This window comes from Myotis nattereri (genome assembly GCF_964212035.1).
Source record: "Myotis nattereri genome assembly, chromosome: 5".
Classification (NCBI taxonomy): Eukaryota; Metazoa; Chordata; class Mammalia; order Chiroptera; family Vespertilionidae; genus Myotis; species Myotis nattereri.
The window spans coordinates 77,125,847-77,344,899 of NC_138080.1; the positions used below are offsets into that span (position 1 = coordinate 77,125,847).

The 219,053-nt window shown below is 39.1% G+C and overlaps 5 protein-coding genes and 1 pseudogene across 9 annotated transcripts; 4 read left to right on the forward strand and 2 right to left on the reverse strand.

The window, feature by feature from the left end:
* Window positions 1-4,812: 4,812 nt before the first annotated feature.
* Window positions 4,813-29,601, reverse strand: SAR1B (secretion associated Ras related GTPase 1B). Of its 4 annotated transcripts, none has more exons than XM_081090969.1 (7): window positions 29,490-29,601; window positions 20,348-20,423; window positions 17,323-17,442; window positions 12,092-12,157; window positions 10,158-10,261; window positions 8,984-9,115; window positions 4,813-6,493 (listed from the first exon to the last, which is right to left on the reverse strand). In XM_081090969.1, exons 2-7 carry the CDS (start codon window positions 20,403-20,405, stop codon window positions 6,377-6,379), a joined length of 597 nt encoding a protein of 198 aa, XP_080947095.1. In that variant the 5' UTR covers window positions 20,406-20,423; window positions 29,490-29,601; the 3' UTR covers window positions 4,813-6,376. The 4 variants fall into 4 exon arrangements, with proteins under 4 accessions (XP_080947095.1, XP_080947096.1, XP_080947094.1 ...); XM_081090970.1 differs by having other exon boundaries at window positions 17,323-17,391; window positions 29,490-29,592; XM_081090968.1 differs by lacking the exon at window positions 4,813-6,493 and having other exon boundaries at window positions 8,033-9,115.
* A 10,227-nt stretch (window positions 29,602-39,828) lies between these two features.
* SEC24A (SEC24 homolog A, COPII coat complex component) lies at window positions 39,829-103,147 on the forward strand. Its single transcript, XM_081090972.1, has 23 exons — window positions 39,829-40,229; window positions 52,985-53,461; window positions 60,325-60,495; window positions 62,918-62,995; window positions 63,543-63,703; window positions 63,994-64,166; window positions 65,589-65,691; window positions 66,638-66,764; window positions 68,534-68,643; window positions 70,332-70,444; window positions 71,990-72,108; window positions 82,432-82,487; window positions 83,591-83,797; window positions 85,470-85,590; window positions 87,114-87,272; window positions 90,200-90,373; window positions 91,226-91,336; window positions 94,366-94,541; window positions 95,878-96,015; window positions 97,042-97,146; window positions 98,034-98,126; window positions 100,719-100,822; window positions 101,447-103,147. Exons 1-23 carry the CDS (start codon window positions 40,133-40,135, stop codon window positions 101,559-101,561), a joined length of 3,288 nt encoding a protein of 1,095 aa, XP_080947098.1. The 5' UTR covers window positions 39,829-40,132; the 3' UTR covers window positions 101,562-103,147.
* A 3,387-nt stretch (window positions 103,148-106,534) lies between these two features.
* Window positions 106,535-107,952, reverse strand: LOC308520282 (protein NDRG3-like; annotated as a pseudogene). Its single transcript has 2 exons — window positions 107,280-107,952; window positions 106,535-107,037 (listed from the first exon to the last, which is right to left on the reverse strand). The product of its transcript is annotated as a protein NDRG3-like (transcript).
* An 8,931-nt stretch (window positions 107,953-116,883) lies between these two features.
* Window positions 116,884-126,585, forward strand: CAMLG (calcium modulating ligand). Its single transcript, XM_081091097.1, has 4 exons — window positions 116,884-117,250; window positions 118,861-119,321; window positions 120,516-120,581; window positions 125,377-126,585. The coding sequence occupies exons 1-4, from the start codon at window positions 117,079-117,081 to the stop codon at window positions 125,566-125,568; spliced, it is 891 nt and encodes a 296-aa protein (XP_080947223.1). The 5' UTR covers window positions 116,884-117,078; the 3' UTR covers window positions 125,569-126,585.
* Window positions 126,586-131,587: 5,002 nt separating this feature from the next.
* Window positions 131,588-193,261, forward strand: DDX46 (DEAD-box helicase 46). Its single transcript, XM_081090973.1, has 23 exons — window positions 131,588-131,828; window positions 132,544-132,732; window positions 137,281-137,424; window positions 140,990-141,089; window positions 144,025-144,190; window positions 146,443-146,594; window positions 147,641-147,754; window positions 149,063-149,228; window positions 150,499-150,619; window positions 151,657-151,832; window positions 152,761-152,882; window positions 154,812-154,890; window positions 156,608-156,690; window positions 160,691-160,855; window positions 161,296-161,458; window positions 171,862-172,055; window positions 175,496-175,633; window positions 176,126-176,275; window positions 180,911-181,084; window positions 182,721-182,939; window positions 183,597-183,741; window positions 190,122-190,195; window positions 191,473-193,261. Exons 1-23 carry the CDS (start codon window positions 131,812-131,814, stop codon window positions 191,518-191,520), a joined length of 3,099 nt encoding a protein of 1,032 aa, XP_080947099.1. The 5' UTR covers window positions 131,588-131,811; the 3' UTR covers window positions 191,521-193,261.
* Window positions 193,262-199,158: 5,897 nt separating this feature from the next.
* On the forward strand, window positions 199,159-208,248 carry LOC308519049 (UPF0461 protein C5orf24). Its single transcript, XM_081090974.1, has 2 exons — window positions 199,159-199,402; window positions 206,500-208,248. Exon 2 carries the CDS (start codon window positions 206,503-206,505, stop codon window positions 207,067-207,069), a length of 567 nt encoding a protein of 188 aa, XP_080947100.1. The 5' UTR covers window positions 199,159-199,402; window positions 206,500-206,502; the 3' UTR covers window positions 207,070-208,248.
* The last annotated feature ends 10,805 nt before the right edge of the window (window positions 208,249-219,053 follow it).

A 219,053-nucleotide genomic window follows, 5' to 3' on the forward strand; every position in this document is an offset into this window, starting at 1 on the left:
AGGTTGTGGGTTCGCTCCTCAATCAAGGCACATACAAGAGCCAACCAATGAATTCATAAATAAGTAGAACAACAAATCAATGTTTCTCTCAAATTAATAAAAATAAAAGAGCTAGCACAATGCTTGTTGCCATTCTGCACATGGTTAGTGGGAAGGCTAAAGTGATGGCTGTAGAAAGGTTTTATATTTGCATTTAAGTCTCAAAAGTAGCTTTTTAATCATTACCAAAATGATTTTTTCTTCACTGATTGGCCAATGATTAGTGTTATTAGTACTCAGTATTGTTATAGCTCTGTTTTTCCTAAACGAAAAATACATACTGGCATCAGAAAACCTAAAAAGCTTGTTACAGATTCAGATTACTGCCCTCCATCCCCCTTCCCTATCTGAATCACAATATTTGGTGGAATTTTTTTTGCACGTGTGTGTGTGTGTGATGAAAGCTCCCCAGGAGGTTCTGATGCATAAAGCATAGAACCTTGGTATAGATAAAACCAACTGGTTGCCTCATTTTTCACATTTCAACAGTCAATTTTGTGTAAGTCCTACTTTAGTTTGCCCACAGCTGTTTCCAGTCTCGTAAGGCAAATTAAGTCTTGGTACTTAGCAAAGTTTCTTTGAATCCTTGTACAAAGGGAAAGTTCTATTATTGTCATAATGTCACAGTCTAACGAGTAAAATGAAAATTACAACTGAATGATAAAAATGGAACTTGATACTAGGGTTTTTCAATGACAAGATTAGCATTTTATTTTTCTACTCCTGACAATCAAATTCATAGGAGGTGAAGAGATAATAGAACATAAAAATAACATACAAACACAATTCAAGAACATTTAACCATCTATTGTAGTGTTCTTTTTAAAATACATAAAGGTAAACAGAAATATCTTTATATAAATTATGCTGAACAATCTGTATACACTGTAAAACAACTGTTAAAATTCACACTAAGATACTAGTGCAAGCAGTGTACAAAAGTGCAAACAAGGTTAGTGATGAAAACGTATCACCACCTTACCGCTTCAACATACTCTGCATTCAGCCAAATACTGAAGGCCTCACCATGGAAGGCGCTTTCATCACTAAAAAACCACCGACTACACTCACCCTACTGCTCTCGCCTCAGTATGGCAGCTGATTGCACTCAGGTTGGGAGCAGCACCTGGGAATACAGAAACCTGTGTAGAGCAGGCCATTCTGATGTGAATCCTTACACTTGACAATGAAAAAAAATTCCAAAGACAACTTGTATGTCAAAACTGTAGAACTGTCACCTTTTTACACTCCCCCCATTTTTGATATGTATTTTTGCCCTCCAAATGTTTTAAACTAAAATTAAACCTAATCCTCCTCCCCTATTTAAAATGCATGCTGAAGAATTCATCCACTCCAATGCAGCTTTTCCAAAAATTAATTCTGCGTAAAATCACACAAAACCCTTTCCCATTTCTGCCCTAAAATCTATTTTGGGTGGGGACACTTATAAAACAAAGTTGACTTTGGATAAGTTTGTTTACTTGACTTTGGAGTCTACTTAAAAGTGTGTTCAAAGACCTGAATAATCAACCAGTGGTATTACATATATTAGCTACTCAATGTTCTAAATTCTGGGAACAAAAATTAGTTGGTTCCGAATTGCATCTTCAATGGATTGTGGATTTCCCTTCATCCTCGGGAGTCTTTGTATCCAGGTGTGGAGTAGAGGTATGTGAGGGGGGATGGTTCAGGAGTAGCAACTTGGTTTTAACAAAATCCCGATCACTTTACACAGAGGCACAGTCCTCTATTACAAGAGCTTGCTCGTTTTCATTTTATTTATTTTTTTTTATTACAAAGCACTGATCTACTTTTCAACAGGACAATGATGGAAATAACCAGAAGCATCAATGTGTAGCTTTGAGAACTTAGTCCTTCACTGAAAATAAATTGTTTTCTGAATCCTCTTGTTTATAGCAAAATATTAAGGTTTATAGAAAGCCTTTAATTTCCTATTAATTTTAAATTAAGGAATTTGTACTTGCTAGTCTCTATTTTCATGCTTTCTTGGAGATTTTTCTGAGGCTTCACTAACTTTTATATATGTTTAAAATAATCCAAACATTACCCTCTAAAGAAAATGAAAACAAGATACTTTGAAAGACTTTCCTTTAAATTAGCTATTCTCGGTGTACTGTGGTACACTTAGTTGGCAATAAGTCCTTGCAAACTTCAGACACGTGACTAACAAGACTGAAATGCTACCCTGGCTGGGTAGCACAGTTGCTTAGAGCATCATCCCAATACACCAAGGTTGTGGGTTCAATCCCAGGTCAGGGCACATACAAGAATCAACCTATGAATGCATAAATGAGTTGAACAACAAATTGATGTTTCTCTCTCTCCCTTCCTCTCTAAAATAATAAAGACTGAAATGCCACATTGAATCACATACCAAATACAGTTTTAGGAAATGTGAACCTTTCCCCGGAATCTTTCAAATCATGTCAACTAAGAAGTATACTGTTTTTGATGGTGGAACTTGTGAAAATGCTGGTTGGTTTGTTTGTTTTGAGATATTTTTTAGAAGGAGAGGAAATGAAAGGGGGAGAGAGATATATCAGCTGCCTCCTGCACACCCCCCATCGGGGATCGAACCTGAACCCGGGCATGTGCCCTGATCGGGATTTGATGCATGGGGTGATGCCCAACCGAGTCACACAGGCCAGGATGAAAATGCTGGGTTTTGAATGTGGTTGATCAAATCATTTTGCAGGAGGCAAGAATAACTGTGTATTATCACAGCTATTACCCTATTTAATGATTTATAAGTAGTTTCTGTACTGGAAAACACTATAGAGAAGGGTAAGCCAGTTGAAAACAGGAAAAGAAACAATGTTCTGCTTATATGTTGTAAACCACCGTGAATCTGTCTATGTACACAGGCACACAAAACTAAAATTTAGATCTATGCAGGCAACATCTGAATTCATACATCTTTGGCACTCAAAGATACTCAGTCAACTAAGCAATGGTAAAGAATATTTTTTCATATCCAGTAGTCTCCCCTCTTATCCTTGGTTTTACTTTCTGAGGCTTCAGTTACCTGTGGTCAACCATGGTCTAAAAGTATTATATAGAAAATTCCAGGAAAAAAAATCATAAATTTCAAATTTTGTGCCATTCTGAGTAAAGTAGTGTGATGAAATCTCATGTCATCCCGCTCTGTTCCACCCAAGACATGAATCATTCTTTGTCCAGTGTATCACTCTGCATACACTACCTGCCTGTTAGTCATTAGTCTCTTAGTAGCTGGCTTGACTATGTATCACAGTGCTTATGTTCAAGGAACCCTTATTTTACTTAATAATGAGCCCAAAGCACAAGAGTAACGATGCTGGCATTTCAGATATGCCAAAGAGAAGCCATAAAGTGCTTCCTTAAAGTGAAAATGTATGTATATATAGGACAAAACATAGTATCTATGGCTCAGGACTACCTGGGATTTCAGGCATCCACTGGGGGTCTTGGAACTTCTCTCCCCATGGATAAGGTGGTACTACTGTACTTTAGGAAATGTCTATGCCCCAATTTAAAAAATGCTGTACTCTCCATTCAAAAAATTCACTGAGATAAAAATAACAGAAATAAAAATTCACTAATATAAAGATAAGCTGAAATCTATCAATTTAACCAGTCACCCAAAAGTATAACTAACAACAGTCATTGAAGTAGGTATGGGGTTAAAGAATCTCTTTAGAAATATAAAAGTGGGCTAACACTTTGTATTTTTAGAGTTTTGGAATTAAGATTTTAAAACACCTTTTGGACATCCTGATTTATATGGAACCGAATCTTAACTTGTATATAACAGTGTTAACAATTACATTTTCATACCTTACAGTGAGAGGTACAAAGTTAATCTATATTCTTAATAGGACCATTTACACTCAACATACTCCCCAGGTGCACACACTCACGCAGGCACATACAGGGTATATGTTTTCTGCAAGTGCTTCTACTGCTTCTTGCCATCTCTTGAAGGGAGCAGGGACTCAGTGTGTGTGCTCCAAGGAGCTCTCAGAGCTGGAGTATGCCCAGTGGCTGGGGAACTCTGCAGCCCACGTCCCTGGCACTGGGAAGGCAGCCGGTTGCTGCTAAGTGCAGCTTCTTTCTAGAGGTTCAGGCCACAGGAATCTTACGTCATTGGGAAAATATCCACAGTTTAGACGTGGTCCACAAAGTGACTTTGTTTCTTTGATCCCAGCGTCAGAACTAGAATAAGAATTCTGGAACGAGATATTGTGTACCAAAAAAAACATTTTTCCCCTTTAGAGAAACCAATAAGCTTTTTTCTTTATACCAACTTATGAGACAAATAATTAACTTCCCAAGTATCACACTAGATATTAGGGAATACTTGAACTGAAGAAAGATACCATCAACAAGAGGCAGTTACTTTTAATAAGGCTTCGTTCTGTTAGTCATGCCGTCAGAAGTGAGGACTTTAAACAGCTGGCAAAATAAACCAACAGGCAGAAATGTTATTTTCTACTTTTCCCATGGTACTACTGATGTTTCTAAGCAGGGAAGAAGCTTTTATTTTCATTTGGAAGGACGCTGAAAGTGAAATAGAACAGCCAAATCACTAAAACCCAATGTTATGTTAAGAAATGGCCTTGTTGGTTTAGGTCACTGGTAGTTCCTTCCAGTCATACTCCTCATCCTTACCTGCCTCATGTGTTAACATTACCGATGAAAGGCTGTGGTGACTGATTTGGACAACAGCTAGAGAAAACACTAATTTTAATATTTAAATTATTCTCTTTTTTTAATGTAAATTATTCTTGATGGAGCCAGAGCAATCTATTTTCAATGGAATTGGTTAAATATACTATAAAATCTCGGTTTATAACCAAGAGAGAAATCTTAAGCTTGAGAGTCTTTAAATATATATATTTGGCACTTATCTTTTATCTTATTTTACTAATTAGGGGAACCTCAAATGGAAAAAAAATCACTCAATGTCTTAGGAAATTAAAATGTTTTTAAAAACTAACCAAAATTTTGTTAGTGAGTTCAACAGTGAGGTTTGCGGACACTATCACATGGCAAGTATTGCATCTAAAAGTAAAAGCCTTTATGCTGTAATGTAACAGCTGGCTGAGAGCAACTAAGGAAAAGAAAAAGCACATACACTTTCTTTCCAAGAAATAAAATATGACAAAGAATGCTAAAGAGCTATGGGACAGGAGCAACATCTCCACAATTTCAATGACAACTGGAGCAGAACAGGCTTTCTTTTCCCGCAGATTCACAGGTCCCTGCAATGAACTGCACAAGACCCTATTTGTCACTTGCTCTGGGAAGTGCCATTACATATCAAGAGCCTGAGCCTGGGGAGTACCTCTAAATGTGGGGAGGCTGGGGCCTGTCACTACGTTTGGTGACCAGGCAGAGATTACCAAACCAGGCATCAGTAAGATTGGAGCACTTGAGAATTAGACAACTGGAATGGACCTATAGGGGCCTAGCAAACCAAAATCCAGCCTGTGGTGTACCAGAAGATGTGCTTTTCTTTAGAAGGCCAATCCCACAGGGACTAGGACACGGACCCTATCAGCACTGGGAATGGTAGTGTTCCTGATTAAAATGCACAGGATTCAGAGATAAAGTGGTATAAAATACAATCAAACACAACTTGTCTCCTGGTAAATGCGAAAGTCTCTAGGAACTGAAACATTATTCTAAATATTCTGAAGCAATCTCCTTTTCCAACAACCACCTCATGTGTATAATATAAATATTCCATTTCAGAGCATACTAGCTAGATAAGACACATTAAAATGAAACATTTGTCCAACAAAGATGCCAAACATAAGGGTCTATTTTATTGCATGACGTTTGCATAAGAAAAAATATTATTGAAACCTGTAAGGCATCATGCAATCATCAATAAGCTAATTATTAACTGTATACTTAAGATAGGTGGAGATATAATCTAAAATTTAAAAACTAGTTCCAAAAGTACATAAAAAAATTTAACATGATGAGCTTTTAATTATAGTTTATATTTGTAGTTTCGTATTGTTAAAAAGTGCTTCAAATGTACTGCTGAAAAGTCGCTGTTTATAAATGGCGCTGGGGGTCATGTCAGATTACAAACAGTAAAAACTAATTATCTTCATGGAATTAGAAAGCTAACATTGTGATATTCAAACTTACTTGAATCATTTTTCAATTGTCACTCAAATTAAGTCGATACAGTATTAATAATCTAAAAAATATCTGTTTTCTAACCAACAAAAGTCTATTGAATTCAAGTTATGCATGTTCAACAATCAATCTCTGAGTAGGCCTGAATGGCAAGACCTGGACCTGAGGCAGGTTGGTGGTGTTAGTCAATGTACTGAGCCATCCAGCGGAAGCCTTCTCCATAACCTTGCCTTTTGAGCACACTGCACATAAAAACTTCTAGTGGCCGGGCATTCAGTTCTTTCAGAGATACATTGCCCTAGAAGAGAAGACAAACATTATGCTGGATGGAACCTTTGCGGAATAAAAGCCCCACTCCCCCGCGGAATTACAGCTTATGTATCGTAGAACAAAAGGTGACTGGATAAAGCCACTTTAGGACCAAATGGGAAAAGGTGGGCTTGTGAGGCATACAAGAATGAAAATCATCTTTGACTGAGAAAAATTTCAAGTTACCTCAACTGACTTTACAAACATTAAGGATGAATATTCTTTATGTAGGTTTATGACTAAACAAGGCATTTCCTAAAATTAATATGTAATTGAGTTATTAAAAAGATACAGAAACAAACCAAAGTCTACCTTGTGTAACATAAGAGTTTCCTTCCATAGCCTGTAGTATTTCTAAAGTCAGATTATATGTAAACCAAGGAAATTTTGTTTGTAAACTCTGGAAATTTTTTTTTTTTTCATTTGAAGATCTAATTGACTTTATTAAGTAGTCCATGAATCTAGCAGCATCCAATCTGGCAACTAGAAGAGTGGCCCCAACTCTGGGATTTTTTAATACTAAGGCCCCTCTCCTGAACAAATCCTAGTGGAAATGAATGCAAAAATAATGCATCTTAAAGTTTATTAAGTATGTGCTCAGAAAACCCAAAACACTCCTATGCCCAAGTTTACATTTTATTTTTATCTTTGGTGAACTCAGGGCCTACACACGAAACTGGGGGCCTAAATACACTTCTGGTATGCTTAAACATTCAAGTATATTATTTGGTAGTTAATTTTGAAAATTTATTTAGCTCAGCTGGTGTGGCTCAGTGGTTGAGCATCAACCTCTAAACCAGGTCATGGTTCGATTCCCGGTCAGGGCACATGCCTGGGTTGCAGGCTCAATTCCTAGTGTGAGGCATAAAGGAGGCAGCCAATCAATGATTCTTTCTCATCACTGATGTTTCTATCTCTCTCTCCCTCTCCCCTCCTCTCTGAAATCAATAAAAATCTATTTAAATTTTTAAAAAAACTTTAAAAGCTTTGATTTAGTCTCCCATAAGCATGAGCTTTGACATTTTTGTTATCACCAAGAAAAGGTCACATTCAGTGGCATAAAGAAAACAGTGAGGGCATTTAAAAAAAAAATCCCAAAATGTATAAATGACAGGTATTTTTATTTAAGTATAGGTGGTATACAATATTATATTAGTTATATTAGTTTCAGGTGTATAATATAGTGATTCAACATTTTTATACCCTACAATGTGATCACTCCACTAATTCTATTTTTTTTTTAAATATAATGATTTCAGAGAGGAAGGGAGAGGGAGAGAGAAATAGAAACATCAATGATGAGAGAGAATCATTGATTGGCTGCCTCCTGCAAACCCGCTACTGGGGATCGAGCCTGCAACCCTGGCATGTGCTCTTGACCAGAATCGAACCTGGAACCCTTCAGTCCGCAGGCCATTGCTCTGTCCACTGAGCCAAACCAGCAAGGGCACACCACTAATTCTAGTAATCATCTGTCACCATGCAAACTTATCACAATATTATTGACTATATTCCCCTTCATCTTTTTCATTCATCCCTTCACCCTCCACCCCTCTGGCAACCATCCCTTTGGTGTTGTTTCTATAAGTCTGTTTTTGCATTATTCTGTTTGTTTTAAATTCTACATGTAAGTGAAACCATACAGTATTTGTCTTTCTCGGTCTGACTTATTTCATTTAGCATAATGTCCTCTAGGATCATCTATGTTGTCGCAAATGGCAAAATTTCTTTTTTAGTGTCTCACACACACACCTCCTTTATCTACTCACCTATGGACAAACACCTACGTTGCTTCTATATCTTGGCTATTGTAAACAATGCTGCACTGAAAATAGGGGTGCGTATATCTTTTCAAATTAATATTTTCAATTTCTTCAGATAAATACCCAGGGGTGGAATTGCTGGGTCATATTGTAGTTCTATTTTTAATATTTTGAGGAAACTCTATACTGTTTTCAACAGCAACTACACCAATTTAAAACCCAACCAACAGTGCCAAGGGTTCCCTTTTCTCCACATCCTTGCCAACACATTTGATAACTTTTTTATAACAGCCATTCTGACTTGTGTTCAATGTGTTTTGTTTTTTTATAATTCTTTTTTGTTGCAAGTATTACATATGTCCCCCTTTTTTCCCCCATTGATCCCCCCAAGCCTGCTTCAATGTGGTTTTGATTTGTATTTCCCTGATGATTAGTGATGTTGAGTAAATGCTAGTTTTTAAGGAAAAAAAAATGAAGGGCTTGAGTAGTTGGATGATAGTAATGTAAAAAGACATTTCGTTGTACACAGGAAAGTAGTATAATGTTATATGTCAATTATACCTTAATTTTTTTTTTTTTTAAAAAAGGATCCAGATTGTACCAATTAGGCTGGTAACATGATTACTGTTAGGGGTAGTGTTGAAATAAACTATTTCAGAACATAAAAATATACTATTGAATGAAGTATTCATACTTGTCAAACATTTTTTTTTTACCTTTCCTGTTGTCTGACCATATAAACCAAACATCTCTCGTAATCTCTCTTCACTGATGGCTTCAGGTCTGTCGATCTTATTCCCAAAAATCAGTATAGGCACATTAGCAATGGTTTCATCTGTCATTAGTGACTGAAAAAAATATGAAAGCAAAATGAAACACAGATGTTGATATAAAAACCATCCGAAGGACTTATTTTGACAAGATACCAAATGGGTATCAAGGACTTATTCCCTGTCATAACACGTCAGTTTTGCTAACTTTCTTTGGCAAACTTTTCCTCAATTTTAAGTGAGCTCAATGAACCCTTCACCTGAATCCTGTCTTCCTAAGGCTCCTTCTGTGACGCTCACACTGCTCACTCTCTGAATCAGTGAGGTACAGCAACCAGAGCCAACGCCTTGGAAATGGGCAGACTGATTTCATTTCCAGTTCTGCTGCTTCCAAGCTGTGAGATCTCGGACTAATAGGTCTCGCTGAAGTTCACAGAAAATGGAGTAGTAGCACCTATGTTATGGAGTGGATTTGAGAATTTAATGAGGTGATATGTATAGTGTGGCATAAGGTAGGAACTCAGTAATTCCCTAACCCTGTTGCATGACCACAGTACCTAACTGGACTTTTTCACATGAACAAGTATTTCCTTGCCTGTTCTGGGCAGAGGCGTAGGCATCCAACCTTCAAATCATGGACCTGCTCTCTCTGGGGCCTCAGATCTAGCACTGGCCTTGCTTGCTACTCCTGAGCCCCTTTAAGAAGCATCTGATCTAGGGGAGGTGAGGGGAAGTAGCTACCCATGGCCCTGCTCATTCCTGGGAGTGGTGACAAAGATGGTATGTTATACCATTTCCAGGTTCTGGCCAACTCCATCAGAAACTGGCAGCCGAGGATGATGGGGGATTCAAGACCAAGCCACTCCAGGAATGTAGCAAACATGAGATATACTACAAGGACACACTGCCCAGAGTGAGCTCAAGTCTTCAGGAAGGAAGTCTGCGTTAGTACTTTCTCAATAGCTACGCCCTCTGCATTCTAAATAATCGCCGAGCTCCACAAATTGCCTGGAGTTACATCAGAGACTACAGAAAAGCTGCATTCTAATACCTAGATCTCCAACCTATTTCCTCAGGCTTACTAGTAATTCAACTGTTTAGTTTTAATTATTTAACTTACATCAAGTTCTTCTTTTGATTCTAACAGCCTTTCATGGTCTGCACAATCCACCAGAAATACAATGCCATTGATAGCAGGAAGGTAGTTTTTCCACACTCTTCGAGCTAACAAAAACAATCAGAAGTTAGATTTTATTTGCTGGTCAAACCTAGAAGATTGTTTGATGATAGTCCAATAAGATATCAAGTGTAATTATCCCTTAGCTGCTGCTACTCCATATATACTCAAGTTAATCTTTTACCTAGTGTTGCCAAATCTTTCCAGAAGAAATTTCAGGCTTTCCTTGATTGTGGGCAAGTCAATACTTTGCCCCAATTTTCCCATGTTTTATAAGTAGTATTCATATCTGCTACCAATGATAGATAATGATGCTTGTTAAGTTCATTGGAGAACTGCTATTATTTTCATATGCAGTATTCATTTTTTTACATTTCTAGTTTACCAGTTTTTTTGTTTTATTTTTTTGCTGGGGATAAATTTGGAATCAGTGGCAGAAGAAATTAGTACTAGGTACAGACTTAAGTTAAAATAATAAAAGCATACTTACTTTTCTACTCATAACAGAAATAAACTAAAGTCTATAAAAACATATGGTAATTTTTTTCCATGACATTCTTTTCTAAATAAAAGAGTTTTTGGAATGCCCCAGAGAAAAATACCTTTTTTCTCTGACTTCAGTTTTATGACATATCTTAAAAACAATATAGAAATAAAATCTCAGATGAGCTCCATTAGGTTTTAACTCCCTCTAATCATTATATTCCAGAAATTACTTTATGTGTATTTCAAACAATTATGTCTCAAATGTGATTTCTTTCTTTTTTAATCCTCACCTGAGGATATTTTTCCATTGATTATTTTTAGAGAGAGTGGAAGAGAGAGGGAAAGACAGAGAGAAATATCGATGTCAGAGAAACACATAGATTGGTTACCTCCTGCACGCACCCTGGCCAGGGCTGGGGCCAGGGAGGAGCCTGCAACCAAGGTATATGCCCTAGACGGGAATCGAATCTGGGAGCCTTTGGTCTGCAGGCCGATGCTCTATCCACTGAGTCAAACCAGCAAGGGCTCAAATGTGCTTTCACTAGTCACAGCCACTTAAAATCTTTTCAACTGTCATATGAGCTTTTTAGAATGCTCACCAACTTTGTACTATTCTTTATTTACAAATTACTATGTGCTGGGTACTGCCAAGTCCTTCTGGGAATATAAAAAATGGACAGGATAAAAAAAAAAGTGAACAGATTTAAGTCCCAGAAAGTTTAGAAGAAGAGATAAGGCAGTCTTTTCAAACTTGCAGACATGTACACAAATGCCCTCCGTGCTGTGGAAGTACAGCTGAGAGTACTTCCAGCTGCAAGCAGCTCCTCGGGGACGGTAGCAGCACTCACCCTGGGCCCTGAATGTGGGCCACTCACGTGCAGATGGGATGGCGTGAGCAAAAGCACAGAGTGGGAGAAAACCAAGAGGGTGTGGTTTGGTTAGGGTAAAGAGAATGGGAAGGGGAACACTGGGAAATAAAGACTTGAAAAGTAAACAGGAACCAGACCATAGAAATCCCAAATGCCAGATCAACAAGTTTGGCCTTTAATGTATAAGTAATGAGTTAGCCACTGAAGGCTTTTCATACAAAGCAGTAACATATTCATAACATGATTATGACAATCAGTGAGAGATGGATTAGGGCAGAGAGAAAATGGAGGCTCAATTTTACTCATTTGCTTTACCACCAAAAGCAATTCAAACTTCAATTGATCAGGAGTATCATAAAAATCACCCTTTGCTTTTAAAGCATTTATCTAGGCGTAATAATTCCTAAGTTTTAAGTCTACTCTGGCTTTCCTTGAGTAGAATGAGCTTTCATGCACTGGAACATAATGGTCATGTTTTTCTTAAGTTAAAATAAAGCTTCCACAGGAGTAATAGAATCGTACCTTGAACATGTCCTCCCAGATCAAACGTTGTAAAGGTCATGCCAGCAATGGTTAGTTCTTCTGAAGCTAAACAATAATAAAAAGTATTTTTACAACATGAAAATCAGAAATCCATTCATGGTATATATTGCTAATTTTGATTTGCTTTAACTGAAAAAAAGTCAAACATTTAGGAACTGATAAAATAATTCTTTATTGTAATTAGATATATTACAGTGCATACTAACGGTAGTATTCAATTCTACCCACCACAAATCCATCACTTATTTATTTTTCCTTCTCTATTTCTCCTGCTAAAATGTTAACCTATCCAAGCAATTATTTTTTGTGAATTCTTCCAACCTAATAATTTCCTGCAAGTCAGCTTAAATGATACAGGTGAAACAAACAATTTTCTCTATGGCTGTCAAATTTTATATGAGACAGTCTTTAATGACAAACACAAATATAATAAAAAAAAATTTGTCCATTATTTCTTCAAATATGTTTTCTGCTCCCTACCTTCCCCTTCTGGGACTTCAATTATAGGTCTCCTAAACAGCTTAATATTGTCCCAGAAGTCACTGAGGCTCTGTTCCTTGTTTTTCAGTCATTTTTTCCTCTGTGCTTCATTTTATAGTTTATACTGCATTGAGTTAGGTTCACTGGTCTTTCTTTCTGCACTACTGGCACTGTCTAATTTGCTATTAAGCCTATCCAGTGAAAATTTCATTTCAGATACTCTATTTTTATTTCTAGAAGTTCCATTTGGTTCTTTTAAAATATATATATATATATATATATATATATATATATATATATATATATTTTTTTTTTTTTTTTTATTGATTTCAGAGAGGAAGAGAAAGGGAGATAGAAACATCAATGATGAGAGAGAATCATTGATCAGCTGCCTCCTGCACACCCCCTACTGGGGATCGAGCCTGCAACCTGGGCATGTGCCCTTTGACTGGAATCGAACCCTGGACCCTTAGTCCGCAGGCCGACACTCTATCCACTGAGCCAAACCAGCCATGACCATTTGATTCTTTTATATCTTCCATTTCTCGCATTATGTTCATGTTTTCCTTAAATCCTTGAGCATATTCATAACAGCTGTTTTAACTTTCTTATCTGCTAATTCTATCATCTTTGTCAACTCTGGGCCTGTTTCTACTGATTGATTTTTCTCCTGGTTATGGATTATATTTTCCTGCTTCTTTGCATGTCTAGTCGTTTTTTACTTTTATCCTCACCCAAGGATACCTTCACTGATTTTTTAGAAAGAGGTTAAGGGGGAGAAATATTGACATGAGAGAAACATCGATGGGCTGCAATACCCACACACACACACCCAGATGGGCATTAAACACAAAACCCAGGTATATGCCCTGATGGGGAATCCAACCCACAACCCTTTGGTGTAAGGGACAATGCTCCAACCAACTGAGCCACACCAGCCAGGGCTCTAGTAATCTTTTTATTAGATGGTGGATTTTGTTGTATTCTTTTGAAGAAAGTGGACTTTGCTCTGGCAGGCAGTTGACTGCAGATCAGTTTTTATGCTTTGTTAGGGAAGATTTAAAGTAGCCTTTACTTTGAGGCCACTTTAATCCATTATTAAGGTAGGACCCTTTTGGAGTTTCTATCAAATGCCCTGTGTATTCAACCAAATCTCCCCATTCTGGCTGATGGGAACATGAATGATTCCCGGTGCCATGTAAGCACTTGGAACTATTTGGCTAACAGATCTGCTACAGTCCCTCCTCCAGAAACTGTTCTCTGACTGGCTTGGTGGAGTTTTACGCTATGCGCGCACAGACTGGTATTCAGCCACAAAAATGCCTGGAGTTGTTTCTCTGCAAAGCTCATTCCTCTCTGGTACTCTTGCCCAGCAAATTCTAGTCACCTGTGCCTCTCCGAATTCTGGTCTCTGTCTCCTCAACCCACCGAGACTACTGGGTTATGTCTGGGTTTCATCTCCCTGCCCCATGGTCTGAAAATTATCTCCTGTGAAAAAGCTTAAATAAAGAAGGGTTTCTTTTCCTTCTCTCAGGAATCATAGTCATGTGCTAGCTATTGCCCAATATCTGAAAAACAGTTGTAGTATATATTTTTGTCCAGTTGTTTACAATGGGAATGTAATTCCAGACTCTGTTACTCCTCGTGGACAAAAGCAGAAGTCACCTACAATTACAATGAAAGGTTCAGCGCGATTGTTTACTATTCAGTATAACTGCTAAGGCTCCGGAGTAGTTTATCTTGTTAAAAATTCTGTACGTCCAGTGCCAAGCGAATAAATAATTACTGCAATGTGTGATCAAAGTGTGTTCCTTTCCATAAGGAAAAGATAATGGTTGGATGTAGTTGGAAAACTACTCTATGGTTATATTCCCTGCTTTTTTAAAGAAGTCCCAGTTTGATTTAAGACACAGAACACTGTTGATATCCCAGGAAATTTCCTCTAGCCCCCTCCCAATCAGTCCCCACCTCCACCTCCACAGAAAAAAACTGATCTGAATTCTGTCACCACAGGTCAGTTTTGCCTGTTCTAGAATTTCACATAAATAGTGTCATATGGTATGTAATTTTTTTATGACCAGCTTCTCCCATGCAGTATAATATGCATCTGTATATATCAGTTTATTCCCTTTCTTGTTCAGTAGAATGCCGGGAGCCGGTCCATGCTTGCTGTTTCAAGGGACCTGGCATATATGGCATACTGTTCTTAATATGTTTGCTCACCTTCTTGGCACTATGTGTTTTAACCAAGGTCTCTGAGAAAGGTTGTTTCCCCAGGTAGGGATTTTCCCCTGAAGTTAGGGAGGGAATAAAACCTCTTAACTAAATGCCAGGTGGGTAATTAATCACTTTAACTACGAACAATCATGCTTAAGCTACATAATCTTTACTCCCTGGAATGGAGATAAGAAACGCCCTAACCTTTGTAATAGAGATTGATAGGATTGGACTCAACTGGTATAAATACAGATGTAAGAAGACAGAACCAGGAGAGACAGAAATTGGCACAGAACCTACACAGAACGTTCTCTAGAGACAGAAGAACTTCGCTGGAGAGAACATGGCAAAAGATCCTGGACAGAAACTGGCCTCAGAACCTAGAGACAGAACCTAGCGAGAGAACATGGCAAAAGATCCTGGACTGAACCTGACTACAGAAATTGGCAAGAGAACCTGACTAGAACCTGGTGACTGAACCTGGCTGGAGAACCTGGACAGAACCTGGCTGGAGAACCTAGCGAGGGAACATGGCTACAGAACCTGGCTGGAGAACCTGGAGAACCTGGCTGGAGAACCTAGCAAGAGACCATGGACACAGAACCTGGCTGGAGATCCTAAACAGAACTTCGCTAGAGATCCAGACCAGAACTTGGCTGGAGATCCTGGCTAGGCTGCTGATCAACTGAATGCTGTCTCCGTGTCCTTCCTTCTTCGCCGACTCCGTCTACGCCTTTGGGAACCCCTGGACCCGCTGGAGTTGGACCCCGGCAGTAGAAGTCCATTGTTTACCCATTATATTTTTAAAATATTTTTTTATTGATTTCAGAGAGAAGGGAGAAGGAGAGAAAGACAGAAACACTAGTGATGAGAATCATTGATTGTCTGCCTCCTGCACACCCCACACTGGAGATCGAGCCCACAACCTGGGCATGTGCCCTGACCAGGAATCCAAACATGATCTCCTCGTTCATAAGTCGACACTCAACCACTGAGCCATGCCAGCTGGGCCCATTCTTTTTTGATGAATATCTGAGCTGTTTCCAATTTTTGGTTATTACAAATAAAGCTAGTATAAGCATTCTTGTACAATGATTTTGGTGAACATATGTTCTTATTTCTCTTAAATAAATACCTAATAGTGGGACTGCCAGATCATAGGGTAGAATATATGTTACTTTTTTCACATCTGCTTTTGATTAACTGAAAAATATAAATTGACTTGGTGACTTGAGCTGCAGAAAGGCTGAGACAGCAATTGTTTGTGCCACTACTTATCCTCCTACTACTCAGAATAATGTCTGGCATAAAGTAGGTGCTCAATAAATACTTGTTGAATAGGTAAAAGAGAGCAACATCAAAAAATTAAAACATGACTTATACACAATATAAGGCCACTTTGTAGTCTCTTCTGATTCTGTTGTTTTTGCAGACAGTTTTATAAACTCAATTGCACAGTATTGTTCTTGTATCAGAATCTTATTTGCCAAGTCCCACTCTCTTCTCATAATATAAAAGATTTGTCCATTTTATAAAATCTTCCTTTTTCAACACCACTAATAGTTTTATAGATAAAATCTTTACTTTGTTCTGTTCTCCTTCCAGGTACTTTATTTACTGAACTAAATAACTATCATATTACCTACTTTTTGGTGCAGTTCTCAATTTTATACTCATTATTTAAGGCCACACTCATTATTTCATAATCAATCTGTGGATTAACTTGTCTTTAAATTCTGTGTCTACTTAACTCAGTCTTTTCAATAGTAAAAGTGAGATTCCAATTACTTATATGTTAGGCTTCTTTGTAATAACTGTTACTTTAACTTTAGTTTTTCAAAAGGTACCTATTACATAACCATATATATATATATGATGGTATGTATTAAGTTATTATTAATGTCTTTCAGGAAGTCTTTCTTAAAGAAAGCACGGTAAATTATTTTAAAACTGTCCATAAGTGTATCAGTACATGGCTTCTTTTTTGGAATAATTCTATGATCTTTATATTAGGTATTGTTGAAGTTGTTAGGACTAGAAAAATAACTGGTTAATAAATGGAGTCACCAGTAAAGTATAAGAGTGTAATCTGGAAAGAAAAGAAAACAACTACAATCTGTCCACTGAATAATGATTAAAATAGCACAGCTTTAAAATCTGAAAGAAATTTATGTATGTAAACAATGTTATGGTGACTTATATAGCCTAAGTAATATCTGATTGGATAGACCTTAATCATGTCATAATCACTGAAACAGTAACTTTTTAATTGTTTTAGGTGGAGAAGAGTGTACTAATTGATAAGAAGATCTGAGTATTATTTCAAGACCTAAATATAGTCCTGGTAGTTGGGTCACCTATTATTTACTATTTAAGAACAGGTCAAATCACCTGATTATAATTTATCCATACAAAAAAATCACCAAACAAAGAAAACCTTTCAGTTAGCGCCTATGAATCAGTATCACTAGATAAAGTAATAACAGTAACAATGTATGGGGGAATATACTTACTGGGATGTAACGTTGGGACATGTTGTCCAAGTCTGTCATCTTTTAGCATGTGTAGCAATGTTGTTTTTCCTGCATTATCCAATCCAAGAAATACCAATTTACCAGTTTTCTTATATAATCCTACAGAGAAAGTTTTGATTAATCAAAGTAATATCTGACACAGATTATCCAAATAAAATGACCTTCAACAAAATATATTAACAGTTTATTTAGATACTTTTCTTAATTACTCTGATTTTTTAATAAAGAAACACCTATTAACCTTTTGAACTTTTAGACTTTATAAACTGGCCTGAATAAGCTTGGGACTCTAACTTATTTTTAGTTTTGAAGAGCTATTTTAAATATATTATAATTTGGGAAATCAAATCATTACTAAACTACACTTCACCCCTATCAAAGAATGTGTGTGTTATCTAAACTTATCTGTAATGCCAAAATCCGTCCCCTTGACAATTTGGGGGTAAATATATGTGTCTTCTCACTCACAAAATTATTGAAATCATGTATTTATGAAGATAGACCAAAAGAAAAAAATAAAGAAAATTTAATGGATGAAAATAAATTAAGTATTTTTGACAATAAAAATTACAGCAAGGCCCTGGCCAATTGCTCAGGTTAGAGCAGTCAGCCTGAACACTGAAGAGTTGCAGGTTTGATTCCTGATCAAGGGCACGTATCTGGGTTGCAGATTCCATCCTGGGTCCTGCTCAGGCACATGTGGGAGGCAACCAATTGATGTCTTTCTCACATCCATGTTTCCTCTCTCTCTCTTCCTCTGCCTCTCACTCTCTCTAAAAATCAATGGAAAAAATATCCTTAGGTGAGGTTTAACAAACAAACAAAAATTTACAGTAAGTTTTTCAGTAAAAGTTTTTCTCACTGTCGAATTTCCCTGAGAATAAAATTAAGCTTTACAGGATTGCATAAAACTAAGCAATAAAAACGAAATAAAACACGTAATTTTAGATGTATAACCAAGCATTGATAAAATCATAAATAAACAGAAAAAAAGACAGCATTGACCAAATTATAGACTGGCATTTACTGCAAAATTCCATATTGAGCCTTATTATTTTTCTTTAAAGATTTTTTTTAACAGCTGCTTTAGATTTACAACAAAACTGACAGAAAGGCAGAGATTTCCCATGTGTCCCCTGTTTCCACACACATATAATCTCCCCCATTATCGACATCACCCACCAAAAAGATATCCTCTTTTTCTTTGTTAAAATATATTTTTATTTATTTTTATTCAGAGAGAGAAAGGGAGAAGGAGGGAGAAATAGAAACATCAATGATGAGAATCATTGATTGGCTGCCTCTTGCATGCCCCACGCTAGGGATGGAGCCCACAACCTGGGCATCTGCTCCAACCAGGAATTGAACCGTGACCTCCTGATTCACAGGTCAACTAACAATTCGGATCCTTAGGGGAAGATTATCTTCCATATTTACTTGAGCTGGGATAAGACATTTGATCTTTATGAATTCTGACAAGTAACTTCTTTAAACATTTTTATTTCTTAAAAGGTTTCTACAGCCTGACCAGTGTGATTCAGTTGGCTGAACATTGTCCCATGCACCAAGAGGTCACCAGTTCCATAACCAATGAGGGCACATGCCCAGGTTGCTGGTTTGATCCCCAGTAGGGGGTGTGCAAGAGAGAGCCAATTGATGTTTCTCTCTCATAGATATTTCTATCTCTCTCCCTCTCTCTCTCTAAAAGCAATAAAAACATTTTTTATTGTTAATCCTCACTGGAGGATATTTTCCCATTGATTGTTAGGGAGAGCGGAAGAAAGAGAGAAAGGGAAAGACAGAGAGAAACACATTGACTGGTTGCCTCCTGCACAAGTCCTGACCAGAGCCCGGGCCAGGGAGAAGCCTACAATCAAGGTATGAGCCCTTGACTGGAATTGAACCCAGGATCCTTTGGTCTGCAGGCCAACGTTCTATCCACTGAGCCAAACCGGCCAGGGTAAAAACATATTATTTTTTTAAAAAGGTTTCTACATAGATTGTTTCTAACCAATGCAATCAATCTTACCATCCTTAAATAGCAAAAGTATATAGGATAAGATTCCAAAATGGAACACCAAGAACATTTAAACTTTAATCTGTACAGTGGGTTGGACTAAATTATTTTTAATAAACATTGATTTATTGCATTCATTGGTTGATTCTTGAACAGAGGTCGAACCTGCAACCTCGGTGTATTGGGATGACACTCTAACCAACTGAGCATTTTTTTATTAAATTTTTTATTGATTGATTTGAGAGAGAGAGAGAGAGAGAGAGAGAAAGAGAGAGAGAGAAAAGGAAACATCAATTCTTATTGTCCCATTTATGTATGCATTCATTGGTTGATTCTTGTATACGCCCTAACCAGGGATTGAACCAGCGCAACCTTGATGTATCGGCATGACACTCTAACCAACTGAACTACCCGGTCAGGTCTATTATTTATTAATTGCTGTATTATTTTCTATATGCACAATTATAAACCTACTTTTGCCCCATCCTATAATATTCCTATTAACCACTTTAAGGAGTAGAAATTATTATTTTACAGATAAGGAAACTAAGGCTAAATTGGGTAAAGTAATTTGCCTAAGATTACATAATTTATAAGAGCTACAGTCAGTCATTAAACTATTTTTTACAACTTCTTTTTTTAAATATATTTTTATTGATTTCAGAGAGGAAGGGAGAGGGAAAGAGAGATAGAAAGATCAATGATGAGAGAGAGAATCACTGATCAGCCACTTCCTGCACGCCCCCCACTGGGGATCAAGCCCGCAACCCCAGGCATGTGCCCTTGGCCGGAATCGAACCTGAGACCCTTCAGTCCACAGGCCGACCCTCTATTCACTGAGCCAAACCAGCTAGGGCTGTTTTTTACAATTTCAAAGATCACATTCTTAACTACTGGGTATATATATAAAGAGGCTCTAGACAAATAAGCACTTTTATATAAGTAGACTTAAATGGATAACAATAGAGAATAAAGAGCCAACATTACCTAAAAACTGTAGCACACTGCTGAAACCACTATAAATCCAGTCAAATATGAAGGACATATCCAAATCTTACAGGGTCTGGAAAAAAACATGTTTGAATTTAGTAGACAACATTAAATGCCAATATACATTAAACAACAACATTAACCAACTCTGAGTAAATAACCCTACAACAATCTTACCACAAAGAATTAAACACTCTTATCCAAGCTGATCTAACCTGATCTACACTGATGCATAAAAATGCTATTAAAATACTAAGTAGAGACTATTTTTTGCCCATCAAAGGAACCAACACAAAGAAGAAGAAAAAAGTTATCAACATAAAAATAGAAATATAACAGCCAGGACTAGAAAAAGTGTGGTAAAAGAGGCATTGTTAGTGGCAGTACAAATTTCTACAAATCTTTCCCAAAACCAATTTGGCAATAATAAATCTGTTGATACCACTTGACCTAAGAATTCTACTTTCAGAAATTGTCCTAGCTCTGGACAATGTGGCTCAGTTGGTTGAGCATCTTCCCATGCATGGAGAGGTTGCCAGCTGGATTACCAGTCAGGGCACATGCCCAGGGTACAAGCGTGATCTGCAGTAGGGGGTGTGCAATGGACAACCCATCAATTTTTTTTCCTCTCTCTCTCAAACATAAAATCAATAAAAACATTATTAAAAAAAGAAATAGTTCTAAATATGGAAAAGTTTATATATAAAGATGTGCATCAAAATGTTATATAAGAAAAATTTAGAAATAATCTATGTTCAAATTAAATTAATTATAGTACACATGACCTATGGAATAGTATTTACCAAAAATGATGGAGTGGGGGCTGGAAGAGCAGGAAGAAGAGAAAGAAGAGAAGAAAATTTATGATAAAATAAGTTTCAAAGTCAGATTATACCTAATGGAATAAAAAACCCTTTTCTATTTCTTTTGGTCTTTTGAAGTGGTACCAGATGGTAAATTTCTGTGTTTATCTTTTACTTACACTTTTCAAATTTTAATCATATTACTGAATGTTTAAAAAAAATTCTTATCTTCTCAAGCTAGGCCTTCTTGATCATCAATAAAACTTTCCTTACCCTCCTTACCTTACTAGCATGAGCAGAATTTTGTTCCTGCAATCAGCTGATTCCTGATTAAGACAGTGACTGGCAAATTATGAAGCTTCATGTGTCAGTATCACAAGAATGAGATCTACAACAGCAATATATTCAGGGTATCCCAAAAAACGTATACACGCTTTAACAGCTGAAAGCTCAATTTTGTAAATGAAATGTATTTTAATAAATATTGCCTTTATAATTATTCAATGTGTGTATATGCATTTTGGGGGACACCCTATATACTAATATACAACAATCTAATATCTTAGTTCTTGTTTTACTCAAGTTGAAAATTACACCTCATTCTACTATTATCATTTTAGGTCATTTAGAAATTTAAACTTGTAGTCAGAGAAAATATATACAAGTGGCTTATCTTTTTTTTAGGTATTTCATATATGTTTTTCAAAGAGAATCATAGATTTATCGGGATGATCACTTCATAAGTTATATAAATGTGTGAAACTGAAAGGGGAGAGCAAAAAGTCAGATATTGTCAGATGATATGATTGGGTTAGGGACCTGCAAGCAGAGTAAAAATCAATGGGTGCTAATCAGTGAGGCAGGAGCCAGAGTGATAAACAAGTCTCAGACAAATTTAGGTATTTGGTCATGCTTGCTACCTATGTATATGGACATAAGAAAGAACACTGACTCAACCTTTCAACTTAATAAAAACAGCAAAACAAACAAAAACAGCTACCATTTATTGAGCATATGATCTAGCAGTTAAGAGCAAGAGCTCTGGAGCCAGGACTTGACCACTTACTACCTACCTGTAAAATGGAGATAACAGTAGCTACCTGAGATGGTGGTTGTGAAAATTAAATAAATTACTACACACAAAGCAAACAAATTTCTACAATACATCTTGCATGGAGTAAGCATTCAGTATTAGCTGCTATTATTATTTCTTCTTCTATATGGCCCACAGTACTAGGTCACCACTAACCACCCTAACAACCTTTCAAAGTAGATATATTACTGTTCCCATTTTACAGAAGAAGAAACTGATGCTAAAATAACTATAACTCAACTATTAGTGATTGGTACCTCTAAGTTTCAAACCTGGGTCTTTCTGACCTCCACTTCCAGGCCCTTTCTCTAAAGAAAAAAAACAACATATTTTTCTGACTTTTTGTTGTTGTTAAATCCTCACCCGAGGATATTTTTCCATTGATTTTTAGAGTAGAAGGGAGGTGGAGAGACAGAAACATCAAGGTGGAGAGACACATTGATAGGTTGCCTCCTGCATGTGCCCTGACCAGGGCCTACGATCAGCTTGCAACCGAGGTACGTGCCCTTGACCTGAACTGAACCCACAACCTTTCAGTCCTTGAGCCAAGGCTCTATCCACTGAGCAAAACCAGCTATGGCAACATATAGTTTTAACGGTTAAAATTTGCTTAAAGTATTATATCCCATTTTTCAGTTACTTCAGCTCATGACTCTGATGTATAATCCTTCTTCCTCATATCCACATCCAATTATTCCCCAATTCTATCAATTTCTATGGAGAAGACTCAAACTTTCTTTGATTCCCACAGGAGAATCACCTAGTCAAGAACCTTATGTCACATTCCTAAACTGCTATCTTAATCTCAAAATTTGTTTCTCCCATTTGTACACACCCTCCAGAATGGTTTCATCAATATGTCATCTTGGACTTGACTTGCATAGTCAGGGTGATTATAATTCCCAGTTTCACTCGCAAAAGGTCCTGAGTTAGGTGTTAAATTATGTGGCCACCCCATACATGTGGGTGGAGAGTCACTGGAAGTTTGTAAGCTGAAAGACCATCACTTGAGATGGTCTTTAAGGGACAGATAGGGGTGGAAGAACCAGCAGACTCCAGAAGGGTAGAAGGTAGAACTAGAAGAGACAGTGAAAAAACTAGAAAGCAAAGAAGTTAGCCCCATCATAGACAGCTTCAGAAATGTCACACCTGGCTTTGGCGACAAGAAGACAATTGTTGAGAGCATGAGCAGCCTGCAGTGGCGCAGTAATACAGGACAGACTAAGGCCAGTACTTAAAGTACAGCAGACCCTATCTACACGATTCATTAACTGTGTGATCTTGAATGAGTTACAAGTTTCTTCTGCAAAATCTTTCAGGGCGCTATAAAGATCAAATGAGCCTGGCCAGCGTGGCTCAGTGGTTGAGCATCCACCAATAAACCAGGTCACAGTTTGATTCCCAGTCAGGGCACATGCCCAGGTTGTGGGCTCGATCCCCTGTGTGGAGCATGCAGGAGACAGCCGATCAATGATTCTCTCTAATTACTGATGTTTCTCTCTCTCTCTCTCCCACTCCCTTCCTCTCTGAAATCAATACAAAATATATATATATATTTTTTAAAAAAAGATCAACTGAGATACAATGCACAAAATAAGTATTTAATACCTAGTTGCTGTATTAACAAGTGAATGGACCTTAACCGGTTTGGCTAAGTGTATAGAGCACCAGCCTGCAGACTGAAGGGTCCCGGGTTCAATTTCAGTCAAGGGCACATGCCCAGGTTGCAGGCTCATCAATGATGTTTCTATCTCCCTCTCCCTCTCTCTCTCCCTTCCTCTCTGAAATCAATAAAAAAAATTTTTTTAAGTGAATGGGGCAGGAGAATAGGTGGAGGCAGTGAGGAGAAATTCCTCTTTCAAAAAGTTTGAGATGAGCCCGGTTGGTGTGACTCACTGGTTGAGTGTCAACCTATGAACCAGAGGTCACAGTTCGATTCCTGGTCAAGGTACATGCCCGAGTTGCAGGCACATTCTTCAGTAGGAGTTGGCAGGAGGCAGCTGATGAATGATTCTCTCATCATTGATGTTTCTATCTCTCCCCCACTCCCTTCCTCTCTGAAATCAATAAAAATGTTTTTTAAAAAGTGTGAGATGGAATGAGGGAAATGAGATTTTCTTTTTAAGGAAAGGTGAAGTTAGAGTATGTTGATAAACTGAAGGGAAGGAGCTAATGGAAAGGGAGAGGTTAAAGATGAGAGAGAAAGAGAAGGAAGGAGTTAACCAAAAGGGGCAAAGTTTCCAGAGGAGACTGGGCTGAGAGCACCGCGGGGCCTCTAAGATGACAAGAAAGGCGGGCCAAGTACGTATGGTGGAGGTGGCAGGAATCTGACTCCAAAAGTGAAGAAGGGGTGTAGAGAAATTCTGAGGAGCAGAGTGAGGATTAAAATAGCCACTGTGCAGGAAAAGATCAAGTTAAAAGAAGAGTCAAGTGCTTGGCCGGAGTTGAAAAACATTTAGCAGTACCAATCTGCACTGATTTCCAACCTCCCCTACTCCTCCCCGCCCTCACTCTCCAACAGTGCTTAACTTTAGAGAACATTGAGAGAAGGAGGATTATGGACTTCCAGAACAGGACCTAAGAAAAGACAAGGGAACAGGAAATTGAGAGTACTAGTAAGAGAGACTAAGGTGAGGTAAGGTGATCAGAAGTTCAGGCTGAGTGGAAAAAGGTACAAAGGCAGCGGTGCATAGGGATGGGAATCAATGGCAGGGTTCTCAAAATATAGAACTGGGAGAAAAGGAGGAAAGCCTTTCGTAGAAAAGCAGGCAGTGATGTAGTAAAAGGGTGAGGTGGGCCATAACTGTGTCAGAAAAACAGAGGCGAGTGTGGAGTTCAAGAATTCAAGAGAGACCCTGGCTAGGTGGCTCAGTTAGTTGGAGCATCCTCCCATGTACCGGAGGATCTCAAGTTCGATGCTGGGTCAGGTCTGCCACGTGCGGGAGGCAACTGATGGATGTGTCTCTCTCATCCTCACATCAATGTTTCTCTCTCCCTTCTCACTACCTCTCTTAAAAAAAAAGGGGGGGGTGGGTGTTGTAGATTAATCTGAGAGAGAGAGAGAGAGAGAGAGAGAGAGAGAGAGAGAGAATGGCACCTATTTACTGCTATAAAATTTGTCCCAAAAGAAATAATTTATCCCTGACCAGTTTGGCTCAGTGGATAGAGCGTCAGCTTGAAGACTGAGTGGTCCCAGGTTCAATTCTGGTCAAGGGCATGTACCTTGGATGCGGGCACATCCCCAGTAGGGAGTATGCAGGAGGAAGCTCATCGATGTTTCTCTCTCATCGGTGTTTCTAACTCTCTATCCCTTTCCCTTCCTCTCTGTAAAAAATCAATAAAATATATTTAAAAAAAGAAATAATTTAATAACATATGGGAAAACTCTGCTTTAGAAGATAATGAGATATTTATATTTCTAAAAACTCGTGGTTTCTAAGAACCTTAAAACAAGCTGGGAGTCATTAGTCATTTTAAAGTACAGATAAAAATGCCTAACTAAGAATAAAAGTTACTTAGCCACAAACAGATACCTGAGCCCTGAGAACAGGTTACACAACACCATGACACCCTATTAAGACATGTGAAGAGCAAAGGTCAAGAACAAGGAAACATATACACATCAGCAGATTTATTTATTGCATGAACACCAAACAGGAAAAGCCCTATACAGATTGGAAACGTGATCTAACTCATGTAACATGAAAATCAGTGCAAAGGGTTTAGTGGAATAGAACCTCTCAGATTAAAAATAACTTCTTACACACAAAAAAACAATCTTCTTAAATAGGCAAATCCTTAGAATAAGTAGATTAGTGTTTTTCAGATAGGAAGGGAAGAGAAAACTGGGAGGAGTGGTTGCTAATGGGTACTGGGTTTCTTTTTGGGGGTGACAAAATGTTCTGGAATTAGACAGTGGTGATGGTTGCATAACATTGTGAATATGCTAAAAACACTGAACTGTATTTATAAGGGTAAATTTTATGATACATGAACTATTCAATAAAGGTAATATTAAAAATTAGTCAAATTTACATGGTCTTTTAATATTTACAACAAATTTATATAAGTAATTAGGCAGAACCATTTAGGTGTAAACTTTAGGGGGGAAAAATAAACTACAACAGGATACAAATACTCCAAAAAGTACTACTCAAAGAAAATAAAAGCTATGATAGTCTAAAGAGGCAAATACGATATCAGAGTAGGATTATACAATCAATACATTAATAACTTTTGGAAATAAAGTATGGTAGAGCTATGGTAAAATGGATAGAGTACCTGTCTAGAATTTTAAAAATATGAATTTAACATGCATATTTTGAAATACTATTATTTCATTCTGGAAAAATCAATCTTTCTGAGCCCCCGTTTCCTCCTACTATAATGGGAATAACCACCTGCCTCAGTGTTGTAAGAATGGTTAAATATGATAATGTACCCCAAAACACCTTGAATACTATACAATATAAGATGGTGTTAACTCATCCAGACTAAATTACTTAAAGTTCAGTGCACAAAATTTTAAATGCCAATTTTCAAATTAACTTCAATATTAACAATTTTTAGGCCTGGTCTGGTATAGCTCAGTTGGTTAGAGCACTGTCCTGATATGCCAAGATTGCCGGGACATGTAAGAATCAACCAATGAATGCATAAATAAGTAGAAAAACAAAAATTGATGTTTCTCTTTCTCTCTCAAATCAATTAAATTTTTTAAAACATATTAACAACTTTTAATATGAGCAAGTTTTAAATGGTATTCTGATTCTATTTTAAATATTAACAGCACTGTTGCCAGAAAGGGCACTAGACTAGTTTCCTTCAACTTGAGGTAAAAGGAAATTTCACTAGAAGAGATAAATCAAAATTTTTTACCTAATTGTGTCAGGTTTATGATTAAATCATGGACAGGTTTCGGGTGGTGGAAAGTGGAGGAAGGGGAAGGGGTGACGGGAAAAAGAATAAACAAACAAATAAAAAAAGGTACAAAATCCATAAGGTGAGTATACTATCTGTAAGCCAATTTAGAATTATATAAATCTCTCTCTCTAATTGAAATACTAGAAATATAAAGAAGGCCAAAACCTCTTCTTGACCATGTTTTGCAGAATTTCAGCAAGGCCCTGTGCATTACTAAGGATCAAGAGTAACCATGTTCGGTGTTTCAAGACAATACTGCTTTATAAATATTCTCCCCTAAAACTGTTAGATTTTCTTTCTATAGCCTTTAAAGTTTTAAAGCAGTGATGCAAATAAAAATCTCAAGAAAATATTTTAGGAATGAATACATAGCAAGTACAATAATGGAACATGACCTTTTGGTTAATGTAATCAACAAAAAGTACACACTAAGTTTCCTCTAGGGAAAAGTGATACTCGGTTAAAAGACAGTTAAATCTGTGACAAATATCAATAGTAGGATTCTTTTAAGAATGAAAAAAAGGGGGGAAACCTCTATATTATGAAAAAAGTTGTGTGTGAGTACTGAACTTGCCTGTACTGAATTAAGAAAATGAAAACTGCCCTGCCTGGTTTGGCTCAGTGGATAGAACATCGGCCTGCAGACTGAAGGGCCCCAGGTTCGATTCTCATCAAGGGCACATGCCTGGGTTGTGGGCATGGTTCCCAGTAGGGGGCAGGAGGCAGCCGATCAATGATTCTCATCATGTTTCTATCTCTCTCTCTCCCTTCCTTTCTGAAATCAATAAAAAAATTTTTAAATGAAAATTGAAATAAGCAATGACAAATTCAATCCTTAAAATATTTTTAACTGAAATTGTTCTAAAACGTATACAAAAGGAAGAGAAACTTTTCAACACTGTGATTTTAAAATTATTTGCTTAATGTTTTGCAGAGAAATAATTTAAATGAGTTTCAGATAAGTGTATGTAAGGAAGAGGGTGGAAAAATAATCATTACTATAGAACTCTGATTGGTAAGCTTCAAATGATGTGGCAGTGATTTTTATTTTTTTTATTTTTATTTATTGCTTAAAGTATTACAAAGGGTATGTGTCCTTTTTTTTTTTCTCTTTTTCCCCCGCCTGATTTTTATTTTTAATAGACCAATCTTTTGTCTCAATTCTTGCTTGAAATGCAAGGAAAGGGAAGTTAAAATGTACCCCATTTAAACTGCTAATCTTCGTAATTATTGAAAACACTTCTCTAACATTTCTAAAATAAAGGCAACACCTTCCTTTTCCGCAAACTCAGAAAATACCAATGAACTATAAACCTGAAAGTTTTTAAAGTTCAAAATAGTTTGGTAATGAATGCAAATCCACTAAACAATATTACTTATACAACTGCTTTGATACATCAGCACCACTAATCACTGACAAACTGTAAAGCGTCCTTTATTCCTCCTCTGTAAAACAGAAATGATACCACTACCTTCCTTAGTGGATGGCTGTGAGCATAGCTAGCGCCTTCAAACACTAGTCAATACATGTTCCTTTCCTTTTCTTTCATTCGCTTCCCTGTGACTTACTCTTAACTGGTACTTAACACTGGACAGACGACATTCTTCAGAGTTGTACAGACCCTGATTTAACAACACGCAAATAATACTAGATTTAATTTTTCTAGGTAAAAAGATCTCTTAACCTCATTTTGCCCACGTACCAAATACCTTAAATTTCTGACGAGTTTGGTGAGGGTTTTTTGGCCTCCCATGTCAGAGTTTTCACTGCTGTCAAAACAAATTTCTATCTTGTTGTAAAATCCTGGAACAATTTATAAGTCATTACAGTTTCCCCCAGAAGTGGATTTTTTCCCACTCGAATGGGACTTGAGCTGTGGGACCTGCGCTGTGGCAAGATGTCAACTCCCAGTAGTAAAGCGCAGTGAGCCCCTAATTGCGAGGCTGAAAACAACACGCAGTGTCACAGCCTCTTGAGCTGTCAGATTCCGGCCGCCCTCGCCTAACCCGGTGAGGAAACTGAGGCCGAGGGCAAGGGAGGGCTTGCCTGCAGTTTAGAGTCATCTCGTTCTTTCCTCAAATAACCCACCGTTTGACAGCAGCGGTGTCCTGCCCAGAGGACCATCACAGCGGCCCCGCACAACAGAAAAGGAACCCACCCTGCCTCGCGCCGCCAGATTCCGGGGCGAAAAACAGGCGCCCCTTCCTAGCCCCGCCACAGGCGGGGACTCTGGAGGAGCCCAGACCCAGAAAGTGCGCCTTCCTCGGGATCCACAGCTGCCGCCCGCCGGTTCTCCCCAGAGGAGAGGCCGTCACTCACCTGCGATTGGAGAGAACGCGATTCCTTAATTGGCGTCAGCCCTACACCCTCCGAAACCCAACAGCAAAGCGCGATGGCTGCCGCTGCCCCAGCTCCCGTCAACTCCTTCCGGGCCCGCGGGTGCTGCACTCCTGATGGTCCGCAGGATTGTAGCACCGGGCAGCCCAAGTTCCGCCTCCTAGGGTTCCGCCGCCAGTCCACCAGCTGAGCACGTCTCCCCGCAGCCCCGTCTCCCCACACCGGCCCAAAGGGGCTTCCGGGGCCCATGGGACTAAACAGAGAGGGAAATACCGGTCCCTACCTTGGGGAAATTATCCGTGACATCATTTTTTAAAATGCTTTTATTGATTTCAGAGAGAGGAAGGAAGAGGCACAGACAAACATCGGTGTGAAAGAAACATCAAGGGCTGCCTCCTTCACGTCCCCTGCTGGGCATGTGCCCCGATGGGGAATGGAACTGGGGACCTCCTGGTGCATGGTCTACGCTCAACCACTGGGCAACACTGGCTTTCTCGAATTCACAAATGATTTACAAAAGGTAGCTCAGTGCCAGATAATATGTTAGCTGCTGGGTATTGAGCTTTAACAAGACTGTCTTGACTCTGCAGTTCATTGTTAATAGCGTTACTTTCTTTAAATGTGTTTAAATGAGAATATTTTGGTGCCTGGAATGGAAGTGTGATGACAGTGCTTCCAAGACTGCTCTTGTAAGAAGGTTAAAACCTGTATTTTTATAAAAATGTATTTGAGCCTTGGCCAGTGTGGTTCAGTTGGTTGGGTGTCCTCCCGTGCCCGGAAAGCTTTCAGGTCAGATTCTCAGTGAGGGCACATGTCCGGGTTGCTGGCTGATCTCCAGTGGGGTGTCTGCAGGAGGCATTCCCATGAATCTTTCTCTCTCGCACGGATGTTTCTCTCTCTCCCTCTCCCTTCCCCTCTCTCTAAAAATCAATTTAAAAATTTTTAAACATTTATTTGAGTCAAACAGAGGACAACTGGAAGCAAGATCTCAACAGATTGAGTAAAAAACACTTCCTAGAATGACAGTTTGCAGTTTCTTTTATGAATTTGAAATTAAGGTGGGAACATAAGGAAAATTAAATGAAGATGGGAGTAAACAAGGTGAGACTGGATTACAGTATGGTTAACAAGAGTATGTGCTCCGTTGGGATGCTTATGCCTCCTAGGAGTCTGAAAAAGAGAATTACTCTGGCATTCCAAAAGTGAGTTAACCTAGTGTACAAGAACAATGGACAGGGCTTGCTCAGGCAAAGATAACCCTTTTACTAAAGAAGTTATATATTTGGGGCATGACTACCCACCATGATCTTCCCAGTTAGGAATTCATGATGAGATCAGCCTGTGAGGTTGCTTTCAGTAGAACCCATTTTTTAAATATCTTTGTATTGATTTCAGAGAAGAAGGGAGAGGGAAAGAGAGAGAGAAATATCAATGATGAGAAAGAACCATTGATTGGCTACCTCCTGCATGCCCCCTACTGGGGGTTGGACCCAAAACCTAGGCATGTGCCCTTAACCAGCATAGAACCTGGGACCTTTCAGTCCACAGACCATTGCTCTATCCACTGAGCCGAACCAACTAGGGTTCTGCAGCAGTTCTTTTTTTTATATTAATTAAATCTTTATTGTTCAGATTATTACATTTGTTCCTCTTTTTCCCCCCAATAACTCCCCTCCACCCAGTTCCCACCCCACCCTCCTCCCTCACTCCCCACCCACTGTCCTCATCCATAGGTGCACGATTTTTGTCCAGTCTCTTCCCACATCCCCCTTACCCCTTTCCCCCCCAAGAATAGTCAATCCACTCCCTTTCTATGCCCCTGATTCTATTATAATCACCAGTTCATTCTGTTCATCAGATTATTCACTTGTTTTTCAGATTCACTTGTTCATAGATGTGTATTTGTTGTTCATAATTTGTATCTTTAACTTTTTCTCCTTCTTCCTCTTCTTAAAGGATACCTTTCAGCATTTCATATAATACTGGTTTGGTGGTGATGATCTCCTTTAGCTTTTTCTTATCTGTGAAGCTCTTTAGCTGACCTTCAATTCTGAATGATAGCTTTGCTGGATAAAGTAATATTGGTTGTAGGTTCTTGGTATTCATCACTTTGAATATTTCTTGCCACTCCCTTCTGGCCTGCAAAGTTTCTGTTGAGAAATCAGCTGACAGTTGTATGGGTGCTCCCTTGTAGGTAACTGAGTTTCTTTCTCTTGGTGCTCTTAAGAGTCTCTCTTTGTCTTTTGCTCTTGGCATTTTAATTATGATGTGTCTTGGTGTGGTCCTCTTTGGATTCCTTTTGTTTGGGGTTCTCTGCACTTCCTGGATTTGTAAGTCTATTTCTTTCACCAGGTAGGGGAAGTTTTCTGTCATTATTTCTTCAAATAGGTTTTCAATATCTTGCTCTTTCTCTTCTTTTGGCACCCCTATAATTCGGATGTTGGTACGCTTGAAGCTGTCCCAGAGGCTCCTTACACTATCTTCGTATTTTTGGATTCTTTTTTCATTTTGTGTTTCCAGTTGGGTGATTTTTGCTTCTTCGTATTTCAAATCGTTGACATGATTTTTGTGATCCTCTAGTCTGCTGTTGGGAGTCTGTATAATATTCTTTATTTCAGTCAGTGTATGCTTAATTTCTAGTTGGTCCTTTATCACAACCTCAAGGGTCTCATTAGATTTCTTGTAGGTCTCATTAAGTTTATCGGCAGTTTCTAGAAAATTCTTGAAAAACCTTTAAAGTGTGGTTTTGAACTCTATATCCAATCATTTGCTTTCCTCCATTTCTGTCATTTGTGTCCTTTTTCTTTGTCTCTGCATTTTTTATGCTTCCTTGTGTTGACAAAGTGGTTTTCTGTGCTAAGTGTCCTCTAGGGCCCAGTGGTTCAGCCTCCCCAGTTACCTGAGGAGGACACTCTTGGTGCACCCCCTTGTGGTCTTTGTCCACAGTCTTGTTGTAGTTAAGCCTTGATTGTTGTTGGTATCACTGGGAGGAATTGACCTCCAGGCCAATTGGCTGTGAGAATCAGCTGTGTCTGCAGTGGGAGAACTTCTGTCCTGGAGACACCCCTCTGGGGCAAGACTTGCTTCAATGGGTCTTTGGTGCTCACTGAGTCTGCCCCCTGAGTGTCTCCTTTATGGTTCCACAGAGCTGCAAACTGGATGGTCCCACTCTGACCTCTGGGTACCCTGGCTCCTGGATCTCTAGGGAGGTGCTAATCTAGCCTCTGCCTGAGGCTATCCAGCAAAGGCCTCCCTACAGGGCTTGGGTGGGGCAGGGCGGGTCCCACGGGATCAACAGGGCGGGGCTAGCAATTATGGCTGCTCTCAGAGGCCTGGCATCTCAGTGTCTTGGCAATCGCTGAAAGCCCCTCCAAGAGAAAGCTGCCCTCGAGTTCCAACTGATGCCAGACAGTCCCACTTCTCCCCTATGAGTCTGGGTCCCCAGAGACTCGCCGGGAACTGGAGCTCAGGGCCTGAGACTCCCTCCCAATTGAAAACGACTACCGTGCCCTCAGCCGCCAGCCCGCTCTGTGTGCGCCTCTGTACCTTAGTATTTTACTTCCGCACTGTGCCTCCTCTGAGTCTCGGTATGCTTTTCTCTTTCCTTCTAGTTGTAGAATTTCCACTCAGCCAGCCTTCCTGTGGTTCTGGATGATGTCCGTTCTGTCTTTTAGTTGTATTTTTGAAGTGGTTGTTCGAGGCAGCAAACTCCAGTGTTTACCTATGCCACCATCTTGGTTTCTCTCTCTGCAGCAGTTTTAATGTTTGCCCTGATGTTCCCATGTGTGCTAAGCCACTCCCCAGCTGTGTGCATTTGTTTACTTGTAATGACTGATGAATGTGATCATTTACTAGACCTATTCAGTATAAATTTAAAATTACTGTAATACATACAGAAAGCTTTTCTGTGAAATTAAACTTTTCTTTTTTATACATACTTAATTTTAATTACATAAACGTGTCTACTTAAGTAAAAATAGGTAAACTAATTTGTCAATTTTTTAATATGCGCAGCATTTGGAAGACCTACTTTATTATATAATAGACTTTCAGCTTTAAGGGACACCCCCTCGCCCAAGTTCGTCCATTATATCGAGGTTTTACTATATTTATTGAATAAATTAATTAATCAATGAAAGAACTGCTGAGGACATTCAGCAGAAAGTATAATAAAAAATAGATTTAACCCTGGCCAGATGGTTCAGTTGGTTGGAGTGTCGTCCCATACACCGAAAGGTTGCAAGTCTGATTTCCAGTTAGGGTACAAACTTAGGTTGTGGGTTCAATCCCCAGTCGGAGTGTGTATGAGAGACAACCAATTGATGCTTCTCTCTGGAATCAATGTCTCTGTCTCTCTCTCTCTTTCTCTCTCTCTCTCCCCCACTTCCATTCTCTCTAAAAAATCAATAAACACATATTTTTAAAAAATATATATCTCAATATTAAAAAATCTAAAAAGCCCTAACCGGTTTGGCTCAGTGAATAGAGCGTTGGCCTGCAGACTGAAGGGTCCCAGGTTCAGTTCTGGTCAGGGGCATGTACCTTGGTTGCGGGCACATCTCCGGTGGGTGGTGTGCAGGAGGTGGCTGATCGATGTTTCTCTCTCATCGATGTTTCAAACTCTCTATCCCTCTCCCTCTCTGTAAAAAATCAATTAAAAAAATATATATATATGGTTAAAAAAATCTAAAAATAAATAAAAGTAAATCTGATACATATACACATGGAGGGTGCAGATGCAGCAGAAGGGTCATGTTGTTCTGAAAAATAAGAGTAAAAAATTGAATGACATCAGTTTATTTTTTTATTATTTTTATAGCAAAGGTGGAAATTTTATTGAAGAACAAGTATAGACTCCTATGTGGGGAGGAGGAAAGAGTCCCACAGAATGGACTCCCACGTGGGGAGGGGGAAAGAGTCCTTGTGACATCAGTTTAGAAATGCGTATTGTAGTGTAGGGTAAGTATAGGTAGTTGAGCAAAGAAATATCAATACCCTTAACAACTAGTAATAATTCTAATAATTTTTTCTTGATATTTGTGTGACCACATTTTAAGAAGTCAGAGAAGGATTTGACAATGTGTAGACAATACTAAACTATTTTTCATATGCTGTCTTACCAGTTAACTTCCTATTGTTAAGTTAGGGTAGGCAGATGGCAAATGCTGCTTTCCTTCTCAATAGTTTAAAACTGACTACATTAAAAATGTACAAAAAAATTTAAGAGACTTAACTATAGTTTTGGGAGGAGTAATAGTAACATGGATTTTTAGGGCTGGAACAAATTTTAGGAAAAAAATTTGCTTATGTATTAGCAAATTATTTGTATATTTAACCTGATTTAACCAGTGAGGTTATTTACTTTTTGAAATGGCTAATCCTCTCCGTCAGTTTTTTTCTTTGGACACAGATATTGCTTAAACAGAACAAAGTTCAAAGACGCGTGATTTAACCAAATCAAACTCCTGTGCCAGCGTCAACAAATCAAGATCATTAAGGAATTGCATAAAAAAGAGAAAGAAACTAATGCAATTTTGAGACCAGGTGTGAGCATTTGCCCATTTGAAGAGTCACCCTGATTTTCTGTCTGACCTCAGGAGGATTCAGTTTCTCTCTCAGGTCTATTTTCTCTTTACAAGATTGAGAAACTTGAGCCTGGCCCATGTGATTCAGTGGGCGTGCATGAGGCAGCGGATCAATGTTTCTATTGCTCTCCCTCTCCCTTCCTCTCTCTCTAAAGTCAATAAAAACATTTAAAAAAAGATTGAGAAGCTTGAGCTTGTCATATTTTTAACTGTTCTTGGGATATATGATTTGGGACTTTTATAAAACAGTTGGGCCAAAAGTGTCATCTTCATCCTAGAGAAGTCTTAATACTTGTAACTTGTACAAAGAGTTGTGGAATTCCACACACAGCAAACATATTTTAGTAAGGTTCTCAGGAAAATGATTATATAGAATTAGGATAAAATTTAATACTTTTGAATTCTTACTGTTTGTTTTTCAGACCTGAGATAGCAGTTTAGGTCTTGCTCATTTTGTATATAATTTCACCTTTTATAGCAGGCATTTGGTATTAAATAAGTTGTACTTCATCCTTCAGAGATTGTGAAACCTTTGGCATGACATTTTAGTCAATAGTATAAACCTGTAGTTTAAAAAAGGGGTTTATCATTAGCTCAGAGCAGGAAAAACCTACCTAGAATGGAGGCAGCTAAATTGATATTGATTAATCACTCCAGTTTCTATCTCTCTTTGGCCTCAAAAGTAAAAAAAAAAAAGAAAAAGTCTACTTGCCAAAGAAAAAAGTCTACTCTCCCAGAAGGGAAGTTTTTTTTTAAGTTATGTCCTGGTCTTTTGGGTTCCATAGGGTGTGTGTGTGGCGGGGGAGGTTGGCGAAGACTTTGGTTTCAGGTGCAACTGGATGTCAAAGTTCGCTTCTCTACACAAGCTTCAGCTGCATGACTTGCATTTTTGGTCTGTTGTCTCTGAGGACTTGTATTATTTGCATCTTCTTCCTTCCCTTTAGTTTATTGATTTTAGAGCAGGGCGGGGGGGCAGGGAGGAGAAAGAGAGAAAAAACCACACTGACTTGTTGTTCCACTTACTTATGCATTTATTTATGATCTCGTATGTGCTCTAGGGCTTGAACCCACAAACCTGGCATATCGGATGGACACTCTAACCAACTGAGCTACACGGCCAGGGCCTCCTTCCCCTGCTTTGACAGCAATTGTGGGCAATGAGTTTGACCTAAAAAGCTTTAAGCAAATATCAATACTCTCATGACTAGATGTCAAGGGCAAATAAGATATCATAGTTGGAGCCAAATTACAAATATTGATTTAATTTAAGAGGTAGGATAGAATAGAGAAATCAGAAAGGGGGGAGGGAGTAGATTGCCAAAGCATTTCTTGCTTCCATTCTCTGTTTGACACCTCTTTTCTCTGATTTCACACCTTTCTGGGATATTTTTTTAAAATATGTTTTTATTGATTTCAGAGGGGGGGGGGAGAGAGAGAGAGAGAGAGAGAGAGAGAGAGAGAGAGAGAGATCAATGATGAGAGAGAATGATCGATTGGCTGACCCCTGTACTCTCCCGACCAGGGACCAAGCCCACAACCCAGGCATGTACCCTTGACAGGAATCGAACCCCGGACCCTTCAGTCCCCAGCCATCACTCTATCCACTGAGCCAAACCAGTCAGAGCCCTTTCTTGGATCTTCATCATATCCCGCCTTGATTTGTGTATTTGCTTCACCATCCCACGGTAAACTGCTTAATACGAAGAGCTACATATTCATTTGTAATACCCTGCCTATATTCCAGCCCTTCTCCATCAGCACAGAATTTTACTTCATGCCACACTGTTGTTCAAAGCCAGCAGTGACTCCCTATTGGTCACAAATTAAAGTCCAAATATCAAATACCTTAGATTATATCTTTTTTTTTTTTAATATATTTCACTGATCCTTCACAGAGAGGAAGGGAGAGAGACAGAGAGCCAGAAACATCGATGAGAGAGAAACATCCACCAGCCGCCTCCTGCACATCCCCCACTGGGGATGTGCCCGCAACCCAGGCACACGCCCCTTACCGGAATCGAACCCGGGACCCTCCAGTCCACAGGGCGACGCTCTATCCACTGAGGCAAACCGGCTTCGGCCCTTAGATTATATCTTGAAGCACTCCAATTTTAATTTCCATCACATCCCAACAATTCCTTTCTCACCTTCCCCTGGTTTCTGCAGGGTTTCCTCTCTGGGCCTCTGGTTATTTTACAAGCTCAAGAGACCTAAAATAACTGTATAATCACAATGCTCTTCCCCCAACCCCCACTTCCTGCACACCTCTCTCCTTATCTCATTCAAATATTACTCATTCCTCGGGTTAGGGATCCAACATGAGGATCCTACCAGTTGCTGAGCATGTCTATTCTTTTTTAAAATTTATCTTTCTATTCTTTTATTCTTTTTTGAGCATGTCTATTCTAATTATGCACTCCAGAACTATTCTAATTATGCATTCCTGTGGGATATAACCACAGGATAGATTCAGGGACTCACTGGGCCCACTGTTAGATGGGACCTGAGGGAAAACTCTATTGTTTACTATAAGCTCCTATTTTCACGGATAGAGCAGAGTGTCATTTTGGGTCTCTAGGAGTTTGTGTCAATTTAGGAACTGTGTCCAGTATCCCCTGAAAAGTCTGATCATTTCCCTTTATTCAAAGTACAGTCATGCTGGTAAATGGTCATTCGTCCTGTGGACTAAAAAGGAACCACATACTAAACCAGACAGGTTCAGGGGAGGCTTTCATGGCAAGCCTTACAAACGCAAGAGACCTAAAATAACTGTATAGGATTATTGGCAGCGAAACCGGCTCCAGATGTTAGACTAGTGGAGTCAGACTGGACCTTGGCTGGGCAACCTCACTGCTTGAGTTCTGGTTAAGAAAGAATTCAGAGGCAAGACTCAAACTATAAGAGAGTTTATTTAGGAAGGCATAGAGGTAGAAGAAGTGAGTCATAGAAGAAATAGGCTCAGAAAACAAGTAAGGCAAAAGAAAGTGTTATAATGTACCCCGTGAATCACACAAGGACGCCTCAAGAAGTCGAATTAAAGAGTCACATTTATTGCAAATTCGGGACCGAGGGGGCATTTCGCTCTCCCAGATCTCATAGTGCCCGTCCCAGCCCCAACACCAGATTTATATAGGCAAAGATCACAAAGGTATTGATTACATCCCAAGGTTTGGAATGAGAAACCCGGTTTGCAAAAAAGCAGTTTACAGAAGCAGTTTGGTTTCTGTACTCATTTTGAGTACTAAGCTGGGCTGCCTTAGCTCACGGGGAAGTCAGTAAAAAGGGGGTCTGGGAGGAGCTGCTGCTGCCCATGGCTTCCCTGGTTGCAAGTCTCATGGGGTTCCTTAGAGATTAGGGCCGTGGTGGGCAAACTGCGGCTCGCAAGCCATATGCGGTTCTTTGGCCCCTTGAGTGTGGTTCTTCCTAAGCCTTAGGAGTACCCTAATTAAGTTAATAACAATGTACCTACCTATATAGTTTAAGTTTAAAAAACTTGGCTCTCAAAAGAAATTTCAATCATCGTACTGTTGATATTTGGCTCTGTTGACTAATGAGTTTGCCGACCACTGGGTTAGGGGATAGGTGTGGGGGAGGGTAAGGGGGAACGAAGGGTGAGGGGAATGGCATAGGCACACTGGGACCTTCATTTTCGGGGGTTTTAAAGGCTGGGCGTTCAGGAGGGGATCAATATGATATTCATCAGCTTTACCAAAATGAGATTTATTCTCTTAATTTGTCTGTCTTTGGGTGGGGTTGGCAAATGGCACTTAATTGGATTTCTGTTGTCTGTCTCCCTGAGTTGGGTGATTTTACCCTCTGTTTGGGGAGGAGAATTGCAAACCATTTACTCTTAAATGTCCTCAGTTTAGGGAAGATAACATTGACTAGGTGGCTGCAAACTGCTGTTTAAGCATCCGTGTTCGTTTCCCTATTCCACTTGTCCTGCAGTTTTCCTAGCTTCTTACTACTCTATAACACTTGGAACTTAGGAGAAAGAGAGAAAAGGAAAACATGCCTGGGGGAAAGGGATAGGGAAAGGCGCCTGTGTGCTCCATAGAGAGAGCTGCCCAGAAAGCAAGTCTGAATGGTTTAGCTTACTGTAAACTCTTAGAGGAGGAAATAAAACTGCCATTGACACGTGCTTTCAATGTGCCCTTAGTGAACTTTAGCGTGACTATGCTATGAATCAGCGAGTTTCAAAATTAAAATTACTTCTAAATCCTCAGGTCAAAAAGCAAGGCCTTCGCCGCGGTGATTACACTTTCAACACACGTACATAATTAACCACCTCTTTTTTAAAATGTTCTTACAATTTACACCTGCAATACGATGAAATACTGCAATGAACATTATTCCAGCTACCAGACATATAGTCTCAATAGAGGATGATGACGTCTGTAGTCTCAGGTAACCTTCACACACAAACCGGGGACAGGAACTGTCAGTCCCATTTCCCGAAAGCGGCCAGTGAAACCCTGATTGCGCTAAGATCCCGGCCCTGCCGGCGAGGTGACGTTTACGACGGCGGGGATTTCCGTACCGGTGACACACGCCACTTCCGGCCGGTGGTGAGAGTCAGTGACGTGGCAGGCCAGCCCGAACACGGTCCTTAGGGCCGGGACACCCGGGGCTGTCAGCTGGCCTCTGGGCAGCCCCGCCGGGAGAGCACCGACTGTGGCGGCAGTCGCCAGCCCGGAGCCGGAAGTGCCACGTGTCCCCACTGCGCCTGCGCGGCCGGCGGCTGACACTTCCGGCAAGGGCCTCTCTTCTCTCCGGGCTTGGCTGCCTCCTTCCAGCACCCCGTTCCCGGCCTCACCGACGTGACTACCTACCCTCAGCTCCCAGGCCAAGTCGTGGCCGCCGGTGGGCTGGGGAGAATGTGGCGCCGGGCCTAGGGCTGGATGCGCCTCCCTCTCTCCTCCCCGCCCTCTGTCCACAGTCGTTCTTTCCCTTCGCTTCCAGGAGTCGCCTTTCATCTCTTCGCTCGGCGCTGTCGCATATCGCGACCAGCCCCTTCCAACCCGGATAACCACCGTCGTCATGTCCCAGCCAGGGATACCGGCCTCCGGCGGCTCCCTAACCGGCCCCCAGGCCCAGAATGGGGCCGCCTCGGCCTCGGGGTCTTCCTATACCAACGGTAGGTGCCACTCGGGGCGCAGGGAGGGCGCAGCCTGGGCCCGGGCTCCCGCTGAACTTTGGTTGCTGCCGCCGCCTGAGGCGAGAAGAGGGGAGGTGACATCCCGCCCTGGGTCTGAAGCCGGTGGCGGTGGGCGGCTGGGCCGCCACGGAGACAGCGGCGAATATGCACCCGTTACTCCTGGCTCGTCGTAGTGTTTTGTTTGTTTATTCATTTGTCCAGCAAACAGTTCATGAGCACGTGTAAACCTGGGTGAAAACTAGATTCTGTCCAGACCTCAAAACTCGCATATAAAGCTCATAGTTGTTTGTGTGCCACCGCACCCGTCTTATAGAGAGCAGATTCGGTCCTGCAGGGCTTGCGGTGGGATGGGGGCCATACTCAGTCGGAATTTGTGGAGATTAATGAATGATCGTACTTCCCGGAGATCCCTGTAGAGCCGGTTCATCTTTCCCAGAACCTTCCTCGAATTGTGCTTAGGCCACCTGTTCGGTTTTGAGGCTTTGGAAGAACCCGAGGGGAGGGTTTCCTGTTTGATCTCCAGAGGTCTTTACATCCCACGGAAAGTGGTCAGGCACAGCTCTGAACCTCTGATGAGAGTGTGCATGTGGCACTATAATTTGTCATTTGGTGTGAGAGTATCTTACGATTTTTTTAACCACTTATAGGATTTTAAAAATTGTACTGCGTTGTGATTTTATTATAATTGTTATAATAAAGATAGATTGCCAAGTTACCAATTTACCTACAAATCTTTGGTTCATGGAAACAAAACCAGAATAATACTAAAATACTGAGATTTCCGTTGGAATCTAAAATTTCTGTGAAGTTCGAGAATATAGGCAATGACTAAAATAGCTAATTCACATTATTTTTAGAGAAGACTACTGTCTTTTTTGTTTTTTACAAAGAAAGCTCTAAAAGACTTTTAAAAATGTCTGTGAGTGGGCAGAAGCAAGAGTAAGTGGGGGTAAGCACTGAAATGGTGTTCAATCGAATCAATTGTTCTTTCTCAAATTTATGGTAACATTGTGTAAATTACATTTATTTTAGACTATTTACTGACGTTTACGCTGTGGATGAAATCATTTAAAGAAATTCACTTTAAGCTATAAACACTTAAACAAGATGTCATATGGCTATGGCTTTATCTTATAATCTATAAATTTCAATTTTACATGCGCTTTAAATTTTTTTAATTTTTTGATTTTAGAGAGAGGAAGGGAGAGAGAAACATCGATTTATTTTCCCCCTATTCATGCATTCATTAGTTGCTTCGTGTATGTGCCCTGAGGATTGAACCCACGACCTTGGCTTATGGGGACCACTCTTTAGCCAACTGAGCTACCCAGCCAGGGCTGAATTTACCATTTAAAACTCATATAAAATTGCCCTGCCCTGGTAGCTCAGTTGGTTAGAGTGTGGTTCTGATATTCCAGGGTTTTGGGTTCAATCCTCGCTCAGGGCACATACAAGAATCAATAATGAATGCATGAATAAGTGGAACAACAAATCGATGTTCCTCTATCTCAGTGGCGGCTTGCGAGTCACATGCGTGGGCCACAAAGTTTCAATCGCACTGTACTTGCGCACCTGCACGTGGTATTTTGTGGAAGAGCCACACTCAAGGGGCCAAAGAGCCACATGTGGTTCGCAAGCTGCAGTTTGCCGACCACTGCTCTATCTCTCCCTTCTCTTTTTTTTTCCTAATATATTTTTATTGATTTCAGAGAGGAAGAGAGAGGGATAGAGAGATAGAAACATCGATGATGAGAGAGAATCATTGATCGGCTGCCTCCTGCATGCCCCCTACTGGGGATCAAGCCTGCAACCCAGGTATGTGCCCTTGGCCAGAACTGAACCTGTGACCCTTCAGTCCACAGGCAGACGCTCCATCCACTCAGCCAAACCGGCTAGGGCTCTCCCTTCTCTTTTTAAAAATCAAAAACTAAAATTTTTTTAAATAAAATAAATATCCTTCTGTATAATAAAAGCCTAATATAGTAAGTGTCAGGTCATCCTGTCCATTCAACCAATCAAAGCATAATATGTTAATGATATGCCAAAGCCACTCAACCGCTTGCTATGACCTGCACTGACCACTAGGGGGCAGACAGTTGACCGGTTGACCAGTCGCTATGATGTGCACTGACCACCAGGGGACAGACATACCAACTGATAGGTTAGCTTGCTGCTGGGGTCCGGCCGATCAAGACTGAGGGAGATGGGCCAGACATGCCCTGGAGTCCTCCCGCGTCCCTCCCCGGCCCCGATCATGCACTGGTGGGGTCCCTTGGCCTGGCCTATGCTCTCTTGCAATCAGGATTGAGGACCCCCCCACCCACCCACCCAGTGCACAAATTTTGTGCACCAGGCCTCTAGTATTAAATAAATACATAAATGGCAAATCCTGCCAATGTGCTTGTAAGCTTATATGACAGTATAGTTTTGTTAATTTTGAAATGTCAAAGGAATTTAGCCACTGTGATATGCTGTTTTGGAGATGTTGTCATTACGTTGATTTGATCCAGTCCAACAGACGTTTGTTGCATACCTTCTAAGTTCTGTCCAAGGTACAGTCCCCTCCTTGTACACAGGTTCCCTAGAGCCAAGTGGGGATTCACATATGGAATGAAATCATAGAACTGCATAAATACATACCTTTTAAAATATATAATTGACAGTCTTTTTTTTTTTAATATATTTTATTGATTTCTTACAGAGAGGAAGGGAGAGAGATAGAGAGTTAGAAACATCGATGAGAGAGAAACATCGATCAGCTGCCTCCTGCACATCTCCTACTGGGGATATGCCCGCAACCCAGGTACATGCCCTTGACCGGAATCGAACCTGGGACCCTTCAGTCCGCAGGCCGACGCTCTATCCACTGAGCCAAACTGGTTTCGGCGACAGTCTTTTTATAAGCCCCATTTCTAAAGTTCTTTTTGTAGAGGTAGTCCCAGTAAAATGGCTAATGTCCTATATTGGATTCATTTTTGTGTGCATCCCACTAATAATAAAGAGAGTATAGCCGAAACCGGTTTGGCTCAGTGGATAGAGCGTCAGCCTGCGGACTGCGGGTTCGATTCCGGTCAAGGGCATGTACCTGGGTTGCGGGCACATCCCCCAGGCAGCTGATTGATGTTTCTCTCTCATCGATGTTTCTAACTCTCTCTGTCTCTCTCCCTTCCTCTCTGTGAAAAATCAATAAAATATATTTAAAAAAATAAAATAAAATAAAAAAATAAAGAGAGTATGGGTATGGTGGAGAATTGGAGAGGAGGTTATTTCTCTAGGAAGTGAACACATAGTTCAGTGCTGGAATGTAATTTTATTTTGGTTAACTCTTACAAGGCAGTTATTGCTGCTTAAATATTCATAGAGCCCTGATCAGGTGGCTCAATTGGTTGGAACATTGTCTCCATACACCAAAAGGTTGTGGGTTTGATTCCCTGTTAGGCCACATACCTAGGTTGCAGGTTCCATCCCTGGTCGGGGCGAGTATGGAAGACAACTGATTAGTTTCTCTTTCATGTCCATGTTTCTCTCTCTCTCTCTCCCCCACCCTCCCGCCCCGCCCCCCCACTCTAAAAATCAGAACAACAAAAATGCTATTGAATGCTCTTAAGCTTTAGATTTAATGTAGCTTGCTTATATTACATATCATAGTTCAGTTGGATCTTCAGATATTTTTAAACTATAATAAAAAAACCCCAAATAAAGTAGTCCCCCTTATCCATGGGAGATACGTTCCAGTGGATGCCTGAAGCTGGATAGTACTGAAACCTGTATAGGCCATGTTTTTTCTTATATATATGTACCTATGATAAAGTTTAATTTATAAATTAGGCACAGTAAGAGGTTAACTAGTAATAAAGTAAAACAATTAAACAACATACTGTAATAAGTTACATAAATATGGTCTCAAACCCTTTCTATGATGATGCAAGATGATACAATGTTTACATAAAATAAAATGAGTTACTCAGAATAGTACACAATATAAAACTTATGAATTGTTTATTTCTGGAATTTTCCATTTAATATTTTCGGATCGCGGTTGACCGAAGGTACCTGAAACTACAGAAATCGAAACTGAATAAGGGGGACCAGTATAATCACCTTTTTCATTTTTCTATAATTTCTTTCGTATTGTATGGTATCATTATATTATAGAATTCCTCACAAATGGAGACCTTTCTGTGGTCAGTTGTTGCATTACAATTTAAAATTGTTGAGATATGTTTTTCTAAGTTTCAGTGTAGATTTGTGTATACGTATTTCCTTTGCAAAAATTGATAGTGAAACTGTAAGACTACTTAAACTGGCAGATCTTTATCTGATTAGCATGTAATAAGGCTAAAGGCAGATAATGATTCCCACTGTTAATTAACTGCTTTATTTTGACTTTGAATCCCTTTGCAAAAGCAGTTAGAAATTGCAGCTTTATTAAATTTATTTTGGTAATATTTATGTAATATTCACTTTTCCCCATATAGATTAAGGGTGAGAAGAATATTCTCACACCTCTCTCCCACCCAGCTTTCCATTTTATTGTAATTTTATTAAATAATACTGATTTGCCTCTAGACCAGGGGTGGGCAAACTTTTTGACTCGAGGGCCACAATGGGTTCTTAAACTGGACCGGAGGGCCGGAACAAAAGTATGGATGGAGTGTTTGTGTGAACTAATATAAATTCAAAGTAAACATCATTACATAAAAGGGTACGGCCTTTTTTTTTTTTTTAGTTTTATTCATTTCAAACCGGCCGGATCCGGCCCGCGGGCAGTAGTTTGCCCACGGCTGCTCTAGACTGTAAAACCTATAAGGGCAAGCATATCTGTTTTACATATATCCTCTCTCCAGCTCCCCACATGGTGTCTAGCACATTTTAAGAGTTACTAGTTTTATTGTTTGAAAGTTTTAGATTTAGGTATTTTGTAATTTAGGTCACTAAACATATACTGACTTATGCATTGTAAGATTAGAGCTCACTTCCAACCTTTTTCTGGTAAAATTTTCTGTGGATTTTTGCACAATATTATCAGCTAAAACTCAATAGAATGTGTGTGTGGAGGGTTGGTTACCAGTTTAAATTCTAGATTTGTACTCATCTCTATTTTAGGCATGACAAAAATATAGATCTCTTTTAGTTTCACTATGAAGTAAACCATGGTTATGATTGTATATTTAATATAAGAAGGCTCTAGTCATGATCAAAGCATGCTGTGAATAAAATTGGCATGTGGTCACCCTGGCCAGTGTGGCTTAGTTGGTTGAGCGTTGTCCTGTTCATCAAAAGGTTGATGGTTCCATTCTCCATCAGGGTGCATGCCTGGGTTGTAGACTTGATTCCTGGTAGGCTCCTGTAGCCAGTGGATGTTAAGCTCTCACATCAATGTTTTTCTCTCTCCCTCTCCCTTCTTGTCTTTCTCTCTCTAAAAAAAAAAAAAAAAAATAGAGAGAGAGAGAGAGAGAGAAAACAACAACAACAACAACACCCATTGGCATGTGGTTTATAAGACTGATTCTTGGCTGAGTTCCCTTTAATGTTTTCAGTGGGGCAAGTAACTTTGGACTCTCATAAGACTCTTTACATACCTCTATTAGAATATGTGACATTGAGCTTTTTTGTCTCTGCTGATACATTGGAAGCTACTGAAAGATAAATGGTAGCAATAAGATCTAACATTTATTGTTTAATTTATGCCCAGTTACTGTGCTAGGCTGCATTATATGCATCATCTTCTTTAATCCTCAAAACAGTCCTATGAGCTTAGAACTGTTAGGTTTAGTGACAAGCATACTGAGATAAGGGGTCAAGCAACTAGCTCAAGATCATGCAGCTAACCACCCAAATTTGTGGAACCTAGATTTAAAGCTAAGCAGTCTTGCCCTGACCAGGTAGCTCAGTTGGTTAGAGCATTGTCCCCATATGCCAAAGTTGTAGGTCTGGTCAGGGCACATTCAAAAATCAACCAAAGAATGCATAGATGGGTGGAACAACATCTCCTTCCCCCTCCTCCTTCTCCTCCTCCTCTCCCTCCCCTTCCACTCTCCTCCCCCTCCCCTCTTGCAGCACACTGATTGAAAATCACTAGTATAGAGTGACCTTGTGCGATTAGGAAGTTGATTGTATAGGACTTATGACATTCCTTTAGTTAGTTTTCTATAGTAACTCCCAGAAATTGAATATGCACCACACTGTAGTGTTTGACTATACAGGAAATGACTGAGTTCAGTGAACTACCTTGACTTGTGTGATTTGGGACAAATTGGCTTAGCTGCTCTAAGTTTGGAGTTTCTCAGGGTACCAGAATCTTTAGAGTTTTTTTTTGGAATATGCCGATTCTTTATTTAATCTATTAGTGTTTGATAAATTACAAATATATAAGCAAAGTATTCTTGGAAAACATAATTAATTTCCCAGAGCATATCTCTCTGATTTGATGTTTTTCAGATCAGCCAGAGATATAACTTATTTATGTTCCTCTCTCCTTTCCTACCCTATGTGTTCAAAGGATTCAAGATGACTATATAAATGGGTTATATAAACATTGAGGGGGTAAAATTTAGGGAAAGTGAAACTTTTTAAAACCTGTGTATATGGTAAGAAAGTCACATTGTTTAGCTGCTTTCTGATTATATTCAAAGAAGGTCAGTCTAATGGGACTCAGAACACGCCCTTGTTTCTAAAGTACAGATTTAGCATTCCCATTGGTGGCTTCTTATTGGCGTTGCCATTGAATAGTGGCCTTTTCTCCCTGGCCAATCTGTTAGTCTGCTTATCTTAAAACTAGAGGCCTGATGCACGAAGATTCGTGCAGGAATGGGCCTTCCTTTCTTTGGCTGCCGGCACCACCTTCGCTCTGGCTGGAGCTGCCTTTCTGCCTTGGCTCCAGCCTGGGGCCGCCTTTCCGCCTTCCCACACTGCCCAGAGGCCCCGGAGCGGCTGGGACAGTGCGGAATGCCTGTGTCGTTGCCGACAACACAAGCATCTGCCCTGCCCCCAGCCACTTGGCACCTGCATATGCAAATTAACCTGCTATCTTTGTTGGGTTAATTTGCATACTTGCTCCTGATTGGCTGGTGGGCATCGTGAAGGTACAGTCAATTTGCATCTTTCTCTTTTATTAGTGTAGTCTAGAAGCCTGTTGCACGAAGATTCGCACAATAGGCCTTCCTTCCCCTGGCTGCTGGCACCAGTTTTCCTCTGGCACCTGGGACCCAGGCCTTTGGTCCAGCCGCAGCGGAGAAGCCAAGCCTCTTCAGTCTTCAGTCTTCAGTGTGGCCAGAGCCTTCAGTCTTCGCTCCGTGCCTGCAAATGCAAATTAACCACCATCTTTGTTGGGTTAATTTGCATATTCATCCAATTTGCTGGTGGGCATAGCGGAGTGACACCAATTTGCATGTTTCTCTTTTATTAGTGTAGATGATTCCAGACCAAGGCTCACTATTTAAATACTTTAAACACTTTTCCATTGGAATCCTATGTCACATTTCACATTTTAAAAATGTGTTTCTTACTTCAGAGTCCTTAGACAGGGATCAGTAAAAAAAAAAAAAAAAAGCAGCTCTTAATTATAGATAGGAAGATTAAGAAATTAACCTGAGCCTTGGTGGTGTGGCTCAGTTGGCCTTTGAACAATGCCAGGGTTAGGAGCATTGACCCTCTGCACAGTCGAAAATCTGCATATGACTATTGAGTTCCCCAGAACTAAATGACTAATAATCTATTGACCGGAAGCCTTACCAATAACATAGTCAATTAACACATATTTTGTATGCTGTATGTATTATATACTGTATTCTTACAATAAAGTAAGCTACAGAAAAGAAAATTATAAGAGCCTGGTTGGCATGGCTATGGACCAAGAGGTCAGGGTTTGGTTCCTGGTCAGGGCACAAACCCGAGTTGCGGGCTTGATCCACAGTGGGGGTGTGCAGGAGGCAGCCAATCAATGATTCTCTCTCATCATTGATGTTTCTATCTCTCCCTCTCCTAATATTCTTTTTGTAATTTATCCCTGTTGCTTATTCATTTCATTGACAAACAGTCTATTGTGTGACTAATCTACAATTTCTTTATCTCCTGTTGATGGATATTTCATTTCTTTCCAATTTTTTATTATTATCAACAATGCTGCAGCTAACACGTTTGGATCTATTTCTTTTGTCCTTGAAGGATAACAATGTTTTTTTATTTTGGAGAGCAATGTATATAGACTAACTTCCTCCTTCCAACTCATCTATATGTTTCTGTAGGCCTCCCAATTTACCTCTCTGTATATATACACAGAATTATGTCTGTTTGTATAAGCATTGCATAATTATGAAATGATTCAAATTAATCTGATGACATTTGTACATTGGTTGCATGGACTAAGGAGGTATGAATAGAAGATAAATATTTTATTTTTATATCTTTTTTTAAAAAAATATATTTTATTGATATTTTACAGAGAGGAAGGGAGAGAGATAGCTAGAAACATCGATGGGAGAGAAACATCGATCAGCTGCCTTCTGCACATCTCCCGCTGGGGATGTGCTCGCAACCCAGGTACATGCCCTTGACCGGAATCAAACCTGGGACCTTTCAGTCCGCAGGCCGACGCTCTATCCACTGAGCCAAACCGGTTTCGGCAATATATCTTTTAAGCATAAATAGTTCAAAGACTTTTTTTTTAAGTTTATGTGAGTACCATATTTTAAAAAATATGAATCTTATTTCCTAATTTTATTTTATTTAAAAAAATATTTATTTATTGACTAGAGGCCTGGTGCATAAAATTCATGCATGGGTACGGTCCCTAGGCCTGGCCCGTGATCAAGGCCATCTTCCCCAGCTGTCTACAGCCAGCCCCACCCCCCCACCACTACCCATCCCTAGTTACCCATTCCCCATCGGGTGATTGGTGCCTGATGGCCGGGGGAAGGGACTGAGAGGGTGACTGTTCCTGCCCAGGTGCTGGCCCCGCCCCTGCTGCGGGTGGCCATCATGCAGTCGGAGCCTGCCAGCCAGGGAAAGGGACTGAGAGGTGGTCAGTGCACCTCACAGTGACTGTTCCAGTGGTTGTTCCACTGTTAGGGTCAATTTGCATATTACCCTTTTATTATGTAGGATATGCCTCTTGGCCTTCTGTATGTCTGCTTTTGAGAAGTGTTTAAGTCCTTTGCCCATTTTTTGATTGGATTGTTTATCTTCCTTTTGTTAAGTTGTATGAGTTCCCTATAAATTTTGGAGATTAAACCCTTATCATATGTCACATTGACAAATATGTTCTCCCATGCAGTGGGCTTTCTTGTTTTTATGGTTTCCCGTCTTATGTTTAAGTCTTTATCCATTTTGAGCTTATTTTTGTGTATGGTGTAAGTTGGTGGTCAAGTTTCATTTTTTTTGCATGTATCCAATTTTTCCAGCACCATTTGTTGAAGAGACTGTCTTGACTCCATTGTGTGCTCTTGCCTTCTTTGTCAAATATTAGTTGAGCATAATGGCTTGGGTTGATTTCTGGGTTCTCTGTTCTGTTTCATTGGTCTGTTTGTATGTTCCTGCGCCAGTACCAGGCTGTTTTGAGAACAGTGGCTTTGTAATACAACTTGATGTCTAGTATTGTCATCCCTCCAACTTTATTCTTTTTTCTCAGGATTGCTGTGACTATTCGGGGTCTTTTTTTGTTCCATATAAATTTTTGGAGAGTTTGTTATAGGTCTGTGAAAAATTAACAAATCTACAAATGACAAGTGCTGGCAAGGATGTGGAGGAAAGGGAGCCCTCATGCAAATTGGCACAGCCTCTGTGAGAAACAGAGGAGTTTCCTCAAAAAACTTAAAAATGGAGCTCCCATTTGACTCAGTAAGCCCACTCCTAGGAATATATCCCAATAAATCAGAAACACCAATCAGGAAGAACATATGCACCCCTATGTTCATAGCAGCACAATTTATAATAGCTAAGATTTGGAAACAGCCTAAGCGTCCATCAGCAGATGAGTGGATTAAAAAACTGTGTCACATCTATACAGAGGAATACTATGTGCTGTAAAAAAAGAAAGAACTCTTACCATTTACAACAGCATGGATGGACCTGGGGAGCATTATGCTAAGCGAAATAAGCCAGTCAGAGAAGGATAAGTATCACATGATCTCACTCATTTGTGGAATATAATGAACAACATAAACTGATGGAAAAAAAATAGATCCAGAACAGAACCGAAGAACTTGTATGCTTATAAGCATAATCAATGGACACAGACAATGGGGGTGGTGGTAAAGGCCAGGGCTGGGAAGCAGGGCACGCTGGGAGAGAACAACGGTGGGAAAGGGGACATATGTAATACTTTCAACAATAAAGAATTTTTTAAAAATTATTTATTTAGCTGAAACCGGTTTGGCTCAGTGGATAGAGCGTCGGCCTGCAGACTGAAAGGTCCCAGGTTCGATTCCGGTCAAGGGCATGTACCTGGGTTGCGGGCACCTCCCCAGTGGGAGATGTGCAGGAGGCAGCTTATCGATGTTTCTCTCTCATCGATGTTTCTAACTATCTCTCTCTCTTCCTCTCTGTAAAAAATCAATAAAATATATTTAAAAAAAATAAACATTATAAAAAAAAATATTTATTTAATTGTTTTTTAAAAAATCTTTATTGTTGAAAGTATTACATAGATCCTCCTTTTTTCCCCCATTAACTTTTTCCAGCCAGCTCCCATCCCTGTCCCCCATCCCCCAGGCCCTCACCACCCATTGTCTGTTTCCACAGGTTATGCATATATGCATAAAAGTTCATTGATTTTTCTTTTTATTATTGCCTAATTTTATGGGCAGAAATAATAGTATAGTCCTCAATAGAAATGCTGATTTTAAGGGTTATTTTTTAAATTTATTTATTTATTTATTTATTTCATTTAGAGAGGAAGGGAGAGGGATAGAGAGATAGAAACATGGAGAGAGAAATATCATGATAGGCTGCCTCCTGCTCGCACCCTACTGGGGATTGAGCCTGCAACTGGGACATGTGCCCTGACCAGGAATTGAACCGGAGCCTCTTGGTTCCTGGGTTGATGCTCAATCACTGAACCACACCGGTTGAGTCTGATTAATTTTTTATAGCAGTTTTAAAATGTACAATTCAATGTTTTTTAATATATTGACAGAGTTTTGCAACCATAACTACAGTCAGGTTTTTTTAAAAAAAAATTATTGATTTCAGGGAGTAAGGGAGAGGGAGAGAGAGAGAGAAACATCATTAATGAGAGAGAATCATTGGTCAGCTGCCTCCTGCACACCCCTCACTGGGGATCGAGCCTGCAACCCGGGCATGTGCTCTGACTAAGAATCAAACCGTGACCTCCTGATTCACAGGTTGACGCTCAACCACTGAACCACACCAGCTGGGCTCTACAATTTTTAGAATATTTTTATCACCCCAAAAAGAAACCCTATACCCATTAGTAGTCACTCCCCATCCCCTCCTCCTAGCCACTGCAACCATAAATCTACATCTGTGTTTGTGGATTTTCCTACTCTGGACATTTTATGTAAATGGATCATATGTATGGCCCTTTGTGACTAGTATCTTTCACTTAGCATGATGTTTTCAAGATTTATTTATGTTGTAGTGTGTTGTCAATACTTCATTCCTGTTATGACCAAATTAGAGGCCTGGTGCACGAAATTTGAGCACGGGTGGGTGTATCCCTTAGCCTGGCCTGTGCCCTCTCACAATCCAGGACCCCTTGTGTAGGGTCCCTAGGCCTGGCAGGCGATCAGGGCCTAACGGGGCTTTCTTTCCCCTGGCTGACAGCAGCTGGCCCCACCCCCACCGCTGCTACTGCTTCCCATCTGTGCGGCACTGCCCCCTTCCCTCCCCCGCCACCAGTCACCTTCCTCTGTTGGTCGACAAGCATGGGTGCGATCACTTGGCTGGCCTGGGCCTGCCTCTGCAGGGCCATCACTGGCTGGCCCCACACACCTGCCACAGTGTCGCTGGCCGGTGGCCTGGCCCTCCCTCTGTGAGGCAATTCATCGTAGGGCGATAGTGCCACCCCCCCACCCCCCAACCAATCGCATCACACCTGCCTTGGCTGACCTGGCGCTAGTGCGTGTTATAGCATGGTCATCCGGAAAGTTGTCCGGACGGTTGTTCTGCTGTTTGCTCGATTTGCATATTATGCTTTTATTATTATAGATAATATTCCATTGGTTCCCTTTTGTACCCCTACTTAGCAGTTTATGGACATTTGGGTTGTTTCCACTTTTTGACTATTAGTAATAATGATGTTATGATATTCGTGTGTATAAATTTTTATGCAGACGAGAAGTGGAATTGCTGGATTGTATGATAACTGTGTTTAACATTTTGAAGAACTACCAAACTGTTTTCCAATGTAGGTGCACCATTTTACATTTTCACTAGCATTGAATGAGGGTTCCATTTTCTGCACATCCTAGTCAGCACTTGCTATTTTCTTTTTTAACAATCCTATTTGGTGTGAGTGGTATCTCATTGTGATTTTGATTTGCATTTCTCTAGTGACTAATGTTGACTGTTTTTGTATGTGTTTACTGGCCATTTATTTACATATCTCTTTGGAAATGTATTTGAATGTTTATTTAACTCCTTTGTTTATTTTTAAATTAGGTTATTTGTCTTTTTATCGTTGAGTTGTAAGAATACCGTGTATTTTATTGTATTTTTTAAAGTATTGCTTTATTTGTTTGCAAGACTGATTTTTTTCCTCCTCTTATTGGAAGGTCCTATCCAAAATGCACTGCTGTCTGCACAAGGATATAATTCTCAGCTTCCAGGATCCTACTCTCATCTATTACCAGCAAAGACTTTGAATCCAGTCTCTGGACAGTCGAACTATGGTGGATCTCAGACTGTTTCTCCATTAAATAATTATCAGGGACCTGGGCAGACTCTTCATAGACCACCTGTGGCTTCTAATGCAGTGACACCTTCACTCCATAGTGGTCCTGTTCCCCGAATGCCACAACATGCTTCTCAGAACCCAGCTGCTACACCAATGTCTTCTGGTAGCTTTCATCCTGGAGCCAATGTACCGCCACCTCTGAATTGGCAATATAACTATCCATCCACAGGATCACAGACAAACCATTATCCTCGTGTATCAACTGGACCAACTATGTCTGGGAATACAAATTTGACAAGTCATCAGTATGTTTCTTCTGGAGATCCTTCACTTCAAAACAACTTCATAAAATCAGGTAGAGTTCTTTAAAATATAGAAATGGGAAACTTTTGCTTAATTAGACATTTGAATTAATGTTTCAAGTCTTAAAACCATTGTAAGACTATTGATTTTTTAAATCATTGTTAATGTTTAAATAAACTATTTCTCTAACCTTTAAGTTAACTTAAAATTGTGGATTGTTCCTGCTTTGCATCTTATCCTCTATGTTTACTTGAGTCACTCATGATATTTCAGGGATTCTGGAATGCACGCAGAACCACTTCCTTAAGGACTGATCATTACTTTTATTAAATTGGTTCTGTTTTGTATTCTAGGGAAGATCAATCCCTGTGGTTTCTCTTTGGTCTTTTTCTTTTTTCTTTCTTTTTTTTTTTTAATTAAATCTTTATTGTTCGGATTATTACATTTGTTCCTCTTTTTTCCCCCCGTAACTCCCCTCCTCCCAGTTCCCGCCCCACCATCCACCCTCACTCCTCACCCACTGTCCTCATCCATAGATGCACGATTTTTGTCCAGTCTCTTCCCGCATCTCCCACACCCCTTTCCCCCCCAAGAATAGTCAGTCCATTCCCTTTCTATGTCCCTGATTCTATTATGATCACCAGATTATTTATTCACTTGATTCTTAGCTTCACTTGTTGATAGATGCATGTTTGTTGTTCATAATTTGTGTCTTTACCTTTTTCTTCTTCTTCCTCTTCTTAAAGGATACCTTTCAGCATTTCATATAATACTGGTTTGGTGGTGATGAACTCCTTTAGCTTTTCCTTATCTGTGAAGCTCTTTATCTGACCTTCAGTTCTGAATGATAGCTTTGCTGGATAAAGTAATCTTGGTTGTAGGTTCTTGGTATTCATCACTTTGAATATTTCTTGCCATTCCCTTCTGGCCTGCAAAGTTTCTGTTGAGAAATCAGCTGACAGTCGTATGGGTATTCCCTTGTAGGTAACTGAGTTTCTTTCTCTTGCTGCTCTTAAGAGTCTCTCTTTGTCTTTTGCTCTTGGCATTTTAATTATGACGTGTCTTGGTGTGGTCCTCTTTGGATTCCTTTTGTTTGGGGTTCTCCGTGCTTCCTGGACTTGTAAGTCTATTTCTTTCACCAGGTAGGGGAAGTTTTCTGTCATGATTTCTTCAAATAGGTTTTCAATATCTTGCTCTCTCTCATCTTCTGGCACCCCTATAATTCGGATGTTGGTACATCCAGAGGCTCCTTACACTATCTTCGTATTTTTGGATTCTTTTTTCATTTTGTGTTTCCGGTTGGGTGTTTTTTGCTTCTTCGCATTTCAAATCTTTGCCTTGATTCTTGCGCTCCTCTGGTCTGCTGTTGGGAGTCTGTATAATATTCGTTATTTCAGTCCGTGTATGTTTAATTTCTAGTTGGTTCTTTATCATAACATCGAGGGTCTCATTAGATTTGTTGAGGATCTCATTAAGTTTATTGGCAGCTTCTAGACAGTTCTTGAGAGACCTTAAAAGTGTGGTTCTGAACTGAATATCCTCCATTGACAGTTTTTCCTGTTTCTTTGTCTCCGCATTTTTTATGCTTTCTTGGTGCACCCCCTAGTGGTCTTTGTGTGCAGTCTTCCTGTAGTTAAGCCTTGATTGTTGTAGTTAATACTAGGGGGATTTGACCTCCAGGCCAACTGGCTGTGAGAATCAACTGTCTGCAGTGGGAAAACTTCTGTCCTCTAGAGAGGTGCTAATTTAGCCTTTGCCTGAGGCTATCTGGTAAATGGCTCTGTGCAGGGCTTGGGCGGGGCGGGAGGGTCGCTCGGGATCAACAGGGTGGGCCGGAGCGAGCAGTTATGGCGGCTCTCAGTTCTGTCCCTAGGGGCTCTGCCTCTTTGAGTCCCAGCACCCGCTGCAAACCTCGGAGAGAAAGCTGCACTCACTCTGACCGAAGCCAGACAGTCCCGCTTCTCCCGTTTGAGTCTGGGTCCCTAGAGACTCGCCCGGATCTGGAGCTCAGAATCTGAGACTCCCTCCCGATTGAAAACAACAACCGCGCCCTCTGCTGCCAGCCCTCTCCACGCGCACTCCGTACCTGAGTATTTCACTTCAGCACTGCGCCTCCTCTGAGTCTGGGTATGATATTCTCTTTCCTCCTAGTTGTAGAATTTCCACTCAGCCAGCCTTCCTGTGGTTCTGGATGATGTCCGTTCCGTCTTTTAGGTGTACTTTGATTTGGTTGTTCAAGGCAGCAATCTCCGGCGTTAACCTATGCCACCATCTTGTTTTTTCCTGGTCTTTTTCTTTTCTTTTCTTGTATTTTCATTGATTTCAAAGAGGAAAGGAGAGAGAGAGGTAGAAATAACAATGATGAGAGAGAATCATTGATTGGCTGCCTCCTGTATTCCCACACTGGGGATCGAGCTTGAAACTCAGGCATGTCCCCTGACTGGGAATCGGAACTATGACCTCCTGGTTCATAGGTTGATGCTCAATCATTGAGCCACACCGTGTGGCTCTCTTTGGTCTTGATTTGAGACTTGGGTTATTTTTTTGTTATGGCATAGACAGTTTTTGGCCCCAGAAACTGTAGGATCTCAGATGTCAAAACAGATCATATTTTCGGAGTGAGGAATGTCATTGAGCATAACTGCAGTCAGAAAGCAGTAGACATGAAGAACCAATATCAGCCCTTGTCAGTTTGGCTCAGTGGATAGAACATTGGCCTATGGACAGAAGGGTCCCGGGTTTGATTCCGGTCAAGGTCATGTACGTTGGTTGCAGTTTCCTCCACTGGCCCGGGTCCTGGTCAGGGCCCGTGCAGGAGGGAATCAATTGATGTTTCTCTCATGTTTCTCTCTGTCTTTCCCTCTCTCTTCCATTCTCTCTGAAGATCAATGGAAAAATATCCTCGGGTGAGGATTAAAAATAATAATAAAATAAAAAAGGAATAAAGTGGCAAAAAAAAAAAAAAAGAATCCAATGCATTCAATAAGCAAAATACAAGAAGAAGAAGAAGAAAAAAAGCAGTGGACAGATTTTTATATTTATGTTTTCTTCTAAGAGTTTTAGCTCCAATATTTATATCTTTGATCAATTTTGAGTTAACTTTTTTTTATATGGTGTTAGGTAGGGATTCAACTTCATTCTTGTGCATGTGGAGATACAGTTGTCCCAGGACTATTTGCTAAACTATTCTTTCTCCCATTGAATTATCTTGGCACCCTTGTTGAAAATCAATTGCTCATAAATGTAAGGGTTTATTTCTGGACTCTAAATTCTGTTTCATTGATCTATATGTCTATATCTTTATACCAGCACCGAACATCTTGATTACTGTAGCTTTATAGTGAACTTTGGATTTGGGAAGTCTGGCCCTACCAACTTTGTTTTTTGTTTTCAAGGTTGTTTTGGCTGTACATCACTTTGGGAAGAAATCTATATATTCTTGGACTTTTATCTTTTTATTTTTAACCTCAATGTTTGATCATATCCGCTTCATTTAACTATTAAAAGTTGTCTTATACACTTATAAACATTAGTAGTGTTACTTTGAGAAGCATTTAAAACCCTGTATCGCAGTGGTTCTCAACCTTCTGGCCCTTTAAATACAGTTCCTCATGTTGTGACCCAACCATAAAATTATTTTTGTTGCTACTTCATAACTGTAATGTTGCTACTGTTATGAATCATAATGTAAATATCTGATATGCAGGATGGTCTTAGGCGACACCTGTGAAAGGGTCGTTCGACCGCCAAAGGGGTCGCGACCCAAAGGTTGAGAACCGCTGCTGTATCGGGATATGCAGGTTGAGTCTGCTCAGCAGACATCCTCAAGGAAATGAACTATGAAAGCATCCAAGTGAAATAGTAAACAATAATTACCTTTTTATGCTCATGTGTATTACTGCGTATACTATATACACTTCATCAGGCTTATAGTTTAACTGCTAAAACTACTTATTTTTCTTACCTCCTTGATTAGCCATTGACCCTGATGAATGCATTTTGGCCTCGTAAAGAGTAAGGCTATTCCTAGAAACTTAATTTCTTTGTCAGAATCTTTTGACCCACAATTGTTAGAACCAGAATTCTCCCGGTTGCTTTTATTTTTTAATTTTTAAAAATTTTTATTTATTGATTCTAGAGAGAGAGGAAACTCATATATGCATTCATTGATTGACTCTTGTATGTGTCCTAACTGGGGATTGAACCACAACCTTGGCGTATTGCTCTAACCAACTGAGCCACTCAGCCAGGGCTCTCCTGGTTACTTTTATTCTTATTCTTATTGACACCATGAGTGAGCATTAGTCAGTTGAAATTAATGACTATTCACTTCATAATTAATAATTATATGTAACAATTATTTAATATTTATTATTTTCCAGCACTTTGCCAGATTTTTATATGTGTTATCTTAATTTTTATAACAGTCTCTTTTACAAGAAATAAATCTGAGGCCACAAGAAAATAATTTGGGAACAGGTACTATACAAAAAGTGTTTAAGAATAGGTGTAGCCCTAGCTGGTTTGGCTCAGTGAATAAAGCGTCGGCCTGTGAACTGAAAGGTCCTAGGTTCAATTCTGGTCAAGGGCGCATGCCCGGATTGTGGGCTCCATCCCCAGTGGGGGACTTGCAGGAGGCAGCCAATCCATGATTCTCTCTCATCATGGATGTTTCTATCTCTCTCTACCTCTTCCTTCCTCTCTGAAATCAATAAAAATATATTTAAAAAATAAAAAAAGAATAGGTGTAGCTTCTTGTTTAAAAACATGATGAATAATCTGAAATATTTTTGGCGCTAACAGAAACATTCAAGTAGAGCACCTTGACTGCAGCACAAATATGGTGAAAGAGGCATAGCAAGTGTCATTACTTATGAAGATTTCCATGTAAAAGTAGGAGAAAGATAAATAAACTAATGAAATGAACCTAAAATAAATGTATGACTACCCTTCTTTTTTCTTATGAGAAAAAAAATTCTTCATATTTGACCTCTGTTTTTTTCAACCCATCATTAATATAGGTGCCTGGTTGTTCAATTTCAAAACTCTATATAAGTTATACTAAGTTTCTAGTCCACATATTAAAATTCTTCCCCCTAATAGTCCATCTGTTAGCATCCTTGCATTAGTTTTAGGGATCTTAGGAGACAGGTTCTAAAACACTACTTATACTGTTATAAATAAGAATTATGCAGTTTGAAAAATTATCCTATAAAATGTAGCATATTTTTGGATTCAAAAGCATTCTGTTGAAAGCTGTGAAAAATCTCTGTAAGTTCACTTGAATGCTGTTAAACATTAGGTTGTTACATTTTTTGAACAGATGTGTCATACATTCTTGTTCATGCTGAGTTGGTACTGTACCTTGCCCTTTTGTTCTTTGACTTGTCTGTATTGCCAAAGATATGAATGATATGTGTGGGTGCTTCTTTGATAAGGGTGTTACATGGTAGTAATCTTTGTCTTCACTTTTGTCAACAAGGCACTGATTAGTCTTATTGGGAGCCATAAAGTTTAGTAATACAATAATTTTTCAATTTGGCCCTGGAAAATTGAATACTGTTGAAGAAGCATATTGAAAATTTTTGTTATTTGCCTATCTTTATTCCTTTAGTTGTACAAAATTACAGGGTTAACTATAGAATATATTATAAAGTAAGATTTATTATCTATTACATTTACAAATTCAGAGGATAAAAAAAGCCTTGGGCTGAAAAATTAAATCACATACTTATCAGTATTATTTTATCTACTTTGCAGACTTTGTTCCTCCTCTTTGGCAAATGAGAAGGTGGAAGTAATACTGTTGACTTGAGTGTATAGATGGTTGTGGGTTTCGGAACTTTTGATATCACATAGAAAAATTTCCTCAAGAGTAACTGATAATGTTTTTTACACTAGCCAGAACTTTATTGTCTTAATGGAAAATTGGTGTAGTTGAGGCAGTGAAAATACTGGTAGATACCAGAACAAATATCATGTAATTCTTGGTTTAGTTTGATGAGTATTTTTATACCTTTCAGATAGTGACCTATAAGGCATATGCATAAACTTTGGATCATTTCCTGTTTTTTAGGCTTAGGGAATGTTTTTAATATAGTATTTAAACCATTATTGAAAGTAAACTACTTTTTAAAAAATGTATTTTTATTGATTTCAGAGAGGAAGGGAGAGGGAGAGAGAGATAGAAACATCAATGATGGGAGAGAATCATAGGTGGGAGAGAATCATAGATTAGCTGCCTCCTGAACACCCCCCACTGGTAATCCAGCCTGCAACCCAGGCATGTGCCCTGATGGGAATCAAACCATGACCTCCTGGTTCATAGGTCGATGCTCAACCACTGAGCTGTGCCAGCTGGACAAAAGTAAACTTTTGATTATCATTAGGTTATTAAAAGGTACAAATTTACAATCTCATTTTTAATAGGTTATACACCGCCAATAAAAATGAAGCAGAATGAAATAAAACTTAGAGAATTTAGAGTATCACAATGCTAACAAATTACAAAGTATTTACAATGCTAACTCTAAACCTAATCAGTGTTAATTGAATGGACTATATTAATAGGTCATTAATAAAATTTTATTCGTGTTAATTTCTACTGGAATATTTGATGTGGCCTATTGAAACTGCGACCAGTCAATGAAAAATTAATCAATAAAGAGGGCACTGTCTCTATCTTATAAGTGATTTGATGTTGAGTTTATACTGCTTTAATAGTTTACTATAGGAGAGACTTGGCAAGATGTAAAGTATGCATATAAATTAAGTTATAAACCTGGGAAGTTAACATATTTCTGGTAATTTGTTGGTGTTTGTAATTAAAATTTCAAAGTTACTCAGATTTAGTGAAAGGCTATTTGGCCTTTGTCTTAAATTCTTAAGTAACGTGAAAAACCAATGTTTTCATAGGTTCTGCACCCCCCTTAGTGAATCCACCTCTGCCTACCACTTTCCAACCAGGAGTTCCTCTTGGGCCTCCTCCAGTTGGAGGACCACCTCCAGTGAGGGCCCTAAGTCCTCAGAAATCATCACATAGGGATGTGCCTCAGCCCTCATTTAATTCACCTATCAACCAAGAAGGTAAGCATGGCAAAACCAAGTCAAGTCCTAAAGGTTTGACTTAGGGTAGAAGAATGAGTATTGTCTGAAATCTGTGTATTCATATCATATTTTTTCCAGAAAATCTAGTTGTTTTGGTTAGGGTTGGCCTTCAGAAATTTAGAGTTTAATATATTTTATTGATTTTTTTACAGAGAGGAAGAGAGAGGGATAGAGAGTTAGAAACATCAATGAGAGAGAAACATCGATCAGTTGCCTCCTGCACACTCCCTACTGGGGATGTGCCCGCAACCAAGGTACATGCCCTTGACCAGAATCGAACCTGGGACCCTTGAGTCTGCAGGCTGATGCTCTCTCCACTGAGCCAAACCGGTTAGGGCAGAAATTTAGAGTTTAAAGAACTTCCTCAAAATTCCACAGTCCTAGTCCTGACCGATTTGGCTCAGTGGATAGAGCGTCGGCCTGCAGACTCAAGGGTCCCAGGTTCGATTCCGGTCAAGGGCATGTGCTTTGGTTGCGGGCACATACCCAGTGGGGAGTGTGCAGGAGGCAACTGATCGATGTTTCTCTCTCATCGATGTTTCCAACTCTCTATCCCTCTCCCTTCCTCTCTGTAAAAAATCAATAAAATATATTAAAAAAAAAATTCCACAGTCCTGTGTATACTGGGCTGTGAACTAGCATTCAGGAACCACTGCTGTTAACTTTTTTTATTGCTGTGGGTATAAAGTTAGGTGCCTTTTAGGAGAGGGAGGTGAGAGAAGAGTTCCTGCTTTTTTGTTAGAACTATTCTTTTAATATACTGGCTTTTTTCCATGGAAGTGGTATTTTGATTGTCACTGTTACTGTAAATATTAGCAAATATTTATGAATCTAAATACAAAGTTAAATATACAAGCATTTTGAAGTTGTATATAAATAAAATGTCTTAAAGCATTGTCTTCGGATATAATTTTAAAATGTTTATTAATTTAAATAATATTTTGTAAAATAAGAAATTTGATTTTAGCAGTAATATAACCATTGCAGCAAGATATGGAAATAGGAAAACAGAAGAGGAGGGGGGAAACCATTACCTATATCCTACTACTAAATACAATAAATATAATTTTTCTTGTAGCAGTTCCTTTGTTTTTCGAATTGTAAGTGTGTGGGGGGGAGACTTGTAAGTAGTTTGAAAAGAATGGTATTAACAATGAATAACAAAATGATAAAGCAATGTCCCACAGGTTGCCACATTATTTAAAATTTTAACCAATTAAAAATATACACACTGTTTTTGTTTGTTTCTGCAAAGTGTTTGTTTGTTTTAATCCTTACCCAAGGATATGTTTTTATTGATTTTTAGAGAGAGAGGAAAAGAGAGAGAGAGAGAAACATCCATATGAGAGAGAAATATCAATCAGGGACTTTCTGCAGACAATTTTTTTTTTGTTAATCCTCACCAGAGGATATGTTTCCATTGATTTTTAGAGAGACTGGAAGGGAGGGGGAGAGACAGAGAGAGAGAAACATTGATGTGAGAGAGACACATCGATTGGTTGCCTCCAGCACATTCCCATGATGGAGATAGAGATCAAGCCTGGAACAGAGGAGGTACGTGCCCTTTTTCTGAATCAAACCTATAACCCTTCAGTCCACCGGCTGACGCTCTAACCATTGAGCAACCAGCTAGGGCTGCAAACAGTTTTTAAAAGTTTTTCTGTATCAACTCATGGCTAAAATCTGGTGGTCTCGAGAATTGCATAGAACTTGTCAACTGTATTGAAACCTTTTAACTTACCTATTTGGTGTCAAAATAACTAGTAACGTTAGCACCTATGTACTTAGGTGCTAGAGGTTGATGCTAGTCACTGATTTTAGTTTCTTCTGTACCTGAATTTGAGCTCTTAAATAGCATACATACCTAGAAGTAAATTTTTACTCTTCACAAGCAGATGCCTCTGGTATTTAACTCTGCAAATTGGGGTAAACAAGATTTTTAAAAAATTTTAGTGGTGGTTCTCTAGACTGATGCAGTTGTTCTAATTAATTTATATCACCTTCAGATTAATTCTAAATTCTACCTTTTCCATATTTTGAAAAAAGTTATTTTCTCATTATTTTATTTTTAATTAGTATTGATTTGTTTTTCAGTGTATATTGCTCTTAAGAGGCTTTTAAAGCTACTCTTGCAAATGCTGAAATCTTTCAGATAGTATATAATTTTGTACACTCCACAAAGGACCATCCTTTTTAGAAGCTTATAAAATTATTTGCTACTTTGGTATATTTTGTACATTTAAAAACTGGCATTGTTTAAAATTTTATTTCAACATTTGACATTTTTCTTGGGCTGTGGTTTAAACTATATTTGTCATTTGAAAAGTTATCTTAAATTAGCTCCAGTCTTATTGAAATTGTAACAATTGTTCTAATGTAAATATTAATAAACTTTTCTTAGGTATAACATCAAGTACCAATAATGGATCTATGGGGGTTCACAATCGTTATGATGAAATTGAAGGCGGTGGCTTCTTGGGTGAGATGCTACGAAAGTTTTTTCTTGTTGTTCATTTTAGGGAACAAAGAAGAAATCTTTATAATCATGTCCCACAACAATGATTACTGTTACCATTTTTTATCTCCATGCATATAGATTTCTTTTGTTAGTTTTTTTCCCTTGGAGTTGGGATTGTGGGCTTTATTATTATGATGCTATGACTATAAAGTATTTTTATCAATTAGATTTATTTAAATTGATTTAACCAATTGAACATTTAGTATGTTTTCATTAAAGTTATTTTAAATTAGAATTTTCATCTGAATACAAAGTTTCATACATATAAAAGTAATGAACTATATAAATCTTATTTTTGTGTTTATAGTTGTAGTCTACATTAAGTAGATTTTAATCATTGCTATTACTTTGTTGCTAGTATTTGTCTTATTTTACAAAAGTGATAGATGAAAGTATTAACTTATCAAAAGGATTTTAGAATTATAATTCTTATGATTTAATGGATCTATGTGTTGATTTAAAGTATTCTGGAGTGTAAAATAGAACTTAAAAGTTACCTTGTTTCTAGCAACACCACAGCTTACTGATAAGAATCCTACAATGAGCCGAAGTGTTGGATATTCATATCCCTCTTTACCACCTGGTTATCAGAACACACAACCACCTAGTACAACCGGAATGCCAACCTCTTCCTTGAGCTACCCAAGTGGGCCACAGGCCTTTACCCAGGTAAACTTTTTGTTTCTGTTTTTTTACTCATTATCCACCTTTCTGTTTAAACTGTAAGTACATGAAAAAGTTTCAGGACGTGTATAATGAACATTTTTAAACCATTAGAATAATAATGGATATTTCATAAGACTTTGTCCTGTTACATATCTCCAGAACCAAAAAATTGATCAGAAAGTCTAGATTACAGTTTTATTTAGAGAGGAATTAAGTAACTACGTCCTTATACACTTCTGTTTTCAACTGAAGACATTATAAAGACTACTTACTTTGAAATTATACATCTTTAGAATTCCTTAGGTGCTAATCATTTAACTGCAAGCATGAGTGGATTGAGTCTACATCCAGATGGGCTAAGAGTTATTAACCTTCTTCATGAGAGAAACATGCTTCCGTCAACACCTTTGCAGCCTCCGGTTCCAAATTTGCATGAAGATATCCAGAGACTCAACTGTAACCCAGAGTAAGGCTTCAGTGTTTCTTACATTTTACTCGTTCTAAAAACTTTCAGATTTCTTTGGAGTCATATATTATGAACAAGTTGTGCAGATATATTAATTTATGAAAGTAGTTCTGCGGGTAGAAAACAACTCTTAGTTGCTTACTTAATTGATATTTGAAATGTTCTAAGCTCAGAAATAGGGTTGCAACTTCTGAGATGATTGCTGCCTTTATCAGCTATAAGGTGGTGTGGCCCTAACCGGTTTGGCTCAGTGGATAGAGCGTCGGCCTGTGGACTTAAGGGTCCCAGGTTCAATCCCGGTCAAGGGCATGTACCTTGGTTGCGGGCACACCCCCAGTGGGGAGTGTGCAGGAGGCAGCTGATGGATGTTTCTCTCTCATTGATGTTTCTAACTCTCTATCCCTCTCCCTTCCTCTCTGTAAAAAATCAATAAAATATATATTTTTTTAAAAAAGGTGGTGTGATATTCATTATCATTATGGTAGCTATATTATTTCTTCAGTCCAAAGTACGGAGATTTAATTCTATATAATCCTTTATGTGCTCTCATTTCAAATTTTTTTTTATAAAAAACATAATTATAACACTCTTTTCTTAAAATTGACCATATAGGCTTAAATATATATAGCAAAGGTGTTCTGAGAAATTGAATTTTGTTATAAATAGTATTTTAGAACCTTTAGCAAATTTGGATCATCACCGTTTGGCTCAGTGGATAGAGCATCGGCGTGCAGACCAAAGGGTCCTGGGTTTGATTCCAGTCAAGGGCACATACCTTGGTTGCAGGCTCCTCCCCGCCCTGGGCCCTGGTCAGGGCAAGTACAGGAGTCAACTGATCGATGTGTTTATCTCACATTGATGTTTCGCTCTGTCTTTCCTTCTCTTCCTCGGGTGAGGATTAACACACAAACAAAGAAATGGGTCATTTGATAGTCTAGATTTACACACAAGCAGAGAAGAGACTTTTCTTTAATTATATACTAGAGATTGTAACCATCTACCCTCTCTTTCTGAGTAGGATTTAAATGGGATAAAATTTGAGAGCGCCTGTTGAAATATTTTATGTATTCATAATCTGATCCAGTGTTAAAATTGTATCCTTTTTTTGGTTGTTAATTCTCACTTGAGAGTATTTTTTTCTTTTGACTTTTAGAGGGAGTGGAAGGGAGGGAGGAAGGGGAGAGAGAAAGAGACACATTGATTGGTTACCTCCCCAATGCACACTGACAGGGCCTGGGGATCAGCCAGGGCACCAGGTACGTTCCCTCGACTGGGAACCAAACCCTTAACCCTTCGCTCTGAGCCCAACCCTAGCCACTGAACTAAACCAGCCAGGGCAAAATGTGTACCTTTTAAATCTTTTTGTTGTTGTTCAAAAATAATCATAGCAACAACTGATACATCATTTTTACTTTAATATAGGTTATTTCGATGTACATTGACTAGCATTCCTCAGACTCAGGCCTTACTGAATAAAGCCAAACTTCCGTTAGGACTGCTGCTTCATCCTTTCAAAGACCTAATGGTAAGTTATAAATTATTTACCTATTAAAATACTTTCCCCAGTCTCCTCGTTCTGCCATTCTTGGAATAAAATTTGTTCTTTAGGAAGCTGTTTTAAAAAAAAAGAAGAAAAGGGGCCCAAATCCTTCTGATCGAACCTACCCCCACTCCCTCAAAAAAGCCTTTTCACTTTTGTCCTAAGGCTCTGGGACCTTGACATATGGCCACCTACTGTTGAGAGGATCAGTGCATAAGTGAATTGATTTTCCCAAAACAAACCTTCAATTGATGATAGGATTTTATTGCCTTTTTATATTAAGACTTTACAATTTTTTTTTAATGTAGGATAAACTTTAAATAGGAACATAATTGCATAGTTTAATTGAATATTTAAATATGACAGTTCTTTCATGAGAACTTAGTAAGCCTCTTACTATAACATGAAGAAACTTTGAAATAATTTGTTTTAGAATAGGGGTGGGAACGTATAAGGCCTGTGAAATGATTTTGTCTGGCTCTGCCAAGGCATTAGTGGTGCGTTAATTGAATGTTTGATCAAATATAACAGGCTAATTTTGTATGGTCCAAAAATGATGTTATATATGTCGAAATGGCCCTTGGCAGAAAAAGGCTCCCCACCCGTTTTAGAATGTTGATCATTCCTTTGCCACCCATCTCAAAAATACATTATAAGTTTACTATGTTGGTTTTGTGTATAAATGTTAATGAGGAAATAAGTACTTTTTAAAAGGTAAAATTTAAGAGACCAATCCTGGAGAAAGCAACAGGGTTTCAAATCAATACATCTCTGCTACATAATTTTTTGTGTCGCATTTTGGACACTTTTTACCCTGGGGTTTTTTCCTCCAAAGTTACAATAATATCCCAGCAATTATTTGGAAGGTATGCTTAGTGCTTCGCCTTAGTTACGATGATCACTGCCTTAAAAAAATTAGTTGTTTTTTCAGCAATTGCCTGTGGTTACCTCCAGTACAATTGTGAGATGCCGTTCATGCAGGACATACATCAACCCTTTTGTCAGCTTTCTTGATCAAAGGAGATGGAAGTGTAACTTATGTTACCAAGTCAATGATGGTATGTTTTTTTTGAAACATTTTAAAATTTTTACTTCCATTGTAGGGAAATCAGATAATACAAATGTGAAGTTAAAAGAATCAACAGCCCTGTCTTACTTACCTGTAAACATTCCACTCAGAAATAGCTTCTGTTAACTTTTTTCTATGCACTTATTTCTACATATAAATAATTATATTCTTCTTAAGCCAAAAAAAAAAAAAAAAGATGATATTACTTTGATACCACTATTTTACATTTATTATGTTGGGTATAATAATAAGTGGCATATTTTATGGTGTTATTTAAGTCTGTAATTTATGAAATATTTTTATTTAGAAATTGTCCAATGCCTTTAATCTAGGGCAGCGATTTTCAACCGGTGCACCTAGACAGAGAGAGGGAAAGAATTTTTAAAACGCGATAGATACCTGACTAGTCAGGGGCACTGACCTCTTTTCCCTTAGATTGTCAAATAAAAAATGACAACAGCCAACACAACAATAGCCGTCAGGTGTGAATGAATCAAAATTATACCTTTTTTTTTTTGGTCAGATCAACAAAATATGTAATATATTTTCTGGTGTGCCACATAATTTTAGTAATTAGTTCATGTTTGCCGTGAGATGAAAAAGGTTGAAAATCACTGCTCTAGGGGTAAAAGAAAGTAAGTCCACAGATTAGCTGCCATTAGCTTTATTCACTGCTGTATGAAGGGAGGTGAGCAGTGCTAGAAGGTTAGTTGAATGTAGTTTTCTCAGTAATTGAGAAGGAGGAGATCTCTTTCAACTGTTTCACAATTTACTTTTGAGGAATATCATCTAACCAACTACACTTTAGTAGGATTCTAGGAGAAAAAGTGTATGCTGATATCTACATTGAAAATTAAGTCTCTGCTTGGAAGGAAATTTCATTGAGCATTGGGAAATAAAGGAATTTAAGATATCTCTCAAAATTATTTTAAAAGTGTTTTTATTTATTGATTAGAGAGAGACATTGATTTGTTCTACTTATTTTATGCATTCAAGAGTAGAGGAAAGTGAGGATAGAGTAAGAGCATTCTTTTTATTCTGTAATAATTCAGAAAATATATGTATAGTGTTTAGTACACCTTAAAATCTTACGTATATGTGCTTCAGTATATGAAATGAAATGGTAATAAAGGTTGAAGTCACTTTCATATGCAGCACAGACTATTTCATGAACTATGGCTTATCCTTTAGCTACATAAGAATTTGAATTTCTAAACAGTTAGAAGACAGCTGCAATGATAATTCATTTAGAAAATACTCTTTGAGCTCCATTATATCATAAGTGGTAGGCAACTGATGTTCCATAGAGGTCTTATTAATTAATGAAATTCACCATACCTTTAGACTTTAAACTTTTAAGTGTTTTTACCATACCTTTCACGGAGTATCCAGAGTCTTTACATATTATGTGTCAAATGTTAATATCCTTGTTAAAAAAATTATTGGCATTTAATAAGTTTTTATCATTTTTTCAAGCTATTTTAGAAAAGCTTTAGCAAGAATTAAGATGAAGAGGATATTAGAAGACAGGGAAAGAAAAAAAATAACAGTGATTTAGTATATAAAAGTAAGACATATGCAGGACCATTTAGTATATGAGGAACTTGAATGTACCTCAAAAACAAAGTGCACATAATTATCCCTTAACATTTAGTCTATATTGAAGTATTTATAAATTACTAAATAAGAAAACAGCCAAACACAAGGTTTATTAAACTTAATCTTAGTTTTATCATTTTATGTTGTCAACTTATATAGTTCCTGAAGAATTCATGTACAACCCTTTGACCAGAGCCTATGGAGAACCTCACAGAAGACCTGAAGTTCAAAATGCTACAATTGAGTTTATGGCTCCTTCAGAATACATGGTAAGTTTTCATTTTTTTATATAACGTATTTATCTCATAATAGTGGGTTTTAAATAAAACAACATAGCATCCTTTAACAAAATTTTATGGTTTTAAATTTAGAAAAGTTATACATGTTCATTATAAAAATAGTTAATTAGTATATAAGGATAAGTCTGAAAAGTGTACTAGTATGTAAAGTTCCACTTATGATTCTTGTGTGTTCATCTAGAAATTGCAATACCATGTTGAGATCATATTTACTTTTAAGTCACTTCCAATTTTTTAAATTACAAATAATGGTGTGATGAGCATCCTCTTCCAAGTACTTTTGTTGTTGTTGTTTATTAGTCCTCACTTGAGGAGTGGGATATTTTTTCCATTGATTTTGAAAGGGAGTGGAAGGGAGGGAGGAGGGAGATGGAGAGAGAGAGAGAGACAGAAAGAGACATCGATAGACATAGATTGGTTGCCTCCCAAATGCAGTCGGAGTTGGGTATGGAACGTGCAACCCAGAAACGTGTCCTTGGCCAGGAATCAAACCTGCAACCCTTTGGTGAGTGGGCAGGTTTGCAGGTTCGATTCTGGTCAAGGGCAAGTACTTGGGTTGCAGGCTCGATCCCCGGCCCTGATCAGGGCTCCTGTGGTAGGCAATCAATGTGTCTCTCACATAGATGCTTCCTTCTCTCTCTCTCTCTCTCTCTCTCTCTCTCTCTCTCTCTCTCTCTCTCTCTCCTTCCCCCTCCCCCCCCCACCTCTTCCTCCTTCCCACCCTTCCACTCTCTGTAAAAAATCAGTGGAAAAAACATCCTCCAGTGCGGATTAAAGAATGAATGAATGAATGGTTGGTTGGTAGTAGCTGTCCCTTTGTTGAGTTAAAAGAAAAAAGTGCAGAAGCATTTGTTCTTTTGAATTGGCCTTCCTGGATTTCTTTTCTTTTATCTCCCAGGTTTTACGAAAATGGCTTTCTTTAAATTTAGAACTTGCCTATAGCAAGAGGTTTTGCTTCTTCCCAACTTACCTCTTGGGGCAACAGATTCTGTGATTCAGCAAGTAATATTTACCAAAAAACCCCACAACCACACACAAAAGTTAGTACACTATATGCGCCAGTTCTGATTGTGGTTACTTGCTGCTTTTTATTGAATTGAAAACAGATCTTTGAATTGGGAAGTTTAAAAACATAATCGTACATTTTTGTGAAACTTGGCTGAAATGTGTTTGTTAAATAAATAACGAGCTCAGGCAACTTAATTTGTCACTTTCAGAACTGTAATTCCCCCTAAGTTGTGAAATATAATGCACATATGGAAAAATCTATAAAACAAAAATATATAGTATGCCAAATAATTATAAATGCTGTGTTAGCACCACCCAGGTCGAGAAATTGAACGTTGCTAATATTCCCAGAAGCCCTTCTGATCACATTTCCTCCCCTTCCCATGCTGGAGAAAAGTCTTCTGACTAATAGCATTCACATCCTCATTTTTTCCCTATCCATCTGAAAACAATATGGTATAGTTTTGCCTGTTTTTTAAACTTCTCTTCTTTCTACATTATTTTTTTACTCTGTTGTTTATTATAGTCTCCATTTAATTTATAATAATGCTTATTTTATTGTTTTGCTGTATGTGGACAGGACAAATGATAAATTTAAATTTAATCCTATTAAATGTATTTAATGATATATATATTTTTTTTTTTTTCAGTTACGACCACCTCAACCTCCAGTGTACCTCTTTGTGTTTGATGTGTCTCACAATGCAATTGAAACTGGGTACTTGAATTCAGTTTGCCAGAGTTTGTTAGACAATCTGGATTTGTAAGTATCTTGATTCAGCTTCAGTTGGAAACTGTTTACAAAATGGATAAATAGTTTTAAAATACAAAAAAAAAGCTATGTAATTATATTCTAAATATTCTAAAAGCCTACTTAAGTCAGTTGTGAACTTTAGGCCTTGCTTTCTCCAAAATTCTATTTTAACTTTTTTTTTTGGAAAAATTTTAAACATAGAGTAAATAGAAAGAATGTAATGAACTTCCAAATATCCATCCCTTCTCCCTCAACTTTAACATTTTTAGCATTCAGCTATTCTCCCCCCCGCCCCCACCCCTTTAATCTTATAGAGGAAGGGAGAAAAGGAGAGGGGAGGGGGAGAAAGAAACATCAATTGGTTGCTTCCTTCACTTGCTCTGACCATGGATTGAACCCAAAATCTGGGTATGTGCCTTGATTGGGAATTGAACCCACCACCTTTTGGTGTACAGATGACGTTACCACTAACTGAGCCACCGCGGCCAGGGTAGCATTCAGCTGTTTTTGCTTTATGTAATCATACAAACATACCCCCCCTTGAGTACTTTAGCGTAAATCTCAATCAGCATATCATCTTACCTATAAATACTTGGAATTATTTTTAGCTCTAATTAAATAGGAGTGTCACACTAAACAAAATTAACAATAATTTCATAATATCAACTAATACCCAGTTCAGTTTTTGTTCTGATTGTTTCAAAAATGCTTCTTTGCTGTAGGTTTGTTGGAATAAGAACCTAAACTATTTTTACACATTGCATTTGGCTGTTATGTCTCATAAGTCTCTTAAAATATCTGTGCTTTACTTTTTATTTATTTAAAAATAGCTGTACATTCCCCCCCCCCCCCTCTCTCTCTCTCTCTCTCTCTCTTTTTTAAACATCTGTACTTTAAATGGTGCTTAGTTACTTAGGGTAACCTATAAAAGTTTGTGTGACCTTTTAGTGTAATGCATTATAGTGTACTTGTGTTCTGTGGAAGAATATGGAAAACAATCTCATCAGAAACAAACTAACTCCCTTACCTTGATGATAAGGGGCATCCTTGTTCTTGCCAGCATTTGTACTTTTAGTGTTACAGGTTGCGTATGGGGATTGTCTGTTGAGGAAGAGTCCACTGACTCACCCAAACATGGGTAAAATTTTAACAGCTATGCAGTATCTAAATTTATATTAAATTTTAGAGTAGGTATATAGTAATTTTGTAATGTATTTTATAAATTAAAATCTTCTACAAAGTTTTGTTTATGCTTTCCAATATTTTTATATGCCATTTTCCAAGTGATTATATAATTTTATGTAGGTGTAATGAGTTTTGAATTGCTGTATTATTACTGGGTTTTCTTGATTGTTTGGTTTATGTGTAGTGTTTTCACTGTGAGTAGGGTATGCTTTCATGGTGATTAAACATTGGAGGGGTTAAACGTTTATGTTAGGACAAATTCTATAATATGAAAGTAGATATTTTCATGTAACTCTTATTGGATATTTAATATATATGTATATGAATATGAGAAAACTTGATAAAATACTCTTCTAAATTTACTTTTAGGCTTCCTGGCAACACTAGGACAAAAATTGGCTTCATAACATTTGATAGTACAATCCACTTCTACAGTCTTCAAGAAGGTCTCTCTCAACCTCAGATGCTAATAGTTTCAGATATTGAAGGTACATATTATACACTTGAAATTACTGAACTATCTTAGTCATTTGTAGCTTTAGAAATATTTCATGACTATTTGATAAATTAAGAGTGTATGGTATAATTCTATATTGAGGAAAACCTTGAGTGTAATATCATAAGATTGTTGGAATTGTAAGAGTCCTTAAGTTCAATCCCTCATTTAATAGGAGGAGGAAGCAGTTATGGAGGTAAAGTGAATTATAAACAAGGCAACACATTTATTCAAAAAATATTTGAGGAGAGACATATAGACCAATAGAGAACCCAGAAATTATATAATATAGAAATTATATAATAGAATAGAGAACCCAGAAATAAACCATCACCTATGTATGGGCTTTGATTTTTTACAAGGATGCTAAAAACATTCAATGGGGAAAGACAGTCTTCTTTTTTTTTTTTTTTTAATATGTTTTTAGAGAGAGGAAGGGAAAGGGAGAGAGGGAAACATCAGTTGGCTGCATCCTGAACACCTCCCCCACTGGGGATCGGGCCCCAAGCTGGTCATGTACCCTGACTGGGAATTGAACCGGCAACCTTTTGGAGCATGGGATGATACTCAATGAACTGAGCCGCACCAGCCAGGGCAGAAAATACAGTCTTTTCAAAAATAGTTCTGGGAATACTGAACATGCAAATTAATGAAGTTGGACCCTTACCTTAAGCCAGATAAAAAAAATTAACTCAATGGATGAAAGAGCCAAACTTAAGAACTAAAACTACAAAAACTCTTAGAAGAAAACATAGGTGAAAATCTTCATGACATTGGAGTTGACAGTGATTTCCTGGATCTAACACTGAAAGCAAAGACACCAAGAAAGAAAAAATAATAAAATGGACTTTTTCAATATTAAAACTATTGTATATCAAAGAACACTACCAAGAGAGTAAAAAGACAACTCACAATAAAAAAGGCAACTCACAGAATGGGAGAAAATATATGCAAATCATACTAGTTTATCTAAGGAAGGATTAATATTCAGTACATCTAAAGAACTACTCAACAACAAAATGACATCAAAAATAAGGAAAGAGCTTGAATAGATATTTCTCTAAAGAATATATACAAATGACCAATAATGAAATAATGACAAAATACCTAATGTTATTAGTCATTAGAGAAATGCAAATCAAAAACCACAATGAAATACCACATTTCATGTTCACTGGTATGGCTATTACCCCAAAAAAGGAAAGCAACAAATATTGGCAGGGATGTGGAAACATTGGAACTGTTGTGCATTGTTGGTGGCACTGCTGGTGCAGCCACTATGGAAAACAGTATGGAGAGTCCTCAAAAAATTAAAAACAGAGCTGCCATTTGACCCAGCAATTCTACTTCTGGATACTTACCTGAAGAAAACAAAAACACTAATTCAAAAAGACATATGTTCCCCTATGTTCATTGAATCAGTACTTACAAAAGTAGGATATGGGAAACAACCTAGGTGTCCATCAATAGATGAATGGATAAAGAAGATGTCGTGTGTGTGTGTGTGAGTGTGTGTGGTATACACACAATGGAATATTACTAATCAGTAAAAAAGAATGAAATCTTGCTATCTGCAACAACATGGATGAACCGAGAGGGTATTATGCTAAGTGAAAAAAGTCAGATAGAAATGGATGCATAGATGTAGAGAACAAGCTGATGGTTGCCAAATGGGAGGGGGTGGAGAATGGGTGAAATAAAATAAATATATATAATAAGTAAAAATTTAAAATAAAAATGGTACAGTGCTATTAAAAATAGTTTAGCAGTTCCTGTAAAAGTTTTAACACATTGTGATCTAATCTACTTTCCTGTATATACCTAAAGGAATTGAAAGCAGGTACACCTAACAAACACTTGTATGCCATTGTTCATAGTACCATTATTTTTTAAAATATATTTTTATTGATTTCAGAGAGGAAGGGAGAGGAAAAGAGAGATAGAAACACCAATGAGAGAGAATCATCGATTGGCTGCCTCTTGCACTGGCTCCACTGGGGATCGAGCCCACAACTGGGGCATGTGCCCTGACCAGGAATCGAACCTCCTTAACATTCTGGTTCATAGATTGACGTTCAACCACTGAGCCATGCCAGCTGGGCACAGCAACATTATTTACCAAGGCCAAAAGGTGGAAACCACCCATCAACAGATGAAAGGGTAAACAATATATATATATAATGGAATGTTATTTATTCATCCTCAAGAATGAAATTCTTTTTTTATGATCACTTAAAAAATTGATCATAGAGAGAGGAAGGGAGAGAGAGAGGGAAAGAAACATCAATTGGTTGCCTCCTGCACTTGCCCTGACTAGGGATTGAACCCACAGCCTTTTGGTGTATGGGACAATGCTCTAACCAACTGAGTCACACTAGCCAGGGCAAGCATGAAATTCTGACTTATGCTACATACATGGATAACCTTGAAAACACTATACAAAGTGAAATAAGCCAGACATAAGAACAAATATTGTATAATTCCACTTATATGAGGTACCAAGAACAGAAAATTCATAGAAATTGAAAGTAGAATACAGATTACCAAGGGCTGGGTAGGAAAGAAGAATAGGGAATTATTATTTAAATAGAGGCCTAGTGCACGGATTCATGCATGGATGGGGTCCCTCAGCCTGGCCTGTGCCCTCTCATAATCCGTGACCCCTTGGGGGATGTCGGACTGCTGGGTTTCAGCCCGATCCCTGCAGTCCAATATTCCCCCCGCCCCGCCCAGGGATATAGCAGTGCTGAAGCAGCAGGCAGCTAGGTAGGAGCCCCAGCCAGGGCTAGGCACAGCTGTGCTGCTGCTCACTCCAACCCCGCTGTGCCTGCTGCTGCCACCACTGCTCAGTAGCACTGCCGCAAAGGCAGGAAAGGCTCCCGCCGCCACAGCTGCACTCGCCAGCTGTGAGCCTAGTTGAGTGGTGCTCCTCCTGTGGGAACGCACTGACCACCAGGGGACAGCTCCTGCATTGAGTGTCTGCCCCCTGGTGGTCAAAGCACATCACAGCAACTGGTCGTTCAGTCATAATGGTCGCTTAGGCTTTTATATATATAGATGGGTATAGGATTTCTGTTTGGGGTGTTGAAAACTTTTGAAAATATAACAGTGATGGTTACAAACACTGTGAATGTCTTTAATACCACTGAATTGTACACTTAAAATGGCAAGATGATACATTTGTTATATTATGTATGTTTTACCACAATTTAAAAAATTAACTTAAGTGTGAGACTAAAAATATAAAACTGTTAGATGAAAATATAGAAATAAGTCTTTGTGACCTTGGATTAGGCAGTGATTTCTTAAGATATAGCACCAAAAACACAAACAAGAAAAACATAGATAAATTAGACTTCTTCAAAATTAAAAACTTTTGTGTTAAATTCAAAGGACACCATCAAGAAAGTGAACTGAGCCCTAGCTGGTTGGGCTCAGTGGATAGAGTGTCGGCCTGTGGGCCAAAAGGTCCTGGGTTTGATTGCAGGAGGCAACCAATCGATGTGTTTCTCTCACATCAGTGTTTCTCTCTGTCTTTTCCTCTCACTACCACTCTCTCTAAAAGATCAATGGAAAAATATCCTCGGGTGAGCATTAACAACAAAAAAAAGTGAACTGAGAATCCATAGAATGAAAGAAAATATTAGAATGAAAGAAAATATTTGTAAATCATATATCTGATCAGAGAATTACATCTAAATTATGTTCAGAACTACAACTTAATAAAAAGACAAATAACATAATTAAAAATTGGGCGAAGGAATTGAATAAACATTTCTATTCACACAACAGTCAGTATTCTTTATATACAGTTGGCCATTAAGTACTTGAGTTATCAGGGAAATACAAATGAAAACTGCCAGATGCCACCTCACATCAGTTAACAAATTTTCAGAATGAGTTTTCATCTCTGAAAATGTCTGTAAATGCACTATGAGTATTGGTTTTGGGGTTACACGTAAATTTTAGTGAGTAGGCAAATTCACAAGTAAGGAATCCATGAACAATGTAGATTGAATGTACCTCTTTAAAGGGCAGTAATTGAGGAGAGCTTGCTTCTGTTTTGGTTCTAAATATTCACAACAGATCACCCCCTTTTACCCAGATACTTTTTTAGCATAAAGTAAAATCTAAACAGGTAATTCTCATGGTGGGCCAAGTTGTGAATTTACTGTTGTGTTCCAGCCTCTCTCAATTTTATACATGACCTGATAGATGGAATATCCCTTGCTGGATGTCACATAGAAGAAGAAGAAAAAAAGGACTTCTGGGCAAGATGGCAGCATAGGTAAACTCAGTACTCCACTCCTCTTATAACCACATCAAAATTACAACTAAACAACAACCATCATTCAGAACTACCTGAACCCGGGCTAAATGGAAGTCTTACAAATAGGGAATTAAAGAAGAAGGCATATTGAGGCCCATTAGAAGGGGCTGGTCCTAAACTCACAGTTGGTGGGAAAAAATGGGAGGGATAGCTCGGCTGCAGAGGTCCCCCCTGAGGATCAAGGGGTCGCCAGCCCAGGGTTGCAGTGCCAGGAAGAGAAGTCTTCATAACTCCTGGTTGTAAAAAACAGTGGGGATTGAGGATGAGGGAGAAGGAGGGCTATTGGAGTCTTGGGCAGTTCCTTTTAAAGGGCCTGCACACTGACTTGCTCAGACTCACTCCCTCTGAGCTCCAGGACTGGAGCTGCAGCTTTAAAGGCACCAGAGAACATATGGGGAGGAACTGAATTGTCCAGCCTCAGGGCAAGAACTTGGGGGCAGAGGCAACTTTCTCCCAGACAGAAGTGCTAGCAGAGGCCATTGGTCTTTTGATGAGCCCTCCCCCCCACAGAGCCAGCAGGCAGGCTTCATATCTAAAACTCCATCAATCTGGCTCACACTGTTTACCCTGCCCTGGTGATTCCCTGAGGTCCTACCCCACTCATCTTTTAGCCTTTTCAGTAGGAATGGCCTATCTTGGATCATGCTTCAGATTTTCCTAAAATTAAGCATACACTAACTGAAATGAAGAATAATTTACAGGGAATCAACAGTAGAGTAGACGAAGCTGAGAATCAAATCAGTGATTTGGAATATAGAAAGAACAGAAAGAAAAAGAAATTTTAAAAAATGAGATAGTGTAAGGAGCTTCTGAGACAACTTCAAGTACATTAATGTTTTCACATCATGGGGGTGGCAGAAGAAGAGAACAAGAAATTGAAAACCTATTTGAAAAATTTATGACAGAAAACTTCCCTAACCCGGAGAAGGAAATAGACATGCAAGTCCAGGGGAAGTACAGAGTCCCAAACAAGATGAACCCAAAGAGGCCCACACCAAGACACATCATAATTAAAATGCAGAAGGTTAAAGACAGAATCTTAAAAGCAGCAAGAGAAAGACAATTAGTTACCTACAAAGAAGCTCCCATAAGATTGTCAGCTAATTTCAACAGAAACTGCAAACCAGAAGGGATTGGCACAAAGTATTTAAAGTGATGAAAAACGAGGACCTACAACCAAGATTATTCTCCCCAGCAAAACTGTAATTTAGAATCGAAGGACAGATAGAGCTTCACAGACAAAAAAAGGTTAAGGAGTTCATCACCACCAAACCAGTATTAGATGAAATATTAAAGGGTCTTGTTTAAAAAGAAGAAAAAAAGATAAATATCGAAAGAAAATGGCAACAAATATATATCTGGCAACAATTAAATCTTAACAAAATAACAAGCAGAACAGAAATACACTGATAGATACAGAGGACATTTTGACAATTCAAAATGGGAGAGGGGTTAGGGGGAAGGAGGGTGAAAAAGGTGAAGGTATTAAGAAGTCCAAATTGGTTTTTATGGAATAGTCATGGAGATACAAAGTACAGTTTAGGGAATATAGACAATAATATTCTAATAACTTGTCATGGTTGTGAGATTTATTGGATGATCACTTATTAAGTTATGTAATGTCTAATCACTGGGCTGTATACCTGAAACTAATACAATTATGTCAACTGTAATTGAAAAATAAAAATAACTTTGAAATAGAGGGGGGGGAAAAGAAAGGACAGTAACAAATATTTTCAAGGATGTGGAGAAATTGGAACTCTCTTACACTACTTGTGGGAATGGCAAATGGTTCAGCCACTGTGCAAAACAGTCTGTCATTTCTTCAGAAGTAAACATAGAGTTCCATATGTCTCAGCAGTTCCACTTAATATTCAAGAAAATTAAACCCAGTCTACACAAAAATGTGTACATGAATGTCCATAGCAACATAGCCAAAAAGTAGTAACAACCCAAATGCTCATCTTTTGCTGAATGAATAAACAAAATGTGGTATATCCATACAATAAAAAGAATAAAATACTGATGCTAGAACATGGATGAACCTTGAAAACAATATGCTAAGTTTAAAAAAATCAGTCAAAAAGGACCTTGTAGTGTAACTCCATTAATATGAAATGTCTAGAATAGGCAAATCTAGAGACACAGACTGGAAACTACTTAGAGCTGTGGTAATTGGCAGAGAACTGAGGAGTGACTGGTAATCAATGAAGGTTTTCTTTTGGAGATGAGGAAAGTGTCTGGAATTAGTTAGCGGTGACAGTTGTGCAACTCTGAATATATTAAAAATCACTAATGCCCTAACCGGTTTGGCTCAGTGGATAGAGCGTCAGCCTGCCGACTCAAGGGTCCCAAGTTCGATTCCGGTCAAGGGTATGTACCTTGGTTGTGGGCACATCCCCAGTGGGGGGTGTGCAGGAGGCAGCTGATCGATGTTTCTCTCTCATTGATGTTTCTAACTCTCTATCCCTCTCCCTTCCTCTCTGTAAAACATCAATAAAATATACTTTTTTGAGACCCCAGAAATCGACCCAAACCACTATGCCCAATTAATATTCGACAAAGGAGGCAAGAGCATACAATGGAGTCAAGACAGTCTCTTCAATAAATGGTGCTGGGGAAAATTGTACAGATACATGCAAAAAGATGAAACTAGACCACCAACTCACACTATACACAAAAATAAACTCAAAATGGATAAAAGACTTAAACGTAAGACTGGAAACCATAAAAATACTAGAGGAATCCACAGGCAGCGAAATCGCAAACATATGCTGAAGGAATTTCTTCTCTGATAATGCTCCTAGGGCAATGGAAACTAAAGAGAAAATAAACAAATGGGACTACATCAAAATAAAAAGCTTTTGCACAGCAAAGGAAACCATCAACAAAACAACAAGAAGACCCACTACATGGGAGAACATATTTGCCAATGATACCACCAATAAGGGTTTAATTTCCAACATTTACAGGGATCTCATGAAACTTAACAAAAGGAAGATAAACAATCCAATCAAAAAATGGGCAACAGACCTAGATAGACACTTTTTGAAAGAGGACATACAGAAGGCCGAAAGACATATGAAAACCTGCTCAAAGTCACTAATTATACGAGAGATGCAAATCAAAACGACAATGCATTATCATCTCACACCTGTCAGAATGGCTATCATCAACAAATCAACAAACAACAAGTGCTGGAGAGGATGTGGAGAAAAAGGAACCCTTCTGCACTGCTGGTGGGAATGCAGACTGGTGCAGCCACTGTGGAGAACAGTATGGAGCTACCTCAAAAAACTAAAAATGGAACTCCCATTTGACCCAGTGATCCCACTTCTAGGAATATATCCCAAGAAACCAGAAACGCCAATCAGAAAGGATATATGCACCCCTATGTTCATAGCAGCACAATTCATCATAGCTAAGATATGGAAACAGCCTAAGTGCCCATCAGCAGATGAGTGGATTAGAAAACTGTGGTACATATACACAATGGAATACTATGCTGCGGTAAAAAAAATGGAACTCTTGCCTTTTGCAACAGCATGGATGGAACTGGAGAGCATTATGCTAAGTGAAATAAGCCAGTCAGAGAAAGATAAATACCACATGATCTCACTCATTTGTGGATTATAGAGAACAACACAGACTGATGAAAAGGGACATACCCAAAGACTGAGAAACAGCGATCAGGCTATCAATCCCCAGAAGGAAAGTAGGGGAGGGCGGGGGTAAGGGGAAGAGATCAACCGAGGGACTTATATACATGTATATAAGCCAAACCATGGACATGGACAACAGGGGGATGGGAGCATGAGTGTGCGGGGCTGGGGTGGGGGGGAAGGTTGGGGGTTAATTGGGGGGGATGAGGACACATTTGTAATACCTTAACTAATAATAATAAAAAATATATATTTTTTTTTAAAAAAAAATCACTAATTATATCTTCTACAAGGGTGAATTATATCTCAATATAACTTATTTGAAAATTTTTTTTGCTAATCCTCACCTGAGGATATTTTTTTCCATTACTTTTCAGAGAGAGTGGGAGGGAAAAATGGAGGGGGGAGAGAAAGAAAGAGAAACATTGATGTGAGAGAGATACATTGACTGGTTGCCTCCTGCACGCATTGTGACCAGGGCAGGGAGAGAACCTGCAACCCAGGTACGTGCTCTTGACCAGGAATCAAACCCAAGATCCTTCAATGTGCAGGCCAATGCTCTAATCACTGAGCAACACTGGCCAGGGCAAAACTGATTAAAGTTTAAATTTTTTTTTAGAGAGAATTCAGGGAACTGACGGAGGGGAGAGAGAGAGAGAGGAAGAAAGAGAAAGAGAAACATTGCTGTGAGAGAGACACTATTGGTTTCCTCTCGCATGCACCCCAACAGGGCCAGGAACTGAAACTTCAATCCAGATGTGCCCTTGATCAGCAATCGAACCCATGACCCTTGGGTGCATGGGCTGATGCTCTAACCACTAAGCACACCACCAGGGCTAAAGTTTGTGTTTTTTTTAAGGACAATTTTTTAAAACATTTTTTATTGATTTGAAAGAGAAAGGGGGGAGAGAGAGAGAGAGAGAGAGAAACATCAATGATGAGAGAGAATCATTGATTGGCTGCCTCCTGCACACCCCCTACTGGGTTGGGGGTGGAGATCGAGCCCAGGCATGTGCCCTTGGCCCTAATCGAACCTGGGGACCCTTTAGTCCACAGGCTGATGCTTTATCCACTGAGCCAAACCAGCTAGGGCTAAAATTTTAATTTTAAAAAAGACAGGAAAGAAATTGAAACAGTATATTTTTTATATGACAGCTAAAGTAAGTACTTAATGTTTCAAGTTAATTGTTGGTATTATTTTTTACAAGCATTAAAATAAAGCTTATTTTTTTGTAATAAAAAACGTTACACTAATATAGATATAAGACCCCTCATAATCATCCACCACTACCCACATTTCCTTCCGTTTGTTCCAGTTTGCTTCCTTTTCAGGAAGATAATTTAATTTGTTAGCAAGAATAAATTTGAATACTGAGAAGCTCATCTGATGTGGTCAGTTAGCATATTTTCTGATTTACTTGATTTTGTTGTCCCATAAGTAGTGGTACTGGTGGACACCTTCTTTATGAGAAAATAGCTGCTTTTTGAGTGACGGTCTGTCAGTGGGCTGTGTTATGCTTATATTAAAGACATGGTATTCTTTCTTGTATGTCAACCTGTTTTTAATTATTATTATTGAATTGAGAGAGAGAGAGAGAGAGAGACATTGATATGAGAGAAACATCAATCTGTTGTCTCTTATACAAACCCTGACTGGGGATTGAACCCAAAACCTGAGCATGTGCCTTGACCAGGAATCGAATCCTCGACCTTTTGGTGCAGGGGACGACACTCCACCAACTGAGCCACACTGGCCACGGCTTTTTTTTTTTTTTTTAATAAGTGGTTTTTTGGCTGGCTTTCAGGGCTAAGCAAGAACTTTATAAAGTAGGGTTCTGAATTGTTGCCTTCAACCTAAGAAGCAGCACTTGTGCAAACCCTTACTGAGTGCTTGTGAATCAATAGTTTCTAATAGTTTCTATTTATCTTTTACACGGGAACAATTAAGTTCCAGCCCTAGCCAGTTTGGCTCAGTAGATAGAGCGTTGACCGGCGGACTGAAGGGTCCCGGGTTCAACTCTGGTCAAGGGCATGTACCTTGGTTGCAGACTCCTCCCTGGCCTGGCCCTGGTCAGGGTGTGCGCAGGAGGCACCCAGTCGGTGTGTTTCTCTCACATCGATATTTCTCTGTCTTTCCCTCTCTTCCACTCTCTCTAAAAATCAGTGGAAAAATATCCTCGGGTGAGGATTTAAAAAAAAAAAAGAACAGTTAAATTCCAATAAATACCTAAATCATACACACACAGACATGTGCTATAGTGGAGGAGGAGGTGGTTTTGGGACACCTTTAACAATTTTTTAAAAAAATATTTATTTATTTCAGATATTTTTATACCTATGCCGGAGAACTTATTAGTAAATTTAAATGAAAGTAAAGAGGTAAGACACATTTTCCTATCCAACATGTTTAATTGCAATATTGAAGGAATATATTTTTTAAATAAATATTAAGTAAAATTTTGCTTCTTTCTGTGACATTTCTAATATGTGTAGCATTTTATATTTTGATATTAGTTAAAATTTATCAAAAGAACTACTCTTGACTTTGCCTTTGAACTGATTGCTTTTAAGTCTAATGTAGCAAGTTATTTGTAGTTGGGTAGAAGATGAGCCTATTCCATTAAGGACGAAAACCTGAAGGAAACCTGCCTTGCCAGCCACTTGGGAAATCGGGAGGGTTGCTGAGATAAGCTTCTGGTCACTACACAGAAGCACTTTAGTTAGGCTGCTTTCAGTGCCCTGTGCTTTTCTGATTCACAGAGTGTCATTGGGGTCAGTGCAGAAGAAACACTTATTACCTGCCTGGAAATTGCCATGACATAATACAGTGAGAGGTGAACAGAATGTGTCTGAAGGGGGGATGTTGTCTACCCTGTATATGCATATATGCCGTAGGGGTAACATTTTAACTAGCAAGTCTATGGTCTCAGCTGTTGGCAATGGTGACTTCGCCATAGTGCGATATATTTTTTCCTATTAACTCTCCCTATTTGTACATCCTAACCTAAATAGGTAGTTGTTTTTCATTTTGTTTTTCTTTTTTTGTGATTATTACTAGTTGGCAAATTTACTAAATATCGTAGATTTTGCAGTAGGGAAAAGTTAAACTCATTTTGGAACTAAAAAGAATACAGTGTGTAGAGGTGATTGAGAAGGCCATATTTCATGGCATTAAAAGAAATCAAATCTCTAAACTGTGATGGCTCTTTTGGATATATTTTGGACTTATAGTCTTGCTGGACTACTTGCATGTGCAAGAACTGTAAGGCCGCAATTTTTATTTGTCTTGCTTGCCAATTTATAATGTTTATTTAAAATGACTTTCTTGTTATTTGACCTACTTCATTGTTTACTGTACTGTCTGTAGATTCTCTGACCATCATCATGACTCAGTGTTTTGTCTATTGTATTAGTTACTGGCTTTTGTAAAAAAATATTTTTCAATTGTAACACTCTTGAGTTTTCTTGCTTTATTTCACAAGCTTGTCCAAGATTTACTGAAAAGTTTGCCACAAATGTTCGCCAAGACTCTGGAGACCCAGAGTGCCTTGGGTCCTGCACTTCAGGCTGCCTTTAAGCTGATGTCCCCAACTGGTGGTCGAATGTCTGTCTTTCAAACACAACTCCCAAATCTTGGAGTAGGAGCCCTGAAACCACGAGAGGAACCCAACCAAAGGTCATCTGCTAAGGTTAGAAGGTCATCAAATCTATGATAAGATTTATATTGGTGTTCTGTCTCTGATCATAGAGCTTGTTTTTGTTTTTTTTAATTTATATTTCAGTTGTGGAGAGTAGGGAATATGAGAAAATAGGTAAAGTGTTTCTTTCTTATATAGACTTTTCTGTTTTATTACATTACTAGAGGCCCGGTGCACAAATTCGTGCAGCAGTGGGTCCCTCGGCCTGGCCTGTGGGATCAGGCCAAAACCGGCTCTCCGACACCCCCTAAGGGGTCCCAGATTGCGAGAGAGCACAGGCCAGGCCAAGGTACCCCACCGGTGCATGATCAGGACCGGGGAGAGACATGGGAGGTTGGCCAGCCGGGGAGGGACCACGGGAGGGCTCCAGGGTGTGTCCAGCCCATCTCACTCAGTCCCAACCCGCTGGACCCCAGCAGCAAGCTAACCTATTGGTCAGAGTGCCTGCCTCCTGGTGATCAGTGCACATCATAGCGAGCGGTAGAGCAACCTTAGCATATCATTAGCATATTAGGCTTTTACTATATAGGATTTTCTACCTGATTCACTCTTACCTTATTTTTAGATCTTTAGCATGCCATTAGCAATGCAGCCTGCCTTTAATGAGAAAGGCAGACTAAGAGAATAAACTTGCTAGGGACAAAGTAGAACCTGAGTGATCAGTAAAAAATGCTCATAGTTTGGTATGTTGACTGCTATGCATTACTTTTGAGCATCTTATGTTTATAAACGTAGTTTGAGATATATGTTTCTCAAAAAGATTATGAGAAGTCATATGCTATAATGATAATGGTGTTGGTCCTGGAGTCAGTCTAAGTTCCACTGCTTTATAGATGCATGAGCTTGAATAGTTATTTAATTTCTTTGCCCCTTGTTGCCTTTATATTTATAAAAAGAAAATAATGATAGTACCCATCTCTTATGGTAGTTAAAAGGGCTAAATAGGTATTACATATGAATTTTTAGAAGCATTTCCAGTATACTATTTAATAGATTATTGAAATTAGTATAATAGTTTTCTTTTAAAGTCAAACAAAAGAAAAAATTCTTAAGTAGAAGATGTTTCTTATTGAAAAATTACAAATATCCTCAAGCCAATGGGTTTTGTTAATATCTTGGTATGTATAGATAGAAATTTAATTATAAAATAAAGAAATTTAAATTCCAATAAATTATTATTATTATTGATTTCAGAGAGAGGAAGAGAAAGGGAGAGAGAGAGAGAAACATCAGTGATGAGAGAGAATCATCGATAGGCTGTCTCCTACATGCCCCCACTGGGTATCAAACCTGAAACCCGGTATGTTCCTTGATCAGAATCGAACTGTGATCTCCTGGTTCATTGGTAGATGCTCAACCGCTGAGCCACAGTAGCCAGGCTAGAAATTTAAATTTTATGACAATTTTTTTTGGTAAGAGAACATTTATTTGGTAAATCACAGGAATAGAAGAGTTAATTCCTAGAAGAAATGGGTTTAGGAAACAAGTTATGCAGGTAAAGGAAGGGCCCTTGGAGCTTGGGAGTGAAGAAGCTAATGGTGCCTGGGGCAAGGAGGGAAAGGAAAAGGGAAAGGCATGGCATGCTCCCCGGAGGGAAAGTGCCTACATTTTATAACAATTTAATGATTTAAAATTTTTTCTCCTTTTAATTTATTATTAATAGGAAATTCACTTGACACCATCCACTGACTTCTATAAGAAATTAGCTTTGGACTGTTCTGGTCAGCAGGTCGCTGTTGACTTATTCCTTCTCAGTGGACAGTATTCTGATTTGGCTTCTTTGGGTAAGTTTTCCCTAATGATTATTTTTCTCAAATGAGTGTCAAAATGATATTTATATAATGATATTCTAAATAGGAGACAAAGTGAAAGGAATTTTTTTTTTAATATATTTTATTGATTTTTTACAGAGAGGAAGGGAGAGAGATAGTTAGAAACATCAATGAAAGAGAAACATCGATCAGCTGCCTCCTGCACATCTCCTACTGAGGATGTGCCCACAACCCAGGTACATGCCCTTGACCGGAATCGAACCCGGGACCTTTCAGTCCGCAGGCCAACGCTCTATCCACTGAGCCAAACCGGTTTCAGCAAAGTGAAAGGAATTTAATGTCCTTGGGAGAGTTAGTCAGGTTAGTCCAGTGGTCGGCAAACCATGGCTTGCGAGCCACATGCGGCTCTTTGGCCCCTTGAGTGTGGCTCTTCCACAAAATACCACATGTGGGCACACGTACAGTGCAACTGAAACTTCGTGGCCCATGCGCAGAAGTCGGTTTTCGGCCTGGGCGAGTCTATTTTGAAGAAGTGGCGTTAGAAGAATTGGGGATACGTTCTCTGAGGTTGACCCCTCAGATTGAGGACATTTTTAGCAAAGGCCAGCTTAGGAGTACCCTAATTAAGTTAGTAACAATGTACCTACCTATATAGTTTAAGTTTAAAAAATTTGGCTCTCAAAAGAAATTTCAATCGTTGATATTTGGCTCTGTTGACTAATGAGTTTGCCAACCACTGGGTTAGTCTATTATAAACCCTACTAGAGGCCCAGTGCACAAAATTTGTGCACTTGGGGGGAGGGCCTCAGCCCAGATTGCGAGAGGGCACAGGTCAGGCCAAGGGACCCCACCAGTGCACAGTTGGGGCTGGGGAGGGACGTGGGAGGTTGGCCAGCTGGTGAAGGACCACGGAGGGCTCCAAGGCGTGTCCAGCCCATCTTGCTCAGTCCCAATCAGCCGGACCCCAGCAGCAAGCTAACCTACCGGTCAGAGCGTCTGCCCCCTGGTGGTCAGTGCACATCATAGCGTGTGGTTGAATGGTATTAGCATATTACACTTTGATTGGTTGAATGGCCAACCAGACGACTGGACACTTAACATATTAGGCTTTTACTATATAGGATAGTCTTCTACTTTAAAAATTTATAATAGAGAAATTTATATGCTACTATTTAAAAGAATGAAATATTCCTTTTTAAAAAAATATTTTTTTATTGATTTCAGAGAGGAAGGGAGAAAGAGATAGAAACATCAATGATGAGACAGAATCAATGATCGGCTGCCTCCTGCACACCCTCTACTAGGGATTAAGCCCACAACCAGGGCATATGTGCCCTTGACCAGAAGCAAACCTGGGGACCTTTAGTCCACAGACCAATGCTCTATCCACTGAGCCAAACCACTTAGGGCAAAATATTCTTTTTTGACGGTACCTGGAGAGGTTAAAGGAAAATTAATTCAAATGCCTGTAGTTACTTTGGTGTGGTAATAGTAGTCAACAGCAGAATTTAAAAGGAGTGTGTGTTTTCTTTCAGGTTGTATTTCTCGGTATTCAGCAGGTAGTGTCTATTATTATCCCTCTTACCACCATCAGCACAACCCAGTACAAGTACAGAAATTACAGAAGGAGCTACACAGATACCTCACTCGGAAGATTGGTTTTGAGGCAGTCATGAGGATTCGGTGCACCAAAGGTGGGGGCACTATTTTTTTGTATTTACGTAGGAGTAAATGTTTCTTATGATACTATATATATATATATATATAGTCTTATCTCAAAATTTGCTCTTCTAAGATATTTTACTTAATCTGATGGAATATGCAATTAAGAGTAAGAAGGAACATATGTTTTTTTAAAGGGACTATTTTGAATATACTAAAAATCACTGGATAGTACACTTGAAAAGGGTGATTTTTACTGTATATGAGTTATATCTCAATGGAAAAAGATTATAATTCCAAAGAACATAAAATATATTATTTATGGATTTTTTAAAATATATATTTTTATTGAGTTCAGAGAGGAAGGGAAAGAGATAGAAACATCAATGATGAGAGAGAATCATCAACTGGCTACCTCCTGCACACCCCCTACTGGGGATTGAGCCCAAAACCCAGGCATGTGCCCTTGAATGGAATCAAACCCGGGACCCTTCAGTCCACAGGCTGATGCTCTATCCACTGAGCCAAACCAGCTGGGCCTAATGTTTATGTTCTATCCCATTCATTCAAGATGGATGGACCTACAAAATGGTTTCTGCAGATTTTGCCTATAAGTTACTAGAAATGTGTATCCCAAAGGTGCTTTTAAAACTTTTTCTATTTGTCAGGACAGAAGCTATTTTATGTGTACCTAATTTTACGTAAGAGTAAAAAAGCTTGCCAACAAACCAGCAGTTGGCCTTCTTTTCTTTTCTTTTCTTTTTTTTAAAATATATTTTATTGATTTTTCACAGAGAGGAAGGGAGAGGGATAGAGTTAGAAACATCGATGAGAGAGAAACATCGATCAGCTGCCTCCTGCACACTCCCTACTGGGGATGTGCCCGCAACCAAGGTACATGCCCTTGGCCGGAATCAAACCTGGGACCCTTCAGTCCGCAGGCCAATGCTCTATCCACTAAGCCAAACCGGCTAGGGCATTTTTTTTTGTTTTGTTTTGTTTTGTTTTGTTAATCACCTGAGAATATATTTTCCATTGATTTATTTTTTATATTTTTATGTTAATCCTCAACCGAGGATATTTTTTCATTGATTTTTCAGAGAGAGTGGAAGGGAGGGGGAGAGACAGAGAAAGAGAAACATTGATGTGAGAGAGTCACATTGGTTGCCTCCTGCATGGCCCAGAGCAGGGCCAGGGATTGAGCCTGCAACTGAGGTACATGCCCTTGACCAGAATCAAAGCCAGGACCCTTCAATCCACAGGCCAAAATGCTCTGTCCACTGAGCCAAACCAGCTAGGGTTCCATTGATTTTTAAAGAAAGTGTTGGGGGAGAAAGGAGAAAAACATGGATGTGTCACATTGATTGGTTGCCTCCCATACATAAACCTGCACCCTAAATGGGAATTGAACCCGATACTTTGGCATATCGGGAAGATGCTCTAACTGAGCTAATCTGCTAGGGCTGATTTATCTCATTCTTTTAAACTTGTAATAGTATTTAGTACAAATACTGAATGTACAAATCATAGTTTGGTTATTTTACTACAGATTGGCATTGAGGATATTTCTAATTTTTTAGTTATTACAGACAAAAACAGTACTGCTTAATTTTTTTGGCACATATCATTTGGTATTTGAATGAGTGTATCTGTAGGATAAATTCTTAGATATGGGATTACTAGGGTCAAAGGACATATTCATTTAGAATTTTTGGTGGATATTGCAAATATATCCTTCAACAAAGTTTTTTGAAAATTTGAGTCTTCACCTTCATTTAAGAAGATATCTCACCCTCACTAAATACTGTGTATTATCTAATACTAGAGGCCCGGTGCATGACATTAGTGCACTGGGAGTGGGGGATCCCTCAGCTTGGCTTGCACCCTCTTGCAGTTTGGGATCCCTCTTGCAGTCCGGGACCCCTCACTCGCTCTTGCATTGTGCGTCTGCCCCTCCCGCCCCCATGGTCAGTGTGCATCATAGCGACTGGTCGTTCCGCCATTCAGTCTATTTGCATATTAGCCTTTTATTATATAGGATAGGATCATTCTGTTCCAAATTCCAGGGTATAGGTTGCTTTTCTCCACACTTCCAAGTAATTAACTCAATCCTGACACTATCTACCTGGAGATAGAATCAGATTTCACAGGTTAAACCCCCCAGGCCCCCAATCCCCTCATCGTAATACACACATACACTTTAGAAACTAATTTCAAGTTCAGGGTGTTGCCTGTGCTTCTGCCTGACTGGCTATAGATTGGAAGTTTCAACAACCCCCTCCATGGGTTCCGTTAATTTGCTAGAACGGTTTAAAGAACTCAGACATATTTTACTCGTTAGATTACTGATTTATTATAAAAGGATATAACTCAGAAACAGCAAGATGGAAGATCTGCACAGGCAAGGTATAGGGAAAGGGAAAGGGTATGAAGCTTTTGAAGCTCCAATAAGTACTCCACCTTCCGTAAATCTCCAAATGTTCACCAACCTAGAAACTCTCCGAACCCCCCATTCTTTTGGGTTTTTATGGAAGCTTCATTACATAGTCATGATTAATTAAATTATTGGCTATTGGTGATTGATTCGACCTCCAGCCTTTCTACCCTCCCTGGATGTGTCTTGAGGGAGGGGATTGGACTGAAAGTTCCAACCCTCTAATCACATCATTGGTTCCTCTGGCAACCAACCCCCCTCCTTAGATTACCTAGGTACTTTCTAAAAATCACCTCATTAACATAGCAATAGATATCTTTTATACTCTCATTACTTGGGAAATTTTGAGGGTTTTAGGAGCTCTGTGCCAGAAATCTTTGAAGACCAAATATATATTTCTTTTATAAATCTTTTATAAATCTAAACTTTAATTTACTCTCTGCTAATCTGATAAGTGACTAGGGTAAGATGTAAATATCCATATGTAGGTGTATATAAATAATACTTTATAAATTTTTTTTCTAGGTCTTTCCATTCATACTTTCCATGGGAACTTCTTTGTTCGGTCAACAGACTTACTGTCTTTGCCCAATGTAAATCCAGATGCTGGATATGCAGTACAGATGTCAGTGGAAGAGAGTCTTACTGACACTCAGTTGGTTTCCTTTCAGTCAGCACTTTTGTATACGTCCAGCAAAGGTGAGTATTGTGGCCAAAAGCACATAACATGAGATCTACCCTCTTAACAAATTTTTACGTGTACAACCCAGTATTGTTAACTGTAAGAACAATGTAACAAAGGTAAGTTTTTTTATTTGGTCATGTATTCTCTGCTTTTGATAACTCCCTCTTTGGAAGTAATTACTCATTTCTATTAAGCCAAAACAATATCCCTTATCTTAAGAGTTTTGTTGCTGTTTCTGGTAAAGTGAAAATGTTTGGTATTTATTTTTCTTAACCATTTTATTTAATAGGCATTTATTTAGAGTCTACTTAATGTCAGGCACTGAAATATGTTCTGATGACAAAACAGTCAATAAAACTCAGTCAGGGCATATTCCCAGGTTTCCCGCTCAATCCCTGGTAGGGAGCGTGTAAGAGGCAGCCAGTCAATGAATCTCTCTCATCATTGATGTTTCTATCTCTCCCCTTCTCCCTTCCTCTCTGAAATTAATAAAAATATATATTTTTAAAAAAGACCAGAAGAAAAAAATAAATAAATAAAATAAAACTTTAGAGTTTTCACATTAACATTAAAATTTTTGATACTGTCCTCTACTTACTATTTAACCCTATTTGGTTTTAAATTGAAAAGAAGTGATTTTAGTATAAACTTTTAAAAATATTTTTAATTGATTTTTCGAGAGAGAGGAAGGGGGAGGGAAAGAGAAACATTGATATGAGAGTGAAACATCAATCAGCCTCCTCCCCCACATCCCACACCGGGAATCTAGCCTGCAACCCATGCATGTGCCCCAATTCCTGGCCAGGGCAATAGAACCTTTTTTAATGTAGTTGTCTCTTACTATCACTTTTGTGTTTTCTCCAAAGGTGAAAGAAGAATTCGTGTTCATACTTTGTGTTTGCCAGTAGTTTCAAATCTGAATGAAGTCTTTCTCGGAGCTGATGTTCAAGCAATTTCAGGGCTATTGGCCAATATGGGTAAGAATTATTATCACCTATTGTAAATATTTTGCAGGTATAATAACATTGGAAAAACCCACATTCAGTGATGAGAGAGAATCATTGATCGGCTGCTTTCTGCATGTCCCCTACTGGGGACCAAGTCCACAACCCGGGCATGTTCCCTTGACCAGAATCGAACTTGGGATCCTTCCGTTCACAGGCTGATGTTCTATCCACTGAGCAAAACTGGCTAGGGCTAGTTTTATCCTTTTGTTGTTGTTGTTACTCCTCACCTGAGGATATTTTTTCTGTGATTTTTAGAGAGAGTGGAATGGAGGTGAGGAGGGGGAGAGAGAGGAGAGAGGAAGAGAGAGAGAGAGAAAGAAACATCTATGTGAGAGAGAGATATCTATTGGTTGCCTCCCACATGCTGGGACTCAAACCTGCAAACCAAGCATGTGTCGTTTACTGGGAATCAAACCTGGCACCCTCCTGTGCACAGGCCGACACTCTAACCATTGAGCCATTCAGACCAGGTCTCTAACCATTGAGCATTCAGTTTTGTCTTCATTTAAATAATTAGCTTTAAGGGTTTCAGTATTTTGGATTCTATGTATACCTGCTAAATGACTATTTGAATAAAGGATCTGCTCAGATAGCCTTATCTTTTAAATTTAAAAAGCTTTATTGAGATACTAGAGGCCCAGTGCACAGATTCATGCACCGGTGGAGTTCCTTGGCCTGGCCTGTGCCCTCTCGCAATCCAGGACCTCTCAGGGAATGTCGGGTAGCCTATCAGCCCGAACCCTGCAGACCCAATCCAGACAGGAGGGAGCCCTATCCTGTGTGTTGAGTGTCCCCTGGTGGTCAGTGCACGTCATAGTGACTGGTTGACTGGTCGTCTGGTGGTTCGGTCGTTCGGTCACTTAGACTTTTAGATAGATAGATGATAGATAGATAGATAGATAGATAGATAGATAGATAGATAATTTATATACCCTATCACTCAACCCATTTTAAGTGTACAATTCCTTTGTTTTTAGTATATTTACAGAGTTGTGTGACTATCACCTCAATCTAATTTTAAAATATTTCTATTACCCCCAAACGAATGTCATGCCCATTAACAGTTTTTTGCCCACTTTTTCCTCCTTACCTCATTGGCCTTAGGCAACACTAAATTGCTTTCTGTCTCATAATCAGCCTACTATGGACTTAAGTAACCATTTTTTTACTTAATGCTTAATATTAGTAGTTAATAGCTTTATTATGAGCCTGTAACTTGGATTACAGTAAGATCATTAGACTTGGAGTCATAGAATTTGGGATTGCAAACCAGTTAACTATCAGATATAAGTTTGCAGCCATGGCCAGATTCCATGGGCTAACAGAAAATTTATTAATATCTTCACATCAGTTGCCTCCTTGATGTTTTTTTTGTTGTTGTTTTGTTTGTTTGTTTTGTTTTTGGTCTCTTTCTCAAACACATAGAGCTAAACAGCATTTTAGTTCCTGTTCTTGTTCTCCTTCAGGGAAGACTGCTAGTGGGGGTTCATTTGCTTCAAACTCAAATTTGCCTATAGTTGGGATATTTACCCATTTTCTTTAATGTCTGACTGGGAATATTTTTCTTTAATGGAGTCTGGTGTAGGTTCGAACCACGCATTAGTCTTCCCATAGGTTGTTAAAAGTTAAAGATTATGATGAAAGAAATTTGAAGGTTGCTGCCTTTATTTTTTGTTGAAGCAGTACTTTTTTTTCTTTTATATAAACTGTCAATACTTTTTTTTTTAATTGAAGATCTAATTGGCTTTATTTGTTTATTTATGTGTTTAGTTGTTTTTTAATCCTTACCCGAGGACATGCTTCATTGATTTTCTTTTCTTTTTCATGTTTTATGTTTTGTTAATCTTTATTGTTGAAAGTATTACATATGTACCCTTTTTTTCCCCATTGACCCCTTCTAGCCTGCCCCCGCCCCCTGCCCCAGGCCTTCACCACATGATTGTCTGTGTCCCTGGGTTATGCATATATGAGTACACATTGATTTTCTTAGAGAGGGGAGGGAGAGAGAGAGAGAGAGAGAGAGAGAGAGAGAGAGAGAAGAGAGAAACATTGATGTGGGAGAGAAATGTCTATCGGTTGCCTCCCATATGCAGCCTGATTGGGAATTGACCCCACAACCTTCTTTTCATGGTACATAGAATGACGCTCCCACCTATCGAGCCCCCAAACCAGGGTGAACTAATGCTTTTGGGTAACAGTATGATTATTATCTTTATTATTATTATCATCAACAACTAACTATATGTCAGGCAGTACTGTGGATTATTTTTAAAAGTCTTCACAACAGCCCTAGCCAGTTTGGCTCAGTGGATAGAGTGTGGGCCTGGGGACTAAAGGGTCCCGGGTTCGATTCCAGTCAAGGGCACATGCCCAGGTTGTAGGCTCGATCCCAAGTAGGGGGTGTGCAGAAGGCAGCCAATCAGTGATTCACTCTCATCATTGATGTTTCTATCTCTCTCTCCCTCTTCCTTCCTCTCTGAAATCAATAAAAATATTAAAAATTAAAAATAAAAGTCTTCACAACAATTTTCTTCACTGCTACTAAATTTGGTTGATTCCAGTATGCACATTTTTTCACATTTTATCAAAATCTTTATATTAGAATGTCTTAAATTGATAAAGTCTTAGAGTTACTGTTGAGCAGATAGCAATAGTCTTCATTTTTTTCTTGTGTACAAATTTGGTCATAGATGTTAATAACATTACTTAATTGGGTATATTTTTGGTACTACATGCATTGAGTTTAGTTGTAGTTTGAGAGGCTTTCTTCTATTCATTAAAGAGCTCTTAGAGAATTATTTTCATTATCTGTCATGCTACTCTGTTTATATGTATAGTGCTTTCAGCATTGAAAAAAGTGTTTTGAGTATACAGGATGCATACTATACATATTTCTCTCTCTTAACTCTATCAATCAGTCGAAACTTACTTTTTTTATTCTATGAGGTAGTTAAACTTCTGCTTTATTTTTCTCTTGTCCCTACCCCCATCTCTATAAGCTGTTGACAGGTCTGTGACTGCCAGTCTGAGTGATGCTCGGGATGCCCTAGTGAATGCCGTCATAGACTCTCTCTCAGCTTACCGTTCTTCAGTCCTAAGTAACCACCAGCCCGGACTCATGGTTCCTTTTTCGTTGCGGCTTTTTCCACTCTTTGTGTTGGCTCTCCTTAAACAGGTAAGAGAATCAAAACCAGAAACTACCGCAGTGAAAATGTCACAGGCAAAATTTTTATCCTGTGATCCCCTAAACAGTGTATATATAACTTTATGCCAGCTAAATTTTCTGACAGCAAGGACCATAGCTCTTAACACTGACAGACCACATTTTGTTTATTATTTACTTCTCTCTTACTATGATTTTTGTCCATGAGGACACAATTTTTATATATTTTTTAAAATATATTTTATTGATTTTTTACAGAGAGGAAGGGAGAGAGAGAGTTAGAAACATCGATGAGAGAGAAACATCAATTAGCTGCCTCCTGCACACTCCCTACTGGGTATGTGCTCGCAACCAAGGTACATGCCCTTGACCGGAATCGAACCTGGGACCCTTGAGTCTGCAGGCCGATGCTCTATCCACTGAGCCAAACTGGTCAGGGGCAATTTTTATATTTTTTGTTCACCACTTTGTCCCAGCACCTACAACAGTTCCTAGTACACAGTAGGCATTCAGTAAGTATTTTTTTGAGTGAATAAATGGAACTTTCCTTCTTCCATTCCCCATAGTACTCTTTCTTCTTTCCTAGTGACTATTCACTTACCAATTTAAAATATCTTAACATTTAAAAGTCTTCGTTTATTTATTTATTATAGTCAATGCACTTGTTTTGAGGCATAATTTAATTACTGTTGCCTCTCTGCCTCTTTCTACTCCTTTCCATCACTAGGAAAGCTTAAAATGTTACCTCAAAACTTCATTATTCTCCATGAAGCTAATATGCCAGTTAAAAACTCACAATTACTCATTAACTCTATTCTGCTAAGTAGTTGCTCTCATTTGTGTTATTCTTCTTCCTGGTTGATACGTAAGCTTTGTACATTGTTTAATTTCTCTTAACTGTGGGAGAAACAAAGATGGTTAGATACCATTAATCATCACCCTGCATTTATAGAACACTTAGATCTTTGCTTCTTCAAATGTACATTTAGTTTGTCATCTGTAGTATAACTTTATCCTTCTATGGTGACATTTGTTTCTATCTCATTATCACTATGTGGTAGATAGAGTGTTTAGGTCTATTTCACTGATTAGGAAACAGACACCAGAGAGATCAAATTACTTTGCCAAGGTTAGGTAATTAATTTCTGAAGACTTACAGGTGGTGATATAGCCATAATTTAGCCATAGTCACAATATGCGTGACTTGTTAAAAGATATTTTTCAGAAAATAATTAATAGCAAACTTTCTAATTTTCTCTGAAGATATTCTTTTAACAACTGATATTTACAAAGTTTTATATGTATTTTTAAATACTTTGTTTTGGTGGCGGTGGTTTTTTGTTAACAGAAGTCATTCCAGACTGGGACAAATGCACGTCTAGATGAACGCATTTTTGCTATGTGTCAAGTGAAAAACCAGCCCTTGGTTTACCTTATGCTCACAACTCATCCCAATTTGTATAGAGTTGACAATCTTTCAGATGAGGTAAGGTTACTTCATTTTTTAAGTGGCTTTTATTTGCAGGTTTATAAACCTAATTATATTCAGTACATTGCAGAAATGAGGAAAGGTTTTTTTTATTTTTTAAGCTTTTTATTTTATTCCTTTGGTAGGTCTGTGAAAATAAATTTTGGTTTTGGAGACTTCCTGAAAATAGTGCCTTTATTTAAGTTGCCTAAGACAAATCTCCAGAGCAGATCTAAATAAATGAAGAGATCGTCAGATTGACCAGAGAAACCTATGAGTTATTTATTTAAACAAATTGATCTGAAAGGAGTATTCTAAGAATCAAAATAACATCTAAATACTCAGGTCAATGTTTATGTAACAGTGTTCTTAAATTAAAGAAAATATATTTATCTTAAGTTGTAACATTTTTGTCCTTGATAGGAAATTTACCTGAGTTAAAGTTCCAAGTATCTAAGTGTTAAATCGTAATCTTTCTTTTGAAAATTGTGATCAAGTTAGGATATATATGTTGGAAGTAATATTTTGGTTAAAACCTTTCAAAGTTTAAAGAAGTTAAGATATCTTGCATATAGAAAGGAGAAATTGCCTATGAAATTTGAGTTAATTTTAGCAAATGAAAACTATTGAGCCAGCCACCAGAGGCTCAGTAGTTGAGTGTATGCTGGTTTGTTTGTTTATCCTCACCCAGGATACTTTTTCCTTTGATTTTCTTTAAAGAGAAAATGGAAGGGAGGGAGGAGTGAGGGAAAGAAAGGGAAATATCAGTGTGAGAGAGACACATCGATTGGTTGCCTCGATCAGGACTGGGCATCCAGCCTGCAACTGAGGCATGTGCCTCCCAACTGGGAATCGAACCCACGACCCTTTGGTCTATAGGCCAACACTCTAACCACTGAGAAAAATCAGCCAGGGCTGTTGTAACAAGTGGTAAATATTTTGTTATTTTTTTAAATATGAATAATTATATTTAAAAATTTTTGGTCAATTGTGACTCCATATTACCTGTATCTAACAGCTTTATTTTTGTGTTTAATTCCTCAGGGAGCACTCAACATCAATGATCGAACTATACCTCAGCCGCCTATTCTTCAGCTTTCAGTGGAGAAGCTGAGCAGGGATGGAGCTTTTCTCATGGATGCAGGCTCTGTGAGTAGCTGACTGATTCAGATCCTTCTGTCTGCATATTACCATACCTTCATTCCCCTTAATATCTTTCTTCTTGAACAGATTATATGCTATTTAATTTATATATTTTTTTATTAGCCACCTTCTCCCTCCATAGCATCCTTTTATACAAAGCATAAAATGTCTCATCTTGGTAAATATTAATTATTATTAGTTCAGTTGAGGGCTATACAGTATCATTAAACTTACTAATCATTTTGACCTTTTAAAATATACTCAAAGGTAAAGGTAAGTCAACAACTCACTCCTTTTTTTTTTTTTTTAATATATTTTTATTGATTTCAGAGTGGAAGGAAGAAGGAGAGATAGAAACATCAATGATGAGAGAGAATCATTGATCAGCTGCCTCCTGCACACCCCCCACTGGGGATCGAGCCCACAACCCAGGCATGTGCCCTTGACCGGAATCAAACCTGAGACCCTTTAGTCCGCAGGCTGACACTCTATCCACCGAGCCAAACAGGCTCAGGCTCACTCCTTTTTTTAATTGTATTTATTGGTGTGACATTGGTTAAAAAAATTATGTTTTCAGATATACAATTCTACAATATATCATCTGTACAGAGTGGAGCAAAAATAGGCTTACAGTTCATATAGAAAATAATACAATATTCAATAAAATACAAGAATAAACTGTGGAGAAAAAAAAAGAATAAACTGTGTTTTGCGTATTCACAACTGTAAACCTACTTTTACACCACCCTGTATATTGTATCGTGTGTTTACCACCCCAAGTCAAGTCTCCTTCCATCAGCATTTATCCCTCCTTTACCCTCTTCTGCCTCCCCCCACTCCTTAACAGCTTACTCTTAGGCTACATCTCAAAATGATTTTCTTCCTATCCCCAGGTACTGATGCTTTGGATTGGAAAGAATTGTGGACAGAATTTTCTCAGCCAAGTTCTAGGAGTTCAAAGCTATGCATCAATTCCACAGACTATGGTAAGACTGTCTTATAGTGATTGGAATAGTCTTTAAAGGGCATTTCAAATGTGGCAAAACATGAATAGCCCATTTTAAAATCATGGCATACTAAATTTTTTTTCCAAAAAAGAAAATGTCCCCACAGATTCTCTTCCAATTGAAAATACTCAATTTATGTTTTAAAGGTATTTTTAAAAATGTTTTTATTGATTTCAGAGAGGGAGAGGGACAGAGAGATAGAAACATCAATGATGAGAGAGAATCATCAACCAGCAGCCTCCTGTGCGCCCCCTTCTGGAGATCGAGCTCGAAACCCGGGCTTGTGCCCTGACCGGGAATTAAACTTTGACCTCCCGGTCATGGGTTGACGCTCAACCATTGAGCCACACTGGATGGGCTCAAAGGCATTTTTTAGGTTATTTTGTATCATTGACTTATCTTTTTTAAAAATATTTTTATTGATTTCAGAGAGGAAGGGAGAGGGAGAGATAGAAACATCAATTATAAGAGAGAGAATCATTGATCCGCTGCTTCCTGCACGCCCCCCACTGGAGATTGAGCCCACAACCTGGCATGTGCCCTTGACTGGAATCAAACCCGGGACCCCGCAGTCCGCAGGCTGATGCTCTATCCACTGAGCCAAACCGGCTAGGGCTGACTTATCTTTTTTAAAGAATTTTTCTATTTCTCAATTACAGCTGACATACAATATTACATTAATTTCAGGTGTACAGCATAGTGATTAGACGCTTACATAACTTACAAATTGATCACCCTGATGGCTTATCTATTCTTGTCTGTCTGAGAGTATACTATTTTTTCAGAAAGTAATGAACTTAGTTGATGGCACAGAAACAACAAAAAAGTGTTATGGGCACATAATTTCATTGTTCTTTGGCAGGATTCTTTTAATTGCTGCTTTGGAGTAAGAACTAAGCTAATTGCCATGTAAGCAAATGACTTGTGATCAGTGTCTGTTGGATTACTATTGGTTATTAAAGAGAGTAATAATGGACTGTCTCTAGCTCTGTGACCTTGGACAAGTAACTAACAGCCTCATTTGTTGCTCATGGAAGTGTAATTGAGATGATTCATGAGAAAGCATTTGTTAAACTGTATTGCATTTGGATAGTTTTATATTGAAAAGAGATAATTAGCCCTGGCCGGTTTTGCTCAGTGGATAGAGCAGCCTGTGGACTAAAGGGTCCCAGGTTCGATTCCAGTCAAGGGCATGTACTTTGGTTGCGGGCACATTCCCAATAGGGGTGTGCAGGAGGCAGCTGATGGATGTTTCTCTCTCATCGATGTTTCTAACTCTCTATCCCTCTCCCTTCCTCTCTGTAAAAAATCAATAAAATATATTTTTTTAAAAAGAAAAGAAAGAATTATAACATGGTCTTATTTAATGTCATATTTTTTGGTCCCTATCATTTTGTCAGCAACTTTGGAAGATGTGCTTTATGTCAGCATTTTTTCATATGTATGGTTTAACTCCATTCACAGAAGTTAGTAGGAGATTCTTGTATTTAAAAACATGTGAGGATTATAGCTAGGATTAGCACTAGCTTTCAGACTTTGAGTAAAACTACTGGTCTGAATGATTAGATATTTTAATGAGGAGATAAGAAATTGTTGCATCTGTGACAAATGCCTAATGAATCAATTCATTCTAAATGTCATAATAAAATGAAGAGAAGAGTTAGGGTGTTCTTCTACATAAGGGCTAAGCAAAGTATGCCTAAGGGGGTCTGCCACCAATAAAGTATTATTGGAACATAGCTATGTCCATTCACTATGTATTGTCTATGGCAACTTTAATGGAACAATGGCAGAGTTGAATAGTTGCAATAGAGACTAAATGACCTGCAAACCTAAAGTATGTACTGTCTGGCTCTTCAAGAAGTTTGCCCACCCCTTACAAGGAAATTGTGGTATGCAGAATCTCAGGCCCCTCCCCAGACCTCCTAAATCAATATCTGCAGTTCAGCAAGACCACCAGGTGATTCATATACAGCCGTCCCCCATTTACCTATGGTTTTGCTCTCTGCAATTTCAGTTAGCCACTGTCAAAAACGGTCTGAAAATATTAAATAGAAAGTTCCAGAAATACACAATTTACAAGTTTTAAATTGTGTGTTGTTCTGAGTTGCGTGATGAAATCCCACACCATCCCTCTCTGTTGCCAGGGATGTGAATCATCCTTTTTCCAGTGTAACCACACTATACACCACCTGCCCATTAGTAATTTGGCAACTGTATCAATTATCAGATTAACTGTCCAGGTTTCAGAGTGCTTGTGTTCAAGTAGCTCATTATTTTACTTAGTAATGACCCCAAAATGCAAGGGCAGTGATGCTGGAAATTGGATATGCCAAAGATAGCCGTAAAGTGCTTACTTTAAGTGAAAAGGTATGTATGTATGTATGTATGTATAGGAAAAACATAGGGTTCAGTACTATCCATGATTTCAGGCATCAACTAGAGGTCTTGGAATGTATCTTCCATGGGTGAGGGGGGCACTACTGTACATGATAAAGTTTGAGAATCACTTTAGATGATACATTAGATATGATTAGAGTATGTGGGATAATGTTGGCCTTTGTTTAACAGACAGACCTTCCGGACCTTGATACCCCAGAATCTGCCAGAACAATAGCTTTCATATCTTGGCTTAGAGAACAAAGACCATTTTTCCCAATACTTTATATAATAAGGTAAGTTGAATCTTTCATTTGCTAATATGAACCAGTTTATTTGGCCTTGCAAAGTACTTGTTTTGACATATATATATCCTATTCCTTAAGCAAACCATTTAGAAGAATCTATCTATCCTATATAATAAAACCCTAATATGCAAATCGACTGAATGGCGGAACGACCAGCCAGAAGCCAGGCTCATGGCTGGCGAATGCAGTGGCTGTACGGGGAGCCTCTCCTGCCTCCACGGTAGCACTAAGGACCCGTTGAGGGATGTCCGCCTGCTGGCTTAGGCCCACTCCGCGGGGATCAGGCTCCCTCCTGTCTGGATCGGGCCTGCGGGGACCAGGCTCCCTCCTGTCTGGATTGGGCCTGCAAGGATTGGGGCGAAACTGGCTATCCAACATCCCCTGAGGGGGTCCCGGATTGTGAGAGGGCCCAGGCCAGGCTGACGGACTCCACTAGTGCATGAATCCATGGGCTGGGCCTCTAGAATAAAAAAAAAGAGTTTCAAACATTACTAAATGATGCTTTGTTAGTTATTAATAAAATGTATGTCAAAAGCTTTGTGACAAATCCAGTGTTTATTTTACTATTACATTTTATCTAATGTATATAAATATTTTTCTTTTATTCCTAAGGGATGAGAGTCCAATGAAAGCAAATTTCCTTCAAAACATGGTAGAAGACAGAACAGAATCTGCATTTTCATATTATGAATTCCTCTTGCATATACAACAGCAAGTGAATAAATGAACCAATGAAGATATTTGACTCAGTTATTTCTAAGGAAAGTCACAATAATGCAGAACACCTGAGAATGTGTAATACCTTCCTTTCTATTAGGTTTGTGGACTGATGTGATGATTATATGTTCTCACTGTGATTTCAACAAACTATAGCAAATAAAGGACCACAGCAGAGAATCAAACATGCAACTCTGAAATACTGTATTTTTCAAATCAAAATATATCTGCATATGATTAGACACCTTTTTTCTTTGCTGCCAATTATGTTTGAGTTGTTATGGATTGAAATAAGATGAGACAATATTGCAGAGGCAAAGTAAATTTTGTAAAATAAAGACTTCTGTGTTCCAAATATATATTTCTCTTTTTTTTTTTTTTCCTGAATTTTTGGCTGCTACATTTAAAACCTCACAAGACTAAGTGTTGCAGGGAAATTATAAATCCGTTGATAATGATCTTCCTTAAATTAAAAAAAAATTTTTCATAAGTAAATAGTATATAGAAAGACTAGAATCCATTCCCCCATACCTATTTTTTAACTAAACTAAAACTAGAGTAAACTAACTCTGGTCTAGTTTAAGAAGAAGAAATAACTGTCACGCTTTAAAATCTGTCAGTATTCTCTATACTTGAACAAAATCACCTTGATTTTAAATGAAAACTAAGTCATTTTCTGATTGACTGCAAAAGACTTGGACACACTATCTTCTGCAGTGAAAAGAATCTGAGCTGTCGTCATTAAATACGTGGGGACTGGCAATGATAGTAGGGAGATGATCCTTTGAGTGGGTTTTGTTTGTCTGCTCTGTGAAATGTAATAAAGGTGTTATAATTGGTGAAATGAATATGAATGAAATCAAAGTATTCTTAAATGCTGTCTCAAATGCATCAGGATCATTTTTCTAAGGAGTTTAATAATTAAATTGAAAGCCGCTCATAAGATGTTTATTCTTGGATAGTAAACCTTATTAAAGCATGAATGCTGCTGTTTGATTTGATGGATATTAAGATTACACATATCCAGTATATTGAAGTTTAAGAGAAACTTGATTTCTGAACATGCTCAAGAGACTGTTTTTTTGATTCAGCCAGATAAATACTATAGTCAAAACCATTAAGTGAATTTTGTTTACAAATAGGTAAATTATACATTTGTATATTTAAAGTGCTGTGATAGAATATCTTAAAAGAGTTTGGCCCAGTTTTCCCAATTCATCTTGTCTTGTATGAACTTCTTAAAGACGTTCATGTGTAATACTTGATGAAAAGATTTTTGTTTCTTTGTTTTAATGGGTTAGAAAAATGTGTTTACAATCTTGGTCTCATATGATCACCAATACAATAATAACTATCAGGTTTACAGCAATATGAGCTGACTTTAACTGAGTTGTTTTGTGATAGGGAAGAAGCAAGTCCCACTAGAGTATACACTACTGTTTATCAGCCGGACAAGAATAATTGTTTGTGTTCTATAAAGATATCATCTCCCTTAAGCAGTGTTATAGTTTATTTTCAGTATGCAAGTGGTACATTGAACTGGAAATATTCTTGAAAGCTGCTTCATTTATTAGGAAGCAATTTTCAAAGTGTAGCAAATTAAAATAAATTTATATTTTCCCTCTTTTAAAGAAACTGAGTCATTATTATGCACTGATGTTTCTTAACTAAAATTCTCTTCTTAATGTGAATTTTAAATGTTGATATTTGTAAGTCCTTTCTTAATTATTGTAAAGAATCTTACAGAGGGAAAAGTTTGTGCTCCTAGGGACAATAATCTTTCTTGTGCCTCACTTTATCCCTAAGTGGGTATGGCTGTTGTTACTACTACATGCTTTGTTAGTATATTTCACAAATTTGCTTTTCAAAATTTACTTTAAAAACTTATTTTAGATATTGTGTAACATGTGCAATCTAGAATAATTTTATAATAGTCAAGTCATAAAAAACGTAACTTTAGTTAGGATTCACATTATTTGTTCTCTGGAAAATGAGGCAATGATTGAACCTTTTGGAGATATTGATAATTAAGAATTATTTTTTGCAATATTGAACATGGTGGGGGTGTTTTTTTGTTTTTTTTTTTGTTTTGCAGTAGGGCACTTATCTCATCTTGTATTTTTTATGTAAAGCAACTAATATTTACACTATGCCATATTTTTTTTATCGTAGTTGTAAATTATGAAAGATCCTTGAATTTTCTACAGATCTACAACTACTAAAGTGACAAAGGGCAATCTTGGTATTTAAATCTGAGCATGGCAATTATACCATAAAAAAGTACTCTATTTTTCTAATTTCTAGGATTTTTAAAATAACATTTCTGTAAGTCTGACATTAATATTCACTCAAGCTGTACCATTTATTTTAGTTTGCATATATTTCATTGTTTTAATTTAATGTATTGTCTAATAGACTGTTTTATAATAATTAGAATAAAAGATTTATTCTAATCAAAGATGCAAAACAGCTATTATCTAGGGGACCACCAAATGTGATTTCAAGATTTTGTTAACTATTACAAATATAATCCTTATATAGAAATTTTAATTTTGTAAAGTAGTGTATAATATTGTAACATTAAATTCTTGTTCTCAAATTCAAATATGTGTTATCTTCAACGTGCTGTGTTAAATCTTGTTTCTCTAAAATGTTAGAGACAAGATTTGTCTTCCTTTTTACAGTTTGTAATTTTCACTGTTTTATTCCTGTAAAAAAAAAAGTCATTTGTAACCCATGCAATTGTTTGAACTGTGCTAATTTAATCAATTTGGCTATTCAATAAAGTTAATTGAAAGAGCTTACATATAGTGACTAGTTATTTAAAGTAATTTGAATAATTTGTCTGTCACTGAGTAGTGCTATGTTGTGCATCAAAGTTAGTGGAAAACTATTGCTGAAGATGTTTTAAATCTAAGTCACTGTCTGGGAGGTTATAAACCAAATTCTTGATGCTCCTCAAGGTAGCTAATTGAAAGGTTTTTTTTCCTATTCTAAATACTACTCCATTTGACTTCTGGATCATGTTGTTACTAATAAGCTGCTTACTGCCAAATGTTGTTTGAGGATAATGTTAGCTTTTAATACTTTTCTTTTATTCTTTTTTTTTTTTTTTTAACAAGAGACATATACAGCTTTATTTAATAATCTGTAAAAAGACGTCCTCCAGCAGAGTGGCGCATTCCCTATCTTGGCAGAAAGCGAATACTGCGACAAGAAAGCCTCTTCCTAAGATTTGGAATTGTGTCGCCCTGTGTTTTCATCTCGATGCTCTCAATAGCTGGGCCCTGACTGTGTGGCAGCTGGTTTCACCCTCCACCCAGCGACACTCATACAGTAGTAGACTGAACACAGTGTTACCTGGACAGGCTGCCCTTACAGACTGACCCCTTCCCTCCTACAAAAGAGAGTTCACAGAATTAAGAATCTTCCTGAGAAAGGAGTCCTATCTCAACTTCACTTAGCTTCCATTAAATTTGCTGCAAAAAAAGGCTATACTTATTAAATAGGATATTATGTTAATGCCAGTTCCTCTTCCCACTGCCATTTCCTCACCACCTACATAATTTTCAGGCCATACCTCTCCCTTTTGGGAGGATGGAGAGTGTTTCGCCATCTCTCCATCACAGGCTGGAGGCATTGCTTGCAGATGTCTGGTAGTAGTATCAGACAGTTTTGCTCCAGCAGAATGAATGCCTGGCATTTTGTTTCCAACCTTCCTGTTTAATAGAGTCCAATAATTTAGCCATGCCCACTCCTTGGGAACTACTCCATGTTGCACCAGAACCTCATTATTCATGGGCTTCTAACAGTACATATCCCCCCCTTTATTTATAGAATAGTGTATGAAAATTCACGTGGACAGGAGAAGGTCGCTGGGCACCCTGCCTGCTTCTCTGTGTAATAGGCTCCCTTCTACTGGTCATAATCAGTCAAGAGTCCAAACAGTGATTATGATCTTCCACATTCCTCAGAGCTGCTCTCTTCAGAAGTCACCTTGCAAATCTTGTTGACCAATTTGGAACCAAAAGAGAATGTAGTAACCTACCCCATCTAGAAAGCTGTTCTGTATATTTCCCCTAAAAACACCACTGAAAATGCAAAAAAAAAAAAACTGTAATAATCTGAACAATAAAGATTTAATTTAAAAAAAGATTATAAGAACAATATATTCCGAAAAGAAAATGCAAAAAAAAGGTCCCTTTTTTGTTTGTTTTCTTGTTTTGCAGAAGCTCTACAAGAAAGCATGTCTAAAACCACAAATCGCCGAAACCGGTTTGGCTCAGTGGATAGAGCGTCAGCCTGCGGACTGAAGGGTCCCAGGTTCGATTCTGGTCAAGGGCATGTACCTGGGTTGCGGGCACATCCCCAGTGGGAGATGTTCAGGAGGCAGCTGATCGATGTTTCTCTCCCATCGATGTTTCCAACTCTCTATCTCTCTCCCTTCCTCTCTGTAAAAAATCAATAAAATATATTTTAAAAAAAATAAAAAAAATAAATCCACAATCTATGCACACACAAACACAGACACATGTGCTCACACACATATGTCAGGATACAAGTATCTTATCAGATATGTAGTTGAGAAAGCATGGAGAAAAGCTGGCAAGAGAAGATATGGAGATTTGATCAGTTAAAGATGTTGGAATGTTACAGTAATGGCATGGAAGTGGTTTCTGGTACATACAAAAAGGGGCGTGGGCAGGCAGAGAATGATAAATCCAGGATACCAGAGAGAAAGAGTCAATGGCCATGCAGGAGTAAAGATAGATGCCGGTTTGCTGGAAATGTTATATTGTGGAGTGGTCATTTGAGGAGGATGGACTTGCATGGTCCAGGGAAGGAGCATCTGCTTAGCAGGACACCTCCATGGTCTGGTTTCTGTCCAGAACAGAGGTCCTCAAACTTTTTAAACAGGGGGCCAGTTCACTGTCCCTCAGACATTCCACACATGCGCACTGCGGGCCCGGGAGGAGTCGGCTGCTAAGCAGGACAGGCAGCGGCGGCCAAAACACCCGGCCGGATAAATGTTTTCGGCGGGCCGCATGTGGCCCACGGGCCGTAGTTTGAGGACCCCTGGTCCAGAACATCAGGGGACTCAGAGGATTCTTGAGTTCCATCTGACTGATTGCTGGTGACAGACTAGCTTAAGGCACTTTCTCCAGAGCCGATACTACTTGAGGTTGAGTGGGTTCGTGATCAGACGAGCCAGGTCATGCTGGCAGATGGTATGCAAAAAGTACTTGAAGGCCTCAGTGAGCTTCCCGGGCTGAACTACTTGGGGCAGTCCACCACAGTCTGCCATCTTTAGCAAAGTTGTATTTATAGGATTCAGGCGAGAATTGCATTCAACCACAGCCTCAAGTGCGGGTGAACTGTCCCCTACCACCAATAAAGTGGAACACTTTAAAGTCTTTGATTTGTTATCATTTTGGCCCAGCATGGGTCTTTCAATCTCCAGGTCTCTGCATCCGTTATAAGAACACAGGAAGATGCCCGGCCGGTGTGTCTCAGTGGTTGAGCATCGACCTATGAACCAGGAGGTCACAGGTTCGATTCCTGGTCAGGGCACATGCCCGGGTTGCAGGCTCAATCCCCAGTAACGGGGCATGCAGGAGGCAACCAATCCATGGTTCTCTCTTATCATGGATATTTCTATCTCTCCCTCTCCCTTCCTCTCTGAAATCAATAAAAAGATATTAAAAAAAAAAAAAGAAAGAACGAACACAGGAAGAGCTGTAGGTTTTCTTGGTTGATATCTTGGGCAATATGGAGTCTGTAGGTTTGAATCAGGTCCAGGTTGGCCTGCAACTCTTCCTGCCCAAAGTGATGAGCCAAAATAATGTCCACAACATTGGTTGTCAAGCCTGAGATTTTGGAAGCTGCCCAGTCAATCCAGCCTTTAGCACAAGGGTCAACGTTAATGAGCACAAGGCCTTCCACAAACTCTGGATAATTGAGTGTAAATTTGCTGAGGATGTAAGCTCCAGCTCCAACTCCAATCCCAATGATGCTCTTCACACTTGAGTAAGAACAGGAGGAAGCATTTCAGCGAGCTCATCCACTGTGGGGTACTGGTACCCTGTTGGGAAAGAGGGTGCACCTTCCTGTTGGCCTGGGGCATCCACATGACAGACAGCAAAGTGCTGAGTGATCTCTTGCATATCTTCAAAGTTAAAGAACGCATTGAAGCAGGATTTATGATTGAGGCCAATGTCATGATATGTCAGGATAACTGGTCTGTTTCCCTTCGGTAGGCCACTTACAGTGACGTGGACCATGCCATGAGGAGTTTCTATATCATGTTCCTGACAGTCAAAGTCCTGGAAGTTTCGTGTACCATTCTTATCATTTAGAAGTGGTTTGATGTCTGTGAGTTGAACATCCTGAAGTTCATCCATGAGGAAGATGAAAGTAGAGGATTCTCAGAAATAAACCAGTAACTCTTTCGACACAAAGGTTTACAAGATGGGACATCTTCAAGTAAACAGGATAGTACCAGAGTTAAAAGACTCGACAGCCTCAAAAATTGTAGCCCTGGCTGGTGTTGCTCAGTTGGTTGAGCATCGTCCCATGCATCAAAAGGTTGCTGGTTCGATTCCTGGTCAGGGCACAGAGTTTCTGGCTTGATCCTTGGTTGGGGGCGTACAGGAGGCAGTCTATAGATGGTCAGCTCTCACATTGATGTTTCTCTTCCTCCCTCTTCCTCTCTCTCTTTCTGAGGCGCGGGTCCCCACCATCAGTGCAGCAGTGGCAGTAGCAAGGAGCGGGGGATTATTCTGAATCTATAGTTTCACCACTCTGAGTTTCCTCAGCTACATTTTTTAAATTGAGTATAATTGACAGATAAAGTACTTAAAATTATCCTCACTTTTGTTAGAATTTGGGTTTGTAGGCTCATTTGAATGGAGGGTTTTTATTTTTGCTTTAGCTCATCTCACTCTTCCCATGCTTTTCCTCTTCCTGTTTTTTTCATTTTACTTACATTTCATGGCTCCTTTCCCCAAACCAGGGCTCATGTTGGTGTTTTAGAGCTCCTGTTCACAGTAATTTGGGAATATCAGCATTCCAGTCACCAACAGTGTGAAGTCTAATTGTTTAACCCCCTTTTTAAAAATATATTTTATTGATTTTTTACAGAGTGGAAGGGAGAGGGATAGAGTTAGAAACATCGATGAGAGAGAAACATCGATCAGCTGCCTCCTGCACACTCCCTACGGGGTATGTGCCCGCAACCAAGGTACATGCCCTTGACCGGGATTGAACCTGGGACCCTTGAGTCCGCAGGCCGATACTCTATCCACTGAGCCAAACCGGTTAGGCCATTAACCCCTTTTAAAAAATACATATTTTTTATTTATTTCAGAGAGGAAAGGAGAGAGATAGAAACATCAATGATGAGAGAGAATCATTGATTGGCTGCCTCCTGCATGCCCCTTACTGCACACCCCTTACTGGTGAGGGGGGGGGTCGAGCCCGCAACCCAGGCGTGTACCCCCCCCCCCCCCCGCCAGAATTGAACCTGGGACCCTTCAGTTCGCAGGCTGATGCTCTATCCACTGAGTCAAACCGGCCAGGGCTGTTTGCCCTTTCTTTGACCTCCCTACTTACAAAGTTAAATCCAAGGCTACGTGAGTTAATAGCAGATGATTTTTGAGCATTTTCAGAGGAGGGCAGACTTTAAGCAGTGAGTTTGACCTCTTCGCCCTGTGTTTTATGTGGAGCACTTTCAGTGCCTCCTGCCCATAGAGCGTGCTACCAGTGCCTGCTTCTGGACTTGCAGCCCAACAGGCACTTTACTTCAGCTCTGCAATGCTTTGTTTCCTTTACTTTGATCTGCTGAGATATTTCTCTTGTTTTTGAGTATAGCTATTTATTTTTCTTCTTTATATTTTTAACTTTTATTGTTATTGCTGTGTGGAGTAGAGAGGAGTCCAAACATAAATTTACTGCCTAAATTTAATCCCAGAAAATGAATTCTGGTTTTACCATTTGTGACTCAATCTGTTGAGCTTTGTATCTACAGTTTATATTATAATGCCTACCTAAACAATATTAGGATCAAATGAAAAATCATTGAAAATGTCAAGTTTTGACACTGAATCTAAAAGAAAAATTTCTGCAACTATTGAGGGAAGTTTAGTGCTCTCAGATTTGGGGCAAAGTGGCAAATTTTAAAAAAGGATGGGCTTGCCCTTGTAAAGTCTATAATGAGGGAGATACAAATTAGTACAAGAATTGTAAATATTCATATCTTTTATGAAAAAAATCATACATACCACTGAGAAGAACTAGTAATACTAGTAATTTAATAATCTATGGAAACCTCACAGGGAAATGGATTCCCAGAAATAAGTAATCACGTAATATGAAACCCTGACACTTTTAATGTTTACTTGACTAAATAAGCCATTATACACCAACACAGCTATTTAAAGAACCAAATTTTTCATTTGGCTTCTATGGGCTCTCTAAAATGGAAAAAAAAAATTTTTTTTTCAAATGAAAATATTTTGGTTATCCTGGAACTGTTATTTGGTCTTGACTCATCAGGATTGTACTTCAAGTTTTGCACACTTGTTACTACTTAATTATTTCAATTTTAGAATTTTAAAAAAATATTTATTTATTTCAGAAAGGAAGGGGGAAGGAGAGAGAGATAGAAACATGAATGATAAGAGAGAATCATTGACAGGCTGCCTCCCGCACGTCCCCCACCGGGTATCGAGCCCGCAACCCAGGCATGTATCCTTGGCTGGAATCGAACCTGGGACCCCTCAGTCCACAGACCGACGCTCTATCCACTGAGCCAAGCCGGCTTGGGCTAGAATTTTTTGAAAGACACAGTCTATGCCTCAGAGATGTAGGCCTGTACAGATATTCATGGGAACCTCTGACAATGCTTTAAAATTATTTTTAAAAGTCTTTTCTATTGATTTTAGAGAGTGGAAGGGAGAGGAAGAGAGAAAAACCAATCCTACACACATCCCAATCAGGGATCGAGCCCACAACCCAGGCATGGACCTGATGACTGGAATCAAACTGGTGACCTTTTGGTGCATGGGAGGATGCTCAACCAACTGAGCCACACAGGCCAGTGATAATACTTTAGAATTATTAAGTAGGACAGGTTAATAGCTTTCATGCAATCAAGGCAGAAAGTTATGTTTATACTTGAGCTCCGACATGGTTGACTCCAAAAGTTTTGTTTTTTTACACTTTTTTCTCAAACTCCTTTTTTTTTTTATCTGGGACAGTGTCAGATGACTACAGTTAAATATAGTATTTTATTACCTCTTAATGTTAGGGGCAGAAATACAATTTTGAGGACCAGCTATAATTATCCTATATAATAAAACCCTAATATGCAAATTGACCAAATGGTGGAATGACCAGTCACTATGATGCACACTGACCACCAGGGGGTAGACGCTCAATGCAGGAACTGCCCCTTGGTGGTCAGTGCACTCCACTCAGACAGAAGCCAGGTTCACATCTGGCGAGTACAGCAGCGATGGCGGGAGCCTCTGCTGCCTCCGCTGCAAGTGAGCAGTAAGGAGCAATGGGTCCTGGACTGCAAGGGGATGTCTGACTCTGAGGGGTCCCAGACTGTGAGAGGGTGCAGGCCGGGCTCAGGGACCCCCCCTGAGTGCACAAATTTCGTGCACTAGGCCTCTAGTCCAGTGGTCGGCAAACTCATTAGTCAACAGAGCCAAATATCAACAGTACAACGATTGAAATTTCTTTTGAGAGCCAAATTTTTTAAACTGAAACTATATAGGTAGGTACATTGTTATTAACTTAATTAGGGTACTCCTAAGGCTTAGGAAGAGCCACACTCAAGGGGCCAAAGAGCCACATGTGGCTCATGAGCCACAGTTTGCCAACCATGGCTCTAGTCCTATATAATAAAAGGCTAATATGCAAATTGACCAAACAGCTGAACGACCAGTTGCTAGGATGTGTACTGACCACTAGGGGGCAGATCTCAACGCAAGAGCTGCCCCCTGGTGGTCAGTTCGCTCCCACATGGGGAGCTCCGCTCAGTCAGAAGCCCTGAGCTGGGCTCACAGCTGGTGAGTGCAATGGTGGTGGCGGGAACCTCTCCGGCCTCCACATTAGCACTAAGGAGGTCCGACTGACGGCTCCCGGACTGCAAGAGGGCACAGGCCGGGCTGAGGGACCCTCCCACCCCACTGAGTGCACAAATTTTGTGCACCGGGTCTCTAGTAAGAAATATTAATCATGCTCTGTTAACTGTGATTGTTTTGTTCTGATTAAAGGAAGTACATCAGCCGAAACCGGTTTGGCTCAATGGATAGAGCATCGGCCTGCGGACTGAGAGGTCCCAGGTTCGATTCCGGCCAAGGGCATGTACCTGGGTTGCGGGCACATCCCCGGTGGGGGATGTGCAGGAGGCGGCTGGTCGATGTTTCTCTCTCATCGATGTTTCTAACTCTCTATCTCTCTCCCTTCCTCTCTGTAAAAAATCAATAAAATATATTTAAAAAAATAAATAAAATATATATATATTTTTTAAAAAAAAAAGGAAGTACATTCCAACTTGGCTGTGAGTTGCACGTGACCTGGGAGCTCACCTGGAAATTCGGCCCATCCTCTACATCCAGGAGCTGCCTATTATCATGGAAAGATTAACAACCTTGTAGCAGAAACCAGAGATGTCAGGCCTTTCCAAATCCCTAGCCTTTTGCATACCCCCAGCCTTTTATATACCCCCAGCCTGCATTGCCTGTAAACTGCCCATTTTGCTTTCCCATTCTTATCTCTTTGCCTGCTTCCCTATGTAATTTTTGTCTTCCCATCCAATATAAGCAGCTGGCTTATGGTGGGGGGCAGAGCAGATTTTGTAGATGACCTCATGCTCTCCCATACTGCCAGCATTATTGGAATACACGCTCATATATGATTCAACCCTGTCTCTGCTTAATTGGCTCAAGTAGTGACAGGCGAGTCCAGACTCATTGATTGTGCAGTTTCACTAAGAGGGATGGATTTTTTGGTGATTGTGCAGCTGGCTTCATTGCAGGGGGGCCCACTAGGCTGCTTCAACCTCTGAGGCCTCTTTATTCATTTACTCATCCACATGGTCATTGCTGAGGTCCAGGGCTCTATTTGTAGGCCTTACGCACTTTGTTTTCGTGGCCTCCTTCCTCCATAAAAGTGTATTCAAAATTATATATTATGACTGTTGGAATAAGGACTATAATCCAGACTGGATCCATTATTACATATTAACTACTATTACATATTTTTCCTGACTTTTAAAGAAATTCCAATGTTCTTGCCCTGGCCGGTTTGCCTCAGTGGATGGAGCGTAGGTCTGCAGACTGAAAGGCCCAGGGTTGGATTGGGGTCGCAGGCTCGATACCCAGTGAGGGGCGTGCAGGAGGCAGCCAGTTAGTGATGCTCTCTCATCATTGATGTTTCTGTCTCTCCCTCTTCCTTCCTCTCTGAAATCAATAAAAATATTAAGAAAAAACCCCACACTTTCTTGGGCCCCTAAAACTATTGTGGCCCCTCAACACTGCATAAATTCGCCCTGCTGAGCGCTCACACTGTTCTAGGAGTTTGCAGTGGTTCTCAACCTTGGCTGCACATTAGAATCACCTGGGAATCTTTTTAAAATCCTGATTTCTGGGCCTCATCCTCCAGAAATTCTGTTTCTTTGTTATGTGATGGGGCCACAACATTCGTAACAAAGAAACAGAATTTCCGGAGGATGAGGCCCAGAAATCAGGATTTTAAAAAGATTCCCAGGTGCCCTGACTGGTTTGGCTCAGTGGATAGAGCGACGGCCTGTGGGCTGAAAGGTCCCAGTTTCGACTCCAGCCAAGGGCATGTGCCTTGGTTGCGGGCACATCCCCAGTAGGGGGTGTGCAGGAGGCAGCTGATTGATGTTTCTCATCGATGTTTCTAGCTCTCTATCCCTCTCCCTTTCTCTCTGTAAAAAACCAATAAAATATGTTTTTTTTTAAAAAGATTCCCAGGTGATTCTAATGTGCAGCCAAGGTTGAGAACCACTGAGTTAGAGCCTTGAACAAAACACAGGACTTGTCTTCACGGAGAAAAAGACAATAAAATAAGTACATAAATTTAGTTTGCAAGTCGGTCCTAAGTGTTAAGGAGAAAAAGGCAGATAAGGAGAATAGTACTAGATTTATGGGATGATCATTTCACATATTATATAAATGCCTAATAACTATGTACACCTGAAGCATATATAATATTGTTTTTTCCATTGTAATTAAAAAGTTTTTTGTGTGTGTGTGTTTTTTTTTGTTTTTTTTTTTATATAGGCCATTCATTTATTTAATCCTCACCAGAGGATATGTTTTTCTTGATTTTAGAGAGAGAGGAAGAAAGAGAAACATTGATTGGTTGCCTCCTCTACTCATCAAACTGGGATCAAACTGGGAACCTAGGTATGTATCCTGACTGGGATTGATCCTGCAGCCTTCTGGAATATTGAACAATGCTCCAATCAACTGAGCCAGTTGGCCAGTTGGCCAATATTCTTATCTTTTTGTTGCTACTGTAAGTAAGGTTTTCCTTCCATTATATTTTCTAATGGGTAATTATTTTTGTATAAAAGCTGTTTATTTTTGCATGTTGATTTTATATCCTGCTACCTTGATGGATACTTTTGAGTTAGCTTTATCATTGACTAGAGGCCTGATGCATGAAATTCGTGCAAGGGGCTTGGCCCTTGGGCCTTGGCTGCTGCCTCGGCTCTCACAGCCTCTGCTTCATCCAGAAGGTCATCAGGACAGTCATTCTACTGTTCGGCTGTCCAGTCTAATTAGCATATTATGCTTTTATTATTATACATTACCTGGGACTTTCCAGGTACTATCAGATCACCTGAAAATAGAACAGTTCTATTTTTTCTTTTACTTTTACAATTCCAATATGACTGTTTTCTATTGTCCAATAGCATTGGTTAATACTTCTAGAACAATGTAATAGTGGACAAGATAGTGGACATTCTTGCCCAAGTTGTTGACCTTAGTGAGACCTTATTTTTAGTGTTTTCCACAAAGTGAAAGGCTAGCTTTTGGAATATTGTACACATATACACTCAGGTTGAGAATACTATTGAGAGATTTCTTAAGATATTTATCTTCCATGTGAGTGCACTAAATAGACTTCCTAATATTGAACTATTCTTGCATCTCTGATAGCTCCATGTAGGCATGGGCATTATTTCTTCATGTGGTATTTGAGTCTAATTACTAATAGTATATTAGGATATTTGCATGTATATTTTTCTTTTTGTTGTTTTTTAAAAATCAAGTTTTAGGGTAAAAAAGTTATACTTACAACATAAAAAGAATTTAGTTCTCATTTTCTATGTTCTAAACCACCCTATGTAACTTTGGGAGACCATCTGGTCTCAAAGGTTTGGTAAAATTCTCATGAAAATTTCTGGGCCTGGTTTTGTTTTGGATTTTTTTGTTGGATAGTTTTTGATAACTTTTTTTATTCATGTTGTTTTGTTTAAGCTTTATATTTCTATTTCCACAGAGGTTGATTCTAATAATCATATATCTTCCTAAGAAATTTTATCACCTAGGTTTGCACAGAACTTCTTATTTTATATTTTTTTCCTCTGCATTATTAGTCATTCTTTCTTGTCATTTTCTCGTTTGTTTTCTTCTTTTATTTACCTTAAATAAATTAGCTAGTGGTTAATTTTTCAAAGAACCAGATTTTTAAAATTTGCTATTTTTCTATTTACCTCACTTCCTGCTTTTTATCTTTGTATCTTTCCTTATACTCTTCTTTGGTTTATTTTGCTATTATTTTTTTAGTTGTCTGGTCTAGTAATTTAATTCACTTATGTTCTTTCATTTTTATCGATATAGATGTAAGACTATGAATTTCCCTCTCTATTGCTTAACATAGATTTTTATATACTTTCATTATTATTTTTCATGAATTCTTTCATTTCTGATTGTAGTTCTCTTTTCATTCTAGAATTATGTAATAGGTTTTTACATTTTCAGGTAGATAAGTCTTTTGGGTTTTCAATTTCACTTAGGATTGGGATTATAGTGCTAATATTCCTTCTTTATAGAAACAACTGTGTTTGTTTTTTTTGTTTTTTTTTTTTGCGTATGCCCTAAATATCTTTTTTAAAAAATATATATTTTATTGATTTTTTAGAGAGGAAGAGAGAGGGATAGTGTTAGAAACATCGATGCGAAACATCGATCCGCTGCCTCCCGCATACCCCCCACCGGGGATGTGCCCGCAACCAAGGTACAGTCCCTTGACCGGAATTGATCCTGGGACCCTTCAGTCTGCAGGCCAATACTCTATCCACTCAGCCAAACCGGTCAGGGCCCTAAATATCTTTTTTTCTGATATTTCCATTTGATATATATATATATTAGAGGCCCAGTGCACAAAAATTTGTGCACTCAGGGGTAGGGGGTCCCTCAGCCCAGCCTGTGCCCTTTTGCATTCTGGAACCCCTCAGGGGTGACCACTTGCTGGCTTAGGTCTGCTCCCCAGGCGATTGGGCCTAAGATAGCAATCATACATCCGTCTACATACATCCGTCTGGCAGCCCGGCAGCCCTCAGGATATGTCCACTTGCCAGCGGGGAGCAGACCTAAGCTGCAGTCCCACGTCCTTAGTGCTGCTGAGGAGGCAGAAGAGGCTCCCACCACCACCGCTGTACTGGCAGCCATCAGCCTGGCTTGTGGCTGAGCAGAGCTCCCCCCTGTGAGAGCGCCCTGCCATCAGAGGGCAGCTCCTGCATTGAGCGTCTGCCCCCTGGTGGTCAGTGTGTGTCATAGTGACCAGTCATTCCCAATCTTTCTGCTGTTAGGGTCAGTTTGCATATTACCCTTTTACTATATAGTACAGTGTCCTGGTGCACGGGTGGGGGTTGTTGTTTTTTTTTTAACAATAGAAAGTGTTGAGAGGCGGTGGCAAGGTTTGGACTGGGCAGGTTCTCCCGAGAAAGCCTTGAACAAAGACGGGCGGGAGACCGGGACAAACCAGGCGCACTGGGGACAGGAGGTGTCTGAGGAGAGGAATCAGCGCTAAAGAGAAATCCCTGACGTCACACTTCCTACAGTGTCGCTCTCAGAGTTACGTGTTCCCGCGGCCTATAAGCGAGCGACAGGAGGTCAGCGGAAACAAGTGTCTCCATTTTGCTTCCTGGCACCGAATCTGCGATCGATGCGCGTCGTTCTCACTCCCATTCCTTTCTCGCGGGCCAGGCTGGGTGCCGATTTTCTTCACCTCCGCGCGGGCAGCAGAGAGACACCGCGAAGGCCAGCCGAGGAGGTTGGCTGCCCTCATTCAAGATGGCGGCGCAAGCCTCCGCCGGGAAAGGGCCGTGCGCATGCTCAGTCCGCCGTCTCCAGCCGGGCGCTGGGGGGCGGGTCTGCGCTGAGCCGGGCACGCGCGCCCGCGGCCGGGCCTGAAGTCATCGGCCCCGTCGCTGCCGCCTCCAGCGCCACCGTCGCCTCTCCCAGATTGTGGAAGGGAAGATGGAGCCCGTGACCGTCGCTACGGACAGCGGCGAGCGGCCCGGGGCCCCGGTTGGCTCTGGCATGTCGGCTTCCCAGCGTCGGGCCGAGCTGCGGCGGAGAAAGCTGCTCATGAACTCGGAACAGCGCATCAACCGGATCATGGGCTTTCACAGGCCCGGGAGCGGCGCGGGTGAGAAGCTCCGTCTCCCCCTCGGGGTCCCGCCCGCCCTTTCCAAATTCTATGTGATCACTGTGGGACGCCAGGATCAGCCTGGAGGACCCGTCCCTCCCTGCCCTCCCCGCTGACCGTCTGACCACGCCCTGCTCTGCCCCTGATCTTCGGGTGATGTCCCAAGTTCTCACTTCTTGACCCCCTTCCAGTTGCTCTTCTCAGTTTTCCGGGGGTTGTCCCGCCTCTGCCGCGGGCCGCGAAGCTTCGCTCCCGAGTCCGGCTGCCTGGGTGCTCCCTGCCCCGTGTACCGAGGCCACCCCTCCGCCTCCCCACCCCTGGCCTCTTGCGGGCGCACGTTGCATCCCAGGCTCCTGCTCTGCCATTGTGCCCGGTGCGCGCCCTTCCGGCGCCTTCCCTGGCATCTGCCTTCTTTTGCCTTTTGCTGTAACTGTCGGCCCACGTGAGCTGTCTTTACGGAGCTGCCCGCTAGTCCTCCCTGCGTGGGTCAGGCACTCGTACAGTTGGTGTTCCGTGCCCTCAGCATTGTCACCCACAGGCCTCCTCGTAAAAAATTGGGGCGACCGTTCTTTATAGACCCAGCAAGTGGGAGTGCCCGCCGCCAGAGGTCTTCTCCCCCAGAGTGCGAGCTCCATGAGATGCCAGGCACCGCCTTTCGCCCGAGGGAGAGTGGGTGCCTCATTTCTCCCCCAGGGACACGGGCAGGGAGTTTCTTTAAAACATTTTTATGTGACTGTTTATTTTATGTGAATATTTATGGAACACCTAGTATGTGCTAGTGTTCTCTAACTTTCCATGGAGTGTTGCCTTTAGCAACCGGCTTTGGTTGCCAGCCCTTTGGATCTTCGTGACTTGGGTTCGGTAGGGCTTTGGGTGTAGGTGTAGTTCTGAGCTTCAGGTCTGCCGCTGACAACTACCCAGAGGAGGTAAGAGAACGATTTCAACTTCTCCCGCAGCAGTAGTTACACAACTATCCCTTCCTTTAATGATTAATAGCATGTTTATTCTTTCCCAAAGCACTTACTGTCTTCCTTGAGGCGTATGTTCCGTATTTTGTTCTTTTGCTTTGAAAATGTTACCTGCCATTAAGGTTTCGTGTTGTTTTAAACCAGAACAGCATCTTCAAATGGCTAAAGTCCCTACGAATGGCTCCCTGACTGCAGGAGAAGGATTACGTAAGCAGTAGCTGTAGGACATGCCACACCCTATGCTGACAGGGCTCTGGATTCAGAAATATAATATTAAAATACAGATTTTTAAAAGCTTTAATAATTTTCTATTTTTAACCAAAGAAGCTAGAGCAGGCAGTGCAACTATACTTTAGGGATGTTTTATCCATGAAAACTTGGTCTTTATAGCGTGTTCTCTCCCTGCCTATCTTTTCCAATTTTTTTACTAGCCTTTTACCCCCAAAGTTTGGATTATATTTTCTACAGGAATACTCTTTTTGAGTGATACATTTTGAGGATGTAGAGGGAAACTAGTTTATGTTTTATGCAAAATCAGTATTAATTTAGATTCAGAGTTCTAGCTCAGTGCATTTTTTAATATTACTACGAACGGTGTTTGCCTATATGTAATACATAAGGTTTCTAAATTTCTTTTCTCAGAAGAAGAAAGTCAAACAAAATCAAAGCAACAGGACAGTGATAAACTGAACTCCCTCACCATTCCTTCAGTTTCAAAGCGAGTAGTGCTGGGTGATTCCGTCAGTACAGGAACAGCTGACCAGCAGAGTGGTGTGGCAGAGGTAAAGGGGACTGAGCTGGGAGACAAACTGGACTCTTTCATTAAACCACCTGAGGGCAGTAATGATGTAAGCCTTGAGCTCCGGCAGCGGAACAGAGGGGACCTGACAGCGGACACTGCCCAGAGGGGCTCTCGCCATGGCCTAGAACAGTACCTCTCCAGATTTGAAGAAGCAATGAAACTAAGGAAACAACTAATTAGTGAAAAACCCAGTCAAGAGGATGGAAATACAACAGAAGAATTTGACTCTTTCCGAATATTTAGATTGGTGGGATGTGCTCTTCTTGCCTTTGGAGTCAGAGCTTTTGTTTGCAAATATTTGGTAAGAAATATAATGGAAAATTAGTTATAGTAATGAGTGTTTTTAATCCACAGATTTCATTGCCAATATTAACTTAATATTTGCCTGATTCACAGGGCTATTTGGAGAGCCATTATAAACTGCTATTCACCTTAGTTATAGAATGAGGTATTCTGGTTAAATACAGAGCCTAATAATAATTATTAAATGCCCCCTATATGTAGGTACCATTCTAAGTGATTTACATATATTGATTCATTTAACCTCATCCTTATAAATCTTTGTTTTATAGATGAGGGAATGGAGACTCATAGTGGTTAAATCATTTGCCCAGTATCACCAGCTCTTAAGTCACAGCTGGGATTAACCCCAGGCAGTTTCATTCTAAATAGGGTAAAGTACCCTTGACCGGGAATTGAACCCAAGACCCTTTGGTGCATAGGCTGATGCTCTATCTACTGAGCAATACCAGCCAGGGTGAATACTTTTAAGTTTTTTATTTTTTAAAATATTTTTATTGATTTCTCAGAGGAAGGGAGAGGAAGAGAGAGATAGAAACATCAATGATGAGAGAGAATCATCAATTGACTGCCTCCTACACGCCCCACAGAGGATCAAGCCTATAAACCCGGCATGTGCCCTGACTGGAAATCAAACCCTGAACTCCTGGTTCATAGGTCAAGACTCAACCACTGAGCGACATTGGCCAGGTGCCTTCAGTTTTTTAAAAGGTAAGTTTTTATGAGGGAAGACATTTTTGGGGATATTAAAGAGAGTGACTTGAGCCTGGCTGGTGTGACTCAGTGGTTGAGCGTCGAGCCAAGAACCAAGAGGCCACTGGTTCGATTCCAGATCAGGGCACATGCCCAGGTTCCGGGCTCAATCTCCTGGGTGAGGGTGGGGGGGCGTGCAGGAGGCAGCTGATCAATGATCAGTGATGTTTCTATTTCTCTATCCATCTTCCTTTCTCTCTAAAAAAATCAATAAAATATATTAAAAAATAAAACTAGAGAGTGACTTGACTTGAGAAACATGTTTATAATAAATCAATTCCTTTTATTTTCTTCACTGTTCTGCAGAAACAAGACTGCTTTCAACTACTAAAATTAAATATTTTATTAGTTTTGTTACTTAAAATTTATAGCTGCTATTAGTTTGATTTGTGATTTGAATGATTATGTTGGAAATATATAATTGTATCTTCTATCTTCACAGTCCATATTTGCTCCATTTCTTACTTTACAACTTGCATACATGGGACTATACAAATATTTTCCCAAGGTAAATTACATTTTTTTTCTAAATTATGTTGTTGTGTTTAGATTGATTAATGATTAGATAATCTGAAAAACTTTAAAAAAATTTGTTATACTTATGGTCTGAATCAGTGCTACTCAAAGTGTGATTGGCTTCCAATCAAACTCTTTGTTCTGTTTGTAATGAGTGAAGTTCAGAAAGTGAGTAATTAGACACTCTGTAGCAATTGGACATTGCCATAACATTTTTATCATATTTTACAAAAATGTTGGTCTACCATGGATTGGGAGAAAAAAAACCTCAAGACAGACTTTGAATAGTGCACATATACAAGTGTTTAATTTCATTACTTAGTAAAGATTTAGTAATACATTTGTTTATGATAAAGGACATTAATTTTAAAATGGGTTCAGTTATGGTACTGTGTGCCTAGTGGACAATTAATAACAGTGCACTTGGACTTTAATGCCAAAGGCCTGATATTTGCAAGAAATATTTGGCCAAAATTGCAGAACAGAATTATGGGGGATATCATTGTTTACCTGGTTTGCTTGACTACAAATGTATATACACAGTTTTATGGGACTTGACTTGGCTGGCATAGAAGATAATCCTACTTGTGTGATTGAGTTTTCTGTGAGTTTTTTGCTGAGAAATGGCTACTTAGCTATTTGATTAATGGCTTGTAATGCACTGATAGACCTCATATTTTTTTATGGATTTGAAGCATTTATATATTTAATAGGCCAAATAGGTCAAATACACAAAGTAAAGGAGTAAGAGATATGTTATTTTTAATTAAAATTATTTTTGATGATACCGATTATGTTTTCCTAGTATTGACCTTTTCCCCCAAAGGTGTAATATATATTTTTTTAAATTTTTATAAGAGTTTGTGTCAAATTGACAACATATGCCAGGGAGTGAGATCTCAAATATTCTAAAAGTGTAATTTTATTAAAAGGATTTGTTTAGAAACTTAACCTTGAAACATTGATTGTAGTTTTGCAATAGCAGAAGTCTGGAAACAATCTCAATGTTTACTAATAAGTGACTAGTTAAAAAAGTTACGGCCTGCTCATTCAGTTCTTCATGTACTGATAATGATAAGCTTGCCAAGAAATATTAAGAGAAAAAAATCAAGCCTGGCTGGTGTTGCTCAGTGGTTGAGCATTGGACCATGCACCAAGAGGTTGCTGGTTTAATTCCCGCTCAGGGCACATGCCCAGGTTGCGAGCTTTATCCCCAGCAGGTTGTGTGCAGGAGGCAGCCAATACAGAATAGGATCTACAGTAGACTTTTTTATAGAAGGGAAGAAAACATAGATATATGATACTTGGTTTTGCTTATATATGTGTAGAGAAGCTCTGGAAGAGCCCTGGCCAGTAGCTCAGTTAGAACATCGTCACAATACGCCAAGGTTGCAGGTTCGATCCCTAGTCAGGGCACATACAAGAGTCAACCAATGGCCCTAGCTGGTTTTGCTCAGTGGATAGAGCGTCGGCCTGTGGACTGAAAGGTCCCTGGTTCGATTCTGGTCACGGGCACATGCCTGGATTGTGGGCTCAACCCCCAGTGTGGGGCGTGAAGGAGGCAGCCGATCAGTGATTCTTTCTCATCCTTGATGCTTCTCTCTCTCTCTCTCCCTCTCCCTTCCTCTCTGAAATCAATAAAAATATATTTTTTTAAAAAAGAACCAAAAAAAAAAAGAACCAACCAACAAGTGCATTAATGAGTGGAACAACACATTGATGTTTCTCTCTCTCTCCCCCTCTTCCATCCTTTCTATCTAAAATTAATAAATAAAAAAACAACCCTGGTTGCTGTAGCTCAGTTGGTTTGAGTGTCATTCTGTACTTCAGAAGGTGGCAGATTTGATTCCCGGTCAGGGCACTTATCTAGATTGTGGATTTGATCCTCTGTTGGGGCGCATGCTAGAGGCAACCAGTCAATGTTTCTCTGTCTCTTTTCTCTTTCTCCCCCACCCCCCCAAAAAAATTAAGATTTTCTACATCATTAAATAAATAAATAAACATTTTGTTATATCAGTGTTTTTTTTTTCATTTTTATATATATTTTATTGATTTTTTTACAGAGAAGAGGGGAGAGGGATAGAGAGTTAGAAACATCAATGAGAGAGAAACATCGATCAGCTGCCTCCTGCACGCCCCCTACTGGGGATGTGCCCGCAACCAAGGTACATGCACTTGACCGGAATCGAACCTGGGACCCTTTAGTCCGCAGGCCAATGCTCTATCCACTGAGCGAAACCGGTTCGGCATGTTATATCAGTTTTTAAACACACAGAAAGGTTGAAAGAATTGTGCAGGTAACGCCCATTTATACTTACAACCTAGATTCTATAATTAACATTTCATTATATTTATCTTGTATCTCCAATTTTTTATCCATTTTAATTAATTTTTATTATTGACATTATTACAGATGTTCCTCATTCCTCCCCCGCTTTGCTCACCGCCATCCAGCCCTCACCTCCCCTTCCCTCTGGCCATCACCACACCGTTGTCTGCGTCCATGGGTTATGCACATGTGTTTGGCTAATCTCTTCACCTTCTTTCATCTTGTCAACCCCACTCACCTCCCCTCTCACATCTGTCAGTCTGTACCATGTATCCATGACTCTGGTTCTATTTTGTTTGTCAGTTTATTTTGTTCATTAGATTTCACATATAAGTGAGATCATATGGCATTTGTCTTTCTCTGACGGGCTTATTTCACTTATTATAATCTCCAGATCCATCCATGCTATCACAACATCAACATACTTTACCCCTGCACATTTCAGCTTACATATCATTTCAATTCAGTGTTTGTTTATTGTTCTTGTCTTTTTTTCAACCCTCATCATCAGAGGACATGCTTAGAGAGGGAGGAAGGGAGAGAGAGAGAGAGAGAGACAGGGGAGAGGGAGAGAGAGAGAGAGAGAGAGAGAGAGAGAGAGAGAGAGAGAGAGACATTGATTGGTTGCCTTCCATATGTGCCCCAACCGGGGATTGAACCAGCAACCTTTCAGTGCACAGGGCTCTTTTTTTTTTAATTTATGGTAAAATTTTCATACAGTGAATTGCTCAAGTCTTTGTATACCATTTATGAGTTTTGACAGCCTATGAAACCCAAATTCTTTCAAGGTTTAGAACATCACTATCAGGAAATTTCATCATGCCCCTTTCCAGGCAGCTGTAGTCATAGACCCTAGACTCAGATTTTCTTTTTCCCACCATCGATTACTTTTTTCTGTTTTAGTACTTCATATAAATGGAATTATTCCTATACATGAATTTTTGTACAAGGCTTCTTCTGTATAGTATTTTTGATAATAATCCATGTTTTTAACTATATTAATAATTTATTCCTCTCCTTTTTTGGCTGAATAATATTCCATTGTATGAATATATTAATTTATTTAATCTGTTGATAGACTTCTTTGGTTGTTTCTAATTTTTGGTTACTATGACTAAAGCAGCTAAGGATTTCCTTGTATTGATCTTTTTGTGGACATAGACTTCTTTTGGGTAACTATAGGTTTTTATATTATTAAAATTTTTGACTCGTGACTGGATTTGGTGACACCAAATCAGTAAATTAAATGAAAATTCAGCCTTGAATCTCTTAAAAAATGAAGCTAGAAAATTATATTAGGAAGTAAAAATTCAGTAATATCTTATTGCATGTATAATCAAGTGTGAGTTGCTTTGCATGGTAATTAGGGCTCTACAAATTATTCCTATGATTCTGGTACAAAATTACTCACTGTCCTCCAGTACACCTGTCACTCGGACTTTTGGTGTCATGAGACTTACCTTTCTTTTTTTTAATGTATATTTATTTATTTTTAATAATTCTTTGTTGTTGAAAGTATTACATATGTTCCCCCTTTTCCCCATGAGACTTACCTTTCAATAAGATTTCTCCTCACTTCTATATAAATCTTGCTTATTCTTGAAGGCCTGTTTTTAATTCCATTTTCTCCTGAAATCTTTCCCTGTGCTTTATTTATATGTAAAACCCTGGAATAATTTCTATCTTCTTTGAGCCACTATGCTACACATTATCCATGGCATTCATTTAGCACTTATTTATGTCCTATCTTTATTTATTTTTTAAATATATTTTTATTGATTTCAGAAAGGAAGGAAGAGGGAGAGAGATAGAAAGACCCATGATGAGAGAGAAGCATGGATTGTCTGCCTCCTGCAAGTCCCCCACTGGGGATCGAGCCCACAACCTGAGCATGTGCCCTTGACCGGAATCGAACCTGGGACCTTCCAGTTTGCAAGCCGACGTTCTATCCACTGAGCCAAACCTGCTAGGGCTATTTATTCTTTGTTAATCTTCACCTGAGGATTTTTTCCATTGCTTTTCAGAGAGAGTGGAAGGTAGGGAGGGAGGTGGGGAAGAGAGAGAGAGAAAGAGAAACACCAAAGTTAGAGACACACATAGACTGGTGTCTCCCTCACCCGCAGCCCAGGTGCCTTTGACCAGGAAAGGAACCCGAGACTTTTGGGTGCGCAGGCCAACACTCTAACCACTGAGCAAAACCAAGTAGGCCTGTCCTGTCTTTTTTTAACTGTTGATAGCAAGAACGGTATCTTTCTCCCTACTGCTTAGCATTTTACTGCTTTACATATTATGTGCTCAGTAAATGCTTGTAATGCTTGTTGATATATTAATGATTGATATTTTGAAACTTCATTACCAGTTTTGAAATCAGTTAGGCAAAAATAGCACTGATAATATTTTTGTAGAGTTTAAGTTGTCTTCTGAAAGCTGTAGGATTTATTTGTCTTTCTGTGTACAGGGTGAAAAGAAGATAAAGACAACAGTACTAACAGCAGCACTTCTATTATCTGGAATTCCTGCTGAAGTGATAAATCGATCAATGGATACGTACAGCAAAATGGGCGAAGTTTTCACAGATCTCTGTGTCTACTTTTTCACCTTTATCTTTTGTCATGAACTGCTTGAGTATTGGGCCTCTGAAGTACCATGAAGCCTGCAGAACTCAGGAGAAGCTTACAGAAAACCACTTTCTCTCATATTGCAGTGTTTTTAAAGGAGGCAAATCGGGTTACATCTTTATGTAATACTTTTACTTTGTAGGGGTTGTAAAACTACTTGATTTGGAATGAAATGGCAGATCCTCTGACTTAAAAGCATTGAGTTTGTATTAATACTGATGTGAAGGATAGAGTACCAATGTCATTAACTGATTTTTCTTGTTTAATTAGAATCCCTTGTCTACACCTTTCCCTAACTTTTAAGATTTGTATTTCGGCAGAGAAACAAGGTCTCAGCCAGCCCTTTGTAATTGGGGACTGTGTCATGTATTTGGTTCTTATTTCCTGAGAAATGATGCCATCTTAAAAATAAAATGAAAGAAACTGAATTTTCTAATGTTAAGTGTGCACATTTTAATTTATAAGAGCCGAATAAGGTAGCCAATTGTATCTTGTTGAGTCAGTATCTCTTTTTTAAAATAATTTTATCTTTGTTGTTGAAGGTGTTGAGAATCAGTATCTTAATCCTTACTCCAGTGCAAGCATTGTAATGGGAGAAAGGATTAAGATCCATACATATGAAATTAAAAGGTATTTATGAAATCTTTTTTATTTATGAAAATTTTTTATTGTCCTGGCCGGTGAGGAGATGGCTGAAGGATCTTTTACTGTCACACTCACATCAATGTTTTTCTCTCTCTCTAAAAATCTTAGAATTGGAAATTTTCACTTTTGAGTTTTCAATTTTCAGGAGTATTTTTAAGCAAACTAGACTAGAATGGTTAGATATAAAAGTGGGATTTGAAGAATTGACTGAGGTATGAAACTCAATAGCATAAATGTTCTATAAACTAACTTGGTAACACTCATATTTGTAAGGTTTGTCTTAAATGAGTATAAAACGTGTGTTATATTGCTCGTTACTACTTTTCCTTACAGATTTTTGTATGGTCTATTTAGTTAATCCTTGTGATATTAAAAACATATGTCCTTTTTCATTATTACTCACAGTCTTGATTTGTGTCACTTTATTTTTAATCAGAATAATGTAGAATAAGTATAATTTAAGTCTAGTCTTCTGACTTAGGATAAGATTACAAGCACACATTTTTTTCCTGATTCCACAATGAATCTAGTATCCAGAGGTTTTTTTTAAAAAAGATTTTTTTATTGATTTCAGAGAGGAAGGGAGAGGGAGAGAGAGATAGAAACATCAATGATGAGAGAGAACCATTGATTGGCTGCCTCCTGCATGCCCCCTACTGGGGACCAAGCCCCAAACCCTTGCATATGCACTTGTCCAGAGGCCAAAGCTCTATCCACTGAGCTAAACCAGCCAGGGCTAGTATCCAGAGGTTTGGAAAGCATCCCCTGATTTGTCACATCCCCCTCAATCTCTGAGAAGACACTAGGGGCCTTCAATTGCATATGTTTACTTCTGTTTCTTTTTTAAAAGGCCCCATTTAAAGCATCTGCCTCCTTAGCGCAGTAGGCAGCGCGTCCATAATCTGAAAGTCCTGAGTTAAAAAGGCCGCATTTAGCAACTTGACACATGATAAATTTTAGTAATTAGAGATCATTATCAAATTTCTTTAAAAGGAAGAGCTGTAAGACACCTGTGTCTGTTGTTGCCACTTTAAGCGTGTTGAGTAGTATCGAAAGAAAATAAAAATGTATTAGTATCTGGAATAATTTTAAAAAAATTTCTTTGGAAATTTCGGGGACTTGATATGTATATGGCTTAAAACTGGATTGATTAAGATGGTTGACATCTTCGATCAGTAGCTTCGATCAGACTAGTTGTGTAAATGGAGGTGCGCATCAGTCGGTACTAAAAAGAGCAAGAGGCTTATGAGAGATTCAGAATTAGGTTAATTAGAATCAACATCAGCTTTGGACGCCAGGGCAGTTTGCTAAAAGGGTTGTATTGGAGACGTAGTGGACTATAGTTGCAAGCCTACCTTGGAGATATTGCGTGTTTGGTTCCAGACTACCACAATAAAGTGAATATTTATCAAGTGCATCAGAAGAATTTTTGGTTTCCCAGTGCACAGAGAATTTATGATTACACTGTAGTCTATTACGTGTGTAGTAGCATTATGTCTAAAAAACACTGTCCATACCTTAATTTAAAAATACTTTAGCCCTGACTAGTTTTTCTCAGTGTTTAGAGCATCTGCCCACTGACTGAACGGTCGCAGGTGCAATTCTGGTTGCAGGTTCCCCAGCCCCGGTCGGGTGCGTGTGGGAGGCAACCAATCAATGTTTCTTTCACATCGATGTTTCTCTCTCAGTCTCTATCCCTCCCACTCTCTAAAAATCAATGGAAAAAAGATCCTTGGTGAGGATTAACAACAACAAAAACTTTATAGGAGTGCACTTTCCCCCAAAGACTGAAGACTGTGTTTCCCCAGCTGGAGCTGAAACACTGAAGATATTTGCCAGAGCAGACTGGCGCAGACTGGCGCAGACTGGCGCAGACTGGCGCAGAGCCAGGCAGCGTGGAATGGACCAAGGAGGAGTGGAGCGGCCTAGCGGAAGAGGGCCCTGGCCCCAGGGCAGCCTCACATCGGCGCAGCACAGCAGCACGGTAGCAGTATTGAGGTGTTCCCAGCAGTGCCCTCACAGCCGTGCTGTATTACCTTTGAGCTGTTGGCACTAAATATAGCTTCCTTCTTCACCCCAAATTGGGGATTCCTGTTGGTGTTGAATTGGCGCCAATAACCATTGGTTGATACTATTGACATATAAAAACAAACATTTGTTTTAGATAGATGATAGATAGATATTTATTAAGGAATTGGCTCCTGAAATTTTGGAACTGAGACATTTCAAGATCCGCAGTTAGGTATAAGTTCTAATCTGAAAGCCAGCAGGTGGGAGATCCAAAATGAGTTGATGTTTCAGTTGGACTCTAAAGGCAGGAGAAGACCAAAAAAGGAAATAAAATATGCAAACCATCATCTGGGCCTATTGGAAAATGGCACCAATAGAATATGAAGTGCTGCCACACTTCAATTTGTAAAAAAACAATGTGAAGTGCAGTAAAGCAAAGCTCAGTAAAAATAGGTCTACTGCCCTAACCGGTTTGGCTCAGTGGATAGAGCGTCGGCCTGCGGACTGAAAGGTCCCAGGTTCGATTCTGGTCCAGGGCATGTACCTGGGTTGCGGGCACATCCCCAGTGGGAGATGTGCAGGAGGCAGCTGATCGATGTTTCTCTCTCATCGATGTTTCTAACTATCTCTCTCCCTTCCTCTCTGTAAAAAATCAATAAAAAATATATATATTTTAAATATTTTTATTGATTTCAGAGAGGAAGGGAGAGGGAAAGAGAGATAGAAACATCAATAATGAGAGAGAATCATTGACTGGCTGCCTCCTGCATGCCCCCCCCCCCCCCCGGGGATCAAGCCGGCAACCCAGGCATGTGCCCTTGACGGGAATTGAACCTGGGACCCTTCAGTCCGCAGGCTGATGCTCTATCCACTGAGTCAAACCAGCCAGGGCAATAAAATATATTTTTTTAAGAAAAAAGGTCTACCTATACTTCTTTCACTTGTGCTAACAGATAAAAGCTGCTGCTTCTGGGACATGGAAGGGCTGTGAACTTAGCATAAATATATTGCGGGCATAAAAAGCCAGTCAGTATTTTCACTTCAAAGTGTTGTCTTAAGGAGGAGTTAGAACTTTAGTCAGGGTATCAGATGCCTGGGTTCTGGTTCCAGCTTAGATTCCAAAACGATTAGTGATCTAGGATTAAATTTGTTCCCAAAATCTCAGTTGTTTTCCCCACAAGTCTCAGTTTTTTTCACATAAAATCAAGATATGTAATTTAAAAAATCTGTTTAAGTTGTAACTTCTGCATGGCTGCATCCAGTTTCATTGCTTTAAATACCATGTATTATCCTATATAATAAAGAAGTAATATGCAAATTGATCATCACACCCTTGTACAAGACGGTCGCCCGCATGTCATCACAAGATGGCTGACAGGGAGGGCAGTTGTGGGTGATCAGGCCAGCAGGGTAGGGCAGTTAGGGGGCAACCGAGCCTGCAGGAGAGGGGGGGCAGTTGGGGGGACCAGGCCTACAGGGAGGGCAGTTGGGGGCAATCAGGCAGGCAGGCGAGTGGCTGGGAGCCAGCAGTCCCGGATTGTGAGAGGGATGTCTGACTGCTGGTTTAGGCCCGATCCCACCGGCAGTCGGACATCCCCAAGGGGTCCCAGATTGGAGAGTGTGCAGGCTGGGCTGAGGGACACCCCCCCCCCAGTGCACAAATTTCATGCACCGGGCCTCTAGTACATTCTATAAAATTCTTATGACCCTTACCTCTCCAATGTCTATTTCTCCCTTGAATTCCAGGTTCATATACCCTTTTATGAAGACATATCTCCTCTGGATATCCAGTAAGCACCTCAAACATTACATCACTGAAACAAACCACTGATTTTCTCTTTTCCCATCAAATTTGCTGCTCTCGCCCTAACCAGTTTGGCTCAGTGGATAAAGCATAAAGCATCGGCCTGCAGACTGAAGGGTCCTGGTTCGATTCCAGTCAAGGGCATGTACCTTGGTTGTAGGCACATCCCCAGTAGGGGGTGTGCAGGAGGCAGCTGATTAATGTTTTTCTCTCATCGATGTTTCTAACTCTCTCTATCCCTTTCCCTTCCTCTGTAAAAATCAATAAAATATATATTTTTAAAAATTTGCTGCTCTCCCACATTTCTCTCCACAAATTAACCACAATCCACAGTTCTGTTAAAAACCAGGGCATACCGTTATTTCTCCCTTTACCTCACAGTTTACATCTAATATAACACTTAGTGTCTGGAGAGATGCCCCTGGGATATGTCTAGAACTTGACCATTCCTCAGTACCTCCACTATTTATCACAAGTGTTTTCCTATTTCTTTCAGACTGAAACCCACACACCTTACCTTCAGCCCAGAAATAATTTACAGTGTCTCTGACACCTGACTCATCCTTGTGTTCATTCTGTCACATATTAACACAGGCCTTCCTTACCCTTGGCATCAACTACACTGCAGCTACAGGTAGGTAGTAAAGCCACAGAGGAAGAGCAAAACTCATCTAGGAGCCTTACTCGGTTGCATTTTTCTAAAAGTCAAATGTATGGAGGTAAACTTTACACACAGTAAAATGCATCAATTTTTGACAAATGTGTACATTCACTCAATGACCGCCACAATCAAAACACACCTTTTCTATCATGTAAGAAAATAAAAACAGTAGAGAGGTATGTAAATACGAGAGCCTCTCCCCAACTCCACTACAGCTTTCTGCTAGAACAACTCAACGTATCCGTGTGCCTCCCACTGGGCAAGTTTTCTCTCAACCTTGACTGCAATTCAGAATCATCTGGGAAACTTGAAAATTCCCAATGCACAGGAAGCACTCTAGACCAATGAAATCGGAACACACACATATGTATTATTATTTAAGCTTTCAAGCACAGGCAATGTTGAGAACCATTATAATCTTGTGAATGGTGTGTGTGTGTGTGTGTGTGTGTGTGTGTTTGGCTCTTCTTCCTCTTCTCCATCAAGTTAACTTTTTGCTCTTCAATCTCCCTTCAAAGATCATTTCCTCAGGGAACTCTTTTTTCTGAACCCCTCTCTTATGGTGGGATCTCTTTCTTGTTGTATTACATCTCCTTGTGTTTCTAATAATGTCTATGTCCCCCCACGAGATTGTAAACTCCCTAGGATTTAGCACATGCCCGATACAGAACAACATATACTATAAGCGAATGAATATATAAATGAATGAGAGTGAACGGAGGTGTTTGTAGCATCACTCAGCACAGGGTAAGGCGGACGTCAGCACAAGTCCTAGGACAGCTCCAGGACGCTCTTGGCACCTCGGTGGTCCTTTCAGGAAAGACCTTCTCTGAGTCCGCAAGGGGTCCTCCGCGGCAGTGCCGGCAAAACCCAGCCACCGCATCTTCTTTCGGCGCGGCCGGCGCTGTGCGGCCTCCAGCCGACAGGAGGCGCTGTGGAGAGGAAGCCGCTGGCGACGCACCTTTCCCTTCCTGCTGCCGCCGGCGCCAGGACGTCCCGTTTTCGTTGGCGGCGCTCGGATGGCTTCCACCGCTGTGGCTGCTGCCGCCGCTTAGTGCTGCTTCTCGCCCGGCGAACGGGGTGTAGCGCGGCCTCTTCCTTTGTCCGGTTCTCCTGCGCGTCGTCCGCAGGGCGCCGCTTTCCCGCGCCGGCAGCATGGGCCGGGAGTCACGGTGAGGCAGCGCTGCGGGCGGGCGGGCGGGCGGCTTCCTTGGCGGGGGAGCAGGCGGGAGTGGATGTGGCCGCGGGGTCAGGCCTGGCCCTGCGCAGACCCACGTGTGGCCAGCTCTGCCGCGGCCGCTGGAGGGGCTGGGGACCTCGGCTGAGCCAGTGGCTGTCCGGGGGCCGGCGACGGGCAGCGGGTTCCCCTGCGCTATCGGCCGAACCCCCTGGACGGGTTCATGATTGTGTGATTGCATGATCTTTTTCATATGTCGTTGAATTCGGTGTGCTAATCTTTATGTTTAGGTTGAGTATAGATTATCATTTTCTTTTCTCGTACCGCCCTCGTATAAAATAGCAAAATCTATTTCCCATTCCCTCCCTTTTCCCTTTACTTTGATCTGTTTTTCTCCGTAGCACTACATAGCATTTTGTGTATTTATATTTGTCTGTCATGCCTTCCTTTTCAGAATGCAGTCTGCTTGGGGCTTGGTCTGTTTTGTTTGCTCTCTTTTCTTCCCTTTCAAGATAGTTTTCCCACCCACTGCTTGTGCTATAGCTGAAGGGCTATAGCATTTCCCCCCTAATTAAAAACAACAAGAACCGTGTATAAAAAGTTTTCAGTGTTTAATTTGTCTGCTGAGATTTTTTTTTTGGAAAAAAATATAATAAATAAGATATAGAAGTTACCTGTGTCTGCTAAACTGAATCTTTAACCTAACCCAGCCACTATCGGAAGCGATCAGCATCACGGGGACGTTCTGGAAGTCGCTCTAGAAGTCGCTCACCCTCAGACAAAAGAAGTAAACGTGGAGATGACCGACGGTCTAGAAGCAGAGATAGAGACAGAAGGAGAGAGAGGTCTCGCAGCAGGGATAAACGAAGATCTCGGTCAAGGGACCGGAAGCGTCTGAGGTAAGGATGTTAATCTCCAAGGACCGATTATAGGTTGAGATTTATCTAAATCGGGCTTATTCAAAAGTGTGTTTTGGACTAGAATTTAGTGGCCTGTTTGCTGCCCTCTGCTTTGACTTCAGCTTGTTTGATTAGGTTCAGAACTGGTTTTCCTAGAACTGTGATTTTCAATTTTTTTCATCTCATGACACACATAAACCAATTACTAAAATTATGTGGCACACCAAAAATATTTTTTGTTGATCTAACAAAAAAAGGTATCGTTTTGATTGATTAACAAAATAAAAGTGACTTTGTAAAAAATCAGGTGCCTAGCCCTAGTCAATTTGGCTCAGTGGATAGAGTGTTGGTCTGCGTTGGCCCAGGTTTGATTCTGGTCAAGGGCACATGCCTGGGTTGTGGGTTCTATTCCCAGTAGGGGGCATGCAGGAGGCAGCCAATCAATGATTCTCTCTCATTGATGTTTCTATCTCTCCCTCTCCCTTCCTCTGAAATCAATAAAAATATATTTAAAAAAAAATCAGATGCCTATCCTATATAATAATCCTATCTAATAAAAGAGAAACATGGTAATTAGCCGTATCTCTGCTACCCTTCCCATTGGCTAATCAGGGCAATATGCAAATTAACTGCCAGCCAAGATGGCGGCCTGCAGCCAGGCAGCTTGAAGCGAACATGAGGCTTGCTTGCTTCAGTGACGGAGCAAGCCAAGGTTCCCCGCCTGCTGCTGCTGGCCTTTGAAACATTGTTACAAATATAGAATCTAAACAAACTCCAGAAACCTGCTTTCAGCAGCCGAGGCCTCAGAGCTGGAGCCAAGCCTCAGAGCTAAAGCTGGCTCAGAATAAAAATAAAAAAAAAAGGAGCGGTTGGGAGCTTCAGTCACCCGCCAGCCTGAAAACAGCCCTCAGCCCCTTACCCAGACTGGCCAGGCACCCCAGTGGGGACCCCCACCCTGAAGGGGGTGTGACCAGCTGCAAACAGCCATCAGCCCCTCACCCAGGCTGGCCAGGCACCTAAGCGGGACCCCCACCCTGATCCATGGACACCCTTCAGGGCAAACCAGCCGGCCCCCACCCGTGCACCAGGCCTCTATCCTATATAGTAAAAGGGTAATATGCCTCCCAGCACCGGGATCAGCGTGACAGGGGGCAGCGCCCAAACCCCCTGATCGCCCTGTGGCTCTGTGTGTCACAGGCCGGGGCCACAACCTCCCTGTCCACCCTGCTCTGTTCCTGACAGGGGAAGGCGCCCCAACCCCCTGATCAGCCCGGCTCTGTGCCTGATAGGGGGAGCTCCCCAACCTCCTGATCACCATGTGGCTCTGTGTGTGACAGGGTGTGGCGCCCCAACCCCCTGATTGGCCCTGCTCTGTGTGTGACAGGGTGCGACTCCCCAACCCCCCTCCCCCACGGGCCCTGCTCTGTGTGTGATGCGGGGGAGCTCCTCAACCCCCTGATCGGCCCTGCTCTGTGTGTGACAAGGGGGAGCTCCCCAACCCCCTGATGGGCCCTGCTCTGTGAGTGACAGGGGGTGGCGCCGCAACCTCCCCATTGACCCTGCCTTGAGTGTGACAGGGGGCGGTGCCCCAACCCCCCAATCGGCCCTACCCTGAGTGTGACTGAGGGTTGCATCGCAACCTCCCGATCCGCCCTGCTCTGCATGACGGGGTGGCGCCCCAACTCCCCAATCGGCCCTGCTCTGAGCCCGACCAGGGGCTGCACATAGGGATTGGGCCTGCCCTCTGCCACCCGGGAGCAAGCCTAAGCCAGCAGGTCGTTATCTCCCAAGGGGTCCCAGACTGCGAGAGGGCACAGGCCGTGCTGAGGGACCCCCCCCCTCCCGAGTGCACAAATTTTTGTGCACCGGGCCTCTAGTCCTACATAATAAAAGGCTAATATGCAAATTGACTGAATGGCAGAACGACTGGTCGCTATGATGCGCCCTGACCACCAGGGGGCAGACTCTCAATGCAGGAGCTGCCCCCTGGTGGTCAGTGCACTCCCACAGGGGGAGTGCCGCCTGGCTCATGGCTGGCGAGCTCAGTGGTGGTGGTGGGAGCCTCTCTGACCTCTGCTGCAGTGCTCAGGAGCAGCAAGCTGAGCAGTAAGGAGCGAGAGGGAGCAGAACTAAAGAACACCCTCCCCCGCCCCCGTGCCACCCCCCCCCCCCCCCCCGCATGAATTTTGTGCACCGGGCCTCTAGTTCTTCCATATAAGGATTTCTGGTACCAAGAATTAACCAATTAGATACAACCTTATAATGTGACATGACCAATCAGATGCAGCTCTGTTATATGACCTGTATATTTATGGTTCAAAACAGAGCATTCACACTGGATGGCTATTGTTGTGTTGTCCATTGTCATTTTTTTAAAAAAATATATTTTATTGATTTTTTTCAGAGAGGAAGAGAGAGGGATAGAGAGTTAGAAACATCGATGGGAGAGAAACATCGATCAGCTGCCTCCCGCACACCCCCCACTGGGGATGTGCCCACAACCAAAGTACATTTCCTTGGCCGGAATCGAACCCGGGACCCTTCAGTCCGCAGGCAGACACTCTATCCACTGAGTCAAACCGGCTAGGGCCATTGTCATTTTTTAATTTAACAATTTAAGGGGAAAGAGGCCAGTGCCCTTGACTAAATAATCTGTTATTGTTTTATTTATTTATTTTTTAAAAAATATTTTTATTGACATCAGAGTAAGGGAGAGGGAGATAGAGATAGGGAGATAGAGATAGAAACATCAATGATGAGAGAGAATCATCTATCAGCTGCCTCCTGCACGATCCAGCCCGCAACCCAGGCATGTCCCTTGACCGGAATTGAACTTGGGACCCTTCAGTCCACAGGTGGATGCTCTATCCTCTGAGCCAAACTGCTAGGGCAGTTATTGTATGTTTTAAAAATTCTTGCCTGGCTGAGTAGCTCAGTTGGTTAGAATTTTGTCTCTACACTCCAAGGTTGTGGGTTTGATCCTCAGTCAGGGCACATACATGAATGCATAAGCACATCAGTGCTTTTTTCTTTCTCTCAAAAATTCAATTAAATCCTAGCCAGTTTGGCTCAGTAGATAGAGTGTTGGCCTGCTGACCGAAGAGTCCTGGTTTGATTCCGGTCAAGGGCTCATACCTTGGTTATAGGCCCAGGCTCTGGTCAGGGCGCATGCAGGAGGCAATGTGTGTTTCTCTCACATGGATATTTTTCTCTGTCTTTCCCTCTCTCTTCCACTCTCTCTACAAATCAATGGAAAAATGTTCCTGGGTGAGCATTACAAAAATAAAATCAATTAAAAATATTAAAAGAAATTCTTGCGGCACTTCAATTGAAAATTGTTGGCTAGAACAAAGACTCTCAAATAGTATTTTAAGTTTGGAAACTTCAGTTGTATTTTCTGTAATCCAAAGTAATTCCTTAAAGCCCTTCTGAGATAGGTTAGAAAAGAAGCTAAAGGTTAGGTTATATGCCATCAAAGGTGTTCTGTTCTAATTATATCCCAAGAGAGCTTACCCCCAAGTTCAGAGAATCCATAAAGCGGACAGACGGAAGCAGGATAGAGCCATCTCCGGGTCTTGCTTACTGTTTGAGACTGTTTTAAAGAACTTATTCAGATTTGAATGAAAGAACATCTAAAATTTTAATTTTGTTTTTACTTGATTACATATTATAGTCAAGCAGCCATTCCTTGCACTTTTCACCCTTTCTGGGGGTGAAAAACAGTTTTAAAATAAAAATAATCTCCCCATACCAAAAAAAATTTTTTTTTTCTAATACAGTTTCTCATTAAAATAGGAAAGAATACAGGTGGTACAGTTTCTGTGAACTGATCACAGAAAGAACTTTGGCTTTATCTTTTTCAAACATTAGAAGGAGAGATTGTAAAGGTAGTGAATAATACCTTTGACAGTGTGGATAGTGCTATCTTACTCAATTTTATATTATGTGGTCCCAGGAAGAGTTTCATACAGTTCAGTCAAGAACTTAAGTGAAAGTGTTCATTTAGGATCTGGTCTTTCACTTTTTGGTGTGAGAGGTAGAATCAGAAGATTTTAGAGCAAGAAGGATTTTGAGATTATATTGTGACATCTCCATATTTTATAGTTGAGGAAACTTAGACCCAGAGAGTTGATCTGCTGTTTGCCCTCCACTAGTTAGTTGCAGCACCAGGATAGGTTCTCTGGTCTTCTCATTGTCATATCTGCAATCTTCCCACAATCCTATTTTGTCCATCCTTAGGTTAAGGCTGTCTTTGAAATTTAGATTTTCTATATCATGGGCTATAGATTTCAGCTTGCTATTATTACAGATTTGCTGTGTTTTTCAGTAAACTTGATTTTGAAATTAGGATCCTCATTTTTTTCAGTGACCACTTTTAAGAATTGGCATTACCTCTTCCCTATTTTACTGGTTTGATAGTTAATTGAATCTCAATCTCTGCCTTTAATAATGGTGAAAATTAAGAAGCTTTTTTCAATGTGGGATAGAACCATAAACTGAAATAGTTCCACTTGATAATAGAATATATGAAAAGTATCTCCTTTTCAGGCGTTCCAGAAGTAGAGAGAGAGACAGAAGTCGAGAGCGAAGAAGATCTCGAAGTCGAGACAGGAGACGCTCAAGGAGTAGAAGCCGGGGCCGCCGATCCCGATCCTCCAGTCCTGGCAATAAAAGCAAGAAAGCTGAGAATAGGTAATGTTATCATTGGGCTGTATATGTCATGCAAGTTGGGAACTGACTGTCTTCCCTGTTACTTATATTTAAAAGAAATCTTTAGGTCCTGGCCAGGTAGCTCAGTTGGTTAGATTGTCATCCTGATATACCAAGGTTGTGGGTTCGATCCCCAGTCAGGTAACATCCAAGAGTCAGTGAATGCATAAATAAGGGGAACAATAAGTCAGTGTCTCTCCCTCTCCCTCTTTCTCCCTCCTCCTCCCCCTGCTTCTCTCTAAAATAAATTAATTAAAGAAAACTTTAAAAATAATTACTGAATTTGACTCCTACCATGAACTCTTGGTAGAATTTTGTTTTAACAGGTTTTAAAGCTTATAATTCAATTGGAAAATACCAGACTGTTTTAAAACATAATGCATTGTTTTATTTAATAACTATTAATCGTCAGAAATATATTTTATAAACATCTCGAACTATGTTTTTTCTTTGAAATTATTTTGTTAGAATTTTTGACATTGACAAATAACGTGAAATGGTATGCATTGCTGCATTGCTGTTCAGATGAGTGAACTTTGTGTAATTTAAATGTATATGTTTCAGTTTGAGGTAGTATGTTTGTTAAACATAGTATGTTTAACTCTTTATATTTATCTTGTTAGTGGTTTATTCTTTGCCTATTATTGTTTCTAATGTGGTTCATAGGATAGTTGATATATGGTCTTGTGTCTGTTTTCTGTGTAGTCTTTATATTAATCATGACATTTCCCATGTCATTTATTTTACTTAGAAAATTTTATTTTACCGAAGTCCGTGTAATAAAACTGGAAAAAAGTGTATATGGGGTGCATTCTCCCTGGTAGTACACCCACGCCTTTCTTCCCTCTTAGGCTTGCATCTCCTAAACTTTAACGGCTCCATGAGAGTTGTAACCAGGGAGCAGTGGGCAGTGACAGCTCGTCCCGGGCTAACTTCCTGAATCTGTCTCCAAGGCCACTTTCCTCTGACTTTGCAGGGAGCTAAAGCAGCCTGCCTAGGCTTGTTTCTTCCCTGTGGCATTTCTAGAGAGCTAAAGCAGCTGCTTAGGCTCTCTCCTATTGCTTCTTCTGTCAAGCCCTTGTCTCACATCCCTAGCTTTAATAAACTTACTCTCTGGTTAATCATAAAACCAAAACTAAAACAAAAGTGTGTGTGAAGATTTCAACATAGGAACTTGGGGGGGATGCAGGCATTCAGACCAAAGCAACCAGTCGGAAAGGATAGCTAGGTTTTCAAAGTATTCACCCACAGAAATGCCAATGATCAGGAAAGTCATTTTCCTAAAACCCCCAGGATTACATCTGTTCTAGCCCCAGGTCGCCTCATGACTACAGAGCTAGAGAAATGGAATCATTGCCCTAAAAAGAAACCTTGTTTGTGCTGCATGTAACATGTGTAACACATTGGTGACAGGACAGTTACCAGGATGGATAGTGACGGTGGCTGCCTAGTGGTGTGGATGTATTTGACGCTACTGAACTGTGTACTTACAGGTGGTTAAGATGGTAAACGTTATGTGCATTTTCACACAATAAAAAAAAAAATTAACGTAAAATGTCAAAAAAAATGTGTGTGTGTGTGTGTGTGTAAATTCATAAAAGTGAATAAAATCTGAACATGCAGTTTGTTAAATAATTATAAAGCAACATCCATGTAACCATCGCCAAGGTCAGGAAGTAGAACATTGTCAGAAGCCCTCCACATCCCTTCTGTAACTGAGGTCTCTATTTCCTTGGATAAAAACCAGTTCTGACATTTGTGCTAGTAATTTCTTGGTATTTCTTTATAGTTTTACCACCTGAATTTTTATCTGGAAAAAGAGTAGTTTAGACGTATATGTTTTACGTGAATGAGTCATGTATTCTTTTGTGTCTTTGCTCAATGTTATTTGAGACTTATCTTTGTTGCTTATAACAGTAGTACATTTTCATTGCTGAATGCAATCTGTGGTATAAATATACCACAGTTTATCCATTCTACTTAGATCGATGTTTGGGTTGATTTAACTTTTTGGTTATTATGAACATTTTTGTATATATAATACTGGTATACATTTGCATGAGTTTCCTAGGACGTATATCTAGGAGTGAAATTACATGATCATAGAATAAGCGTAGCTTTATTTTTACTAGGTAATCCTGAATGCTTTCCAAAGAGTATTATTAATTATACTCCCACCAGAAGTATATGAGAATTATGTTGCTTTATGCTCTGACAATGTTTGGTATTGTCAGTCTTTTAAATTAAAAAAATATTTTAAAGTAACTTATTGATTTTAGAGAGAGAGGAAGGGAGAGGGAGAGAGAGAGAAAAACATTCATGTGGTAGCTCAACACTGATGAGCTGCCTTCTGCATGTCCCCTACTGGGGATTGAGCCTGAAACCTGGGCATGTGCCCTGATGCTGAATCCAACTGGCCACCTCCTGGTTCAAGGGGCGAAGCCCAACTAACTGAGCCACACTGGCCAGGGCAGTCCTTTAAATTTTTTGTTAATTGAGTAGGCATGTAATACCAATATCATTGTGATTACTAATTTGCATTTCTGTGATTACTAATGAGATTGAACTTTCATATGTTTATTGGTTATTCAGATCTCTTTTCTGAAGTACTTGTTTACATCTTTGCTCATTTTTCTATTGGGTAGTTTCTTTAAACAGATTTATAGGAGGTTTTTGTTTTTGTTTTTAGATATCCTGTGTAGTCGTTTTTTGTCAATTATATGAGTGGCAAATATATTTTCTTACTCTGGTTTGTTGTTTCACTCTGTAATGATTTTTTAAAAAATGTGTTTTCACCGATTTTTTAGAGAGAGAGGAAGGGAGAGAAGAAGAGAAACATTGATGGGAGAGCGGAACATTGATGGGTTGCCATCTGCATGTCCCTCACTGAGGTTCAAGCTGCCAGTTCTCTTCCCAGGCAGTACCTGGGTTGCAGGTTTGATCCCGGCTCTCTTTGGGACTCCTGCAGGAGGAACCATCAGTGTGTCTTTCTCACATCGATTTCTTTCTTTTTCTTTTCCCCTCTCTCTCCCCCTCCTTATCTTCCACTCTATCTGAAATTCAATGGAAAAATATCCTTGGGTAAGGATTAACAAAAAAATAAAATAGAAGTTTATACTAGAGAAAACCTTGTTTATCTCTGAATATTTTCATCAAGTCTGGAAGCATTTCTAGGTATTTTAAAAAGCACTGATCATAAAGGGGCAAAAAAGACCAACCAATTTGATTACATTAAAATTATTATTACTATTTTTAATCTTATAGAATGTTAATGTCTTGGTATGTTTCTCCATTTGTTAAGTTTTACCCCTCCAATTTAAATTTTGTAGTTTTTCTATGATATGTTCTGTTTTCCTTATTTACAGTTAGTGTTATAGCATTAATTTTTTATTATATTTCCAAGGTATTTATTAATGGAATATAAAAATGCATGTGACTCTTGGAAGTTTATTTCTTACCTAAAAAGTAAAATACAAATCTATAAGAGTATTTTAAAATGAATGTTTCCAAGCACACATAGATGATATGTTTTTCTCTCTCTTTTTAGAAGGTCTAGGTCCAAAGAGAAAACAGATAGTGGAGAAAGTTCTAAAGAGAAGAAAAAAGACAAAGATGATAAGGAAGATGAAAAAGAAAAAGATGCTGGCGTATGTTTATTAGCATAAATAACTATATAATATAAACTTGTTTCTACAATGACAAATTCTTATTTTTTTAATGCTCTGTTTTATTTTGAAATAACATATAAGATAAAATAGTACTTGTTTCCTTGAGAAAATTTTTTTCTGAAAAAGTTGCATATCTATACATATCTGTTTTTGCTTACAAACTATTATCATACCATATGCAGCATTTTGTATACTTTAAAATTATAAATTTATCAATATATAAGGTCTCAAGAATAATAAGCTGCCCTACCAGTTCGGCACAGTGCATAGAGTGTGGATTGAAAGGTCCCAGATTCAATTCTGGTCAAGGGCATGTACCTTGGTTGTGGACGTGATCCCCAGTAGGGGGCATGCAGGAGGCACTTGATTGGTATTTCTCATTGATGTTTCTAACTATCCCTCTCTCTTCCTCTCTGTAAAAAGTCAATAAAAATGTATTAAAAAACATAATAAGCCCTAACCGGTTTGGCTCAGTGGATAGAGTGTCGGCCTGGGGACTCAAGGGTCCCAGGTTCGATTCTAGTCAAGGGCATGTACCTTGGTTGCGGGGCGGGCAGGTCCCCAGGCGGGAGTGTGCAGGAGGCAGCTGATCGATGTTTCTCTCCCATTAATGTTTCTAACTCTCTATCCCACTCCCTTCCTCTCTGTAAAAAATCAATAAAATATATTTAAAAACAACAACATAATAAGCAGCAGTATACCCACCATCTTAGAAATAGAATACCTTGCTGTTTTCATTTGTTATATATTGGAGATCTTGCTGTAGCTGCATACGTAGATAAAGCTTATTATTTTTAGTGCCTTCATAGTACTCTGTTGAAACAATGTAGAAAGATCACCTTTGATGGGTATTTAATTTGTTTCCAGTCTGTGATTTTAAACAATGGTGCATTAATTACTGTATCTATGTTCTTTGTGAATATAGCATAAGGTAAATTGGTATCAAATTGCCATAAAATAAGTTGTATAAATTGACTTAAGACATATGAAAATGTCTGTTTCCTTACTTCCTTGCCAACATAAGAATTTGAAAAATTAATTTTTACCAATGTAATTGGAGGTAATTGGTATTATTTTGAGTTGCATGTCTTTAAATATAAGTGAATATTTTCTTTTCTTTATTTTTTTGTTAAGCCTCACCCTTTCCGTTGATTTTTTTTAGGGAGAGTGGGAGAGAGGGAAAGACAGAGAAACATCGATGTGAGAGAAACACATTGATTGATTGCCTCCTGCACGAGCCCCCAACGAGGGCCCAAGCCTGGGAGAAGCTGGCAGCAGGGGTACATGCCCTTGATTGGAATCGAACCCAGGACCCTTTAAGTTTTTTACTATTTGCACTTTCTTTGAATTGCCTACTCATATCTTTTCCCATTTCAGAATGCATTATAGCGTCATTTCTTTGTTTTGTTCTCTTTTTGAGTTTGTTCTATTTTTTAGTGGTTGTATTTTAAATAATTTTTTTAAAAGGACCTCCTTGCTGAGCCAGGTAGCTGAGAGAATGCAACATAAGTCTGGGAGGTCTGGTTTCTGATCCAGTTTCTTCTATTGAATGACTAGGTGACCTTGAGAAAAGCACATAAGCTTTCTGGGGCTCATCTTTTAGAGAGGATGAAATTATTATAAAGACTGTAAATTCAGGGGGAAAAACTTTTTGTTTCTTTAAGAAATAAATTTATTTTTGAAATACAAACATTATATAATCATATTATAAGATATTTGGAAAGTTCAGAAATAATTCTCTGTAATCCCAAAACACCATTACATTATAATTATGTAATATTTTCTTTGACTGTTTTCTTCATGTGCTGCGTTTCCATACCTATCTATGGTGGCAACATATGTAACATTTTGATATATATAATGTTTAATCTTTAAGTCCCTGATTATGTGGTGATTTGCTGTCTTCTCTTAAGAGTATTATTAATAATCTCAATAATGGCTTTAGAATGGCTGTTTCTAGGAAACGTAGACCTAAAGGCTAAAAGACCAAAACTTCTTAATCATGTTGATAAATAGCTTCTTTTTTTTTTTAAATATATTTTATTGATTTTTTATAGAGAGGAAGGGAGAGGGATAGAGAATTAGAAACATTGATGGGAGAGAAACATTGATCAGCTGCCTCCTGCACACCTCCTACTGGGGATGTGCCCGCAATCAAGGTACATGCCCTTGACCTGAATCGAACCAGGGACCCTTCATTCCGCAGGCCGAAGCTCTATCCACTGAGCCAAACCGGTTAGGGTGATAAATAGCTTTTATTTACTTAATAATTTATAATAGAAAATTGCTTTTCATGGAGGCAATCTTGGAGGAGTTTAGATGATTTAAAGTTGAGAATAACTAATAACTAGGGAACTTTGCTAAGTCATGTAGTTTTTACTTTAAGGAAGAAGTTGAATTCATGTGTGCATATTGCTTATATCTAAAATGAGATTAATTTATGGTGTTTGAAATCTGTCTATTTTATTAGTTGAAAATGCTTAAAAAATTGATAAACACAGGTATTTATTGATTTTTTTTAGAGAGAGAGGAAGGGAAAGGGATAGAGAAAAAGAAACGTGGACAAGAGAGAAATAATGACCTTCTCCCTCCTGTACACCCCTGCTGGGTATTGAGCCCGCAACCTGAGCATTGCCCTGACCAGGAATACAACTGCGGCCTCCCAGTTCATGGGTTGATGTTCAATCACTGAGCCACACTAGCCAGGCGAAGATGGTTTTGTTTACTATTTCATTGTGTGGGTATATTCTTGGAGATATTTAAAAGATGTGTGACCTTAATCTGGTCTAAATATAGGAGGTTGTATATACATCTGTTTTTTTCCTTTTTATATACTTTGGGAAAATACTTGGAATATCACCTAGAGTAAAATCATTTATCCTTGCTTTCCTCTATCTCCTGTTTTCCTCCCAAGAACTTTGACCAAAATAAGCTGGAAGAAGAAATGAGAAAGCGGAAAGAAAGAGTAGAAAAATGGCGAGAAGAACAACGCAAAAAGGCCATGGAAAACATAGGGGAACTGAAAAAGGAAATTGAAGAGATGAAACAAGGAAAAAAATGGAGTTTAGAGGATGATGATGGTATATTCATTTGTTACAATAATAACCTATATAACAATTCATGTATAGTATTCTATAATTATGAATAATGTTGGTATTTTAAGACCATTTATTATGGAAAAAATAGAATGTTTATATATTATAACATAATGTTTATCATTTCAACCATTTTTTAAGTGTACAATTCATGGCATTAAGTACATTCACAGTCTTGTGCAATCAACACCACTGTCCATTCCCAGAACTTTTTCTTCATCCCAAACAGAAACTCTGTGCCCATTAAACAGTAATTCCCCATCCTGTCCCCATCCCCATCTGTTCCCATTAAACAGTAATTCCCCATCCTGTCCCCATCCCCATCCCTCTGTTCCCATTAAACAGTAATTCCCCATCCTGTCCCATCCCATCCCCGGTAACTTCTATTCTGCTTTCTGCTGCTATGAATTTGCCTATTCTAGGTACCTCATAAAAGTGGAATCATACAATATTTGTCCTTTTGTAACTGGCTTATTTCACTTAGCATAATACCTTCAAGGTTCATCTATATTGTAGCATATATCAGAATTTCATTCCTTTTTATGGCTTAATAGTACTCTATGTTATATAAATATATGTGTATATGCCACATTTTGTTTACCTATTTATCTGTTAGATATATGGGTTGTTTACACCTATTGGCTATTGTGAATAAAGCTCCTGTTATTATTGTTATGCAAGTAACTGTTTGAGTCCCTGCTCTCAGTTCTATATACCCAGAACTGGAATTGCTGATTTCATATGGAGGTTTTAAATGTCCCTTTTAATATTTATGTTAAATTTAGAATTGTAAAGTAGTGTTTATTAAGGATTACTGATTTTACTTTAGAGTGGAGAGTTGGGTACTTAAGGGCAAGTAAATAGCTTTTTATTTTTATTACAAATAATGTTAGTAATAAGGGTAAATTAAGGACATGGTTTCAGATTTCTCCTTTGACTTTTTAATGACTTAAAACAGAAACATTTCCCCTCCATATCTGATTTTGACTTTTTTTTTAAAATATATTTTATTGATTTTTTACAGAGAGGAAGGGAGAGAGATAGAGAGTTAGAAACATCGATGGGAGAGAAACATCGATCAGCTGCCTCCTGCACATCTCCCACTGGGGATGTGCCCGCAACCGAGGTACATGCCCTTGACCGGAATCGAACCTGGGACCCCTCAGTCCGCAGGCCGATGCTCTATCCACTGAGCCAAACCGGTTTCGGCTGATTTTGACTTTTTAATAAAGAATGTGAAATTTTATAGGAAATGGAATTTTGTTCCTTTTTTTTTTTTTTAAACATTCCTTTAAAATTCTCATTTTCTCTGGAAGTTCCACAGAGTGGTTTAAAAAGATAAATGGGCCCGGCCAGTTTTGCTCAGTGTTTGAGCATTGACCTATGAACTAGGAGGTCACCATTCAATTCCCCGTCAGGGCACATGCCTGGTGTGGGCTTGATCCCCAGTGGGGGCTGTGTAGGAGGCAGCTGATCAGTAATTCTCTATCATCATTGATGTTTTAGTCTCTCTCTCTCTTTCTCTTCCTCTCTGAAATCCATAAAAGTATATTTTAAAGAAAGGATAAATGGATTGTATCTTTAAGTGATGATGTTTTAGTTATGTAAAAAAGATTAGATTTGTCTTGAATTAAGGATGTTATTTTTTCTGTGCTTTAAAGAAAGGTAATTGAAAGGAAAATAAGTAAACTTATTTAGCAGATAAAGTTTTTAGTTTGGCTTTTAGTGTAATTGTAAGACTTATTATTGGAGATTTATTTTTAGGCATAATTTTTTGCCTCCTCGACTTAATTTGTTACAATTTTTTTCTATTATTATTCAGAACTAATACATGCTCGGTTTAAAGCTGTGAAGTATATTTGAACTGCAGTGTGCCTGCAGTTCATAACCTGCTTTCCATGTCTTTCCATACGAACAACTGTAATCCTACTTTTGCCCACCCCATGTTATTGTATTATAAAATACATTGTGATATATTGAATTGTAAGATTTAAATGAGAAAGCAGACCACTTTTTTGTCTTTTCATTAAGTTGCTGCTAATAACTAAGTTAATTTGATTTATAAATTATGGCAGTTATTGTGTTTCAGTTGGCATATAATTTTTATTTTCCCTTTCAACTGGAAGGGAGAGTGTTTAGGTAGTGAGAGAACAGGTCAGAATGGTTGGATGTGGTCTGATTGTGAAGAATTTCCCTTTGAAGCACATGTACAAAGAGTGTGTATTCTAATATTTTAGATGATGAAGATGACCCTGCAGAAGCTGAGAAGGAAGGAAATGAAATGGAGGGTGAGGAGTTAGATCCATTAGATGCTTACATGGAAGAAGTGAAAGAGGAAGTAAAAAAGTTTAATATGAGAAGTGTAAAAGGTGGTGGGGGAAATGAAAAGGTATGGAATTTTATTTTTAAAGATTTATATTCCTAGTTGGATAACTTGGTTTCATTGTTGATTGACATACTATTGACTTCAATGACTTTATAATGTTTTTGTTTTCTCTCCCATCTGGTACTTTTCCTAAGTACCAGAGATATTAGTGAATTTTTAACTATAAATGTTCTTGTTTCAAAGGTATTGTTGCCATCATCTTTGTTTAGTTTCTATGCTTGCTTATTGCATTCTTAATAGGTCCTCTTCAGACTTCTCCAGCATTTTCATCTTTCATACTCCCATCTCCCATACCCAGTCTAATTTTCTTTTTTAAAATAGCATTTATTACCTTTTCTCAGGTTAATATAATTTGATTTTTTATCATGTCTATTACTTGTCCCCTTTGTCTTCTAAAGTAAAGCTCCTCAGGAGCGCTGACTTTTACCTGTTTTACTGACTTCTCCTAAGCTCCCAGGACAACGTCTTGCTTGTTGAATGAGTGAAAAGTACCATTTAATAGTATTTTAAAAATAAATTATATTGCATAGTAACTGTATATAAAGTTATATATTATACAAGAAACTACATATGTATGGGGTGGACAGATACAGGTTTACAGTTGTGAGTATGTGAAAGAGTTAATAAAGCTGTTGTAATAATTATAACCTGCTTTCCATGTCTTTCCATACGAACAACTGTAATCCTACTTTTGCCCAACCCATGTTAATGTACCATAAAATACATTGTGATATATTGAATTGTAAGATTTCAATGAGAAAGCAGACCACTTTTTTGTCTTTTCATTAAGTTGCTGCTAATAACTAAGTTAATTTGATTTATAAATTATGGCAGTTATTGTGTTTCAGTTGGCATATAATTTTTATTTTCATATATGTATAGCCCATGGACACAAACAATAGTGTGGTGAAGGCCTGGGGAGGCAAGGACTGGTTGGGGGAGGAGGGTAAATGGGGGAAAAAGGAGGACATCTGTAATACTTTCAACAGTAAAGGGATTTTAAAATTTTTCAGCTTTTCAAAATATTTTATATTCCTTTTTTATTTTAGAAGTCTGGGCCAACAGTCACAAAAGTTGTCACTGTTGTGACAACCAAAAAAGCAGTAGTGGATTCTGATAAGAAGAAAGGGGAGCTGATGGAGAATGACCAGGATGCCATGGAGGTAATTCTTCATTAATTTTGAATTTTTCATGATGCTACCTTAGGCCCTGGTTGGGGAGCTCAGTTGTTTAGAGCATTGTCATGATATGCCAGTCAGGGCACATTCAGAAATCAACTAATGAATGTATAAATAAGTGGAATAACAAATTGATATTTCTCTCTCTCCCTCTCTTTCAAATCAGTTAAAAAAATAAAGTGCCCAAAGTGATGCTACCCTAGAAGTATTTACTAGGAATCAGTGATGAAGATGTACTTTTCAATTATGCAAACTATTATTAAGAAGCCTTGCAATTCTTAACAGTATTATAGCTGAATATCCAGTTGGTAGAACAATCTAACATCTTTGCCCTCTTGCTCTTTGCCCATTTGTTGTTAATCCTCACTCGAGGATATTTTCCCATTGATTTTTTAGATTAAGAGGGGAAGAGAGAGAGAGAGAGAAAAAGAGACATCGATGTGAGAGAGACACATTGATTGGTTGCCTCCTGCACATGCCAGGACCAGGGCCAGGAATTGAGCCTGCAACCAAGGTATGTGCCCTTGATAGGAATTGAACCTGGGACCCTTCAGTCTGCAGGCTGACATTCTATCCACTTAGCCAAACTGGCCAGGGCTGTATGCCCAATTTTGATTGTCTTATATTTCATCAGCTCCTCTCAGACATATAGTAGGGAGAGAAGAAATGAATTGACAGAATGAAATTTCTTCCTATTAATACGCATTGTTAAGATTTGCTATAGGGAACTATAGCAAAACATCATTAAAGCCGTATTAGAATTATTTTATTTATTTTTATTGGTTAATGATTGTAGAGAAAGAGGAAGCGGGGGGAGAGAAACATTGATTTGTTGTTCTCCTTATTTATGCACTCATTGGTTGTTTCTTTTGTGTCCTGACTGAGGATCAAAACCACAACCTTGGCATATTGGGATGATGCTTGAACTGACCTACTTGGCCAGGGCTAGAATTATTTTATTATTTTAGCTTTATGTTGTTAATGCAACTTTCTATAAGGAAAAAGAAACGAAAAACGAAATTGAAAAATTCAGAAATTAAAAAGTAAAAGCCAAAGATTATTTTCTAGGAGAGGATGATTTTATTTTTAATTTAATTTTTCCCCATCATCATTTATCTCCCCCGCCCGCCCCCCACCCCCACCCCCCCATAACTCTTCCACCACAAACCTCCTCTCACCCTCCCACCTTACCCCCATACTAGGAGAAGAGGATTTTAAAAGCTAGGAATATTGATTGCCATAAATAGAAAATAGAAATGGATTTAGCTTTTAACTTTTTTTTTTAAATTATAGTATTCTTCAGAGGAGGAAGAAGTTGATCTTCAGACGGCCCTCACAGGCTATCAGACAAAACAGAGAAAGCTTCTAGAGCCAGTAGATCATGGGAAAATTGAATATGAACCATTCAGAAAAAACTTTTATGTTGAAGTTCCAGAACTAGCAAAAATGTCTCAAGAAGGTAAAATTCTTTTATTTATATGTTGCTTATTGTGGGAACAGAAGAGGATACACTTCTCTTTGTCCGGGAGAAATGTGGGTAGCCCTGTGACTTGATGTATGAGTAGGGGAATTGCCTGATTTACCTGGGGAAGTGAAAGAGGGAACTAGAAGGTGAGAAGTCATTCTAGAGCAGTGGTCGCCAGCCGGTGGTCTGCGGACCACTGGTGATCCGTCAGGTCCGAAAGGTTGGCGACTGCTGTTCTAGACAGTGGGTAAGTCATCTGCAGAAATTCAGAGTTGTGAAGAGTCAGTGTGTTTTTGGAAGTATTTAAAAAAATGAGCATCCATGTTGTCGTGGCTCAATTGGTTGGACATCTTCTCATGGACTGAAAAGTTGCTGGTTAGATTTGCAGTCAGGGCACATGTCTGAATTTCGGGCTCCATCATCCCCGGTACTGGGTGTGCAGGAGGCGGCTGATCGGTGTTTCACTCTCACATTGATGTTTTTCTCTCTCTGCCTCTTCATTTCTCTCTAAAAATCAATGAAAAATCTATTTTTTAAAATGAGCAAAAATTAGTTTGGCTCGTGTAGTTGAGAATTTTAGAATTGAAATGCTAACTTCATATGTGAAATTAGCAAATAATATATTGTTAGCTTTTGAGAGAGGGGAGTTAGGAACCAATGTGCATCTGTAATATTGGTAGAATAAGAATAATCTGGGCAACTCTTGCTTGGAGAAGATGATTGTATTACTTGTCAATCATTGTTCTTTTAATACTTTGCAATTTAAGATAAAATAAAAGCCAAATTGTAGAAATTGGGATATTTTGTTTCATCCTTTGTTGGTTGCAAACAGTAATTGCTTGAACTGTCTCTGTCTCTCTGAGCTATTCGGTGCTTTGTCCAATAGCTTTTCTATGGCGTAATCTGTGTTAACACTAACAAAGGAATTGGAGATTCTTCTTTTTTTTTTTTAATATATTTTATTGATTTTTTACAGAGAAGAAGGGAGAGAGATAGAGAGTTAGAAGCATCGATGAGAGAAAAACATCGATCAGCTGCCTCCAGCACATCTCCCACTGGGGATGTGCCCGCAACCCAGGTACATGCTCTTGACCGGAATCGAACCTGGGACCTTTCAGTCCGTAGGCCGACGCTCTATCCACTGAGCCAAACCGGTTTCGGCAGGAATTGGAGATTCTTAATCTTACCATAGCTAATTGAGAAATATAAGGCACTAATAGTAGAACAACAATTAAGAGTTTTTAATCTGGATTTTGTTTTGTAGAGGTGAATGTCTTTCGGTTGGAAATGGAGGGCATTATTGTCAAGGGAAAAGGTTGCCCCAAGCCAATTAAATCTTGGGTTCAGTGTGGAATTTCCATGAAGATCCTAAATTCTCTCAAAAAGTAAGTGGTTAGTGGTTGTCCACATTTTCAAAGTTTTCTACTCAAAAGTAGCCTTTTCACACAAGTACCTCCTTTGGTTGTATTTTTACTCTAATAGAAAAACATATTTTTTCTTAAACAACTTTATTGAAATAATTTGCATAATAACAAAATAACTCTTTAGTATATTATTGGGGTTATGCAGTCATCACCATAAGCTAATTTTAAACATTTTCATCATCCCCAAAAGAGATCTGTATCCATTAGTCAGTCTTCCTGTTCCTTCACCCTAGGTAACCACTAATCCAGTGATGGCGAACCTTTTGAGCTCGGCGTGTTAGCATTTTGAAAAACCCTAACTTAACTCTGGTGCCGTGTCACATATAAAATTTTTTGATATTTGCAACCATAGTAAAACAAAGACATATATATATATATATATATATATTTTTTAATATATTTTATTGATTTTTTACAGAGAGGAAGGGAGAGAGATAGAGAGTTAGAAACACCGATGAGAGAGAAACATTGATCAGCTGCCTCCTGCACATCTCCCACTGGGGATGTGCCTGCAACCCAGGTACATGCCCTTGACCGGAACCGAACCTGGGACCTTTCAGTCCGCAGGCCTATGCTCTATCCACTGAGCCAAACCGGTTTCGGCAAGACTTATATTTTTGATATTTATTTTATATATTTAAATGCCATTTAACAAAGAAAAATCAACCAAAATAAAAGAGTTCGCGTGTCACCTCTGACACGCGTGTCATAGGTTTGCCATCACTGCACTAATCTATTGTCTCTGTAGGTTTCTCTATTCTGGACTTTATATATTAATGGGAACATATCAGTATAGTCTTTTGTGACTGGCTACTTCCACTTAGCCTATTTTCAAAGTTCAACCATGATGTACAGTGTCTCAGGACTTTATTCCTTTCTGCCAAATAATATTTTATTGTAGGAATATACCACATTTTAGAAAACCTTTTCCTCCTGGAATTTTTAGAGCCCAAGAGATCTCAACTTTTACCTTGTCTTCATTTGGTTTTCTTTTTAAGGCACGGCTATGAAAAGCCCACACCAATCCAAGCTCAGGCGATTCCTGCTATAATGTCTGGACGGGACTTGATTGGCATTGCCAAGACTGGAAGCGGAAAGACGATTGCTTTTCTGTTGCCCATGTTTAGACACATCATGGATCAGAGGTCATTAGAAGAAGGAGAGGGGCCAATAGGTACAATTTTTTTCCATTGAACTATTTATTCAGATAACTAATTTGTTGTCAGTTAATCAGAAAGACCTGATACTTTATATTCTTAATTATAACAATAAAGATATCTTTATGTACATTTTCTTTATAAATTTGGCACTTTGGGGCTGATTTCCCCTTACCAGCAGGTGGAGTGAGAATCTTCAGAGCTCTGGAGTGACATCTCAGAAGTACAAAAACAGCCTCTCCTGGCACAGCTCAATTTTTAAACTCTGACTCGGCAGGTAGACTCCTCATGCATCTATCTGTTTATTTATGTTGAGGTTTGTTCTCAGCCCCGTATCAGTGGATTTATAAACTCAACATAGAGGATTATAAAGAAACATGTTTTCCCTTTTTTGGCCTTACAAGGCTATAGTGCCAGCATTCATTTAGGATTTGGTCTTCATATGCAGATTTCTTGATTCATTTGGCAGACGTCTCTTCTGCAGATTTGAATAGGGTTTTGGAAGGTTGTTATGAGCTCCTCTCGGAAATTTAGGGCGCAGTATATTTTTCTTCTATCTGTGCCCCTCAGACCAAGGTTGTTTCTGGAAACCGGGGAATGGCTCTGCAGCACAGTGAGTCACTTGATCATCTTTGCTCTGTGATTTGCAGTTGAGAATGATTTGCATTCTTTTCAACCCAGTATTTTCTTAGTGGTTAAGTAGGCAATTAACTGATTTATTTTCCTATAGCATGTTCTTAAGTCTACTTAAAGTAATTCTTCGTCACAATCTTTATTATTATAAAGCTTCTAAGATAGGGTTTTTGGAGGCGCATAAAACAAATTAAAACAAAAATTAGACCAAGAGATCTAAACTTCATTACAGAGGCTAACTATAGCACTTTAAAGCATAGCCTCTTAAAGAGAATTTTGGTGGTTAGGCTTTTGACGTATTTATCTTTTCAGCTGTCATCATGACTCCAACTCGAGAACTGGCTTTACAAATTACTAAAGAATGTAAGAAGTTTTCGAAGACCTTGGGACTTAGAGTGGTCTGTGTTTATGGAGGAACCGGAATCAGTGAGCAGGTAGTTATAAAAGGAACATTCAGTTTTTTCATTCTTAAATTGAATGATTTAATAACATAAAAGTGTTTTTTTTTGTTTTTGTGTTTTGTATAGTGATTGCTTCTAAAATCTTAAAGAATGAGGTGTGAAAATAATACAGTGAGTTGTTATATTTTGGAATTTTGAAATCCTTCTTATACTTTTTAGCCTTCCCATTTCTCCCCTTCTTTCTTTGCTCAAGAAAGGCAGATATTTTTTCTGTTTTACAGATAAGGAAATGATTGGAAAGGTTAAATAAGGTGACCAAAGTCTTTAGGTTAACAAGATGTGGTTTGACCAAAAACCTAGGTCTTCTGATTCCTGGACATTATTCATTTTCTCTGATTTATGTGACATCTTTGAAAGGTGGGATGCATTAATATCAGAGTTTTAGCTAAATTCTTAAATGATTTCAGAAGATTTATTTAAAAATACCTTCATTCACTCTTTTTAGTTTGGCATTTCTCCAGGTGTCTTCTAAAGAGTGATAGTCATTGGATATCTACACTAATAAAAGACAAAGATGCTAATTGACCATACATTCGCTACGCTCATCAGCCAATCAGAAGAGTTTGCAAATTAACCCAACAAAGATGGCCGTTAAATTTGCATACTGCAGGCAGATCCTGCTGCGCTGCCCTGCGCAAGCGGCACGATCTCCAGCCGCCACCGCCCCAGCGTGGGATCCAAGCCTGCTCTATGCGGCCCAGGGTGGGCGGCTGCATGATCCCGAGCCCCCGCTCACCCCAGCTGGGATCCAGGCTTGCTGTGTGCAGCCCAGGGCGGGGGGTGGGGTGGGTGTGGGGGGCGGGAGGCAGCGAGATCCCCAGCTGCCGTCCGTCCCAGCGTGGGATCCGGGCCTGCTGTGTGTGACCGGGGGAGACGGGGCAGGCACCGCAGGATCAGGCATGCCATCTGCCACCAGGGGAGCGGGTCTAAGCCAGCAGGTGGTTATCTCCCGAGGGGTTCCAGACTGTGAGAGGGCACAGGTTGGGCTGAGAAACCACGTGCGGCCCCCCCCCCCCCCGCCAGTGTACAAATTTTTGTGCACCGGGCTTCTAGTTTTCAATAAAAGAAGGAAAAAACTGGGTTTGTTTTATGATCAAATAAGTTTTGTAAATGTTGGATTGTACAGAGTTAAAACAGGTTTTTTTCCTGCAAGACTCCTTTGTCTTTAATATGCTAATGTATATTGTGATACCAGAAGAATGGGTTAAATGGCATTTTTTAAACTTATTTAAACCCTTTCTGAAGACTCGTGTTCTCAGATTCTAGAACATACTTTGGGAATATTTGCTTCTGTTATCCCAATGCTGTTTTAAACACTTGATTTTAGTTTTCTAAGTTTATCTTTTTGTGTGTTTTTTTTTACCACAGTGTATAGTAAGATACATTTACAGAATAACCTTGTACATGCACACACAGTATATTTATAAAGAAGTCAAACAAAAGTTTTATAATGTCTAACACATTCTGATATTTTTCATTCTATTTCATTTTTAAAATACTGTTTGTGTGTATTGATTTCGTGATTCACTAATGGAAACGACTTTCATCTTAAAAACGTTGATCTTATATGTAATTGCTTTATTGGCTGCTAGCTCATGTTCCTTTTGGTTTTGAGGGACTGTGTCAAATTATAATTGGTAAAAAAAATCTCTGATTTTCATCGACTTTGAAGTTATATAATCCCAAATGGAGAAAACATGAATTCTCCTTTTTGAATTATATACATATTAGCAGTGCTCCAGTATTTCAGTATATTAAGTAGGAAGCTTTAGATTCTTCTAATCAGACCTGTTTCTTACACTACAGAGCTGTGCCAAGGACCCTGGAAGTAGTCTCAAATCTCTTTAAATAAGCACATAATTATACATAGACTATAAAAGTTCTTTTTTTTTTTTTTATTAGATTGCTGAACTGAAAAGAGGTGCTGAAATTATTGTTTGTACACCTGGTCGAATGATTGACATGTTAGCAGCTAACAGTGGTAAGTCGGGTATTTTTTTCTCTTTTCTCCTTTTTGGATTATATACATTTTTGTTAAATCACAGCAGAAACAAGAAACCCTCAAAGGGTTTCTACATTTCTTCTTAAAGCTGTAATATCTTAAAATATGTATTGTAACAATCTTATTATTGTAAGTGTTCATAATATTTTTGCAATTTAAATGAAAATTTCTTTTCAAAAGTAACTCCATCCGATCTTTTCAGCACTTAACATGGATTCTTAATACAAGTTTAGCCTAACTTTCCTTTAAAAGGATGAGGGTCTATCTCTTTTTTCATTATAAAATTTAGATATTTTTTCTCCACAGGTGCTAGTATTTTCTTACAATACTGGATCAATTAAGATATTGCAGCTTCAAGAAACTTTATCTTTTGTAAATATTGCATGTTTTTAGCTCAAATGTTGTGCTTTGTTCAATTATTCCCTGTCAAAACTGTTACTAAACTGTTGACATTATTTAACTTCTGTGGAGAAAGGCCCTTCAAGATTTATAGAACTGGGCTTCCGAGACTTAAACCATCAAAGGTAGGTAATTTAATGCTGTTCCCAACCTTACAAAATTACTTGGAGCTGCAAATGTTGGTATGGAATACTTAAACATTAGAAAGCATTTATTTGGGCTCATTTCTATTTTTTTGAAGAAAATACTTTCAAAGGTTTTTGTTGCAGTAGTTAGTATATAAATAATAGAATATTAAAACCCAAATAGTGCATGTTTCTAATAGCATTCTGCTTGAGTTTCTGTATCTATTTAATTCTAATGCTATATGAAGTTGACAAAGTGACATTGAAATTGTATAGCATATGAAAGTTTTTGGTTGGATGTTGAAATAATCCCTTGTTTTTTCTCAATGCTGCATTAAGTCTCCTCCTGAAATTCATCTTGATTAATTTTACCTTTTTCCCTTATCTATCCTTTCAGTTTATATTTAATAACTGTTTGCCAGGTGATTGATTCAACAATTGATGGAAGTGCTTGTGTTAATTGTTTAGAAAGGGTTTCCTGTGTATGTATGTAATTTTTACTAGCTAAGAAGCCTGTCACATTTCTTTAAACCTGTGGGAGCATGTAATAAAATTGGATTTTTTATCTATATATTAAAAAATGTATCCATGTAATACGTTTGGTATTTAGTTTTCATGTAATGTGATAGCTACCTAATGGTGTTGCATAGCTTCTCATTAGCGTTTTGACATTCCCATTAGAAGTTTCTGACTAGATGGAAGTAGGTTATAAGGTCATATAAAGAGAGGTTTTCTGCATCTGAAATAGTTAGCACTGGCATTTGCTTTCCACACATACGCTGTAATCTCTAATATGTTTTTTCCTAGGTGATGCTGTCAGATAATGGCTGATGTGGCTCGATGCTTCATCTCAGTCTTAGTTTTATGATGTGTTTTGGAGAGGGCTGTTTTCTGAATTTTACAGGTTCTTCAGGCCCTATGATGGTATGCAAGAGAAGAGTTTGACAAATAAAGGGCCTCATATACCCATTGTCAGAAAGTATTTGCCATTAGTTAAGACATTGTAGACCAAAATTTCTTTTCACTGTTTAAAGATAACTAACTTACCCCTCTCGTTAAGTCAGGCATTTTAGTTCCCTTTACAGTTTTGTAATGTTCTTGGTAGCCATAAAATGAATTGTGACTGATTTTTAGTTTTCTTTTTGTCTTTTTTCAACCCCCCCTTATCTTAGGTCGGGTCACAAATCTTCGAAGAGTGACATATGTTGTTTTAGATGAAGCAGACAGAATGTTCGATATGGGTTTTGAACCACAGGTAATCATTAAATTCCGTAGTGTTTTGAACTATAAATCATGTAACAACTATGAGAATGTAATTTCTGTAAGGTTTTAAAATTTTCACATTTCTGCTATGTGGGTTGGGGGCATATGAAATTGAAATAGGCATTTATGTTTTTAATTCTCTATAAAACTCATTCAGGAGGTATTCATGCAGGCTTTACTTAGCCATCTAAAACCATAATTGGTAAAATTAGAATTGAAATGTTAATAAAAGAAACTTAAGCTTTCATAGTTCATATTTTATAGTTTTAATGTACTTCCAAATACATTGCTTTAATTCATGCTTTTAATTACCTAATGATCTAGATAGCACATATTTAAATTCTCCAGTTGTAAAAACTGATGCCCAAAGCATTTGCCTAGCTTAGATTTTACCTGACACATGCTATTTGCTCAAATATAAATTTCAGTGCTATAAATTTAGAAAAATACATGTTAAAAGATGCTATAAAATTTTCTTAACAAGGAGAGTAATGTTTGCCCTAGCCAGTTTGGCTCAGTGAATAGAGGGTTGGCCTGCGGACTGAAAGGTCACAGATTTGATTACAGTCAAGGGCACATACCTGGTTGGGGTGCATGCAGGAGGCAACCAATTGATGTGTCTCTCTCACATGGATGTTTCTCTCTCTGTCTCTTCTTCTCTCTTCCACTCTCTAAAAGTCAATGGAAAAATATCCTTGGGGAAGAATTAACAAAACAAAAAAAGCGGGGGGCGGGGGGGGGGGCGACAAAAAGAGCAACGTGAGTTGCCAACATTTTTTTATGAGAGAGAGAAACATCAATTTATTGTTTCCCTTATTTATTAATTCATTGATTGATTCTTGTATATGTGCCTAGGGTGGATCAAGCCCATAACTTCGGCGTATATGGAATGCTCTAACCAACCGGGCTGCCTGCCCAGCCAGGGCCAAAAAAAGTTTTTTTAATCACAAACTGCAGTAATAGAAACGGGATTTAGGAAGGGATACGATTAAAATTATATTCAGTCTTTTCAATTATTCATGTATTCTCCAAAAATGTATTGCCTGTTATTTGATATATATGTAGTGTGTTTAGAATTACGGACCACATTCTAAATGAGATATAGGGGTGTGCAAAAGTGAGTAAACAGGATATGGTAACACTTGAGCCATGTGAAAAATAGTTAAAGGGGTGAAGAAATTTAGCTTGGAGTAGAGGACCTTATAGCATTCTTTACAGGGTTTTTTGTTGTTTGTTTGTTTGTTTGTTTTTGCAAGGGAAGGACAGTAAATGCTTCTGGACAACCAGTAGTCTTTAACTCAGTGGTTCTCAACCTTCTGGCCCTTTAAATACAGTTCCTCATGTTGTGACCCAACCATAAAATTATTTTCGTTGCTACTTCATAACAGTAATGTTGCTACTGTTATGAATCGTAATGTAAATATCTGATATGCAGGATGGTCTTAGGCGACCCCTGTGAAAGGGTGTTTGACCGCCAAAGGGGTCGCGACCCACAGGTTGAGAACCGCTGCTTTAACTGAAAGCACTGGCATGTGGGTGCCGAATATTCAAATTGGGCAGGAGTGAAGCCAGGGAGACCTGTTAAGAGACAGTTGAAGTAATCCAGATGAGAGGTGGTTGAGGTTTGGGCCAGGAATTTAGGATTTATGTTGTAAATGCAAGTGCCTTGTCTAGGACTGTCCCTTTCTCAGATTTTCTTTGATTAGAAGGAAAATGTGATCCTAAAATTTTTTATATTCTTGTCATGACCTTCACCCTTCCTAATTTCTAACCACTCACCACTACCTACCTTGAAACTATCATGTGTTTTGTTTTTTTTAATTAAAATAAATGGTTTTGTTTGTTTTTTGTTAATCCTCACCCAGTGATATTTTTTTCCATTAGTTTTTAGAGAGACTGGAAGGGAAGGGGAGGTGGGGAGACACATTGATTGATTGCCTTGTGCATTCTGACTGAGGTCCAGGAATGAACCTGCAACCGAGGTACATGCCCTTGACTGGGAATCGAACCTGAGACCCTTCTGTGTCTGGGCCAGTGCTCTAACCACTGAGAACACTGACCAGGCAAAATTTTTTTAATCCTCACCCAAAGATATATTTATTGATTTTTAGAGAGGAAGGTAGAGGGGGGAGCAAGAGAAACACTGATAGGAGAGAGAAACATCCATTGGTTGCTTCCTGTACATACCCCGACCAGGGATCAAACTTGCAACCTGGTTATGTGTCCTAACTGGGAATTGAAGCCGAGACCCTTTGGTGCACAAGATGATGCTTCAACCTAATGAACCACATTGGCCAGGGCTTTTTTTTCTTAAATTATTTTTTTAAAATTGAAAAAAATACCTTTTTTTTTATTTCAGAGAGAAAGGGGGAGAGAGATAGAGATAGAAATATCAATGGTGCAAGAGAATCTTTCTTTGATCAGCTGCCTCCTTCACGGCCCCTACTGGGGATTGAGCCCGCAACCCAGATATGTGCCCTTGACCTGAATCAAACCCAGGACCCTTAAGTCCACAGTCCAGTGCTCTATCTGATGAGCCAAACCGGCTAGGGCCATTTCTGTTTTTTCTTTCTTGTTTATACTAGTCATTACCAGAATCCTAGGACTTCTTGATTCCTCCAGTGCTCTATAGACACTGAGGCAAGTGTTGCTTGGATCCCATCCACTCAACAATGTGTTCATTTTCATTGTTCTATTTCATTCTGTAGTTTTTATCACCATTTGACACATAATATATTTATCTGTCTACCTTATTAGAATATAAGCTAATTAAAATATAAGCTAATATGAAGACAAGTTTTTGTCTCTTTTCATTGCCTATTCAAACACTTAGAAAATGCCTGGCACATAATGGTTGCTCAGTAAAAATGTGTTGAATAAATGAAGGTAAATAGTAATATTAAGTAGAGAATGGTTACATCCTAGATACAGTTTGAAAATTGAGACTCTTGAATTTGTTGATGGATTGGTTGTGTGATGAGAAAAAAGAGGGTAGTCAAAGATGGCTCCTAGGTTTTTGGCCTAAACATGTGGATGACTAGAATTGCCATTTCTTGAAAGCAGGAAATTATGAGAGGAACAAATTATGGGGTAAAATCAATTGTAGAGCTCTAGCCGGTTTGGCTCAGTGGATAGAGCATCGGCCTGCGGACTGAAGGGTCCCAGGTTCGATTCCGGTCAAGAGCATGTACCTTGGTTGCTGCCGGGGTCCAACCCCAGCAGGTCCAGGGGTTCCCAAAGGCGTAGACGGAGTCGGCGAAGAAGGAATGACACGGAGACAGCGTTCAGTTGATCAGCAGCCTAGCCAGGATCTCCAGCCAAGTTCTGGTCTCGATCTCCAGAGAGGTTCTGCCGTTTATTGTCTTGTTACATCCGTATTTATCCCAGTTGATTTTAATCCTGTCAATTTCTATTACAAAGGTTAGGGTGTTTCTTATCTCCATTCCAGGGAGTAAAGATTATGTAGCTTAAGCATGATTGTTTGTAGTGATTAACTACCCGCCTGGCACTTAGTTAAGGAGTTTCATCCCCTCCCTGACTTCAGGGAAAAATTCCTACCTGGGGAAACAACCTTTCTCGGAGAGGTGACCTTGGTTAAAACACACAGCGCTAAGGGGAGCAAACATATTAAGAACAGTATGCTATATACACCAGGTCCCTTGAAACATATGCTGTGCAGATGTTTCTTTCCTGCAGCGACTGTGTCAAGCAGCAAGGATGGACTGGCTTCCGGCAGGTTGCGGGCACATACCCAGTAGGGAGTGTGCAGGAGGCAGCTGATCGATGTTTCTCTCTCATCGATGTTTCTAGCTCTCTATCCCTCTTCCTTCCTCTCTGTAAGAAGTCAATAAAATATATTTTTTAAAAAATCAATTGTAGAATTCTAAGGTAACAAGTTTAGAATCACTGACTAGATGTTCTCAAAAATTCCTTCTAGCTGGTTTTTACATCATGATTTTTAGTGACTACCATATTGATTTATGTTTTCTCAGGTCATGCGTATTGTGGATAATGTCCGTCCTGACCGACAAACAGTTATGTTTTCAGCTACTTTCCCCAGAGCTATGGAGGCTTTGGCTCGCAGAATCCTGAGTAAACCCATTGAAGTGCAGGTTGGAGGCAGGAGTGTGGTTTGCTCGGATGTGGAGCAGCAAGTGGTGGGTATAATCCTTACAAAACCCCCAGTTCCCTGGATGCTTAGGCAGTGTGTGATCCTTTTGGGATCAATGTTTGTGATGTAGTTAGATTATTCCTAAACCATGGAACTGACTGTCTTTACGATGCTCTTGTAGTTTCTTCCACCAGAAGTGGACTGGTAGGTGGGAATGTCACATAGCTATCTTATTCTTTGGTTAATAGGATGTGAAGTTAAGAGGAAGAACAGATGATCATTTGTCCACATTTGCAAGCCTCTTATTCTTTGAAAATTAATAATTTTTTTGGTCTTACTGGTTTACTAATTCAAATAAAAATTTTTCTAATCCTTCCTAATGATTTAGGTGTTGTCATTTATCCTTTGCCACAAAACAAGTATTTTTGTTTACGAGATGTATTTGTGTTTTTATTCCATTACTTTGGTACAATTTGGTGTTTTCAGATTGTGATTGAAGAAGAAAAGAAATTCTTGAAGTTACTTGAGCTTCTGGGCCATTATCAGGAATCTGGATCTGTCATTATATTTGTGGATAAGCAGGAACATGCTGATGGTCTTCTGAAAGATTTGATGAGGGCATCTTATCCTTGCATGTCTCTTCATGGAGGTAATGTTTAAGGAAATCTGTTAAGTACTTGGCCAAGTACTGTGCTGTGTTCTGAATGAAATTTTTACTTTGTACTCTTAATTTAAAACTAAATTTTATATCATCTGTCTCAGTTTAATCACAATAGCACTGTCATTAATATTAATCCATTATCAAGATAAAATAATACGACAGACACTCCAGAAAACTGGGATCTTAAGCCAGCCAAAGGAATGACATTTCAATTTTTTATTTTTATTTATTTATTATTATTTTATTAGCTCTTTTTTTTTTGCTTTTTTCTTTGTTTCCCTTTTTTTGTTTGTTGCTCTTGTTTTGCTTTTTTCTTCTCCCTTTTTGTTTGTTGCTTTATTTTTTATTTATTTTCACATTATTTTTTCATCATTCAATTTTATTTTATTTTTACTTGTTATTTTCTATTTTTATACCATTTTTTTAAATCAATTTTTTTGTTACTATATTGTTTTGTTCCCTTTCTGTCTCTTCTTATCCACCTATCCCTTTTCTACCTCCGCTATACTGAAGTGAGGTCCTCCCCATATTTATCCAATTCTTAACCTTATTTCCTATATCAGCTCAGCCTCTACAGATTCTGCCCCGACCCTCTTTACTGGGTGTTTGTTGTTTGTATTTGTTTGGTTTATCTATTGGTTCTGTGGTGTTTTCTCCATATATATATATATATATATATATATATATATATATACATACATACATACATACATACACACACATATATATATATATATATTTATTCATTCATTCTCCTTTTTTTTTTCTCTCCTATCTTTTTTCTTTTTCCTTTCTCTCTCTCTCTCTCTTGGATATCATTTGTACTCTCTTTTCTCTCCCCTAATTCTCTTTTCTCAGGTGGTCACTTATATTGGGGTTATCAGTGTCTTGAGTACATTCATGCTTTGTTCCCCTTGAGTCATGTCTTGTTAAGGTGAATTTTATCCTGTCTGGCTAAAGTGCTAGAGAGCAAGCCACATAACCAGACACCTGGAGAGGAGGAGCAGCGACATGTGCAGCTCACTCCCATCCAAAGAACAGCAGCCGTGCAAGCAGCCCATCCCCATCCGAGGAGCAGCAGACTTGCAATCAACCTGTCCAAGTCCTAGGAGCAGTAGCCCCACAAGCAGCCCATCACATCAGAGGAACAACAGCAGCGTGCAGCCAGCCCCCATCCAAGGAACAGCAGCCTCGTGATCAGCACATCCTCTGCCTGAGGAACAGCAGCTGTGTGAGACGCCTCCCCTCACCAGCCAGAGGAGCCACCACAGCTGTGAACAGCACCCACCAGAGGAGCTGTTGCCAACTGTGGAGCAACTGCTACCACAATCGCCTGAGGAGCAACTGCAGCCCAAGGAGCCACAGCCACCCAAGGAACAGCCCCTGAACGATTCAACATCTAGATCTGTCGGTGAGATCAAACATGGGTAGACAAAGAAACCCCCAAAGGAAAGAAGAGGAGGACTCACCAGAAAAACAGCTAAGTGAAATAGAGGCATGCAACATGACAGAATAGAATTCAGATTAAGGGTCCTAGAGTGCATAAACCGGATGGAGGAAAAAATCAACAACTTATGCAAGAATCAAGAAGAAACGGATGAAAAAATCAACAACTTATGTAAGAACCAAGAAGAAATGAAGAGTGATATAGCTGCAATAAAAAACACCATTGAAAGTTTCAACAGTAGACTAGGAGAAGCAGACGACCGAATTAGCGTATTAGAAGACAGGGAAACAAAACACACCCAAACTGAACTGTAATTGGAGAAAAAAATGAAAAGACAGGAGGATAGCCTAAGGGAGCTATGGGATAACATATAACGAAACAACATACGAATAAAATGGGTGCCAGAACAACAGAAAGAGGAACAAGGGTTAGAAAACCTATTGGAAGAAATAATATCAGAAAACTTCCTTGAGGTGGGGAAGAAAAAAGTCACACAACCACAGAGAGTCCCAAACAAGATGAACCCAAAAAGACCCACGCCAAGACACATCATAATTACTATGGCAGCTGTTCAGGACAAAGAATCTTAAAGGCTGCAAGAGAGAGACGGAAAGTTACATACAAGGGATCTCCCATTAGATTATCAAATGACTTCTCAACAGAAACACATCAGGCCAGAAAAGAATGGATGGAAATTTACAAAGTGATGCAAAGCAAAGGACTGAATCCAAGAATACTCTATCCAGCAAGGCTTTCATTCAAAATTGAAGGGGAAATAAGAAGGTTCACAGACAAAAAAACGTTAAGGGAGTTTATCACCACCAAGCCAGCAATGCAAGAAATGCTAAAGGGACTGGTGTAAAAAGAAGAAATAAAAAGCTAAGAAAGAAAACAGGCACAAAAAATAGAAATGGCTACAAACAAGTACCTTTCAATAGTAACTTTAAACGTAAATGGACTAAATACTCCAATCAAAAGACATTGAGTGGCTGAATGGATAAAACAACATGACCCATATATTTGCTGTCTACAAGAGACCCACCTCAGAATAAGGGACTCACACAGACTGAAAGTGAAGGGATAGAAAAATATCTTTCAGGCAAATGGAAATGAAAAAAAAGCTGGAGTAGCAATACTTATATCAGACAAAATAGACCTCAAAGTGAAGGCCGTAACAAGAGATAAGGAAGGCCACTTCATAATACTAAAGGGATCAATACAACAAGAAGATATAACCCTGATAAACATATATGCACTCAATGCAGGAGCACTCATACATAAAAAAACTCCTGGAAGATATCAAGGGAGAGATCGACAACAATACAATCATAGTAGGGGGCTTTAATACACCACTGACATCACTGGATAAATCCTCTAGACAAAAAATTAGCAAAGAAACAGCAATCCTAAATGACTCACTAGATCAGATGGACTTAATTGACTTTTTCAGGACATTTCACCCCAAAGCCATGGAATATATGTTTTTCTCAAGTGCACATGGGATGTTTTCAAAAATAGACAACATATTGGGTCATAAGCAAAGTCTTCCCAAATTCAAGAAGTTTGAAATCATACCAAGCATCTTCTCAGATCACAATGGCATAATATTATAAATAAACTACAATAAAAACAACCCAAAATACTCAAACACTTGGAAGCTGAATAGCATGTTATTAAATATTGATTGAGTTACCAATGAGATCAAAGAAGAAATTAAAAACATCCTGGAAACTAATGACATTGAAAACACAACAATCCAAAACCTATGGGACACAATGAAAGCTGTCCTGAGAGGGAAGTTTATAGCCCTACAGGCCTACCTCAAAAAACAAGAAAAAATGGTAGTAAATCATCTAACTACATCTCAAAGAATTAGAAATAGAGCAACAAGAAAAGCCCAGAGTGAGCAGAAGGAAGGAAATAAAAAAGATCAGAGCAGAAATAAATGTCATAGAGACCAAAAAACAATACATAAAATAACGAAACCAGAAGCTGGTTCTTTGAAAGGATAAACAAGATTGATGAACCTCTAGCCACGCTCACCAAGAAGCAAAGAGAGAGGACCCAAATAAACAAAATCAGAAATGATAGAGGCAAAATAACAACAGACCCCACAGAAATAAAAATGATTGTTAAAAAATACTATGGACAACTCTACTCCAACAAACTAGACAACCTGGAGGAAATGGACATATTCCTAGAAAAATACAACATTCCAAAACTCAATCAGGAAGAATCTAAAAATCTCAATAGGCCAATAACTATGGAAGAAATTGAAGCAGTCATTAAAAAGCTTCCAGCAAACAAAAGCCCAGGGCCAGACGGCTTCACAGGGGAGTTTTACCAAACATTCAAGGAAGAACTAAACCTATCCTCCTCAGACTACTACAAAAAATTCAAGAGGAAGGAACACTTCCAAGCTCATTCTATGAAGCCAGCATCACCCTAATACCAAAACCAGGTAAAGACAACACAATGAAAGAGAATTACAGGCCAGTATCCCTCATGAACATAGATGCCAAAATCCTCAACAAAATCTTAACAAATCTGATCCAGCAGTACATCAGAAAGATCATACACTATGGCCAAGTAAAATTTATCCCAGGGATGCAAGGATGGTACAATATCCACAAATCAATAAACGTGATACATCACATAAACAAATTGAAAGAAAAAAACCACATGGTCATATCAGTTGATGCAGAGAAAGCATTTGACAAAATCCAACACGCATTAGAAGGATCATACCTCAACATAATAAAAGCCATATATGACAAACCCACAGCCAACATCATACTCAATGGACAAAAACTAACACCATTTCCCCTAAGAACAGGAACAAGACAGGGATGCCCACTCTCACCACTCCTGTTCGACATAGTACTGGAAGTATTAGCCATTGCAATTAGACAAGAAGAAGAAATAAAAGGCATCCTAATTGGAAAAGAAGAAGTAAAACTGCCCTTATTTGCAGGTGACATGATATTATACATGAAAAACCCTAAAGACTCCATCAAAAAAATATTAGACTTAATAAATGAATTCGGCAATGTGGCAGGATACATAACTAATGCCAAGAAATCTGTGGCATTTCTATACACCAATAGCGAACTTACAGAAAGAGAGACTAAAAAAGCAATCCCATTTACCATCACACCAAAAAAATTAAGATACCTAAGAATAAACTAAAGAGGTAAAAGACCTCTACTCAGAAAACTACAGAATGTTGAGAAAAGAGATAGAGGAAGACATAAACAGATGGAAGAACATACCATGTTCTTGGATTGGTAGAATCAACATCATTAAACTGTCCATACTACCCAAAGCAATCTATAAATTCAACGCACTTCCCATTAAAATACCAACAGCATATTTCACAGGTCTAGAACAAACTCTCCAAAAATTCATCTGGAATAAAAAAAGACCCTGAATAGCTGCAGCAATCCTGAGAAAGAAGAACAAAGTAGGTGGGATTGCAGTACCAGATATCAAGCTGTATTACACAACCACTGTTCTCAAAACCGCCTGGTACTGGCACAAGAACAGACATATAGATCAATGGAATAGAATAGAGAGCCCAGAAATTGACCCGAACCAATATGCTCAATTAATATTTGACAAAGGATGCAAGAACATACAATGGAGTCAAGACAGTCTCTTCAATAAATGGTGTTGGGAAAATTGGACAGATACATGCAAAAAAATGAAACTAGACTACCAACTTACACCATACACAAAAATAAACTCAAAATGGATAAAGGACTTAAATGTAAGACGAGAAGCCATAAAAATACTAGAGGAATCCAAAGGCAACAAAATCTCAAGACATATGCCGAAGCAATTTCTTCACTGATACAGCTCCTAGGGCATTGGAAACTAAAGAGAAAATAAACAAATGGGACTACATCAAAATAAAAAAAATTCACTGGAACCGGTTTGGCTCAGTGGATAGAGCGTCGGCCTGCGGACTGAAGGGTCCCGGGTTCGATTCCGGTCAAGGGCATGTACCTTGGTTGCAGGCACATCTCCAGGAGATGTGCGGAAGGCAGCTGATCGATGTTTCTCTCATCGATGTTTCTAACTCTCTATCCCTCTCCCTTCCTCTCTGTGAAAAATCAATAAAATATATTAAAAAAAAAATAAAATAAAAAATAAAAAAATTCTGCCCAGGAAAAGAAACCATCAACAAAACAACAAGAAAACCCCCTGCGTGGGAAAACATATTTGCCAATGTTATCACCGATAAGGGTTTAATCTCCAACATGTATAGGGAACTCATACAACTTAACAAAAGGAAGATAAACAATCCAATCAAAAAATGGGCAAAGGAACTAAATAGACACTTTTCAAAAGAGTACATTCAGAAAGCCAAGAGACATATGAAAACATGCTCAAAGTCACTAATCATCCGAGAAATGCAAATCAAAACAACAATGAGGTACCATCTCACACCTGTCAGAATGGCTATCATCAACAAATCAACAAACGACAAGTGCTGGAGAGGATGTGGAGAAAAAGGAACACTTGTGCACTGCTGGTGGGAATGCAGACTGGTGCAGTCACTATGGAAAGACAGTATGGAGTTTGCTCAGAAAGTTAAAAATCGAACTCCCATTTGACCCAGTGATCCTACTGCTAGGAATATATCCCAAGAAATCAGAAACACCAATCAGAAAGGATATATGCATCCCTATGTTCATAGTAGCGCAATTCACCATAGCTAAGATCTGGAAACAGCCTAAGTGCCCATCAGCAGATGAATGGATTAGGAAACAGTGGTACATCTACACGATGGAATACTATGCTGCTGTAAAAAAGAAGGAATTCTTACCATTTGCGACAGCATGGATGGAACTGGAGAGCATTATGCTAAGTGAAATAAGCCAGTCAATGAAAGAAAAATACCACATGATCTCACTCATTTATGGATAACTAAGACCATTATAAACTGATGAGCAAAAATAGATACAAAGGCAGAGCTACATCGAACAGACTGTCAAACTACAGCGGGAAGGCTGGGGAGAGTTAGGGAGTGGGAGGTGGGGTAAGAGATCAACCGAAGGACTTGTATGCATACATATAAGCCTAACCAGTGGACACAAGACACTGGGGGGCATGGGAGGCTAGGGGAGGGTCAAGGGGAGAAAAAAAAGGAGACATATATAATACTCTTTGTAATACTTTAAGCAGTAAAACAATTAAAAAATAATAATACATTGGTTTGACCAAATTCTCTAAGCCATTAATAATCTAAGGAGGAATTGATATTAAGAATTTCTGATTCATGTATTTTTTTTTCATTGTATCATATTACCTAGAGGTTTTCATGATTCAAATTAGAGCTTTAATTGAAATTATAAAGTAACATTTTATTTGTACTGTCACCATTGTTAAATATATTGGGACTTACATTGTGGGAATCTTGTTTTTTAAATAGGGTATCAACTTGATTGGATCCATATTTCAAACTCAGTCTTTTTTGTAATGGGCAGCATTTTTATGCATAATTCAGTATAGCGCTCTTTTCTGGTCCTGAGTTTGTCTTGAATTTTTTATTCTCTTTCTTGTCAGTAAAACTATATTTCTTTGCTTTTTTTAAATTTCTCACCGGAGGATATTTTTCCCATTGATTCCTAGAGAGAGTGGAAGGGAGACACGTTGATTGTCCTCCCACATGAGCCCCTACCAGGGCTGGGGGACATGCAACTGTGGTGTATGCCCTTGATCAGGAATCAAATTCGCTAGCAGCCTGCCAAGGCAGTAACACTGCTTCTACTCAGGTTTTGACTTCCCTACCTGGCTGCCAAGGCTCCTCCTACTCCAAAGTTTAAAAAAAAAAAAAAAAGAATCCTCTATAATCCTCAACCCAGTATCATTATATTCTTCCACATCTTAACTCCTTTCCAGTTTGTGTCCGCTTTTAGTCACTCTAGTGCCTTCAGGTAATTGTTTATATTTTGCCCGGAATTTATAGTTGTTATCTGCAGTAGAGTTGATCCTAAAAGAGCTCCTATTTTAGTGAAAATGTGTGTTTTACATAAATGAGGAAATGTTTCCCATAAATCCCCTATATGTACTTTTTTCTCTTGGGTCAAAATTGTATCACATGCTTATTCTGAAATCATTCACAGGCAAGGGGAGTGAATAATTATGGTTCTTAACTATTGTCCTGGGACACTTTCAGGGGGTTCATGAAGTCAAGAGTATTTCCATAATAACCCCATCGTATTATTTGCCTTTTTCATTCTCTCATGGGTGTGTAGTGTAGTTTTCTAGTGGCTGCATGGCATATTACATTGAAGCAGATTGAATACAGAAGATACTGGTATAATAACTTCAGCTATCTTCTATTAAGCCAAACATTAAAGAAATTTGTGCCCTGGCCAGTGTGGCTCACTTGGTTGGTCAATGTAATGTGCATCGAAAGGTTGCTGATTCGATTCCCAGTCAGAGCTCCATCCCCGGTATAGGGTGTGCAGGAGGCAGCTGATTTACATCAACATTTGTCTCTCTCTCCCTCTCCCTTCCTTTTTCTCTTAAAAAAAAAAATATTTTGTAAGTAAATATTAATAAAGATGACCTACAATAAACTAAAGCGCTCTGGGTTTGGTCCTTATTAATTAATTACTTTAAAAATCCTCATGTGAGGACATTTTCATTATTTAAAAAAAAAATGTACTTTCTATTTATGTTTCCATCTCTTTCCCTCTCCCTACCTCTCTGAAATCAATAAAGATATAGTAAAAAATAATAAAATAAAATAAATATTTTTATTGATTTCAGAGAGGAAGGGAGAGATAGAAACATCAGTGATGAGAGAGAGTTACCGATTGGATGCTTCCTGCATGCCCCACACTGGGGATCGAACTCGCAACCCAGGTCTGTGCCCTGACCGGGAATCAAACCATGACCTCCTCCTGGTCCATAGGTTGATGCTCAACCACTAAGCAATGCTGGCTGGGCTTCATTGATTTTTTTTTTAATATATTTTCTTGATTTTTTTTACAGAGAGAAAGGGAGAGGGATAGAGAGTTAGAAACATTGATGAGAGAGAAACATCAATCAGCTGCCTCCTGCACACCCCCTACTGGGGATGTGCTTGCAATCAAGGTACATGCCCTTGACCAGAATCAAACCTGGGACTTTTCAGTCCGCAGGCTGACGCTCTATCCACTGAACCAAACCAGTTATGGCGGTTATTTATTTGTTTATTTTTTTATATTATTTTTTTAATTTTAGAGAGGAAAAGAGAAGGAGAGAGAGATTGAAATATCAATGATGAGAAGAATCATCCATTGGCTGCCTTCCGCACATCTCCTACTGGAGATTGAACCAGCAACCCAGGCATGTGCCCTGACCGGGAATTGAACCTTGACCTTCTGATTCATAGGTTGATGCTCAACTACTGAGCAACACCAGCTGGCCTCACTGATTTTTGAGAGAGAAACATTGAGGTGAGAGGGAAACATTGATCGGTTGTCTCCTGCACGAGCCCGGACTGGAGACTGAACCTGCAACCTAGGTATGTGCCTTGGCGTTGCTCTAACCAATTGAATCACACTAGCCAGGGCTGGTTCTTATTAACACAGATATTTAAGAAGGGTTGGTTTTACACTAATCATAATTCACCTCCTAAGACTGAGAATTAGGCTCATCCCTCGTTTGATATAAATGACTGTATTGGATGGATGGATATGTGAATCAAATTGGGATTATGTTAAAAAAGAAGAGGCTTAATGGTTGCTGGGCAGGCATCCCATATACTGTAATTAGCATATTATATTCACTTGCATGAAATTCACACAGTTAGGTTAGTAGTCAGAATACCTCAGGCTAAAGGAAAAGTTTTGGTATCTTTTACTTATAAAGTTAAATTTATATTGATATTAATTCCATTATTTTTCTGATAAGATTTTTGGGTACAGTGTTGGATCCTAGTTTCTTTGACATAAGGTCCAAATACTTTATTTAATTCAGTCTTTGAAGAGTAGATTTTAAATTTTAGCCCTGGCTGGGTTGCTCATTTGGTTAGAGCATTGTCCCAGTACACCAAGGTTGCAGGTTCATTCCCTGGTCAGGGTACATACAGGAGTCAACCAATGAATGCATAGATGGGTGGAACAACAAACTGACATTTCTTTTTCTGTCTCTTTCCCTTGTTCTCTCTCTAAAATAAATCAATAAATTTAAAAAATTACCTCCTGCTGCAAAAATTAATTTCAAGGTTTCAGAATTTTTTCCATTCCCCTCTCTAACTACTAGAGATGCCAGGGATCTGTCATCAAATAAATATGTGGGCTGAGCATATTGTAATAGAACAATTTGGCATTTTATGCTGTGCTTTGTCTCTCAGTCTGAGGCTCTTTGGATAACATTTAAGAGAGATCCTATTAGGTAGGTTCTACTAGTGTACCTCAAACTTTAATGTGCATGTGCAATCACCCAAATATTTTGTTAAAATGCAAAATCTGATTCAGTAATTTGGGGTAGTGTCTGAGATTCCTAATTTCTAACAAGCTTTCATGTGATGCTGCTTCTGGTCCTTGGATAAAACTGAGTAGCAGGACTATAAACCCAACAGGAGAAAGATCTGAATCCTGTCAATCTAGGCTGAATGTGCATGCCTTCTGTTGCTCCCTAACAAAGTTTAGGCTAGTGATTCTGAGATTAGGCTGCTGCAGTTATAAGCCTTCTAGATAAGAAAGGGGGCAGGCAAGGGTAGATTTGGAGGATTCATAAATGAGTTAATAGCAGTAGCCTTTGATCTTGCAATGAAATTTTCTTAGTGTTTTATTTTGTATATTGTAGTTGTTGGAACTGTGGTCAATATAAGTTGTATTTGTTCTTTACTCTGTGTTTAACTTCTTTCTCTGAGTGTCAGAGGAAGTGGAAAGTTTAATTTGAACATGAGATTTTACAATTCTTGTGTGTCATTTACTTGCAGGTATTGATCAGTATGACAGAGATAGCATCATAAATGACTTTAAGAATGGGACCTGCAAACTTCTTGTGGCCACCTCTGTTGCTGCCCGAGGTTTGGATGTGAAACATCTGATTCTTGTAGTAAATTACAGCTGCCCCAACCATTATGAAGATTATGTACACAGAGCAGGACGAACTGGAAGAGCAGGCAACAAAGTAAAAAAAAATTTTAAGTTGGCTTTTGTTATATTAGAATCTAAGTGTTTCTTTACTGTTTTAAGGAGTAAGTAATCGGAGTTATGGGAACATTTAAAAATCCTCAATCAGCCTGGCCAGTGTGGCTGGGTTGGGCATGTCTGTTTCCAGTTCAGTTCCATCAGGGCACATGCTTGGGTTTCAGGCTTGATCCCTGGTGGTCGATATTCCACTCTAACGTTGATGTTTCTCCCTCTCTCTCCTTCTCCCTTCCTCTCTGTCTAAAAATCAACTGAAACTTTTTTTTAATTAAAAAAAAGGGGGGGAAAATCCTTAATCATCAAAGTGTGAGGAATAGTTGAGGTGTTCATCACATATGCATATGTATGTCTAAATATTGTTAAAATTACACATGTCTACATATTTTGAAAATTACCAGATACCAAGCTATTCTCTAGTTAGATGGTGTTAACCATTTGTGTCCCCTTTTAGGATTTTTTACCTGCCTAAAGTTTCTATGTACAACCATGTATATAGTTTAGAATCTTTCATTGGTTTTTAAAAAATATATGGGATCATAAAATATACTCAAACCCATTCCTATCACCCCTGTTACCCCCTCCACCAATGCACATACATATCACTTGCTTTTTTGACTCAGGTATTCCAGTAAGTATATAGGTCTACTTCATTCTTTTTGCTTGTTAGTTTTTCTTTCTTTTTTGTTTGTTTGCTTGTTTGTTGTTTAATTCATTCTTTTTGAAGGAGCAGAATATTTTGCTGTTGGAAACATTGATGATGATATGGTTGATATTCCAACCCTAGTCATGTCTGCATACTAAAGCAATAATAACATTAATAGTAATAGGTTATATATAAGGAGTACTGATTAAGTGCCAGGCACAGAAGTGCTTTACATTTGTGATTTTGTCATCACAACTTGCCTTTGAGGTGGATAATACTATCCTATTTAATAGATGAGAAAAGTTGAGGCACATAGAAATTAAGTTACTTGTCCAAGGTACACAGATAATTGATGGCATTTATTCTTTGAACCTGAGTTATTCTGTGGATTTGGGAAACCATTTATATAAAGGGCCAGGTAGTAAATATTGTAGCCTTTTGTGTCTTTTGACATTCTTTTTCTTTTTTTAATATATTTTATTGATTTTTTACAGAGAGGAAGGGAGAGGGATAGAGAGTTAGAAACATTGATGAGAAGAAACATCTATCAGCTGCCTCCTGCACACCTCCTACCAGGGATGTGCCCGCAACCAAGGTACATGCCCTTGACCGAAATCGAATCTGGGACTCTCTATCCACTGAGCCAAACCGGTTAGGGCTCTTTTGATATTCTTGAGGGCAGTATGTGGGGGATGGGGTAATTCAGGGTGCTGGCCATGCACTCTCCCATGCTTCGTAGTCATGCCCTATAAAATTAAAGAAGGACTTTGTGCTTACAGCCAGGTAAAAGGATGCCGAGTCTGTCAAGATCAAGAAAAATGAGGATAATGTGAAGTTTAAAGTTTGATGCAGCAGATATCTTTATACCTTGGTCATCACAGATAAAGAGAAGTCAGAGAAATTGATGCAGTCCCTGTACCCTAGTTTGGCAGTGAAGGAACTAAAATGAACCAGACATACTTATTTGAATTGTATTAAAATGTTTAAAACTTGAAAAAATAAAATTGTAGCCTAGCTGGTGTGGCTCAGTGGTTGAGCGCTGACCTGTGAACTAGGGAGTTCATGGTTTGATTCTTGGTCAGGACACATGCCTACGTTGCAGGCTTGATACCCAGTAGGGTATATGTAGGAAGCAGCTGATCAGTGATTATCTCTCATCATTGATGTTTATTTATTTTGTCCTCACCCAAGAATATTTTTCCATTGATTTTTAGAGAGTGGAAGGGCAGGGGAGAAATAGTGAAACATCCATGTAAGAGATACATTGATTGGTTGCCTCCTGTGACTGCAGCCGAGCCAGGGATTGAGCCTGTAGCCAAGGAAGGGGGTACATGCTCTGTGCCCTTCATCGGAATCAAACCTGGGACCCTTCAGTCTGCAGGCTGACACCCTAACCATTGAGCCAAACCGCCTAGGGCTCATCATTGATGTTTCTATCTCCCTCTCTGAAATCTAAAAATATATTTTAAAAAATAAAATAAAATTGTAACCTTTTGAGGCCACGTGTGGTCTCTGTCACGTATGTGTGTGTATACATTTGTACACAATCTTAAAAACATGTAATACCATTCTTAGCTCCTAGGCAGTATAGAAACAGACCATGGGTCAAATCTGGTGATTAGATATTCCTGAAATAAAATATTAAACCATGTTTTAAATTTTATAACGTTTCAATGGGAGGGGCAAAGTATTTTGTGAAGATGGCAATCTGGGTTTGCTATTTCTTTATTTTAACTCCAGTCTTTCTCTTGCCTGAACCAAAAAGCTGCTGGGACATATGGTGCTTTAGCCTTTAGAGCAGTGGTTCTCAACCTTCTGGCCCTTTAAATACAGTTCCTCATGTTGTGGTGACCCCCAACCATAAAATTATTTTCGTGGCTACTTCATAACTGTAATGTTGCTACTGTTATGAGTCGTAATGTAAATATCTGATATGCAGGATGGTCTTAGGTGAGCCCTGTGAAAGGGTCGTTTGACCGCCAAAGGGTCGCGACCCACAGGTTGAGAACCGCTGCTTTAGAGTATCCCAGGGAGATAATGTAGTTGACTTTATTTTTGCAAGATGGTTACAAAAATAAATTTAAAAAACAAGTTGCTTTTGTATATAAAACCATACCATGATTATACACACATATGGTTTTATATCTTTTATGACTCTTAAATATATGGGAAGCTACATTTTAGGAAGTTGATATAGAGTGGTACACTAGTAGAGAAAGGGAACATAAGCCCAAAAGGGAAGGAAAATACTATTAAATATGTAGGACAATGCAATTGTGCATTTACGTAAAATCACATGTGCTTGGACTGCATGGCTCAGTGGTTGAGTGTGGACGTATGAACCAGGAGGTCGAGGTTCCATTCTGGTCAGGACACATCCCTGGGTTGCAGACTAGATCCCCAGTGTGGGCCCTGCAGGAGGCAGCCAATCAATGATTCTCTCTTATCATTGATGTTTCTATCTCTCTCCCTCTTCCTTCCTCTCTAAAATCAATAAAATATATTTTAAAAATATTTCTAAAAAAATAAATTCACATGTATTACTACTTACGCATAAGAAATTAGACATTTTCTGGTTTTGCTCTTCATTTTTGAATATTAAACTTAGATATTTCACTTTCAACCATTAGATAATTTAGTAGTACTTTTTTAATGGTCTTAAAACTTTAGTGATGGAGTCTTAAGTGGATTTATTGGGTGATTTAAATTTTATCTTGTGATCTAGATAGGATTCGTCTTGTTAGTATCTAATAGTTTTACTTTTCACTATGCATTAGGGTTACGCATATACTTTTATCACAGAAGATCAAGCTCGCTATGCTGGTGATATCATTAAAGCTCTTGAATTGTCTGGGACTGCAGTACCTCCTGATCTAGAGAAACTGTGGAGTGATTTCAAAGATCAACAGAAAGCTGTGAGTTTTTTTAACTCCCATTTTTATGTAAATCATTATTGTGTCCTAAAATTTGAATATTTAATATAGGACTTTTAAATATTGAAAGAATTATTTTCTTTTGTCTTCATTGTTAAAAGTAAGACAGAGATACCCTTTTTCCTCCCATTGACCACCCTTTCTGAACAGTCCCTCCCCCCACTCTAGGCCTTCACCACACTATTGTCTATGTCCATGGGTTATGCATATATGCATATGAATTCTTTGGTTAACCCCCAGGATTACTTTTATTTATCTCTAGGAAGGGGGGGAAAAGAGTGAAAGTAAAATCCTTTTGATTAAATTTAGTATTTTCAGTCATTTACCTACAGATCTAATTTTTTTCTCACATGCTAGATGAAGTGTTTTTGTTCAATTGTCATACTACACCTTAAACGATATTAAATTGCTGTAAATTTCTTAACATTAAAATTTTTAACTATGAAATTAACTTTTTTTTTTTTTCCTTGAAAGGAAGGGAAAATAATTAAAAAGAGTAGTGGGTTCTCTGGTAAGGGATTCAAGTTTGATGAAACAGAACAAGCTTTGGCTAATGAGAGAAAGAAGTTACAAAAAGCAGCTCTTGGTCTCCAAGATTCAGATGATGAGGATGCTGCAGTCGATGTAAGTGTTGTTCTAAGTCCCTTTCGTGCCCATTGAAACAGTTTTTCTTTTCATACTTGTTGAGATAGCTAATTACTGGAAACCTTGGTTTGTATCCTTCCCAATCTTATCTTATGTATGTACATATATTCACATGCGCTCGTATTTATGTATTTTCATAACAATGACATCATACTGCTTTAAGACCTTTTGTTGCAGTAACAGTCTTAATCGAAATCTTCCCATTTTAGTACATTCACTGTTACATCATTATTTTTTTTTAAATGCTCACCTGAGGATATATTTTTATTGATTTTTTAAAATATGTTTTTATTGATTTCAGAGAGAGGAAGGGAGAGAGAGATAGAAACATCAATGATGAGAGAGAACTATCGATTGGCTACCTCCTGCACACCCTGTATCGGGGATCGAACTCACAACCCAGGCATGTGCCCTGACTGGGAATCAAATCCACAACCTTTTTGGTGTACGGGTTGATGCTCCAACCAACTGAGCCACCTCTTTTACATTATTTTTGATGGCTACATCATACTCTATTGTATGGATGTTTTCCCGTTCAATGAATCAAACATTTATTTTAAATATATGGGTTGTTTCTATATATTTATTATTTGGAATATACTGTACTTTACTATTATATACTACTAGAGGCCTGGTGCACGAATTCGTGTACGGGTGGGATCCCTCAGGGTGGCCTGCGGAGATTGGGCCCCAGCTCACACCCTTAGGCTCACAACCCCAGCTTGCGCCCCCAGCCTCGCAGCCTCACCTGGCACCCTGCCTTGGCTTGGTGCTGCCCCCTCACCTGCTCCACCATCCTGCCTGTGGGCAATCATTCGGGACCAGGGCCCCGCCTCCCTCACCCCCCCAGCTCCCTCAGCACCTGGGAGCCAGGCAGCGGCCCCGCCCCCTGCCACTGCAGCTGCTGGTCGCCGTCTGCCCATCTCACTCAGTCCCAATTGGCCAGACCCCAGCATAAAGCTAACCTACCGGTCAGAGAGTCTGGCCCCTGGTGGTCAGCACACATCATACCAAGCGATTGAACTCCCAGGCTAACAGCTATCCAAGAGGACAATTTGCACATTAGGCTTTTATTATATAGGATACTTCAGTGCTTATCCTTGCATATTTAACTTGCACAGTCATGAGATTCGGTCTGGAGGATGAGTGTATAAAAGGAATTGCTAGTCTTAAAGTATTGGTCAGATTGTCATTACAGCAAAGTAAATGTATAGTTTTCACTCACTCTAGTGGTTTGTCAGAGTTCCTAGCTCCCCATATCTTTAGCAATATTGGTATTAATGTTGATCTTTTAAAATTTGTTATAGAACATCCTTATCCTATATAATAAAAGCCTAATATGCTAAATGCCCAGTTGTCTGGCCATCTGTTCAACCAATCAAAGTGTAATATGCTAATGATATGCTAAGGCTGCTCAACCGCTCACTATGATGTGCACTGACCACCAGGGGCCAGACTCTCTGACGGGTAGGTTAGCTTTATGCTGGGGTCTGGCCAATTGGGACTGAGTGAGATGGGCCGGACACACCCTGGAGCCCTCCTGTGGTTCCTCCCCTGCTGGCCAACCTCTCGCATCCCTCCCTGGCCCTGATCGTGCACTGGTGGGGTCTCTTTGCCTGGCCTACGCCCTCTCGCAACCCAGGACCCTTCAGGGGATGTTAGAGAGCCGGTTTCGGCCCGATCCTGCTCAATGCAGAAGCTGCCCCCTGGTGGTCAGTGTACTCCCACAGTGGAGAGCCGCTCAGCCAGAAGCCAGGCTCCCAGCTGGTGAGCACAGTGGCGGTGGCAGGAGCCTCTCCCGCCTCCGTGGCAGCGCTAAGGATGTCCAAGGGGGAGTGTGCCTAAGCCATCATTCTGACATCCCCCGAGGGCTCCTGGACTATGAGAGGGTGCAGGCTGGGCTGAGGGGAACCCCCCCTCCAGTGCATGAATTTTGTGCACTAGGCCTCTAGTTAATAATAACAGTCAACATTTGAGTGCTACTAAGTGCCATGCACTGTGCCAAGTGCTTTACAGGGATTATTTTGTTTACTTCTTTATAGTAATCACATGAAGTAGTACTCAAAAGTATTCTCATTTTACAATTGAGGAGACAGGCTTAAACAAATAATCTTTTCAGATTTATATTGCTATTATGGGAATGAATGAGTTGGGCCCTGTATCTATTTCATTCTACTTTAAAGTCCATGTCCTTAATGTATGGAATTATTTGTGATCCAGTGAAGGGGGATCCTGAGGACTTAACAAGATGCAGGTTTCACGAAGTATTTCTTGGAACCCTAACCCCTCAGGAGCTTGAGCTTTAGAAGAATATTTATTTAAAAAAACTGGTTTTTCAGACTGTTATGTTTCACTCATAAAAGTAATGAAGGGGTTATCTGAGAAGATGTTTTCATTATAAAAGAATTTTGGGATATATGCCTAGTATATACCACTAGTAATTACATTAATATATCAAAGGATGTGATAAGTTCTTAATTAAAGAAGCCTTGTTTAACTTTGCTTAACCCAGAAATTCTCCAACATTTCCAATCTCTGATCATATAACATTTTTTCACACACCCTATTAAACCTTAGCTTAGAACACAATTTTGGAAATCAGGAATTCAATCTGTTATTGTCATTTAAGGACTTGTGTCCCAGAAAAGTATTTAGTCCATGACCACAGTGGCTGTTAACCACAGCCAGGACCAGAACCCAGGTTTCCGATTAACCCCAGGCCATTTATTTCTAGTATACCAGGTTGGCTTACAAGGCAATTAAGTCAGTGTTTAGTTACCCGTAATGCTGTAACAAATCAATCCAAGGCTTAGTAGGGCAAAAGAATAAACATTTATTATCTCATAGTTCCCGAGGGTCAGGAAATGAGGAGCAGTTTAGCCAGGTAGTTGTGGCTAGGGATAATACGCGACTGCAGTCAAGTTGTTGTCCCCAGTTGTAGTGACGCAGGGCCATCTTCTTCCAAGATGGCTCACGTACTTTGCTGTTGGCAGAATGCTTCCGTTCTTTACTGCTCTGCTGGCATGCCCTCACAGCATGGCAGGGCCTTTTCCCAGAGCAAGTGATCCTAGAGAGAGCAAAGGGGAAGACTTAGTGCCTTTTATGACTAGTCTCTGAGTCACACACTAGCACTTCTACAAAGCAAGTCACAGTCCAGCCCATACTCATGGACAGGTTCTACTTCTTGAAGGGACGAGTATTAAAGAATTTGTGGCCTTGTTTTTACACCTCAGTGTTGTTTTTATTGTCACTTTGAACATTTAAAAAAATCTCTTATTGTTTCTCTAATTGTTGAAATAAAATATACTTTTGGTAAAAAATGAGAACAATACTGAAGTGAATAAAGTCAAAAGTAAAGTTACCCCTACCAGCTAGCACCATACACATTCTCCATTTCTGATTTTATGCATTTGTTTTGGATTTTAATGCTATATGTGCTGTTTAATATAAAACTGTTAAATGAAGGTTTTTCTAAATTAACCTAATTAAATTTAAACCCTCAACAAAATTTCCTCTTCATTTAATATTTAAAAGATAAGACCCTGTTGGCCTAATCTGAATATATGAAGGGGTTTATATCTCTTTAGTTGGCAGTGTTAATCATAATTTTGGGGCAAAAAGCATCTTTAAAAGGAACTGCAAATAGTTTATAAGGTAGATGAGACAAATCTGAGAATTGCACAGTCATCGTAGGAATTGTGTGATTCCTGGAGAGCAAGGGCTTTCGGCATTGCTTTTGCTTTCGTGGGGAAACCTACCTTCATTTCTTTTCTTTCTTAGCTCAAAGGAATATAGTAGTGCATTGTTCTTTTCTGATTCTGTTACCTGGTTTTTAAAGCAAATCCAGTTGAATTTTAAGAGTCTGGAAGAATTTTGGAACTTTATCTTAGGAACATGGTTGTATCATTCTCCCTGAGAATCACTGACTCTTCCCCCGTCCCCCAGTATTTTATTTTATTTTTTAATATATTTTTATTGACTTCAGAGAGGAAGGGAGAGGGAGAGAGAGATAGAAACATCAGTGATGAGAGAGTCATTGACTGGCTGCCTCCTACACGTCCCTTACTGGGGATCGAGCCCACAACCCGGGCATGTGCCCTTGACTGGAATCGAACCTGGGACCCTTCAGTCCGCAGGCCGATGCTTTATCCACTGAGCCAAACCGGCTAGGGCTCATTATCTCTTTTTTAAATTGTCCGTTGGCCCTAAGTTATTGCCCTTCTTCCAGCCTCTTTCAATACAGTATATTTGGCCTCTAGGCCTGAGTGCTAGGGCATTTTAGATGCATCATGTTGGCTGCTCTGTCTTGACAACACACATTCCTTATTTGCTGAACTGTGAAGTATTTTCTGGATCACTCAAGAGTCTGCATAATGGTTCGTGTAGCATTATATCTCTGTTTTCTATTTTTTTCACCAAACTGATTTTTTAAAATGAAATGTGTCGCTCTTAACCAATAGCTGGTATATTTTCCTGTTCATCTGTGTGGTTGAATTAACATAAATGTAACTGATTCTAGACTTCTGGTAGAAATATTTTTATTAGTTTCTATAGATACACCTGCATTGGTATTTTTAATTCAACTTTTGCTGACCTTTTTTTCATTTTGTTTAGATTGATGAGCAAATTGAAAGCATGTTTAATTCAAAGAAGAGAGTGAAGGATATGGCTGCTCCTGGAACATCTAGTGTTCCTGTTCCAACTGCTGGAAATGCTGAGAAATTAGAAATTGCTAAAAGATTGGCTCTTAGAATCAATGCTCAGAAGAATTTGGGCATTGAGTCTCAGGTATTAAGTAATTTGTTCCAAGTTTTAGTCAAAACTTTCTATAAGTTCTTTGATTTAAGTGCTTTTTAGGAATTATGATGAGAGAGAATCATTGATTGGCTGCCTTTTGCATACCCCACACTGGAGCTGAGCCTGCAACCCAGGCATGTGCCCTGATGGGGAATTGAACTGTGACCTCCTGGTTCATAGGTCAGTGCTGGGCTAACTGAGGTTTTAATGCCTATTTTGGAAGGCTGAACTGTTAAGCATGTTAGCCATGGAGCATGTTATAAAGTACTTTACTAATTGCTCTTATCAGAATATTAAAGAAATAACTCTCTTTTTCTCTACTGATTTGCTTTTACTGGGTGTGTTTTAAAGATTTTTAGAGTTTGGGGATCTGCAGGGCAGGCCCTCTGTCCAATAGGCTATATAGGTTCAGGTTTATAGCACCTAAGCTGGGATGACCAAGCCATAGGTTAGTGATGGAACCAGGCTCGGAACCTCTGGTCTTTGTTTAGCCAGTGAGGTATCATGAAGTATCTGTGCCACCTCAGAGCTGGGATGGCAGTACCTAAATTTTCTGGGATTATTACTGCTAATAACTCTTTATTAGAGAAATCAAATAGCTGTAACTTTTCACTGTTCGAAAATTTTGAGGTATGAGTCAGGTGTTACCCATGGAAGGGGTCTGTTCAGATTAAGCATATAGTAAAATTAAGTTCAAGTTAAAAAAGCTAAAAGGTGTTGAGTAAGTAATTTACTATCATTTATTGAATATTGGGTTGGACCATGGGAGAAGAAGAACTCAGTGGTGATAGGGCACAAAGATTCTAATTCAGAGGAAATTCCTGGGAGTTCCAAAGCATGTAAATTATTTTAGGAATATACTATGTTTAATATCAAGAGTTACCTAATTATCTATAATCCAGTAGAACTTTTTTATTTTTTATTATTTTTATTAATGCAATTTTTTGTAGCTTTAAAATTATTTTTTATGATTTTTAGAGGAAGAGAGAGAGAGAGAGAAGAGAGAGAAACATCAGTCGTTTGCCTCCTACACGCACCCCAGCTGGGGATTGAACCGTAACTTGGGTATATGTCCTGACTGGGAATCGAACCCGCCACCTTTCTGGTATGTGGAATGACTCTCCAACCGAGCCACACTGGCCGGGGCTATGAGCCAGTAGAACTTTTAATATAGAGTTGAGTGTTCTTTAATTTTCTCATCAAAGTAAAGGCTATATTTCTAACTACCAGTTAAAAATATATACTGTTAAATTGCACATATGGTAGGAATCTACATTAGAAAGATGCTTTTATTTTTTTTTATTTTTTTTTTTAATATATATTTTATTGATTTTTTACAGAGAGGAAGGGAGAGAGATAGTTAGAAACATCGATGAGAGAGAAACATCGATCAGCTGCCTCCTGCACATCTCCCACTGGGGATGTGCCCGCAACCCAGGTACATGCCCTTGATCGGAATCGAACCCGGGACCTTTCAGTCCACAGGCCGATGCTCTATCCACTGAGCCAAACCGGTTTCGGCGAAAGATGCTTTTAATTAGTGACTTTACAGAGAATAATTGGTGGGGTCCCTGATCTTGTCTCTGCCCTCAATTGAGATTTGACTGTAGTTCTTCTTTAACTGCAGGATGTGATGCAGCAGGCCACCAATGCAATTCTCAGAGGTGGTACCATCCTGGCTCCCACTGTGTCTGCAAAAACCATTGCAGAGCAACTTGCTGAAAAGATCAATGCCAAGCTCAATTATGTGCCTTTGGAGAAACAAGAAGAAGAGAGACAGGATGGTGGACAGAATGAATCTTTTAAGAGATATGAGGAAGAATTAGAGATCAATGACTTTCCACAGGCAAGTAACAGATTTAAACATTTTATTATGGAGTAGGAGCTTTTCTACATATTTTTTCATTGACTTCAGAGAGGAGAGGAAGAGAGAGATAGAAACATCAGTGATGAGAGAGAATTACTGATCAGCTGCCTCCTGCACGCCCCACAAGGGGAATTGAGCTTGCAACCTGGGCATGTGTCTTCTTCAGGAATTGAACTGTGACCTCCTGGTTCATAGGTCAACACTCAACTGAGCCATGCCAACTGAACGTGGAATAGGAACTTTTGCTTCTTGGGATTGAAAACCTCTTCTTTAAAACCCATGAACATTTAATTTTGCTTATCTTTACATTAAAAATGTTTTTAAAATTACAGTTTTCATTCAATATTATTTTGTATTAGTTTCAGGTGTACAGCATAGTAGTTAGAAAATCGTATACTTTACAAAGTGCCGTGAACATTTTAATAGCTACTTTTTATCTAGATAGGGGAGACAACAATAGAAATTCCATTTTTATGAATATGTTCTAGGCATGTTAGGATTTAGATGAATTTATGATGATGTTAATTACAGTCTTAATATTGACCATAATATGATTGAGACAACCTATTCTTTGTCAGTGCACTCAGCTTTTAAATCCTGTTGTGAAGTGATTTCCCCCCACCCTTTCTTTTATAGACTGCTAGGTGGAAAGTTACCTCTAAGGAAGCTCTGCAGAGAATCAGTGAATATTCTGAAGCTGCAATTACAATCAGAGGAACATACTTCCCACCTGGCAAGGAGCCCAAGGAAGGAGAGCGGAAAATTTACTTGGCAATTGAAAGTATGTACTGTTGGTTCTGTTTTAAGGTTGATGTAAATGTAATAGAGAGAATGTGAATTCAGTTCTAGAAAATAAGGAATACCTATAAAAAATTAATTTTATATGTTATTTGAGTTCTTTATTTAGAAGGTTAGTACACATACAAAGTTGAAATGATCTGTGTTTGGACAATTCATTCAAATCTGAAAATCACTCTGAAAGCAAAGGACTTTTAAGGATTAATCTGTTTACTTCTATTAAGTCGAACATTCTGGCCAAAGTTTAGTTTAGAAAGTAAGTCAACTATATTAATAATCTACTTAATGAATTTTTAAGCAAATATTGCCGCAGAAATTATGTCCATAAAAGTTCATGCAGACCTTTAAAAAATAACGAAAGGACAATACCATAACTTGAAGAGTATAAATAATGCATTAACTAAGAGTGATCTGGTTTGCATTTTTTTGTTGTTGTTATTACTCCTCACCCTAGGATATTTTGTCCATTGATTTTTAGAGAGAATGGAAGGGAGAGGGAGAGACAGAGACACATCGATGGTTGACTCCCGCGCACATCCCCATTGGGGTGGGGATTGAGCCTGCAACTGAGGCATGTGCTACTGACCAGAATTGAACTTGGGACTCCTCTAGTCCAAGAGCCGACGTTCAAATCACTGAGCAAAACCGGCTAGAGCTGGTTTGCTTTTTAACCTGTTGTCATACATTCATGTGTGAATTCAGAAAGTAGTTTTCATTTTTATTTGTTTTCCTAACACGCTATTCTGTGTGTGTGGTAGGACTCTGCCTCCCTTTTATTCTTATTTAATTTGAACATTTTTGTCTAGACTTTTAAGTTGGAGCAGCCAGGTCCATTTCATCTCTTTAATGAACAAGATAATTGTTGAAAACTGTTGTTGGAGCTGTGGGGAAGTTGACTCCATGTGTTGTGTAAGCCCAGAGTTTGAATACTTAGTGCTTAAATGGCTGCAAAGGAGCTGCTCCCACACCTTGTATAATCTCAGACTGCAGTGTACTGTTTTGTTATACACATCAGTTCTAACAAGGAGGCCTTACCTGATCCCACTTCACACTGTGTGCATAGCTCTTAACCTGCTTTGTTTTTCCTCACAGTACTCATCACATGGAAATTATAGTATATTTTTCCTTGTGTCTCTTTTCTTAGAGTGCAGTGACTTTGAATGTAATGACTCTTATCTTCTGTATTTCTAGTGCCTGGCACATGGTGACACTTGATAAGTTTTTTGAATAATGCATCTGACTAAGCCCTATCGTCACTTGTCTTCAGGACACAAAATATTTGACAGGCATATATCCATTTGATCTCTCTAAAGCAGCACAATAGAATTCACTGTGATGGCTATGGAGTGCTTGAAATATGGCCATTGTGACTGAGAAATTTTAAATGTTATTTGATTTTTTAAAAATGTATTGATTTTTTTGAGAGGGAGGAAAAGAGAGAAATGTTGATTTGAGAGAGAAACATTGATCTGCTGCCTCCCGCCTGCACCCCATCTGGGGATTGAATCAGAAACCTGGGCATGTGCCCTGCGGGGGGAATCAAACCGGAGACCTTTTGGTACGGGGGGCAACGCTTAACCAACTGAGCCACACTGGCCAGGGCATAAATGTTACTTAATTTTTATTAAATTAAGTTTAAGTAGCCACCTGGCTGATGGCTACTGTACTGGATAGCTCAGCTCTAAAGTTTGCTGTTAGGAAGATCAATGGAAGGTTATTTAGATCTCTTGAAAGTATATTGTTAAAAGGTTTAGTGAAATAAACATTAACTAAAATGACTTAATTATATGTTAGGAATTATTTTTAGGGTTTATTTCTTTCCTGGCCAAAACAAAGAGAATTTCACAGAAAGTAGATTAGTATTTTGCCTTGTCCCTTTGCTTTTCATTGGTGACCTCCAATTGTTTTTATGTGGCTTCTTACTATAAAGACTTCACCAAGAGAAATACATGGGCAGTGTGCATCCCATTTACTTCTAAATAGAAACTATTTCCTGACCGAAATGCCTGATGGTGTCAGAGTAAGTAAGTAGATTAAGAAAGGCATGCTGGAAAGTTCTGTTACCAAAATTCAGCTGTTGTTGTTTTTTAATAAGTCCTTGCCTGGTTGCTGTAAACTTTTGATTAGTTTCCAGAGTTCTGATAAAGTTTATTTTAATTGTTTTTGCAAGTTTATTTGCTGCTTTTGTGGAGGAACAGGCTTTTGGAGTTCCCTGCTCTGCCATTTTCACCAGTGTTACTCTTACTATTCGACTTTTTAAAATTATTGATGAATTAGGTAAAACTCAAAGGTAAAATCAAATGCAGCCTTTATATTTTCCTGTTATTGCCATTCTACCATTACTGTATAATAAGATTCATACATACTTCTAAGTGGTGTACAAAGGAAGTGGATTGAGAACTAGTTAAATTTTATTTTTTTATTTGTTTGTTATTGTGACTTTGATAAGCTGACTCTCATCTATTTCAAGTCAGGTTTTTAAATGGCACCCTTTTATGTATCCTGAAAGACTTTTGGTCTGCCAGTGACTCAGTGTGTTTCTAAATCACGTGAAACTTTTTTATTGTATAGTAATATGGGAGTGCTGGCACCCAGATCTGCAAGGAGAGAAAATTACACTGATGTTTTTCTGCATTTGGGACTGGACGGGTCGCCCTTAATTGCTCTGTTCATTAGGCCACCATGCAGGATGGAGACACAATGTCATCCAGTGGAATCTGATGATAAAACCTTTGTGTACATGGAGTCAGCCTTTAGCCTCAGCTTAAATATCATGGGTAGTATTTAAGCAAAACCAGTATGTAAATGCTTGCCTTATTAAGAGGCAAATCAGAGACATGCCTGCTCTGAAAAAGGATCTATGTAATTTATTCATTTAAAGGTAATTATGCTTGTTTATTATAGTACTAGAAGCCTGGTGCACAAAATTTGAACACTGGAGGCGGGGGCGGGGTGGTCCCCCAGTCTGGCCTGTGCCCTCTCACAGTGCGGGAGCCCTGTGATCGATTGCCCCAAAGAGGTCAAGCCCCTACCCACCCGCGCGCACCCGCTGCACACACAGCCTCTTGGTGATCGCTCATCATGGCGTGAGGGCGTCACAACCACATAGCCTTTATTAATAGGATAATTGTTTCAAATTTCAATTTATGTATAACTTTATCAGAACACACCTCCTATACTACCAAGTGAAGTGAAGAAAAACCCATAGCTTCTGCTGACTTTTCCTTCCACCTAGATTGGTTCTGGTCACTTCTCTTCACTGTCCACTTGTGCTCAGGAAATAATGTGTAATGTTTATAATTGAAGAACCCCTCCCCCCCCCCCCCCCCCAGTAAAAAGATAACCTTGCCAAAAATGAAGCTTGAAAATCTAGAGACATAAGATGCTGAATAAAAGCTGGAAATGGGTAATTAAAATGATAGAAATCTTTGAAATTTTTCATAGACGATTCGATTTGAAAGGGTCTTTCAAACCAAATCAGCTGAACACTAATAGGGTGAAAACAGGTGTTGGAAGGAGCCTAGTGTCATCTGTTTCTAGTTCTGTAATTGGAGGGACCCCACTGCTTGGCTCCTTGGAGGCTCTTGGGCTCAGCAGCTCCAGGCCTCCCACCAGGCAGCGGGAAGGAGAACAGGAAGGACTTACATGCCTAGCCACCCTGTATAATTTATAGCCTGTTTTGTGACCCTCTTTTTACTGGTGGAGAATCCCTTAAAAGCAGCCAGAGTTGTTTTAGGACCAATGAAAGGAAATGCCTCTTTTTCATGGCAGCTTATAAACATATGTAACCAATTACCTAAAGAAGCTATGTAAGTCACAAATTTAAATGGTTCAAATGGTCAGACTTTTACTAAAGCAGAAAAGTTACTCTTCCATTTGAGTCTAGGTGAGAGTCATTTTCCTTTTTAAAATAGCACAGAATGTCAACAAGCTTCACACCATCTCATGCCAAGTACCATATTTTGCTCCTGAATTTCAGTTTGGTTGTAATTTTCAGTCTGCCTTGGCTCTTGATTCTGCCCTTGTTCATTCTCCTCTATCTCTCTTCCCTTCGAGAACCCACAGCTTTAAAATCTTGTGGTTGGTAGCTGGTGGAGCTATAAGATTTAGATTTATTTCTGTGACTTCATAGCCCTACTCATGGCCCTTTCCTTCCTGTTGTTAAACTGTTTCTTCTCCCTCTGCCTTCTCTTCCTCCTTCTTTTCCTCTCCATTCTTCCCTCGACTCTTCCTTTCTTCTCTCTGGTGTCGAAAAGGTTATTCACATGTAATACGTGGTGGAGGGGGATTTTTCCCACATCTTGTGAATTATTTTCTTCATTTGGTTTTCCTGTATACAATGATTAAAATGTAGTTCTCTAACATTGCAACCTAAGTTTTCCTATTATTCCTTGACATGTCACTCCTACTCCTTAATCTCTAGTTTACTTCTTTGGTCCAGCTCTTTTCCTCTTAGTGTATACTGTGCTATCTGTCTAGACATACTTACTCCCTGTTCTTGTTGCCTGACTTCAGATCTCTCCACATGTCCCCTGATGGCTCTCTAATCTCTGTCTCTCCTGAACCACTGGTTCATATTCCATTGGCATTGCTGTCCCATGAGCACCTTAATTACAGTGATCTCAATTGAATTTCACCCACCATCACTGCTGATAACACCTGTTCTTCTTGGATTCAGTATCTTCTTTATTCTTATTTTACTTGCTGCTCAACTGTTTTTAGCATCTTACTTTGTACCTCTTTTTTACTGTTCACTTCTGGTCAGAAAAAACACATTTTGTCCAGTCTACCTAAAAATGTGCTTTCATGGTGGTGTGAACACAGTCCTGTTGAGAATACTGAGGAAAAAAACAACTGCCTGGAAGTTGGGGAAAACTGCTTGGAGATACATTTTATTTAATTAATTAATTTATGTATTTATTTAATTTTTAGAGAGACAGAGACATTGATGTGAGAGAGAAACATTGATTGGTTGCCTCCTGCACAAACCTCAAGGGGTATGTGCCCTGACCAGGAATCTAACCCACCACCTTTTTGTATATGGGACGATGCTGCAATGAACTGAGCCACATGGGCCAGGGCGTAGAAGTGATATTTGAAAGTTATTCTGGTAGACTACTTCCTAGCTACTTATCCTGTTGTGATATCTTTACAAGTTTGTTTTTCTAGTAGCCTACAAGAGTATAAAGAGCATGGTGTTCTTCGTATAATGAATCTCTCACAATATACATGATGGGTACATAATGTTTCTCGAATTAATAACTGAGTGGATGTCTCCAGCCTGCCTTAGCCCCTTGGCTACCTTGTTATGTTCTTTCCACTCTTTTTTCCGGCCACGATATACTGCTTTTACTCTTCAGTATGTAATCCTTCCTCCCTCCCTCCCTCCCTCCCTCCCTCCCTTCCTTCCTTCCTTCTTTTAAAAATGTTTTTATTGATTTTAGAGAGAGAGGAAGAAAGAGAGAGAAACATTGATGTGAAAAAGAAATATCGACTGGTTGTCTCCCATATGCACCCTGACTGGGGACTAAACCCGCAACCTGGGCATGTGCCCTGACTGGGAATTGAACCGGTGACCTTTCTGTGCACTGGACGACCCTCAGCCAACTGAGCCATACCAGCCAGGCAGCATGCCTTTCTTAATCTATACCATTGCACATGTGATTCCCTTTGCAAAATATTCTCCATGTCATCTCTTCTACTTTAACTTATTTAATCCTCCATTCACCTTTGACCTTTCTGAAACATTTGTTGACTAAAGAAATAATAAATATCCAATAAATATTTGTTAAATAAACGAACCAAGGAAGTTCTATTTCCCTTCAACTTTTTCTTATTCTCTTTTGGATAAATCATCTTTTCTTCATTCTTTAATCAACATACCAAGAGTTCTTAACACTACACGCATTGTAACCTCATTGCTTACATTTGAAACTCTGAAAGTATTGAGAACAATAAGCAGCCATTATATAATGTGGATGGTGTTTCACCAATATTGAAAGGCTATCTTGGCAGGTAGCACAATGTTTCTGAAAGTCACCTACAGCCCTAACCGGTTTGGCTCAGTGGATAGAGCGTCAGCCTGCGGACTCAAGGGTCCCAGGTTCGATTCCGGTCAAGGGCATGTACCTTGGTTGTGGGCACATACCCAGTAGGGAGTGTGCAGGAGGCAGCTGATTGATGTTTCTCTCCCATCGATGTTTCTAACTCTCTATCCCTCTCCCTTCCTCTCTGTAAAAAAATCAATAAAATATATTTAAAAAAAAAAAAAGAAGAAAGTCACCTACAGTATTCCTGGTGGCTCTCCACGACATGGGTAAATTTTCAGTGTAATTCTAATAATTGTTTTCCACTTCTCACCAGGTGCCAATGAACTGGCCGTGCAGAAAGCAAAGGCAGAAATTACCAGGCTCATAAAAGAAGAACTGATCCGGCTGGTAAGTTAAAAAAACCTCAAGGACTTATTTACTTTTTTAATAAATGTTTTGTTAAACTTAATATAAATACAGAAAAGTGCACAAATCACAAACCTATAGCTCAATGAATTTTTACAAAGTAATAAGCACACTGATGTGATCACTATCCAGATCAAGAAATATAGAACATTTATCAGCATCCCAGAATCCCTCCCATGCCCCTCTTCACCATTCATTTCCCTCAAATGTAACAGTATTCTGACTTTTAACATCATAGATTAGTTTCGCCTATTTTTGAATTCTATGTAAAGTAGAATCAAAAGTTCTGTACTTTTGTATCTAATTTCTTTCACTCCTCCACATTACTTTGAGAAAATCAGTCCTTGTTGCATGAAGCAATAATAATCCATTCTTTTTCATGGCAAATATAGCATTTAATTGTGTGAATATACCACAGTTAATTTATATATTGAACTTTGGGGTTATTTTAATTTTTGGTGTTTATGAATAATGCTTGTATAAACATTTTATTCCATGTCTCTTTGATACAATTAGTGTGCTTTTCTCTTGGGTATAAACCTTGAAGTTAAAATTGTTCATTAGGATTGCTAATCATAAGGTAAATGTGTAGTTTAGCTTTAAGTTGGTATTACTGAATAACTTTCTAAAGTGGTTATACCAATTTACATCCCTTTTAGCACTGGATGAAAATTCTAATTTCTCGGCATTTTTGCCAGTACAGGTGTTGTCAGTGTTTTTAAACTTAGGTAAAGACTTAATTTGACTTTGGAAATGTGCCTTTTATAGACCACCTTTCCAAAGGAGGCAGATACGTCCCTGTGTCTTTAGTATCAGTTGAAGCTTGTAAACTCTCCTTACAATTTGTATGTTGGGATAAGAGCCCTTTGATAGGAAACTTTATCCTTTCTCTAAGAATGTGTTTTTGAGGGCTTTTCTAAAATTCTACTTGCAGAACATTCTTTTGGGGGAGGATAAAAAGTGTAAAGACTAGAGGGTACACAAAACAAGAAGGAAGAAAAAGACAACCTTTAAATCTAGTGCTTAAGACTGTTTCATCAAGGGGTGATAGAAAAAGGACCTTGAGGTCACACCATTAAGTTGGTTCAAAATAGCTGTCAAGGAGTAGTCGAGAGAACAGAGAATGATTAGTTATTGAACAGTTCTTTCTTCCTCCATATAATATGAACATTTTTTATTTTAAATATGATAGTGTTATATGTTTGTAAAGGAAATGTCCTTGCTTTTTCTTACCACATATCTCTTATTTTCTATTATAGCAAAATTCATACCAACCAACAAATAAAGGAAGATACAAAGTCTTATAAGACATCTGGAAAAAACTTTTTACCTGTGCTGGTCGTGATACATGTGGCAATTGTTGTGTGCAGTTTACAATGTATTGTAAATTAAGATTTTTTAAATTCTGCCTTGCTGATTTTTTAAATATAAGAAACCAGTATTTGCTAAAGAAATCTTCTTGCAGTAAGTACCCCTAGAATTATCAAACTATATTTGAAGCAGGCCTGTGCCTGTTTTCAGAGTATGATGTCCTTTAAGCTTAAATATCAACATTTTAAATATCTGGATAGAATTCCAGAAGTTTAAAAAAAAAGAAAATATTTGGACTTTCTATTGAAGGTAGTAATAAAGTACACAATTTGCTAAGGGGCTATTCACCTTATCCTCTTGCAATGAAATTGTGATAATCTCTTTAGAAAAGGTAAAATTCTGTCTAATTTTGTGTCTCCCTTGACTCTGGAACAATATGAACTGGATTTAAGAATGTTATAATAGAATTTTTACGAAATGGGTTCAGTTTTTGTTTCAATTTTTATCATTGTAAATGGACAATAGTTGGATTGCTTTTTGTTTTTTTAATTAAAGATTTATAGTACGAGTCTTTTGCATTTCTTTACACTGCAAAGAATTTTAGTGTTTACCACTTTTAGGTTCACCTCACAACCTCCGGCTCTACACCTAGTTACTGACTCTTTTCTAATCTTCATTAAAAAAAGTTTTTTGTAACCTGTAAATATTAATATGATTCCTCCCCCCCCCCCCGAAAGTACTTGTGTATGCATCTGTACATATAAATACCCTACTAATTTTAATCTGTTTTTCTTCAGGATTATTGTGTAGGTTGTGACTTTTCTTTAAAATTTTCAAACATAATGATAACCATGTTTTAAACTTAGTCATAAGCATCTCTCAGTGAAACTTAGTTCACAAAATTACATTTTTGAGCCCTCAGATATATTTCTTGGATATTCTAATTTAAATTGTTATAATTAGATTGCGTAATATTCTTTTCCATGCTCCTGGTATATTAGAACTTCATATTATTGTCACTTCTTGAAAAAAGAAAAATTTCAGGAATTAAATAGACATATTTCTTAAATTAAGAAAGTTCTTTTGAATATTCTTGACAAGAGTTTTTAGGAAAGAAAAAATGTAAGGGATATTATTGGTGTTCAAACAAATAATTTAAATAGCATATTAAGTGGTTAAGGTGACAGGGCGTATTGATCATTGTTTCTGCAATACTTACCGTTCCTGAATAACTACAGCATAACTGGGAAATATTCTTAGATGACTCACATGTCCACTCTCTTTCTTAGAGGAAGAAAACAGACAAAACATATGTAAAAACAGAACCAAATAAGCCATTTACTCTAAAGCTCCAGGCATCGTGGGCTCCTTTTCCCCAACAACTTATGTATTTGCTTATTTTTATTATATAGTTTGTTTTCTTTGATAGAATATGTGGCAGTCCCACATTGGTGACAATTGGTGCTCCTTCAGCTTGCTGGATCATTTTGAGATTCAGCATCTTACACCATTTTAGCATTACTGCCTTTACGTTTGTGTACCTAGTTGTAAGAAACCACTGATAGTATTTTGTTTTAAAATGAAACACATTTCTGTTACTCCATTTTTTAATGTCACGTTGACTCTTTGGTTTTTAAAATTTGAATGATGTATAGACTAATTTGTTTCTTAATGCAATATCAATATTTGCTCATGTTTTCTAAATTCCTTCTAAATAAAAAGTTGATTCAGTCTGCATTTTCTAAAATTATCTTTGCTGAAATGTTTTCTGCTGTTCATCTGAATTTGTTTACATTGGTGGTCATGTGAACAAAGTATTGCACTCTTTGTTTATTTTAAAATTCTGGCAACTTGCTACTCAAAATATACAGTTCTACTAAAAAATATGTTCCTGAAGAAGCGTCTTAGTCTTTGATGGTATTTGTATTTGGCATAAGACAAGCTAGGGGAAATAGGTTCGTGTCCCCGTTGGTATTATACCACAGTGACACTCTTAGAATGGACATGGAAGTGTAGAATTAAATGATAATGGCTAAGTTCTCTCCAGCTCCATTAAAACACTTTATTATTATTTGATATATTTCATATCTTACTAGCCTTGTACATTGGTGGTCAGCTGGTATTTACAGTGTACCCGTGGCTTTCTTTGATCCTTTGAGACAGGCAGCCCTACATGTAAAGAGGTGTTTGTTTCTTTGAACAGAATCAGCTCTTGAATACCTGGAATTTATAAATTCCATGAAGCCAGCACTGGGGTCCTCTTTTAAGTAATAATATATTAGAATCGTAAGAATCACAAGCTAGAAAGCCAAGCCTCCAGATTTGTAATTTGGCTATTTGTGAGCTCTTTTCCCTATGATGCCTTGCTTTCTTTTACGAAACCATCAGCTAAAGTCCTTTAGTGACAGGTAACATAGTGTTTAAGATAGGAGCTGGGGATGGTAGTTGACATGAGGCCTAAGCTAAAAAGCTACACTTTGGTGCTTTATAGAGAATGGATGGATGAGTTCTCAGAGCAGGCAAGAGTTACGAGTGGCTAGCCCAGTGTGGTGCATGAGAATCGTCTTCCTCTTAGAGAGCTGAGTCTGGAGCTACGAGGTCTTCACATTTTGGTACATAATTTTAAATAAGAATTGGAGTTTGTGATACCTTGTGCTTCTGGCACGAAAAGCTGAAGTTAATGTTTAAAAAAGGTGTGTGTGTTACAAAAATATTTTAAAAAAGATGTGTGCCGTAAATATGAAGATAAATAAAAATAATAAATGAATAAGTCTGGAGGGGTAGAGAGGCTGCCTTAACTTTTTTTCTGTTTAGGTATTGTAACCATCAGAACACCTTAATAAATTCTCAGTTGAGCGGGGCCTTTAACTTGGAGTCAAACATCTTTGTACACACTGCTTAATAAAACACACATTTTTCTCTTCGGCTAGCTCTCGGGGGTTAATGGTGGCTACATTCCCTTCATAGGTAAAGATTCCCTGACATGTTAGCAATTGCAGATATTTGGTATAAGATTGTAAGTTCTATATCAACTTAAAATTTTCCTTAGGCAAGAATCCAAGTAGGAATGTGAAGAAAAATGTAAACAAATGTATTATTTGCAAAATTCCTACAATTAATGGTCTCACCTTTTTAGTGTCTTATGGCTTAGCTGGTGGATATGTGTCTGTTAAGTACATACTGTCAGATCACATGACTGGTAAGGAATTTACTTTTGATTCTTTTCCTTGACCTTGTTCTCTTCTCCAAATATGCATCAGCTTATAAGGGTTCATGATTTTGAAGCTTGAGCCTTTAAAAAGAAATTTTAATATGCCCTGGCAGGGTAGCTCAGTTGGTTAGAGTATCATCCTTATACGCCAAAGTTGCAGGTTCGATCCCTGGTCAGGGCACATATAAGAGTCAACCAATTACACTTACCTGGCAGGGGAGATACCATGATCACGAAGAGTCAACCAATGAATGCATAAATGGAACAACAAACTGATGTTTCTCTCTCTCTAAAATCAATAAAAATAAAAAAACACTTTAACTTTGCATTAACCTTGTTCTGTTGCAGAGGGAAAAACTATGAAATGAAAAAGAAAGTTTGAACCCTTTTGGAGAACTGTGACTCAGAGTTACTCTCAGACATTGTTAGCATTTTTTATAAAAGTTTCAGAATTAAAAAAAACTAGTCATTTTTAGTATTTTCAAAAGTCTGGTAGTACATGTTTTGAATATTAGTCCCTTTTTACAGTTTTGCCTATTATAAAGAACATGTGAGGATTCAGTTTGTGAAATGTGCTCTTGGTCCACAGAAAAAGCATATCATTTGAACTTGGCACTTCGTAGTAGATGGATTTTTAGCAGCCTATTAACTCTAGGCACTTCTAGCAGTCTTGGATGTTAAAGTGCCCTTGGCCATTATTTCTGAATTCCTAGGAGGCTCTTGGGTGCTTGGGTCCAGCCAGTGCAATGATCTTTGATGGCAGTATTTCCTCTCCATGCCTTTGCCTAAGGGAGCCTTCTGGGAGCTGAGATTCCCAGAACTATACTGTGGACTAAGCCATCCCCCAAGCCATCCTAGGGCCCCATGTCAGATTTGGAAAGCTTGGAGGAAAGAACAGAGGAGTGAATGCCTGGGAACTTCAAAGAGAGCACAAGTTCCTCTGTAACTTTTTATTGGTCTGGTGTGCTATTACAGGTATGTCTGGGGTGGTAATGCTTCTGTGATACACATTCAAGTTTGAAAACCACTGGTAATCTTCACTTTCTTTGTTGAATTTTGACTTGCTGTGATACAAAACAGTGGTCTCCAAAGTGGGGCACATATATAGTAAGACACTGAAAAGCAGGATGAATATTACAAAATGTGCATAATATTTTGTCACAGTATTGGTATATCTGTTCATATACATAATTAAAAATAAATTCACATATATGGGAGATACTTGGACAACCTTAGGCAAGTTGCTTAAATGCTTTAAAAGCCTCAGTTTTTTCATATATAAAATGGGGATATAATACCTATTTCTCAGGGTTGTGAAGATGAGATGAAATAATCTATACATATACTAGTAAAAGCCTAAGTGATCGTCAGGCCGTTTGACTGTTCGCCTGGTAGCTATGACACACAATGACCGCCAGGGGGCAGACTCTCCGACCAGTAGAGGAGGGAGCCCGATTCCTTGCAGAATCAGCCATGGGTTAGGTTGCTGCTGGGGCTCTGTCAGCCCCGAATCTTCACCTGCATCCCGGACCCAGAGAGTGGTTTTGGCCAGATCCCTGCAGGCCAGTCCGAGGGTCTGTGCACCGGGCCTCTAGTTACAGTGCCTGGTTATGATAAGCATTCAGTAAATATTGGCCCTGGCTGGTGTGCCTGGTTGGGCATTGTCCCATGCACCAAAAGATCACTAGTTCGATTCCTGGTCAGGGCACATGCCTACACTTCGAGTTCAGTCCCCATTTGGGAGGCAACCAATCAATGTTTCTCACACTGATGTTTCTCTTTCTCCCTTTTTTTTTCTTAAAAAAAAAACAACAATTAAAAATAAATATTGGCCGAAACCGGTTTGGCTCAGTGGATAGAGCGTCGGCCTGCAGACTGAAGGGTCCCGGGTTCGATTCCGGTCAAGGGCATGTACCTGGGTTGCGGGCACATCCCCAGTGGGAGATGTGCAGGAGGCAGCTGATCGATGTTTCTCTCTCATCGATGTTTCTGACTATCTCTCTCCCTTCCTCTCTGTAAAAAATCAATAAAATATATTTTTAAAAAAATTAAAAATAAATAAATATTGGCACTATTATCATTGCACTGGGTAAATGGGAATGGGTTTTCTTATGCTTTCTTTCAATATTGCTATATCTTTCAATATTGTTATAAGTTGTATACCTAGTAAGGACAATCAGTGGCTACTGATAAAATCTAGAAACAGATTATTTTTTTCTATTTATATCTTTCTGTTCAAATGAAAGTATTTAAGCATACTTGTTACCTCGTTTGAAAAGTCTTTAGAGGCAGCCAGCTCTCAGCTCTAGACAAATTCCTTTTATGGCCTACCTTTTGCATATATACACTTAACTATTTATTACTCAAAAATTTTATTAACTGATGACTTGTCTATATGATCTGGCCTACCCTGGGCCAGGCTGAAGTTGTTGGAGAAGGAATGAAAAATGTTGGGTTGGGTCTAAATTGTATTACCAGGGTGTACACTTTTGAGAAGAAATGGGAGGTAAATAAAATAGTTTGGCATTTGAAAGTGTGCTCTTGTTGCAATTGAAGTGGTGATAAATGGCTATGCTCTTGAAAAACCTCTACCTTCAGAACTAATTGTACATTGTACCAATATTGCACCTCATTGTACTATAGCACCTCATTAAAACCAAACTGAGATAATTATCAGAAAACACCAGATCATTGCATTTAACATTATTCTGATTATCTGAGTTTTTGTTTACCTCACCAAATGTAAACTTACTGAGATCAGGGACCATGTCCTGCATCCCTAGTACATGGCAGTCAATAAATACCTGTTGAATTGACTAGTCACTTGTCCACTGTCATAAAGCTAGTAAGTGGTAGACCTGGAATTTAAATTCACATCTGTCTTCACCTATTTCACAGTCCCACAAGAAAGACATTGTCTTCATTTCACACATATAAAAACTTTTCAAAAGAGCAGTGATTTGCCCAAGGTACCACAGGAGGTAAATGGCAAAAAGGTGTTCAAACCCAGGAATATCTGATTTCTGTTACACTCTGGCTACTCCATTGGACTTGCAAATCATTTGACTTTGTTAATACAAAAGTTTCTGTTTCTTACGTGGTTTTATGTACAAATACCACTTCAGGTAAAAGTTCAGAATTACGGATCTGGAGTAGTCATAACGGTATGGGAGATTACAAAGCATTTTCAAATTCCACTTCAAAAATAAAGCAACTGTGCTTAGAGAAAATATTTTAAAAAGTGTTTTGGAAGGATACTTAACATGCTCTAAAATGTGTACACATTTTAGCTATTTCATATATTGATAATATTCCTTTTCTATATAAACAATACTAGTATGACCAGTCTTGTTTTCTAGTATTTTTATAATAGTTAAAATGATATTTAGAATCAAGTTATGAAACTCTGCCTGCCAGAAAATGAATGGGCTTGCCCGTTTCTTTGTTTTAGTTGATTTTTAGAGAAGAAGGAAGAAACATCGATTATGATATCCAAACATCAATTGGCTGCCTCCTGCATAGCCCTCAAATATTCTTGATTGCTTAGGCAAAAAGGACAGGCACCCGCCTCTAGCCTCTTTGCACTTCCTAACGAAGTGTCTTCCTCTCAGCAGCCTTCCTTTCTGACATCTTCGCGTTCCTGGAAGGAAGAACTGGGGAAACTAATCCCTTCTGCTAAGTGATTTGTATGGGGTGACTGATTCACCAGAAATCTCACAACTACATTAAAAGGATGGGCGCGTTTGTAAGCGAATTCCTTGTCCCGTCCTTCTTGTGATGTGGAATGAAGAATGGCGATTCTGAGGAGGTCATGGATATAAAAACTTTAAATTATAGGGTGTTCCACAAAATGACGCATTTCGTTATCGCATAATCCTGGACCTGAGGGTCCAAGCACCACTTTTTACTTGAATACTTCCATTTTGTTTGGAGGCGGAGGTCTCACTCTACCTATCCATAAGCAACGGAGTGGGCAGAGGCTGAGCCCTTTTAATATGCTTGTAGCAGCACCTAGCACAGTAAGACTCATTTTTGTGCGAACAGCACTTAAAAGCACAGTTCCTCGAACATGACTGCTGGGTTCAAATCCTAACTCCATTAATCCTATAACCCGAGAAATGAGGTCAGTAGTATAGTTCCAGCATCACAGAATTTGGGTGAAAATCAACCCACGTAAGGAAGTTACTTCCTTTGTGGCGGGTTCCTCCAGCCCAGCTGCAGCCCACGGTCTGCGCTGGATCCAGAGAAGCTCGAGTCTAAGCCCCGGCCCCCTGCCGGTCCCCACGATGCACATGCGCATTCCGGCTTCCCCGTTACCTTCCCCGAGCTTGCGTGCTGGTCGTCGGCGGGAGATTGGATCTCGCGATGTGCGTGCGCGTGCGCGGTCCTTGCGAGCTCTCTTGCGCTCCACCCCCACCCCCTCGCAGTCCGGGGCTGTATCGGCCTCTTCCTCCTGCGGGAGTCCCGGGCAGGACCCTCAGCTGTGGCCACGGCTGGAGCCGGGAGTCGCCACCTCGCCGTCGCCGCTCCAGCTGCCTGCCCCTCTGTCTTGGGCTCTGCGTGCAGTGCAGAGGCGGCGGGCTGGGAAGGGAGCGTCGCCAGCGTGAGGTTCCCAGCCGATGGGCAGCCCCTGGGCGCACTGAGGGGCTGGGCTACTAGCGGCTGAGGTAGGTGGACCCGGGGGGAGTAGTCAACTCGGCTGGGAGTAGAGTCGGGCCGGAGGACGATCGTGGAGGAGGCAGGGAGGCGGCGAGAACGGGGGCCTGCAGCCTGGGGAGGAGAGGTCTGGGACCCGCGCCCAAGGAGGGGCTCTGGCCTAGCCCGGAGCGAAAGGAGGGCCCTGGACGTAGCCTCGGCTTGGAGCCATTATTGGGGGGAACTTCCTCTTGCGGCGGGCGGGAGGGGTCATCCTTTCTTCTCTCTGAGAGGTCAAAGCCAGCAGCCCTCCCGCCCCCTTCATTAAAGCCTGCTGGCTTCCACAGGGACATCTGAATGGAGTGGCCTGTGGACTTGCACAGCTCGCAGAACCCCGGGTGCACGGACAGTGGGCGAGGGGTTCTGATTGTGGAGGGTACACCTCTCTTTCTCTAGTGTGGGCGTGTATGGGCTGCAAAGTTGTTGCTAGTACATTAATGATGGCGTTCGGGCACAACAGGTGCTACATCTCGGAACGCCGCATGTCGACCGAGGATTCTGGCCGCGGGACACTGCGCTTTGGGGCGCAGTTAGGGAGTAGGAAGAAGACAAAGGAGGTCGTTATTTATGTTCTGTCCTGGGGTCAGGACTTTCCTTGCTGGGCTGCATGCGGAGCTCCTGGCATTTGTTTGGTCTTTGCTGAATAGACTTTCTGGGTGATTGAGGTGGGTGAGTCACAAGTTGATTTCCATTTAGAATTATAAAACCGTATATGATTCTGTATAATTGTTTGAAGCCAAATGACCTGAAATAAGTCTCTGATAATTATGTTATGTTGGATCTTTGGAAGAGAGCGGAACTTGGAATTCCTGAAAGGAAGATTTTCTCCGAGTGTAGAAAGCTTCATGAATGTTTTGAAAATTACTGAAAACATCATTCTTTATGTTGGCAGTAATGACCACATTCAAGAGACGGGAAAGGAATTATTTTCTACTAGAGGCCCAGTGCACGAAATTCATGCATGGGTGTGGTCCCTAGGCCTGGCCGGTGATCGAAGCAGGAGCGTCTGGCATGGAAGGGCAGGTCCCAGCTGACCTCGGGGCCCTGGGCAGCACCTGGGCCCCTGGGCCTCCACGCATCCTCCTCCACCAGAGTTATCTGCCAGGTTCCCGCAGTGCCTGGGAGCTGGGCGGCAGCCCCCCCTACCCCCCCAACCCCCGTCGCTGCCGCTGGTTGCCATCTGGGGCCCGCTCACACCTGCCTTGGCCTGGTGCCACCCGCTCACCTGCTCCACCATCCCGCTGTGGTCCTGCTCTGGTTGGGGCCCATTAGGGCCAGCAGCACCTCCACTGCCACCTGCTGCCTGCCGCCAGCGCATCACGGACACCCACCATGTTCTGTGCCCTCCCGGTGGTCAGCACATGTCATAGCGAGCAGTCAAACACCCATTGAGAGACAATTTGCATATTAGGCTTTTATTATATAGGATAAGATAGAACAGTTCACCAAAAGACTTTTGGGGTTAAGCACACAGTAAAACAACTTCAGGATGGCTAATTTATGCTTTAAAAATTATAATTTAGTTATAGTTAAATATATTCAGTGAACCTTTTTACTGTTCTTATATTTTAATCCTCACGAGGATATTTTTCCATTGACTTTTAGAGAGAGTGGAAGGGAGGGGGAGAGAGAGCAAGAGAGGCAGCCAGTCAAACATCGATTTGTAGCTTCCTGCACCGCTCCTGATTGCGCAGAGCCTGCAACCGAGGTAATCAACCTGGGGACTCTACAGTCCAAGGGCCAATGCTCTATCCACTGAGCCAAACCGGCTAAGGCAGTGAGCCATTTTAAAAAACATCCTTTGGTAGTCCACACAGCCTGTTCTGTAACGCTTGACTTTCAAGTCCAAATTTTCCAGAAACAGAATTCATTCTGACTTAAGAAATGTGTTCTGGCCCTAGCCAGTTTGCTCAGTGGGTAGAGTGTCAGCCTGCGGACTGAAGGATCCCAGGTGCGATTCCAGTCAAGGGCACATGCCCAGGTTGTGGGCTCCATCCCCAGTAGGGGGTGTGCAGGGGGCAGCCGATCAATGATTCTCTCTCATTGTTGATGTTTCTGTCTCTCTCTTCCTCTCTGAAATCAATAAAAATATATATTTTTTAAAAAGTAATGTGTTCTGTCTACTTTCTATGAACTCTGAATTATTAGTGTATGGTAAGAGTCTTTTGAGAAGGAACAGTTAGCTGGCAAGCCCTGAATTGACAGTAGGGAAGGATTATTAAGTATAAGATTGATGCTTGTATATACAAATACTGCATACAAATATATATATATGTGTAAATATATATATACACACACACATACACACATATATATATACACACGTATGTGTGTATATATGTGCATAACTATATATATATAGTTATGCACACAAAGATCTAATGGTGCTGATTCCTATCTTAACAGGTTGAATCTGAAAGTAGAAAATGATTGGTTTTAGCTGTTTCCTATTTTAGTTAACTATTTATATGGGTAACTGTAATAAATTTCTTTCCCAGCTTATTACTCAGTTATGGAGTAAGCAGAATACTGTACTGATTTCTTGGAAGTAGCAGGGAAGGAAAATATAGAACCATATAGAAAGACTGCCATTTAGAAATGTTTTTTAAGCCAGTGTGTCATTGTCTTTTCATTGGAATAAACAGCTTTACTCCTGTCTATTGTGTTTTAGTGCTGAGAATAGTGTTTTGCATGGAGTTGGCCCTCAATAAATGTGAGCTTTGTCAGAATTAATATTATATAAACCAAATGCATACATTCCTGGAAAAGATAAAAGGAGTTGAATAAAGGTGCTTTTTAATTTTTTTAATTGAAGAACTACTTCTTTAATGTTTTTTCCCTCCACTGTTGGTTGTTATCTGAGTAAAGGATGTCTAATAGCATCTTGCCTCTAAAAGCGTAAGGTAATATGGGAGCATTTCAGATCTTGCTTCCCAGCATATGTCATCAGTTTGGCTCAAATAGACTCAAATATTTGCAGCCCTGGCCGGTGTGGCTCCGTTGGTTAGGTGTCATCCCATCCGGGTTCAGGTTCTGATTCCCGGTCAGGGCACATGCCCAGGTTTCGGGCTTGTCCTAGGTAGGGGGTGTGCAGGAGGCAGCCCACTATTGTGAGCTCACGGAGTTTCTCGCTCCCTTTCCCTTTCTCTCTCTCTTAAAAAATTTTTTTATTTCCAAAATGAAATAAAAGCCTAACATAATGTAAGCTGAGATTCTATATATCCTGAGTGCTAATAGATGGCAGATGTTCTGATATATTAAGAGTAAATGAAGTTAAAGGAAGTAAGGTCCAGAGGGAAGGTATTGGTAAGTTAGTGGTAGTAACTTGAGGCAATGAAACAGACTGTGGGGAAAAAGTTTTCTTTTACTGACTGTGCTTTCCCCCCGGTGGAAGAGAATTTGGACCTTTCTGCCTCTTTTTACTTCAGCTTTCTGGAAAGGTGATTTCTGAATCACAAAATTGTAAAAGGGGTCACTTTTTATCTTACAATCTTCTGCTTAAAAGTCTGAGTATGTTTCTCTTTGTATTTGCAATTCGTCTCTACTCTAACTTTATTGGAAATAAACTAGCGTTTTGATTCCTATCTAATGCCTGTGTATATTTCTTAATTAGTTTATAACTTGATGGGAAGAGGAATGTGGTTTGTCCCTTCACAAATCCCAACATTGGCTTTTCTTCAATTTGGAAAACAAATCTATTTTACTTTATAGATGTTATCAACAGAAAGGTTTTGTGAATGTTTGAAGAGGTAGGGTTTAAAGAGGTAAATAAAAACTTAAGTGGAAGTATTTTGAATTAAATTAAGTCCTGCATTGTTATTTTAGTATAGCTGAGTGATTCTCATTGTAGGGGGTAGATTTTGTCCCCCAGACACTGTCTGGGGAAATTTTTGGTTGTCAGAAGTTGGGAAGGGAAGGAGGAGGGTGTAACTATTAACATCTCTAAGTAGAAGCCAGGGATGCTATTAAGCATGTTAAAATGTACAGGACAACCCTTCAACAAAGCATTACCTGACCCAAATAATAGTCCTACTATTGAGAAACCCTGGTATAGTTTTATACTATACTAGAGGCCCTGTGCACAGATTTGTGCACTGGTGGAGTCCCTCAGCCTGGCCTGCACCCTCTCGCAATCTGGGACCCCTCGGAGGATGTCGGACTGCCGGTTTTGGCCCGATCCCTGGCTATTGGGCTGAAACTGGTAGTTCAGCATACCCTGAGGGGTATAGTAGTGTGCGAAGCGGCAGGCAGCTGCAGATAAGCCTGAGCCCAGGCCAGGCGCCACGCTGCTCCCGCTCACCTGGCCCCGCTGCACCTGCTGCCACTTCTGCTCCGCAGTGGTGGGAGAGGCTTGTGCAGCAGCAGCTGTGCCTGCCAGCTGTGAGCCTGGCATCTGGTGCCCGTTGGTCAGCTGAGTGGTACTCCTGTGGGAGCGTACTGACCACTGGGGGCGGAGGGGGGCGGGTAGTTCCTGCATTGAGTATCTGCCCCTTGGTGGTCAGTGTGTGTCATAGCACCAGTCGACCAGTCATTAGACCGTTCAGTTGTTGGATCGCTTAGGCTTTTATATATATAGAAGATTACATTGTTGGTTCTGAAGGCAGGTTATCTGAATTTCTTTGGCTTTACCATTTCCTAATGTGTTGCTAAAGTCTGCCTCAGTTTCTGTAAAACAGAATTAATAATAGTATGTCCTTCGCACTGACTGGTTTGGCTCAGTGGATAGAGCATTGGCCTGCAGACTCAGGGGTCCCAGGTTCGGTTCTGGTCAAGGGCATGTACCTTGGTTGCGGGCACATCCCCAGTGGGGAGTGTGCGGGAGGCAGCTGATCGATGTTTCTCTCTCATCGATGTTTTTAACTCTCTATCTCTCTCCCTTCCTCTCTGTAAAAAATCAATAAAATATATTTTAAAAAAATAGTATGTCCTTCATAGAGTTGTGGTAATGATTAAATCAAATAATCTTCACAGTGTCAAGCTTATTATCTGACACATAGAAAGTGCTCAAAAACTGTTAACTTTCGCCGAAACCAGTTTGGCTCAGTGGATAGAGCATCGGCTTGCGGACTGACGGGTCCCAGGTTCGATTCTGGTCAAGTGCATGTACCTGGGTTGTGGGCACATCCCCAATAGGGGGTGTGCAGGAGGCAGCTGATCGATGTTTCTCTCTCATTGATGTTTCTAACTCTCTATCTCTCTCCCTTCCTCTCTGTAAAAAATCAATAAAATATATTTTTTTAAAAAAACTGTTAACTTTCAGCTAATATTAATATATTTTGAACATGTCTTGATGATCTCTCCTTATTTATCATCTGAAATTAGAATTTGAGCTAGTGAGAATTAATAACCTAGTTCTTACATCCTTGGGGAGTGAGTGAAGAATTACTCTTTTTAATATTTGTGTTCAGTTATGTCAGTCTTGTTTTATGTTCTCAAGTCTATAAGGCTTCTGCCATAAACAAATAGCTTCTCATTGTTGATGTTTTTCCTTCATAGTTAAGACTTTAAGCCAACTGGCCAACAGCTCTGTATCTGTTGAGTCTCAGCAAATATTTAGTAATATAACAGAATTCAATTCTGTGACTTGATTCCCATTTCCTCTTGCCTTTATAAAATGAAATAAATTCACATGGTTTTGACTTACATTAAGTATCTGTTCTCAGAGCCTCTGGGAGTAACTATTTTTGTGAGGTTTTGGTGCAATATTGCATGTACTAAGGGTATAGGAAAGAACCTTAACAATTTGAGAGTAGGCCTTCAGATACATTTGAGACTCCTTTTCTAAATCTGAATTGGAAACCATATATTTATCTTTCTTATATGAACTCTCATTTTCTGTGTGTCTAAACAATAAGGGCTGGCTTGTTATGGTGATGGTTTAATACAGCCTTTACAAAGAAAAACATCACAGGGATGTCCTCACAGACAAAACAGAGACTTTGGTCTGTTTGTTAATAAGTCATAGGGCTCTTGTAAGGGAAAAAGATCCATGCCATATTATGATCAAGAGAGAAAGCAGTGTTGCCCTGGCTGGTTTGGCTTGGATAGAGCGTCGGCCTGCAGACTGAGGGGTCCCAGGTTCGATTCCGGTCAGGGGCATGTACCTTAGTTGTGGGCACATCCCCAGTGGGGGGTGTGCAGCAGGCAGCTGATCGATGTTTCTCTTCGATGTTTCTAACTCTCTAATCCCTCTCCCTTCCTCTCTGTAAAAAATCAATAAAATCTATTTTAAAAAGAGAGAGAGAAAGCAGTGTTAATACATTCAACTTTTTGTCTTGATAACCCTACCATTTTATTATGGTTGTTACCCAGATTGTAATATAAGTCTCAATTGTTGGTATAAAAGTTCACTCATTTTAGCTAATGGAAACGTTTGTTTACTCTCTATATTGGTACTGCCTCCTGTTTGAATAGAGTCATTTGAAGGGAGTCAATATGTTTGGTCAAGAGGTTGTATTCATTGCTTGGCACATTCCACCTTTTGTAAATAATGTACACTGAGGATTGTGTATAAATAATAAATTGTGATCTAGAAACTGTGGCCAGATCAGAAATATACATGTGAGAAGTATAATAAAAGGCCAAAGGGAAACATTCTATGAATGTTTGGCAAACTGAAGAAAAAAAAATCATGTTAATAAGAGTTCTTGTCTTTACTGTTATCTTTTTGGGGTTTAATGATCTAGAAGAAAAGAGGATATAAATTATATAGGTATCTGGAATATGTTCCTGTGGGATATAAAATATATTACTACAGAACATACAGATTTATTTTTTCCCTATACACTTTTTCAGTTCCTAAGCAGAGAACATTAAGCTACTAAATCAGTGTTATAGTTGAGTTTGTGTGGCATTTGTTCCTACCCGTGATTAAATTGAGAAAAACAAGTATCTTTGAATCTGCTGATGTGTGTTTGTTTATAAGTGGTCTGGAGTCCTGCCTGTTAGCCTAATTTTAGGTTTCCTGCATAGTTGTTGGAAGACAGACTATTTTCCCACTGAATGCTGTCATACAGATATGTATTTATATATATATATTTATGCATATTTGTTTTTTTATTTTTGGTAGAAAATGATGCATCCTGTTGCCAGCACTAACCCAGCTTTCTGTGGGCCTGGCAAGCCTTCCTGCCTTAATGAAGATGCCATGAGAGCTGCTGATCAGTTTGACATATATTCCTCCCAGCAAAGCAAATATAGCCACACAGTCAGCCACAAACCAATGGCTTGTCAGAGGCAAGACCCATTAAATGACACGCACTTGCAGACTACAAGTGGCAGAAGCATAGAGATAAAAGATGAACTAAAGAAAAAGAAAAATCTCAATCGATCTGGTAAGCGTGGCCGGCCTTCTGGAACCACCAAATCAGCAGGATACCGGACCAGCACAGGCAGACCCCTGGGAACCACCAAAGCGGCTGGATTTAAGACAAGTCCAGGCAGACCTTTGGGAACAACCAAAGCTGCGGGATACAAAGTCAGCCCGGGGAGACCTCCAGGTAGCATTAAAGCTCTCTCCCGTCTTGCCGATCTTGGTTATGGCTGTGGCACTGCTGCTTTTCCTTACCCTATGATGCACAGCAGAGCAGTTCATGGGGTCGAGGAAACCAGCAGTGAAGTCAAGCCACCCAGTGAGTGAATGAGGCAGGAAAGGAGGGCCAGGTTTAGAAGGAAAATTGTGAATAATCCCAAAGCTTCTTGGTTTTATTTTGACATACATGATTTTATGACCTGGGCTTTCCACATTTGTTTTCCTGTTTTTTTGTTTGTTTTTCCTGCTTTTGCTCAGAAACTGCCATATGCTGACAGATACACTCGGCACAAGCAGTGGCATTGAATTTGTACATAGATTCAAGTATAACATCTAACTAAAGAATTTTTGCTTTTCCTTTAGCGTTACGATTGTGTCTCATATTTCATTACTACTTTTGGGCCATTCTAAATAGATGCTTTATGTACTAAAACAACAGAATCCATTATACCCATTAGTTTGTGAAGTAAGCCTACAATATAAGAAAGATAATATCTAAGGTATTTTTAACTGATGAAACAAGGCAAACTAATAATTCACGATTATTTGAAGTATGGCTGTTTTTGCAACTTTTATTTTCATGGGACAGGACACACATTTATATGCTTTGGCATTTACTTAGACTTCAGATGTTAAAAATTTTATTTTTAATGTTCTAGGTTTAGGCAACTTCTTATTTATTGATCTAAATGGCATTAACTGATTTAACCATTTGTTCCTAAAGGAATTATTTAATGTTTGCCTTTCAGCAATGATAGGTTGTGTCTTTTTTAATTGCCTAAGAGCATATATACCAAACACTACGAACGATTCAAACTTTTTAATAAAAACTGCATATTACATTTTTGGTGAAATACAGTGCATTCTGAGAATAGCATATGTAATATAATAGAAAAAGAAACATTCTTAAGGTTTGCATGGAACTGTATTCACTACATTTTGCCTTTCATAGACTTAGTTGTAAAGCATTATGCTTAAAACATTTATTGTTGTTCATTTATTCAGAATGTTTAGTGTTTTGTTGTGGTTTTTTTTCTGAGAAATTGTTGCATTAGCACTTACTGTGGATTCAGGTTTATACCTACCAAAGGACACAAACTGAATGGTAGACTAAAACTGCTATAAACAAAATGCAGTTTTCTGACTGTCAGAATACAAATATTAAGAAATATATAGGAATCCATCTGAGCATGGAATATGTAAAATATATGTGGGTTAGTTTAATTAAACACCTAATTGTGGCTCCAGTGAGACCACACCCAAAATTTTTCCAGCAGTGTTTGCTTTAGAAGTAAGATAGATGGAAAAGAAAAAAAGTATTGGGTATAGTAGGGATGGAAGGAAGTCTTCTTGACCCCTTTCTGAAAGTAATATTTTTTTGTTGATATACATTTTATTTATCCCAAGTTTGGTCTGAATAAACTATTATAAACTTTGGATTTGAAAAAAATTCCACTGAACTTTAAAGTTACAATGTATGTATTTGTGATTTAAAATGCCTTTGAGATTATAATGTATATTTGCAGGACCCAAAAACTTTTAAAGTGATTAAAAGTTTAAAAAGACACATATTGTGTTGTTTGGGCTTGCTCTCAGTTAATACAAACTCTGATTGCAAATGGATGTCATGTTTCGTACCTTTTTTATCAGGAAAAAAGCAGCAAGCCTTCAGGTGTTCCAGTGATGCCTGACACAATGAGCTGGAGTTTATGCTGCTCTTTACAGTAAGAGGTGTTGCATTGTATGTGGGGACTGTGTGTGCACTGGCATCTAAGACAGTGACCTCAACAATTTTAGCTTTGCACAAACCATAGTGAACAATGTTGGATGATTACATAATCAGTTGCAACATTCAGGCAGCTAAATTGCAGAAGCCTAAACTATAAAATTTTAATCATTTACTCAGAACAGTATAACTTTTGACACACACAAATGCATACATCTTTACTCATATATTTGTCCACTTTTATTATCTGTCTGTCATTTAGCTATTTCTCAGATTGATGTTCAGCAGTTGGCTACTTAGAAATCCTGTTTTGAGTTCCTGAAAACGGTTGTTTAATTAAATATTCTACTGTAGAATAATATATACCACTGTCAAGGATTTGGTTGCATGATGTGTTTTTATATGTCTATTTGACATTGCCTTTTCAGTTTATTTTGATTCCAGATATTGTTATACATAACCTTCCCTTTCTCTCTGCCCTTTCCAACATTCATTCCCTCCCATTTTCCCCATCCTCCAGCACATCTTCTCAGTGGTGCTGTGCTGTGTGTCAGAAGGTAAAGCAGGTGTATTATTGTATACTGATTTTTTTTATCCATTTTAATGAAATGGTGAAATCAACTAAAGGAAGTATGTGCATAACAGTGTTTATTAGTATCAGGAGCTGTGTCCCAGGGAAGAAAGGGGGCAAATGGCTACAGTTGTGAATGGATAACATCATTTATAAAACTGAATTTTCTGTTTAAGAGCTGTTACTTGGAGTACTAGATCTGTGCTGGTGAGCATCTCCTGATTCTACTTCCTTTTCTCCTTGTGAACAGTTTATTGATGCCATGCTAAAGAGAAAGACACATCTAAGTGATAACATGAAGTGTTAAACTAGAAAATATTTTTACTTATCTATACTCTAAACACTACATTGTGCATCTTTTGTAACACTGTCTCTTGTCATGACAAACACTGAAATAGCATGTTAAAATGCCTATACTTTAATATAATCAGCTGGGGAAAACTGGCCTTTTCCTCCCACTGTATGATTGTTCCTTTGTTCCTTTAAAGGTAAATTGCTAATTTTATATTGTGTAATTCTCTTCACAAAATAGGTTTCACTATTCTATATTAAAACTGTTGGTCAGAAAATTATCTGCTGTTCAAGTAAGTTTGCTTTACTTTTTTCTTTAAAAAATATTTTAACATGCCTTATTTATTACTCTTACATTAACCAATGAGCTAATGCAGATGAAATTTTCATTTTTTGACAAATATAACCTTGCATAATTAATCTTTAGTAGGGGATGATTTTGATACTATCTTTGGAGTTTTGCACTGGATATTAAAAAATACTGGCATGTTGTGTTGGAAGAAAAGTATCTGCTTAATTTTTAATATTTGGGGACATTTTTAAAATCAGTGTTTCAAGTAGACTAAAAAATTCTTTATTTTTATTTACTTTTTAAAAGAAACATGTTAAAGTAATAAAAGTAATATTCATTCCAAACTGATGTTTGTGTGAATTTACATGTATATTTTCATGAAGTAAGAATAGAGTTTGAGTTAAGGAGGAAAAAAATTATCTGAAATCATTTACTTAGGTTAAAGGTAATCCATCCAGTGTAAGGAAAATCAGTGTACCAGTTAAAGAGAAAAAAAACCCAACCTTCTCTTTTATATTTTAAGAAGCTTTAAAAGAACAATTCAGGGGATGTTGACTAGAACTGCTACTCTGTCGGTCATTGTCTTTATATGCAGAAACATTTTATGATCCCTTTATAGTAAAATAGAAGAACTTACAGCAGTTGTTGAAAACATGTTTTCCTTGGACATAAAATATTTTGATGCTTTAGGTTTCTGTTTTTATTATAGCTTATTATAGCTAACTATGTCCTATTAAACTCTAGGATGTATCTAAATCTTTGCTTTTCCTCCATCATCCCCAAGTAGATAAATCCGTGCTTTCACATGTAATGTATTAATTTTTGGAAAATTAAATGCTATAGTAAATCAAGTGTGTGATTTATAGTAATCAGACCACTTTGATTCTTTAAGCTTCACAGTTTCCTTTTTCCACAGATAATTACAGAGAAAATAATTACCAATTAACTGATATAAGCACGCTGTCCTCTGCTGTAAAAAGTCTGAATAGATACTGTGTATGTTTTTATGTCCATGAACTTGAGCTACTCATGTGCAATTGTGTGTATGGGAATGGAGTAGTGTTCATGATTTGTATCTACATCATCATATGGATGTATATTTATTAATAAAGTCATTACTTTAAAACCGACTATGTTTACCACTTTATTTCTGTAAGTGGGGAAATGGTAAATGATAAACCTTTTTTTATGACCATGGATCTTGTATTTTCTTGGATTGTGCTTTCTGAAATCTCCTCTACACTTTTGTTTTTTCTCAAAACAGTAATATTTATGTATTGGTAATGTAAAATTTAACTTATAAATGGATCTTATTTTCTTTTTTATTTCTTGTCTTTTTTTATATATATTTTACTGGTTTTTTACAGAGAGTAAGGGAGAGGGATAGAGTTAGAAACATTGATGAGAGAGAAAGATCCATCAGCTGCCTCCTGCACGCCCCCTACTGGGGATGTGCCGCAACCAAGGTACATGTCCTTGACCAGAATCGAACCCGGGACCCTTCAGTCCGCAGGCCGACGTTCTATCCACTGAGCCAAACCGGTTCGGCTATTTCTTGTCTTTTTGATAGTAGCCATTCTAACAGGTGTTGGACTTACTCTTAAATGCAGAGAAATTTTTTACTATTTAAGTAAAAAACCACTTTAATTAGTAATTTTCCCAAGCTTTCAAGTAGTCGAATAAATTCAGCAAACTTTAGTAACTGTTGAGCACATACCCTACAGTGTGGCAGCTCACATTATGAATAAGATAGTCTCTACCCTCAAGGAACCCATAGTGGAAAACAAATGCCTTAATATGTAGAATTAAACAATGTAATGCCAATTTTTATTCATTCAGAATTGACATTTTAAGATACTTTATCTCTCAAATTAGCTAATTTTAGCACAGAGCCGGTGAAACTAAAGCCCATCTGCCTAGCCCTAAGCTTTAGGCTAGTTTTTAGATGAATTTCACAAGAAAAACTGATTGCTGTGCTTATTCTCTATTAGCTCAGAAGGATCAGGTCAGAGATCTTCATAAGTTGTGATAATGCTGGCTTTTAAATCATGTTGGGAGCTACTTATGTGGCTGCTGTGCTTCCTCTGTCACATAAAGAACTTTAGATCATCAGCCCATGCATCCAAAGGTCTCGGGTTTGGTTCCTGATCAAGGGCATGTGCTTAGGTTGCAGGTTTGATCTCCAGAGGGAGGCAACCAATTGATGTGTCTCTCACATCTCAAACTCTATTCTTATCACATGTTTCTCTCTCTGTCACCCCCCCCCCCACTGCCATCTCCTTCCACTCCCTCTAAAAGATTGTGTGTGTTTTCTAAATCAAGAGTGGGTGTTGGATTTTGAGACATCCTTACAGACATACCCAGAAATAATGTTTTACCAGCTATCTGGGCATCCCTTTAGCCCATTTAAATTTACACTTAACATTAACCATCACTGTAGTCTTTGATCATCTTGGCCTAGCTTCTTTATTTCAGTAGGGGCTGCAAAATGGCAATTTTAAATTCTATTGTTTCTTTATCAATTAGGTCAAATATTTCTATACTAAAAACCTTCCCCTCATCAAATACTTGATTACCCTGAAATAATTCTTGTCAGGCACATAAATGCCAGATTCTTTCCTTTTACCTACCAGTTTTCTGAATGAATTGACTCTCCATCATCTTCCAAAGGTGATTAAGAATTTTTTTCTTTTGGTATCAGTATGAACTCAGATTCTAAGGTGATTTATTTCTGGCTATTGAAATTACTCATTTTTATGCTCAAATTGTTCCATCTTTAGCTAGTAGGAGCCAGTTTGGCTCCTTACTCATTTTAACATAATCCTAGTATATCAAGATGGTATGACTTAGCAAAGCAATTTAGGGAAGCAGTGTGCTCTGTCTTGAATTTTAGGGTGTTTGGGGTTTAGAAGAATGTCCTCCATTTTTTAAAATTGCTATTTTATAAAATACAAAAACTGAAAGGATCTACAATGGCATATTAAATTTTTTTTTTTTTTTTTTTTTTTTTGCCCTGGCTGGTGTGGCTTGGTTGGAGCGTTGTCCCATACACAAAAAGTTCCATTCTGGGTCAGGACACATACCTAGCTTGCTGGTTTGGGTCAGACAGGGCTCATCCGGGAGGGAGGCAACTGATCGATGTCTCTCACATTGATGTCTCTCTCTTTTTCCCTCCCCCCCTCTAAAAATTCAATAAAAAATATCTTCGGGTGAGGATTAAAAATATTTTTTTGGGCAAACAAAGGATATTTAAATAAAGATAGGTGGGATAAGGAAGGAAAACAAAAGCACAGTTTAAAGTGCTATACTAGTATATTCAGCCTGAGATCTGTTGCTAATAAACTTCTGATTCTAAGGTATCCCTCTGAGCAGGCATTGGAAGTGTGAGATAAGCCTTTTGTTTTCAAATTATAGTCCTTCCCTGCACATGGATGTCTTACCCATATCAGTTTCTTTTCTTTTTTTAAAAAAAATAAATTTTTATTGGTTTTTTACAGAGAGGAAGGGAGAGGGATAGAGAGCTAGAAACATCAGTGAGAGAGAAACATTGATCAGCTGCCTCCTGCACACCCCCCACTGGGGGTGTCCTCGCCACCAAAGTACATGCCCTTGACCGTAATCAAACCTGGGACCCTTCAGTCCGCAGGCTGACGCTCTAGCCACTGAGCCAAACCAGTCAGGGCCCCATATCAGTTTCTTGCTTTGATAAAGCACCCTCTGAGCTTTTTTCCCTCTCTCTTCCCTCCTGCCATGGCACCCCATTTGATTAAAGGTTTGTTTTTCCACAGCACTTGGTAAAGTATTATTTTTGTTGCAATCTATGTATATAAAAGCCTAAGCAACCATCCAACCGGTAGCGATGACACACAATGACCACCAGGGGGCAGACACTCTGACCGGTAGCTATGACATGCACTGACCACCAGGGGGCAGACAACGCAGGAGCTGATGAGCTGCAGTGACTTGGCAGTTCTCGGGTGATGCACTCGGAACCAGAGAGGAGGGAGCTGGATTCAGGGTGCATCACCCGAGAACCACACTCTCGCAGTCTGGGACCTCTCAGGGGATGTCAGAGAGCCGGTCTCAGCCCGATCCCCACAGGCCAGGCCCAAGGGACTCCACTGGTGCACAAATCCATGCACCGGGCCTCTAGTTGCATATATGAAGCTAGAAATGGTTGATCTAGCCCTAGTCAAATGTTTGAATCCTGGTTTCAAATAGATATTGAGTAGTGGTTAAGTATTGTTTTAGGCACTCACTGCCTATTTCAGTGGCCTATTTGGTTAATCATCTCAGTTTGTTTGATATTTATGTTACTTGTTTGTTTGTAGCAAAATACATTGTATTTAGAGATGGAACGAGACTTGAGTCCCTGCACAATCACTCACTAGCTTATAACTTTTCTCAAATTGTTGCTTAATTTTTCTAAGTTTCAGAAATGGGGTTTGTAATGAGAATAACGCATATGCGTAATTTAGAATACTGACAGTTTGGATTTGGGTTCATACTCAAACACTGTCATTTAATGTGGGACCTTAGGCAAATTACTATTTTATTTTTAAGATTATAATGTATTTGTTCCAAGGATATAAGAATTTTATGGCCCATAAAATCAAAATACTTAACCCAGCACTTGGGATATGTTAGTATGATAATTTTAGTTTTTGTTATACATTCAAAAAGGTCTTTTAACAGAGTATCTTAATAAAATGAAAACAGACTGAATTTTTTAATTTGTAAAGTTTGCTCACTGATTTGGGCATTTGAGTATTGATATTAGCAGAACACCAGGCAGGAGATATTCCTTTAACCTTCAAGTTTCTTGAAATGATCTGGAGTGGGGATGGAGCAGGGTAAGAAGAATATAAATTGATGCAGGTATTCTTACTTGGAAAGCTTGGCTGTAAGGGTACTTCCAGCACTTGAAGGATTTGATCTTCCTTCTTGAGAATTGCATATACTGTTTTTAGAACAAAAGATATATGCCCTATTCCCCTTTTTATGGTCACCTTTTTTGTTATTGTTAATCCTCACTGGAGGATACTTTTTCCATTGATTTCTGGAGAGAGTGGGAAGGAGGAAGGGAGGGAGAGAGGAGGAGAGAATGAGACCCCCCACACACACACTCACTCCCCTCCCCACACACAGAGAAACATCAACTGATTGCCTCCTGCATGCGCCCCAACTGGGCCCTTGACCAGGAATTGAATTTGCAACCTTATAGTGCACAGGCCGATGCTCTACCACTGACAAACACTGGCCAGGGCTATAGTAATTTTTTTTTAATGTGAGAATTTTTTATTTATTGGTGAAAGTTATACAGATGTACCTTTTCCTCCCCATTGACCTCTTCTAGCCCTAGCTCTCCCCTACCCCCACCTCCCAGGCCTTCACACTATTATCTGTGTCCATGGATTAAGCATATATAGTCACCATTTTTATGTAAATTTTAATATTTTGAAGGTGAGATTAGTGAATCAGTATCTCCAAATGCTATACTGGATACAGTGTCAAACACAGTAAATTGAATAATAATTTAGGGGTTTATTACTTTAAGATTTTGCATTTCTGAAACAACTTCTCAAATCCTGTTCAAGTGCTTCTCAAAAAAAATTAGATTCAAGTAACTGAAAAGGGAAGGAAGAACATGTTAGATAAGTAGGTAACTGACCATTAGGTAATGGCTGGATAGGTTTTTTTTTTTTTTTTTAAATATATTTTATTGATTTTTTTACAGAGAGTCAGAAACATCGATGAGAGAGAAACATCGATCAGCTGCCTCCTGCACACCCCCCACTGGGGATGTGCCCGCAACCAAGGTACATGCCCTTGACCGAAATCGAACCTGGGACCTTTCAGTCAGCAGGCCGATGCTCTATCCACTGAGCCAAACTGGTTAGGGCTGGATAGGTTTTTTTTAATGCTATTTCATATTATTTATAACATCAAGTGTTTATACCAGAGGTCCTGAAACTTTTTAAACAGGGGGCCAGTTCACTCCCTCAGACATTCCACACATGCACACTGCGGGCCCCGGGACGAGTCGGCTGCTAAGCAGGACAGGCAGCAGCGGCAAAACCATCCGGCGGGCAGTAGTTTGAGGACTCCTGGTTTATACCATAGGTATCCAGATCTTATTACTCAGCTGTGATAAGGCAGCCTACAGTCTGTCTCCTAATGCTCCTCACTTCCTGGTATGTCCTTGGGTAGCCCTCTCCCACACTGTGTGACCTGTGTAACCAATAGGCTATTGCAGAAATTATGTGTGATTTCTGAGGCTATCCAAATAAGATATTGCAGGTTTTCTTGGACTACTTGGTCTGGGGAAATCATCTGTTGTGTCATAACACAAACAGTCCTATGGAGCGATCCACATGGTTGGGAACCGAGCCCTTCTGCCAACAGTCAGCATCAACTTGCCATCTTGGAAGCAGATCTTTTAGCCCCAGTTAAGTTTTCAAATGACTGTATCCCTAGCCAACATCTTGATTGCAATCTCATGAGAGATCCTGAGCCAGAACCACCAGCTAAGTCCCTCCTGAATTCCTAACCTACATAAGTGATGGTGAGGAAAATAAATCATTCTGTTTCCAGAAACAAAGTTGGTGGGTAATTTGTTCTGCAACAGTACATAATTAATAACACTGATTATAATAATGATTGTTAGGTTAAACTAAATACTCACAAGCCTAAGAAATAGCCAAGTAATGAAATTTCCCTTTAAAAATAATATTAAGCCCTGACCGGTTTGGCTCAGTGGATAGAGCGTTGGCCTGCGGACTGAAGGGTCCCAGGTTCGATTCCGGTCAAGGGCATGTACCTTGGTTGCGGGCACATCCCCAGAAGGGAGTGTGCAGGAGGCAGCTAGTCAATGTTTCTCTCTCATCGATGTTTCTAACTCTCTATCCCTCTCCCTTCCTCTCTGTAAAAAATCAATAAAATATATTTAAAAAAATAAATAAATAAATAAAATAAAATAAAAATAATATTAAGAGTCAACTATACTGACAAACATTAGCAAGTATTATTTTGAACTAAGTTCAGGTCTTTTTATCACACAAGCCTGGCAAAATACTAACTCTGGGCTAATTTGGCTCCCATTGACTCTAAATGCTAAAGTCATGGGCTGCTAAATGCTATTGGAGAAAAATGCTTACCTGTACCATTTGTTACTCTAAATTGCTATGCGACTACAGCTGGATCCCCAACACTACCAGGAAGTTCTTTTGTATTCTTAGCTTTCATGCCATTCTTCATTTAGGTTCTTTCAGATTTCTACTCTCCACTTGCCTTAGATACTTGAGTACTACCCCAGGCTCGCTCTCAGCAGACCACCTTTCTTCTTCACAGAGAAAATTGCTTACCTGCATCCATCCTTTCCTATTCCAATGGAGGAGATATTTCTCTGTCTCAGGTTTTTCCCCCTCTGGATCTCTTTCCCCACTTCTCAGAGATTATCCTTTCTCCTGTATCTTAAACCTCTCCCAATGGGATCCTCTCACTAGCTTTTAAATAAAATTTATTTAAATCTAATATTTACACAAGCTATTATAAAAGTATTGATTAACAGTGTGATATCACTGGAAATGAATTACTGACAGTATACCATAATATAAAAAAAGTCTTGCCCTGGCCAGATAGTTCAGTTGGATAGAGCATCATCCTGATATGCCAAGGTTGCAGGTTCAATCCCTGGTTAGGGCACATACAAGAGTCAATGGGGGGGGGGGGGGGGCGCGCGCATACTGAATTATTGAAGGAGCTCAGGATAATCTTTTGTTATAACTACAAAGAATACCCAATATTGATGAAATAATAATGAGTGCATTGGGTCAAGTGAAGTTCATCAAAATGATAAGAATGGGAAAGGAGCTTGGAATAAAACTATATGAATATATGCCTAAAGTACTGGTTTACTAAATTAATAGAAATATTCTCTTAAGATTCATACAAAATAAAATGAAATTATCTATTCTATTAAAAATCACCCAAAACTTAGTGGCTTAAAACAACACATGTCAGGTGGGGGTAAGAGGGAGAGATCAACCAAAGGACTTGTATGCATGCATATAGCCCAGTGGTTCTCAACATTCTGGCCCTTTAAATACAGTTTCTCATGTTGTGACCCAACCATAAAATTATTTTCGTTGCTAATTCATAACTGTAATGTTGCTACTGTTATGAATCATAATGTAAATATCTGATATGCGGGATGGTCTTAGGTGACCCCTGTGAAAGGGTCATTCGACCACCAAAGGGGTCGCGACCCAGAGGTTGAGAACCGCTGATATAGCCTAACCAAAGAACACAGACACCAGGGGGGTGAGGGCATGAGTGGGGTGTGTGTGTGTGTGGGGGGGAGCAATGGGGGGATAAGGACACATATGTGATACCTTAATCAATAAAGGGAAAAAAACCCAACACATGCCCTGGCCAGTTTGTCTCAGTGGTTGGAATATCAGCCCACAGACCAAAGGGTCACGGGGTTCAGGGCATGTGTAGGAAGCTACCAATGGATGTGTCTCTCTCACATCCATGCCTCTCTCCCTCTCTCTACACCCCCCTTTTCCACTCTCTCTAAAAATCAATGAGGAAATATCCTCAGATGAAGAATTTAAAAAAAGGACCAGTTAAACGGAGTGCAGATGTGTAGTTGTGCATAACAATTCCAATAGTTATCAGATTCTTGTATGAACAATCCCAGGTCCTGTGGTGTTAGTGCATAGATTTCATTTCAGCCAAAGGAAGAGGATGATGTCAACTCTACTCCCCCCGCCCCCCAAATCCCACGAAAATAAAATCAGTTTCAAGACAAGCTTGAAGGCAATTTTCTCATAAAATAAGTGCATCTGCCACCTGGTGGTGAGACAGTCAAATGTGCATTCTATCCTGTTGGCTGCATTTACCAAGTAATCATTAAACAACAATTCCAACACTGAAAGTGTTTGTCTCCCCAAGCAATCAGCCAAAGCACAAACACAGGTGGGGGAAGGACATAATAAAAAGGAAGGAGTCGTAACCATAGGGCATCCATGTTGGAGTGTCCAGATGAGTCAAATCAGCCCTTTTTTCATTAATCCTAACCCCCCTTAAACCTCTGTCCTTTTGGCTTTTCGTGCACCTTCCAATTGGGTGTAGAGGAGGGTGCAGGGAGAGAATAAGTTAAAGAAGGAAAAGTCTGTTATTACCTGTACACTGCTGGGGGTGAGGGA

Excerpts from the sequence above, each read along its gene's own strand:
- SAR1B (XM_081090968.1), bottom strand. The coding sequence starts at position 20,405 with ATGTCCTTCATATTTGACTGGATTTATAGTGGTTTCAGCAGTGTGCTA. Across the intron at positions 17,443-20,347 it reads CAGTGTGCTACAGTTTTTAG|GATTATATAAGAAAACTGGT; the intron begins GTAATGTTGGCT and ends CTTTCTCTGTAG. Across the intron at positions 12,158-17,322 it reads TGTCCCAACGTTACATCCCA|CTTCAGAAGAACTAACCATT; the intron begins GTAAGTATATTC and ends ATTATTGTTTAG.
- SEC24A (XM_081090972.1), top strand. The coding sequence starts at position 40,133 with ATGTCCCAGCCAGGGATACCGGCCTCCGGCGGCTCCCTAACCGGCCCC. Across the intron at positions 68,644-70,331 it reads TGGCTCCTTCAGAATACATG|TTACGACCACCTCAACCTCC; the intron begins GTAAGTTTTCAT and ends TTTTTTTTTCAG. Across the intron at positions 83,798-85,469 it reads ACCAAAGGTCATCTGCTAAG|GAAATTCACTTGACACCATC; the intron begins GTTAGAAGGTCA and ends TATTATTAATAG.
- CAMLG (XM_081091097.1), top strand. The coding sequence starts at position 117,079 with ATGGAGCCCGTGACCGTCGCTACGGACAGCGGCGAGCGGCCCGGGGCC. Across the intron at positions 117,251-118,860 it reads CAGGCCCGGGAGCGGCGCGG|AAGAAGAAAGTCAAACAAAA; the intron begins GTGAGAAGCTCC and ends TTCTTTTCTCAG. Across the intron at positions 119,322-120,515 it reads CTTTTGTTTGCAAATATTTG|TCCATATTTGCTCCATTTCT; the intron begins GTAAGAAATATA and ends CTATCTTCACAG.
- DDX46 (XM_081090973.1), top strand. Across the intron at positions 137,425-140,989 it reads AGCAAGAAAGCTGAGAATAG|AAGGTCTAGGTCCAAAGAGA; the intron begins GTAATGTTATCA and ends CTCTCTTTTTAG. Across the intron at positions 190,196-191,472 it reads AAGAAGAACTGATCCGGCTG|CAAAATTCATACCAACCAAC; the intron begins GTAAGTTAAAAA and ends TTTCTATTATAG.
- LOC308519049 (XM_081090974.1), top strand. The coding sequence starts at position 206,503 with ATGATGCATCCTGTTGCCAGCACTAACCCAGCTTTCTGTGGGCCTGGC.